General features: G+C 45.0%; 2 protein-coding genes and 3 non-coding genes across 5 annotated transcripts; 1 reads left to right on the forward strand and 4 right to left on the reverse strand.

Annotated features, from left to right (window-relative positions):
• Positions 1-10,092: 10,092 nt before the first annotated feature.
• On the reverse strand, positions 10,093-102,985 carry LOC126109757 (juvenile hormone epoxide hydrolase 1-like). The gene is made up of 6 exons (XM_049914808.1): positions 102,935-102,985; positions 59,940-60,154; positions 51,423-51,967; positions 37,838-38,040; positions 18,876-19,110; positions 10,093-10,901 (listed from the first exon to the last, which is right to left on the reverse strand). The coding sequence occupies exons 2-6, from the start codon at positions 60,129-60,131 to the stop codon at positions 10,706-10,708; spliced, it is 1,371 nt and encodes a 456-aa protein (XP_049770765.1). The 5' UTR covers positions 60,132-60,154; positions 102,935-102,985; the 3' UTR covers positions 10,093-10,705.
• On the reverse strand, positions 19,830-19,904 carry Trnat-ugu (transfer RNA threonine (anticodon UGU)). The gene has a single exon. It is a non-coding gene; the product is annotated as a tRNA-Thr (tRNA).
• Positions 102,505-102,579, reverse strand: Trnas-cga (transfer RNA serine (anticodon CGA)). The gene has a single exon. It is a non-coding gene; the product is annotated as a tRNA-Ser (tRNA).
• Positions 102,986-124,533: 21,548 nt separating the features above from the next.
• Positions 124,534-229,474, reverse strand: LOC126109758 (juvenile hormone epoxide hydrolase 1-like). Its single transcript, XM_049914809.1, has 6 exons — positions 229,365-229,474; positions 199,477-199,691; positions 161,260-161,804; positions 137,493-137,695; positions 133,725-133,959; positions 124,534-125,290 (listed from the first exon to the last, which is right to left on the reverse strand). The coding sequence occupies exons 2-6, from the start codon at positions 199,651-199,653 to the stop codon at positions 125,092-125,094; spliced, it is 1,359 nt and encodes a 452-aa protein (XP_049770766.1). The 5' UTR covers positions 199,654-199,691; positions 229,365-229,474; the 3' UTR covers positions 124,534-125,091.
• A 49,598-nt stretch (positions 229,475-279,072) lies between these two features.
• On the forward strand, positions 279,073-279,147 carry Trnat-ugu (transfer RNA threonine (anticodon UGU)). The gene has a single exon. It is a non-coding gene; the product is annotated as a tRNA-Thr (tRNA).
• The last annotated feature ends 9,211 nt before the right edge of the window (positions 279,148-288,358 follow it).

The following is a 288,358-nucleotide window of genomic DNA, read 5'->3' on the forward strand; positions in this document are numbered from 1 at the left end:
ACTTACACCTTCTAGAGCACGTTGGGTGGCACGGGATACATGCGGACGTGCATTGTCCTGTTGGAACAGCAAGTTCCCTTGCCGCTCTAGGAATGGTAGAACGATGGGTTCGATGACGGTTTGGATGTACCGTGCACTATTCAGTGTCCCCTCGACGATCACCAGTGGTGTACGGCCAGTGTAGGAGATCGCTCCCCACACCATGATGCCAGGTGTTGGCCCTGTGTGCCTCGGTCGTATGCAGTCCTGATTGTGGCGCTCACCTGCACGGCGCCAAACACGCATACGACCATCATTGGCACCAAGGCAGAAGCGACTCTCATCGCTGAAGACGACACGTCTCCATTCGTCCCTCCATTCACGCCTGTCGCGACACCACTGGAGGCGGGCTGCACGATGTTGGGGCGTGAGCGGAAGACGGCCTAACGGTGTGCGGGACCGTAGCCCAGCTTCATGGAGACGGTTGTGAATGGTCCTCGCCGATACCCCAGGAGCAACAGTGTCCCTAATTTGCTGGGAAGTGGCGGTGCGGTCCCCTACGGCACTGCGTAGGATCCTACGGTCTTGGCGTGCATCCGTGCGTCGCTGCGGTCCGGTCCCAGGTCGACGGGCACGTGCACCTTCCGCCGACCACTGGCGACAACATCGATGTACTGTTGAGCAATTCGGCGGTACGTCCACCCGGTCTCCCGCATGCCCACTATACGCCCTCGCTCAAAGTCCGTCAACTGCACATACGGTTCACGTCCACGCTGTCGCGGCATGCTACCAGTGTTAAAGACTGCGATGGAGCTCCGTATGCCACGGCAAACTGGCTGACACTGACGGCGGCGGTGCGCAAATGCTGCGTAGCTAGCGCCATTCGATGGCCAACACCGCGGTTCCTGGTGTGTCCGCTGTGCCGTGCGTGTGATCATTGCTTGTACAGCCCTCTCGCAGTGTCCGGAGCAAGTATGGTGGGTCTGACACACCGGTGTCAATGTGTTCTTTTTTCCATTTCCAGGAGTGTATATATATTGAGAGGCCGATGTCAAAATACCCAGACTCGTGAACAGGAGTCAACAAGAGGTTTGTTAATTTACAGCACTTATTACCCGAACCATCAGTTTCAGAGTCAAAAATATCCTTTTACAATGCGAAGAGTTACCCCAAAATATAATACCGTACCATATAAGCGAATGAAAATAAGTCAAGCAGACTAATTTTTGTGTCGAACGATCACTGAAAAATGTGTGTGTGTGTGAAATCTTATGGGACTTAAGTGCTTAGGTCATCAGCCCCTAAGTTTACACACTACTTAACCTAAATTATCCTAAGGACAAAACACACACACACACACACACACACACACACACACACACACACACACACACACACACACAGCCATGCTCGCGGGAGGAGTCGAACCTCCTCCGGGACCAGCCGCACAGTCCATGACTGCAGCGCCTCAGACCGCTCAGCTACTCCCGCGCGGCGAACGATCACTCACTTAGGATGCCGTTCGAATAGTAAAAATAGCAGCATTAAGTCTTTGGACAAGATCCTGGACGTGGACTTCCCACGACAGCATACTATCTACCTGAACACCTAGAAATTAGACCTGCTCAGTTTCACTAATCGTACGCCCATTCTGTGAGATTACAACGCCCGGATTTGTTGAATTGTGCGTTAGAACCTGTAAAAACTGAGTGTTACTGTGAATTATCGTTGGTTTATTTTCTACAAGCCACGAAAGTCATGAACTGCAACATTTGAAACAGAGCCGATGTTGCACACAACATTCTTACAACCAAGCTAGTGTCATCAGCAAAGAGAAATATTTAAGAGTTACCCGTAATAGTAGAGGGCATATCACTAATATAAATAAGGAACAGAAGTGGCCCCAATACTGATCCGTGGGGGACCCCCATTTTATCGTGGGGCATCGTGGAGTATTCCAACTTCCGCTCCTATAGTTTCACGAATTCCGCTATGTGTCGGCACCGTATGTAGCCGTCAGAATGGCGACTGTACCGGAGCTGTGTTCCAAGGAGAGAGCGGCCATTGAGTCCCTTTTGTAGGAAAATCCAGAGCATCGTAGATATTCGTTGGCACTTGCATAGCGTGTACAAAGGCCTGGCAATCAACAAAAGTACAGTGAGTTGTTTCGTCGAGGCGTCTGCCGTCATGGCAACCAGGTCGCGCAAACCTGTCCGATATGTGGCGCGCCTGCCGACCGCACACAGCTGCCACTCTTGCATTGTTGGACACGTCCTCCCGAATGCGAGTCCATTGGAAAGGTTAAAAGCTACGCCATTTAAAAAAAAAAGTACATTTTCTAAGTATTACTGCAATCTGTCTATTGGCCAACAATATGAGCCCCTGACTACCAGTCCATTCTGCGGAAACAGCACATGAATAGCACTTCCCATTTCCGCAACAGCTACGGCGCGTGTATATATATATATGTATTAAGGGCGGACGTTGATGAAAAATGTGGTGTCAACGCCAGACACCACACTTGCTAGGTGGTAGCTTTAAATCGGCCGCGGTCCATTAGTACAAGTCGGACCCGCGTGTCGCCACTGTCAGTAATTGTAGACCGAGCGCCACCACACGGCAGGTCTAGAGAGACGTACTAGCACTCGCCCCAGTTGTACGGACGACTTTGCTAGCGACTACACTGACGAAGCTTTTCTCTCATTTGCCGAGAGACAGTTAGAATAGCCTTCAGCTAAGTCCAGGGCTACGACCTAGCAAGGCGCCATTAACCATTTCTAGAGAGAGTCTCACTTGTATCATCAAGAATGCTGTATACAAATGATGGATTAAAGTTAAGTATTCCAGGAGCTACGTACTTTTCTTTATAGCATTCATTACATATCCTGTTTCAGACCTAAAGCAAGCCTGCGTGAGTTGACGCGTGCATTTCGGCCTCCTCTCTAAATTAGTGCGTTGTGTTGGCTAATCTGCCGACACAACAAATATTTTGGTGACGAGTCTTAAAAGAGGCTTTCGCGTTCGTATTGCTCTGATTTATTTGTGTCATGGCTTCGCCACATTCTCTAGATGTACTGTCCGAATTTTATCGCTTGCAGAATCAGCAGACGCAGGCGTTATTGGATGCCCTTGGACAGCTCGTCCAGGGTCAACGTGCACTGCAAAACGATGCGGCCGCCGCCGCTTCATCGCTACCGCAGCCACAACACGCAGTTGCACCAGCATTCCGTAATTTTCAGCCAGACGTGGAAACATGGACGGAGTGGGCACGCCAATTTGGATTCCATCTTGCCACCTACAGAATTCAAGGTAATGAGCGGCAGCCGTTTTTGCTTTCGTGTGTAGGTGTGTCCACCTACCGTGTGATAGTGAAATTGTTTCCCCGACGCGACGTAGCAACTCTGTCCTACGAAGAAATTTTGTCTGCTTTAGATGCCTATTTCAAGGAAACAGTCAATGTCGTTGCAAAAAGGTATATGTTCTTTTGTACAAAACGTACGGCCAGTCAGACTAATAGGGAGTGGGTTGCAACATTGCAAGGCCTTACTAGGGATTGTGCTTTTGAGTGTGAATGTGGACTCCCTTATTCAGATACTATGGTGCGTGATGCAATTTCACAGAACGTTTCTGATGTTCGTATACGGGAACAGATTTTGAAACTAGTCAATCCCTCCCTTCAACAAGTGATAGACATATTGGATAGGCAAGACACACTTGACTTTGCTCAGGAATCATTTGAAACTTCGCCAGCTGTGTGTCACGTTAACCAGCCCGCCGGGCGAGCTGCACGGAACTGTAAACAGCCCTCGCGCTCGTCCGCGCAGCTGCCGCCTGGCCCTCCGCCACGTGTCCCGCGCCAGCATGCAAATGCAGTGAAATCATGCCCGCGGTGTGCTACTAGACATTTGCGTGAGAATTGCCCGTCACGCCAAGCTATTTGCTTTTACTGTAATAAAAAAGGACATGTTCAGAGTGTTTGCCAGAAAAAGCTCCGATCGGACACTCACAACCATTCCAGGCCCTTTGCTTCGCGCCGGAATCGAACCAAGGACACTCAGGCTCGTGAACCTTCGCCCATGGACATTCATGTAGTTAATTCCGCACCATCCAGTGCTACTCTCTCTAACAGTAACTGTGTTCGTCCCACAAATAGTGTGCGTCGACATCGACGGAAATCCCGTCAAGTCGCAAGTGATTCTGTACCAGTGTCTGTTCACGTTGCACAAAACAGTCGCTCTTGTCGTCGGCAGGACAATAAACTTTTTGTAGACTTGGAAATTAATGGCAACATGATACCATTCCAGCTCGATACCGGAGCTGCAGTTTCACTACTCAATCATGCCGCATACAAACAACTGGGCGCACCTCCGTTGCGTGCCGCAAATGTTCAGCTCACTAGTTATTCAGGACAGCATATCCCGGCGTTAGGAGAGTGCAGCCTTCTTGCAACATACAAGGGACAAACAAAACTTGTGTCATTTTACGTTCTTCGTTCTTCTTCTACAGTGAACTTGTTTGGTTTAGATTTATTTCAGTTGTTCAACTTGTCAATAGTCAATCAGGTCCTATCAGTGAACCAGACTGTGCCTTCTGCCAGAGTTTCTCGTCTATATGAAGAATTTGCAGACATTTTTGCACCGGGCCTTCGTTGTGCTAAGAACTATGAAGCACATTTGGAACTGAAAGTCAACGCACAACCGAAATTTTTCAGAGTGCGCAATGTTCCCCACGCATTGCGTGATGAGGTCGCAAGAACATTAAACGATTTAGAATCACAAGGTGTAATTGAGCATGTGCAGGCTTCTCTCTGGGCATCACCCTTAGTAATTTTGCAAAAACCTTCTGGAAAATTGAGACTTTCAAGGCAACAGTGAATCCACAACTAGTGACTGCAACTTTTCCTTTGCCCCGACCGGAAGATCTTTTTGACAAACTGTGCCCGGGAAAATATTTTTCAACGTTGGACCTAGCAGATGCGTACTTGCAAATACCGGTGGACGAAGAATCCCAGCGCGTATTGGTGGTTAACACGCATCTTGGTTTGTACCGATTCAAAAGACTGCCATTCGGGTGTGCATCCGCCCCTGCATTGTTTCAGCAATATCTGCAAACTGTTTGTGCGTCGGTCCCTACGGCAGCAAACTATCTGGACGAAATTGTGATCTCCAGAAAGACGGCCGCCGAACATTTAGACACTCTCCGGACATTATTTCAGGTCTTGCGACAGAATGGTCTTCGCTTGAGGAAGGACAAATGTGTGTTTTTTGCTCGTGACTTACCATAGCTGGGACATGTAATCAATGCCCAAGGCATACATCCGAGTCCAGAGCACCTCCGTGCCATACAGGACTTGCCTTCGCCGCAGAATTTGAAGCAGCTACAGAGTGTGTTAGGAAAAATTAACTATTATAATAAATATGTTCCGCATGCCTCTTCCATTTCAGCTCCGCTTCATCGCTTACGCCGTAAGGGTGTTCCGTTCATCTGGTCGACGGAATGCGAACGCGCCTTTCGCCAGTTGAAATCGGCGTTGCTTTCAAATACTTGCCTTACGCCATTCGATCCCCAGAAACCCCTTTTGTTGATGGTAGATGCATCGGATTTCGGGATCGGTGCTGTGCTTGCGCACAAAGATGGTTCGCATGATCGCCCTATTGCCTTGGGGTCCAAATTGCTGTCGTCTGCGCAAAGAAATTATTCCCAGATCGAGAAAGAAGCTTTGGCTCTCGTGTTTGGTGTTACCAAGTTTCATGATTTCTTGTATGGTCGTCACTTTACCATCATCACAGACCACAAACCTTTGACATCGCTTTTTCATCCGAACAAGCCTGTACCTCCACGTACAGCGCAGAAATTCATTCGCTGGTCGATTTTCCTCTCGCAGTACCGCTACGATATCTTGTATCGGTCCACTGCTAAGCACGGAAACGCCGATGCGTTGTCCCGTTTCCCTGTTGCTGAGGATAGAGCATTCGATTCTTCTGAACTTGCTTGCATGTTCATTGATGCGGAAACCGATGATGTGGTCGAATCGTTTCCGATTGATTTTCGTCGTGCAGCTGCAGCCACAGCTGCCGACCCTGTCCTTGCTACCGTTTTGCGTTTTGTTGCCACGCAATGGCCCTTGTCCAAGTCACGGATCGGGGATCCGTTGGTTCGCCGATTTTTTGCTCACAAGGAGAGACTTTTTGTTCGACGTGGTGTTTTGCTGTTGCGTTCTGATAATGATCAGTCTCGGGTCGTGGTCCCACGTTCGTTACAGTCCTCTGTCTTAAAGCTTCTCCACCAAGGACATTGGGGTATAGTGCGAACGAAACACCTTGCTCGTCGGCACTGTACTTGGTTCGGAATCGATGTTGCGATTACGAATATGTGCTCTTCTTGCATGGCGTGTGCCGAACAACAATCCGCACCGCCGCGGAAATTCTTTGCATGGCCGAAAGCCGCTTCCCCTTGGCAACGCTTGCACATCGATTTTGCTGGTCCCTTCTGGAATGCTCGATGGTTGGTTGTGGTAGATTCCTTCAGAATTTTCCTTTTGTTGTCCGGATGTCTTCCACGACGTCTTCTGCCACCATCCAAGCGTTATCCGCTATCTTTTGCATTGAAGGTCTTCCACAGACTATTGTTTCCGACAATGGCCCACAATTCATGTCCGCAGAATTTCAGTCATTCTGCAAGGCCAATGGTATTCAACATCTGACATCCGCGCCGTTTTCGCCTCAGTCAAACGGTGCCGCTGAAAGATTGGTCCGGACTTTCAAGTCACAGATGTTGAAGTTAAAAGAGTCGCATTCACGGGAGGACGCGTTGTTGCTCTTTCTGTCCTCGTATCGCTCTCAGCCCCGTGATGGTCGCTCGCCTGCGGAGTTGCTCCATGGTCGTCCTCATCGAACCTTGATGTCTTTGCTGCATCCGCCGCCTCAGGTTCCTGTGCAGCGGCAGACTCCTGCTTTTGCTCCCGGCGACGTTGTATTCTATCGCAACTATCGCGGTTCACGGCGTTGGCTCGCAGGGCGCATTCTTCGCTGCCTCGGCCGCGCGATGTATCTGGTTTTGGGGGCCTCTGGTGAGGTGCGTCGGCATCTCAATCAGCTGCGCCTCTGTCGTCGCACGGGTTCTGCCGCTCCCCGTCTGCTTTCAGCGACGGAGCCGTCCGGTCAGCGCCCTGGGGACCCATCTACTGGCTCGCCTCATCCCCAGGTGTTACCGACGCTGCCTTCCATTTTGCCCCATGGCGACGCGCCGCCGCCGCCGCCGCGCCGCCGCCGCCTGTTCTCCCACCGGCGCCGCCCGCAGTGGACGCTTCGCTGCAGCCGCCAAGCGCCTCCCTGGGTCACGCGCCGCCGAACGCTTCCAGTGACCAGCTGTCATCCGCCATGGAACTCTTGCCCGCTCCGGACCACATGGCGTCATCGCGCGTCGGATACCCCGACGCAATGGAGGTCGACCCTTCGGCCCCTCCTGTCTCATTACGGGCGCATACACCGCATGTTGACGTGCAACCTGGAGTAGGTTTCCAGGCGTTTCCTAGCTCCCCTCGGACCGAATGGCCGGGTGCGGGTGGCACAGCCTCGCCTGTTGTTAGGCTCCCCACCTCATCGCCTACGTCAACATGGGGCCCTCCCCACGGCGGGCGGAAGCCTTATAACACGACCGTTCGCCGATTTGCGGGGGAGGAATGTGGTGTCACCGCCAGACACCACACTTGCTAGGTGGTAGCTTTAAATCGGCCGCGGTCCATTAGTACAAGTCGGACCCGCGTATCGTCACTGTCAGTAATTGCAGACCGAGCGCCACCACACGGCAGGTCTAGAGAGACGTACTAGCACTCGCCCCAGTTGTACGACGACTTTGCTAGCGACTACACTGACGAAGCCTTTCTCTCATTTGCCGAGAGACAGAATAGCCTTCAGCTAAGTCCAGGGCTACGACCTAGCAAGGCGCCATTAACCATTTCTAGAGAGAGTCTCACTTGTATCATCAAGAATGCTGTATACAAATGATGGATTAAAGTTAAGTATTCCAGGAGCTACGTACTTTTCTTTATAGCATTCATTACGTATCCTGTTTCAGACCTAAAGCAAGCCTGCGTGAGTTGACGCGTGCATTTCGGCCTCCTCTCTAAATTAGTCCGTTGTGTTGGCTAATCTGCCGACACAACAAAAAACACATAATATTTCAAAAATGCACCAAATCCACTGTTTTGGAGATATGGCAATGAAATTTCGTACCACGATTTACATGAAAGTAAAACAGTTACATCTAAAATCATTTGATTACATATTTTCAACTTTTTTTGAATGAAATTTGAAGTTTTATTTTCAAAAAATAATGTATGTTCCTTTCTCTCAGAAACAATTCTAGAAATTTCACTGTTTCATCTCTTTATATGTTCTCTCATGAGGTTTTTAGAATAGGTGAATTAGGAGAATTTTCATAATTTTTAATTATAATTCCACAAGTTCAATTTCAAATTCATGCAAAATTCCAAGCACTTTGCTCCATATCTCAGCTTGCAATCAGAATATAAAAATTTGCTCTTCATACAACGTTTATTAGGTTTATAGAAATATGTGTACAAAATTTCATAATTCTAGCGTTCATAGAAGCTGAGGAAAAGGTACATAAACTTTAAAAAACAAATTTTTCAAGAAACGCGATTTAAAGTTGAACCTAACCACTTCTTCAGAAGGCACCACATTTGTACTCTGGGTGTCTTTCCCTTCAAGGCTTCTCTTCTGGTTTCTTGTTGTCTGTCTTCTTTCCTTTACTAGGTCTTCAACTGACTTTTCAGCTGCAGAGACGCGCTTTAAATCTATTTTTCTCAGGATGTTTTGAGTAAAATTTCCTGTCTTGAAGCCCATTCTTTCTAATACCTTCATCCTCCCGACATTCCCATCATTAAATACAATAACTGCATCATAAGCTGCAAATCTGACAACTGTAGCAGATGCAAATGTGTTTTCAGGGCATCGTTTCCATATGAGTGAATTTACTCATTTGGATTTAGGGTTTTTGCCATGAACACACTTTTTGAGAAGTGCAGGATCCGCCAAAGATGATCTATAAAACCAAAGAGTATGCATCACGGACTTCTAGATGTACCCCGCACACGTCTGGTTGAAAGTAATACACACCATCGTTGTTCACTGAGCTGGTATTGAAGTGCTGCTCCAAAACGTGGGCGTGGCAGGGAGGCCGCGTCACACTTTTAATTAATTTTCAGGCACTTCGAATGCGATTTCAGCATTGAAACTTTGCGAACTTATTGTGCATGAGGTGTACTAACAAATAGAAAAATAAATCGAAAATTGACATTTTTGCTCAATTTCATCAACGTCCCCCTTAAGTCAACATTTTTCTGACTGGTTTGATGCGGCCTGTCACAAATTGCTTCCTCTGCTACCCTCGTCATCTGAATATCAGTTGCAACCTACGTCATCAGTTATTTCCGGATCTGTTCTAATCCGTCACCCTCTACCAGTCCGTCTACCACGGAAGATATTCACTGATGTCCTACCATCCTGTCCCTTCTTCTTGACAATATTTTCCACATATTCCTTTCCTTGTCGATTGTACGGAGAACCTGCTCATTTCTCTCACCTTACCAGTCCACCTAATTTTCACATTCGTGTGTAGCACCACATCTCAAATGCTTCGATTCTCTTGTGCTCCCGTTTTCCCAGAGTACATGTTTCACTACCATACAATGCTGTGCTTCAAGCGTACATTCTCAGAAATGTTTTCACGAAATTTTAAGACTCGTGTTTGATACTAGTAGACTTCTCTTGGCCAGGAATGCACTTTTTGGGAGTGGTGGCCTGTTTTTTATGTCCTCCTTGCTCCGTCCGTCATGAGTTATTTTGCTGCCTAGGTAGCAAAATTCCTTCATCTAAGCTTCTCGTTGTTCTCATTTCTGCTACTGCTCAGTACTTTCGCCTTTCTTCGATTTATTCTCAGTCAATATTCTGTACTCCTTAGACCATTTCATTCAGCGGGCCCTGTAATTCTTCTTCACTTTCACTGAGGACAGTAATGTCGTTATCGAATCTTATCATTGCTATCTATTCACCTTAATTTTTAATTCCACTGTCCAACCTACCTAGTATTTCCACCTTTGTTTCTTCGATATATAGATTGAACACTAGCGGTTAAAGACTACGTCCCCGTCTTACACGTTTTCAATCCGAGAAGCTCCGTCTCGGTTCTTGTACAAATTGTACATTACCTATCTTTCCATACAGCTTACCCCTATTTTGTCTCAGAGCGCCGAACATCGTGCACCAACGATCAGTAGAAGCAGAAAACACTAGTACAAAATGGACACGTTAAGAGTTACGAGTACTTGTTTAGAAGAAGCGATGTGTTTTCACAGTAGCGAAAATGAACGAGCGCTTCTGAGGTGTGTATTTTGAACCCCACAATTATTAGATTCTTCTGCTTCGAATGACCGTTGCTGGCAAGTCCCTGAATGCTCATCAATCCTCCTGGGGCACCTTGTATTAGGGTAACATGGGTATAGTAAGCAAAGAACGCAATGTGGTTAAAAAAAAAAATAAACTATTTTTACTACAATGATTACAATTAACTTTACAGTTTAAATTTGTCCTTAGTGCAACGCATACACTCTAACATTTAATTCTGGTGAGTATGTGTACGATTCTCTCTCTCTCTCTCTCTCTCTCTCTCTCTCTCTCTCTCTCTCTCTCTCTGACACACACATTTACGATCGTATAGATTTGACGAAGTCCCAGACGTCGTCGGCCAGCACTTTGGGCTCCTCGAAGGCCGCAAAGTGTCCTCCCCTGTAGACGTTGTAGCGCACCAGGCCCGGGTGTGCGTCGCGGGCCATGGACTCAGGGGTGAACACCAGGTCGTTCTCGAACTGCGCCACGGCGGTCGGCGGGTACTTCTCGATGCTGCAACACAACATAGACATGGTGTAGATTTCCTCAGCCCCGGACACAAGCTGCGTCGTTTACGGAGGTTATCGGTTATAAGTGAGTCAACTTCAACGTAGATAAATAACGTATCTTATTGCATGGGGAGGTAAATGAAAATCATGTTCGTAAACATGAAATACTTTCAGAAATTATACATCTATTTATTTAAAAGTTAATTTTCATTACTTCCGCATTATATACCGGGTGATCAAAAGTATAAATTTGAAAACTGAATAAATCACGGAACAATGTAGATAGAGAGGTACACATTGACACACATGCTTGGAATGACATGGGGTTTTATTAGAACGAAAAAAAAACATAAAAGTTCAAAAAATGTCCGACAGATGGCGTTTCGTCTGATCAGAATAGCAATAATTAGCATAACAAAGTAAGACAAAGCAAAGGTGATGTTCTTTACAGGAAATTGTCAATATGTCCACCATCATTCCTCACCAATAGCTGTAGTCGAGGAATAATGTTGTGAACAGCGCCGTAAAGCATGTTCGGAGTTATGGTGAGGCATTGGCGTCGGATGTTGTCTTTCAGCATCCCTAGAGACGTCGGTCGATCACGATACACTTGCGACTTCAGGTAACCCCAAAGCCAATAATCGCACGGACTGAGGTCTGGGGACCTTGGAGGCCAAGCACGACGAAAGTGGCGGCTGAGCACACGATCATCACCAAACGACGCGCGCAAGAGATCTTTCACGCGTGTAGCAATTTTTTTTTTTTTTTTTGGTTCTAATAAAACCCCGTGTCATTCCAAGCATGTGTGTCAATTTTTACCGCTCTATCTACATTACTCCGTGGTTTATTAAGTTTTCAAATTTATACTGACTTCTTGATCACCCGGTATATCAATTTACGGTTGATCTTAAGAGTTTAATAACTTGAGTTTTAATTGTTTGGTGGCTCTTCAATAGCTTGTGTCATATTTCGGCATTATTTTCCCGTAAATTGTATTTGTCGTCGTCAGTTATTTTTCTTCCGATCCCATCTCATACAGAGCTGAGTTGTTCCGGTCGACACGAACGTTAGGTACGCTATATTTCCACTGCCTGCCTCTCGGATGACCGAATCCCAGCTGCAGCGCCAACGGTCCAGCTGCTACAAACGAACCAACTGGGCAAGAACTGCGGCTGACGATGACGAGTTGCAAACCCGTCGGAACGTTGCGACGACACTATGCCGTGACCCGGCTGATAATTCGAGATAATTACATCAAAACATTAATCTGTTCTCTCAGTCACGTACTATATTCCAGACTACCATAGTAGCCACTTTTTACATTACGTTGAACGCGTTCCACATTAAGACTTGTCATTTGCATAGAGAAATATTTTTGCATCTTGAGTCTCGTTTAGTGCCAGATTATTGGCATATATCAATAAAATGGATGGAGCCAGAATAGAATCCCTGGTCACCTCTCATTTTGTCGCCTCCAGTCAAACCTCTTCCCTGTTTGTTCACACTGAACACTTACGTCTGAAGTGAACCACTGCCGAAATTTATCCTAATGCCACGACGTCTCAGTTTACGCAAAAGTATTTGATGATCCGCACATATAAATGCTTTTGTTAAATTACGGAAAATACCTACAGTTGTCAGCCTACCGTCTAGTCCTGACAGTACCTGATACAAAAGGGTAACCATTTTTCCTGCTGGTACTCTTCTACTGAAGCTAAATTCCGTACCTGACAGCCAATTATCTGTTCCGAAATGCGGCACTTATTTCTGAAAGACTGCTTTTTCAAAACTTTCTACCACACTGATAGCAAAGAAATGGGCCCGTAGTCGTCTGTTTTATCTGTCTTTCACAATTTGCAAAGTTTTGTAAATAATAGATTTCAGCTGTCAGTCGTCCTTTTTAAATGTTATTGGCAGATCTAGATTTCAGCTAGAAACTAGCCATTCTCAATGCACTATCATTTTTGATCAATGCATGTAATGCCTGCTGGTCGGGCTTCATCCACAGTTCATTCAATTTTGTGAAGTGGTTTCACTAACGAGTTTTCCAGTCTGTCAGGAAACCGGCTACACATTCCAAATGTGACTGAGCACGGGGCTAATTTGGAGTGCACTGACATCAAGAGCTATACACCAACTGCACACTGCTCTGAGAAACTTGCGGACGAGGTAGACAAAGTAATGCGACACATTAACGAGGCTGCAGTAATTGATGTCAGTCCGGCAGCGTGTTGCCAGAGGTCTCCCAGTGGTCCACAGGAAGATGGACATGAGGTGAATGTGACCATAGCGCCAAATGGGGCTACACTAGAAGAAAAAAAAATGAAATCAAATGATCGTCTGGCGTTGTTGGACGGGAGGTTCCGTCCGGAGAAGTTCTGCCACCGGGTTGCAAGTCTTGTTTCAGTCGACGCCACTCTGGGCGACTTGCGCGTCCGTCATGATGAGATCTTGACGATGACGATGATGACGACGACGATGATGATGATGATGATAGCACAACAGCCAGTCCGCCAATGCAGAAAATCTCCAACCCGGCCCGGAATCGAACCCGGTCCCGCTGCATGACAGGCAACCGCGTAACCACTCAGCTAAGCAGGGCAGTTGAAGGAACTGGAAAAGACTGTGTGTCAGTCAGCTAGCGGTTGAGGTACCCTGTGGTGGTGGTGGTGGTGGTCTTCATTACAACATGACCCAGAGACAACATTTGGATGAGGTCACATGTGGAAGAATCACTGGCAAACTTGAAGAATGACGAGTGCAGCCTAGGAGTTTGGTGCTGCTCACAGCATTGCTTCACGTGTGTGGGGAGCGTTCCGAACCAAGGGCACTGCTGTTCGGAGAGATGCAACAGGGGAGAAGTAACGTTACACACCTCCACCTAATGGGTCACAATAGCTCGCTAAATTCAGTCGCGCCCAATTGGACATACGCTATGTGATCAAAAGTATCCGGCCACCCCCAAAAACATACGTTTTTCATATTAGGTGCATTGTGCTGCCACCTGCTGCCAGGTACTCCATTTCAGTGACTCAGTAGTCATTAGACATTATGAGAAAGCATAATGGGGCTTTCCGCGGAACTCGCGGACTTCGAACGTGGTCAGGTGATTGGGTGTCACTTGTGTTATACGTTTGTACGCGAGATTTCCACATTCCTAAAATCCCTAGGTCCTGTGGTCCCTATGTGATAGTGTAGTGGAAACGTGAAGAGACACGTACAACACAAAAGCGTACAGGCCGACCTCATCTGTGGACTGACAGAGACCGACAACACTTGAAGAGGTTCGTAATGTGTAATGGGCAGACATCTATCCAGACCATCACACAGGAATTCCAAACTGCATCAGGATCCACTGCAAGTACTATGACAGTTAGGCGGAAAGTGAGAAAACTTGGATTTCATGGTCGAGCGGGTGCTCACAAGCCACGCATCGCGCCGGTAAATGCCAAACGACGCCTCGCTTGGTGTAAGGAGCGTAAACATTGGACGATTGAACAGTGGAGAAATGTGTGGAGTGACGAATCGCAATGTCAGGGTGTGGGTATGGTGAATGCCCGGTAAACGTCATCTGCCAGCGTGTGTAGCGCCAACAGTAAAATTCGGAGGCGGTGGTGTTATGGTGCGGTCATGTTTTTCATGGAGGGGACTTGGACCCCTTGTTGTTTTGCGTGGCACTATCACAGCACAGGCGTACATTGATGTTTTAAGCACCTTCTTGCTTCCCACTGTTGAAGAGCAATTCGGGGATGGCGACAGGCATCTTTCAACACGATCGGGCACCTGTTCATAATGCACGGCCTGTGGCTGAGTGGTTACACGAAAATAACATCCCTGTAACGGCCTGCTCAGAGTCCTCACCTGAATTCTATAGAACACCTTTGGGATGCTTTGGAAGGCCGACTTCGTGCCAGGCCTCACCGACCGACATCGATACCTCTCCTCAGTGCAGCACTCCGTGAAGAATGGGCTGCCATTCCCCGAGATACCTTCCAGCACCTATTTGGACGTACGCCTGCGAGAGTGGAAGCAGTCATCAAGGCTGAGGGTGAGCCAACGCCATACTGAATTCCAGCGTTAGCGATGGAGGCCGCCACGAACTTGTAAGTCATTTTCAGCCAAGTGTCCAGATACTTTTGATCACATAGTGTATACACACAAGAGGCATGTTGCTCACCCCTGTTTGTTCTCTGTTTTTCGCCTGTTTGTTCTCTGACGCCTATGGATCCATGTATGCATAACATGCTGTCTGTACTTTAAGGTTACAATATATTGTTAATTCAAAGTATCTTATGTTTCCTTTCAAAAATGCTTCTGCCTTCAAGTGAAATTTATTTAAAGACAATGATAATATTGCTGTCGATTGCAAATCTGGCTTCGACTGTTTCGGTGGCGCTGAGTCAGCCTTTACGTGTGCTAAAAAATATTTCAGTGTTTGCGAGTTTCGCTCGCAAAGGAAAATAATTCTACGTACTTTTATGAATTTCCAAAGTCAGTTTTCAATATTAAAGTTAGTTAATATTTTTGGTTACGAAACTTATTCAGAGGTTTAACTCCGCATGGCTTAGCTGAGGCTTCACTTGTGGTTTCAAATATTTTTATTTAATTCAAAGGATTAAAAGTTAACTCAATTCTTAAAGAGATAAAGGTAAAGAAATTCTTTCCAATTATTTCAATAACACGCAGGTGTTTATACCATTATTTCTTTCTGTGCAGCATTAGATTAATTTGCTGGGCAAAGAAATCATTTCATGCTCTATATTATCGGTGGGTTAGTTGCAGGTTACGTTCGGTTGTCATTCATTGGAAGAGAACGTAACATTTCCATTAATAATAAATAACTTTTTGCCTGTGTATTGAGATTAAGTCACGCTACGTATATGTAAGATGCATTTACTCTCGCTCAAGATACACGTGGCGTTCCAAAAACGATATTTAGAATTCAAACTGCTACGTTATGTCGGCATCGTTGTAGGTTGCAACTGGCGCCTGCGCGCATATTTCAAACCACACGTAGCAGTCGCCACTGACTTACACGAAATAACTGCATTAATTCTACACCACAGCAGTTACGCGGAAACTAGGTAATGGTAGACATCATATGGTAAGAGTTTGTATCACGGTATAAGGGTATATGTGTGTGTATGTGGCCACTTATCACGGTATAATTATATATTTTTATTTTTAAAATTATATATTTCATTATTTTGGTTGGGGTGGCTTTAAATATCGTGGGCTAGCATAAGACTTTCAATTAACACATACCGCTATAACACTCGTACGGACATCGGCAGCCCGGAAGTGTGCACGATATAGTATTTTTTAAACACAACGCGCGACTCACCGCCTTTTAATAAATACACTCCTGGAAATTGAAATAAGAACACCGTGAATTCATTGTCCCAGGAAGGGGAAACTTTATTGACACATTCCTGGGGTCAGATACATCACATGATCACACTGACAGAACCACAGGCACATAGACACAGGCAACAGAGCATGCACAATGTCGGCACTAGTACAGTGTATATCCACCTTTCGCAGCAATGCGGGCTGCTATTCTCCCATGGAGACGATCGTAGAGATGCTGGATGTACTCCTGTGGAATGGCTTGCCATGCCATTTCCACCTGGCGCCTCAGTTGGACCAGCGTTCGTGCTGGACGTGCAGACCGCGTGAGACGACGCTTCATCCAGTCCCAAACATGCTCAATGGGGGACAGATCCGGAGATCTTGCTGGCCAGGGTAGTTGACTTACACCTTCTAGAGCACGTTGGGTGGCACGTGATATATGCGGACGTGCTTTGTCCTGTTGGAACAGCAAGTTCCCTTGCCGGTCTAGGAATGGTAGAACGATGGGTTCGATGACGGTTTGGATGTACCGTGCACTATTCAGTGTCCCCTCGACGATCACCAGTGGTGTACGGCCAGTGTAGGAGATCGCTCCCCACACCATGATGCCGGGTGTTGGTCCTGTGTGCCTCGGTCGTATGCAGTCCTGATTGTGGCGCTCACCTGCACGGCGCCAAACACGCATACGACCATCATTGGCACCAAGGCAGAAGCGACTCTCATCGCTGAAGACGACACGTCTCCATTCGTCCCTCCATTCACGCCTGTCGCGACACCACTGGAGGCGGGCTGCACGATGTTGGGGCGTGAGCGGAAGACGGCCTAACGGTGTGCGGGACCGTAGCCCAGCTTCATGGAGACGGTTGCGAATGGTCCTCGCCGATACCCCAGGAGCAACAGTGTCCCTAATTTGCTGGGAAGTGGCGGTGCGGTCCCCTACGGCACTGCGTAGGACCCTACGGTCTTGGCGTGCATCCGTGCGTCGCTGCGGTCCGGTCCCAGGTCGACGGGCACGTGCACCTTCCGCCGACCACTGGCGACAACATCGATGTACTGTGGAGACCTCACGCCCCACGTGTTGAGCAATTCGGCGGTACGTCCACCCGGCCTCCCGCATGCCCACTATACGCCCTCGCTCAAAGTCCGTCAACTGCACATACGGTTCACGTCCACGCTGTCGCGGCATGCTACCAGTGTTAAAGACTGCGATGGAGCTCCGTATGCCACGGCAAACTGGCTGACACTGACGGCGGCGGTGCACAAATGCTGCGCAGCTAGCGCCATTCGACGGCCAACACCGCGGTTCCTGGTGTGTCCGCTGTGCCGTGCGTGTGATCATTGCTTGTACAGGCCTCTCGCAGTGTCCGGAGCAAGTATGGTGGGTCTGACACACCGGTGTCAATGTGTTCTTTTTTGCATTTCCAGGAGTGTAGTTTGCGTGATCGCTGCTATTTAGAAAAGAAAATATGCGTATTCTTACGTAAACTTTAATTATTAACATGGGTATCAGGGGTTACTGGTTATTTGTGTGCCAAATGTCACAAAGATTGAGATATTGCGGAATGCAATGATTTTCATTGTTTCTTGTTCATTATTTGTAAGGCAAAACTGGAGAAAATCTCATCTGCCGTTAGGCGGCCAAAATGAAACGTACTGAAAAGAGAAATTATTAGTTCATCTACTCCTAAATATTCCACATGCATACCATTTTTATTTAAATTCGTTTTTCTGGAACACACACAGACCATGTCCTCACACCTCAGGAACCATCGACATAGTGCTCGAACGTGGCCGTTCATCTGGTCATCCCGCGCTTCCGCAGAAGTGGGGGAGGACCTTGCCACCGTATTGGTCAGCCACATTCCAGGCCCTCTGGTGCTCTGGTATACTTCCTCTCTTTGGTTCGGCCAAAGGTGACCAGAGGACTGTCCAAAAGATGATTATAGAATCTGCCTTCACTATCTGTGATCAGCAGACGACCAGCCATTCATTCAATTCACAATTACTGGATTCAGGGATCTATTTTAAGGAAGTGCACATCTGGATGATTAAACATACAAATTGGCCTTCTTTCCTATATTGGTATCCGGCTTTCTTGCTGGGATGTCTAAGCTTTGGATAAAACATATACCACAGGAAGGAAATGTGGCCTTGCCAGGGTGGAGTGAGTCCATCAGAACCTTGCACCAGCTACTAGTCATATGCATTATCCATTCCTTTGCATTAAAAAGTAAGGACGAGAATAAATTATAGCCTAACTGATGGGCACTAGGGCTCATATGTCAAGCATAGTTGCAGTGGGTATGATAATCATGAAAATATTTCTGATGATAATTGCACTCGCTTGGCAAGCCACTCATCTAGTAGGCCTGTCTATTAGATGCCACAGAATGGGGTATGAACCTCCCACCTCAACGTCATAAACTATACCTGCAGACACTGTTACTAAAAGAGATGGAGCGTAGTAAGTCCACTGTCAGATACCGTGTTCTTATAGCTGTGCTCGTAAACAGTTCATAGAAGGGAAATCCCAGTCGAGAGACCGAATGTTTACGTGCGCAACCCAGACAAATGATTTTCTACAGTAGGGTAGGTTTCTGTACCCATAGATAACATCAGTACTCACACTCTCTTGCGGCCGACTTTCGCTGCTTTGCTGAAAGCTTCAGAGTAGAGCCGGACGGAGGTGGTGATGGAGCCGGTGACCCAGTAGATCATGACGTTATCCAGGAGGTCCGCCAGTTCGTACTTTTTGGTTAGACCTCCGTCGGGCAGAGTCTTCCAGGACGGATCGGTCCAGGTAGAGAACTTCTCCAGGATGTAGGCGGCCAAGCCGACAGGTGTAGTCTGCAGTGCAATCCCTGGAGAAACCACGATTATTGAGTGCATACAGCAAAACACACATAAAAATGTATAAAAAGAATTAACTGCAATTGAGGAAGACGAAACAAGAATATGCTATTGAGTTTGAAGAGACGGAGCGAAGGGTAGAAAAGGTGAGCAACGGAAAGTCAAGACAGAGCACATCAAGAGACTGCGAAAAGAAAAGAGAAATTAAATAATAAGTACACTGCTTGACAAAGGATGTGAGTCACCAGGAAGATGTGGTCGGACGCCAATGATCGAGGGGCGTCCAGTAGGAAACGCAACACATTTTTTTCTCGGACAATTTCGGTCGAAAAAATGCGGAGCTCCTATAGTTTCATAAAGTTCAAATGGCTCTGAACACTGTCATCAGTCCCCTAGACTTAGAACTACTTAAACCTAACTAACCTAAGGACATCACACACACATCCACGTCCGAGGCAGGATTCGAACCTATGACGGTAGCAGCAGCTCGGTTCCGGACTGAAGCGCTTAGAACCGCTCGGCCACAACGGCTGGCAGTTTCATAAAGTCCCAGTTGGTGATGGCTCTATACGTAACCACCAAAATGGGCTGCGTAAATGGGTTGCCTTCGGTGGAAAGCGTGAGCATCGCAGGTATTCACAGGAGCTTGCAGAATGAAATGATAATTAAATGGACACCCTAGCTGCAAACAGGCGTTGATGTACTTCATTGGGGACATGTTGAAAATGTGTGCCCCGACCGGGACTCGAACCCGGGACCTCCTGCTTACATGGCAGACGCTCTATCCATCTGAGCCACCGAGAACACAAAGGACTGTGCGTCTGCAGTGACTTATCCCTTGCACGCTCCCGTGAGATCCACATTCCCAACATGTCCACACCACTACATTCGTAGTGCGCCTAATACACTCCTGGAAATGGAAAAAAGAACACATTGACACCGGTGTGTCAGACCCACCATACTTGCTCCGGACACTGCGAGAGGCCTGTACAAGCAATGATCACACGCACGGCACAGCGGACACACCAGGAACCGCGGTGTTGGCCGTCGAATGGCGCTAGCTGCGCAGCATTTGTGCACCGCCGCCGTCAGTGTCAGCCAGTTTGCCGTGGCATACGGAGCTCCATCGCAGTCTTTAACACTGGTAGCATGCCGCGACAGCGTGGACGTGAACCGTATGTGCAGTTGACGGACTTTGAGCGAGGGCGTATAGTGGGCATGCGGGAGGCCGGGTGGACGTACCGCCAAATTGCTCAACACGTGGGGCGTGAGGTCTCCACAGTACATCGATGTTGTCGCCAGTGGTCGGCGGAAGGTGCACGTGCCCGTCGACCTGGGACCGGACCGCAGCGACGCACGGATGCACGCCAAGACCGTAGGATCCTACGCAGTGCCGTAGGGGACCGCACCGCCACTTCCCAGCAAATTAGGGACACTGTTGCTCCTGGGGTATCGGCGAGGACCATTCGCAACCGTCTCCATGAAGCTGGGCTACGGTCCCGCACACCGTTAGGCCGTCTTCCGCTCACGCCCCAACATCGTGCAGCCCGCCTCCAGTGGTGTCGCGACAGGCGTGAATGGAGGGACGAATGGAGACGTGTCGTCTTCAGCGATGAGAGTCGCTTCTGCCTTGGTGCCAATGATGGTCGTATGCGTGTTTGGCGCCGTGCAGGTGAGCGCCACAATCAGGACTGCATACGACCGAGGCACACAGGACCAACACCCGGCATCATGGTGTGGGGAGCGATCTCCTACACTGGCCGTACACCACTGGTGATCGTCGAGGGGACACTGAATAGTGCACGGTACATCCAAACCGTCATCGAACCCATCGTTCTACCATTCCTAGACCGGCAAGGGAACTTGCTGTTCCAACAGGGCAATGCACGTCCGCATGTATCCCGTGCCACCCAACGTACTCTAGAAGGTGTAAGTCAACTACCCTGGCCAGCAAGATCTCCGGATCTGTCCCCCATCGAGCATGTTTGGGACTGGATGAAGCGTCGTCTCACGCGGTCTGCACGTCCAGCACGAACGCTGGTCCAACTGAGGCGCCAGGTGGAAATGGCATGGCAAGCCGTTCCACAGGACTACATCCAGCATCTCTACGATCGTCTCCATGGGAGAATAGCAGCCTGCATTGCTGCGAAAGGTGGATATACACTGTACTAGTGCCGACATTGTGCATGCTCTGTTGCCTGTGTCTATGTGCCTGTGGTTCTGTCAGTGTGATCATGTGATGTATCTGACCCCAGGAATGTGTCAATAAAGTTTCCCCTTCCTGGGACAATGAATTCACGGTGTTCTTATTTCAATTTCCAGGAGTGTAGATGTACCGGTCGGGGCACACATTTTCAACATGTCCCCAATGAAGTACATCAACGCCTGTTTGCAGCTAGGGTGTCCATTTAATTATCATTTCATTTCTAGCAAAGCTGCATGGTCATCCACGGTAACTGTTCTTTCGGGAACAGATACTACCGTCATATATAGCTTGCAGAATGTCTAAGGTGGTCTGACAGTGAACAAAAGCACGGTGAGTCGTTGGGCGAGGCGTCTGTCATCACCGCAATCAGGTCCCGCAGAGCTGTCCGACCTTCAGCGTGCCGGCCGGTCCAGCACAGCTGTGACTCCTGCAATGTTAGAACATCTGGAGACGTTCATTCCAGGTGATCCACGGATCGTAATCAAACACCTCGCTGCACAACTGGACATTGCTGTCGGCCTCACACAAGTCTGCACACCCGAGAGGAGCTCACAAATCTTGGTTGGACTGTTCTCCCTCATCCACCCTCCAGTCCGGATCTCGGACCTTCCTACTTCCATCAGTCTGGCGCAGTGAACGATGCACTCCGCGGGAAGAAATATGTGGATGATTCGGAGGTCATTCATGTAGTAAGTGGCTCTGAGGTTGACCAGTAGAACGGTACCATCTGGACATACACACCGTGCCAGCAAGGTGGCGTAAGGTCATCGCACTGAATAGAGGTTATGTTGGAAAACAGGGTTTTGTAGCCAAAAGAGTGAGAAATAATGTAGTGAAGCGGTATCGTGTATAAAACAAACCTGTTTTCAGAAAAAAATGTGTTGCATTACTTACTGGACGCCCCTCATACGATGTAAGTTATATGGAACAGAATGATACGAGGGTAGGAAACCCCAGCAGTGCCGAACATAGTTGTTGTTGTTGTTGTTGTTGTGTCTTCAGTCCTGAGACTGGTTTGATGCAGCTCTCCATGCTACTCTATGCTGTGCAAGCTTCTTCATCTCCAAGTACCTACTGCAACCTACATCCTTCTGAATCTGCTTAGTGTATTCATCTCTTGGTCTCCACCTACGATTTTTACCCTCCACGCTGCCCTCCAATACTAAATTCGTGATCCCTTGATGCCTCAGAACATGTCCTACCAACCGATCCCTTCTTCTGGTCAAGTTGTGCCACAAATTTCTCTTCTCCCCAATCCTATTCAATACTTCCTCATTAGTTGCGTGATCTACCCATCTAATCTTCAGCATTCTTCTGTAGCACCACATTTCGAAAGCTTCTATTCTCTTCTTGTCCAAACTATTTATCGTCCATGTTTCACTTCCCTGCATGGCTACACTCCATACAAAAATTCGGAGTAGGTATTAAAATCCATGGAGAAGAAATAAAGCCTTTGAGGTTCGCTGATGACATTGTAATTCTGTCAGAGACAGCAAAGGACTTGGAAGAGCAGTTGAACGGAATGGACAGTGTCTTGAAGGAAGGATATAAGATGAACATCAACAAAAGCAAAATGAGAATAATGGAATGTAGTCGAATTAAGTCGGGTGATGTTGAGGGTATTAGATTAGGAAATGAGACACTTAAAGTAGTAAATGACTTTGCTATTTGTGGAGAAAAATAACTGGTGATGGTCGAAGTAGAGAGGATATCAAACGTAGACTGGCAATGGCAAGGAAAGCGTTTCTGAAGAAGAGAAATTTGTTAACATCGAGTATAGATTTAAGTGTCAGCAAGTCCTTTCCGAACATAGTACAGCAACGAATTTGAATGGCATTAATATAATGATAATTCAAATTTTATGTGTAGTAATTATTTATTATAAATTTTTTAGCAGAAATAGTGTTAAACAGTTGAGATGAGGAAGCAAACGGAAACTATGAAGGCACTCAAAATTTTGAGCATCTAAAAGTAGCGCCAGTGCGTTCTAGTAGGTAACAATTTCATAACTGCCGCATTTCAGTAGTGTATCTCCGGAAGGAGCTAATATACTCACGCCTTTCAAAAAATTGAAGCCGCGTTTAGAAGCAACAACACGCTACTGTGAGTATTAAGAAACAGTTTAAAACTGGAGGAAGCCAAACATGATAAATCTGCTATCTACAAAGTTCGGTGCAAAAGCTGTAAAGTGAACTACATCACTCAAACTGCCAGCTCGTTCAAGCTGAGATACGAGGAACGCAGACAAGATTTTGAGCTAAATACACTACTGGCCATTAAAATTGCTACACCACGAAGATCGTGCTACAGACGCGAAATTTAACCGACAGGAAGATGATGCTGTGATATGCAAATGATTAGCTTTTCAGAGCATTCACACAAGGTTGGCGCAAGTGGCGACACCTACAACGTGCTGACACGAGGAAAATTTCCAACCGATTTCACATACACAAACAGCAGCTGACCGGCGTTGCCTGGTGAAACGCCAGTCACTACTCTCGATGAACTGTGGTGTCGTGTTGAATCTGCATGAGCAGCTGTACCTGTACACGCCATCCACGCTCTGTTTGACGCAATGCCAAGGCGTATCAAGGTCGTTATTATGGCAAGAGGTGGTTGTTCTGGGTACTGATTTCTCAGGATCTATGCACCCAAATTGTGTGAAAATGTAATCACATGCCAGTTCTAGTATAATACACTCCTGGAAATTGAAATAAGAACACCGTGAATTCATTGTCCCAGGAAGGGGAAACTTTATTGACACATTCCTGGGGTCAGATACATCACATGATCACACTGACAGAACCACAGGCACATAGACACAGGCAACAGAGCATGCACAATGTCGGCACTAGTACAGTGTATATCCACCTTTCGCAGCAATGCAGGCTGCTATTCTCCCATGGAGACGATCGTAGAGATGCTGGATGTAGTCCTGTGGATCGGCTTGCCATGCCATTTCCACCTGGCGCCTCAGTTGGACCAGCGTTCGTGCTGGACGTGCAGACCGCGTGAGACGACGCTTCACCCAGTCCCAAACATGCTCAATGGGGGACAGATCCGGTGATCTTGCTGGCCAGGGTAGTTGACTTACACCTTCTAGAGCACGTTGGGTGGCACGGGATACATGCGGACGTGCATTGTCTTGTTGGAACAGCAAGTTCCCTTGCCGGTCTAGGAATGGTAGAACGATGGGTTCGATGACGGTTTGGATGTACCGTGCACTATTCAGTGTCCCCTCGACGGTCACCAGTGGTGTACGGCCAGTGTAGGAGATCGCTCCCCGCACCATGATGCTGGGTGTTGGCCCTGTGTGCCTCGGTCGTATGCAGTCCTGATTGTGGCGCTCACCTGCACGGCGCCAAACACGCATACGACCATCATTGGCACCAAGGCAGAAGCGACTCTCATCGCTGAAGACGACACGTCTCCATTCGTCCCTCCATTCACGCCTGTCGCGACACCACTGGAGGCGGGCTGCACGATGTTGGGGCGTGAGCGGAAGACGGCCTAACGGTGTGCGGGACCGTAGCCCAGCTTCATGGAGACGGTTGCGAATGGTCCTCGCCGATACGCCAGGAGCAACAGTGTCCCTAATTTGCTGGGAAGTGGCGGTGCGGTCCCCTACGGCACTGCGTAGGATCCTACGGTCTTGGCGTGCATCCGTGCGTCGCTGCGGTCCGGTCCCAGGTCGACGGGCACGTGCACCTTCCGCCGACCACTGGCGACAACATCGATGTACTGTGGAGACCTCACGCCCCACGTGTTGAGCAATTCGGCGGTACGTCCAGCCGGCCTCCCGCATGCCCACTATACGCCCTCGCTCAAAGTCCGTCAACTGCACATACGGTTCACGTCCACGCTGTCGCGGCATGCTACCAGTGTTAAAGACTGCGATGGAGCTCCGTATGCCACGGCAAACTGGCTGACACTGACGGCGGCGGTGCACAAATGCTGCGCAGCTAGCGCCATTCGACGGCCAACACCGCGGTTCCTGGTGTGTCCGCTGTGCCGTGCGTGTGATCATTGCTTGTACAGCCCTCTCGCAGTGTCCGGAGCAAGTATGGTGGGTCTGACACACCGGTGTCAATGTGTTCTTTTTTCCATTTCCAGGAGTGTATATTTGTCCAATGAATACGCGTTTATCATCTGTATTTCTTCTTTGTGTAGCAATTTTAATAGCCAGTAGTGTAATTTCAAAAAGTCGGCCGCAGGCACGCACACCCATGAAAATCACTCTTCGTTGGTAACTGAAAAAGACTTTTTTCTACTCTGCTCATACAGGAAGGAAAATTGGAGCTACTGGGACAGTTTCAGACTACGGTACATAGTGGGTAATTTTTTCATTTGGAGATAGTGAGTAGAGGTGTGGGAGCTGGAAAATGGAGCGTCGAGTCCAGAAACGTGAACATTTCCGACATCTTCTTCTGTTTGTGTTCAGTTAAGGGGTGGCAGCAGCGGGGGGCAGCCAGAAACATTTGCGCCGTGTACGGAGATAACAGCATTGGACACGGCGAGGCACGAAGATGGTTTTCTCCTGTTAAGAGGATCGCTTTGGCATTAGTGACTCCCCACGTTCGGGAAGACCTTCAGGGTTCGATTAGGTTCGCTTAAAAGCATTAATCCACAACTATCCACGTAGCTGTACTCGAGAACTGGCAAATGTGATGAACTGTGATCATTCCACCATCGTGCGACACTTGCATGTGTGACGCTACAACGCAGTCCTTGCTATGGATTTTTTCGCTTAACACATTAAACTGTTTGTGTACGATGTATTGTCTAGTGCAAATATGTATTGTAAATACTATGTTTAAATTATGTAATATTTAACACTGGCAAGTCAGGGCATATGTAGTTAACGTTGAAGTCAGGGAGATTGTTTTGTCGCGCCTCTGGACGCGGGAGTGCGCCAGCGGGCAGTAGTAGCAGTGACGCCGTGCTCGGAGTAAGACGTACAGCCGAGTGCTGCTGGTCCTAGCTGTGTTACACCTAACGGCTAGTGTGTGGATCTAAGTACGACGGGAAAGTAATGGTCGGCATATCTGGAAGCATGGCCGGGCAAGTTATTACGGATTAATGGGCATAGTGCTGAAGAAACGAGGGCTTACGTGTGAAGCGCACTGTGGGCCCAAGTCGCAACCGTAAAAGCCCGCTGCCACACTGTGTCGCCGCCGAGGGCTTCCGTCGATCCACCGTCAACGAGGGAAGTAAGATCTACGTAATTTCCGTAGGATCAAATTGTACAAGGCTTGCAGGTGACTGTGCTTTTCTCTGAAGTTGAACAATTAATAACAAGCACTTGATAATCGAAGTGTTGGAGTTACATTCCACCCGACAATAACACCAAGTAGGTTTCTTCCGATCCTTACCTCATTGAACCGACTGTGTCACGCCATTATCAAGAGAAAATATGTTAATTATCAAATTATTTGCATAGACGGTGAAGAATAAATTTCAGACTGTTTTGGTTATCGTAGTTAATTGTTGCACTTAATAAGCTTACGCCAACCGTAGTAACTTAATAATAGACTGAAGTAATAAATTTGATTATTAAGATTTACGTATTTCGATGCTGAAGTTAGTTCAAGGATATTTTATGAAACTATAAAGCTTATTCCACCTGACAATCGCTCAATGAATGAATAATTATCATTCTAAACATACTTAATCAATTATTGGTAATATATTTCATTATCAATAGATTAAACTGTGCAAAGTATGTAATTTTAAAGACAGAATGACAGTCCATTATTCAAAATCTCGATAGATAATTATCTGTATTGTCAGCATTGCACTTACCTGACAAATTATGAACAAAATACTTATTGAAAGTTAACCATTAATGTTAAATTGTAGTTAGATTGTTATGACATTATTTAATATGACTACTGAGCCTGACACAGCACTTACATAAAAGTTCCCGTTCCGCCTGCTGCGCTACAAACAGATAACTTTATTTTTGACACAATTATTCACGTACTTAACAATACTGTCGCTCATCAGTTGAGCTGGCGACCGATTTTTTAATTGTTTTTGCAACTTAATCATTTCTTTCGGCAAAATTTCCACTGGCAAAATTTATTTTCAGATTATTTCCATTATTTCATTTACCGATCGTTATTGAATGAAATTACTCATTCAATAACGATCAAGTTATAACCTCTCCTGTTTCCCGCGGAATAAGCATTATTTACAAACTGTCTATTGGCTTCTGTCTCGGGTTCTTCGGCCGACGTTCATCTAATGATTTTTCTGACGTTTCGCCAGCACGAGTGGCTGGCATTGTCAAAGCTTCACCCTCCATTGCCGGTGGTGAACTGGAGGCGAGCTCGCGGCCGCAGACTATATGTCCCTGGCGCGCCAACGTCCGAGGGTTTCTCCGCGGTCATTTCCGCTGCGGTTCTCCTCTTGCTACCTGCGACGGTCGTTCGCTGCAGTATGGGAAGCCAGGATCCGTTTACCTTAAGGCTTTCCTCTTTCTTGTTGAAACTGTTCGCGTGTTTTTGGACCGTCGCAGGTAGCAAAAGGAGAACCGCACCGGAAATGACCGCGGAGAAGCCCTCGGACGTTGGCACGCCAGGTACATATAGTCTGCGGCCGCGAGCTCGCCTCCAGTTCACCACCGGCAATGGAGGGTGAAGCTTTGACAATGGCAGCCACTCGTGCTGGCGGAACGTCAGAAAAATCATTAGATGAACGTCGGCCGAAGAACCCGAGACAGAAGCCAATAGACAGTTTGTCAACAAGTGGCCACGAAAGCCTTAACAATTTTGAATCATTATTTACTTCGGATTCGGATGCCTTATCCCGACACGATTCAAAATTCATAATTCACGGTCATTGTTAACTTGTAATTTCGCAAATCCCGGGAAGCAGGGGGGTGTTATACATGAAGATCAGAAATCGGGTATCTCTGCCTGCTCGTCACCAATTGGCTCGTGAACAACAGCGACCATTCTCATGCTGTATCGTCACCCCGTGCTCTAGGGGTAGCGTCTTTGATTCATAATCAAAACATCTTCGGTCCCAGGTTCGATCCCCGCCACTGCCTAAATTTTGATAAATAATCAGCATTGGCGGCCGAAGACTTCCGGCATAAGAAGTCAGCCTCATTCTGCCAACGGCCTTGTCAAAGAGGGCACTCTCTTGTCCTAGGGGTGGGAAATTGCCCCTAAAGGCGGAAGAATCAGCAATGATCAACGACATGAGAATGCAGAAGGCAATGGAAACCACTCCATTAAAGACACGTAACGTGTATCCACAGGACATGTGGCCTGTAATTTAAGAAGTGTCATGATGATCTCTCCATTGGCAAAAGATTCCGGAATAGTCCCCCATTCGGATCTCCGGACGGGGACTGCCAAGGGGGAGGTTACCATGAGAAAAAGATTGAATAATCAACGAAAGGATAACGTTCTACGAGTCGGGGCGTGGAATGTCAGAAGCTTGAACGCGGTAGGGAAACTAGAAAATCTGAAAAGGGAAATGCAAAGGCTCAATCTAGATATAGTAGGGATCAGTCAAGTGAAGTGGAAGGGAGACAAGGATTTCTGGTCAGATGAGTATCGGGTAATACCAACAGCAGCAGAAAATGGTATAAAAGGTGTAGGATTCGTTATGAATAGGAAGGTAGGGCAGAGGGTGTGTTACTGTGAACAGTTCAGTGACCGGGTTGTTCTAATCAGGATCGACAGCAGACCAACACCGACAACGATAGTTCAGGTATACATGCCGACGTCGCAAGCTGAAGATGAACAGATAGAGAAAGTGTATGAGGATATTGAAAGGGTAATGCAGTATGTAAAGGGGGACGAAAATCTAATAGTCATGGGCGACTGGAATGCAGTTGTAGGGGAAGGAGTAGAAGAAAAGGTTACAGGAGAATATGGGCTTGGGACAAGGAATGAGAGAGGAGAAAGACTAATTGAGTTCTGTAACAAGTTTCAGCTAGTAATAGCGAATACCCTGTTCAAGAATTTCAAGAATCGCAAGAGGAGGAGGTATACTTGGAAAAGGCCGGGAGATACGGGAAGATTTCAATTAGATTACATCATGGTCAGGCAGAGATTCCGAAGTCAGATACTGGATTGTAAGGCGAACCCAGGAGCAGATATAGACTCAGACCACAATATAGTAGTGATGAAGAGTAGGCTGAAGTTCAAGACATTAATCAGGAAGAACCAATACGCAAAGAAGTGGGACTCGGAAGTACTAAGGAATTACGAGATACGTTTGAAGTTCTCTAACGCTATAGATACATCAATAAGGAATAGCGCAGTAGGCAGTACAGCTGAAGAGGAATGTACATCTCTAAAAAGGGCCATCACAGAAGTTGGGAAGGAAAACATAGATACAAAGAAGGTAGCTGCGAAGAAACCATGGGTAACAGAAGAAATACTTCAGTTGATTGATGAAAGGAGGAAGTACAAACATGTTCCGGGAAAATCAGGAATACAGAAATACAAGTCGCTGAGGAATGAAATAAGTAGGAAGTGCAGGGAAGCTAAGACGAAATGGCTGCAGGAATAATGTGAAGACATCGAAAAAGATATGATTGTCGGAAGGACAGACTCAGCATACAGGAAAGTCAAAACAACCTTTGGTGACATTAAAAGCAACGGTAGTAACATTAAGAGTGCAATGGGAATTCCACTGTTAAATGCAGAGGAGAGAGCAGATAGATGGAAAGAATACATTGAAAGCCTCTATGATGGTGAAGAATTGGCTGATGTGATAGAAGAAGAAACAGGAGTCGATTTAGAAGAGATAGGGGATCCAGAATTATAATCGGAATTTAAAACAGCTTTGGAGGACTTACGGTCAAATAAGGCAGAAGGGATAGATAACATTCCATCAGAATTTCTAAGATCATTGGGGGAAGTGGCAACAGAACGACTATTCACATTGGTGTGTAGAATATATGAGTCTGGCGATATACCATCTTTCGGAAAAGCATCATCTACACAATCCCGAAGACGGCAAGAGCTGACAAGTGGGAGAATTATCGCACAATCAGCTTAACAGCTCATGCATCGAAGCTGCTTACAAGAATAATACACAGAAGAATGGCAAAGAAAATTGAGAATGCGCTAGGTGACGATCTGTTTGGCTTTAGGAAAGGTAAAGGGACGAGAGAGGCAATTCTGACGTTACGGCTAATAATGGAAGCAAGGCTAAAGAAAAATCAAGACACTTTCATAGGATTTGTCGACCTGGAAAAAGCGTTCGACAATATAAAATGGTGCAAGCTGTTCGTGATTCTGAAAAAAGTAGGGGTAAGCTATAGGGAGAGACGGGTCATATACAATATGTACAACAACCAAGAGGGAATAATAAGAGTGGACGATCAAGAACGAAGTGCTCGTATTAAGAAGGGTGTAAGACAAGGCTGCAGCCTTTCGCCCCTACTCTTCAATCTGTACATCGAGGAAGCAATGATGGAAATAAAAGAAAGGTTCAGGAGTGGAATTAAAATACAAGGTGAAAGGATAGCAATGATACGATTCGCTGATGACATTGCTATCCTGAGTGAAAGTGAAGAAGAATTAAATGATCCGCTGAACGGAATGAACAGTCTAATGAGTACACAGTATGGTTTGAGAGTAATCGGAGAAAGAAGAAGGTAATGAGAAGTAGTAGAAATGAGAACAGCGAGAAACTTAACATCTGGATTGATGGTCACGAAGCCAATGAAGTTAAGGAATTCTGCTACCTAGGCAGTAAAATAACCAATGACGGACGGAGCAAGGAGGACATCAAAAGCAGACTCGCTATGGCAAAAAAGGCATTTCTGGCCAAGAGAAGTCTACTAATATCAAATACCGGCCTTAATTTGAGGAAGAAATTTCTGAGGATGTACGTCTGGAGTACAGCATTGTATGGTAGTGAAACATGGACTGTGGGAAAACCGGAACAGAAGAGAATCGAAGCATTTGAGATGTGGTGCTATAGACGGATCTTGAAAATTAGGTGGGCTGATAAGGTAAGGAATGAGGAGGTTCTACGCAGAATCGGAGAGGAAGGGAATATGTGGAAAACACTGTTAAGGAGAAGGGACAGGATGATAGGACATCTGCTGAGACATGAGGGAATGACTTCCATGGTACTAGAGGTAGCTGTAGAGGGCAAAAACTGTAGACATTTACTGTCAAACATTTAGGCGTCCTGCAGACGCAGTCCAAGAACAACGAGCAGGAAGACTGCGTGAAGTGACGCTACTCCATGATAACGCCCACCAACATTCTGCTAGACTGGCGAATAACACTACACCTGAGCTCGGTTGGGAAGTCAACTCTGTACCTATCTTATTCACCTGATCTAGCGCCCTCAGATTTTCACCTTTTCCGCTCTCTACCGAACAACTTTCAAGGAACTTCCTTTACGGATGAAAATAAGCTCCGAACATGGCTCGATCAGTCCTTTGCCCCGGAACTACCTGATCTCTGCAGTCGCGGAATCGAAGCCACCCCAGCGTTGGCAGACAAAGCAGTGACGCGGAATATTTTATTGGTGTCTAAAGTCTCTATTATGTGTATCTGTTCTGTTTATTAAGATTATAGAAAAGTGCTACGAATTTATGCAGCAACCTGATACATCGAAAGCCTTACATTATGACGATACTAGTTTGTTTTACATCTTTTCTTCAAACTAAATACATCAAAATAAGTTCATGCACTTAAACGCTCTCTGTAGTCTCATATCCCTTTCTTGTTGGATATGTCAAAATAACATCCCAAAATTGCATCCTTCCGTCTGGAATATGAACTAAACTTTTTTAATATAATACATCTTTAAGATGTTTATAGATAGTCTGGCTTTGTAGGCAGATAACTAGGGAAGTTCTGGGTTGGTTGGTTGGTTTGGGGAAGGAGACCAGACAGCGTGGTCATCGGTCTCATCGGATTAGGGAAGGATTGGGAAGGAAGTCGGCCGTGCCCTTTCAGAGGAACCATCCCGGCATTTGCCCGGAGTGATTTAGGGAAATCACGGAAAACCTAAATCAGGACGGCCGGACGCGGGATTGAACCGTCGTCCTCCCGAATGCGAGTCCAGGGAAGTTCTATATTAACCTCAGTATTCCTTAAAGGGAGACCATTGATGTTTATGTCAGGTTGAGCTACCTATTATAATATGTTCGTTGAAACTAAAATCACGATACATTGGTATGGCAAAATAAATGTCTCTATACCTTACAACATCTCTTGCATAAGAACCATTTCTAAGTCAAGGTTTTTTTTTCTCTTTTTATCCGTGTAGAATTTTGAATACTATGTACTGCAATCTGTAAGGAATGTAGCTAATTTTCTCTTTCTTCTGCGAAGGATTCATACAGGCTGCATCATCCCACTATCAGTGTGATATCACTCCTGTTTTCTCAGTTTTCTCGAGCAGTTGCCAAAATCCCAGTATGGTTTCTAGCGGAAAGGGAAAGCGTCCAGGACAGGTTGCCTTTCGTAGTGTGTCGTGAATTGTACCTGTTCCCAAGGAGCTTCATTGGCAGAAGACGAGTTCCGTGTCTGCAATAAACTACACGCCTAGCCAGTTGGAGTTCTCTGGTGCAATAAAACGAATTTTGAAAGTTTTGGATATGTTTCCGTTGTGCAGTTACAGGGTGTTTCAAAAATGACCGGTATATTTGAAACGGCAATAAAAACTAAACGAGCAGCGATAGAAATACACCGTTTGTTGCAATATGCTTTGGACAACAGTACATTTCAGGCGGACAAACTTTCGAAATTACAGTAGTTACAATTTTCAACAACAGATGGCGCTGCAAGTGATGTGAAAGATATAGAAGACAAGGCAGTTTGTGGGTGCGCCATTCTGTACGTCGTCTTTCTGCTGTAAGCGTGTGCTGTTCACAATGTGCAAGTGTGCTGTAGACAACATGGTTTATTCCTTAGAACAGAGGATTTTTCTGGTGTTGGAATTCCACCGCCTAGAACACAGTGTTGTTGCAACAAGACGAAGTTTTCAACGGAGGTTTAATGTAACCAAAGGACCGAAAAGCGATACAATAAAGGATCTGTTTGAAAATTTTCAACGGACTGGGAACGTGACGGACGAACGTGCTGGAAAGGTAGGGCGACCGCGTACGGCAACCACAGAGGGCAACGCGCAGCTAGTGCAACAGGTGACCCGACAGCGGCCTCGGGTTTCCGTTCGCCGTGTTGCAGCTGCGGTCCAAATGACGCCAACGTCCACGTATCGTCTCATGCGCCAGAGTTTACACCTCTATCCGTACAAAATCCAAACGCGGCAACCCCTCAGCGCCGCTACCATTGCTGCACGAGAGACATTCGCTAACGATATAGTGCACAGGATTGATGACGGCGATATGCATGTGGGCAGCATTTGGTTTACTGACGAAGCTTATTTTTACCTGGACGGCTTCGTCAATAAACAGAACTGGCGCATATGGGGAACCGAGAAGCCCCATGTTGCAGTCCCATCGTCCCTGCATCCTCAAAAAGTACTGGCCTGGGCCGCCATTTCTTCCAAAGGAATCATTGGCCCATTTTTCAGATCCGAAACGATTACTGCATCACGCTATCTGGACATTCTTCGTGAATTTGTGGCGGTACAAACTGCCTTAGACGACACTGCGAACACCTCGTGGTTTATGCAAGATGGTGCCCGGCCACATCGCACGGCCGACGTCTTTAATTTCCTGAATGAATATTTCGATGATCGTGTGATTGCTTTGGGCTATCCGAAACATACAGGAGGCGGCGTGGATTGGCCTCCCTATTCGCCAGACATGAACCCCTGTGACTTCTTTCTGTGGGGACACTTGAAAGACCAGGTGTACCGCCAGAATGCAGAAACAATTGAACAGCTGAAGCAGTACATCTCATCTGCATGTGAAGCCATTCCGCCAGACACGTTGTCAAAGGTTTCGGGTAATTTCATTCAGAGACTACGCCATATTATTGCTACGCATGGTGGATATGTGGAAAATATCGTACTATAGAGTTTCCCAGACCGCAGCGCCATCTGTTGTTGAAAATTGTAACTACTGTAATTTCGAAAGTTTGTCTGCCTGAAAATGTACTGTTGTCCCAAGCATATTGCAACAAACGGTATATTTCTATCGCTGCTCGTTTAGTTTTTATTGCCGTTTCAAATATACCGGTCATTTTTGAAACACCCTGTAGCTATTCATATGTAAACTAGCTTCGCTCGCTTAGATTGTATGATATGCACAGACACTGTTTTTTTTTTTTTTTCTTTCTCCAATCGAATTTTCATGTTGTTCACAAATCGTAGCACCTTCTGAACTACTACACAGTAACTAAGCAATGTCTTTCCCGAATGTGTTCGTGACCAAAAAGCTATTCTGGTAACTAGAGTCCAAGGTTTGTGTTAATCATGCCTTTTGCTTTCTTGTGGTGATATTTCCATAGAAACTTTTATCTCCTAATACATATTTCCTTACATATAACCGTCTACCCCTGGTAGCTGAGTGGTCAGCGCGACAGAATGTCAGTCCTAAGGGCTCGGGGTTGGGGTCGATTCCCGGCTCGGTCGGAGATTTTCTCCGCTCAGGGACTGGGTGTTATGTTGTCCTAATCATCATTATTTCATCCCCATCGACGCGCAAGTCGCCGAAGTGGCGTCAAATCGAAAGACTTGCACCAGGCCAACAGTCTACCCGACGGGAGGCCCTAGTCACACGACATTTATATTTACATATAACCGAGAGGCGAAATACTAATTTTTGTAGCTTTAACAGTTTTTTAACGTAACAAAATACTTCAGTAAAAATTTTGATCCTCTCTTTCACTTCCTTAGGGGCTAAATTTTCAAAAACAGTTAATACAATTTTTTTATTATTTCTGATTGAGAAACCAGACACCAGTTTTAGTACATCTGGCTAAAAAATTGTCCTGATAAGGACATATTTTCAAAAAGCTTTTCATCCCTCATTTAACGCCCTTAGGAGAGGAAATTCGAACAATTACTTCCTAAACTGTGTCTAAAGCACCATTTCCACATCCTCCCGGTCAGTGAACTAGTCAGACGCTGTTTCACCTCCTTCGGGATTGGATTTCGAAAAACACTGAAATATTTAATATTTTATTTGTAACCGAGAAGTCAGAAACCAAGTGTAATTACGTGACTTTAAAAATACTTTAGTTGTTCTTTAAAAATAATTTATTTGCAAAAGAAAAAACGCTGTTTCACCCCTACAGGAGTAAAACAATGCTGCAACATATATTTGTTTATTTCTGACGGAGAAACCAAATACCAATTTACGTAGACCAAGCTTGAAAACTGTCTTAAAAGCAACATACTTTCAAAAAATCTTTCATCCCCTATTTCACCCTCTCACGAGTGGAATTTTGAAAATCTCTTCTTAAATGACGCCTGCGTTATAAGATCAACACCATCTCCATATTTCATGATTCTATACGTAGCGGTTTGGGCTGGGCGATGGAGAAACAGTCACTTATAAGGTCTTCAGAAATTCCCGCTCCAAATTTCTAGGATCTGTAGAGGGGAGCGAGTACATGATATTTTCAATAGGAACTCGTGTACGTAAACGTACTGTTTAAATTCTACGAAGGTTTCAGTTCAGATGTTTAACTCGTCCACTTCTGTTTGAGGAACTGAATTAAGCTAGACGCAGTGCAGTTATTAGGTAACAATTCGAAAGGAAACATCCATTTATCACTTAAGCAAATTTGTGTGTATTAGCACTGAAACATTACGTATTTACATTACTCCAAAATAAAAAAATAACCCATCACACTTTATGTACAGGAAGTACTGATGCGTTACAACAGGGGCTCGATGCGGCGAACCCCCACGTTGTTACAGACACTGTACCTACGAAGCATGTTCTGGTACACAGTCACCATCCCACCTGACGTCTCTTCAGTTTCCAGGGCAGTGGCCGAAACTCGTGCCGGCAGATCTTTCTCTGGCTCTGCAGCAGTTGTAATATTATTGGGATTTCCGTCGTATGAAAGCTGTGAGTACCATTGGAAAGGCATTCACCTATCTGTATATTAAATGATCAACTTATGAGATGGAGACCTATTCTTTGACAGACATTTGTTTTATATAATTTACGTAACTGTAAAGATGCGCATCTAGCGCGGACGCTAATACATCGATTGCGCAGTCAAAAAACATTTTAACAGAAGTTAAACTGATCGTTCCGCTTCGATCTAAATAAAAGATGGCAGTAAAAACCTTTGTAGGACTTAAGATTTTATCGGACTTTCGCTTGTAATGTGAAAGCGAAAAGAAGGTAGTCTTTCAGCCATAAAAGTGAGCGGTCTTGCCAGCGTGCAGACAACAGTTATTAATTAATAAAATTCAAGTAATTTATGTTCGATACTGTAGACCGGCAAGTTATTGTTATGAAGGTGTTGAACGGTGCAAGAATTGTCTCGAAGGAAAGACAAAAGTAATGACTGTAATTTGTGACAAAAACGTGAACCAAGAAGCTAGCACAGGACAGGCTGAAATCTGATCGCACCATACAGTTAGAAAATTACTTATGTAAGTTATAATGTTTATAAATAAGCCCTAATTGCTTGTCAGAATTATTCAAATATATTTAGTGTTTACCAGATTTCTTATTCTATTCTTTTCCTTTATTTTTTTTACCTCCATATCATATTATTTTTGTAAATATCAAACAGCCTTTAGAACAGCAGAGAATACTGCGGCATCCTGGTCGTGGACAGAAGGCCGCTCCTTGTCTTCTATACAATTCACAGCTGCCCCATTTATTAGTGATTTCATTTGCAAATGCAATTATTTTTATTGTTCATCGTTAAAGGTCCCTTAGGTGATTATAGATTTCATACCGATTACGTAAAGAAATCCGGGTTGTTCTTTTGCAAATAATAGAAGCCTTTGCGTAATCAAAAACTAGCCTCCTCCTGACAACGGTCAGGAGCCGACCAGAAGACGGACGTCTTCGACCGCTTTCGTGTTTCCTGTGCCAAAGCTGTGCCAAACTGGGAACACGACATTCTAGTATGAAACACAATATATATATAATTATCAGATTAAAATTGAAAAAATTAAAATATATATAACTTATTTTTTTCTCTTTTATCATACTAGAGAGTCCCGTAAAGTAAACTTTGCATACGACCGCACAAGTAGCAGTCCATACGAATTAAAATCGGCAATCGCTGCGAGTGGATCACCTCGGCCTAAAATATCTGCTGAGATGCCTCCGAACCGCACGTGGGAAGTGAGATGATGCACCACGATGCTGAAACCCCACTCCCTGACGGACAGCCAGTGACCCAGTTTCCAAGAACGGAGCCAGTACGTTTTCTAGGAAGGTCACGTATACAGGACCCGTTAGCTCGAGTGGAAGCAGACCTGGATTCGTTACACATCTGATTTCAAACCGACTTAGTTTCCTGTTCAAAATATTATTTATCTACTCCCCTCTAAAAGTCGTGGAAGTTTGTAATAGGAATTTGGGAACACCCTGTCTATAGATGTAGACAAAGTAGCGAATACTTAGGTGATAGTTGGCAGACTAGTTTCCTTACCTATGGTGTCCGGTTTGGAAGCCTGCAGGTGCATGTAGCCCATCTCCTGCAGCACCAGGTTGAAGAAGTTCTTCCAGTAGGGGAAGGCCTTGCGCGCGTATCTGCGCTCCACGAACAGCGTCGGCCAGAAGCCGCCGACCGTGGCTTTGAGCCTGGCCTTCAGGCTGTCTGCAGAGCACATGTTCACGTGCAGTCCCAGTATGCTGCAACGCGCACAGACCAATCAGTCAGCACCACCAAATACTGGCCGGTACAAACGTTAGAAGCTATAAATACACACGACATGTTTAGGACTAATTCTAATAATAACAGGTACAGCAATTTCGAAAGAAAGCTGGTGTTGACAGGTGTGAATATTACCGAACATCAGTTTAATAAGTCATGTTATGCAAAATACTAAGACGAATTCTTCACAGGAGAAAGGAAAACCTGGTAGAAGCCGACCTGGGGGAAGGTCCGTTGCGATTCCACAGGTGCGTACGAACACGCGAGGCAGTACTAGATCTACAGCTTATCTTGCAAGACAGGTTAAGGAAAGACGAACCTGCTTTTATACACTAATGGCCATTAAAATTGCTACACCACGAAGATGACGTGCTACAGACGCGAAATTTAACCGACAGGGAGAAGATGCTGTGATATCCAAATGATTAGCTTTTCAGAGCATTCACACAAGGTTGGCGCAAGTGACGACACCTACAACGTGCTGACACGAGGAAAGTTTCCAACCGATTTCTCATACACAAACACCAGTTGACCGGCGTTGCCTGGTGAAACGTTGTTGTGATGCCTCGTGTAAGGACGATAAATACGTACCATCACGTTTCCGACTTTGATAAAGGTCGTATTGTAACCTATCGCGATTGCGGTTTATCGTACCGCGACATTGCTGCTCGCGTTGGTCGAGATCCAGTGACTGTTAGCAGAATATGGAATCGGTGGGTTCTGGAGGGTAATACGGAACGCCGTGCTGGATCCCAACGGCCTCGTATCACTACCAGTCGGGATGACAGGCATCTTATCCGCATGGCTGTAACGGATCGAGCAGCCACGACTCGATGCCTGAGTCAACAGATGGGGACGTTTGCAAGACAACAACCATCTGCACGAACAGTTGGACGACGTTTGCAGCAACATGGACTATCAGCTCGGAGACCATGGCTGCAGTTACCCTTGACGCTGCATCACAGACAGGAGCGCCTGCGATGGTGTACTCGACGACGAACCTGGGTGCACGAATGGCAAAACGTCATTTTTTCGGATGAATCCAGGTTCTGTTTACAGCATCGTGATGGTCGCATCCGTGTTTGGCGACGTCGCGGTGAATGCACATTGGAAGCGTGTATTCGTCATTGCCATACTGGCGTATCACCCGGCATGTTGGCATGGGGTGCCATTGGTTACACGTCTCTATCACCTCTTGTCCTCATTCACGGCACTTTGAACAGTGGACGTTACATTTTAGATGTGTTACGACCGGTGGTTCTACCCTTCATTCGATCCCTGCGAAACCCAACATTTCAGCAGGATAATGCACGACCGCATGTTCCAGGTACTGTACGGGCTTTTCTGGATACAGAAAATGTTAGACTGCTGCCCTGGCCAGCACATATTCCAGATCTCTCACCAATTGAAAACGTCTGGTCAATGGTGGCCGGGCAACTGGCTCGTCACAATACGCCAGCCACTACTCTTGATGAACTGTGGTATCGTGTTGAAGCTGCATGGGCAGCTCTTCCTGTACACGCCATCCAAGCTCTGTTTGACTCAATGCCCAGGCGTATCAAGGCCGTTATTACGGCCAGAGATGGTTGCTGTGGGTACTGATTTCTCAGGATCTATGCACCCAAATTCTGTGAAAATGTAATCACCTGTCAGTTTTAGTATAATATATTTGTCCAATGAATACCCGTTTATCAGCTGCATTTCTTCTTGGTGTAACAATTTTAATGACCAGTAGTGTAGCATTTATAGACTTAGAGAAAGCTTTTGACAATGTTGCCTGGAGCACTCTCTTCGAAATTCTGAAGGTAGCAGGAGTAAAATCCCTAGAGCGAAAGAAGTTCTAAGAGTCGAAAGGCATGAAACGGAAGCAGTGGGTGAAGAAGGGAGTGAGACAGGGTTGCAACTTATCCCCGATGTTATTCAATCAGCATTGAGCAAGCAATAAAGGAAACCAAAGAAACCTTTGGAGTAGGAATTAAAGTTCAGGGAGAATAAGTAAAAACTTCGAGGTTTGCCAATAACATGGTAATTCTGTCAGAGAGAGCAAAGGATCTGAAAGAGAAGTTGAACGGAATGGACAGTGCCTTGAAAGCAAGTTATGAGAGAAACATAAACAAAAACCAAATAGGAATAATCGAACGTAGTCGAATTAAATCAGGCGATGCTGAGGGAATTGTATTAGGAAAAGAGACTCTTAAGGTAGTAGGTGAGTTTTGCTATTTCGCCAGCAAAATAACTCATGATGGCTGAAGTAGGGAAGATATTAAATGTAGACTGGCGATCGTATGAAAAGCGATCCTGAAGGAAAGAAATTTGTTGACATAAAATGTCGATTTAAGTGTTAGGAAGTCTTCTCTGAAAGTATTTGTATGTAGCTTAGTCATGTATGGACGTGAAACATGGACTATAAACAGACAACAAGAGAGTAGACGCTTTTGAAATGTGGTGCTACAGAAAAATGCAGAAGATTACATGTGTAGATCATGGAATCATGGAGCAGGTACAGAATAGTATTTGTGAGAAAAGAAGTTTGTGGTACTATCTGACTAGAAGAATGGTTCGGTTGGTAGGGCACACTCTGAAACATCAAGGAATCATAAATGTAGTTTTCGAGGGAAGTATGTGTTTGGGGGGGGGGGGGAGAGAGAATGGGGTAAAACTTGTAGAAGGAGACGAAGAAATGAAAACAGTAAGCAGATTCAAAAGTATGTATGTTGCCATAGTTATTCGAAGATGAAGAGACTTGCGCAGAATAAGTAGCATGGATATCCGCATCAAACCAGTGTTCGGACTGAAGGCCACAACAACAACAACAACAGTATTCTCACCTAGAAAATATTATTCGTTTGCTTACAAGAGTACAGTGGTCGCTGTTGAGTCGTCCAGGTGGTGCGTAACTGGTAGGTCATGGCTGTGAAGTGGTGCGTCTTTATCCAACAGTTGTACCGATGCACCGTAGTAAAATGGATCGACATGACAGAATGGCAGAAACGAAACAAGGCGTTGAGGAGTTCCTGCGACCACACTGTGGATCAAGTCCCTCGATTTGCTGGGGAACTGATGCGGGCTGTCCAACAGGTCTACAAGGAATGGTGTTCCACTCAAATCCCATGTAAGAAGAATGCTCGTAAAAATATCCTACACTGGACGGATTGGAAACGTGTGTCACGTTTTGTCAATGACTATCGGATGCAAACCTAACAGAAATTACTGCCGTCGGTGAATACAGGTCAATCTCGAACAGTTTTGCAGCGAATATTGTGAAGGGAACTACATGCAATGAACACTGGAGTCGGATACCTACAAAAGGCCATTGCTCACATTGCGGCTCATAAAACTGTACGCCTTGAACGGACCAAAGATGGACGTCATCAACAGCCCAATGAACCTTGCTCTTTGTTGTTGTTGTTGTTGTGGTCTTCAGTCCTGAGACTGGTTTGATGCAGCTCTCCATGCTACTCTATCCTGTGCAAGCTTCTTCATCTCCCAGTACCTACTGCAACCTACATCCTTCTGAGTCTGCTTAGTGTAGTCCTTTCTTGGTCTCCCCCTACGATTTTTACCCTCCACGCTGCCCTCCAATACCAAATTGGTGATCCCTTGATGCCTCAGAACATGTCCTACCAACCGATCCCTTCTTCTGGTCAAGTTGTGCCACAAACTTCTCTTCTCCCCAATCCTATTCAATACTTCCTCATTAGTTGCGTGATCTACCCATATAATCTTCAGCATTCTTCTGTAGCACCACATTTCGAAAGCTTCTATTCTCTTCATGTCCAAACTATTTACCGCCCATGTTTCGCTTCCATACATGGCTACACTCCATACAAACACTTTCAGAAATGACTTCCTGACATTTAAATCTACATTCGATGTTAACAAATTTCTCTTCTTCAGAAACGCTTTCCTTGCCATTGCCAGTCTACATTTTATATCCTCTCTACTTCGACCATCATCAGTTATTTTGCTCTCCAAATAGCAAAACTCCTTTACTACTTTAAGTGTCTCATTTCCTAATACCCTCAACATCACCCGACTTAATTCGACTACATTCCATTATCCTCGTTTTGCTTTTGTTGATGTTCATCTTATATCCTCCCTTCAAGACACCATCCATTCCGTTCAACTGCTCTTCCAAGTCCTTTGCTGTCTCTGACAGAATTACAATGTCATCGGCGAACCTCAAAGTTTTTATTTCTTCTCCATGGATTTTTTCTTTATCCATCCATAACTGCGAAAGTGCTGCCAGGGCAGGCTTGTGTGTACTAACTGACCCGACGATTATGACCCATAAATATTCAGTGGCGTTCATGTCGGACGATCAGGGTGGCCGAATCATTCGCTCGAGCTCTCGAGAATTATCTGTCTTTCGGAGATTAGTGATCTTGCATCCCTCGAAGAATGAAATTAGAATGAAATCCAGACCTTTAGCTGCTTACAGTCGTTGATAAATATCAATGGGGACAGTTGAAAGTGCGTGTTCCGACCGGGACTCGAACCCGGTATCTCCTGCTTACGTGACAGATACTCTATCCGACTGAGACATCGAGGACACAGAGGATAGTGCGAGTGCAGGGCCTTACCTATGACACGCTCTCCGTGAGACCCACATTTCCGACTTACTGTCCACCTACTTTCGGACATGACCGAAAGAACAGATACCATCTCCATATAGATAAGGCTTAGCGGCCAATGATCTTTTTCAATGCGGATGCACTCTCATTGCTCAGACTCTTACGGGAATCGGTGGATTAACTGCCCCGAGTAATGAGTATAGTGGGCAGAGACACTACCCGTGTAGTGTGTGGACAGTAAGTTGGGAATGTGGGTCTCACGAGGAGCGTGCCAGATATAAGTCCCTGCAGTCACACTATCCTCCGTGTCCTCGGTGGATCAGTCGGATAGAGCGTCTGACATGTAAGCAAGAGGCCCCAGGTTTGAGTCCCGATCGGGGCACACATTTTTCACCTGTCCCCCCCTGGTAATTATCAACGCCTGTAAGCAGCTAAAGGTCTGGATTTCATTGTAATTTCATCCGCTATCCAGAATTTGCTTCAAACCAATCGCGAACAATTGTGGCTCGGTGGCGCCATTACAATGAAGCCCATGAATGGCTGCAAATAGTCTCCAAGTAGCCGGACACAAACATTTACTGTCATTTGGACCAGAGGACCAACTCGCTTCTGTGTAAACACAGCCTACACCATTTTGGAGCAACCATCAGCTTGCACAGTGCCTTGTTGGCAGCCTGGGTCGATGGTTTCGTGGGATCTGTGCCAGACCCGAACCCTGCCATCAGTTCCTACCAGGACTCACGTGACCAGCCCACGGTTCCTCAGCCGATGTGGTCACGAATCCAGGGGCCGCTGCAGTGTTTGGTGGAGGTGGACACAAAGCATGACATGGCTTTTCATCAGTTGATATTCGATGAAAGGAAGTGCTCCACATAGCTTTTTTCATCTTCTCTAAATTGACACAGTTATCTCTAATGCACTTCCCATAATATTCCTGTAATTCATCAGTTACTTTGCTGTTAAGTCTTCCAGCATATTTTATTGTCTTGCCTTCAGACAGTTTTGTGTTACTCAACTTGCTTTTCAGGTTACGCAGACGTGTTCCCACCATTTTCTTGACACTCAAGTTTTTGTATAGGAACATTATATGGCTTAATGTTTAGCACTGCAATGAAAGCCTTGCTGTCTCCATCACCTAAGTAATTCACATATCTGACACCTCTCTCCTTCTGCGAACGCTGGAAAATGTTAACTGCTCCTTTTACTTCCATTCCTCCACTTGTGCCATCATAACTTTTTATACACTGCTGCTTATGAAGTAATCTGTTCTTCTGGTTCACTGTACAACCTTTGGCAGCACTGAGAACTTCAAAATCTAAAACTTGTCCAATGTCAATACTTATTGCCGATGTAAAACCATTCTTAGAACTAAACCCACGGTTTTGCCAATATCCACCCACAGCAATGTCCATATCTGTGTCACCCTCATTTTGTTCAACAGCTTCTGAAGTAGCAGCAACCGTTGAATCTTCAGCCACAGCATACACAGAGTCCCCAATTGCTGTTACATATTTTGTATACCTAGAAGGTGATTCTGCCAAATTCAACACAGTGCACGGAACATTGCCAGCCCTTGCACCTTTACCAATGCATCTAAGGCCATAGAATAGTCTCACATTACTTTCATGCAATTCATTACCTGATGAAGCATGAAACACTTTTTCGTTTTTTGCACTTCTGACATGTAATAATTTAGACACAACACTTCTTCTAACTCCAACATCATAAATTTTACTTCACTACCAAAAAGACAGTAAGAGACAGTTTCAGAAAGAACTTGTGCAAAGATTTGCAGATCAGTAACGACGTTGTCCATAATATCATTACTTTTACCACTGTCACCCGTTTCTGAAGTTACTTTCCTTTTCGATGCACCAGGGGGCGTGGTCACTTCAGAAACGTTATCATGGTTTCCTTCACTGCTAGCACACATGTTTTCAAGTACTTCAGAAGAAAATGCACGTCTCACATCTGTTACCCGCAAATTTGCGTATGATGGAGTTGCTTATATGCTTAGTCATTTTATTTACGTATAAAAAGCAACAGAAGTTAACTTACTACAAAAATAGCCGATAATCACACTACTTTCAGCGAAAACTAGTATCAGAAACAAAGGATTGATTTGTTTATTCGTAATGCCAACTTCTGAGACGTAGCAGTAGGCACAAAACAAAGCAATTCACAGCCTTCTAGACTGTGTAGTTCCCAAGATATGACTGCTCTACTGTGGCAGTATATGTGTAGCCACGAATTTTGACAGTCTCATGTCAACATTCAAAATATTATTTGAGCGTCTCAGAATTGTCTGATTTTAATGTATTATATACCAAAATGTTCAGGAAAGTCCAAAGTACATTATGGAGTAGAAAACAGAAAATGTCAAATTTCAACGATTTTCACGTACAATGTCCCCTTAAGTCAGCATAGTTGCTTTGTACGATGTTGTTGTGTTTGCTTAAAGTTTGTTTATGTGTTTCTTGCATGCGCTGCACCTTGCTTGTGAGTTAGGGTATGACGGTCCTAGCAGTAGGTCATGAGTGGACGATGGGGTTTACCAATGCAGTAAAAGCCAACATGCGTGTGGTGTATGGAGTGTAGGAAGAATGCAATTCGTTCTTGTACGATGTATACGGCTAGCTATCCCTATAGACATCAGCTACCTAGGCAGTTATTTTTCAACGTCTTCAACCATTTACCTGAAAGTGATTGTGTAACATGTAGACACCGTAACAGAAGGAAACAAGTGACGAGAGAAGAGGGGGAAATTAACGTTCTTGCTGCTGTCGCAGTTGATCCCCACGTTAGCTACCACACAACCACATGAGGAAGTGGTAAGAATCAGGTAAGTGTGGTATGCATTCTCCATTGACATAGGTCCCATCCCTATGACATTGCTACATGAAAATATGAAAATCATGTTAACTTCCATGGCCATTAAGACAATATACTTCAAATATATCATGTATCTTGTTTAATGATGAAAACACATTTACCAGTAATGGCCACGTAAACAGCCGAAACATGCACTATTGGTTTGCCAGCAATCCCCATGGCTGCATCTGGTTGAACATCAGCATCCACAGAGTGTAAACATGTGGTGTGGGCTAGTGAATCAACAACTCGTATGCCTGTGTTTCATAAATGGCACACTGAACAAATAGCCTCCTAACAGACCATTTCCAATGAATGCTAGATGATGACCCTCTGCAGATAAGAAGGAACATGTGGTACTAGCATGATGTCTGTCCAGTCCTTAGTTCATCAAATACAACTGCATGTCTTCATGAATTGTTTCCAAATCGTTGGTTTGGAAGCAGAGGACCTGTACCTTGGCAGGCCTGTTTCCCAGATGTGATGCTTGTAGACTTTTTTCTGCAGAGAAAGCTGGAAGATGCTGTCTACGAGAATATATCAGCTGCACCCAACAATATGCAACGATGCATTACTGCAGCCTGCTCGGACTGCTGCCGGTGGCCATTTTGAAAGCAACCTGTGATGGTCGCTTGTCTGGTTCTTAGTCAGAATCCACATAAATACTGTAAACACATTTGTTGTTCTCCAGTGTGTGCTAGCACAGGTATGTACTAGAGTGTGCCGGCCGGGGTGGCCATGCGGTTAAAGGCGCTACAGTCTGGAACCGCGTGACCGCTACGGTCGCAGGTTCGAATCCTGCCTCGGGCATGGATGTGTGTGATGTCCTTAGGTTAGTTAGGTTTAATTAGTTCTAAGTTCTAGGGGACTGATGACCGTAGAAGTTAAGTCCCATAGTGCTCAGAGCCATACTAGAGTGCTGCAACGCTCCATGTTTGACCGGTCACGGCTCGCCTGTTGACGGGGTGACCGAACCGCTCGTGTCCGGCCCCACACCACTCGGCTCAGTCACGTACTCGCGCCATGTCTGATGTCCGGATTCCGGACACGTGGATAACCGAGCATGACCGGTCACCGCTGACGCCTCACCTCGCCTCTGTACTGTATAAATCCAACGCCTCTCTCTCTCTCTCTCTCTCTCTCTCTCTCTCTCTCTCTATATATATATATATATATATATATATATATATATATATATATATATATATATATATATATATTTCTGTCTCTCTCTCTCTTTCTTTTAATACAAAAGTAACGTTTCCAAGAACGGGTACGTTACACAGCTAAATTCATGGAGCACTTTCTTTTATAATATTTACTCCCGTCTTCCTAACGTCCGGGAATTTTGTTGTGAATAAACATTGATCAGAAGAGACCAATCTGTGTTAATGTAATGAGATGTAAGCGTCAAATAGTGCACCAGATTATGCGAATCAGTCTACATATCAACTATCGCAGCACATGTTTTATTAATAACTTCCGCAATAACAGAAGGCATTATACTGTTTCGTATTGCATCAGCTTGTTCTTTGACATGTCTGCTTATAGTAGAGGGATGTGGCATGACATCTGCCACGTTAACTTTTCCATAATGCGGACCTAGATGTATTAATTCTTGGCCTAGTTATCTGAAACCTTCACCGTAAACAGCATTAGAAGGTCTCATATCTTTAGCACACATTGCAACACACTTTGCTGTAATATTATTTTTTATTACTGCCGGTATTCCTGAAGGAGCTGTATCTTTGTGAAGTTTCTTGCAACTGTGTTTCTTTAAAAGAGTGGTTCCCGATTGGAAACACAATAATGTGGAGCAGTTTATGCACGATACGTATCCAGTAGATGCACTGTTTGCGTCTACAACCACCAAAAATATGCTCCGTACTTGGCTTTTTAGACCTTCCCGTCTCTTCAATGCGTAAACATTGATTTCAATCTTACGTCTTACTGCACTGGTTTCCTCGCACTGCATGATTGCAGAGAGAGAGAGAGACATACCACAAGTGAGAAGCCCGTACTGGCTGCAGTCTCACACGGATAATGACACGTGTAATGTGTTTGAAGTTGCGTGCTACGTATTTGGTCACGGCTTCTATGCTCGGTCACTAGAACTAGTGCGGGCAGCCTATCCAGTTAGGGTGTGCTCGCCCCATCTCGTATTTTGTGCTCGCTTACTGGGTCATGCAGGACTCTAGTATGTACAGCTCTCAGTATGGGAACTTTTCAAAATATGATATCTCATAAACAACTCATAGAAGAATCCTACAATAAACACCACTGACATTCTGTGTAATTTACCCTACTTTTAGTTTGGTTATGTCAGTAGCCATTGTTACAATTACAAAAGTGTATGTTTGCTTATAAAAATATACTTTCTAGCAATTATTACAATCGTTAGGCTAACAATACAAGCCGCTGACTACCAATCAATTCTGTGAAGACTGTACTTCAGTAGCACATTCCATTCCGCAATATCTGCAGTGGACATTTTAAGTGATTCTTCTTGTATATTGTTAGTGAACAGCACATTCGATAGGCAATCATTGTTGGAAATTACTGTCATCCTGACTCAGTGACAACTAGATGCTACACTACCTGCAGCTCTGTGGACTGCATCCAGTTATGATGCCTCTGCAAGACAGCTGGTGTGTCGCATCTGAGCATATTGCCAGGCTGACATTAACTGACATAGGGGAGGACCTAGGTTTACAGTCTGCATTTGGGTACTTTTCACACCACGTGCACTGCAAGCCACTGGCCAGTCTCCACATTTGCATCTAAAGGAGCGACCGTCCCACAAAGGAGGTTGCCGGTAATGCAGGCCCGGCGTCGGCAGTGCTGACGCAGCTCCGCACTGCTGAGTCACTGACTCTGCCTGTGGGTGCTGAGCCGAGCGAGCACTGCCGCCCGCACACAATGCCCACTCTGCTGTGTCTCTCACTCATACTGCTAAATGAAACCTGTTGTTATTTTCACTGACTTATGGTTCCATGATGTCAAAGGAACTGATTCTTTGTTCCTGCTGCCCTGTCTATTAGCCTGCCTCAACAGTGTGGCCTTTTTCAAGGTCAGTAACACTTCGGTTGTTCCTGACCCCACTTAACTATTATCAGCACTAGAGGTGATGTTACATAGTGTTCGAGCAATGTCTTCTGTGTGGACTGACTTCTTCTCCTATGTGTTTTTTTTTTCCTTATATGTGTGACACTTCGGGCATAAGTTATGTTTTTCCACAAGTTCAATAATCATGACAGATACACATAGTAGAAAATTTAGTCATCAACAATATATTCTTCTTCACTATTTACAACGTTTTTCTAACACTGGGGTAACTTTTGGTTTTGAGACAAAGAACACATGAAGCCATGTTCGGGGTCCATTCCTGCATGGAAAGGAAGGGCCACGGATGTTGTTCAACAGAGAGCAGAAAGGTGAAACTCTGACATGGCTAGTATATCAGGTGAATAAGATTGGTGTGGAATGGAAACCCCTGCTCAGCACCTGTCTAGTCTAGCAGAATACAGTGAAGTAGCATCACTTTACACAGTCTTCCTGGTCGTTCTCCTTGCATTGCATCTCTGCTCGACGTCTCAGTTGGTGGCAATAAATGTCAGCGGTGATGGTTACATCTAGGGGAAGAAATTAGTCATACACCACATCATCTCTGTTCCACCACATGCTTGAGATTACCTTTTGTGGATGTGTGCAGGTTTTTGTATGAGGAATTGCTGCTTTGGCCTCAGTCACTGCTTCTTTTTCACTATCTTAGCGTAAGGACACCATTTCTGGTCACCAGTAGCGATGAGAAATAGGAATGATCGGTGTTGTTCACGATCAAATTCAGGACGAGCAAGCAAAGGTACACACCTGGTCACCCACTGATTTTTGTAGTTTTGGCTAAAAGCATGTGTTACCTGCACACCTTAGAAACCAGATTGCAGTTATAAGAGTCGAGGGACATGAAAGGGAAGCAGTGGTTAGGAAGGGAGTGAGACAGGGTTGTAGCCTCTCCCCGATGTTATTCAATCTGTATATTGAGCAAGCAGTAAAGGAAACAAAAGAAAAATTCGGAGTAGGTATTAAAATCCATGGAGAAGAAATAAAAACTTTGAGGTTCGCCGATGACATTGTAATTCTGTCAGAGACAGCAAAGGACTTGGAAGAGCAGTTGAACGGAATGGACAGTGTCTAGAAAGGAGGGTATAAGATGAACATCAACAAAAGCAAAATGAGGATAATGGAATGTAGTTGAACTAAGTCGGGTGATGCTCAGGCAATTAGATTAGGAAATGAGACACTTAAAGAAGTAAAGGAGTTTTGCTATTTGAGGAGCAAAATAACTGATGATGGTCGAAGTAGAGAGGATATAAAATGGAGACTGGCAATGGCAAGGAAGGCATTACTGAAGAAGAGAAATTTGTTAACATTGAGTATTGATTTAAGTGTCAGGAAGTCGCTTCTGAAAGTATTTGTATGGAGTGTAGTCATGTATGGAAGTGAAACGTGGACAATAAATAGTTTGGACAAGAAGAGAATAGAAGGTTTCGAAATGTGGTGCTACAGAAGAATGCTGAAGATTAGATGGGTAGATCACATAACTAATGATGAAGTATTAAATAGAATTGGGGAGAAGAGGTGTTTGTGGCACAACTTGACAAAAAGAAGGGACTGGTTAGTAGGACATGTTCTGAGGCATCAAGGGATCACAAATTTAGAATTGGAGGGCAGCGTGGAGGGTAAAAATCGTAGAGGGAGACCAAGAGATGAATACACAAAGCAGATTCAGAAGGATGTAGGTTGCAGTAAGTACTGGGAGATGAAGAAGCTTGCACAGGATAGAGTAGCATGGAGAGCTGCATCAAACCAGTGTCAGGACTGAAGACTACAACAACAACAACCTGCACACCCGACTTTTGAACATTCCCCATTGTGTGTAGATGATGTTCGATGGTGTAATTATCACAGTTCATCATATCTTGTTGGTTGGTTGATTTAGAAGAAGGGACCAGAGAGGTCATCAGTCCCATTGGATTATGGAAGGATGGGGAACGAAGTCGGCCATACCCTTTCAGATGGACTATCCCAGCATTTGCGTGAAGCGATTTACGGTAAGCATGGAAAACCTAAATTAGGGTGGGCGGACGCAGGTTTGAACTGTTGTCCTCCCAAATGTGAGCACAGTGTGCTAACCACTGCGCCACCTCGCTCAGGATAACATCTGCCACTTCTCGAGTACACTGACGTGGATCATTGTAGATTAATCCTGAATATTTAGAGTCACAACAAGGGAGGTAGGACAGTGGTTAGCATACTAGGCTCGCATTCAGGAGGACGATCTTGATTTACGTTTTCTGTGATTTCCCTAAATCACTTCAGGCTAATTCTGGGATGGTTCCTTTGAACGGACATGGCCAATTTCCTTCTCCAGCCTTCCAAAACCCGAGCTGGTGCTCCCTCTCTAATGATCTCTTCGTCGATGGGATATTAAACACTAAACTTCTCCTCCCCCATTCAGGGTCGCTAAAGTCAAAATGAACCTACTTGACGTGGCCTGTCCAGTGGCTTTATTCCCACACAGGGCACAAATTGTTCTGACTGCCTCCATTTCTGTCTGAATTCAAACAGGAGAATATGTCGGCAGTGTTCCAATTTCTCTACTTGGTGCTCCATTTTCTAGCGACCACAGATCCACTCACTATCTCCAGATGACAAAATGAAAATATTTAAACTCAGACACCAACAATTAACTAAAAATTAAAAATGACACTCGATAAATAAACCCATAGCAACTGTAAGACCAACATGCATAATATGAACACTCTGAACTTACGCTCCAACCTAATACCTTGTACGAGAGAGGGATGGAGTTGCACACTTCTATGCATTGGTAAAATATTTGTGGCGGTACTCACTAGCTGGGGAAGTATTTCGCCAGAGCATTCCCGATGGCAGACCCCCAGTCTCCACCCTGGACGTAGAACTTGTTGTGGCCCAGTCGCTCCATGAGCTTCTTCATGACGGCCGCCATCTGCACGGGCCCGAAACCGGGTTTGGCCGCACCCTGCGAGAAGCCGTACCCGGGCAGGGAAGGGGCCACCACCTCGAAGACGAACCGCTCGCCCTTCCTGGGTGTGGTGAGCAGCGGCAGCAGCGAGTAGAACTCCCTGACGGATCCCGGCCAGCCGTGCAGCAGCAGCAGTGGCACCACCACTGTGCCCTGAGGGACCTCGGCCGGCTTGGCGTGGATAAAGTGCAGCTCCAGGCCGCTCACGGTCGTCTTGAACTGCGGGAACTGGTTCAGGAACTTCTCGCGCTCCCTCCAGTCGTACTGCGTCCTCCAGAACTCCACCACCTCCTGCAGGTACTCAGAGTTGAAGCCATACTCGAAGCCGACCCCTTCCAATGGTGGCGTTAGCTTTGGTGTGGATTTCAGCCTTTCGTGCAAGTCTTGAATCACCTACAGGCAGGAAGTTATATTATTACAGTAATGCAGCAATCTATACATGAATATCACTGTTACAATGTGTATGTGAACAAACCAAGTTTTCCAGAATGAAATTTTCACTCTGCAGCGGAGTGTGTGATGCTATGAAACTTACTGGCAGATTAAAACTGTGTGGCGGACCGAGACTCGAAGTCGAGACCCAAGGACCCAAGGTTTACAGAGAGTACACGTGCACCAGAACCATATACTCCAGAATAATCATGCAGTGCATGGCAGAGGGTACATTGCGTCACTGTTACCTGTTGCCTTTAGTGTTACACTCAGAAATGGGGCGAGGAGGAAACTACTGTCTGTACTCTTCTATATGAGCCCCAGTTTCTCTTTTCTTCTTTTTGCACTCCTTGTAGGATATGTACATAGATGGCAGTAGAATCTTTCTACAGATTGTTGCAGTAGCTGGATTCCTTAACTTTCTCAATAGATTATGAAAAAGCATTCCCAATTTGCGAATTACTGGTAATGTACGAAAAGTTGTGCTACACAGAGACTCGATCCCGGATTTCGAGTTTTACCACTTACGCTATCCATGGACGAATCACAGCCAGAGATTAACTTCAATCTGTCTCAACCTGCACTCATACATTACGTATATACCTGTCCAAGAGGGACATACATACAGGAGAGTCGATGACCTTTCATCAAAGAATAAATACGAAAAGGCAGTACCTGTGTTATTAAGAAGTGTGATGCAATGTTCGTTTGGACTCCCATGAGCGCATACGAAAGGACAACACTTGGCACCAAAGAATGTTTAAACAAACGTCTTGGAGCGAATTAATGGTGACCTGTGTGTTTCCTAGTCATGTTCTGATAAACACAAAACATCACAGGATCACCGCTCGCTCGAACCACCCCCGTCACACACTATGGGCAGACGCTAACTTTCGTATGTCCTAGCATCCAGGGTATTTCGTTTCTCAATAGTACCCCAAAACGAACTTTGTCTTCAATCCAGGGATCCCCACTGGAGATCAACATTCTGGAACAGTGTTGTAGGTTAACTCCTTGTGTTGATAAAAATTACTCATTGTAAAAAAGAAATTAATCAGAACTACGTGTGGGCGCCACATTTGTACATCATGCAGGCATCAGTTTAAACCATTAAACCACAACCTCAGAGTACATTTATTCACTGATGAAATTAGTTGTCAACAGTCCATTGCATTTTGAGCGTAACACACAACCAACAATATAATGCTAGAAGGAAAAATGATCGTTACAGTCCTCTAGTGAAACTGCCGCAGAAAGAAATGAGAAACAAACCTACAGAGGTTAAAAATTGCATTGTATCATAAACAGCTGTATTACTTTATTTCTATTAAAGAGAATCGACCTTGGCCGCGAATCTATCTTTGGGTCATCTCTACTAAAAGACAATAACTAGGCAACAGGTACATATAATTATTATACAAAGCGCCTATCAACCATTGGAAATCATGTGTACAAACATTACATGTAAAGAGCCACATGTTCATACAAGAGTTACAAAAAGGTATTTAGCTTTGCATTGCAAAATTGCAGTAAATTATGAGTCTCAAAATGTCCCATTCCTATACCAACTGTCTATCTGTAACAGTGATACCTTACAAACGACTGTGTCTACCTTACTCTCTAACTTTGAACTGTGTTCCCCAAAGAACTTCTGATAGAGGCACAAGACGTTGTAAAGATTTATGCCTATCGATGTATTCAGCCTACTGCCATATGAGATATTTCATAATGGTCTAAAATTAGTGCTGTTTATTACATGAACCGCACATTATATTGATTATTTTTTCGTTATTTAGCGTTAGTTACACAGTAGGATCATTGCAAAATATTCATAAAACAATTAATCCTTAAAAGTTAAATTCATACAATAATAATAACACATACAAATGTAATAAAAATAACAGAAAGACGATGTGTACAAACACACGCTTCATCAAAGCTGTCCAGCAGGTCCTACACAAAATACACCTGGAATAACCTTTGAGAACCTAAGTTGTTTCTTGATAAAAGTCATTGTTGAATAAAAATAAAGTCAGTAAAAAGCTTGAAAATAATCAGTATCTAGCGACAAAGAATTTTTTTTTTAATTTCCATAGTTGCCATACATTTTCCTAACCGGATCTACTGTATATAAAACAGCTTCTCTCTCTCTCTCTCTCTCTCTCTCTCTCTCTCTCTCTCTCTCTCTCTCTATCTTCGGCTTCACTCTGTTGAGCTTATCACTACACGTTTCTCCAGTCTCCTTTTTCCTCCATTTTTAAATTTACTATTTGTCTTGTACTTGTTTTTAACCCCATACCATCTATCTGATCTCCCCTCCCCAGATGAGTAAATACACTCTAAGACCAAAAAATATGCTGAATGGGATGGAAATCAGTAGACGTTATGCACACGTACCAGCAAAAAAGTGATTAAGGTTTCAGAAAAAACTGATTTATTCAAGAGGAAGTGCTTCACAAATTAAGGTCAATAAAGCGTTGGTTCACCTCTGGCCCTCATAGGCAACTATTCGACTTGGCATTGACTGACAGGGTTGTTAGATGTCTTCCTGAGGGACGTTGTGCCAAATTCTGTGCCAACTGGTGCATTGGATCGTCAACATCCCGAGCTAGTTGGACGGCCCTGTCCACAATAAACGTTCTGAATCGGGGAGAGATCCCCAAGGTAGGGCTTGGCAAACGCGGAGGGCAAGCAGTAGACACTCCCACTGTGTACGGGTGTGCATTATCTTGCTGAAATGTAAGCCCAGGATGGCTTACTATAGAGGGCTGCAAGACAGATCAGACAATGTCGTCGACGGACCGCTCCTCTGTAATGGTTTCGTGAATGACAACCAAACGGGTCCTACTATGAAATGAAATGGTACCGCAGACCGTCGCTCTTGCTAGTCGAGCTGAATGGTGGTCCACGGTAAGTCTGGTATCTCAGCGCTGTCTTGGGCGTCGCCAGACACGTCCTCGCTGTTCATCAGGTCTCAGTTCCAAGCGCGACTCATCACTGAAGACGATTGCAGACCGAATGTGGCCAACACCACGGCAAACGTGTTTGTGGGTGTACAGAGGTCAATGGTAATCGGCAGAAGGGGCGCTGCGAGGCTCCTCTTAATGGTGCTTGTGGTCACTGAAGCACCAGTTACACGTCGGATCTATGGTAATGACGATTGCTCGGTTCTCCCGTCCTGTGGTGTCTCTAGGTCGACTGTTTCCTTCTTGACACCGTGTTTGGCCGTGGTTTACTTGTCTTCAATGTTCCAGTCGATAACTTCTGATCACCGTAAGGGAGGATCGCCATACTGTGCGCCAAGCACACTGTAGTGCCTTTACACATGCGCCTGCCATCTGAGACCAAGTAATGGACTCCCTGCACCATTGGTTGGAGACTAGCAGCGGGCTATGGGACACCGTCCCACGCGTAGGTTGCCGCTAACACAGCACCACATACGGCTACGTTGGAAAGCTGCCATGACCACTGCTGAGCAATGGGCTCACACTGTGTTCAGCGATGAGTTGTGGTACTGCGCTACTCCAAGTGACCATTGTCAGCGAGTATTTCGGCCACCTGGGGAGAGGGCCCATTCTTAAAACGCTTTGGAGAGCCCCAGTGGTGTTAGCCCTGTCGTCACGATGTGCAGACATCCTGTATCCTCATGTGTAACATCTTGTGTGACAGTACTGTGATACCATTTTCCACCAGGACAATGCTCCTCCACACGTCGTACGTGTCTCTGTGAAATGTCTGCGCGATGTTGAGGTATTGCTGCTGTCAGGAAGATCCCCATATCTGTTCCCTTTACAAGTGTGTGTGGGACCACCTTGAATGTGAAGTGTCCCAGTGGGGCACCTCGCCTCCGACAGGAATACAGCGGTTTTATGGCACCCTTCCTAACCGAATTGGTGTGTGCTTCTGGGTCACAGCGGTGGGATATCATGTTGATAAGTCGGCTCATATTGCCAACTCGTTCTAAATTGGACTCGAGTTTGTAACCACTGAAGTAGCACGACACGCCATCTCAATATGTTTCATTTCTTTTCCACCTCACCATCCCTGTGCTTCACTATCTTTTGTCAGGCAGTGTGTCGACGATTTCATACAACTATGTTCTAAAGCAACAAAACCAAATTCGTATCGTAAAATAAATAGTTGCATCGACGGATTAAAATGAAGGAGAGTTACTTTTCATGCTGTAGATACAATATTTCCACCGAGCGAGGCAGCGCAGTGGTTAGTACACGACTCACGTTCGGGAAGACGACGGTGCAAATCGGCATCCGGCCATCTTTATATAGGTTTCCCATGATTTCCCTAAATCGCTTCACGCAAGTGCTGGGATGGTTCCTTTGAAAGGGCACGGCCAACTTCCTTCTCCATTCTTCCCTAATCCGATGGTTTGGTCCCCTCCCGCCAGCCATCCAACCAACCAACCAAGCAAGTATATTTTCTTCCTGAATGGCTCAACGGAAGCGTCCGATTCCACCCGTCTGCTTTGACCCATGACGTAAGGGTGATGTGGTGTGTGACGTCATAACGGAGCGGAGTTGGTTGTGTTGGTAGAAGTTCCCTTGTTGAGTTTGATGGCGTTCTCTCTCTCTGTCTCTCTGTGTGTGTGTGTGTGTGTGTGTGTGTGTGTGTGTGTGTGTGTGTGTGTGAGGTGGCCGACCGCCGTTGAGCGCCGACATTTGTTGGTCGTAAGTAATTGTTTTTTTGGGTCTATTTTTCTCGAGTTGTAATTTTTTGTGTATTGAATGTGTTTTAATTTACGTATGGATGTTTAACTTTTGAATTCTTGAGGTGTTGTAGTTTTGGTTTTGTTTTTCTTAGTTGTAGGTGGTGGTTTTTTTCGTATCAATAGATATGGTTGACCTATATAGGTCAAGGGAAATGACCGATTCCAATTTTCGTAGTTTTATATCTACATATTGGTGGTTTGGTATCGTGAGCTGTGGTCAAGAGAAACGTCTGATTCCAATTTTTGTTTTTGGCGTTGGTGCTTTTGTATCGTCAGCAGCGGTTGACCTATATAGGTCAAGGAAAGTGTCAGATTCCTGTAGATTTTGTAATTGTTTTTTGTTCGTAATTGTTTTTTGTTCGTAATTGTTTTTTGTTCGTAATTGTTTTTTGTTCGTAATTGTTTTTTGTTCGTAATTGTTTTTTGTTCGTAATTGTTTTTTGTTCGTAATTGTTTTTTGTTCGTAATTGTTTTTTGTTCGTAATTGTTTTTTGTTCGTAATTTTGTGTTTTTTGCGATAGTGGAGTCTTTTTTTTACTGTTATATTTAGCTTGTCCCCTCCCAAAAACCCCCAGTTTCCCGCGGCTGCCCCGTTAGTTTGTTTGTATTCTTGGAGGGAGATGTTATTGTCTTATTTATTCGTATTTTCGTGTTTGTTGCCATGTGTATGTAGCGACATCATAGGCGCCATATTAGAGACGCCTAGAATAGCCATTTCTGCCATATTGGTGACGTCATGGATCAAAGCAGACGGGTGAAATCAAACACTTCCGTAATCCCTCCTGAATATCAGCTTGGTGCTAGTACCAGTGGTATTCACGAAATGGGACCACCAGTCTTGATGGCGATATTTATTTATTTATTTAACCTGATCAGATTAGGGCCATCAGGCCCTCTCTTACATCGGACCAGTGTTTCAAACATGCAGCATTTCACACATCAAAGTTACATCATGACAATACTTTAAATAAGAAAATTAGATTACTCTAGTGACAATATGAATACAGAGTAATGACTAAGACCTAATACAGTAAGTGCTGGCTGTATTTTTACAACAGGTGCTATACACACAAATTATGATAAAAGTAATAATAGTAACAGTAAAAACAATCAAATAATAATGATAAACATGAGAAAAATTGGCAATAGTAATGAAGATTTGTGCAGATGTACATTAATATCTTGGTGTGTAAAGTAGAAGTTTACTAGTATAGCGAGTTTTGGGGAAGGGAGACTTAAGGAGGGGGAAAGAGGAAAGGACTGAGGTGAAGTGCATTCATGTACAGAGGAAGGCATTACTGATGCTTAAGTGGATACGTAATTAACTGTTTTTTGAAGCCGGACATGTTTTTATGTTCTCTAATGTAACGAGGGAGGTTATTCCGGAGTCGGGTTCCCGCTACTGTGAAAGGCTTGGAGAAGGTGACTGAGCGATGCAGTGGAACAGAGAGGATTTTATTATGATGGGAAAGTGTGTTTCTGTCATGTTGTTCCGACATAAGCGTTAAGGACGAGGAGAAATATGAGGGACAGTGTACATTTATAAGGCAGTAGATGAGACAGAGTGTATGGAAATCTCTGCGTTTGCACACAGCCAGGACAATTTTGCATATTCTGGTGAAATGTGATCAAAAAGTCGACCGTCACGGATATATCGGACGCAGGTATTCGTGACCAGTTCCAGACGTCGCGAATTTTCCTGAGAGAGGCCTTGTAGGATAATATCGCTGTAGTCAATGATTGGCAGTATAAGCGTTTGTACTAATTTCTTCTTCAGATCGAAAGGGAAGAGTTTTTTTATATTTTTGTAGGACATGACGGTATTCTGATGCTTTTATGCACACTGCAGTTACGTGCTCTGTCCAATTTAGATTTTCATCTATTATTAGTCCCAAACTCTTTGCTGAGGGAGAGAAGTTAATATTTGTTCCATTTAGGATAAGAGATGGTACGGATTCCAGATGTTTTGGGCTAATGAGCTTACAGTGACCAACAAGTACCGCTTGGGTTTTAGATGGGTTTACTTTTAGTCCGATGTCCTGTGCCCATTTTGATAGTGCATTAAGATCAGTATTGAAATTTTCAGTAGCTTTCTTAAGATTGCTTGGTTTCGCACTTAGATAGAACTGAAGGTCATCAGCATACATATGATATTTGCAATAGGTCAGAACCGATGACACATCATTGACATACAGAGAGAAAAGTATGGGACCTAGTACTGAGCCTTGGGGAACGCCTGACACTACCTGCCGCCATTGTGATTTTATATTCCCAGACAGGACGCGTTGATGACAAGACGTCATGTATGAGCGAAATCATTGCACTGCACTTGATGAGAAATTTACACTGCTAAGTTTGGCTACTAAGATGTCGAAGTCGACAGTATCAAATGTTTGCTGAAATCTAAGAACCAAATGATAGTCGCTTCTTGTCTGTCCATGGCAAGTTTCAGGTCATCTGTCACCATTATCAGTGCGGATGTTGTGCTTCAATGTTTACAGAAACTTGATTGGTATTCGTCTAGTAGGTTGTTAATAGGTAGTTGGTGAGCTGGTCGTGGACTATATATTCTAAGGCCTTTGATAGTGCAGGATGAAGGCAGATGGGGTGGTAGTAAGAGGACGCTGTGGCGATGTCCTTTTTAGGCATTGGCTTAATTTGTCCCAGTTTCCAGGCCTCAGGGAAAACACTTGTGATTAATGAATCGTTGAAAATGTCTGTTTTAGAGGGCAGTAGGTGATCAATAATAAGTTTTACCATCTGGATAGTGATGCCATCATGTTCAGTAGATGGTGATCTAATCCGCATTATGGCTTTCTTGACAGTATTGCAAGTGACGTGCTGTAGATGGAATTTTTCTTTGCTACAGTCGTTCATCCCCATGAAGGGGATTGGTCCTTCTCTCCATATTCACCTCTCAGTGCGACGCGATACGTTTTTCCGAACGATACATTACTGACCGGTGACCTTGCTCGTACAAGTCTACATTTCCGCTGTTTGGTAAAACATCCACCTCGAATTAATTACGCAACTTTACTCTCTTCAAGTGATAAGTAAAAGTTCATGACTACCCCCTTTTAACTGGGTGTGTGACTGGGGAAAGAGAACGCCTTAAGTGCTATTTCTGTGGAAGTACGATGCGGTGACTTCCGGAACTCTACTGAAACTGGTCCCCTTGCTGCTGACCACCCGCTGCTCGCCACTTACGCTGTCCGGGACGTCGATGGAGAAAGGCCGGACGGACTGATCCAGCTCCCTGGGCTCCCCGGGCCCCCACCACGCGTCCTCCAGCTTCCGCTGGCTGAACGGCTCCTCTTCTGGAGCCGTCAGCCTCTTCCAGACGAACACCGCCAGAATGGCGGCCAGCACCAGCACCAGCACCATCTCGCAGCAGCACATGAGAGCGGGCAGCAGTCGCTCAGCTGCAACGAGCGAGAAGGCAATCCACCAGTGAGAGACAGGCATTACATCCACGTCTACATTCACACGCTGCAAGCCAACTTTCGCTGTGAGCCGTAGCGCCGTATACCGATCCTGCCTTGGAGGCGGTTAAGTGGGAGATGTGTCTCAGAGCTGGGGAGTGACAGATGGTGACGCGAGACTGGACGCGCACGTAGTTTATGTATCAGGCGATAGAGGGCAGTATTACATAGGGGACTGTAGAGAGCCTGTATACAGAGAGTGTGGCCATAGGTGATGTTGCCCGTGATTGGTTGATTAGCTTTCGCAGAAAAAATGGCGCCAAACGTATCTCGCGCTTCCTATGTTCGCCGTGCTTTTGAGTTGAATTGGAAGTAAACACGTTAGTAATTGTACAGTATTGTGTTTGACATCTGCAGTTCGTTCTGCAGACGTTCGTAAACGATGCCAGGTTGTGCTCCATTTGGTTGTTCCAATAGAGGCGAAGGTGGATTTCGCATGTTAGCATTTCCATTCAATGAAGAAAGACGAAAGCAGTGAGCAGTCGCAGTCAACAGGGCTGACATAAATTAAACAGGAGCCTTGTGGAAACCAACCAAGTACTCTTATCTATGCGAAGTAAGTCGTTTTTGCTTTTTACTACATATAAAACAACTTGCAATATACATAGTTAAATTTGAGAACAGACCTGTAAATTGGCTGTGTGAAAATTATTATAACACATTATTCTTATAAACAAAGGCATTTAACGGATGATTTCGCCATATTGTCTTGTGCTTTTGATTCGGTGAGTGTGTTCTCCACTACTCCACTACTGGCCATTCAAAAGTCCCGCCCGCAGTTTGGCAGAAAAATGGCCGCCGTATCGTCCAGTTGGCCACTCTCTCCCCATACAGACAGGCTCTCTAGGGGACTGTGATTTAGTTTCAATTGCGCCCACTAGAGTGCACTAAAGTAATAGAATGTTTTTCATAAACTGTTCTAGTATTTTCATAAAGTATTATTATGTCTTTGCGTGTATGTAAAATGTTATAAATGTGTTTTAGCAGTATGAATGATGCGTGAGTGTGGTTTAAGGTTAATATGAAGATAATTGTTTAACGAGTTATGTAATGGGATTTAGTGTGGGAAAATTTCGAAGAAGTATGGATGTGGACAAAGGGGAATTTTTGTAGAATAGTTTATGGTAAAGGGAAAGTTAATTCAGGTAAAAATAACTTAGTAAATAACTTTATGCATAGACAAAACTTCAGCATATTAGATAATTACGTCGGTAAAAAGTGCAGTCGTGAGGTTTACTATTTTGCGATTGGTTATTGATGAAAAGCACGGACTGACGCGGGAGAATGTTGATTTGCTATTGGGTGTTGAGTAAACTGACCAGTGGTAAAGCAATATTCTTCGCGCGTCTTTCTCTGCTGGTAGAGAAGGCTTAGAGTATTCTAGAGAGCAGTCGGAGCCTAGCCATGAAACAGTTCGGACGTGTGTAGTAGTGGTAGTTCCGATGGAAATGATAAGTTGCCGGATCTAGCAGTGTTTAATACATCAAAAATGTCGTAAAGTGACAGCATAAATATTCCGATGGGTGCGTAGAAATTAAGGAATTTTTTAGTGAATTTTGTGACGAGAAAAGTCATAAATTCGCGTGGCGTATTGAGCAGGTTGGTGGCTAAAAACTGTGCCTACATTAGGTACCGACAGACTTAATATTTGACGAGCATTATCAATCAAAAACAATCAGTATTTTTTGTAGCTATTACGTTTTCGGGAAATGCAACACCATAAACTTGCTAACGTGAGTGAAAGGGATTCTGAGTGACTGTGTTGAGACTAGCACGGGCTTGGCAGTGATACTTGTTCACCCAAGTTTCAGAATATATTAATTAAGGACAAAATTTCCAACCTTTCTTTTCGTGCGAAAACTTTCTCCCGAAACGTAGATTGTTGTTGTTGTTGTTGTTGTTGTTTTGGTCTTCAGTCTTGAGACTGGTTTGATGCAGCTCTCCATGCTACTTTATCCTGTGCAAGCTTCATCTCCCAGTACCTACTGCAGCCTACATCCTTCTGAATCTGCTTAGTGTATTGATCTCTTGGTCTCCCTCGACGATTTTTACCCTCCAGGCTGCCCTCTAATACCAAATTGGTGGTCCCTTGATGCCTCAGAACATGTCCTGCCAACCGATCCCTTCTTCTAGTCAAGTTGTGCCACAAATTTCTCTTCTCACAAATTCTCTTCAATACCTCCTCATTAGTTATGTGATCTACCATCTAATCTTCAGCATTCTTCTGTAGCACCACATTTCGAAAGCTTCTATTCTCTTCTTATCCAAACTATTCATCGTCCATGTTTCACTTCCATACATGGCTACACTCCATACAAATAGTTTCAGAAACGACTTACTGACACTTAAATCTATACTCTATGTTAACAAATTTCTATTCTTCAGAAACGCTTTCCTTGCCATTGCCAGTCTACATTTTATATCCTTTCTACTTCGCCCATCATCAGTTATTTTGCTCCCCAAATAGCAAAACTCCTTTACTACTTTAAGCGTCCCATTTCCTAATCTAATTCCGTCAGCATTACTCGAATTAATTCGATTACATTCCATTATCATCGTTTTGCTTGTATCCTCCTTTCAAGACACTATCCATTCCGTCCAACTGCTCTTCCAAGTCCTTTGCTGTCTCTGACAGAATTACAATGTCATCGGCAAACCTTAAAGTTTTTATTTCTTCTCCATGGATTTTTTAATTCCAACTCCGAATTTCTCTTTTGTTTCCTTCACTGCTTGCTCAATCTACAGATTGAATGACTTCGGGGATAGGCTACAACCCTGTCTCACTTCCTTCCCAACCACTGCTTGTCTTTCATGTCCCTCGACTCTTATAACTGCCATCTGGTTTCTTATACAAATTGTAAATAGCCTTTCCATTTCTCTATTTTACCCCTGCCACCTTCAGAATTTGAAAGAGAGTATTCCAGTCAACATTGTCAAAAGCTTTCTCTAAGTCTACAAATGCAAGAAAAGTAGGTTTGCCTTTCCTTAATCTAGCCTCTAAGATAAGTCGTAAGGTCAGTATTGCCTCACGTGTTCCAACATTTCTACGGAATCCAAACTGATCTTCCCCGAGGTCGGCTTCTACTAGTTTTTCCATTCGTCTGTAAAGAATTCGCGTTAGTATTTTGCAGCTGTGGCTTATTAAACTGATTGTTCGGTAATTCTCACATCTGTCAACACCTGCTTTCTTTGGGATTGGAATTATTATATTCTTCTTGAAGTCTGAGGGTATTTCGCCTGTTTCATACATCTTGCTCACCAGATGGTAGAGTTTAGTCAGGACTGGCTCTCCCAAGGCTGTCAGTAGTTCTAATGGAATGTTGTCTACTCCCGGGGCCTTGTTTCGACTTGGGTCTTTCAGTGCTCTGTCAAACTCTTCACGCAGTATCATATCTCCCATTTCATCTTCATCTACATCCTCTTCCATTTCCGTAATATTGCCCTCAAGAAACGTAGATTAGTGATTTTAATTGCAGCCTGGTTCACGTCGAAGTACAGTAGGTTTCGCTCGGCTTCCCTACTGATGATCTGCTGAGACAGTGTTCACAGGTAGGTGTAGGTTCGTCGTAAAGGGACGGAAGGAACCGTTCCGCCGCAGCTGTCCTGTGGAGGGTACTCTGTGTGTCAGTGTCATTGCAACCTATCCTGTTCCAGACGCGAAAGGCACGCTATAACAATGATGGTTGCTAAGCCTCTGAAGAATTCGAGCCCCGATGTTACCTTCATGGTCTTTACGCGAGATAAAAGGTATCGGAAGCTATGTGTCGGTTCATTCTCCTAGGAACGTATGCTCTCGGAACTTTTAACACTAAACCACACCGTGATGCAGAACTCCTCTCTTGCTGCGTCTGCCACTTGGCAGAGCACCTCCGTCACGCTTTTCGCGCTTGCTAAATGACCCTGTAACGAGACGTGCTGCTCTTCTTTGGATGGTCCCTATTTCTTCTATCAGTTCTATCTTCTCTTGTGTTCCTCCGAGACGACTTACAAGAACACACACAGACGAACAGCATTATTATAAAAAACAATTATTATAAAAATAAAAATGTTATCAGTGCGGCAGAAACAAAATGGTAATGTGTTCTGATGCCATTCCCGAGCATATTCATATGTCTGTATAAATGCACTAATACTGAAGAGCCAAAGAAACTGGTACACCTGCCCAATGTCGTATACGGCCCCTGCGACCACGCAGAAGTGCCGCAACACGACGTTGCATGGACTCTACTAATGTCTGAAGTACTGCTGCTGGGGACTTACACCATGAATCCTGCAGAGCTGGTCCGTAAATCCCTAAGAGTACGAGGTGGGTGGAGATCTCTTCTGAACAGCGCGTTGCAAGGCATCCCAGATATGCTCAGTAACGTTCATGTCTGGGGAGTTTGGTGGCCATCGGCGGAAGTGTTTAAGCTCAGAGCAGTTTCCTGGAGCCGCTCTGTAGCAATTCTGCACGTTACGGGAGGGGGGGGGGGGGGGCGCATTGTCCTGCTGGAATTGTCCGTCGGAATGCACAATGGACATGAATGGATGCAGGTGATCAGACAGGATGCTTACGTACGTGTCACCTGTCACAGTCGTATCTAGATGTATCGGAGGTTCCATATCACTCCAACTGCACACGCCCAACATCATTGCAGAGCCTCTACTAGCTTGAACAGTCCCTGGGGACACACGGGCCCATGGATTCACGAGACTGTCTCCATACCCATACACGTCCATCCGCTCGATACAATTTGAAACGAGACACGACCGACCACGCTACATGCTTCCACTCATCAACAGTCCAGTGTCGTTGTTGACGGGCCCAGGCGAGGCGTAAATCTTTATGTCGCGCAGTCATCAAGGATACACGAGTGGGCCTCCTCCTCCAAAAGTCCATATCGATGATGATGTTCAGTTGAATGGTTCACACGCTGACACCTGTTGATGGCCCAGCATTGAAATCTGCAGCAATTTGCGGAATCGTTACACTTCTGTCACGATGAACGATTCTCTTCAGTCGTTGTTCGTTCCATTCTTGCAGGGTTTATTTTCCGGCGACAGCTATGTCAGAGATTTGATGTTTTACTGGATTCTTGATATTTACGGTACATTTTTCCAAAGAATATGAAACGTCCCCTTTGAAAAATTTTACATGACAGTGCTTAAACTGACACACAATATTTTTAGCGCAATGCAATCTGACTTTCAAAAATCCCTACAAAAGAATGGCCCTGACTAACATTAACCTATACGTTTCACAAATCACTTATCTCACAAAAATCTTGGTTACTCGAACTACTGCAATACAACGAGCGCCACTACTGCCAGCTAAATAAAAGATTCAAACTATGGAAGGCACTAACTACTGATAGGCATAGTCAGCAAATGAAAGATTTTAATAGAGAACAAACAATGTATTTATCTTAAGTCATCAAAAGTCATAATATATATAGCAGGTCATGACATCCAGTCTTACAAATTTCAAAACTCCGCCATATCTCTCCCCACATCCACCACTGCTGGCGGCTCACCTCCAACTGCGCAACGCTACGCGCTGTTCACATCCAGCTGCCCAACACTACAATGGCAGACAACAATGCAAACTAGCCACAGACTGCACACAGCACAGCCAGTGATTTTTCATACAAAGCGCTACGTGGCGTCACCAATAAGAAAACCTAAACAGCCTACTTACAAATATTCCGCACTGGTTGTATGATTGATTTTCATTAAATCTGCGACCGGTTTCGGACCACTTATCGGTGCATCCTCAGGCAATCTGTACAACAATAATATAATAATAGCTCATATAAACTATTCGATCCCTCAATTTATACGCGCTCTTATTATATTATTTTTTGTACAGATTGCCTGAGGATGCACCGATAAGTGGTGCGAAACCAGTCGCAGGTTTTATAAAAATCATTCATACAGCCAGTGCGGAATTTTCTTTGGAAAAATGTCGAAGTTTGGCTGTGGTTGCCAGCCCTACAAAACAACATTTACGGTACTCACGTGAAATAGTCGTACGGGAAAATCCCCGCTTCATCGCTACCTCGGAGATGCTGTGTCCCATCGCTCTTGCGCGACTATAATACCACGTGCAAACTCACTTAAATCTTAATAACCTGTCATCGTAGCAGCAGTAATCGATTTACAACTGCGTTGCGTTGCCGACCGCAGCGCCGTATTCTGCCTGTTTACATATCTCTGTATTTGAATACGCATGCCTATACCAGTTTCTTTGGCGCTTCAGTGTATATTCATGGGTATAAAGGGTGTTCCTTTTAACTGAAGACATTGAAATATCTCGAAAACTACACACTGAATCACAAAAAGTTATAATTCCGATTCGTTTGTCTCGAGACCTCCACCCTGTGCGTGGGTGACGGGCAACTTTGAAATCTTCAATGGGAACTCTCGTTCTTTATTGTAATATACGATTCTACATCAAAATCTACATAAGTTTTGTACTGAGTCATTTTCTTCGTTTCACCCCAGATGGCGCTGTAATCGGAGGAATAGAAAGGCGTACACAATCATTATTTACAATATACGTGCTGTGAGAGTAGGACAGGCCTGTATTTCATAACTTCTAATTTAAAACCTCATTTGCAACGTTGTATTCCTGTGACATATCGAAGACTATGGTAAGGAAAGACCTTGCAGTAGAAGAGACCTTTCATAGTATCGAAGATGAACAAGTGCTTACACCACTTCAGGTTTTCTTTAGCCCATTTTACTAGACGTTTTTTACTTATTTCTGTACAAGGAAATTACCCCTAAAGTTTGTCGGTGTTTTTTTTTGACACCATATATATTTATATATTCTTCTTCTTAACTATTACTTGCTGATTACTATTAACAATATTATTATTTTTATTATACCAACACTATTCTGATTATTAGTATTATTGTTCCTTCTTTTATAGTGTGAAATACGTCTGTAGTCAATCAAAACACACAACAGCTTCAAAAAATGTTAAAACATTACGTATTACACACACACACACACACACACACACACACACACACACACACACACACAGAGAGAGAGAGAGAGAGAGAGAGAGAGAGAGAGAGAGAGAGAGAGAGAGAGAGAGAGAACACGTCTGACGGAAGCAATAAGTAAATACATACTGATATTCTCTGGTACTGACCGCATACTGACAATCAGTATTCAAGCATCGGTCGAACGACGGTTGAGTAAGCTACCTCCTATGTGGTTGCCTCACACTTTTTGAGGATTCTTGCAATAAATTTTAGTTTGGCACCTGCCTTACCTGCGATTAGTTTTATCTGGCCATTCCAGTTCAGTTTTCTCCTTACGCGGACGTCACTGTTTCCAGTGTTCTGGAATCACGCAATCATGAAGTAACGGGCGTGTCCGCCCATTTCCGCGTAACACGTTGCATTTGTTCATGCTAAGACTGGACTGCGAATCCTTGGAGCAAGCGTCGAACCTGCACAGGTTGGCCTGCATTTCGCAACAGTTTCCTAGCGTTGCGACTAGTCTGTGTTTTTGGTCTCCAGGAATGTCATAATACGCGAGCATTAAACGTTTTCTAAAATCGTATACCAGACTGAGTCGAGCGATACAGCCCTATAGTGTTGTGCATCTGTGCAACAGGTATGATCTTCACATTTTTCCACCTGCTGGAAATGCTTCGATCCTCCAGCTACCTATGCTGCTAGAAGAGCAGCAAGCTCTTTTGCTTATTGTATGCAGAACATAATAGATTTCAATACGTCGCGTGTTCCGGCTCTCAAATACTGAATAAAAGGCCTTTTTTTTTAAATGGTTAACACCAAAGCTGCTGTGTATTTGCTGCTTTATTAGTTAAGGGCTTTACTTATTTTAAGGTTGCACTTGCTGTGAGTGTATGTCTCGAATGCGGACAATAAAGGCATTGGGGTAATATCGTTCGTATGGTAAACACTTACGTACAGCATTTTGTACTTATTGTCCACATACGATACATATACTCATTAGAAATTTTTTTTCTTTGCAGTAGGTGGCTTGTGAAAACAGCAAACCTCGAAATTAGTCAGCCAGCAAATAAACAGCAGCATAGGTTTTCAACCTCTAAAAATGCATTTACTTCAGTCTATGAAGAGTGTTATTCGTATTCCCACCGCGCCAACTTTTCTCTGCTGAGAGATTTTAGTTGATTTCGTACCCCGCTGTAACCTGTTTCGATATCTGTCATGTTCGCGTTCGTGCGACGACTACGAGGAGAAACCACAATCTGATCTTCTCTGGCGAAACAAGTTTTTTAATAAATAAATTTTGAAACGGCAAAAGCTGGATGAGTTCTGTAAGCTCAGTAATCGTGTCCTCGGAGTCATTCGCGGAGGCGAGCGTGAATAAAGTCTTCCGGCTTTACAAGTCGAGTCACTTCACATGAAACGCTCGAGATTTCAATAGGTGGCCAGCCCTGGCAGTCGGTACTTCATTACTCATGACGACGGCGGCGGTAACAGATATCGAAAAGTCGAGTGTTTTATTCGAAGCGACACGCCTTTTAAACAGATTTATTTCGTGATATTCGTCCTACCGTGGGAAGAAAGTGAAATTCGTGACTAAATTTTTTTGTGTTGCTTTCGAAACATCATCCAGTAATCGTATCCTCGTCAACCACTTTCCACGTGATATAACACGTGCGATTGATAATTGTCTGATTTCTTTTGTTCATTTGTAGATTTTTAGTAGCGTTGCCAGATTTTCTGAGATCACACGGGATGACAATTATTGAACTACATGAAAAAAACGTAAATTAACTACAAACTACGGCGTGGACACACTTCATTCAACATGTCGTTGCAGATATTCGGATTTAGGTGATGGCACTTCGATATGCCTGCCATCATTGGCGACGATGTGAGGCAGACGAATAACGAAATTCTACATGACGCGCTGAAGTATCGGAATATCGATGCAGTCGATGACCCAAAGAATGGTTGTTTTCAGCTTAGCAATGGTTTTGGGTTACTGCTGTACACCTTGTCTTTAATATACATCCATAGAAAGAAATCGCATGTGAGTTTTCATGCTTTCCCGACTGATCTGTTACAAATACGCTTCTCGGGTTTGCCGCCGGATCGTACTGTGTAACTCACACAATATTTCGCCGATGCAATTGCTCAACATCATCAGGTGGTGGTAACTGCTGCTCTAACTGCAGCAAGAGTCCGACGAAATATTGTGCGAGTTACACAATACGATCCGGCGACAAACCCGAGAAGCGTATTTGTAGGAATTGCATGTGTTCAGATCCGTAGAATATGCCGGCCAATCGAAGCCCATGCCAGTGGCCTCTGGGTACCCCAGAGCCAGAATGCGGTTCCCAAAGTGCTCCTCCGGGACATCAGACACTCTCCCGCTCCGATAAGGCCGAGCTCCGTCTTGCACGAACCACGTGTTGTCGAAATCAGGATCACTTCGCATAATGGGGGTGACATCATCTTCCAAAAACCTTCACATATCGTTCGGTAGTGACTGCGCCATCAAGGAATATCGCACAGAATATTGTGTGTCTGGACACTGCAGACCACACAGTCACCCGTTGAGGGTGACAAGACTTCGTCGCTAAACCAAGCCATACAATTCCCATCATGCCCCGCGGCCAACCATGCAGTTAGAACGCCCTAAATTTCATTGTCAACTTGTATGCGGTGTGGGTCTCGGCTTCGCCTTCGACGACGCCAACCCGCAGCGCACCTATGCTTAGCGGGTTGTCGTCCGCTCAAGGCCTGTGTTGTTGGTTCCCGCGGTATCCGACAAAGCCTGCAGAGGGCGCAGCAGCTGGGGTCGCTCCAGACACGAACCTCTCGCTGCACCCGCCGCAGCTTCGACAGCCGATAGGAAAGTTGTAATTTTCCGCCGCGCTAGTTATTCTGCCTGCACGGAGCCGGCAAAAGCCAGTTCCGTCTTCGCTGACCAGCAACTGATGTACCGTCAGCATTCGGACACTGCCTCGGATCGGACGTCGCCTTCACCACTTGGACAACTGCGCTCCGGCTATCTGTGCTCCTAGTGGATAAGTCGTACTGCTCGTGAGATGTTGTTGTTGTTGTGGTCTTCAGTTCAAAGGCTGATTTGATGCAGCTCTCCATGCTAATCTATCCTGTGCAAGCCTCTTCATCTCCGAGTAACTACTGCATCCTACATCCTTCTGAATCTGCTTGCTGTATTAATCTCTTGTTCACCCTCTACAATTTTTACCTCCCACGCTTCCCTCCAGTACTAGATTGGTATCTTCCCCTTTGTCGTTCTCACTTTTCTGAGATGTCGCTATCTGAATGGACCACATTTGAAACAAGAGACTAATGACCTTGCTGTTTGGTCCCTTTAACCCCAATCAACCAACCAACCAACCAACTAGATTGGTGCTCCCTTGGTCTCAGAATGTGTTCTACCACCGAATCCCTTCTTCTAGTCAGTTTGTGCCACAAATTTCTTTTCTCCACAATTCTATTCATTACCTCCTCATTAGGTACACGATCTACTCACCTAATATTCAGCACTCTTCTGTAGCACCACATTGCAAAAGCTTCTATTCTCTTCTTGCCTAAACTGTTTATCGTCCATGTTTCACATCCATACAAGGCCATGCTGCATACAAATACCTTAAGAAAAGACTTCCTGACACTTGAATCTGCACTCCATGTTAACAAATTTCTCTTCTTCAGAAACACTTCCCTTGCCGTAGCCAGTCTACATTTTATATCCTCTCTACTTCGGCCATCATCAGTTGTTTTGCTGCCCAAGTACCGAAACTCATTTACTACTGTAAGTGTCTCATGTCCTATTCTAATGTCCTCAGCATCACCTGATTTAATACGACTACATTCAGTTATCCTCGTTTCGCTTTTGTTGATGTTCATCTTATGTGATACTGCTCAATCCGTTCCACTGCTCTTGCAAGCCTTTTGCTGCCTCCGACAGAATTACAGTGTCATCGGCAAACGTCAAACTTTTCATTTCTTCTCCATTGACTTCAATTCTTACTCCAAATTTTTCTTTTGTTTCCTTTGCTGCTCCCTCAATACGCAGATTGAGTAACGTCAGCGATACGCTACGACCCTGTCAGCTCCTCAACCACTGCTTCCCTTTTGTGCCTCTCGACTCTTACCATTTAACCGTGGAGTAGAGCTGCATGCCTCGGGAAAAAGTACGGCTGAGTCCCCCCCTCCTCTCAGCCGTTCGCAGTACCAGCACAGCAAGGCCGTTTGGGTTAGTGTTACAAGGCCAGATAAGTCAATTATCCAGACCGTTGCCCCTGCAACTATTGGAAAGGCTGCTGCCCCTCTTCGGGAACCAACGATACCCCTCCATTGTGGTTGCATGTACGGTACGGCTATCTGTATCGCTGAGACACGCAAGCTTCCCACAAACGACAAAGTCCACTTTGCATTTGTCAAGATAGCGTAATCTACACTCTCAAGAATCTATTTTCGTTTCGATAAAGGACAATTGTTTGTGACGAACTTTTCCTTCACATTCACATTTTGTCGTACGTAAAATCTATGAACGCTACAAATAATTCAACACCTTGGCTTACTGAAAGTACGAGTAATGTAACGGATGGTGACAAACAGTAGGCCAAAATTCTAAATCTAGCTTTCAAAACCTCGTTTTGGTAGAGGACTGCAGCACCATTTCCCCTTTCAATTATCGAACAAACGCCTTAGACGCCAGGAAGGCATCTGGCCCAGACGGTATCCGCGTAAGGTTTTGTGTTGACTGGGCTACAAATATAGCACCATTATTTTACATCACCTGTCAGAGATCATTGGATCAGCGGAAACTTCCACTGGACTCTAAGAAGGCGCAGGTCATAGCAAGCTATAAAAAGGGGGAGAAAATCGGATGCACTTAATTACCGGCCAATTTCACTGACATCGATTTGTTGTAGAATTATGGAACATACTTTGTGTTGAGACATAATAACCTTTCTAGACTGTGAGAAGCTCATCTGCAGAAACTACCACGGATTTCGGAAACAGCGGTCATGCGAGACACAGGTGGCCCTCTTTGTGTACGATATACAACAGGCTCTAGATACCGACTCCCAGGTTGATGCCATATTTCTCGACTTTCGGAAGGCGTTCGACTCAGTTCCGCACTGTCGCTTGCTCCAAAAAGGTCTATCCCATGACATATGCGTTTGGATAGAAAGTTTTCTAACAGACAGAGAGCAGTATGTCACTCTGAACGGGGTGACTTCAACAGAAACAAAAGTAACTTAAGGTATGTCCCAGGGCAGCGTTATAGGTTCTCTGCTTTTTGTGATTTACATAAACGATATGGTTGATGGTACTGACAGCGGCATTAGACTGTTTGCTGATGACGCTTTAGTCTACAGGAAAGTAGTATCACACGAAAGTAGTGATCAAATCAATGAGGATTAGCAGAAAATAAATGCGTGGTGTAATGGCGGACAGTTATCTCTCAATATTAGTAAGTGTAACCTGCTGCGTATAACAAGGCGAAAATTCCCATTAATGTACGAGTACAAAATAAATGCCCAGTCTTTGGAAGCGGTAACATCCGTCAAGTATCTGGGTGTGACTATTCGACATGATCTCAAATGGTTCAAATGGCTCTGAGCACTATGGGACTCAACTGCTGTGGTCATAAGTCCTCTAGAACTTAGAACTACTTAAACCTAACTAACCTAAGGACAGCACACAACACCCAGCCATCACGAGGCAGAGAAAATCCCTGACCCCGCCGGGAATCGAACCCGGGAACCCGGGCGTGGGAAGCGAGAACGCTACCGCACGACCACGAGATGCGGGCGACATGATCTCAAATGGAACAATCAGATTACACAAGTAACGGGTAAGGCGAACTCTAGATTGCGGTTTATTGGTAGAATACTGAAGCGATGCAGTCCTTCAACAAAGAAAATTGCTTACAATACTTTGGTTCGTCCAGTCTTGGAGTATTGTTTGTCTGTGTGAGACGCTTACCAATTGGGTCCGATTCAAGAGATTCAGTAGGTCCAAAGAAGAGCGCAAGATTCGTGACTGGTACATTCAGGCATCGCGAGAGCGTTACGAATCTCATAGAATGTTTGAAGTGGGACACACTTGCAGATAGACGACGCGCTAAACGGAAGTGGCTGCTTACTAAATTCCAAAATCCGATCTTAGCCGAGGATGTAGAGTATATATTATTACCACCAATTTTCAAATCGCGCAATGATCACCATTCAAAGATAAGGGAAATTAGAGCTCGTACTGAGGCGTTCAGACAATCGTTTTTCCTTAGGGCGATTCTCGAGTGGAACAGAGGGGGGGAATATGACTTTAGCGCGAATTGTGCCCTCCGTCACACACCGCTTGGTGGGTAGCTGAGTGTATTTGTAGATGTAGAATAACAGTTTTGGAGAATGTTTATTTTTTCTTATTGTATTGCATCAGAAACAGCAGACTGGCTGTTTTTGAGGTTTACTTGCTCAAATAAACAAAGTTTAATTACATCCATTTGTGGTCTTGTTGAAGTATTAAGAGTAAGGAATGCTTTAACATGAACAATTAAAAAACGTGAGAATAAGGCTGCAGTATGCTTGAGAGACGGTGACCGTGCTGGGAGGCACGACTAAGAAGGGGAGGGAGCTCCCCATCCCACCCCCCCCCCCCCCCCTCAGAGTTAGTGGTAGGATGGCCAATGGATGGTCCGTAGAAAACTGAACACAAGTCAAGCAAGAGGACTTGAACGTGGTGTACTGAACTGTGAAGAAATGTAAACAGTAACGGCATCGTATTTATGCGGTCACGGTGTTGGACTCTGAAGTGTGAGAACCGTGTTCAAATCTCTGTCGTGCCCAATGGTTTTTACCACAAATTTATGAACTGTCCGTCCGATCACTGACGTGTCTGTTCGCTGCGTTCAAATCCGCGTCTGTGACTCGGTGTGACGTCCGGCTGCAACGCTGGGGTGTAAGGAAGGTGCCTCCAGACGCATATACACCCTGTTCGTTCCACACAAGTAGCACGTGTTATGATTCTTCGTTGTAACATACTTCACAGCCGCGTATTTTTTGTTTTCATTTCTTTGAAACGTGTATGCGGCATCTCGCCTGTTCTCACTATTCATCACATTTACGACGGTAATATATTCTTACCACGTGACTCACTTTCTATAACCAATGTACAGTATGATATCTGCCAAGGCTACAGAAGGTGAACAGATACGCCATTGACCGGATGGGAAGTTCATAATTTTGTGAAAAAAGAATTAGGAACGACAGAGGTTTGAACACTGATCTATCAGTTTGCACCATGGCCAAGCAATCACGACACCGTCATCCTTCAACTTCACTCAGTGTTGTACATCTTCAGCTTGGACAGTTCAGTGTTTCTACTTTGCTTCCATTTTGACAGTTCAGTACACCTTCTTCCCGTCTTCATGCTTGATCTTCCAGTTTTTCACGGGCTACCCGCGGGGTCATTGTACCACTAAACCTGAGAGGGGTGCGATGGGGAGTTTCCATTGTAAGGCTGCGTCTTTGACAGTGCTACCAATTGACTACGTACACTGGGGCCATAAAAATTGCTACTCCAAAAAAGATAGAAAATTTTTTATGCTTATCAGCACAGAAAACAAATGATTTGTAGTTGATTTGGGGGTCTACAGGGTGCGAAATTCAACAGGGAGATCTGCCATTTTTGGGCAGTAAAAGCACTGTCTCACCAGGTTGAGCATCGAGTGGAACTGAGCTTAAATGAGCTATAATTCGTCAGTCGCAGTGTCTGGGGAATGGTATCGGGCCAGTGTCTCATCAAACCGTGACGAGACGTTTCCAGAGCTGGGGAAGAGTTGGTCAGGCCAACAGTCCAATAATCTCTGCATCGAGGTTCGAGTCCTCCTTCGGGCATGTGTGTGTGTGTGTGTGTGTGTGTGTGTGTGTGTGTGTGTGTGTGTTTGTCCTTAGGATAATATACATTAAGTAGTGTGTAAGCTCAGGGACTGATGACCTTAGCAGTTAAGTCCCATAAGATTTCACACACATTTGAACTTTTTTTTTCTGCATCGAGGGAGTTCAGGGCAGCACGGGCAACATGCGGTCTCTCGTTATCTTGTTTAAAGTTGCAGTCATAGAGTCCTCGAACATAGGGCACAACCTCCAGCATCGTTCATTCCGAAGACTGGTTTGCTGCAGTTCTCTAAGCTAGTTTATGCTGTGCAACCACTACAATCTCGGCATAACTACAGCACACGAAAAACCTTTCGAACCTGCTTACTGTTTTCAAGTCTTGGCTTGCCTTTACAACTGTTAACCCTTGTCAGTTCTTTCCAGAATGAAATTTTCATTCTGCAGCGGAGTGTGCTGATGTGAAACTTCCTGGCAGATGAAACCTGTGTGCCGGACCGAGACTCGAACTCGAGGCCCTTGCCTTTTGTCTACCGACTCAGCTACCCAAACGCGACTCACGACCTGGCCTCACAGTCTTACTTCTGCCAGTACCTCGCTTCCTACTTTCCAAACTTCACAGATGCTCTCCTGCTTGCCTTGCGAAGTTTCGTGTAAGCGCAAACTTTGCTACAGAGTGAAAATTTCATTCTGCAAACCTACCCCAGGCTGTGGCTAAGCCACATCTCCAGAGCATCCTTTCTTTTAAGAGTGTCTGCTTTGCAAGTGAGGTCTGAAAGATAGGAGACGAGATACTGCTGGAAGTAAAGCCGTGGGACGGATCCTAGGTAGCTGAGTCGGTAGAACACTTGCCTGCGAAAGGTAAGTCCCGAGTTCGAGACTCCGTCCAGCAGACAGATTTGATCTGCCAGGAAGTTTCGTATTCACGATTCCTTGATGCCTCTCCAAGTGTTTTTTTATCAGCCGATCCCTTCTGTTAGTGGAACGATGCGACGAAACCTGCGAGGATGGCAAGGAAGAGACGTTTCAGTACTTCCGGGAATCGAGGTCGGATCTGTAGTTAACGGGTACTTTGTCCGTACTGATAGTGGTAAGTGTTTTTCCTTGTGCCCGTGTTGCACCAGATTTGCAAGTCACGGGCTGTACGACTCACGCCGATAAGTGTTCAGCCGAGCTGAGAGCTGAGATGCGGACTCGAGATACGGCGCTGCCGCGTCCGCCGATATCTCGCCTCTGCACGGTACAGCGGCCGGGGCGCGCACAGCTTCTGATGCAATCTCTGCCGCCAGCGGACGGCAGTCGTACATCTACACCTTCACGGATACTCCGTAATTCACGCTTAATTTCTTGGCACAAGTATCATACAAACAGGTTCAGACTATTTCCGATCGTTCCAATCTCGAAACGCATGTGCGAAAAATCCGATTCCTCGTACTTCATTACTAAGCCCATTTCCCCCAGTGTAGCTAGATGAAGACCAACGGGCAGATTTCAAATTCCCATATTTCCAGAATGCGTCTGAACCAGTTCTCCACTGCAGGCTATTAAAGAAGATACGAGCTTATGGAGAAGTTCACAGCTATGTTAGTGGGTCGAAGACTTCTAAACATAAAAGACTCGTTATGTTGTCTCCGAGACGAGTGCTCATCAGAGACGAGGCTATCGTCAGAAGTGTCCCAGGGAAGAGAGATAGGACTCCTATTTCTCTCTCATACACTCCTGGAAATTGAAATAAGAACACCGTGAATTCATTGTCCCAGGAAGGGGAAACTTTATTGACACATTCCTGGGGTCAGATACATCACATGATCACACTGACAGAACCACAGGCACATAGACACAGGCAACAGAGCATGCACAATGTCGGCACTAGTACAGTGTATATCCACCTTTCGCAGCAATGCAGGCTGCTATTCTCCCATGGAGACGGTAGTAGAGATGCTGGATGTAGTCCTGTGGAACGGCTTGCCATGCCATTTCCACCTGGCGCCTCAGTTGGACCAGCGTTCGTGCTGGACGTGCAGACGACGCTTCATCCAGTCCCAAACATGCTCAATGGGGGACAGATCCGGAGATCTTGCTGGCCAGGGTAGTTGACTTACACCTTCTAGAGCACGTTGGGTGGCACGGGATACATGCGGACGTGCATTGTCCTGTTGGAACAGCAAGTTCCCTTGCCGGTCTAGGAATGGTAGAACGATGGGTTCGATGACGGTTTGGATGTACCGTGCACTATTCAGTGTCCCCTCGACGATCACCAGTGGTGTACGGCCAGTGTAGGAGATCGCTCCCCACACCATGATGCCGGGTTTTGGCCCTGTGTGCCTCGGTCGTATGCAGTCCTGATTGTGGCGCTCACCTGCACGGCGCCAAACACGCATACGACCATCATTGGCACCGAGGCAGAAGCGACTCTCATCGCTGAAGACGACACGTCTCCATTCGTCCCTCCATTCACGCCTGTCGCGACACCACTGGAGGCGGGCTGCACGATGTTGGGGCGTGAGCGGAAGACGGCTTAACGGTGTGCGGGACCGTAGCCCAGCTTCATGAAGACGGTTGCGAATGGTCCTCGCCGATACCCCAGGAGCAACAGTGTCCCTAATTTGCTGGGAAGTGGCGGTGCGGTCCCCTACGGCACTGCGTAGGATCCTACGGTCTTGGCGTGCATCCGTGCGTCGCTGCGGTCCGGTCCCAGGTCGACGGGCACGTGCACCTTCCGCCGACCACTGGCGACAACATCGATGTACTGTGGAGACCTCACCTCCCACGTGTTGAGCAATTCGGCGGTACGTCCACCCGGCCTCCCGCATGCCCACTATACGCCCTCGCTCAAAGTCCGTCAACTGCACATACGGTTCACGTCCACGCTGTCGCGGCATGCTACCAGTGTTAAAGACTGCGATGGAGCTCCGTATGCCACGGCAAACTGGCTGACACTGACGGCGGCGGTGCACAAATGGTACGCAGCTAGCGCCATTCGACGGCCAACACCGCGGTTCCTGGTGTGTCCGCTGTGCCGTGCGTGTGATCATTGCTTGTACAGCCCTCTCGCAGTGTCCGGAGCAAGTATGGTGGGTCTGACACACCGGTGTCAATGTGTTCTTTTTTCCATTTCCAGGAGTGTATATATACATATATCGTAAAAGGTTTTCGTCACCCCAGGTCGCAGAATTCCTGAAAACAGACGTAGATTGTGGATATTGTATCACAGGCTGTTTAGAGATGTCACTAAACCCACCCAAAGATGTAAACAACCACGTATGAGCAGCTCCTATTACACGGATGGGGTGCGACAGCCGATTAGTTCCAGTCATTCCACCAGGATGGAGGTACACGGCTCAACTGTCTGTAGTTCAACCATACCTAGACGGTCAATACCGCAGTTCGATCGCGTCCGCATTGTTACTTTGTGCGAGGAACGGCTCTCAACAAGGGAAGCGTGCAGGCGTCTCTGAGTGAACCTACGTGATGTTATTCGGACATGGCGGCGAGACAGAGAGACGCGAACTGTAGATCACATGCCTCGCTCAGGCCGCCCAAGGGCAGCGAAGCTACCATGTCGAATAATGCTTTTCGTGCAGCCACAGGACGTCTTGTTAACTCTGAAACTGTGCGCAATAGGCTGCATGATGGACAACTTCATTCCCGACGTCCAATGCGAGGTCCATTTTTGCAACCACGACACCATGCAGCGCGGTACAGATGGCCCAACAACATGCCGAATGGACCGCTCAAAATTGGCATCACGTTCTCTTTACCGGTGAGTGTCGCATATGCCCTCAACCAGACAATCGTCGGAGACTTGTCTGGAAGCGACCCGGTCAGGCTGAACGCCTTAGACACACTGTCCAGCGAGTGCAGCAAGGAGGAGGTTCCCTGCTGTTTTGGGGTGGCATTATGCGGGGCTGGCGTACGTCGCTGGTGGTCACGGAAGGCACCGTAACGGCTGTACGATACGTCAGTGCCATTCTCTGACCGATAGTGCAACCATATCAGCAGCATATTGGCGAGGCATTCGTCTTCATGGACGACAACTCGCGCCCCCATCGTGCACATTTTGTCAATGACTTCCTTCAGAGTAGGGACATCGCTCGAGTAGAGTGGGTAGCATGTTCTCGAGACACGAATCCTATCGAACATGCCTGGGGTAGACTTAAAAGGACTGTTTATGGACGACGTGACCCACCAACTACTCTAAGGCATCTACGCCGAATCGCCGTTGAGCAGTGGGACAGTCTGGACCAACAGTGTCTTGATGAACTTATGGATAGTGTACCTCGACGAACACAGGCATCCATGAATGAAAGAGGACGTGCTACTGGGTATTAGAGGGACCGGTGTGTACAGCAATTGGAACACCACATTTGAAGATCTCGCTGTATAGCTGTACAACACACATTGTATGGTTTTCATGAGCAATAAAAAGGGCGGAAATGATGTTTATGTTGACCTCTTTTCCAATTTTCTGTACAGGTTCCGGAACTCTCGGAACCGAGGTGATGCAAAACTTTTTTTGATGTGTGTATATGATGCTGTTCTGTACAGGAATATGTCGTCGTTAAGTGACCGTATAAGTTGAATTAGACAAAATTTCTAGTTGGTCTGATGAATGGCAGGTGGCTCTAAATGTACAACAAGTTAATGTGGATATGTAGGAAAAACAAACCCTTAATGTTCGGATGCAGCATTAGCAATGTCCTGCTTGACACACTCACGTTGACAGGAAATGAAATGAGCATTTAAAGACTTAGTGGGAAAGACGAATGATCCACTATGGTTTATTGGGGAAAATTTTGGGGAAAGTGTGGTTCATCTGGAAAGGAGGCAACATAGAGGACAACCTATTCTGGAGTAGTGCTCGAATGTTTGAAATCCGCACCAGGTAGGATTAAAGGAAGACATTGAAGCAATTCAGAGGCGGACTGCTATATTTGTTGCCGGTAGATTCGAACAACACGCAAGTATTGCGGAGATTTTTCGGGAACTCTGGTGGGAAGCACTGGATGGTAGACGACGTTCTTTTGGAGGAACACTGTTGAGAAAATTGAGAGAATCGGCATCTGAAGCTGACCGAAGAACGATTCTGCTACAGGAAATGTACATTTCGCATGAGGACCACCAAGATAAGATACGAGAAATTAGGGCTCTTACGGAGGTGTATGGACAGTGGAATAGTAGGGGAAATGACTAGAAGTAGTAGTACAGGGTACCCTCAGCCACGTACCCCATGGTGGCTTGTGGAATATGCATGGAAACATAGATGTAGAGTTCGATGTAGATGGAGAGATAGATGTAGTAAACGAGGTCAACAGAATAGTTTCGCATCCGTGGAATAAAGATGGTGATAGAAATTTCGTGAAAATATATCGGCGCACTGAAAAACGCCTTTGCTTTACTGATCGCCGGCTCCAACTCGTGTATCATATGCATGACACTCCCTGCTCTATTTCTGGTAAGCTGCACTCCAAAAGAGGACGGACAAGCGTAGTGCAGACAGTCTCTTTAGCAGAGCTGTTGCATCTTTCTAAGTGGTCTGCCAATAGAACGCGTTCTTCCGTTCGCCTTCCGCATCACAGTCCCTATGTGTTGAAACTAGTTCACGTTGTTGGAGGTGTAATGTCTAAATATTTTAATAAATGAAAAGCACTATATTGGTTACTTCCACAGGATTCATTTATTGAGTAACCGGTTTTCGGCTTACAAGGCCATCATGAACTTTAACAGACTTTCGTAGCGAAAGAAGTCGCATTTCTTGTAAAAAAAAAAAAAAAAAAAAAATCAAAGATTTTGCAATCTAGACTGAGTCTCAGACAAACGGTAAATGTCACCGTCGGCAGTGCCACGGTGATGCGACGTTAAAGAGTAAATAAATATAAAGGAAGCAAACAAGAAAAAATTTAGGCTCTGTTTATTACTGTAGACTATTATGTAAGCACAAACACCATCTGAACAGGAATTGAGCGCCCAGCGGTACCAACCGGCCGCCGTGTCATCCTCAGCCCTCAGGCGTCACTGGATGCGGTTATGTAGGGGCATGTGGTCAGCACACCGCTCTCCCGGCCGTATGTCAGTTTCCGAGACCGGAGCCGCTACTCCTCAGCCGAGTAGCTCCTCAGTTTGCCTCACAAGGGCTGAGTGCACCCCGCTTGCCAACAGCGTCCGGCAGACCGGATGGTCACCCATCCGAGTGCTAGCCCAGCCCGACAGCGCTGGCCGATGGCGTAACAAACAAACCGGATGAAGTAAAATGCAATTCGCATTTGATAAGACTACCTTTCCATGTTCGGTATCCTCCTCACATCCCACACGAACGTCTGCGCTGGTCTTTTTTTCGCACGTGTCGACACTCTGCTCTGTGAGGCATCGCTGAACCCGACGGTGACGCCGCAGGGCGCCTAGCTTTTCCACCACTGGAGAGGAAGCTTGTAGGCACCCCCGAGCAATATTTCAGACTTACCCACACACAGGGAGACAATTACGGGGATTCGAATAAGTGACACTTTCTTTTGCACAGTGTCTAAAAGGAATTCTATAGATCAGTAAAGTTTTGATAGTTTGTTCATATGCAACGACATATTTATATTCTTTGACACAAGAACCACAAATAAATACGCATAATATAAGTAAGCAAAGACAGTTGCACTCGCAGTACAAGAAAGATCGGGAGAATGAGGACAGGCAAAAGTTAGTAGAGATTCGTGCTGCTGTAAAAATAGCGATGCGCGAAGCATACAACACTACCACCGTCATACCTTACCAAAAGATCTTGCTGAAAACCCAAGGAAATTCTGGTCTTATGTAAAGTCGGTAAGCGGGTCGAAGGCTTCCATCCAGTCACTCACTGATCAGTCTGGCCTGGCAACCGAAGACAGCAAAAAGAAAGCTGAAATTTTAAATTTAGCATTTGAGAAATCTTTCACGCAGGAGGATCGTACAAACATACCGCCGTTTGAGTCTCGTTCAGATTCCCGTATGGAGGACATAGTGATAGACATCCCTGGGGTTGTGAAGCAGCTGAATGGATTGAAAATAAATAAATCGCCAGGTCCTGATGGGATTCCAATTCGCTTTAACAGAGAGTACTTTACTGCATTGGCTCCTTACTTAGCTTGCATTTATCGCGAATCTCTTGCCCAACGTAAAGTCCCGAGCGACTGGAAAAAAGCGCAGGTGACGCCTGTATATAAGAAGGGTAGAAGGGCGGATCCTCAAAATTACAGATCAACATCGGTTTGTTGCAGGATTCTCGAACATATTCTCAGTTCGAATATAATGAATTTCCTTGAGACAGAGAAGTTGCTGACCATGCATCAGCACGGCTTTAGAAAGCATCGCTCCTGCGAAACGCAACTCGCCCTTTTTTCACGTAATATCTTGCGAACCGTGGATCAAGGGTATCACACGGATGCCACATCCCTTGAATTCCGGAAAGCTTTTGACTCGGTGCCCCACTGCAGACTCCTAACTAAGGTACGAGCATATGGGATTGGTTCCCAAATATTGAGTGGCTCGAAGACTTCCTAAGTAACAGAACCCAGTACGTCGTCCTCGATGGTGAGTGTTCATCGGAGGTGAGGGTATCATCTGGAGTGCCCCAGGAAACTGTGGTAGGTCCACTGTTGTTTTCTATCTACATAAATGATCTTTTGGATAGGGTGGATAGCAATGTGCGGCTGTTTTCAGATGATGCAGTGGTGTACGGGAAGATGTCGTCGTTGAGTGACTGTAGAAGGATACAAGATGACTTGGACAGGATTTGTGATTGGTGTAAAGAATGACAGCTAACTCTAAATATAGATAAATGTAAATTTATGCAGATGAATAGGAAAAAGATTCCCTTAATGTTTGAATACTCCATTAGTAGTGTAGCGCTTGACACAGTTACGTCGCTTAAATATTTGGGCGTAACATTGCAGAGTCATATGAAGTGGGACAAGCATGTAATGGCAGTTGTGAGGAAGGCGGATAGTCGTCTTTGGTTCATTGGTAGAATTTTGGGAAGATGTGGTTCATTTGTAAAGGAGACCGCTTATAAAACACTAATACGACCTATTCTTGAGTACTGCTCGAGCTTTTGGGATCCCTATCAGGTCGGGTCGAGGGAGGACATAGAAGCAATTCAGAGGCGGGCTGCTAGATTTGTTACTGGTAGGTTTGATTATCACGCAAGTGTTACGGAAATGCTTCAGGAACTCGGGTGGGAGTCTCTAGAGGAAAGGAGGCGTTCTTTTGGTGAATCGCTACTGAGGAAATTTAGATAACCAGCATTTGAGGCTGGCTGCAGTATAATTTTACTACCACCAACTTACATTTCACGGAAAGACCACAAAGATAAACTAAGAGAGATTAGGGCTCGTACAGAGCCTATAGGCAGTCATTTTTCCCTCGTTATGTTTGGGTGTGGAACAGGGAGAGAAGATGCTAGTTGTGGTCGAGTTAACTCGGGTGATGCTGAGGGAATTAGATTAGGAAATGAGACACTTAAAGTAGTAAATGCGTTTTGCTATTTGGGGAGCAAAATAACTAATGATGGTCGAAGTAGACAGGATATAAACTGTAGACCGGCAATGGCAAGGAAAGCATTTCTGAAGAAGAGAAATTTGTTAACATCGAGTATAGATTTAAGTGTCAGGAAGTCGTTCCTGAAAGTATTTGTATGGAGTGTAGCCATGTATGAAAGTGAAACATGGACGATAAATAGTTTGGACAAAAAGAAAATAGAAGCTTTCGAAATGTGGTGCTGCAGAAGAATGGTGAAGATTAGATGGGTAGATCACATAACTGATCAGGAGGTATTGAATAGGATTGGGGAGAAGAGGAGTTTGTGGCACAGCTTGATTAGAAGAAGGGATCGGTTAGTAGGACATCTTCTGAGGCGTCAAGGGATCACCAGTTTAGTGTTGGAGGGCAGCGTGGAGGGTAAAAATTGTAGAGGGAGACCAAGAGATGAATACAGTAAGCAGATTCAGAAGGATGTAGGTTCCAGTAGGTAATGGGAGATGGAGAAGCTTGCACAGGATAGAGTAGCATGGAGAGTTGCATCAAACCGTCTCTGGCCTGGAGACCATGACAACAATATAAGGTTCGCACAATCCAACGCAAGTGCACTTTACACTACTTGACATAAAAACCCACAATAACTTTATGCTACTTCTAGAGTATACCAAAAAACGTGATATTTGATTTGCAAGCACAAAGAATTTCGTATGAGAAAATTATTTTTTTTCAAGGTGTTTACGCTGTCAGGTGGCACTGCCGAATAATGACAGTATGTACAGGCGTGAAGTGACCATTGTACAGAGGCAGCGCGGCATAAAGCTTTATTGTTGAAGAAAGTGGCAACTAAAACGTAGTTTGGTTACCTCACAACCCTTTCGATGACGCCAGGATCCTCGCCATGTGTTCACTACGTCACTTAAAACGACATTTACGTTTCAGACCGGATATTACGTGAATATTTTGCGAGCATAAGTACAGAAACTTTGAACCTCTGGGAAACGCCTACAGATACCGATAAAAGCTGCAAGGTTCCCCAAGAAAATCATCCTAAGAACCTAAGGTAAAAATTTCGAGTCTTTGCCATGAACAAAAATTACAGAAGTGGCCACCACACAACTGGTACTTTTCGTACTCGAAAACCGTAGTTTTTCGGGATTTTCTCAGGAACTGTAGAACAACAAATGGTGCTTTTGCGAGCCATCAGAGGCCCAGTCTGGACCACAGCTAACGTAAAACAACCAACCCATTTGCTCAGTTTGCAAGGGCTCGAAGAAGTGTGTCATGTTTACATTTTGACAGTTTACTGTAGGATAGTTACTGTACGGCTGTTCTTGCGACAGGTATACAAATGGTCGCGAGGCGAAGGGCTATGGAAAACACTCGATCCCCTTGGCTCTGTGGTCAATACAGGCCGAGATATAACCCCCTGAAAAATCGCGTTTCCATGCGCGGCTTTTTTGGAACATACTGGTGCCGCGCACTGTGGTCAAATGTCCGCGGTAGATTTGTTACTCCGGCGCCATCTAACGACCAGTCCACATTGGAAACCACTGAGGTCTCCTGGTCGATCCGTGCAACTGTTTCTGCTTCCCTGCTGACAATACAACACTCTAAGCTTGCGTTACTGGCTTTACGACCTTGAGGCCGAAAGTCAAAATAAATAAGTAAATAAATGAAAGCTTGCTTTTATACTGGTGGGCCCGCCTCCCTCGACAGTCTAGTGGTCAGTTGTGATTCACATACACTACTGGCCATTAAAATTGATACACCAAAAAGAAAAGCAGATGATACGCGGGTATAAATTGGACAAATATATTATACTAGAACTGACATGTGATTACATTTTCACGCAATTTCGGTGCATAGATCCTGAGAAATCAGTACCCAGAACAGCCACCTCTGGCCGCAATAACGGCCTTGATACGCCTGGGCATTGAGTCAAACAGAGCTTGGATGCCGTGTACGGGTACAGCTCCCCATGCAGCTTCAACACGATACCACAGTTCATCAAGAGTAGTGACTGGCGTATTGTGACGAGCCAGTTGCTCGGCCACCATTGACCAGATGTTTTCAATTGGTGAGAGATCTGGAGAATGTGCTGGCCAGGGCAGCAGTCGAACATTTTCTGTATCCAGAAAGGCCCGTACAGGACCTGCAACATGCGGTCGTGCATTACACTGCTGAAATGTAGGGTTTCGCAGGGATCGAATGAAGGGTAGAGCCACGGGTCGTAACACAACTGAAATGTAACGTCCACTGTTCAAAGTGCCGTCAATGCGAACAAGAGGTGACCGAGACGTGTAACCAATGGCACCCCCATACCATCACGCCGGGTGATAGGCCAGTATGGCGAGGACGAATACACGCTTCCAATGTGCGTTCACCGCGATGTCGCCAAACGCGGATGCGACCATGATGATGCTGTAAACAGAACCTGGATTCATCCGAAAAATAGACGTTTTGCCATTCGTGCACCCAGGTTCGTCGTTGAGTACACCATCGCAGGCGCTCCTATTTGTGATCCAGCGTCAAGGGCAACCGCAGCCATGGTCTCCGAGCTGATAGTCCATGCTGCTGCAAACGTCGTCGAACTGTTCGTGTAGATGGTTGTTGTCTTGCAAACGTCCCCATCTGTTGACTCAGGGATCGAGACTTGGCTGCACGATCTGTTACAGCCATGAGGATAAGATGCCTGTCATCTCGACTGCTAGTCATACGAGGCCGTTGGGATCCAGCACGGCGTTCCGTATTACCCTCCTGAACCCACCGATTCCATATTCTGCTAATAGACATCGGATCTCGACGAACGCGAGCATCAATGTCGCGATACGATAAACCGCAATCGCGAGAGGCTACAATCCGACCTTTATCAAAGTCGGAAACGTGATGGTACGCATTTCTCTTCCTCACACGAGGCATCACAACAGCGTTTCACCAGGCAACGCCGGTCAACTGCTGTTTGTGTATGAGAAATCGGTTGGAAACTTTCCTCATGTCAGCACGTTGTAGGTGTCGCCACCGGCGCCAACCTTGTGTGAATGCTGTGAAAAGCTAATCATTTGCATATCACAGCATCTTCTTCCTGTCGGTTACATTTCGCGTCTGTAGCACGTCATCTTCGTGATGTAGCAATTTTAATGGCCAGTACTGTATGATTGTCCCGATACTTTTGAACAGACAGTGTTTTCACCCTACAGACGAGTTTCACTCTACAGACGAGCATAGTTTTCAGATGTTCATTGACCTAACGGGAACATGTTAAACTTTCAAGTTCAGCTCAACATCAGCTGTGTTGAAGGTGGTGCTGAGAGAAGCCCTCAATTCGAAATTTGTTTTAACCAGATATGTTTCATCACTTTTCTGCTATCTTCAGTGCGTTACTTCATTTCCTTTCTGTAAGACTGTTATTACATATTAACGTTTAGAGAAAACATTTCGTACAAAATGTTTACGTTTGTGAATGAAGTGGCTGTTGTCAAATATTACACGTGGTTTACAGTTCACAGGTGAGAGAGGTATTACTGGGCTGATGCACTGTATATTGTTTATTGCAGTATGTCTAAAGTTCTAGTTCTATAGCTTATTTCGAAAAAGTCAGGATGTATGCATTACTTTACACACCTTACATGAAGCTGTGAGTCTGCTACACAATCTACAACTTGTCATCTGCTACGTTTTCAGGTGACAAGTTGTAGATTATCCTTTCTTTCAGGAGTGCTAGTTCTGCTTGGTTCGCAGAAAAGCTTCTGTGAAGCTTGGAAGTGGGAGTCGAGGTACTGGCAGAATTAAAACTGCGAAGGCGTGTCGTGTGTCGTGGTTGGGTAGCTCAGATGGTGGAGCACTTGCCCGCAAAAGGCAAAAGTCCCGAGATTGAGTCTCGGTCCGGCACACAGTTTTAATCTGCTAGGAAGTTTCATACCAGCGCACACTCCGCTGCAGACTGAAAATCTCATTCTGGAAGTTGTAGATTGTCCACTTCCTATGGTCCAGCTACGTCATCGCTTTGCGCCGTTTTTCCATTTCCTTTTCGGCGCTGCTGTAGTTGGCGCACTGGCTCGGGGCTGGACTTTTCAGGCGTTTTGGATTCCTTTCGACGGGAGTTCTGCTCTTACTTGTGGTTTGTATCATTCGGAGCTCGTCTACAAGTCATACGAGATGACGCCTTTCCATTATTTTGTAATTTTCAGTTTAATACCGATTCTCATTTACATTCCGGGGCATATTTTTGTTGTATGACACGGTGTGTTAGCAGTCTTCTCTTCAGAGTGCCATCCGAACCTGTAACCTACACAATCGTGTTTCCATGCTTTGGACGCAAAGACGACTCATAATAAAGTAGTGCATGCGCCTACACTGGTACAATGACTTCATAGACAAAACAAATACCACGCGACGAACACGTGCAAACATGATGTATCCGTTATTTTCGCTCAGCCATTGTTTGCACATGATTAGTCTCGCAGTTTATCGAATCAAACGTCGCTGTATTTTGTCACACAAAGAAGCTCAACCAACGAGCAAGTTCAGTGGTGGAAATCAGTATAAAGGCATGGATAGTTACCGCAAAATTAACATTGTTGACTGCAATTGTTGCGCACATTGTATATGCAATAGTGTACACTGACAGACGCAGTCCAATGGTATCGCATTTGATGTCAGTAGTACAGTACGTAACAAGACATCATCGTCTCAGGTGGTGCATTGTGGGCCTCTGTGCATTGTTAGTGTTCGTGCGTACGTGCCTTTACTGCAGACAGCAGACAGACACCTTTAGTGACAGTACGTGTTGCGTACATAAACCACTATTTTGACGCCGGCCGCGGTGGCCGTGCGGTTCTGGCGCTGCAGTCCGGAACCGCGGGACTGCTACGGTCGCAGGTTCGAATCCTGCCTCGGGCATGGGTGTGTGTGATGTCCTTAGGTTAGTTAGGTTTAAGTAGTTCTAAGTTCTATGGGACTTATGACCTGAGATGTTGAGTTCCATAGTGCTCAGACCCATTTGAACCACTATTTTGACGATCCTACGCGGAAAACAGTAATCACGTGACGATAAAGCAAAAGTCAGTGCGTACAAGGAAATGCGATTGTCTAACCGTCGAATTGCCAAGAAGTTGAACCGTTCAAGTACAGTGATTGATAATTTCTTAAGATTGGGGGCACGATATAGACAAAACGGAACACACGGGCAAATTAGAAAATTGTCTGAGCCATAGAACGGGCGCAGCTAGGGCCACAGACTGTTATTCGTCTCAACATGTTCCTGATTTACAGCTGCAAATGTCTATCAGACGCGTACGACAAAAATTGTCACACGACAAACGTCTTACATCCAAGAAATGACGGCAGAAACCCGCACTAAAACCCAGACATAAACAGACTACAGTCAAGCGCCAGAGTATTCAAATACAGATACGTGAACTGGCAGCATACCACGCTGCGGTCGACAAAGCCTGTATAAGACAACAAGTGTCTGGCGCAGTTGTAAGATCGTTTACTGCTGCTATAGTGGCAGGTTATCAAGATTTAAGTGAGTTTGAACGTGGTGTTACAGTCGGCGTACGAGCGATGGGACACAGCATTTCCGAGGAAGCGATGAAGTGGGGATTTTCCCTTACGAACATTTCACAAGTACACCGTGAATATCAGGAATTCGGCAAAACAACAAATCTCCGACAACGGTGCGGCCGCAAAAAGATCCTTCAAGAACGGGACCGACGACGACTGAAGAGAATCGTTCTACGTTACACACGTGCAAGCATTCGGCAAATTGAAGCAGATTTCAGTGATGAGCCATGGAATCACTCAACAGAGGGAAGTCCACTGGACCTGACGGGATACCAATTGGATTCTACACAGAGTATGCGAAAGAACTTGCCCCCCTTCTAACAGCCGTGTACCGCAAGTCTCTAGAGGAACGGAAGGTTCCAAATGATTGGAAAAGAGCACAGGTAGTCCCAATCTTCAAGAAGGGTCGTCGAGCAGATGCGCAAAACCATAGACCTATATCTCTGACGTCGGTCTGTTGTAGAATTTTAGAACATGTTTTTTGCTCGAATATCATGTCGTTTTTGGAAACTCAGAATCTACTATGTAGGAATGAACATGGATTCCGGAAACAGCGATCGTGTGAGACCCAACTCGCTTTATTTGTTCATGAGACCCAGAAAATATTAGATACAGGCTCCAAGGTAGATGCTATTTTTCTTGACTTCCGGAAGGCGTTCGATACAGTTCCGCACTGTCGCCTGATAAACAAAGTAAGAGCCTACGGAATATCAGACCAGCTGCGTGGCTGGATTGAAGAGTTTTTAGCAAACAGAAAACAGCGTGTTGTTATCAACGGAGAGACGTCTACAGACGTTAAAGTAACCTCTGGCGTGCAACGGGGGAGTGTTATGGGACCATTGCTTTTCACAATATATATAAATGACCTAGTAGATAGTGTCGGAAGTTCCATGCGGCTTTTCGCGGATGATGCTGTAGTATACAGAGAAGTTGCAGCATTAGAAAATTGTAGCGAAATGCAGGAACATCTGCAGCGGATAGGCACTTGGTGCAGGGAGTGGCAACTGACCCTTAACATAGACAAATGTAATGTATTGCCTATACATAGAAAGAAGGATCCTTTATTGTATGATTATAGGATAGCGGAACAAACACTGGTAGCAGTTACTTCTGTAAAATATCTCGGAGTATGCGTGCGGAACGATTTGAAGTGGAATGATCATATAAAATTAATTGTTTGTAAGGCGGGTACCAGGTTGAGATTCATTGGGAGAGTCCTTAGAAAATGTAGTCCATCAACAAAGGAGGTGGCTTACAAAACACTCGTTCGACCTATACTTGAGTATTGCTCATCAGTGTGGCATCCGTACCAGATGGGGTTGACGGAGGAGATAGAGAAGATCCAAAGAAGAGCGGCGCGTTTCGTCACAGGGTTATTTGGTAACCGTGACAGCGTTACGGAGATGTTTAACAAACTCAAGTGGCAGACTCTGCAAGAGAGGCGCTCTGCATCGCGGTGTAGCTTGCTCGCCAGGTTTCGAGAGGGTGCGTTTCTCGATGAGGTATCGAATATATTGCTTCCCCCTACTTATACCTCCCGAGGAGATCACGAATGTAAAATTAGAGAGATTAGAGCGCGCACAGAGGCTTTCAGACAGTCGTTCTTCCCGCGAACCATACGCGACTGGAACAGGAAAGGGAGGTAATGACAGTGGCATGTAAAGTGCCCTCCGCCACACGCCGTTGGGTGGCTTGCGGAGTATAAATGTAGATGTAGATGTAGATGAACAAGTGTCAGCGTGCGAAACATTCAAAGAAACATCGCCGATATGGGCTTTAGGAGCCGAGGACTCACTCTTGTGCCCTTGATGACTGCACGACACAAAGCTTTACGCCTCGCCTGGGCCCATCAACACCGACACTGAACTGTTGATGACTGGAAACATGTTGCCTGGTCGGACGAGTCTCGTTTCAAATTATGTCGAGCGGAAGGACGTATGGAGACAACCTCATGAATCCATGGACCCTGCAAGTCGGCTGGTGGAGGCTCTGCAATGGTGTGGGGCGTGTGCAGTTGGAGTGATATGAGACCCCTGATACATCTAGATACGACTGTGACAGGTGACACGTACGGAAGCATCCTGTCTGATGACCTGCATCCATTCACGTCCACTGTACATTCCGACGGACTTGGGCAATTCCAGCAGGACAGTGCGACACCCCAGACGTCCGGAATTGCTGCAGAGTTGTCCCGGGAACACTCTTTTCAGTTTAAGCTCTTTCGCTTGCCACCAAACACCTCAGACATGAACATTATTGAGCATATCTGGGTTGTCTTGCAACGTGCTATTCAGAAGAGATCTTCACCCCATCGTAGTCTAACGGATTCATGGTCAGCCCTGCAGGATTCATGGGGTCGTTTCTCTCCAGTATGCTTCGGACATTAGTTGAGTCCATGCCAAGTCGTACTGAGGCAGTTCTGCGCGCTCTCGGGGGCCCTACACGGTACTAGGCAGGTGTGCCAGTTACTTTGGCTCTTTCGTGTATAAACTCTAACAAAATCACTGCCGAAGAGAATTTTTGAGATACTTAGCAATAACAGAGGCTGGACAATGCAGTAACGCAACAGGACAATGAGTACCTTTGTACCAGTTTACAGCCAGGAAATGCGAGCGCCTTATTTTGTTACTCGTGTTATGAAACAAACTGCGTGATTTTGTCACGATCGTTTATGTCTCATATGCATCTACTAGTATCGTAGTAAATTCGGTACACGTATGCTTCAGACGCTGCACTGTTGCTTTCTTGGAACTCTCCGTTTGTACTGATTTCCACTACTTCAGACGTTCACGCCTAAAAAATAAGGACGAATCAAAGTTAGCAAGTTCAATCTTAAGGCCATGCTGATCTACCTGTCCATTTATCAGTCGACGGTTGCCACATTCCAGTTATCACTCTACCGGCGTGAGTCACCTGCCGAGAAGAGCAGATTAATTCGTACAATGGCTCCTCGAAACGACCTGTCGATGATGTCACTGCAGAACTCGCCGAGTCACCTGTAGACAAGTGGTCACGCGCTCCGCGCCGTAATTCCCACCTTCCAAATCAAAGAGCCTGCTGGGGGCAGGACGAACACGGATGGCACCGTACAACTATCCTGGTCCAGCTTCGCAGCAGTTTACCTACAGCAAGTAGATGAGTGCTGCGACGGTTCTCGTGAAGAGTTGGGGCCCGTTCCGTTCAGCGCCGTCGTGCAACCGATATAGTGTCGTGTCTCTGAAGACCATGATGTCCAAGAGACGTGTTAGGTTTTCTTATCCCTCTTGCCCAAAACATCCGCTAACTCACTTCCAGTGCTGTTAATCAGAAATGATCGTCCTCTTAAGCTGCAGTATTACCTGCCTAAGATTGATAAGTTTCGTAGATGACACTGTCAACCTCACCTAAACTGAAGAAGCATTCCAGGTCCTGTTGACTGGAATGGCCACTCTCCGTCTGACTAACAAACGTCGTTATCAAGCAAGAAGAAAGATATCTTACATTGTGCTACTAAATTTTATCGGAAACATCAACCGTGAAGAGTTATTTAAAGAAATCAAGAATATGTATTGGCTCGGGACGTTACCTTTATTACCCATTTTGTCCTCAAATTTCATAAATAAACAATGTTAGAAAGCAATTTTATTAGTATTAGTGTTCCTAAATCGATGAGTAAGCTTCGGATAATACACTCCTGGAAACTGAAATAAGAACACCGTGAATTCATTGTCCCAGGAAGGGGAAACTTTATTGACACATTCCTGGGGTCAGATACATCACATGATCACACTGACAGAACCACAGGCACATAGACACAGGCAACAGAGCATGCACAATGTCGGCACTAGTACAGTGTATATCCACCTTTCGCAGTAATGCAGGCTGCTATTCTCCCATGGAGACGATCGTAGAGATGCTGGATGTAGTCCTGTGCAACGGCTTGCCATGCCATTTCCACCTGGCGCCTCAGTTGGACCAGCGTTCGTGCTGGACGTGCAGACCGCGTGAGACGACGCTTCACCCAGTCCCAAACATGCTCAATGGGGGACAGATCCGGAGATCTTGCTGGCCAGGGTAGTTGACTTACACCTTCTAGAGCACGTTGGGTGGCACGGGATACATGCGGACGTGCATTGTCCTGTTGGAACAGCAAGTTCCCTTGCCGGTCTAGGAATGGTAGAACGACGGGTTCGATGACGGTTTGGATGTACCGTGCACTATTCAGTGTCCCCTCGATGATCACCAGTGGTGTACGGCCTGTGTAGGAGATCGCTCCCCACACCATGATGCCGGGTGTTGGCCGTGTGTGCCTTGGTCGTATGCAGTCCTGATTGTGGCGCTCACCTGCACGGCGCCAAACACGCATACGACCATCATTGGCACCAAGGCAGAAGTGACTCTCATCGCTGAAGACGACACGTCTCCATTCGTCCCTCCATTCACGCCTGTCGCGACACCACTGGAGGCGGGCTGCACGATGTTGGGGCGTGAGCGGAAGACGGCCTAACGGTGTGCGGGACCGTAGCCCAGCTTCATGGAGACGGTTGCGAATGGTCCTCGCCGATACCCCAGGAGCAACAGTGTCCCTAATTTGCTGGGAAGTGGCGGTGCGGTCCCCTACGGCACTGCGTAGGATCCTACGGTCTTGGCGTGCATCCGTGCGTCGCTGCGGTCCGGTCCCAGGTCGACGGGCACGTGCACCTTCCGCCGACCACTGGCGACAACATCGATGTACTGTGGAGACCTCACGCCCCACGTGTTGAGCAATTCGGCGGTACGTCCACCCGGCCTCCCGCATGCCCACTATACGCCCTCGCTCAAAGTCCGTCAACTGCACATACGGTTCACGTCCACGCTGTCGCGGCATGCTACCAGTGTTAAAGACTGCGATGGAGCTCCGTATGCCACGGCAAACTGGCTGACACTGACGGCGGCGGTGCACAAATGCTGCGCAGCTAGCGCCATTCGACGGCCAACACCGCGGTTCCTGGTGTGTCCGCTGTGCCGTGCGTGTGATCATTGCTTGTACAGCCCTCTCGCAGTGTCCGGAGCAAGTATGGTGGGTCTGACACACCGGTGTCAATGTGTTCTTTTTTCCATTTCCAGGAGTATATTACCGGTTTCGGTCTATAATGACCATCATCAGATCTGTTTTATAAAAATAAAGTCCTATGGCTGCAGTACATTAGGACTTTGTTTTTATAAAACAGATCTGATGATGGTCATTATAGACCGAACCCGGTAATGTGTTAACAAAAGTTTGTGACCACAGATGTAAATTAAAGGAAACTTACCTGGCAAATGCCCTGTTTCTTGGATAGTACGAAGTAAAGCAGCTAACATAAAAAGTATTATGTAAGTGACAAATGAATCACTTAATCCTCTTGCCATCCTTTCTGGCCATCTCCTTTCTCCTCTCTCCATCCACGCCCTCCACCCGCCTCTCTCTACACATCCCCCTCTGTTGCATTTTTTTCCATCTCCTGTCTATCCATTCTCCCTGTCCCTGTCCATCATCTACACTGCTCCCCTTCTCTGTTCATCTACACCATCCCCCTCTCCGTCCATCTCTTCATCTTTCTTTTCTGTGCCCAAACCCTCTTCCCCATCGCTGTCTGTCCATCTCTTCCTCTCCTATGTCTGTTCAGCTCGTCCTCCTCCTATCTGTGTTTTTGGTTTCTTGGTGCCTACAGTATAAAGTGCACAGGTTGAGCAGCTAAACATCTTTTAAAAGTAGGTTATTGGTTTCGTCAAGGCAGTGTCCAGTTTATTATATTTCAGACAGAAAAGAAAATGTTTTTAAGAGAAAAAAGATACAAAATAATGTGAACTATATGCTGATAAAACTTAGCCGTATGAAGGCTTATGACAGAAGAAAAACCAGCGGAGATTAACATAATGAATACTCAGCATTGACATCATGGAAGACTCATCTCCATCAGTACATCTACATTTATACTCCGCAAGCCACCCAGCGGTGTGTGGCGGAGGCCACTTTACGTGCCACTGTCATTACCTCCCTTTCCTGTTCCAGTCGCGTATGTTTCACGGGAAGAACGACTGCCGGAAAGCCTCCGTGCGCGCTCGAATCTCTCTAATTTTACATTCGTGATATCCTCGGGAGTTATAAGTAGTGGGAAGCAATATATTCGATACCTCATCCAGAAACGCACCCTCTCGAAACCTGGACAACAATCTACACCGCGATGCAGAGCGCTTCTCTTGCAGAGTCTGCCACTTGAGTTTGCTAAACATATCCGTAACGCTATCACGCTTACCAAAAAACCCTGTGACGAAACGCGCCGCTCTTCTTTGGATCCTCTCTATCTCCTCTGTCAACCCGACCCGGTATGGATCCCACACTGAGGAGCAATACTCAAGTATAGGTGGAACGAATGTTTTGTAAGCCACCTCCTTTGTTGATGGACTACATTTTCTAAGGACTCTCCCAATGAATCTCAACCTGGTACCCGCCTTCCAAACAATTAATTTTATATGATCATTCCACTGCAAATCGTTCCGTACGCATACTGCCAGATAGTTTACAGAAGTAACTGCTACCAGTGTTTGTTCTGCAATCATATAATCGTACATTAAGGATCCTTCTTTCTTTGTATGTATTAGACAAGGAAAAGAAATTCGTTACATTTAGTAACTGCGTCATTCTGTTACTGAGCTGTGGTGGGACTGGCGCCAGTAGTATCTCTGACACGAGTAAGATCGACTTCCTAGTGCAGAGGCTTGTCTTTGGACTTGGGCCGGCTCGAGATATGAGGGAGTGCCGACCGCGAGTAGAAGGAGAGGACGCAACGCTTTGAGAACGTTACGCCGCGGTGCGCGAGTCGCTGATTGGTTGGTGGACAGAAGCGAAGACGGAGTGCCTGAGGCGGGGAGGCGGTTGTCACGTGGTTGTACTGGAGTCGGCGGGGGTTGGCCGGCGCTGTGCGTTCTCCGGCAACCTCGTGAGCTGTGGATGTGCCCTCTTCCTTGGGCGGCCGGGGTGGCAGAGTGGTTCTAGGCGCTACAGTCTGGAACCGCGCTACCGCTACGGTCGCAGGTTCGAACACTGCCGTGGGCATGGATGTGTATGATGTCCTTAGGTTAGTCAGGTTTAAGTAGTTCTAAGTTCTAGCGGACATGACCTCAGATGTTAAGTCCCATAGTGCTCAGAGCCATTTGAACCATTTTGAACCGCTTCCTTGGAGGGATACGCTGTTATGGTCTTGCGAAGCGATGATCTGACATCTTCGCAAATTCGCCCCAGTATCGAGACACCAATTTAAGTACGCTATTTACTAAGAACGCTTAGTTAACTGTCATTGCGATCGCACTTGGTACGGTAAGACGTTGCAAGACGTGTGATGTTATGTTTGTTTGATTTCGTTTGAGACCTCATACTAAGCGTGTACTCTGCTTCCGCATAATGTCGATGTATTTGCAGATGTGTGTCCTTAAGGTCTAATCAGTATCGGTTCTCGTGAGCCAGTTCTATTTCCCACTCTTACTGTTTATTAAGTACTGCTCCACTTGAAGGACTTGCGAGTGGAATTAGTTGTTGTTTAGCCTTGACTTCATAGAGTTAATTTACTGGCCTATCTAAGATATTAAAGTTAAGAAGAGTTTCCTGCCTCCTGTTGCCGGGTGTGGTCTGTGTTTCAGTGACCTGAGGCAGCGGCCAACCGAAGCGTAGAGCATCGCTTTAGATTACAAGTTTGGCTTACGGGCGGTGGACGTCGTCTGAGCTTGTGTGTTCCTCTTCGGTAGCGTTTGCTTGGTTTACATTTTGGTGGCCTACTCGACGTGGGGTTGAAAACGGAGCCACGTCTTGGTTCGAAGTTAAGTGTTACTTCTCTCAGTCGGTTCCACCGTTCGTGGTTGAACTTCGGCCTTAAAAACGTAGGCCTTTCTTCGGTTAGTGCACCTTATCTGTTGTGTCTTAACCAGAGTTGCTTTGTTTAAGTTATGGTCATATTTTGCCTAAGTGGCGGTTCTTAAAGTTTGGCTAATGGCTTATTACACTACTGGCCACTAAAATTGCTACACCACGAAGATGACGTGCTACAACGCGAAATTTAACCGACAGGAAGAATATGCTGTGATATGCAAATGATTAGCTTTTCAGAGCATTCACAGAAGGTTGGCGCCGGTGGCGACACCTACAACGTGCTGACATCAGCAAAGTTTCCAACCGATTTCTCATACACAAACAGCAGTTGACCGCCGTTGCCTGGTGAAACGTTGTTGTGATGCTTCGTGTAAGGAGGAGAAATGCGTACCATCACGTTTCCGTCTTTGATAAAGGTCGGATTGTACCCTATCGAGATTGCGGTTTATCGTATCGCGACATTGCTGCTCACGTTGCTCGAGAACCAATGACTGTTAGCAGAGTATGGAATCAGTGGGTTCAGGAGGGTAATACGGAACGCCGGGCTGGATCCCAACACGGCCTCGTATGACTAGCAGTCGAGATGACAGGCATCTTATCCGCATGGCTGTAACGGATCGTGGAGCCACGTCTCGATCCCTGAGTCAACACATGGCGACGTTTGCAAGACAACAACCATCTGCACGAACAGTTCGACGACGTTTGCAGCAGCATGGACTATCAGCTCAGAGACCGTGGCTGCGGTTACCCTTGACGCTGCATCACAGACAGGACCGCCTGCGACGGTGTACTCAACGACGGACCTGGGTCCATGGATGGCAAAACGTCCTTTTTTCGGATGAATCCAGGTTCTGTTTACAGCATCATGATGGTCGCATCTGTGTTTGGCGACATCGCGGTGAACGCACATTGGAAGCGTGTATTCGTCATCGCCATACTGGCGTATCACCCGGTGTGATGGTATGGGGTACCATTGGTTACACATCTCGGTCACCTGTTGTTCGCACTGACGGCACTTTGAACAGTGGACGTTGAGACGTCCCCTTAGAACAATTATACATGACTGTGCTTAAACTGACACACAATATTTTTAGCGCAACGCAATCTGACTTTCAAATATCCCTACAAAAGAATGGCCCTGACTAACATTAATCTATACGTTTCACAAATCACTTACCTCACCAAAAATCTTCGTTACTCGAACTACTGCAATACAGCGAGCGCCACTACTGCCAGCTAAATAAAAGATTCAAACTACGGAAGGAACTAACTACTGATAGGCATAGTTAGCAAATGAAAGATTTTAATAGAGAACAAACAATGTATTTACCTTAATAGTGTTGAAAAATCATAATATACATAGCAGTTCATGACATCCAGTCTTACAAATTTCAAAACTCCACCACTGCTGGCGGCTCACCTCCAACTGCGCAACGCTACGCGCTGTTCACATCCAGCTGCCCAACACTACAATAGCAAACAACAATGCAAACCAGCCACAGACTGCACACAGCACAGCCAGCGATTTTTCATACAGAGCGCTACGTGGCGTTACCAATACGAAAACCTAAACAGCCTACTTACAACGTTACATTTCAGATGTGTTACGACCCGTGGCTCAACACTTCATTCGATCCTTGCGAAACCCTACATTTCAGCAGGATAATGCACGACCGCATGTTGCAGGTCCTGTACGGGGCTTTCTGGATACAGAAAATGTTCGACTGCTGCTCTGGCCAGCACATTCTCTAGATCTCTCACCAATTGAAAACGTCTGGTCAATGGTGGCCGAGCAACTGGCTCGTCGCAATACGCCACTCACTACTCTTGATGAACTGTGTTATCGTGTTGAAGCTGCATGGGCAGCTGTACCTGTACGCCTGTTTGACTCAATGTCCAGGCGTATCAAGGCCGTTATTACGGCCAGAGGTGGTTGTTCTGGGTACTGATTTCTCAGGATCAATGCACCCAAATTGCATGAAAATGTAATCACATGTCAGTTCTAGTAAAATATATTTGTCGAATGAATACCCGATAATCATCTGCATTTCTTCTTGGCGCAGCAATTTTAATGGCGAGTAGTGTAACTTGCTTATGATTTCATGTAATTTAAGTCTCTTAAATAATCTTGCCAGAGTGACGCCTGTCAAACTTTATATAATTGTTTTTGGTAGCTAATAAACCAATTGCAATTGAAATGCTCACTTTATTAGGTCAGCCCTTCCACTCCCTATATATTTAAAGGTTAAACAAACAGGTGTTAAGTAAAATCCCGTACCAGTTACTGTTAGTCGAAAAACTATTCGATTGTAATGCTCGTGACATCCATACAGTCCTTGATAATGGATTTGTAGCTCAGAAACGCGTTGGACAGTAATTACAAAACAAAAGTTTGTCTTTACAAATATGGTTGTCTAATGCTACAGCCATATATAAATCGAAGGATAGAGAGAGAACGGCTGCTAGTGGAAATTGAAATAAATCAATGGAAAAAGTTGAAAGCTTGTGCCGGACGTGGATTCGAACCCGGCTTTAGCGCTTCTGATGAGCGGTTGTCTTAATCGCTTTGGGAATCAGGGAACTGCTGCGACTACTGAGGTTTATGTGCAGCGGCTGTGTCCGGATGGCCGATGCGGTTAAGGCAATCGCTCATCAGAAGCGCTAAATCGGGGTTCGAACTCAGATCCGGCACAAGTTTTCAACTTTTTCCATTTATCTATTTCAGTGTCCACTACCGTCGTCTCTACTTCGATTCATAAAAATTTGTGACTGAAGACAGAGTATTATTAATTTATAATCCCCAGCCTGAATTTTAAGCTCACGATCAGTCCACGACTTGGCATCTTTTAACAACAAGCAGCTTAAATTAGAACAATTACATAGAAAATGTTCTGCCGAAGGCGAACCAAACACTCCGTTTTATTGGCAGAAGACTTGGAGGATGCAGTGGGTCGTCCTTGCTGTGCGACGTGAGATCCTCACCAGGTAGGATTGACGGAGAACATCGAAAGAGTTCAAAGAAAGGCAGCTCGTTTCGTATTTTCGCGAAATGGGGATATGATACATGAGATGAGATGGCGATCAGTGAAACAATGACGTCTCTCGTAGCAGCGAGATCTTTCCACAAAATTTCGGTCACCAACTTACCAACTTTTGTTGGCGCCTACCAGCGTAGAGAGAGACTAGAAATCTACTCTGTAGGAATCAGCATGGGTTTTGAAAAAGACGATCGTGTGAAACCCAGCTCGCGCTATTCATCCACGAGGCTCAGAGGGCCATAGACACGGGTTCCCAGGTAGATGCCGTGTTTCTTGACTACAGCAAGGCGTTCGATACAGTTCCCTACAGTCGTTTAATGAACAAAGTAAGAGCATATGCACTATCACCCCAATTGTGTCATTGGATTGAAGAGTTCCTAGATAACAGGACGCAGCATGTCATTCTCAATGGAGAGAAGTCTTCCGAAGTAAGAGTGATTTCAGGTGTGCCACAGGAGAGTGTCGTAGGACCGTTGCTATTCACAATACACATAAATAACCTTGTGGATGACATCGGAAGTTCACTGAGGCTTTTTGCAGATGATGATGTGGTGTATCGAGAGGTTGTAACAATGGAAAATTGTACTGAAATGCAGGAGGATCTGCAGCGAATTGACGCATGGTGCAGGGAATGGCAATTAAATCTCAATGTAGACAAGTGTAATGTGCTGCGAATACACAGAAAGATAGATCCTTTATCATTTAGCTACAATATAGCAGGTCAGCAACTGGAAGCAGTTAATTCCATAAATTATCTGGGAGTCCGCATGAGGAATGATTTAAAATGGAATGATCATATAAAGTTGATCGTCGGTAAACCAGATGCCATACTGAGATTCATTGGAAGAATCCTTAGGAAAAGCAATCCGAAAACAAAGGAAGTAGGTTACAGTACGCTTGTTCGCCCACTGCTTGAATACTGCTCAGCAATGTGGGATCCGTACCAGATAGGGTTGATAGAAGAGATAGAGAAGATCCAACGGAGAGCAGCGCGCTTCGTTACAGGATCATTCAGTAATCGCGTAAGCGTTACGGAGATGATAGATAAACTCCGGTGGAAGACTCTGCAGGAGAGACGCTCAGTAGCTCGGTACGGGCTTTTGTCAAAGTTTCGAGAACATACCTTCACCGAGGAGTCAAGCAGTATATTGCTCCCTCCTACGTATATCTCGCAAAGAGACCATGAGAATAAAATCAGAGAGATTAGAGCCCACACAGAGGCATACCGACAATCCTTCTTTCCACGAACAATACGAGACTGGAATAGAAGGGAGAACCGATAGAGATACTCAAGGTACCCTCCGCCACACACCGTCAGGTGGCTTGCGGAGTATGGATGTAGATGCAGATGTAGATGTAGATATTCTACTGAGTTCAACAGAGGGGTGACAGTAGCGCAAGCATACAGAAACATTCGTGCCTTGTCTGGGCACAACGCCATCGGATAGAGCAAAGCAAGAACGTAATTTTCTTGTTTTAAGGAAGATCGTTTTGACACTAGTGACTCTCAGCGTTCACAAAGAACTTCGGGGTTTGAAGAAAATGGTGTAAAAGCATTAATTCACTATGCGACACGTTAATGTAGTGGATAACTGACAGTTGTGACGTGGCGTGATCATTCCACCGTCATGCGACATTTGCATGCAATGGGGAAGGTTCAAAAATCGGTTGTATGGGTACCGCATGCTCTGAGCCAAAAATCACAAAAATCTGTGGGTGGTCGCGTCGGCACTTCTGCTTGCTCGTCATCAATTGGCTCGTGAACAGCGCCGGCCGTTTCTATCCTGTAAAGTTACTGGTGACGAGAAATGGTATCTTCATACCAACGTAAGGAAAAAAAAACAATAGTTGAGCCCATATAAAGCAGCAACTTCCCGTACAAAAAGCTGCGCGCATCCACAAAAGATAATGTTATGCATCTGGTGGGAGAACGACGATGCGGTGTGCTACGAATCACTTCCACGAGATGTAACCATCGCTGCTGACTTTTATTGTTGGCAACTGAGACGTGTTAGAGAGGCAGTGCAAGAACAGCGAGCAGAAAGACTGCCCGAAGCGGTGCTACTCCACGATAGCGCCCTCCCGCTTTCTACTAGACGGACAAAAATCACTATGCAGGAGTTAGGCTGGTAAGTGATTCCATACCTATCTTATTCTCCCAATCTTGCGTCATCAGCTATTCACCTATGACGCCATCTATCGAACAGCCGTCAAAAAAACTTCCTTTCCGAATGAAAACGCCCTCCGACCGTGGCTCGACAAGTACTTCGTCTCCAAACTACGTGGTTTCTACAGTCGCGCAATCAGTGCTGTGGCAGACTGTTGTAAATAGTGAAGGAGAATGTATTGTTGATGATAAAAGTCTCGGTTATGTGTATCTGTTGTCCAGAATGAGATTTTCACTCTGCAGTGGAGTGTGCGCTGATATGAAACTTCCTGGCAGATTAAAACTGTGTGCCCGACCGAGACTCGAACTCGGGACCTTTGCCTTTCGCGGGCAAATGCTCTACCAACTGAGCTACCGAAGCACGACTCACGCCCGGTACTCACAGCTTTACTTCTGCCAGTATCTCGTCTCCTACCTTCCAAACCTTACGGACGCTCTCCTGCGAACCTTGGTAGAGCACTTGCCCGCGAAAGGCAAAGGTCCCGAGTTCGAGTCTCGGTCGGGCACACAGTTTTAATCTGCCAGGAAGTTTTGTATCTGTTGTGTTAATTAAACTTATGGGAAAAACGCTACGAACGTATGCACTAAGCCAATAGATGCAGATTGTGTTGGTGTAGCCGAAGTATGTATGTGGTATACTGGTTGACAAGCAGATTCCCTAATAATCTTAGAGGCTAGTCACTAGATTGCCCACGAGGAAGTGAGCAGCGCACTTACCCGTCAGCAGCAGACGTAGCGGCGGGGCCCCCCGGCCTTGCACTGCGCATGTGACTGTGGTAAGTAGCGGCTCCTTAAGTGCTCGCCCGTTATCGCACGCTGAGATACGACACGGGACAGATAAAGTGGCCGACCGCTCCTTGGCGTTCCTCCTGCCTTTGCCTACAACGCAGTCAAACACACACATAGCAGGGAGCTGCTTTATTCCGGAAGTCACGTGGGTCAGAAACAAGCTTCTGTAATACTTCGTGATCCCAGGACCAGCTCTCCTATGGAGAAGATGAAAGAAAAGACATTTTTATGTGACAGCTCGTTGTAATGACTGTCGAAGTATTCGCCTTCAGAATTCACAAAATACGCTGTCCGATCGAAAGTTCACGGACACCTGTTAGTCCACATTCACGTGCGTTCTATATATGCAGAATGAAGCGATGAATAAAAATTTGCACCTAGACTGGGATTCGAACCCGGGTCTTCCGCTCAGTGGACAGATGCGCTAAGCAGTATGCGATCCTGGCGCACTGGCTTAGTAGAAATTCACAGACTACCCTAGATCACCTCCCTGCTCAATCCAAAATACCATTCCCACGGAGGCCCACTCGGTCGCTTCAGTCTGCACACACATCATAAACGCGTGAGACTTCAAAGGCTCTCTGGAACCATGTAGTTTCATTTGAAAATAGGTTCTGTCCATCCTTCGCCTGCATGATGACCTCAAGTCTGCTGGAGACACTTTCAGTGAGGCAGCTGAATGTCTGTGGAGGAATCTCAGACCATTTTTTCCCGAAGGGGCTAGACCAGGAAAGGTAGTGATGGACGCTGGGGTCTGCAACTCATCTCAAACGGACTCCGTTGGATTCAGACGAGGACTCTGAACGCACCAGTCCCCAGAGGACGTTGTGTTATGGTGTGGGCAAGTTTCTCGTGGTTAGATTCTGGCCCCCTTTTTTTCAGTTAGGAAAGGCTAACGGCAGCAGAGTAGGAACACATGTTACAGCATTGCGTGCTAACTAGAGTAGAGGAACAGTCCAGAGATGACGATTGTTTGTACCAGTACGGGTATGCATGCTGTCAAACACTGAGGTGACGGAAGTCGTGGGACAACAGCTACAGACGATGGTGATAGTATCGCGTACACAGGCTGTAAACAGGCGATGCATCGGCGGAGCTGCCATTTGCACTGCGGTGATCCATGAGAGAGAATGTCCGATGTGCTCATGGCCGCAAGACGGCGATTAACATCGTTTCAACGCCGTTTGATATACTCGTTTTCATAAATTAAGAATAATGCTGATACATGGTGAAACAACGCTCTGGTGGCCGGTTTGCGGGTTTAAATCACCTCGGGGTATGACCATGCGGTGCATTTCATCTGCGGTCGTCGCACGGTGGCGCTGGCAGCGGTCCACATACGCAGGGGTGTGTTGGTGCATGTCAGAGTACGGTGCAGCGAGTAAGTGTGCAGAAGTTTTCAGACGTGCTGATGGTGACTTTATGTTGAAAATCGCTCAAAGAACACATACTGATGACCTTATGTGGGGTAGAGTACTAGGGCGACTGGAGGCTGCTCAAACACAGCAGGTCGTAGCACGGGCCCTCAAACTGTGATCTCAAGATTATGGCAACGATTCCAGCAGACAGGAAACGTGTCCAGGCGCTACAGTACCGGACATCCACAGTGAACAACACCACAAGAGGACCGGTATCTCACCATCAGTGCCCCCAGACGGCCACGGAGTACTGCAGGTAGTCTTGCTCGGGACCTTACCGCAACCACTGGTTGTCTCCAGACACACAGTCTACAGACGACTGAACAGACACGGTTTATTCGCCCGGAGAGCTGCAAGGTGCATTCCACTGACGCCTGGTCACGAGAGAGCCCGTAAAGCATGGTGTCAAGCACACAGTACATGAGCATTGGGACAGTGGTCACAGGTTATGTTCACGGACGAGTCCAGGTATAGTCTGAACAGTGATTCTCGCCGGGTTTTCATCTGACGTGAACCAGGAACCAGATACCAGCTCTTTAATATCCTTGAAAGGGACCTGCATATAGATCGTCCTATGATGGTGTAGGGTGGGATTGTGATTGGTGCACGTACACCCCTGCATGTAACAGGTCAGGTGTATCAGGACGTCATTTTCGTGATGCAGTGGGTCCCATCTTCCTCCCGATGGATGATAACGCACGGCCCCACCGAGCCGCCATCGTGGAGGAGTACCTTGAAACAGAAGATATCAGACGAATGGAGTGGCCTGCCTGTTCTCCAGATCTAAACCCCATCGAGCACGTCTGGGATGCTCTCGGTCGACGTATCGCTGCACGTCTTCAAACCCCTAGGACACTTCTGGAGCTCCGACAGGCACTGGTGCAAGAATGGGAGGCTATACCCTAACAGCTGCTCGACCACCTGATTCAGAGTATGCCAACCCGTTGTGCGGCCTGTGTACGTGTGCACGGTGATCATACCCCACATTAATGTTGGGGTAAATGCGCAGGAAACAGTGGCGTTTTGTAGCACATGTGCTTCGGGACGCTTTTCTCAACTTATCTACATCTACATCTATACTCCGCGAGCCACCTTACGGTGTGTGGCGGAGGGTACTTATTGTACCACTATCTGATCCCCCCTTCCCTGTTCCATTCACGAATTGTGCGTGGGAAGAACGACTGCTTGTAAGTCTCCGTATTTGCTCTAATTTCTCGGATCTTTTCGTTGTGATCATTACGCGAGATATATGTGGGCGGTAGTAATATGTTGCCCATCTCTTCCCGGAATGTGCTCTCTCGTAATTTCGATAATAAACCTCTCCGTATTGCGTAACGCCTTTCTTGAAGTGTCCGCCACTGGAGCTTGTTCAGCATCTCCGTAACGCTCTCGCGCTGACTAAATGTCCCCATGACGAATCGCGCTGCTTTTCGCTGGATCATGTCTATCTCTTCTATTAATCCAACCTGGTAAGGGTCCCATACTGATGAGCAATACTCAAGAATCGGACGAACAAGCGTTTTGTAAGCTACTTCTTTCGTCGATGAGTCACATTTTCTTAGAATTCTTCCTATGAATCTCAACCTGGCGCCTGCTTTTCCCACTATTTGTTTTATGTGATCATTCCACTTCAGATCGCTCCGGATAGTAACTCCTAAGTATTTTACGGTCGTTACCGCTTCCAATGATTTACCACCTATGGCATAATCGTACTGGAATGGATTTCTGCCCCTATGTATGCGCATTATATTACATTTATCTACGTTTAGGGAAAGCTGCCAGCTGTCGCACCATGCATTAATCCTCTGCAGGTCTTCCTGGAGTACGTACGAGTCTTCTGATGTTGCTACTTTCTTGTAGACAACCGTGTCATCTGCAAATAGCCTCACGGAGCTACCGATGTTGTCAACTAAGTCATTTATGTATATTGTAAACAATAAAGGTCCTATCACGCTTCCTTGCGGTACTCCCGAAATTACCTCTACATCTGCAGATTTTGAACCGTTAAGAATGACATGTTGTGTTCTTTCTTCTAGGAAATCCTGAATCCAATCACAAACCTGGTCCGATATTCCGTAAGCTCGTATTTTTTTCACTAAACGTAAGTGCGGAACCGTATCAAATGCCTTCCTGAAGTCCAGGAATACGGCATCAATCTGCTCGCCAGTGTCTACGGCACTGTGAATTTCTTGGGCAAATAGGGCGAGCTGAGTTTCACATGATCTCTGTTTGCGGAATCCATGTTGGTTATGATGAAGGAGATTTGTATTATCTAAGAACGTCATAATACGAGAACACAAAACATGTTCCATTATTCTACAACAGATTGACGTAAGCGAAATAGGCCTATAATTATTCGCATCTGATTTATGACCCTTCTTGAAAATGGGAACGACCTGCGCTTTCTTCCAGTCGCTAGGTACTTTACGTTCTTCCAGCGATCTACGATAAATTGCTAAAAAACTTATCACCAATACCGTGCACTTACAGATGTGTGTCGTGTGTGTTCCCTATGTGCCTATGCTATTAGCGCCAGTTTTGTGTAGTGCCACGTTGTGTGGCACCACATTCTGCAATTATCCTTAATTTATGAGTATGAGTGTAGTTGGAGCTAGACGCATGGGACATTTCATTTCAGAAATCGTTAGGGGAATTTATAATTCCGAGATCCAGAGCGTCAAAAGTACACCGAGAATACGAAATCTGAGGCATTACCTCTCACCATTGGACAACGCAGTAGGCAACGGCCTTTTGCAAGTGTCTAAGTATTCTCATTCTCGAAGACTGAATGACTAGAAGTACGGGTATTTTCCTGTCGTGGGCTACAATGGTTTTTCACACTCATCGCCGCTCCTTTGCTACGTGGGCGGCTCTTACCCCACAGCGATTCTTTGCAGACGGTCGTCGGTCCCATAGGGCCGCGCGGGATCAGCCGAGCGGTCTCCGGCACTGCAATCACGGACTGTGCGGCTGGTCCAGGCGGAGGTTCGAGTCCTCCCTCGGGCATGGGTATGTGTGTTTGTCCTTAGAATAATTTAGGTGAAGTAGTGTGTAAGCTTAGGGACTGATGACCTTAGCAGCTAAGTCCCATAAGATTTCACACACATTTGAACATTTGGTCACATCGGATTAGGGAAGGGTGAGGAAAGAAGTTGGCCTTGCCCTTTCAAAGGAAAAGATCCGACATTTACCTGAAGCGATTTAGGGAATGGATGGCCGGAAGCGGGTTCGAACTGCCGCCCTCCCGAATGCGAGTCCACTGTCCTAAGCACTGCGGCACAGCGCTCGGTTCATTCCGTAAGGTTGTCAGTGCTAACAGACAAGTAACACTGCACGAAATAACAGCAGAAAGCAATGTGGGGCGTATGACGAACGTATCCTTTAGGACGGTGAGGCGAAACTTGGCTTTAATGGGCTGTGACAGCAGACGACCGACGCGAGTGCCTTCGCTAACAGTACGACATCGCCGCAGCGCAGCTCCTGGTCCGGTGACCGTACTGGTTGGTCCCTAAAAGACTGGTAAATCGTCGCCTGGTCAGGTGAGTCGAGATTTCAGCTGGTAAGAGCTGATGTTACGATTAGAGGGTGGCACACACCCCACGAAGCCATAGACCCAAGTTGTCAGCAAGACGCTGTGCAAGCTCGTTCCGGCACCGTAATGCTCTGGGTTGTGTTTACATGGGACGGAGTTGGTCCGCTGATCCAAATGAATCGATCGTTGACTCGAAGTGCCTACTTGGAGGTCATTTTCAGCCATCTATGGACTTCATGTTCCCAAACAACGATGGAATTTTTATGGATGGCAACACGCCATCTCACCTGGCCACAATTGTTCCACATTGGTTTGAGAAACATTCTGGAGAATTCGATTAAGGGGCTCCGGAAAGGCTCAAAATCATGAAAAGTTCAATTTTTACTTTTTTGCGTTTTCTGAATCTGCAGACTATTACCTTTTAATAGATATATAATTTATTCAATTCCGAAGACTACAACTATTTTTAAATTTTTTTTTAAATGTGTTCTACATGGGCGTGACCCACTGTGGCGCTGTTAAACTGCTGTCAAATGCTGTTATTATTAACGTCCGTGTTCATCAGGTACATTTTAGTGATGTGAGATAAAGTATGTGTTGTGGCTAAACCTATTTTCAGAGACTTAGCAGCACCTGAACTGTTGAAAAAGTGTATTCACGGAAAAACTCAAAACCCCAATGAAAGTGTAAATAGTGTTATATGGTCGAGAATCCCCAAGACTGTATTTGTTGGAATAGAAACACTCCACTTTGGTGTGTATGATGTTGTTGCGACTTTCAATGATGGCAACATTGTAAGGTGCAAGGTATTTAGAAATATGGGAATGAAGATAGGTTCTAACACGGTACGAGCGATGCTTGCTTTAGACAAGGAACGCCTTCGGGCTGCAGACAGGGCTGTAAAGAGTCTAGAAATACAAGCAAGAGTAAACAAGAGCAGGAACAAGAGGAAGCTGGAGGAGGAGTTTGCAGAAGATGAAGATAATCCATCCTATGGACCTGGAATGCACTAAAAAGTTAATCCAATCTCTGTCGCTCGATTCCCAAAACTTTTATTTTCTCATACTAATTACATGTTTTCTAAGGATCTTCCAAACATATTTGTTTCAAACTTTCAGTAAATGTTACACAGTACCTTCTGCATAATTTAACACAGCCTTTTTCCAAAAAACTGTATATTTTTGAATATATAAATAAAAAATTGCAAAAAAATGTTGTTAATTTTTATTACAATTGAAAAAAAATCATCTTTAATAACTGAACTAAAATTTTGTAAAATCCCTGTGTTAAGTTGTAGCCCATATTCCAATAAATAATCTGTGAAAAGTTCAACTTCCTACCTCAAATACTTTGTGAGGAAAGATGTAATTTATAAGCGTTATTTTAACATTGCAAGTATTGAGCGTTCCGGAGCCCCTTAAATCATTTGGCCTCCCAGATAGAACATTTATGGGACACAATCGGGAGGTCAGTTGGTGCACAAAAACCTGCACAGGCAACACTCTAGCAATTGTGGCAGTACGGCTCACTATTTCTGCAGGGGACTTGTAACGACTTGCTGAGTCCCTGCCACGTGTAGCTGTAGCACTACTCTAGACAAAAGGAACTCCGACACAGCATGAGGAGCTGCCCCATGATTTTTGTCACCTCACTGCAAAGCTGCATTTGTGAGGAAATGGTCTCTCGTGGACAGCAACATTCCTCAAGTGGACTGCCCTGCTCAGAATCCCCACCTGATCCCAATTGAACGCCTTTGGGATGTCTTAACAGCTTTGACTTCGCTCCACACCCCAGAGACCGGCGTCACTACCTTTCCTGATTCCGGCTCTTGAGCAACAGCTGGCTACCATTCCTCTACAGAGATCAGAAATCTCCTCAGCAGCTTTCAAGCGTTCAGACAGGCGAAGGGTGCACAGACACACTCCATACTGATATCCACTAATGGTTGTCCAGACACTTTCGGTAAGGTAATGTAATGTACAAAACACCTGTTGTATATTTTGGGTCCCAAGAGTTAGTTAATCAGCAAGACACCCGAATAATGCTAAAACGAATGTAAACACAGGCAGAACTCATCAATTCATGAACTACAAAGTCTTCACGTAGAAATACTCTCTAAGTCGTACGTAATTGAAAGTAAGGGACACAGTACTTGATCCATGAGAAATATATACACTCAAGAGCCGAATAAACTGGTACACCTGCCTAATATCGTGTAGGGCCCCCGCGAACACACAGAAGTGACGCAAGTGAAACATATCCGGAGACGTCAGATCCGGTGAACGTGCGGGCCATGGTATGGTGCTTCGACGACCAATCCAGCTCTCATGAAATATGCTATTCAATACCGGTTCAACCGCACGCGAGCTATGTGCCGGACGTCCATCATGTTGGAAGTACATCGCCTTTCTGTCATGCAGCGAAACATCTTGTAGTAACATCGGTAGAACTTTACGTAGGAAATCAGCGTACATTGCACCATTTAGATTGCCATCGGTAAAATAGGGGCCAATTATCCTTCCTCTCATAATGCTGCACCATACATTAACCCGCCAAGGTCGCTGATGTTCCACTTATCGCAGCCATCGTGGATTTTCCGTTGCCCAATAGTGTATATTATGCCGGTTTACGTTACCGCTGTTGGTGAATGACGCTTCGTCGCTAAATAGGACGCGTGCAAAAAATCTGTCATCGTCCCCTAATTTCTCTTGTGCTCTGTGGCAGAACTGTACATGACGTTCAAAGTCGTCGCCATGCAGTTCCTGGTACATAGAAATATGGTACACGTGCAATCGATGTTGAAGCAGCATTCTCAACACCGACGTTTTTGAGATTCCCGATTCTCGAGCAATTTGTCTGCTGCTGATGTGCGGATTAGCCGCGACAGCTGCTAAAACACCTACTTGGGCATCGTCATTTGTTGCAGGTCGTGGTTGGCGTTTCACATGGGGAGAAGTCTTCTTGTTTCCTTAAATAACGTAACTATCTGGCGAACGGTCCGGACACTTGGATGATGTCGTCCAGGATACCGAGCAGTATACATAGCACACGCCCGTTGGGCATTTTGATCACAATAGCCATACATCAACACGATATCGACCTTTTCCGCAGGTGGTAAACGGTCCATTTTAAGACGGGTAATGTATCACGAAGGAAATACCGTCAGCACTGGCGGAATGTTACGTGATACCACGTACTTATACGTTTGCGACTATTGCAGCGTCATCTATCACAAACCGAAAAAGTGGTCCAACTAAAACATTCATATTTCTTTACGTACTACACGAATATGTAATAAAAAATGGGGGCTCCTATTTAAAAAAAAACGCAGTTGATATCCGTTTGACCTCTGGCAGCGCCATCAACGGGGCCAACTATAGCGCCATCTGGTTTCCCCCTTCAAGCTAGACGAGTTTCGTTCTTTGTAGTTTTTTTTCGTTTGACGCTTATTTCGTGAGATATTTGGCCCGGTCACTATCAATGGACCACCCTGTATAATGAAAATATTGTGAATTGCTGGGTAATAGCCAAGGGACCTTTCCTTACATGTATCGATAGCAAAGACGAAATGACAGTAGGTAAGCCGTTGTATATATTTGTGTATGTAGAGTCGGTGTCGCGTTGTGTAGTTACCCCTGGTTCTGGAGTCGACTCGGATTCCCACCTAGCAGCATGGGCAGCACCTCAGCATTCTCGTCCTCACAGCTACAACACTGTAAGACTGTCGAGAGAAAAATTGTAAACTTACGTAGGCATTACTCACTGACATTTCTTTCACAAAGTATGACTAACTTTAATAATAACACGCAATAGTTTAAGCTTGTAGGGCACCTGTGTTGCCATTTCTCAGGCATTATTACCAGGCAGGGTCCCTTTCCTTTCCATGCAATCAGCGAGTGTCGTAACAATATGAAAACTGATTCACTGTTTACTGCCAGTTTTGTGTGTTTCCTAATGACAAGTTTCAGTCTAAATTTTCTGCCCCAGTGACTGTTCATTCTTGTACTGTATAACAGACGCTTGATTAAAAAATGGTTCAAACGGCTCTGAGCACTATGGGACTTAACATCTGAGGTCATCAGTCCCCTAGAACTTAAAACTACTTAAACCTATCTAACTTAAGGACATCACACACATCCATGCCCGAGGCAGGATTCGAACCTGCGACCGTAGCGGTCGCGCGGTTCCGGACTGTAGCGCTTAGAACCGCTCGGCCACTCCGGCCGTCGACGTTTAATTAATTTGCGCTTTTGAGTATTATTTTCATTCACTTAAAGTAACGTAAAATATGACTGGTAACATTAATAACCACAGATACAGCACAAATTAAGAGTGCACATTTCATTTATTCTGTATTTAGCTTAGCGAGTGACTTTTTCTGGCTTGCTATCTATGTTGGCCGGCCGGTGTGACCGAGCGGTTTTAGGCGTTTCAGTCTTGAACCTCGCGGCCGCTACGGTCGCAGGTTCGAATCCTGCCTCGGGCATGGATGTATGTGACGTCCTTAGGTTAGTTAGGTTTAAGTAGTTTTAAGTTCTAGGGTACTGATGACCTCATATGTTAAGTCCCATAGTGGTCAGAGCCATTTTAACCATTTGGTGTGAATGTTGTTGTTGTTATATTAAAAGTGGAAACCGTTTGCTCATCTGCTTAAAACAAACTTAATGCCATGTTTCAATAATTGAAAGTGAATTGCTTGCCTTTTTCTCCATTTTGGATGATGGTATACTGAAGTTACTGAAAGTAATTTTTTTCATAACAAAGTTTTAGTTACCTTTATTTAACCAGTAAATCCATTCAATTGTATTTCCAAAATTTATTATTAGAGAATAAGTAACCGCAAACTCAGTGCTTTTATGGTTATTTTCTCGTGAACTGCTGTGCTGTCAAAAAGCGTGTGATTATTGCATAAATTTATTTGCCATTACCTTTCTTAAGATTCTGAAATTCATTGCCCTAGCGGGTTCGCGACCGTTTAATTATCCCCTTTATAGCTAATCAGTGTTTTCTCTGTATTATCAGTAATTTTTGTAATAAACATTACGTGGTATCCTTTTTCCCCCTGTGTGGTTCGTGAGAGACTGCAGTATATTCCACTCATTTCAGAAATGTCATCAGTGTTTAGATTAGTTTTAGAATAGATTGTTCCGTCGGGACGGTCTGTTGTACACTTTCCTCCAAACAACCGGTGTTATTCTCCTTCGATAACGACAGCCTTACTCACTGTAAAATTTCATTATGCATACGCGATCGCGGTCAGTTATATCGCAATCCAGTAAGCCGATTAGGAAGGGGGAAGTTGCAAGTCGATGATGGAATCGAGAGTGGATGAGGGGAAAGGGCATAGATGAGGAAAGGCAGAGAACAATGAATGAAAAGTGAGACAAGAGAGTCAGTTAAGGAGATGATGAAGAGAGACAGAGGCAGTGACGAAATGGATCCGAGATACAGAGGCAGAGAAGGAATTTTTTCAGTATGTGTTCAGTCGTTTTGCAGTGTCTGGTTTACAATATTTACCTGGTTATTAACTAGCTGTCTATTGTATGTTAGTCCACTGGTGGATCAGATCGTCGACCATTTGAATGTGGGACGTCAGGAACACATCTCTGCCACGACCACACGGAGACAGATGCTGACATCTACGTATAGTTTGTTTCAAATGGCATTAACTCAAGCGCTCATTTATATTGCAGATTCCCAAATCCACAACTCCTGTGGTTGTTCGCAGTTGCAGGATCGAGCAACCATTTTTATATTTGAGAAACAAAAGCTTATTGAAACCTTTGTTGACTGGCCGCTGTGGCCGAGCGGTTCTAGGCGCTTCAGTCCGGAACCGCGCTGCTGCTACGGTCGCAGGTTCGAATCCTGCCTCCTTAGGTTAATTAGGTTTAAGTAGTTCCAAGTCTAGGGGACTGATGAAAAAACTGTTCAAATGTGTGTAAAATCTTATGGGACTTAATTGCTAAGGTCATCTGTCCCTAAGCTTACACACTACTTAATCTAAATAATCCTAAGAACAAACACACACACCCATGCCCGAGGGAGGACTCGAACCTCCGCCGGGACCAGCCGCACAGTCCATGAGGGGACTGATGAGCTCAGATGTTAAGCCCCATAGTGCTTAGAGCCATGTGAACAATTTTTGAAACCTTTGTTTATTCGGCTCCTAAAATAACAACAACAGTAGTCAAATGTATCAACTATCGCAATGCATCATTGTTACTAATTTCGTATTGGCCAAAAACAGTTCAGCGCCATCTTGGAAATACAGATTTATCATGTACAAGCGCAGATATTTTCTGTGTGGTACCTGACTATGCACACACACCAGTGTGTCGGTTGTTTTTTTCTTTGCGTCGAGCAGTCATCCCACAGACACGTCACAAACTTTACTACCTGAGGTTTTCTCCATACATGTAACAGCACCACTAAGATTAACGGTTTGGCATCCACACGTCCACATATGAACTGCTGCCCAGGGGAAAATAAACATTAATGACCTACTCTTGCCACATGCACTAGGAGGTACTAATCAGCCTAAAAACATATGACTCGTAATAGCTATAATAATTAGTCTCCAAACGATTTAAATACTGATGTAATATTATTAAGTACACTGTCCTCAGTCACTAATAGAAATATCGGCCCTCATGCCCGTTACACCCTGTACATGCAGACCTCTAGCTGCCGACAACATGCCAACACTCCCGTCACAGAAACTGTTCCACACAACTGCCCAGGCACTTCCGCAACCCATAAGCTGACGCTGTTACTTTCATCCTAGTGGTTGGTACAGAGATTCCCCGTGGCATCTAAAAATCCCATAAATGTCATAATTACAATGTGTCTTATAAATCAAATTAAGCAGAACATAAATGTATGTTGATGACCGTTATATAGGTAGTTCAACACATCCAAACGACATTGTGCAAATACTGCTTATAATTTTTTGACTGAAACGGGTGATAGTGACTTGGGAAGCATTAAGACCATACAAAAATCAAAATTATTAAAAAAGTACCAGAACAAAAATCAAACAGAATGCTATTGTGATATACATCAAATTATTCTCTTCAATCAGAGGATTAGGAAACTGAAATTGGCATCTGGTAGGTAAAGCACTGCAGAACTCACTGATGTATATTTATCTGTGAGGGGCATTCAATAAGTAATGCAACACAGTTCTCTTCTGAAAATAGACTGGTTTATTCAGGATTCCAGTGCGCGACATATTCCTCATTCTTTTCACTACAGAACCTACTTTTTCTGCATAACCTCTGTTCAGTGCGAGGGACTTAAGTCACCTTGCTGGAAGGACCTGTGTGCCCACGTGGGTCGACGTCGGAACCAGCGTTCTGCTGCACTAACAACATCCACGTGGAGTGCACCCTTCGTTGGGTCAAACACATGGAAGTCGGAAGGTGCGAGATTCAGCTTTTAGGGTGCATAAGGAAGAACGGTCCAATGAAGTTTTCTCGGTTCCTCTCGGGCGTATGAGGCCTTGCGTCGCCTTGGAAAAGCAGAAGATCGCTTGCATTTTCGTGGTGACGAACAAGCTGAAGTCGTTTTTCAATTTCCTGAAAGTAGCACAGCACACGTCTGAGCTGATCGTTGCAACACCAAACACAATAACCCCTTCAGAGTCGCAGAAGGCCGTCGCCGTGACTACACCAGCTGAGGGTGCGACTTTGAACTTTTCCTTCGGAGGTGAAATGGTGAGGCGTCACTCCACGGGCTGCCGTTCGGTTTCCGGTTCGAAGTGATGAACGCATCTCCCATCACCTGTGACGATATTCGACGAAAAATTCTCACTGTCGTCATCGCAAGGAGCAAGGAATTCCACACAGATGATTCTTCGTTGCTTTTTAAGGTCTTCTGTCAGGCAGTGATGTATCCAGTGGGCACACACATTTGACTACCCCAACTGCTGGGCGAGTGTGTCAGTATCAGCAACCAAGGTATCTTGGTCATCATCTGTCGATCACCTCGAATGAGAGTGTCCTCACGTTCCAATATTTCAGGAGTCACAGCTGCGTACGGCTTGCCGACACGTGGGAGATGGGGCAGGTTTGCGCAACCTGGTTGCGACGAGCACAGACGCCTCGCCCAACGACTCGTCGCGCTTTTGTTCACTGCCACGTCTCCGCAGACATTCTGCAAGCGTCCTCAGCTGCTGCTGCTCTCCTTTTGTGACTTCCTCACTGTGAGGAGGTTCGAGTGGAAGTTTGTGGCCTGTTGGCCTTTACTCCCCTGGGAATCTTATAGAGTCTTCTGTCTGTACTGTTGGTTGGATCTATAGTGGCAAGGAGTGCCGATGTCCTATTTCTTGAGTTTGTCGATATGACGATTTTTTTTTCTTCTTCTTCTTGCTTGTTGCTGAGGGCTCTCCCTCGGTTGGGATACTGGATATAGTGTATCCTGCTCTTTCATACTCTCCGTGGACCAGAGCGAAGATGATGCAGCGCATTTGCCACTCTGTGAAGATAGGGAAGGAAGTGATCAGATCGTAATCCTCCCTAGGAAGACCAACAAGGCCTTCTGGATACTCAATTGGTTGGTGTGGGGGTGGAGGTTTAGAAAGGTTAGGTGGAACGAAAGGATAAGGGTTGTCGTGGTGGGGATATGTACCATCGCGAAGCGATGCAGCGATCTTCTTCGTCACAGCGCTTGCGCTGTACATGTCTGGAAGCGGCAGGAATGGGACTTCTTCCCACTCCTCTTCTTGCGCTGCTGCTTCGGTGTCCTTCTTGTGCTGTGTCGCCTCCCCTTCGGCAGGCTCGTCTGTCTGCGTGGCCACCGTCCTTCTCACGTGGAGGAGTCGCCTGGGTGGCGGTGTCCTCTGTTGTGGCGGAGACTTCTTTGGCTGAGCGAAGCTCCTGCGTCAGCACAGCAGTCTGACGCCGAGCCTCGCCCAGTTCCGCCAGCATGGCCGCCCTCTCTTCCGCCATGGCGGATTTGAAGGCGGACATGGCTTCTTGTACGGCGTCGTTAAGGCGCCTGGTGACGACGTCTTCTGTGCAAGTGACCACCTCTTCGTGTGTGGTGGCCACTTGCTGCTGCGTCTTCTTCTCCGGCCCGCGCCAGTTTCTTCTGTAGGCGCAGGAACGGGCGTTGGCCGCGTGTGCGCCGGCGCAGGTGCAGGGGGCGTCCTTCTGCTTCTTGCAGTCACGTGTGTCGTGTGCTTGCGCACACTTCAAGCACGCAACTGCTCCGCTGCAGTGCTTGGCGACGTGGCCAAGCTTTTGGCAGCGTCCTCAGAGTCTTTCGCGACGGCATACATGAATAAAACGTTCTCGGTTTTCCAGCCGCGTCGATTCGAGTAAAATGCTCGAGCTTTTGATGGCCATCTCTGCCATCGTCGTCAGGAGTTCACTGACTGCCGGGGCTGTTACGGTCTCTCGCTTGTATAGGCATGATGACATTATCAGCAGCCAATCAGATCGATCCAATGTGGTGCGGGCGCGTAAGTCGACCCGGGCAGCTGGCGGAGCTATTGCCCGTGGCAGCACCGGTGACGTCAGGTGGCGCCAGGGGCAGGCGCCACGTTTGGAACTGCCGCCCCCGCGTCGCGCATCTGTCTGCTTTCTTTCGATGTCCAACGACCGCCCCCATGTCCTGCTGAGTGTGTACCCCCGGTCTCTGTTGAAAGTGTTGTTGTTTGAGCGGATCTCGGCCGCTCCCAATATGTATAAGCATGAGCCAACACTTTAGTACGTATTTTCGAACTGTCTTATGTCCGTTTTCTAGGCAATGCTCCGCTATGGCCGACTTGTCAAGCTCCCTTTGTTTTATATGGCGCTTGTGTTTAGTACAACGCTCCGCAACTGTGCGAATTGTCTGTCCGATGTACATGCTGCCACATTCACAGGGTACACCATACACACCGGACACTCGAAGAGCAATGTCGTCCTTAACAGGGCGCAACATACCTCGTATCTTGGGGGCGGGCCGGAACACTGGTCTTAGCCCATGTTTCTGGAGCAGACGTCCTAACTTACTGCTAGTTGCTCCACAGTATGGCAGGAATACAGTCCCTTTGGCCTCTTCTTCTGATTCACCAGCTTTCTTTTGTCGGCGGACCTTGAAAGCGTTTGCGATGTCTCTTTTGCTGTGTCCATTTTCCCCGAAAACACGTTTTAAGTTCTGAAATTCAGACTGTAGGTGGTCGTCGTCAGAGATAATCTTGGCTCTATGAAGCAACGTGTTCAGGACAGCTTTCTTGTGTACAGAGTGGTGGAAACTATTGGCTTTCGAGTACCGAACAGTGTGCGTTGGTTTCCGGTACACTGCAAGCGCCTACGAATATCTGCGATGCTCCGATTTCCCGCAAAAAGAATCTCAATGACAGCTCTCTGCTTGGAATAGGCCTCCGTCACAGACGCCATTTTGAATGGTACGTATGGAGCCGCTAGCTATAGGAACTTCATGAAACTATAGGGGAGTATTCCACGATGTGCCACAATAAATTTCACACTTTTTCAACCACAACTGGCTGAGAAAAAAAAGTGTTGCGTTACCTACTAAACGCCCCTCGTATGTTGAAATATATCAGCTGCTGTAAACGTCTTTTTTTAAAATAATTGCCAAAATTAAGATGTGCAGCGTTATCATATCAGATTTTATAGGATGGATGCTGTCCGCGCCACAAAATCTATTACGTCACAGCGAATAAGGGATTGTTCTGAGTTCCTGTACACCTTAATAATCCTGCGGATAATTTCTAAGACACAAACCGAATTCGAAAACTTGAAACACACGAGAAAAGCTGCAAATGAAAATAAGCAAAAGGATCAATATGGAAAGCGATCGACAAGTCCAGGCAGGGAAATACGGAAGCGTCCGATCCAACCCGTCGGCTTTGACCCATGACGTCACAAATATGGCGGAAACGACCATAAACGACAATTCCAATATGGCGGATATAAAAACGTTGCATACGTATCACAAAGACGAAAACACATAGAAAATCAACACACACAAAGGTTTCACAAGAACAATCTGCTAACATTGATAGCAAACAAAGATAATAATAAACAAGTGGTACTCAAGGCCAGGCAGGGGGGGGGCTGCGCCCCCCCTGACCCCCCCCCCCCCCCCCCACCGCCAAAAAAGAACTCCCAACCTAACCTCGTATTCAGGGCTACGCTACAGATCAATGTGTAGGTCAATCAAAAGATAAAAAAAAAGAAAAAAACAATATTGATTCATTAGACATAACGAGTAGCGACAAAACATATAGACCATAAAGATTTAACAATCTAATGGCAAACTGATAAAAGCCTCATAGACGACGTTAAAACAAAAAGTACAGTAAAAAGGTAAACTATATATTACAGGCCCTAAAACTCCTACTAAGGTAACGTCAACGAGGCAACATCTACAAACACGCCACACTCACAAGCCAAACTCCGCGCCGTAATGACGTCACATACCACAACACCCTTACGTCACGGGTCAAAGCCGACGCGTGAGATCGGATGTTTCTGTTGACCCCCAGGCAGTTCTGCGCAATAACCGAATGCGTCTGTCACGTTACATCGGAACCAACCTTAATTACGCACGATTAAGGTTAGTAATAATCTATTTGGATCAGATCGATTGTTCAGAATCGATCTCAGACGCTTGAATAGCAAGGCTAGTTGAACGGAATTATTAGACAATACGCTTTAGCTGCCGGCGATCGAACCGTGTCGTAGTACCTTCGCAGAACTTTCGCTCACTCACTGTATGTGGTGTTCCTACCTTGCTTTTCAGACCCAAGGTTCTTTAACTACAAAGAAACAGTTTTAATTTGTACATAGAATTCTCATGCGTTTTATGGACTTTTCATTATAGCTGGGATAAAATATTTATGCCTGTGTCGTATTTCGTAGTTTAATAATTTGAAATTTTTGCAATGGGGTCAGAAACCACTCCAGGTACACAGCATGTGATTTTCGATGTTATATTTTGACTCTACTACGAAAATAGAAACTTCACAACTATGCGCTTCCTCAAAGGACATTTATATGTCCACTGTTGTAACCAATTCGTAGAAAATACACTCCTGGAAATGGAAAAAAGAACACATTGACACCGGTGTGTCAGACCCACCATACTTGCTCCGGACACTGCGAGAGGGCTGTACAAGCAATGATCACACGTACGGCACAGCGGACACACCAGGAACCGCGGTGTTGGCCGTCGAATGGCGCTAGCTGCGCAGCATTTGTGCACCGCCGCCGTCAGTGTCAGCCAGTTTGCCGTGGCATACGGAGCTCCATCGCAGTCTTTAACACTGGTAGCATGCCGCGACAGCGTGGACGTGAACCGTATGTGCAGTTGACGGACTTTGAGCGAGGGCGTATAGTGGGCATGCGGGAGGCCGGGTGGACGTACCGCCGAATTGCTCAACACGTGGGGCGTGAGGTCTCCACAGTACATCGATGTTGTCGCCAGTGGTCGGCGGAAGGTGCACGTGCCCGTCGACCTGGGACCGGACCGCAGCGACGCACGGATGCACGCCAAGACAGTAGGATCCTACGCAGTGCCGTAGGGGACCGCACCGCCACTTCCCAGCAAATTAGGGACACTGTTGCTCCTGGGGTATCGGCGAGGACCATTCGCAACCGTCTCCATGAAGCTGGGCTACGGTCCCGCACACCGTTAGGCCGTCTTCCGCTCACGCCCCAACATCGTGCAGCCCGCCTCCAGTGGTGTCGCGACAGGCGTGAATGGAGGGACGAATGGAGACGTGTCGTCTTCAGCGATGAGAGTCGCTTCTGCCTTGGTGCCAATGATGGTCGTATGCGTGTTTGGCGCCGTGCAGGTGAGCGCCACAATCAGGACTGCATACGACCGAGGCACACAGGGCCAACACCCGGCATCATGGTGTGGGGAGCGATCTCCTACACTGGCCGTACACCACTGGTGATCGTCGAGGGGACGCTGAATAGTGCACGGTACATCCAAACCGTCATCGAACCCATCGTTCTACCATTCCTAGACAGGCAAGGGAACTTGCTGTTCCAACAGGACAATGCACGTCCGCATGTATCCCATGCCACCCAACGTGCTCTAGAAGGCGTAAGTCAACTACCCTGGCCAGCAAGATCTCCGGATCTGTCCCCCATTGAGCATGTTTGGGACTGGATGAAGCGTCGTCTCACGCGGTCTGCACGTCCTGCACGAACGCTGGTCCAACTGAGGCGCCAGGTGGAAATGGCATGGCAAGCCGTTCCACAGGACTACATCCAGCATCTCTACGATCGTCTCCATGGGAGAATAGCAGCCTGCATTGCTGCGAAAGGTGGATATACACTGTACTAGTGCCGACATTGTGCATGCTCTGTTGCCTGTGCCTATGTGCCTGTGGTTCTGTCAGTGTGATCATGTGATGTATCTGACCCCAGGAATGTGTCAATAAAGTTTCCCCTTCCTGGGACAATGAATTCACGGTGTTCTTATTTCAATTTCCAGGAGTGTACATACATGTGCGTAGTTTGAACAAAGTAAGTTAGGAGCTGCTCTTCGTTGGTATTATACTTTCTTCATAATTAATGATGATACTGCACATGCTTTGAAAGGGGTTACAGGCACGAGCTATAATGAATCAATTTTTGGAAATGGGGATCAGACATGTGAGAGAGGAAGATAGACAGGTCGGAGATGTGGATATGAATGAATGTGAATGAGATGATAATGGTATCCAGGAAGCTACAGTGAGGTGACAAGTCAACCAGACGTGGCACGGGCTCAGCCAGTCGTTGGAAGTCTCCTGCAGAAATATTGAGCCATTCTGCATCTATAGCCGTCCATAAGTGCGAAAGCATTGATGGTGCAGGATTTTGTGCACAAACCGATCTCTCAGTGGTGACCCATAACCCTTCGATGAGATTCATGTTGATCGATCTGAGTAGGCAAATCATTCGCTCTAATTGTCACGAATGTTCTTCGAACCAACTGTGGTTCAGTGACACGGCGCATTGTAATCATAAAAATTGCGTTGTTTGCGAACATGAAGTTCACGAATGGACGCAAATGAGATCGAACTAGCCGAACATCCAGAGGACCCAAGCCGTTCCACGTAAACACAGCCCACACCATTGTGCGGTCACCACCAGGTCGCACAGTGCCTCGTTGACAACTCGGATCCAGCGCTTCGTGGGGTCTGCGCCACACTCGAACCTTACCACCAGCTCTTACCAACTGAAATCGGGACTCGGCTGAGTACGCCGCGGTTTTCCAATCGTCTAGGGTCCAGCCAATATGGTCACGAGGCCAGCAGAGGTGCCGCATGTGGTGTCGCTGCCGTAGCCCGTTACTGCCAAATTTCGCCGCACTGTCCTAACAGATACGTTCGTCGTACGTCCCACATTTCACGCAATGTTGCTTGTCTATTAGCACTGACAACCCTAGGCGAACGCCGCTAGTCTCTGTCGTTAAGTCAAGTCCGCCAGCCACTGGATTGTCCGTGTGAGAGACAGTGCCTGAAATTTGATATTCTCTGCACATTCTTGACATTGTGGATCTCGGAATACACAATTCCCTAACGATTTCCGGTGTTACCTGCTTCCGCTCCAACTACCATTCCACATTCAAAGTCTTTTAATTTCAGTCAAGCAGCCATAATCACATGCATCACATAAGTACTAATGACAGCGCCACCAATACACTGCCCTTTTACACCTTGTTACGCGATACCACCGTGATCTGTATATGTGCAGATCTCTATACCACACCATCTGTGTATTTGCATCTCTCTATACCACCGCCATCTGTATACGTGCATATCTCTATACCACGCTATCTGTATATGTGCATATCTCTACACCACGTTGTCTGTATATGTGCATCTCTCTATACCACCGCCATCTGTATATGTGCATGTCTCTATACCATGCCATCTGTATATGTGCATATCTCTATACCACCACCATCTGTATATGTGCATATCTCTATACCACGCTATCTGTATATGTGCATATCTCTACACCACGTTGTCTGTATATGTGCATCTCTCTATACCACCGCCATCTGTATATGTGCATATCTCTATACCATGCCATCTGTATATGTGCATATCTCTATACCACCACCATCTGTATATGTGCATATCTCTATACCACACCATCTGTATATTTGCATCTCTCTATACCACCGCCATCTGTATATGTGCATATCTCTAAACCATGCCATCTGTATATGTGCATATCTCTATACCACCACCATCTGTATATGTGCATATCTCTATACCACACCATCTGTATATGCGCATATCTCTATACCACGCCATCTGTATATGTACATATCTCTATACCATGCTATCTGTATATGTGCATATCTCTATACCATGCTATCTGTATATGTGCATATCTCTATACCATGCTATCTGTATATGTGCATCTCTCTACACCACGTTGTCTGTATATGTGCATCTCTCTATACCACTGCCATCTGTATATGTGCATATCTCTATACCATGCCATCTGTATATGTGCATATCTCTATACCACACTATCTGTATATGTGCATATCTCTATACCACGCTATCTGTATATGTGCATATCTCTACACCACATTGTCTGTATATGTGCATCTCTCTATACAACCGCCATCTGTATATGTGCATATCTCTATACCATGCCATCTGTATATGTGCATATCTCTATACCACCACCATCTTTATATTTGCATATATACCACGACTTTCATCACCTCACTGTATTACTCCTACGCTGTAATATAGAAGTTGAGGGATAACACATGGCATACTACCGACTGATGTGTGTAAGCAGGCTTCTAGTAGTGTAATACGTAAAACTGTATGTATTCAGCGTTACCTTAGACCACAGTCACAGACAAGGACTGATTGTCTCAGACTTTTTATCACCAGTCACATGCAGAGTGAAATAGTAATGCAGTCAAACAATCGAACAGATGAAGTAAAATCCTGCACCCATACTTTGAACGCTGGATTGAGCTTGACTCTTCAGAGCTACAGGTATTCTTTGGGCTACTAATGACAGCTGGTTTACAGAAATCACACGGGAAATCCTTCAGTGAATTTCTGTCACACGAGTGTAGCTTACCTGTTTTTCGAGCTAGAATGAGCCTTGCAATATTTGGTGATATTCTGGTGTGGCTACGGCTCGATGGTAAACTTAAAAGAGAAGGAAACCAGTTTCTGAATCAAAAACTGAACCTATAAGAGCTGTGTTTGAAATGTTCATTGACACATGCATTCCCCTTGTATCCATGGGCCTTACATTGCAGTTGATGAGCACTTATATACAACTCGAGTTGCACATTCGTTCAAAATCAGGAAGTTCGGTGTAAAAGTTTGCTCTGCTATAGATTCTGAAACCAATCATCTCATAAATTCACAACTGTATACATGTAAATCTGCTGAACGTGGGAAATAAATCAAGGGCGACGGACGAGTAGTACATGATTTAGTTGACCACCTGAGGGAAGTGGTAGGAACATTACCACTGATAACTTTTTGTACAGTTTTACAACTTAATTATAGCATCTAACAATGGAGTTGTAATGTCAACCAAGTTCACGGGTATTACAATAAGGAGTTACTATTTTTGTGGAAATATTTTGCACTTTATTGCCACTTAGTTGCTAGACTCAATTTGGGGTCAAAAAAGACCCCTTATATGTTTTTCCCGAGCTGATATCATGCGAGGATTAAAGGAAAATTCATTAACGTAACTGCTGTGACAACTAAAACGCCAGAAAGTAGGCGACAAATAATAAACATAGGTCTGTAGTTTACCTCCTGAGGCCCACGGTCCAGTGTACTGGACTACGCACAATAGCAATGCTTGAGACCCGAAGTTCAGTATACTGTACCAGCCATTCTGAAAAAAGGAAAATTGCAAAAAAAGTCCTGTTTTAATATTATTTTAGGCATATCTGGCCCCAAAAAGAGTGTATTCTAAATGAAATTAAAGAAAAAACTCCTTTTGGCCTCAGGAGGGCATGGAAAACAGCAAATTTTAATGTCACTGAAATGAATCGACTGTACAGTGTGACACTGGTAATTGCCGTGTACTTTGTATTTTACATGCAGCAGCAGGTGAGTTTCAGTTCTGGTAGCTGCCGGTGTAGTTCGCACACGCTGGACACCCGAGTAGTCGCACACGCTAGACGTGTACCGACTTGACGAACTCCCAGATGTCCTCGGCCAGCACTTTGGGCTCCTCGAAGGCGGCGAAGTGTCCTCCGTTGGGGAAGACGTTGTAGCGCACCAGGTTGGGGTGGACGTCCCGGGCCACCCACTCGGGAGTGAAGAGGATGTCGTGCTCGAACTGCGCCACGGCGGTCGGCGGGTACCTCTCGATGCTGGAACACAGGAGTACAGCCGGTTACTGGAGGGCTCACGCGTACTTGGCGTGACACCAGCCTGTCGACGTTTCGTTCTTTGTACCACGGTGCTGACAAGTGTGAATACTAAAATGAAACTTCCTGGCAGATTAAAACTGTGTGCCGGACCGAGACTCGAACTCGGGACCTTTGCCTTTCGCGGGCAAGTGCTCTACCAACTGAGCTACCCAAGCACGACTCACGCCCCGTCCTCACAGCTTTACTTCTGCCAGTACCTCGTCTCCTACCATCCAAACCAGTTTCATATCAGCGCACACTCCGCTGTAGAGTGAAAATTTCATTCTAAGTGTGAATACTGTTGAACTATCAGTTTAAGAAGTCACGGTTACAAAATACTAACAAGAGTTCTATACAGAAGAATGGAGAAATGGCAGAAGCCGACCTCGCGGAAGATCAGTTTGGATTCCAGAGAAATACAGGAACACGTGATACAATACTGTCCCTGCGACTTCTCGTAGAAGATAGGTTAAGGAAAGGCAAACCTGCGTTTATAGCATTTGTAGACTTAGAGAAAGTTTTCGACAATGTTGACTGGAAAAGTCTCTTTCAAATTCTAAAGGTGGCAGGGGTAAATTACAGTGAGCGAAAGGTTATTCACAATTTGTGCAGAAACCATATGGCAGTTGTAAGATTCGAGGGACACGAAAGCAAAGCAGTGGTTGAGAAGGGAGTAAGACAAGGTTGTAGCCTATCCCAGATGTTATTCAATCTGTACATTGAAGAAGCAGTAAGAGAAACCAAAGAAAAATTTTAAGTGGAAATTAAAGTTTGTAACACCGCGGTTCAGTTTACAGTGATAAAACCTATAGAAAGAATAATTTAAAATTAAAATTTTTAGAGGGGAAAATAGTGTAGATTCAGAGTTCGGTAATTGAAAATCAAAATTATAGGGTGATTCAAAAAGAATACCACAACTTTAAAAATGTGTATTTAATGAAAGAAACATAATATAACCTTCTGTTATACATCATTACAAAGAGTATTTAAAAAAGTTTTTTTTCACTCAAAAACAAGTTCAGAGATGTTCAATATGGCCCCCTCCAGACACTCGAGCAATATCAACCCGATACTCCAACTCGTTCCACACTCTCTGTAGGATATCAGGCGTAACAGTTTGGATAGCTTCTGTTATTTCTCGTTTCAAATCATCAATGGTGGCTGGGAGAGGTGGCCGTAACACCATATCCTTAACATACCCCCATAAGAAAAAATCGCAGGGGGTAAGATCAGGGCTTCTTGGAGGCCAGTGATGAAGTGCTCTGTCACGGGCTGCCTGGCGGCCGATCCATCGCCTCGGGTAGTTGACGTTAAGGTAGTTACGGACAGATAAGTGCCAATGTGGTGGCGCTCCATCCTGCTGAAATATGAATTGTTGTGCTTCTTGTTCGAGCTGAGGGAACAGCCAATTCTCTAACATCTCCAGATACTGTAGTCCAGTTACAGTAGCACCTTCGAAGAAAAAGGGACCAAAAACTTTATTGACTGAAATGGCACAGAAAACGTTCACCTTAGGCGAGTCACGTACATACTGAGTTGTTTCCCGCGGATTCCCGTCGATTCACTTCTGCCGTACTCAATAACACAAAAAGCTTTCTGTTGAGCGGTCGCCATCTTAGCATCAACTGACGCTGACGCCTAGTCAACAGCGCCTCAAGCGAACAAATGTACAACTAAATTAAACTTTATAGCTCCCTTAATTCGTCGACAGATAGTGCTTAGCTCTGCCTTTTGTCGTTGCAGAGTTTTAAATTCCTAAAGTTGTGGTATTCTTTTTGAATCACCCTGTATATCAGCAAGTAGTCTAACGTCTAAGTACTGCAAAGCCACGGAAGCTCCGTCATGGAGAAGGCAGTGACGTTAAACTCTTGTGATGAAAAACCTATAAAAAGGCCTGATCGTCATTATTGCCGCCTTTTTTCCTTGATTGTTTCGTTAAAGGGCGGGGAACCCGTGTCAGTCAGCGAGACAATAATTAGATTGAGCTTCATCGTGTTGAGATTCACGATAAACTGTTAAAATATTACGGAGATTAAAAGTGACGTAGTGTAAGATCTCTAACTGTTGGTAGCAACGGAGTATTAAGGGGATTTTAGGACTTCAGTACTAGATTGGAACTTTACGGCCATATAGACGACAGAAACTCAAATTATCTGCTGATACGAGTGAATTCAGAGGTACCGGTATTCAGATATTAACGTGTGGACTTTTGACAGCGTCGTGTGCCGTAAGTTGCGAATCTGGACGTAGAGCGCGTGCATATCGGCATTTGCGGACTACTTAGATTCTTCCAGGCTAGGAACCTTTTAAACAGACCATCATCCATCTTAATCCTTGAATATAGAGTGAAAGTGAAATACAAGAGCGTTTTACTTACTTCATTTACCTAGTACTAATCAGTGAAGGTTTTACGGAACCAAAGGTATTCAGCAGTAAGTCAGCGTCATCTAGCGGAAAGCGCAGGCATTAACTAACACTCTAATTGAAGTGAACGTTTACGTGTTTCACGGACTGCTTCATATGAACTTTTGTGACTCTTTGACGTCCCCACTCCCCCCCGAAAGGTGGCGCAGGCTGTCTTAATCATAAAAGTGGAGAGTTTTAGCCGGGAAAATTACTAAATAAAAGCGATATTTACAAGACTCGCAGTAATAGCAAGACACAAGGCCCGCACCTCATCGAAGAGTCGTCGCTGTCACGTCGGGAAGTAAAGCCAGAAAACCTACCAACGATACGTATCTACGAGCAGACGTCGACGTGGAGTACCTAAAAAGGGAATCACAAGAGAGTTGGGGATGCTTCAAGTTCAGAGAGAAGTAGCAAAACCTTTGAGGTTTGCCGATGACATTGTGACCTTGCCGGAGACAGCAAAGGACTTGGAAGAGCAGTTGAACAGAATGGGCTGTGTCTCGAGAGGAGGATACATCATGAACATGAAGAAAAGCAAAACAAGGATAACGGAATGTAGTCGAATTAAATCAGGTGTTTCTAAGGAAATTAGGTTAGGAAAGGAGACACTTAAAGTAGTCGATGAGTCGGTAGCAAAATAACACGATGGGCGAATTAGGAAGGACATAAAATGTAGATTGGCAGAGGCAAGAAAAACGTTTCTGAAGAAGAGAAGTTCGTTAACATCGAATATACATTTCGGTGTTAGGACATCTTTTCTGAATGTAGTTGTCTGGAGTGTAGCCATGAATGGATGATAAACTGTTTAGACAAGAACATAATAGTCGCTTTTGAAGTGTGATGCTACAGAAGAATGCTGAAGATTGGACAGGTAGATCTCGTCACTAATATAGAGGTACTGTATAGAATTGCGGAGACAAGAAATTTCTGGCACAACTTGACTACAACAGGCGATGGGTAGATAGGACAAATTCTGCGACATCAAGGACTTGTAGGTTCGGTATTAAAGTGAAGTGTGAGAAGGGGGGGGGGCGTAAAAACCGCAGGAGGAGACCAAGAGGAAGAGGCTTGCACAGGGTAGAGTAGCATGGACAGCTGCATCAAACCAGTCTTCTGATTGAAGACCACAACAACAACAAACAATACAGTGATCCGAAAAATTATCGGCCTGATAGTGGAAATGAGAATTTACGTTTTGAAAAACCTTTTACTTTTCAAGGAACATGGGAACACAGCAATCAGTCGCAGTCACACTGCCTTTTTAATTATTCTTGCCTATACAGATTTCAGCTATAAATAGCCATGTTCCGTGCATTTGAGAGAGTTAGCATCCAACAAACTCGCAGCAGCACGTAACAACATTTGACTTTACTGGTGTATGGACCTGCCTTTACGCCAGTAAAGTCATATGTGGTCACGTACTGCTGCGAGTTTGTTGGATGCTAACTCAGTCAAATTTCTTGTCCTTCCTCAATTAACCTACAGTGGCTGTGCCTTATGGAATCAAAATAGGCTCTTATATTTCAACGAAATTTCGTTTAGCATGAGTACACTTCATCCAGTGGTGTTCCAGTAGCAAACATCCCACATGCGTAGCGTTCATCTGGAAGCACTGCAAGATACTCGTATATAACTGTGATCGCTTCTCAGTTGGACGAAAAACTGGCTAGCAAGGTAGACTTTCAGTTTTGGAAAGATGTACAGGTCTGGGGAGCACATATGGGAGAAAATAGTGGATGTAGCAACGCTTCACTTTGCTCAGACACTTACATGGGCAGTTGCAAATGAGGAATGATCAGTTTTTTTCAGATTGAGTCTGTAATTGATGAACAACCGTTGTTAAAAAGGAGTCTACGGATACCAGTGAGTGTATCCTGGCCCCTGTACAAAGGGTGGGATTATTCCTACGTGTCGGTCAGGGGGGCCTGAAGATGGCGTAGTCCAACGCCGAAACTGGTAGCGAAAATAAAATTGGAAATATAGACGGCTGAAGGTGTCTTTGATTTGATACTTTATACTGAACATCATAGGTGTGAAACGATCCTGTCTAAAGATGGCCTTAATGGCTAACAGTCTGTGCTCCCCTATTCTTACAGGACATTTGTTTCTACACGTCCTGGAAAATTGGCTGACGTCACAATTGGAGACAGATAGTGTGGACTTCTCCCACCACCAGGATGGCGCTCCACCCCACTTCCATAGTGATGTTCGTGAATTGAGAAACCGATGGATCGTGCACGGTGACTTCCATGATTCGCAGTTCATGCCGTGGACACCACACCCTGCCAACCTAAAGCCAAGGTATCTTCTTTTTTTGTGTGATATTATGTGAAAGGTTCAGTGTTCACCCCTTCTCTACAACAAACCTACCCGAACTACGACCTCGCATCAACAGTGCTTCTGGATAAGGATATGGGCGGCCGGTGTGACCGAGCGGTTCTAGGCGCTGCAGTCTGGAACCGCGGGACCGCTACGGTTGCAGGTTCGGATCCTGCCTCGGGCATGGATGTGTGTGCTGTCCTTAGGTTAGTTAGGTTTAAGTAGTTCTAAGTTCTAGGGGAGTGATGACCTCAGATGTTAAGTCCCATAGTGCTCAGAGCCATTTGAACCATATGATAAGGACATGCTGTGCCAAATGCGAGAAGAACTTAATTATCAGCTTGATATCTGCAGGATCAGTACTGGCGAGACACACATGGAGCACGTACAGTAGTATGTGAGAAACCCTTTTGTGTGTGTGTGTGTGTGTGTGTGTGTGTGTGTGTGTGTGTGAGTGTGTGAAATAATATAGCAGCAGCAAATATGTGAAATCAGTTATAGTAACCTTGTACTCTATTTCAGTGTAAAAACACGTCGTACAAATTAAATAGACCAACGAAACAAATATTTTCTCTCTCTGTCTCGCCCTCAGTCACTAAGCACAATACAATATGGTTTAGATTTTAGCCTCTTCAAAGTTTCCACCCTTTGCGCTCAGAACAGCTGCACATTCTGGAGATACGATTGTGTAGTGTTTTTGCGGATATTGCTGTCCAACCCCTCTCCAAACTGCTGTATAGAACGTCACCATTAGGCGACCTCAGTCTTCTGACGTCTGTATTAAGTCCATCCCCTAAGATTTCAGTGGGTTTTAAGTCAAATGACTGACTTGGCGAAACGATATTCTTCAGTTCCCCGCATTTCTGTTTTCTATAGTTTCCGCAGAATTTAGGAGCACGTTTGGGATCATTAGCCAGCTGCAGAACAAACCCACAACCAATAAGTTGACATACGTCATCAACTTCGATTCGAATCAGGAACCGAAGAACAAATTCAGAACTGTGCTGGGGATGATGAGGCTTCAGTTGCTGCACCTTGTGAATCTTGTACGGGTGCATACCCAAAACTTCCCGTACTGTTGACCACGGGACGGGCAGTCCTGGCGACACCGCACGACCACTGTCACTACCCAGGGCACGTGCTGTACGGTCAGTTACAGCAGCAGCGACCTCGTCAACAGCATCCACGGCCTCGTCAACAGCATCCACGGCCTCGTCAACAGCATCCACGACCTCGTCAACAGCATCCACGACCTCGTCAACAGCATCCACGACCTCGTCAACAGCTTCCACGACCTCGTCAACAGCATCCACGACCTCGTCAACAGCATCCACGACCTCGTCAACAGCATCCACGACCTCGTCAACAGCATCCACGACCTCGTCAACAGCATCCACGACCTCGTCAACAGCATCCACGACCGCGTCAACAGCATCCACGACCACGTCAACAGCATCCACGACCACGTCAACAGCATCCACGACCGCGTCAACAGCATCCACGACCACGTCAACAGCATCCACGACCACGTCAACAGCATCCACGACCGCGTCAACAGCATCCACGACCTCGTCAACAGCATCCACGACCTCGTCAACAGCATCCACGACCTCGTCAACAGCATCCACGACCGCGTCAACAGCATCCACGACCGCGTCAACAGCATCCACGACCTCGTCAACAGCATCCACGACCTCGTCAACAGCATCCACGACCTCGTCAACAGCATCCACGGCCTCGTCAACAGCATCCACGACCTCGTCAACAGCATCCACGACCTCGTCAACAGCATCCACGACCTCGTCAACAGCATCCACGACCTCGTCAACAGCATCCACGACCTCGTCAACAGCATCCACGACCTCGTCAACAGCATCCACGACCTCGTCAACAGCATCCACGACCTCGTCAACAGCATCCACGACCTCGTCAACAGCATCCACGACCTCGTCAACAGCATCCACGACCTCGTCAACAGCATCCACGACCTCGTCAACAGCATCCACGACCTCGTCAACAGCATCCACGACCTCGTCAACAGCATCCACGACCTCGTCAACAGCATCCACGACCTCGTCAACAGCATCCACGACCGCGTCAACAGCATCCACGACCTCGTCAACAGCATCCACGACCTCGTCAACAGCATCCACGACCTCGTCAACAGCATCCACGACCGTGTCAACAGCGTCCACGACCTCGTCAACAGCATCCACCGGGACAGGACGCCTGCTCCTTACAGGCGCCACACCAATCTCACCAATGTTTTCGAATTTCATGATCACCTTCTTGAAACCATTTAATGACATCGGATCCCTCCTCAGACTTTTCAGTCGGTGATACTGTCTTAATGCAGCACTGTAATTGCTACTGTTCACGTGAAACAGTTTCACTAATAGTGCACGGTCTCTCCTCTTGTCCACTCACGTTATGGTTTATCAAATGACAGTGTGGATCACATAACGTCATACAAACGGTGTACAGTGTAAGGTCTGCTCCTGGTGGCCAAAACTGAAACTAATTTGGTTTTTGACCTTAAATTGCTTCTGCGTTAATGCATTAGCATATCTGCTATGTTTCAGTGGCATACGATAATTGCAACCCACACTGGACCTTGTAATGGTTCTCTATTTACGTGACCATTACGGCACTCCAACCCCAGTTCTCGATACCAGTAATATCGTACTACTTTTCTGCGAAGTAACAGACATATTTTTGTGACAATATTCACATTTGGTTTTATTAGTGTGTAAGTACTCCGAGGTATCGATATATTACAGTGTTATGGTTCTTGTGTGTGTTCATTTCTGTGAGACTGTCATAAACTTTGACTTACTTGTAACCGTTTTGGCACGAATGTGCACAGAGCAGTCTTTGTTTCGCTTTGGCAGAAGAAGTTGTTATTTCGCTTTGTAAAAGAACAGTCAAGTCTTGTGTTTGGTGAAAGTGGAAATTAAATATATGAAGATTGATACAAAACTGTTTTCTTAATGATGTGAGAATTAAGATGTAGTATATGTGGATTTACAAGAAGTTTAATAAAAATGTGTATCGTGAACACCAAGTCAAAAATGACTTCTACCATACCATTGTTCTGATCTGGGATTGTTTGATCATTAAGAATTTCCTGAAAAACGCATTTGTTAGGTCTTCAAATATTGCTAAAATACAGATCAGAACCTTCTAGCAGTCAAAGTGGAGTCACCCTAGAATCAGCAAGATGAACCATAACAACTTCGACGAAATCTACGTGGGAATCCATTCAGGATAAGTGCCAAAATTAATGGCTTTTTTACAGTGACTTCATTATTTCCATTCTGACGATACCATCCACAGTCAATAACTTTGTTGTTGCCCGATAAAGCGAAAATATGCTGCGTGAGCAACATTATTAACCTGATTCCTAACCTACTTTGCAAGTGGTGGTATTGTTAGAATCTCCACGGGTAGTTTGCACTTCAATTATAATCACCTGCTACGCCATTATAACTGTAATGATGCTTCACATGGTGCATTATGAATGATGGGGAAAAAATAACGTGTACATCAATACGGGACGGCCATATTAGATCTATGGCAAAACATCTTCAGTTGGAAATTACACACGCATGACATGTAAAAACTGTATTTCGTGAAGGTTTGGTAAGAGAAGGGAGCCGGAACTTACACTCGCTTCCGGCCGACCCTGGCCGCTTTGCTGAAGTGCTCAGAGTAGAGCCTGACGGAGGTGGTGATGCAGCCGGTGAGCCAGTAGATCATGACGTTGTCCAGCAGGTCCGTCATCTCGTACTTCTTGGTCAGACCTCCACACGGGAGGCTCTTCCAGGAGGGGTCCGTCCAGGTGGAGAACTTCTCCAGGATGTACGCCGCCAGGCCCGCAGGTGTCGTCTGCAGAGCCAGTCCTGCAAACGATGTGAACAGTGAATTGGCGAAAGAATATCGTGTGTGAAAAAGTCGACCTAGAAGCACACAATGAAAATGCTGGCTCACAGTCTGTGAGCATTTCAGTTAACAAAAAAAAGGAGCAATTTACAATTCACATTTTTTACTTATATTCAATCATTAGTAGATAAAGTTGGAGGAAGAAAGAAATAAAAAACAAAAAGGGAAGAAATTAGAACAGAGGGGCCTGGTGTGTGTTACATAAAGGATGGGATGATGTACATAGAATAGGAAGAAAAGACAGAGACATGGAAGTTAAGAGAGAGATAGAGAGAGAGAGAGAGAGAGAGAGAGAGAGAGAGAGAGAGAGAGAGAGAGAGAGACTGAGAGAGACTGGCAGGGGAGGAAGTCGACGTCATTGTCGTCCTAATAAGTAGTGTCAACAAGAACATGGCACTGACATCAAGGAGGACATGCCATTGATGTCAAACAGGACATGCTAGTGATGTGAAGGACATGTCAGTGACATCAAAGTGGCCATGCAAGCGATGTCAGATGTACAAGCTGTTGGTGTCAAGGCTGACATGCCAGTGATGTCAGCGAGGACATGCCAGTGATGTCGGCGAGGACATGCCAGTGATGTCGGCGAGGACATGCCAGTGATGTCGGCGAGGACATGCCAGTGATGTCGGCGAGGACATGCCAGTGATGTCGGCGAGGACATGCCAGTGATGTCGGCGAGGACATGCCAGTGATGACACTATTATATACGTTTAAATGAAAATACATGTTATTACCAATTGCACAGTCACCTAATAGTTACTCTAGTCTCATCCATTATCGATTACAGCTTGGCACCTTAGCTCCCTCATCCATATTTCCAACCTCTAAATATCGTTTCACTCACTTCGCAACGAATGTTTTTGACTTTCTAAGAAATTTAGCAGTAGCTCTATAAATTGCGCCGGCCGAGGTGGCCGAGCGGTTCTAGGCGCTACAGTCTGGAACCGCGCGACCACTACGGTCGCAGGTTCGAATCCTGCCTCGAGCATGGATGTGTGATGTCCTTAGGTTAGTTAGGTTTACGAAGTTCTAAGTTCTAGGGGACTGATGACGTTAGGAGTTAAGTCCCATAGTGCTCAGAGCCATTTGAACCATTTTTTCTATAAATTGCGGCAGCTGGTGATCACGTGCTAATTGGCAACAGCACACTGTAATTATTGCGCTAAAATTATGCTACTTCTCTGCAAATAGGAGCTGAAAATCGCAGTAAATTACGCCATTTCTCTTAGATATACAAATAAAGCGGACTAAGACTATTTTGTAGCGCTCTCTCCACGATAACTGGAAACCAGTGTCGAGTGCCGAAACGAAGGTCGACCGCTCTGCGATCAGGCCAGCTGTGTTTCCTTCTGCACGTGCGATGCACGTGAACTGCTGGCACCGAGGGTGCTACGTTGCTCGCAGCACCTGGTCCTGTTTTTCTTTGAAACTGCGTGTAAAGTACTGTGCACCCAACGTGGTAAACATTGTAGGCGATCTCCTGAAGAGGACCTTTTGCAAAAGATCTCTGGAGGAGAAAGTGAGGGTAAAAGAACTAGGTAGATCCACTCTAAATTTAAATCCAGCAAGAAGAAGGCGTCGGGCGTGCTCACAGTTTTAACTCAAAGTAGGTGAGTAGAGGTAGGTAGACGCCCTTCCAAGCTGCCAGAATACACTACAGGCCATTAAAATTGCTACACCACGCAGATGACGTGCTACAGACGCGAAATTTAGCCGACAGGAAGAATATGCTGTGATATGCAAATGATTAGCTTTTCAGAGCATTCACACAGGTTTGGCGCCGGTGGCGACACCTACAACGTGCTGACATGAGGAAAGGTTCCTACCGATTTCTCATACACAAACAGCAGTTGCCCGGCGTTGCCTGGTGAAACGTTGTTGTGATGCCTCGTGTAAGGAGGAGAAATACGTGCCATCACGTTTCCGACTTTGATAAATGTCGGATTGTAGCCTATCGCGATTGCGGTTTATCGTTTCGCCAAATTGCTGCTCGCGTTGGTCGATATTCAATGACTGTTAGCAGAATATGGAATCGGTGGGTTCGGGAGGGTAAAACGGAACGCAGTGCTGGATCCCAACGGCCTCGTAAAACTAGCAGTCGAGATGACAGGCATCTTATCCGCATGGCTGTAACGGATCGTGCAGCCACGTCTCGATCCCTGAGTCAACAGATGGGGACTTTTGTAAGACAACAACCAACTGCGCGAACAGTTCGACGACGTTTGCAGCAGCATGGACTATCAGCCCGGAGACCATGGCTGCGGTTACCCTTGACGCTGCATCATAGACAGGAGCGCCTGCGACGGTGTACTCAACGACGAACCTGGGTGCACGAATGGCAGAACGTAATTTTTTCGGATGAATCCAGGTTCTGTTTACCGCATCATGATGGTCGCATCCGTGTTTGACGACATTGCGGTGAACGCACATTGGAAGCGTGTATTCGTCATCGCCATATTGGTGTACCACCCGGCGTGATGGTATGGGGTGCCATTGGTTACACTTTTCGGTCACCTCTTGTTCGTATTGACGGCACTTTGAACAGTGGACGTTACATTTCATATGTGCTGCGACACGTGGCTCTACCCCTCATTCGATCCCTGCGAAACAATGCATTTCAACAGGATAATGCACGACCGCATGTTCATGGTCCCGTACGGGCCTTTCTGGATAGAGAAAATGTTCGACTGCCGTCCTGGTCAGCACGAGAATCTCTCACCAATTGAAAACGTGTGGTCAATGGTGGCCGAGCAACTGGTTCGTCACAATGCGCCAGTCACTACTCTTGATGAACTGTGGTATCGTGTTGAAGCTGCATGGGCATCTGTACCTGTACACGCCATCCAAGCTCTGTTTGAGTTCATGCCTAGGCGTATCAAGGCCGTTATTATGGCCAGAGGTGGTTGTTGTGGGTACTGATTTCTCAGGATCTATGCACCCAAATTGCGTGAAAATGTAATCACATGTCAGTTGTAGTATAATATATTTGTCCAATGAATACCCGTTTATCATTTGCATTTCTTCTTGGTGTAACAATTTTAATGGCCAGTAGTGTAAAATAAGCAAGTAAATGCCACAGGTGGAAAAAGGCTAAGTCAGAGAACGAACCTTGTGTAAAGGGTACGACCTACAACGACATATTAGTATCAAAAGTGGTACCCCTTACAAGGCTGACAGCTGTTTATTGAGAAATCGCCTCCCGTTCGCTTCTACGCTACCTCCTCAAATTCTACTCATCGAACAATTGTTCATCGCCAGTTAAGAGCAGCTCCCATCGCCTTATATGAGACAGTTTGTCTTACATTCCTATCCACGTCAAAAAAAAAAAAAAAAGTCCCGCTGGTGTGGTGCCTGTTGCAATACATTTCACAGCACATTCTTCTGTCTCTCTAGATTCTACATCGTGGTGCCCTATACATGAAACACATTTTCAAAATCTTAGGTGACTAGAACCTGACAGCTTATCCAGTTACAAGTTCCGCTTTCTTACCTATGGTATCCGGTTTCGAAGCTTGAAGGTGGAAGTACCCCATTTCCAGGAGAACGGTGTTGAGCCAGGGCTTCCAGAAAGGGAACGCTTTGTGGACGTAGCGGCGCTCCACGAACAGCGTCGGCCAGAGGGAGCCGACGAGGCCTTTGAGCATCGCCTTGGGCCCGGTGTCGTGGCACATGTTGACGTGAAGCCCCAGCACACTAGAGAGGAGACAGGGAAATAGGTACAGCTCTTACGTTAATGTCACGTGTCTGCTTTACCTGGAACCTTAGCAACATTTTTAAGTCTTTTAAAGATACCACCCAATAATTAATTCAGAATGTAATTGATTATACGCCGAAGAAACAGGTATAGGCATGCGTATTCAGATTGACAGATTCTAACATTCTTCGTGGTGTCTGTTTGTTCTATGTCGTGTCTCCCTACCACTTTCGCGCAACGACGCTCTGAGCGTGTTTTTTAGGGAATTGACTAGATTGAACCCTGGGACCTGTTGCTGGTAAGGAGACGCCAGACCACACATGACATGTAGAGTTCAGAAGAGTTCAGTGAGACTAGCGATGGTATAATCAAATACTTAATGATTTCAGCGTCAGCTCCACTCCCTGTAAAAGAATGTTAATACTAACTAAATTTAGTGGAAGGGGTTCAAGGCTTTCCTATTTTTAGTTAGCTGGTAAAATAACGTCGAGAAAGTATTCAAGTTTACCATTGGAATTTTTATTCTACTCACAAAACATTGTTTATAAATTGCACTATTGATAAAATAAATATTTTAATACAGGATAATAAAAACCAACTGCGTTCAACAGAAATGTGAACGAATATTCCCTGAATGGGTTTCCAAGCTCCACAATGGATCGAAGGATGACCTATGCCATATCACATCTACACTCCTGGAAATTGAAATAAGAACACAGTGAATTCATTGTCCCAGGAAGGGGAAACTTTATTGACACATTCCTGGGGTCAGATACATCACATGATCACACTGACAGAACCACAGGCACATAGACACAGGCAACAGAGCATGCACAATGTCGGCACTAGTACAGTGTATATCCACCTTTCGCAGCAATGCAGGCTGCTATTCTCCCATGGAGACGATCGTAGAGATGCTGGATGTAGTCCTGTGGAACGGCTTGCCATGCCATTTCCACCTGGCGCCTCAGTTGGACCAGCGTTCGTGCTGGACGTGCAGACCGCGTGAGACGACGCTTCATCCAGTCCCAAACATGCTCAATGGGGGACAGATCCGGAGATCTTGCTGGCCAGGGTAGTTGACTTACACCTTCTAGAGCACGTTGGGTGGCACGGGATACATGCGGACGTGCATTGTCCTGTTGGAACAGCAAGTTCCCTTGCCGGTCTAGGAATGGTAGAACGATGGGTTCGATGACGGTTTGGATGTACCGTGCACTATTCAGTGTCCCCTCGACGATCACCAGTGGTGTACGGCCAGTGTAGGAGATCGCTCCCCACACCATGATGCCGGGTGTTGGCCCTGTGTGCCTCGGTCGTATGCAGTCCTGATTGTGGCGCTCACCTGCACGGCGCCAAACACGCATACGACCATCATTGGCACCAAGGCCGAAGCGACTCTCATCGGTGAAGACGACACGTCTCCATTCGTCCCTCCATTCACGCCTGTCGCGACACCACTGGAGGAGGGCTGCACGATGTTGGGGCGTGAGCGGAAGACGGCCTAACGGTGTGCGGGACCGTAGCCCAGCTTCATGGAGACGGTTGCGAATGGTCCTCGCCGATACCCCAGGAGCAACAGTGTCCCTAATTTGCTGGGAAGTGGCGGTGCGGTCCCCTACGGCACTGCGTAGGATCCTACGGTCTTGGCGTGCATCCGTGCGTCGCTGCGGTCCGGTCCCAGGTCGACGGGCACGTGCACCTTCCGCCGACCACTGGCGACAACATCGATGTACTGTGGAGACCTCACGCCCCACGTGTTGAGCAATTCGGCGATACGTCCACCCGGCCTCCCGCATGCCCACTATACGCCCTCGCTCAAAGTCCGTCAACTGCACATACGGTTCACGTCCACGCTGTCGCGGCATGCTACCAGTGTTAAAGACTGCGATGGAGCTCCGTATGCCACGGCAAACTGGCTGACACTGACGGCGGCGGTGCACAAATGCTGCGCAGCTAGCGCCATTCGACGGCCAACACCGCGGTTCCTGGTGTGTCCGCTGTGCCGTGCGTGTGATCATTGCTTGTACAGCCCTCTCGCAGTGTCCGGAGCAAGTATGGTGGGTCTGACACACTGGTGTCAATGTGTTCTGTTTTCCATTTCCAGGAGTGTATAATCTAGGTTTAAGTTAAGTTTCATAAAGGAGAAAACTATCAAAGTGGTCTACAGTGACTCTCAATTATCTTTAATTACTTATTTAACTTGTCGTAATTTACAGTGGCTGATGTGGCTTCTCAATACTTATATAACAGAAAAATCATCGCGTTTCAGATTTTAACTTCTCGTAGCAAATGTCAATACCATGAGCTTTAATTGACGATCGACACTAGTATTACGCAAAAAGGGGATGAACAAATGAGACTTCTGCAGTTCTGAGTGAAGCCTTATGCGCTGTTATGCGGCATCGCGTGCGTTCATTACCTTGTCGGTGTTCGTCAGGGGGCGGCGTACAGCACAGCTCCGCTCACCTCGCCGTCTCGGAAGCAACAACTTCCTAACTTCTCCTTACTACAATTTACCGAAGTTGGTTTAAAAAAACTATCTGGCTGTGTTTTCATCTGACCAATCAGGGTCTCAATGTTAACCTTAAGCTCTGCCTACAAAAATTCTGTCTATCCGATGAGAAACGTTATACTTTTCGTGGTGGGGCAATGTTTTTAAAGTTTGCAACGTAACAGAGACGCGTATAGTCTCACGCTAAAACTTTCAGCTGGTGTGGCCCTTTTAGTGTTATCGTAACATCTGTACTGTTCTTCTGGAGTGCTCTATCTTTTAAGATGGGGTGGGGGTGGTCTTGGCGGTCGGCTGGCGACGTGAGTGTCCGTCCCTCATCGTAGGGCCTCCTAGCCTACACGATTCTGCTCTCGGCTTCTGTTCTCGTTTCTCCCCTCGGAACTGCGTCTGTCTCACGGTGGGAAGGTATGACATGCATTTAGGCATTCTTTTGTTAGTCTGTGGTATTCCATTTGCTCACTCGTTGATCGTATTACTTTGGTTAATTTAATGTCAGGATTTATTCGGAGCTATGTGACATACTGCCGGATTTGCTATCATGGCAGGGTTTTCATGGAAGGTGTTGGATTTGCCTGACACCTTACAAGATACATAAATAGGCTACCCCTATATAAGACAACAAGCAGTTACTAGATAGGTTACTGCTGCTACAGTGGCAGCTTACCAAGATTTAAGCGAGTTTGAACCTGGTGTAGGCGTACGAGCGATGGGACACAGCATCTCCGAGGTAGCAATGAAATGTGGATTTTCCCGTACGACCACTTCACGAGTGTACCGTGATTATCAGGAATACGCTAAAACATCAAATCTCAGACATCGCTGCGGCCAGAAAAAGATCCTACAAGAACAGGACAAACGACGAGGGAATAGAATCGTTCAACGTGCCACAAGTGCAATCCTTCTGCAAACAGCTGCAGATATCAATGCTGGGGCGTCAACATGTGTCAGTGTGCGAACCATTCAACGAAACATCATCGATATGGGCTTTCGAAGCTTAATGACTGCACGACACAGAGCTTTACGCCTCGCCTGGACCCGTCAACACCGACATTGGACTGTTGGTGGCTGGAAACATGTTGCATGGTCGGATGAGTCCCGTTTCAAATTATATCGAGCTGAAGGACTGTAGTGGTATGGAGACAACCTCATGAATCCATGGACCCTGTATGTCAGCAGGGGACTGTTCAAGCTGGTGGAGGCTCTGTAATGGTGTGGGGCGTGTGCAGTTGTACTGATGTGGGACCCTTGCTACGTCTGGATACGATTCTGGCAGGTGACACGTACGTAAGCATCCTGTCTGATCACCTGCATCCATTCGTGTCCATTGTGCATTCCGATGGGCTTGGGCAATTTCAGCAGGACAATGTGACACACCACACGTCCAGAATTGCTACAGGGTGGCTCCAGGAACACTCATCTGAGTATAAACACTTCCACTGGCAACCAGAATCCCCAGACATGAACATTGTTCAGCATATCTGGGATGAATTGGAATGTGCTATTCACAAGAGATCTCCAATTCCTCATACTCTCATCGATTTATGGACAACCCTGCAAGATTCATGGTGTCAGTTCCCTCCAGCACTACTTCCGACATTTGTCTACTCCATGCCGTGTCGTGTTGCGGCACTTCCGCTTGCTCGCGGGGGACCTATACTGTATTATGCAGGTGTACCAGTTACTTTGGCTCTTCAGTGTACGTAACTGTATCGTGTGAGATAGCTGATAATTCTGTGCCTGGACATTAATATACAAGTCCCAACATACTTTCCTGGGGCACATAAGAAGTTACACTCCTGGAAATGGAAAAAAGAACACATTGACACCGGTGTGTCAGACCCGCCAAACTTGCTCCGGACACTGCGAGAGGGCTGTACAAGCAATGATCACACGCACGGCACAGCGGACACACCAGGAACCGCGGTGTTGGCCGTCGAATGGCGCTAGCTGCGCAGCATTTGTGCACCGCCGCCGTCAGTGTCAGCCAGTTTGCCGTGGCATACGGAGCTCCATCGCAGTCTTTAACACTGGTAGCATGCCGCGACAGCGTGGACGTGAACCGTATGTGCAGTTGACGGACTTTGAGCGAGGGCGTATAGTGGGCATGCGGGAGGCCGGGTGGACGTATCGCCGAATTGCTCAACACGTGGGGCGTGAGGTCTCCACAGTACATCGATGTTGTCGCCAGTGGTCGGCGGAAGGTGCACGTGCCCGTCGACCTGGGACCGGACCGCAGCGACGCACGGATGCACGCCAAGACCGTAGGATCCTACGCAGTGCCGTAGGGGACCGCACCGCCACTTCCCAGCAAATTAGGGACACTGTTGCTCCTGGGGTATCGGCGAGGACCATTCGCAACCGTCTCCATGAAGCTGGGCTACGGTCCCGCACACCGTTAGGCCGTCTTCCGCTCACGCCCCAACATCGTGCAGCCCGCCTCCAGTGGTGTCGCGAAAGGCGTGAATGGAGGGACGAATGGAGACGTGTCGTCTTCAGCGATGAGAGTCGCTTCGGCCTTGGTGCCAATGATGGTCGTATGCGTGTTTGGCGCCGTGCAGGTGAGCGCCACAATCAGGACTGCATACGACCGAGGCACACAGGACCAACACCCGGCATCATGGTGTGGGGAGCGATCTCCTACACTGGCCGTACACCACTGGTGATCGTCGAGGGGACACTGAATAGTGCACGGTACATCCAAACCGTCATCGAACCCATCGTTCTACCATTCCTAGACCGGCAAGGGAACTTGCTGTTCCAACAGGACAATGCACGTCCGCATGTATCCCGTGCCACCCAACGTGCTCTAGAAGGTGTAAGTCAACTACTCTGGCCAGCAAGATCTCCGGATCTGTCCCCCATTGAGCATGTTTGGGACTGGATGAAGCGTCGTCTCACGCGGTCTGCACGTCCAGCACGAACGCTGGTCCAACTGAGGCGCCTGGTGGAAATGGCATGGCAAGCCGTTCCACAGGACTACATCCAGCATCTCTACGATCGTCTCCATGGGAGAATAGCAGCCTGCATTGCTGCGAAAGGTGGATATACACTGTACTAGTGCCGACATTGTGCATGCTCTGTTGCCTGTGTCTATGTGCCTGTGGTTCTGTCAGTGTGATCATGTGATGTATCTGACCCCAGGAATGTGTCAATAAAGTTTCCCCTTCCTGGGACAATGAATTCACGGTGTTCTTATTTCAATTTCCAGGAGTGTATTTCCACATCTTTCGATTACTCTGCATGCAAGATGAAATGCTACATCCTCTCTTGAGGACGCTTCACTTGATAATCCGTATTACAGTACTTCTGATAACAAGTACCTGTGCGATTTGAGTCAAACGCTTTTTGTAGGCTGAGAAATACTGCAGCCACCTGCCTGTTATGATCCATACCCTCAGTATGCCACGTGAGCTGTCTGCTTTAGTGTGACAGAACAATACAAGGAAATTGTGCACCAAAAAGAACATTTCAAGAGTGGCGGAACATATGGTAAGGTGGGGTAAATCCGATCGGGTGTGTAAACCCGAGCGCCCTCTTTTTGTGAGAAACGGCAAAGCGGAGCGATTTCGCATTAGTATTACCACATAGAGCATTCGAAATAACGAAAATGATAGCTTGGCCGCATTTGACATTTAGACTCACAAAAGACAACAACTGCGTTTTCGATTGTTTCAATTTAATTTTTGTGCAGATTGTATCACTAGATTTACCTTGTTAAATAAAACAATCGGAAAACAAACGGTAAGTGATTTTTGTAGTGCATTTAGTGACCTATTCAGTGTAAGTATCGTTTTTGTTGTAAATGTCGTATAAATGGTTTCTATGTGTGTCAAATGAAACATCCGATCGCATATTTTTATCGTTTATCTGTATGGAATTATTTATTTACGTAAACAAAGTGAATTTGTGTTTATTTTTAGGAAAATGATAGGAAATTTCAAAATAAAAACGACAAAACACAGTCAAAACGGTATTCGCTGAGCAGTTGCTGCAATGCAAATGGGAGTGTCTTTACGAGCTGTAGCTCGTGATTTTAACATTCCGAGATCGACATTGCTGTTGCACCGCCGTGCAATGAAATCATCTTTTTTCAATTAAAATTTACAATTCTTTAACTTTCAGTACATTTAGTACTCTAAACATTGTTTTTAATACATTTTGTTTATTTATGTAAAAACCATAATTGCTTATAATTATTTCCCAAAAAGCCATTCATTTAGGACTATTTCTGTGCAAAATCAGCCAAACAAATAGGGAGTCTGATTTACCCCACCACTTTTGCAAATGGCAAAAATGGACATTTCTTAAAATACAGATACCTCAAAAACAATTGATGGTGTAACAAAAATATTTTGCAAACAGTTGCTCTTTTATATTTGCCTATAATTTAACGTATATTACGTGCCGACCTCGGATAAGCTTTTTATAGCCACAAGAAATTACTAGGTCCGATTTACCCCACCTTACCTTATACCTCACTTCTGTTTTACTCGATGACTTTCCGTCAATTACTACGAACTGTGACCTCTCTGACAGGAAATCGCAAATCCAGTCACATAAATGAGACGATATTACATAAGCACGCAATTTCATTACGAACCGCTTGTGTGGTACCGTGACAAAAGCCTTCCGGAAATCCAGAAATACGGAATCGATCTGAAATTACTTGTCTATAGCACACAACACTTCAATTGAATAAAGAGCTGGTTGTATTTAACAAGAACGGTGTTTTCTAAACCCATGTTGACTGTGTGTCAATAGGCCGTTTTCTTCGAGGTAATTCATACTGTTCGAACACAATATATGTTCCAAAATCCTGCTGCATATCGGCGTTAACGATATGGGCCTGTAATTTAGTGGATTACTCGTACTGCCTTTCTTGAATATTGGTGTGACCTGTGCAACTTTGCAGTTTTTGGGTACGGATCTTTCGTCGAGAGAACGGTTGTATATGATTGTTAAATATGGAGCTAATGCATCAGAATACTTTGAAAGAAACTTTCTTGGTATACAGTCTGGACCAGAAGACCTGCTTTTATAAAGTGATTTAAGTTGCTTCACTTCTCCGAGGATATGTTACTCATGTTAGCAGCTGTTGTCGATTCGAATTGTGGAATGTTTACTTCGTCTTCTTTTGTGAAGGCATTTCGGAACGCTGTGTTTAGTAACGCTACTTTGGCATCATTGTCTTCGATAGTATCCCCATTGCTATCGCGCAGAGAAGGCATTGATTGTTTTTTGCCACCAACATATTTCACATACGACAAGATTCTCTTTGGATTTTCTGCCAGGTTTCGACACAAAGTTTCGTTCTGGAAACTGTTATAGGCATCTCGCATTGAAGTCCGCGCAAAATTTCCAGTTTCTGTAAAAGATCGCCAATCTTGAGGATTCTGCGCCTGCTTAAATTTGGCATTTTTGTTTCGTTGTTTTTGCAACAGTGTTCTGACCCGTTTTGTGCACCAAGGAGGATCAGCTCCGCCGTTCGTTAATCTATTTGGTATAAATCTCTCAATTGATACCGATACTATTTCTTTGAATTCAGTCCACATCTTATATTATTAATTTGGAATGAGTGAATTTTTATCTGCTTTTTTGAATAGGTATAATTTTCGCTTATTTTTGAAGGATTTGGGGATTACAATATCCAGTCTCACTACGACAACTCTGTGTTCACTAATCCCAGAGGTCAAGTGTGTTTTCACAACCGTTTACTATTCGCGTAGGCTCATTAACTAACTGCTCGAAATAATTTTCAGAAAATGCGGTTAGCACAATTTCGGAACTGACATGTATTGTCGCCAACATATCGAGGGTAAATTAAAGTCAACACCAACTATTATCGGGTACGTGTTTGGAATCTAACTCAAGTTTTCTTTGAACCTTTCAGCAACTGTATCATCTTAATTGGGAGGTCGTAAAAGGATCCAATTATAATTTTATTCCGGTTGCCAACAATGACCTCTGCCCATACTCACTCACAGGAAGTATCTACTTCGCAACAAGTTAAACTACTTCTAACAGCAACAAACAGGCCACCGCCAACCGTGTTTAGCGTATACTTTCGGAACACCGTTAGGTTCTTCACAAAAATTTCGGCTGAGCTTATATCCGGCTTTAGCCAGCTTTCAGTGGCTATAACGATTTGAGCATCAGTGCTTTCTATTAGCGCTTGGAGCTCTGGTACTTTCGCAACACAGCTACGACATTTTACAACTGTTATATCAATGGTTCCTGTATCTATGTTCTTCCTGTGTTCAGCCTGCACCCTCCTGAAGCCCTTCTTGGGTCTCTCCGAGACCCTTTAACCTAAAATCCGCCCAGTCCACGCCACACAGCCCCTGCTACCCGTGTAGCCGCCTCCTGCGTATAGTGGACACCTGACTTATTCAGCGGAACCCGAAACCAAACTGCCCTTTGGCGCAAGTCGAGGAATCTGCAGCCTACACCGTCTGAGCGTCTGATTCAGACCCTCCACTCGGCTCTGTACCAGAGGTCCGCAATCGGTCCTGTCGACTATGCTGCAAATGGTCAGCTCTGCTTTCATCTTGCAAGCAAGACTGGCAGCCTTTTTCACTTCTGTTAGCCGCTCGAAACCAGATAGAATCGCTTCTAATCTAAAGTGAGACACATCATTAGTACCGACATGATCAACGACCTGCAGTTGGTCGCACCCTGTGCTCTTCATGACATCCAGGAGGACCCTTTCCACACCTGGAATGAGTCCACCTGATATGCACACGGAGTGCACATTGGTTTTCTTTCCCTTCTTGTCAGCCATGTTCCTAAGGGGCCCCATAGCGCGCCTAACGTTGGAGCTCCCAACTACCAATAATCCCACTCTCTGCGATTGCCCGGATCTTGCAGGCTGAGTGGTTTCCTCTGAAACAGGAGAGGCCACAGCATCTGGCTCAGCGACAGTATCAGCCACAGACAGCACCTGGAACCTGTTTGTCATACAGACCGGGGAGGCCTTATGTGCGGCCACCTGGTAAGTCTTTCGCCGCCTGCTTCGCCTCGGGGCGACCTCCCACTCGACCACAGGTGAGGGGTCAGCCTCAGTGCAGCAGTAATTGCGTTGGCCACCGGTGAGGACCGATCGGAGGACTCGGATGTACTGGACGTCCATTGGATCCCCACGGCCGGCCCACAACAGTGGTGCCCATTCACTGCAACCTCAAGCTGTGTAACCGAGGCCATCACAGCCTGGAGCTGAGAGCGAAGTGTCACCAACTCGGCTCACATCCGCACACAACAATCGCACTCCCTGTCCAAACTAAAGACCATGGAAAACTAAGTTATGCAGATAAACGGATTATCGGCACGTCCTGTGCAACTCTGCTGTAGACCCTGAAGAAAATGTAGGAACTGTGTCTAATAATACGCAGATATTTAAAAACCTAAGTTCCAAAGCACTCAGGTGAAACTAAATAATTCGCCCCTGATTAGGAACTTGTGTTATGTCACAAAATCGGTTTATTTTCCGACGCAAACGAATCCGCGAGAACTGTGGCTATTAGAGATTAAATTAACATACAGAAACTCAAGTAACTAAACTACTAAAATACGCAGATGATATAATAAAATTCGCTCATGGTTAGAAACTCGTAAATTTCACAAAAGCGGTTACTTCTCTGTTGCTGCGTCTGTCTCGGTCGGCAACTATAAGCAATTTGCAGTATAATGGTGTATATACGTGCTCTGAATATATTGCAAAAGGTGTCACAAAACCATTGTATCCTCTCCTGAGGCATAGGGGCACACAACTGTACCAAATAGTCCTCGATATCATAAGTATCAACAGTGGCAGTCCGATCTCGTCCCATACGTGTTCTATCAGGACAGATTTGGAAGTCTTGCCGACCAGAGGAGTAATTCAGTATCACACAGACAATTTCTAGAGATACATGCCAAGCCTGGGCCAACATTGTCCTGTTGAAAAATGGCACCAAAATTCTGTTATATGGGGACACACGTCGTCTGTGAGGTACCGTTGTGTCATCAGAATTTACTCAGTCTCTACCAGCCATGAGCTGATGTCGTGGCTAATAGCTCCCCACACCGTGATGTCAGCTCTGCTGAGCCCCTCCAAAACAATGGAAGATTGGGACTTCATCCCAGGTCACCACCATCGTTGCTGATGATGGTCATCCAGCGTAGTGCACAGACGCTAGACACAGTGCGGCACCATTCATCGTCAGTCGCTGCTTCCAATTCGTATCACCACTGTAACTGCAGTCAGTTGGGTTGTGCGGCCTATGCATGGGATTTTAATTCCCTAGTCTGGTCTCCAGCCAATGGAGCAGGATGAGACAGAATCTTGCAGGCAGTGCGTTGTCTGTTCTCAGACGGCAGGTTCAGGTGCGAAGGTGACTGGCATGGTGAGAGTGTTCCATCCCTCCACTCATGTTCCTACACAGGGAACTTTGTCACACCCGAAAGCCCTACAGATGAGGATGTTGCACAACTCGAATGACCAAATGGACAGCCCCCCTCTCAAACTCTTTTCAGGTGCTGATAACGCTGTCTCACATTCATTGACGTGTCTTCCACAATGACCACTCATCTTCCGACGCTATTCACCCCACTTATCCCTCTACCATTTCTGGTAACAATCATAACATGAACAATGCAATCTGATGGCTGCTGTACCTCTCACAGAGAAGTGCAACTCTAATTGCTTATAAATCCGCCAATGACATGTATGCTTCGCAAGTTAGTTTGACAGGTGACGATGTCTTCAGGGTGCTTCAGTCTGATGTCAGGCAGTGTACATAATTACTCCAACGTACAGGAGATGGGCAAAATAATGTGAACACCTGTTTGCTTTTGTTCTACAATATTATTTTTATTGCTAACCGGTTTTCGGCTTACAAGGCCATATTCAGGCATTTACTGAGTATTATCACCAAAGAAGTTAAATGTTAGCAGACCACATTGGAAGAGAAGTAACATATCTAGAGTGAAGTAGAAACATACAGTGAGTAACATCTTTGCAATGAAATAGTAAAAACTGAACAGTACATAAATAACAATGGAGTTGACAGGAAAACCTTTAGCACAAAATAAGAATAGCATGCCTACATAACAGTTTCTATTGATAAACAAAACTATTGAAATAAGATAAAATTAGTACTAGGCAAGGCTGCATCAAGAGGTATGAAACATGGAGAGTGATACACAACCAATTAAAAAAGAAGAGACAGTTGTCAATGTAAATACAGAATACACAAGGAACTTAAGCTTTATCAATACGATAAACAGAAATTAATAAATGCAGGAAAATTGAGGTGTTTGAGGGAACCTACAGTTTGAGTGTGTGGTGGTACAGCATTTTAACATTAACATTATAATTAAAGCAGTGGCTGTATACCAGTTTGCTCATTCATTTAATGTAAACTGGTATACAGCCACTGCTTTGATTATAATGTTAATGTTAAAATGCTGTACCACCACACTCTCAAACTGTAGGTTCCCTCAAACACCTCAATTTTCCTGCATTTATTAATTTCTGTTTATCGTATTGATAAAGCTTAAGTTCCTTGTGTATTCTGTATTTACATTGACAACTGTCTCTTCTTTTTTAATTGGTTGTGTATCACTCTCCATGTTTCATACCTCTTGATGCAGCCTTGTCTAGTACTAATTTTATCTTATTTCAATAGTTTTGTTTATCAATTGAAACTGTTATGTAGGCATGCTATTCTTATTTTGTGCTAAAGGTTTTCCTGTCAACTCCATTGTTATTTATGTACTGTTCAGTTTTTACTATTTCATTGCAAAGATGTTACTCACTGTATGTTTCTACTTCACTCTAGATATGTTACTTCTCTTCCAATGTGGTCTGCTAACATTTAACTTCTTTGGTGATAATACTCAGTAAATGCCTGAAGATGGCCTTGTAAGCCGAAAACCGGTTAGCAATAAAAATAATATTGTAGAACAAAAGCAAACAGGTGCTTTTCATTTATTATTATAATGTTGTTCTACCAAGAACCGACGGAAGATTCTGTTAATGTGAACACCTGTGCTTACTTGGGAATAGTTTATTAATAAGGGGTTGGACCCACATTTCCCTGTAATACAGCTGCGATTCTTCTTGGAATACTGGCATATAATGTCTACAGTCTCCAGAGAAATGTTATGCCACACGTCAGTCAGAACCCCATCTAACTACTATAGCAACGAGGGACTCTGTGCTCCAATACGTCACACAAGAGTTCGATAATGTTCAAGTCCGCGGACTGTGCTGGCCACTGAAGACGCTGCAGTTCAGTTGATGATCCTCCTACCAAGATGGTACTGTCCTGACTGTGTGAATGGGTGCGTTATCGTCCTGAAATATGGCATCATTGTTTTGGATCATCATTTGAATCGTGGCGTGCACCTGATCACCTAAAATGTTCACGTAATCGTTGGCTGTAACACGGTCTCTGAGGATAATGATGGGACCAGCAGAATACCACGATATGACTGCCCACACCATCACACTTCCACCTCCATGCATAACTTCTGGAAACAGTCTTAACCGTATTTTTTATTTATTTAGTGCCGACCGGTTCCGGCCCATCGCAGGGGCCATCTTCACGGCGAACATACCACCGGTCGACTGCTGGTGGCGTCACGTCTACCGAGGCGTGGCAGGAGACTGACGTCACGAGCAGTCGACCAGTGGTATGTTCGCCCTGAAGATGGCCTCTGCGATGGGCTGAAACTGGTGGCCACTAAATAAATAAAAAACGCGATTAAGACTGTTTTCTAAATACTAACTTATATTAATCGCTGTTAATCCATAACCATGTTGTGCAAACATATAACTGCTGGAATCAGGCAATCAGACGCAAACCCGGCCCGATGTTGGAAATAACGAAAACGTTGACTCGCCGGATCATATGACGTGTTTCCACTGATCGGCAGCCCAGTATTTATGCTCCTGACACGATGTTTTACGCTTCTTTCCGTAGGTTCCGTTACTAATGGTTTCGGTACAGCAGCTCGCCCACGAGTATTCGCTAGTTCTCGGTGGACAGTGTCGATAGTTACGGCGTCTCGAAGATGGCTATTGAGCTCTGTAGCCAGTTTAACCGCGGTAGTTTTGTGTTGTTTGCAAAGACCTTGTAAAAAATAACTAGACTCACTGATGGCGCTGCAGTCGCGGGATAATTTGTACCTTCGGCTGGACGCCATTATAGTGGTTGTAGTCTGATGTGTTGTGTAGTACTGTTGTTTATGAAGACCCTGACTCAACGTTGTATATTTGTTACTCGTAATTCTACTGTCTGTACGTTCCAATCAAAAGAAGTACAATGGTGAAGAGTTGTGCAGCGATTAATTGTACAAATAAATTCGAGAAAGGAACGAATATTACATTTCACAGGTATGTGGATATTTTAAGTTGTTTTGTATGTCGGTGGACTTGCTTAATAAATGTTTTTGTAACACGGTATTAGCATAATGTCTGTGCATCTATTTGCAGGTTTCCTTTCTCAAAAGCACAGCTGTTACAAAAATGGTTACACGCTGTCAGGAGGCAAGATTTCCTACCGACTGAATACCATTTTATATGTTCTGATCATTTTGAAGAAAGTTGGCTGATAGGTAGTGTTTTCACGGTCTAGGTTAGGTTGAAACTTGATAATTTGGTCGTGAGTTGCCAAAGCACTATGCCGTATATAACGCACTTCTCGTCATAAAATCTAAAGCAAGGTAGAGTCAGAAAATATCTATTAATATAGTGGGCAAATATTGGAGTATTTTGATGCATTTTGCGTGCATCTATCGTAAATGAACTACGAAAAATGCTAGGGGTCCAGTCCATAACTTTTAGCTACGGCAGATTCCTTGTAGTACGTAAGATAAATTCATAAACAGTGACTAGTTGCTGTTTGTTCGTAAATTAAAAAGTATATTGTAGTAACGTATTTAAATGAGGCATTATGTTTGTGACCTAACTAAAGGGAAGGCATTTTATAACCAAAAGCGATGTATAAACATTCGAAACCCGCGCGTCAGTTTACCACTCTAATGGCCGCCGGCCAGCTATTCAATTTGTCCGCTCTTCACAGTCGACCACTCGTGCGGTTGTGGGGGCCTGGTTGTTTGGCACAATTCGTGTTAGCGTACGACGATCTGTGTCATTTAGTTTTGATTTGCACCTACTGTTGCGTTTGCACGATGATGTCTTTCCATGTTCTGTGTAGGCTGCCACGACTGTTAAAACAGTTGCTCTTGAGACATTGGATATCTTGGCTGTCTCGGTTACTGATGCTCCAGCTAATCGGACCCCCACTGTCTGCCCTCTCTGGAACTCTGTTAGGTCTTTCATTGCACGTCGACCTCGGCCTCTGAATGCAAATAGGAAGAGTGCACTACTCGTAAACAGCCTGCACTGATTCCCAGTCCATACTGAAGTCTCACAGTCCAGCGTGACACAACCGTCCCATTACCACAACACATGAAACACGTGCACTTCATTCACCATTCAGTGCTCGTATTTCGTATTTCTAATCCCAGCATTCTGGTACTCAGTAAAATAATAATTCAGGTAATATTAATAATTTCTATGCGTTGCCTGATTTATTTGACGATTTTTACAGTTTGTCTCACACTGATCTGTGAGAGGAGCTTGGCGCTGAGATTTCAGATATTCGCAAAAGTTCTGGCAACCAGAGGATAATTGTGAACAGGAATCTTCGAAGTTCGTCAAACAATTCAAAATGGTGAATTTTTTTTTTGTGGTTTTAGGGCGCAAAACTTCAATGGTCATTAGCGCCCAGACTACGTTAGGAATGCACCGCCAGGCACAAGTTTAAAACAGCAACTAAAACGGAAAACACGATAAAAGACAGACTGACAGGCATAGGATTAAAAAAAAAAAAAAACAGCATAATCAAAGGTCCTTAGAGAGGTTGGTCAAGTTGATAAAATGAAGAACGCGAGCAGCTGCTCGTGGGTCACCCGCTAAAATGGCGTCTAGACTACAGGGCAGGCCAAGATCAAGACGCAATGTGTTAAAATCCGGGCAGGACGTTAAAATGTGGCGGACCGCCAGCAACTGCCCACATGGGCAGAACGGCGCCGGCGCAGCCGTCAGCAGATGGCGATGGCTGAACCGGCAGTGTCCAATTCGTAACCGGGCCAAAACGACCTCCTCCCGCCGAGAAGGGCGGGAGGATGACGTCCAAGCCACGGGAAGAGGTTTCAAGGCCCGAAGCTTGTTGTCTGTAAGTGCAGCCCAATCGGCATGCCACAGCGATAAAATGCGCCGACAAATGACCCTGCTACAATCGGACGAAGGGACACAACAAGAAGCTGTCCGACGCTGGAGGACCGCAGCCTTGGCCGCGGCATCTGCAGCTTCGTTCCCAGGGATACCGACATGGCCAGGGACCCACATAAAGCTAACCGGAGAACCGACGTCCACCAGCTGCTGAAGAGAGCGTTGGATCCGGTGCACGAAAGGGTGAACCGGATACGGATCACTGAGGCTATGGATGGCGCTCAGGGAATCGGAGCAGATGACATAAGCAGAATGTCGGTGGCGGCAGATGTAAAGAACAGCCTGGTAGAGGGCAAAGAGCTCAGCTGTGAAGACCGAACAATGGCCATGGAGCCGGTATTTGAAACTTTGTGCCCCGACAATAAAAGAACACCCGACCCCGTCATTGGTCTTAGAGCCATCTGTATAAATGAAGGTCATATTGATGAACTTCGAACGAAGTTCGACAAAACGGGAGTGGTAGACCGAACCGGGGGTAACCTCCTTTGGGAGCGAGCTGAGGTCAAGGTGAACGCGAACCTGAGCCTGGAGCCAAGGTGGCGTGTGGCTCTCGCCCACTCGAAAGGCGAAAGGTTGCAGGGAGTGAAAAATTAAGGTGTTGAAGGAGGCAACGAAAGCGAACTCCAGGGGGTAGCAGGGCAGAGACATACAACCCGTATTGACGGTCGAGAGAGTCGTCAAAAAAGGAACGATAAGACGGGTGGTCGGGCATTGACAGTAGCCGACAGGCATACCGACAAAGCAGTATATCGCGCCGGTAAAATGGTGAATATGTATGTCCCTAAAGGTCCATCGTTGGCTCCCAACTGGCAGTGTAATCTCGTAGCTATCCAGATGAAGATTTTCAGCGTTGGATTCGTCACGCGTGCTTGCACCAGGGTGAAGATGGTTTGGAAGATGTCGGCCAGGGTCTCCATCAGAGCTCTGCAAGCAACATATCAGCCAAATAAGCATCGTCTTCCTCTGAATCCGATACACTGCTTGACGAGCCACCACAACGTACACTTCTGAACAATGGACTATTTGCACAAAACGTGCACCAATGACTATATTGTTTAATATGTGGCGGACAAGTTACATCATATGAAAATGATGGTGTCTTGGTTACCATATTAATTTTCATTCCAATAAGAAGTGGTTGCAGTAGAGCGTTTTGCCATGAATCGGATAATTTGTATAAACAGTTATCACAAATAGTATATACGAAATGCTTGTAAGTAACTTCGTAAAAAAATACTTTAATTTTGAATCTACTTTGCCAGGATGTACTAATGTCAAAAGAAGACATTGTAATCAAACCAAGTGTTTCCCATGGAACTGGAATTCCCGCTCTTATTTTTGAACAAGCTTCTACTGCATCATTTACGATTTCGCAAATCATGGGAACGTTTTCACTTTTATTAAATATATAACATTCTGGCAACCTATATGAATTTAACATGAAATTAAATTTTGAAAAACGAAATTCCAATAAAATATCTTCCCGTATAGTTTGTGGTAACTCCAACTGATAAACATCCAAGGCATTTTGGAGTCTTCCACAAACAGCAATTCGTGCAAGTTTGTACAAAGTTTCCATTGTAATAGAAGTGTACTTACTATTTCTGGCAGCTCGTTAGCGACAACAGAAGTTCTCGGAGTCGATTCAGAGGACACAATGCGCAGCCAACAATTCCATGACTCTTATATACTGGACTGGTTGCTAAGCAACTTCAGTTATCAATACTCACGTGTCTGTCACTCCAAAAAGACAACTTTTACACGCGCCAACCTTTTGCTGGCGTGGGTGCTTGCTCAGATAATTGTCCTAAAAGGACAAATTATCTCGGCGGGGCAGTGACGCCGCCATCGCGACCTTGGGACCCTGGGGGCCCCATTTTTTTTTTTTTATCAGTTGCTGACCCTCATTAATCGAAACATGACTGCATGCGTCGTTTCATGATTCGAGGGCAGCAGTCTTCCTAGCAGCCGTGATGGCTTCCCGTTTCCCATCCCTTTTTCGATTGCCAGGGTAGCACGTGGTGTCGTTCGAACATTCTGTACTGGCCAAAGTTTCTCCTGTTCTCAGTTCTGCCTTACCAACCTTGTAACCGCTATTTCTGTTCGATTTTAACGTCGCGAGGTCGCCTCCCTGTGACATTCCGGCCCTCTGATTGGCCAGTTTTCAGCCGGTAGGCGCCAACCGCCTTCCGCGGGTGGATAGTGGGCAAAGGGGCAGTAGCGCAGTTCTAGTCTGACCGTGCCGGTGACCGGAGGTGCCGCTTCCAGGAGATGAAGTTCGGTAAGCACGAGCGCCGACGTGCACTGTAGATTCGCGCCCTGCGGCCCAGAGGGAACCTTATAGGTCATTGTGAATAGTTTCGCGTCTTGCGGGTTTTATTCCTTTAGTACGGGAGGCTACCTAGCGCTTCCCGCACAGTAGCATCTTTCTTGGTCTTTGGCTGATTCATGGTGGTGGTCGTTGCACGCGTGCAACCCCTTCCTTTACTAAATGGGATTCTATTTGGTAATACGGCGATCGTTACTAAAATTCCTTTTCTTCTGCTATCGTGGCTGGTTATGAACTTACGTTGGGGCAGGCTGCCGAACTCGAATCTTTCTTCCCCCACCCCCATTTGGTTGTATTATTGTTTAATTTTCAACTGTTTAATAAATGAGTCCTTTAATCTTGCAGTCTCTCTCTCCCATTACGTGAAATCACCCCTAGTGTCACAGAATAATGCAGAACTATAACGGCTGCTATAAGGTCGTGCAGGTCTCGCGCCACTAGCGACAGGATAAATATCCAATATCGCGCGCCTGGCACGAGAATTGCACGCATGGCACCGATAATAGTAATAATCATTTTCTATTATTCCCCATTGATAAATTGGGAAGTGTTCACGGCTCAGTGTGAGTACGTGAGCACTAAATCCACTTGATGTGGTGTTACCTGTTACCTGAAATGCTCCTCCATGATACTGACAAGAGGGAGATTGAGTTAAAATAATTAAATCACTAACGACCAAGAACTCCCATGGATATGACGGGGCATCTATCAGAATACTGAAGTATTGTTCTATATATGTTAGCCCAGTACTTAGCCATATCTGTAACTTTTCCTTTAGGAGTGGTCGGTTTCCTGACCGATTAAAGTACTCGGTAGTGAAATCACTTAATAAAAAGGGAGACAGGGATAATGTTGACAATTATAGACCTATTTCTATGCCATCGGTGTTTGCTAAAGTTATCGAGAAGGTTGTATATACAAGGTTACTGGAGCATTTAAATTCACATAATTTGCTGTCAAATCTTCAGTTTGGTTTTAGAAATGGTTTAACAACTGAAAATGCTATATTCTCTTTTCTCTGTGAGGTTTTGCACGGATTAAATAAAAGGTTGCGAACGCTAAGTGTTTTCTTTGATTTAACGAAGGCTTTTGACTGTGTTGACCACAAAATATTACTGCAGAAGTTGGACCATTATGGAGTAAGGGGAGTAGCTTACAATTAGTTCGCCTCTTACTTTAAGAACAGAAAGCAGAGGGTAATTCTCCGCAATATTGAGAGTGGTAGTGATGTTCAGTCCCAATGGGGCACTGTTAAATGGGGCGTTCTTCAAGGGTCGGTGCTGGGGCCACTGCTGTTTCTTATTTATATAAATGATATGCCTTCTAGTATTACACGTGATTCAAAAATATTTCTGTTTGTTGATGACACCAGCTTGATAGTGAAGGATCTTGTGTATAATATTTAAACAATATCAAATAACGTAGTTCATGAAATAAGTTCGTGGCTTGTGGAAAATAATTTGATGCTAAATCACAGGAAGACTCAGTTTTTACAGTTTCTAACTCACAATTCAACAAGAACTGATATTTTGATCAGGCAGATTGGGCATATTATAAGCGAGACGGAACAGTTCAAGTTCCTAGGCGTTCGGATAGATAGTAAGCTGTTGTGGAAAGCCCATGTTCAGGATCTTGTTCAGAAACTAAATGCTTCTTTATTTTCCATTAGAACAGTATCTGAAATAAGTGACAGTTCAACACGAGAAGTTGTCTACTTAGCATATTTTCATACGCTTATGTCATATGGTATTATTTTTTGGGGTAATTCTTCTGATTCAAAAGGGGTATTTTTGGCTCAAAAACGGGCTGTTCGAGCTATATGTGGTGTAAGTTAAAGAACCTCTTGTCGACCCCTATTCAATAGTCCGGTAATTCTGACATTGCCCTCAGAGTATATATTTTCTTTAATGTCGTTTGTTGTTAGCAATATTAGCTTATTCCCAAGAGTTAGCAGTTTTCACTCAGTTACTACTAGGCAGAAATCAAATCTGCATGTGGAATGCACTTCCTACACTCTTGTGCAGAAAGGAGTGCACTATTCTGCTGCATCCATTTTCAATAAGCTACCACAAGACCTCAAAAATCTTAGCAGTAGCCCAAACGATTTTAAGTCTAGACTGAAGAGTTTCCTCATGGCTCACTCCTTCTATTCTGTCGAGGAGCTCCTGGAAGTGCTGAATAATTAAGGAAATTCCAGTGTTACATTGTTGATTTTTTTCATTTAAACTTAGGAATTGTCGCCTGAATACATTTCTTGTATTTCATTTTATCTGTTTCTACTATTGTGTTATAATTTCATGTGTTGACTCGTTCCATGACCATGGAATAATAAATAAATAAATACATCTACATCTACATGATTAGTCTGCAATTCACATTTAAGTGCTTGGCAGAGGGTTCATCGAACCACAATCATACTATCTCTCTACCATTCCACTCCCGAACAGCGCGCGGGAAAAACGAACACCTAAACCCTTCTGTTCGAGCTTCGATTTCTCTTATTTTATTTTGATGATCATTCCTACCTATGTAGGTTGGGCTCAAAAAAATATTTTCGCATTCGGAAGAGAAAGTTGCTGACTGAAATTTCGTAAATAGATCTCGCCGCGACGAAAAACGTCCTTGCTTTAATGACTTCCATCCCAACTCGCGTATCATATCTGCCACACTCTCTCCCCTATTACGTGATAATACAAAACGAGCTGCCCTTTTTTGCACCCTTTCGATGTCCTCCGTCAATCCCACCTGGTAAGGATCCCACAACGCGCAGCAATATTCTAACAGAGGACGAACGAGTGTAGTGTAAGCTGTCTCTTTAGCGGACTTGTTGCATCTTCTAAGTGTCCTGCCAATGAAACACAACCTTTGGCTCGCCTGCCCCACAATAATATCTATGTGGTTTTTCCAACTGAAGTTGTTCGTAATTTTAACACCCAGGTACTTAGTTGAATTGACAGCCTTGAGAATTGTACTATTTATCGAGTAATCGAATTCCAACGGATTTTTTTCGGAACTCATGTGGATCACCTCACACTTTTCGTTATTTAGCGTCAACTGCCACCTGCCACACCATACAGCAATCTTTTCTAAATCGCTTTGCAACTGATACTGGTCTTCGGATGACCTTACTAGACGGTAAATTACAGCATCATCTGCGAACAACCTAAGAGAACTGCTCAGATTGTCAGCCAGGTCATTTATATAGATCAGGAACAGCAGAGGTCCCAGGACGCTTCCCTGGGGAACCTGATATCACTTCAGTTTTACTCGATGATTTGCCGTCTATTACTACGAACTGCGACCTTCCTGACAGGAAATCACGAATCCAGTCGCACAACTGAGACGATACCCCATAGGCCCGCAGCTCGATTAGAAGTCACTTGTGAGGAACGGTGTCAAAAGCTTTCCGGAAATCCAGAAATACGGAATCAACTTGAGATCCTCTGTCGACAGCGGCCATTAGTTCGTGCGAATAAAGAACTAGCTGCGTTGCACAAGAAAGATGTTTTCTGAAACCATGCTGATTACGTATCAATAGATAAATAAAAAAATAAATAAATAAATAAAGTAGTGGCGTCTGTTTTACTTTGCTGGTTCTACATCTGCCTCTACATCCATACTCCGCAAGCCACCTGACGGTGTGTGGCGGAGGGTACATTGAGTACCTCTATCGGTTCTCCCTTCTATTCCAGTCTCGTATTGTTCGTGGAGAGGAGGATTGTCGGTATGCCTCTGTGTGGGCTCTAATCTCTCTGATTTTACCCTCACGGTCTCTTCGCAAGATATACGTAGGAGGGAGCAATATACTGCTTGACTGTTCGGTGAAGGTATGTTCTCGAAACTTCAACAAAAGCCCGTACCGAGCTACTAAGCGTCTCTCCTGCAGAGTCTTCCACTGGAGTTTATCTATCATCTCCGTAACGCTTTCGCGATTACTAAATGATCCTGTGACGAAGCGCGCTGCTCTCCGTTGGATCTTCTCTATGTCTTGTATCAACCCTATCTGGTACGGATCCCACACTGCTGGCAGTATTCAAGCAATGGGCGAACAAGCGTACTGTAACCTACTTCCTTTGTTTTCGGATTGCATTTCCTTAGGATTCTTTCAATGAGTCTCAGTCTGGCATCTGCTTTACCAACGATCAACTTTATATGATCATTCCATTTTAAATCACTCCTAATGCGTACTCGCAGATAATTTATGGAATTAACTGGTTCTAGTTTCTGACCTGCTATATTGTAGCTAAATGATAAGGGATCTATCTTTCTATGTATTCGCAGCACTTGTCTACATTGAGATTCAATTGCCATTCCCTGCACCATGCGTCAATTCGCTGCAGATCCTCCTGCATTTCAGTACAATTTTCCAATGTTACAACCTCTCGATACACCACATCATCCGCAAAAAGCCTCAGTGAACTTCCGATGTCGTCCACAAGGTCATTTATGTATATTGTGAATAGCAACGGTCCTACGACACTCCCCTGCGGCACACCTGAAATCACTTTTACTTCGGAAGACTTCTCTCCATTGAGAATGACATGCTGCGTTCTGTTATCTAGGAACTCTTCAATCCAATCACACAATTGGTCTGATAGTCCATATGCTCTTACTTTGTTCATTAAACGACTGTGAGGAACTGTATCGAACGCCTTGCGGGAGTCAAGAAACACGGCATCTACCTGTGAACCCGTGTCTATGGCCCTCTGAGTCTCGTGGACGAATAGCGCGAGCTGGGTTTCACACGACCGTCTTTTTCGAAACCCATGCTGATTCCTACAGAGTAGATTTCTAGTCTCCAGAAAAGTCATTATACTCGAACATAATACGTGTTCCAAAATTCTACAACTGATCGACGTTAGAGATATAGGTGTATAGCTCTGCACATCTGTTCGACGTCCCTTCTTGAAAACGGGGATGACCTGTGCCCTTTTCCAATCCTTTGGGACGCTACGCTCTTCTAGAGACCTACGGTACACCGCTGCAGGAAGGCGGACAAGTTCCTTCGCGTACTCTGTGTAAAATCGAACTGGTATGCCATCAGGTCCAGCGGCCTTTTCTCTTTTGAGCGATTTTAATTGTTTCTCCTTACCTCTGTCGTCTATTTCGATATATACCATGTTGTCATCTGTGCGACAATCTAGAGAAGGAACTACAGTGCAGTCTTCCTCTATGAAACAGCTTTGGAAAAAGACATTTAGTATTTCGGCCTTTAGTCTGTCATCCTCTGTTCCAGTACCATTTTGGTCACAGAGCGTGGTTTAGACAAAATATCAAAAATCATATCCCCTACAGCAGGGAATAGTAACCTGAAAGGAACGAGCCACCGCTTTTACACATTATTTTGACTATCCTTTGTACGAAATACTGTTCTGGCCTACGGGTATGGGGACTTTGTGGACGTACTGCACAACTACAGATGGACTGAGAAACCGCTCACCAGCTGGGAAAGTACTGCGCGAAGGCGGTCCCGATGCCGGAGCCCCAGTCCCCGCCCTGGACGTAGAACTTGCTGTGGCCCAGTCGCTGCATGAGCTTCTTCATGACAGCCGCCATCTGGACGCAGGCGAGCCCGGGCTTGGCCGCGCCCTGCGAGAAGCCGTAACCGGGCAGGGAGGGGGCCACCACCTCGAAGACGAACCGCTCGCCCTTCCTGGGTGTGGTGAGCAGCGGCAGCAGCGAGTAGAACTCCCTGACTGACCCTGGCCAGCCGTGCAGCAGTAGCAGCGGCACCACCACTGTGCCCTGAGGGACCTCGGCCGGCTTCGCGTGGATGAAGTGCAGCTCCAGGCCGCTCACGGTCGTCTTGAACTGCGGGAACTGGTTCAGGAACTTCTCGCGCTCCCTCCAGTCGTACTGCGTCCGCCAGAACTCCACCAACGCCTGCAGGTACTCGGAGTTGAAGCCGTACTCGAAGCCGACCCCTTCCAACGGTGGCGTCAGCTTCGGAGTGGATTTCAGCCTTTCGTGCAAGTCTTGTATGACCTGCGTCAAAAAAATCGTGTGGCTAAAAAAAATCCTACGTCAAGATCGCAAATTTTCTTCACTAATTACTCGGCCATCTTAAGATCAATCTAAAATGTTGTTCGTTGACTGACACTCGTTACACACGTCGTAATTTTTAGAGCCTAGTCGCCCTAGTTAAATAAAAAATTTTAGAGTCAAGGTCTTAGCAGAGCATCGACAGACTTGAGGAAAAGCTGGAGGATTGGAGGAAGGCACTAGAAGAAAGAGGGATGAAAATTAGCAGGAGAAAGTCAGGAATATTTAGCACTGAAGGATGTGCAGATGAGGTCTTGCAAGATCCAGGATGATGACCTGAAATCGGTCTGCTAATTTAAATACCTGGGGTCGTACATACAGAGGGACCGAGGAATGGAAAGCGAGATACAACACAGAATAAATTGCGGTTGGAACAACTGGAGGAAAATGAGTGTTGTGTGACAAGAAGGTGAGCACTGGGTTGAATGGGGAAAGTGTAAAAGTCGTTGGTAAGGCCTGCTATGATATACGGGGCAGAGACATGGCCAATCACAGTAGCCCAGGAAAGGAAGATGGAAGTGGCGGAAATGAGGATGCTGAGGTGGATGTGTGGGGTAACAAGGAAGGGCAGGATTAGAAATGAATTTGTTAGAGGAGCTGTGAAAGTGGGACCCATAGCGAAAAAGATACAAGAGAGCAGACTAAGGTGGTACGGACACTTAAAGAGAAAAGGGGAAGAGTTGAAGATATAAAGATTGAAGGAGCGAGAAGAAGACCGAAGATGAGGTGGAAGGATAAGATATCCGGGGACCTAAGGCAGAAATGATGGAAGAAGGAAGAGGCAATGGATAGAGAACTATGGAGGAGAAGGATCCAGAAGAGCAATGCCGACCCTACGTGACGTTGGACAAGGCGACGGTAAAGAAGAAAGAAGAAGAAAGTCTTAGTTGGTTCTGTAAATTGACAACATTAATCAGTAATCAAATGTTGTTACAGCGAAAATAGTTTCATAAAGGGCTCTGGGCACGAATGCAAGATGTTTCCAGGCAAACTTAGGTGCTCCAAGAACTGCACCTACGTTACATCAATAATGGTTCCAAAATACAGACAGTATGATGTGTTTTCTCTATCTATATAGCACGAGAAGTGAAGACACTGTCAAAGCGCTTTTGCACCACACTCTCGACTGCACTGCATCTGAAAAGGCAGGCCATTGACATCTTATTATATTCTACTAAGTGGAATGGGTTATTACAGTGAGTTGTTAACATAAGTTTAGTATACTTCTCTAGAATATAGAGTTCTTAAAATTGAGAAAACATAAGCTTGGATTATAGCTACTGCGTATTCTAGGATTGATAGGAGTATTTGTCCAATAATTAGTAATGAAATTAAATTTATTGCTATAGATGGTCCTGTATTTCCTAATTAGGTCAATAATAAGTGTCCAGCAATTATATTTGCTGCTAGTCGTACTGCTGATGTACCTGGTCGAATGACATTTCTAATTGTTTGAATTAATACTATAAACGATATTAATGCAATTAATTAATTTAGTCTGCAACTGAAAGAAAATGTGGTGATTGCTTTTTTTGGGAATAATTTGGTATAATCTATTGTCTGTGGTGTTACATTCTTCTAAAAGTGAGATTTTGAAAGAAAATGTGGTGAGGGCTTTTTTGGAAACAATATAGCATAATTTATTGTCTATTGTGTCACATTCTTCTAATAGTACCTTACAATAACTCTTGCTTAACCCTTTCACAGTTAAAATTTGATTATATTTGAAAAACAAAAGGTCGAAAACACCCTTCCTCTGTTTTGAAAATCAGTGGAGTGGGACACAGGCACCCTACAAACGTAACTACATCGATGTTTTCATGTAATCCTATGATTTTCAGAATCAATTTTTTTAATTCATTATGATTTTGTCAGGATGTAAATTGTGGAAGAAAGTATAACAAATCATTACCAAAACATATTTACTCTCCTGACAATCAAATCTGACGATGGCTTTGACAAAGTCTTCTGGGGCATATACGCCTCACCACAAACGAATTATCTGGAAACCAGCAGAATTATTTGGGTGTGTAGTAATGATTCAAAACAATGTGTATGATGTATATTAAAAAACAGTTAATTCACACAGTCTTGGAATGAATAAGATGGTGATTCAATCTTATTTTCGTGGAACAAACGTACTGTACCACCTACAAACACACGCCACTCTAGAATGAAATTTTCACTCTACAGCGGAGTGTGCTCTGATATGAAATTTCCTGGAAGATTAAAACTGTGTGTCGGACCGAGACTCGAAATTTCATTATAGAAACAAAGCCATGTCTCCGCAATATCCTTTCTTCCAGGGGTGCTAGTTCTGCAAGGTTCGCAGGAGAGCTTCTGTGAAGTTTGGAAGGTAGGAGACGAGGTACTGGCGGAATTAAAGCTGTGAGGACGGGGCGTGAGTCGTGCTTGGGTAGCTCAGTTGGTAGAGCACTTGCCCGCGATAGGCAAAGTTCCCGAGTTCGAGTCTCGGTCCTGCTCACAGTTTTAATCTGCCAGGAAGTTTCACACGCCACTCTGTTTCATTGCTCACAACGTTCTACATATCTACCCCATGGTCTGGAGTACATTCCAGAAAATCCTGAAAGCATCTCTCTACGTGGTAGAACTAGACAGATGTGAGGTACGGACATCCCAATGCTCAAAGCTATATATTGATTCACTGGGACATACGTGTTGCATCAACCATGAAGGGGTTAAATCCTTTCAAAAATATTAGTTGTTGACTAAGAAAGACATTGAAGTTAACTCAGAATTTTTGTCGAAATTGTACATAAGAATATGGAGAAATGCAAATTCGATAAGTCACGTTGTAGTAGTATTTAATTAAATTAACTTGCTTAGTTTCGCAAGATAAAAGTAAATTCAATCAGTTGATGATGATGATGATGATGATGATGATGATGATGATAATAGTAGGCAAACTCTTTTTTATTTTCAAAGGTTCTTGAACACTATTGTTTAAAAGACAAAACTCTAAATGTCTTGGAAGTTTCATTCTAATATTAAAAATTAAAGTTGCATTTGTTGAAAGATAAATTCGTTAACAATTTCAAGTTCAATAAACTGTAGTATTTTTTAAAATTGATCCCTTCAGGACTCTAAGTAGAATTATTTATGAAAGAAAAATACTGAGGGTCAGTTTGTACTGGTTCCCTTCCCATTTTTAAATACTAGCACTGTATTTTAGTCGTAGATTTTAGTTATCAGAACGATAGCTGAGGCAAGAGTGAATTTCAGTGTGGAAAGAACGTTCCCCCTGCCCTCACAGAAGAATTACGACAACCTTAACAGTATCCAGAGAGGTTTACACGTGGATATTATTTGTAAAGGAGTTCAGTTTAATTAAGCAACAGTTCTCGAGGTGTAAATTTTATTAATCTTGGTGAGCTGTCAGTTACACAATATGGCAGCCACTCAAGGTCCTGCCAAGATGATGTAGTTCAGCAGGTGTGATCAGCCACTCGTAACAAGAAACGACAAAAGTTCACGCATTTAGAAGCAGGGGAGTCATTCACAGAGGGACGTTACAACTTTAACTCGTTATAGTGTTGCGTAACATTTCTTTAACTGTTTGATTCAGTTGAAAGCTATTGAATGTGATGCATAACGTTGTTCAACTTTTTTTTAATTATGGTGCTTTCAACTAAGGAACGTGTTTTTCTTGTCGATCATGTGTTTGGAAAAGGCAATAAATAACCGAATTTAGTGCAGGAGGCATTTACTGAAAAATTCCCGGAAATAACTGTGTCATCGTAAAGCGGTTCGTCGACATACGGAGAAATTTCGAGCGACAGCCTCAATGGTAGATGCCGAATGAACTGTAAGACCGCCTCAGCTAAACGAACAGAAGTTGTTGGATGTTTGTGGCTCTAGGCAGCAGAGGCCAGCATAATCATTACGTAAGCTGGCACAAGAAAATGATATCGGGTTTACAACCGCGCATAAAGCTGGTAGGCAAACACTGCAGCTGTGTCCGTATAACGTGATAGCAGAGCAAGAATTAAAAGATACGGATTCACAAAAAGTGGGTGCATTACCGCGAATAGTTTACATCTTTTATTGCGATTAGCTGCCATAGATATTGCTGCGCCGGCCGTTGTGGCCGAGCGGTTCTAGGCGCTTCAGTCTGGAACCGAGCGACCGGTACGGTCGCAGGTTCGAGTCCTGCCTCGGGCATGGATGTGAGTAATGTCCTTAGGTTAGTTAGGTTTAAATAGTTCTAAGTTCTAGGGGATTTATGAAAGATGTTAAGTCCCATAGTGCTCAGAGCCATTTGAAACATTTATTTGATATTATTCTGTCAGCTTCGATTCAGGTGATACCTGGTTCCACCTCCCTGATCATGTATACACACGGATAAAAAAGTGGAACGTTATGCTGTGCTTGAAACGCTATTGCATCATCAGAAAAACTGGAGTGTTGCTGACAATAGCCAGACATCGCACTACTGCACCTTTATTTTTTGAAGAAAGCGTGAACAATGAACGTTATTGTTTAAGTATCAACGATTTCATTGGGCAGCTAAAGCAAGACAAGTCGACAAGGTTACGAGAGTGTTTCTGCTAGACCGAGCAGATAAACCTTTATTAATGTCTCACTTAGACGGTGAATTGGCATCACTCAGTTCGAGTAAGATGGATGTAGAGAAATTATGGGCAAAGTTTAAGCAGACCGAAAATCGTGGTCTGGAGAGTTACATGAGTAGTAAGTGGAGAAAGGATAGAAAAGACCGACGGTTTAATAACGAGATTCGGCGGATGCTGAGGAAGCAGAGAATGTTGCTATCTCGGTACAAAGGAGAACGCATAAATGCCGACAATCGAAGGTTAGTAAAGATTCGCGCATCTGTGCAAAGATCAGTAAGCGGAGAATACACCTAGTATCACCGTCACACCTTAGCAAAAGATCTGGCAGAGAAACCGGGAAAATTCTGGCCGTACGTAAAATCGTTAAGCTGGTCTAAGGCTTCCATTCAGTCCCTTGTTGACCAATCTGGTACGGCAGTTCAAGATAGAAATACGAAGGCTGAATTTTAAATTTAACGTTCAAAATATCGTTCACACAGGAGACTCGTACAATCATACCGTCATTTGACCACCGCACAGATTCCAATGTGGACGACATACAAATGAGCATACTGGCATAGAGAAACAACAGAAGCAAATAAGTCACCAGGTCCGGATAGTAAAATCCCTGGTCGATTTTACAAAGAGTACTCTACTGCACTGGCCTCTTATCCAGCTTGCATTTATCGTGAATCTCTCGCCCACCGCAGACTCCCAGGCGACTGGAAAAAAGCGCAGGTGACTCCAGTATATAACAAAGGTAAAAGAACGGACTCGCAAAATTACAGCCCAGTATCCAAAATTTCTACTTGCTGCAGAATCCTTGAACATATTCTCATTTCGAATATCATAACCTTTCTCGAGACTCAGAAGCTTATGTCCACGTATCAGAAAGGTTTTGGAAAGCATCACTGGTGCGAGAATCAGCTTGCGCTTTTCTCACACGATATACTAAGAAGTATGGATATGGGGCAACAGACAGAGTCCATATTTCTACACTACTTACCATTAAAATTGCTACACCACGAAGATAACGTGCTACAGACGCGAAATTTAACCGACAGGAAGAAGATGCTGTGATATGCAAATGATTAGCTGTTCAGAGCATTCACACAAGTTTGGCGCCGGTGGCGACACCTACAACGTGCTGACCTGAGGAAAGTTTCCAACCGACTTCTCATACACAAACAGCACTTGACCGGCGTTGCCTGGTGAAACGCTGTTGTGATGCCTCGTGTAAGGAGGACTTCCGACTTTGATAAAGGTCGGATTGTATCCTATAGCGATTGCGGTTTATCGTATCACGACATTGCTGCTCGCGTTGGTCTGTTAGCAGAAATGGAATCGGTGGGTTCATAAGGGTAATATGGAACGCCGTGCTGGATCCCGACGGCCTCGTATCACTAGCAGTCGAGATGACAGGCATCTTATCCGCACGGATCGTGCAGCCACGTCTCGATCCCTGAGTCAACAGATGGGGACATTTACAAGACGACAACCATCTTCAAGAACAGTTCGATGACGTTTGCAGCAGCATGGGCTAGCAGCTCGGAGACCGTGGCTGCGGTTACCCTTGACGCTGCATCACAGACAGGACCGCCTGCGATGGTATACTCAACGACGAACCTGGGTGCACGAATGGCAAAACGTCATTTTTTCGGGTGAATTCAGGTTCTATTTACAGCATCATGATGGTCGCATCCGGGTTTGGCGACACTGCGGTGAACGCACATTGGAAGCGTGGCGTATCACCTGGCATGATGGTGTGGGCTGTCATTGGTTACACGTCCCGGTCACCTCTTGTTCACATTGACGGCACTTTGAACAGTGGACGTTACATTTCAGATGTGTTACGACCCGTGGCTCTACCCTTCATTCCATCCCTGCGAAACCCTACATTTCAGCAGGATAATGCACCACCGCATGTTGCAGGTCCTGTACGGGCCTTCCTGGATACAGAAAATGTTCGAGTGCTGCCCTGGCCAGCACATTCTCCAGATCTCTCACCAATTGAAAACGTCTGGTCAATGGTGGCCGTGCAACTGGCTCGTCACAATACGCCAGTCACTACTCGTGATGAACTGTGGTATCGTGTTGAAGCTGCATGGGCAGCTGTGCCTGTACACGCCATCCAAGCTCTGTTTGTCTCAATGCCCAGGCGTATCAAGGCCGTTATTACGGCCAGAGGTGGTTGTTCTGGGTACTGATTTCTCAGGATCTATGCACCCAAACTGCGTGAAAATGTAATCACATGTCAGTTGTAGTATAATATATTTGTCCAATGAATACCCGTTTATCGACTGCATTTCTTCTTGGTGTAGCAATTTTAATGGCCAGTAGTGTAGATTTCCGGAGAGCGTTTGACGCGGTGCCCCAATGCAGGCTGGGCTGTTAACGAAGGTACGAGCACACAAAATACGTTTGCGGATATGTGAGTGGCTCGAACACTTCTTAAGTAACAGGACCCAGTATCTTCTGGTCGACGGCGAGTGTTCATCAGAGCAAGGGTATCGTCAGGAGTGCCCCAGACAAGTGTGGTGGGACCGCTGCGGTTCTCTATGCACATGACCGATTTCGTGGACAGGGTGGGTAGTAATCTGCGGTTGTTTGCTTATGATGCTGTGCGATACGGTAATATGTCGAAGTTGAGTGACTGCAGAAAGATACAATACGACTTGGACAAAATCTCCAGTTGGTGTGATGAATAGCAGATGGTCCTAAATGTGGAAAAATGAAAGTTAATGAGGTTGCTGGGGGTAAGGTAGCATGTGGGGTCTGTGCTAGGTAAGGCTACTAAACTAAAGTTTCGGTTTTTTTATTGAGGAGAAATTTAGGAAAGAGTGGTTCACCTGTAAAGGAAACCGCATGTAGGACGTTGGTGCGACCTGTTCTTGAGTACCGCTAGAGTGTTGGCGATCCGTAGCAGGTCGCAATGAAGGAAGACATCGAAGCAGTTCATAGGTGGGCTGCAAGTGTTACGGAGATGCTTTGGGATGTCAAATGGGAATCACTAGAGAGAAGGCGACCTTCTCTTCGAGAAACACTATTGAGAAAATTTAGAGAACTGGCATATGAGGTTGACTACCGAAAGATTCTACTCCTACCAACAAATATCGCGCGTAAGGATCACGAAGAAAAGGTACGAGAAATTAGGGCTCTTACGGAGGCATACAGACCCTTGTTTATCCGTCGTTCTGTTGGCGAGAGGAACAGGAAATGAAAGGGCAAGTAGTGATACAGACTACCCTCCTACAAGCATCGTACGGTGGCTTGTGGAGTATCTGTGTAGATGTAGAGGTACACTAATGGCCATTAAATTTGCTACACCAAGAAGAAATGCAGATGACAAACGAGTATTCATTGGACAAATACATTATACTAGAACTGACATGTGATTACATTTTCACGCAATTTGGGTGCATAGAACCTGAGAAATCAGTACCCAGAACAACCACCTCTAGACGTAATAACGGCCTTGATACGCCTGGGCATTGAGTGAAACAGAGCTTGGATGGCGTGTACAGGTATAGCTGCCCATGCAGCTTCAACACGATACCACAGTTCATCACGAGTAGTGACTGGCGTATTGTGACGAGCCAGTTGCTCGTCCACCATTGATCAGACGTTTTCAATTGGTGAGAGATCTGGAGAATGTGCTGGCCAGGGCAGCAGTCGAACATTTTCTGTATCTAGAAAGGGCCGTACAGCTGCAACATGCGGTCGTTCATTATCCTGCTGAAATGTAGGGTTTCACAGGGATCGAATGAAGGGTAGAGCCACGGGTCGTAACACATCTGAAATGTAATGTCCACTGTTCAAAGTGTCGTCAGTGCGAACAATAGGTGACCGAGACGTGTAACGAATGGCACCCCATACCGTCGCGCCGTGTGATACGCCAGTATGACGATGTCGAATAAACGCTTCCAATGTGCGGTCACCACGGTGTCGCCAAACAAGGATGCGACCATCACGATGCTGTAAACAGAACCTGGATTCATCCGAAAAAATGACGATTTGCCATTCGTGCACCCAGGTTCGTCGTTTAGTACACCATCGCAGGTGCTCCTGTCTGTTCAAATGGTTCAAATGGCTCTGAGCACTATGCGACTTAACTACTGAGGTCATCAGTCGCCTAGAACTTAGATCTAATTAAACCTAACTAACCAAAAGACATCATACACATCCATGCCCGAGGCAGGATTCGAAACCGCGACCGTAGCGGTCGCTCGGTTCCAGACTGTAGCGCCTAGAACCGCACAGCCACTCCGACCGGCGCTCCTGTCTGTGAAGCAGCGTCAAGGGTAACAGTAGCCATGGTCTCCGAGCTGATAGTCCACGCTGCTGCAAACGTCGTCGAACTGTTCGTAGAGATGGTTGCAAACGTCCCCATCTGTTGACTCAGGGATTGAGACGTGGCTGCACGATCCGTTACAGCCATGCGCATAAGATGCCTGTCGTCTCGACTGCTAGTGATACGACGCCTTTGGGATCCAGCACGGCGTTCCGTATTACCCTCCTGGACCCACCGATTCCATATTCTGCTAACAGTCAGTGGATCTCGACCAACGCGAGCAGCAATGTCGCGATACGATAAATCGCAATCGCGATAGGCTACAATCCGACCTTTATCAAAGTTGGAAACGTGATGGTGTGCATTTCTCCTCCTTACATGAGGCATCACAACAACGTTTCACCAGGCAACGCCGGTCAACTACTGTTTGTGTATGAGCAACCGGTTGGAAACTTTCCTCATGTCAGCACGTTGTAGGTGTCGCCACCTGCGACAATTGTGTGAATGCTCTGAAAAGCTAATCATTTGCATATCACAGTATCTTCTTCTTGACGGTTAAAATTCGCGTCTGTAGCACGTCATTTTCGTGGTGTAGCAATTTTAATGGCCAGCAGTGTAGATAAAATCAACTACTCATTTTTTCTACAAACTGGCGAGCTGCACACACAGCTCACAACGGGATGCGTCTTGTGGAAAAGTTTTCTGGGTAACGTGTCATTTCAACGAAACAGATTCCCCTCTCGCTCGCAGCACCTTGCACCGCCAGACATTCTTCTTTGGGTCAGCAGCGAAATGTGTAGTGTAGAGCAATTGTCCACCCGCGCATGACTGTGTACGTAAAGAGCATATCACTATCGGATCTGCAGAAAGTGTTTTCCAACAAAATTAAGCCGCTTGAGACTCGTGCAGCCCGCTGCGGATGTCACTTTCAACATATGTCGTAATTGTACACCCACTTTCCAAAAACCCTGTGTGCAAGATGTCCAGCTATCAAACGTAAATGTTTCATCTGATGGACTACATTTTCAGAATGAGATTTTCACTCTGCAGTGGAGTGTGCGCTGATATGAAACTTCCTGGCAGATTAAAACTGTGTGCCCGACCGAGACTCGAACTCGGGACCTTTGCCTTTCGCGGGCAAGTGCTCTACCATCTGAGCTACCGAAGCACGAATCACGCCCGGTCCTCACAACTTTACTTCTGCCAGTATCTCGTCTCCTACCTTCCAAACTTTACAGAAGCTCTCCTGCGAACCTTGCAGAACTAGCACTCCTGAAAGAAAGGATACTGCGGAGACATGGCTTAGCCACAGCCTGGCGGATGTTTCCAGTGTGCGCACACTCCGCTGCAGAGTGAAAATCTCATTCTGGAAACATCCCCCAGGCTGTGGCTAAGCCATGTCTCCGCAGTATCCTTTCTTTCAGGAGTGCTAGTTCTGCAAGGTTCGCAGGAGAGCTTCTGTAAAGTTTGGAATGTAGGAGACGAGATACTGGCAGAAGTAAAGCTGTGAGGACCGGGCGTGATTCGTGCTTCGGTAGCTCAGATGGTAGAGCACTTGCCCGCAAAAGGCAAAGGTCCCGAGTTCGAGTCTCGGTCGGGCACACTGTTTTAATCTGCCAGGAAGAATTACATTTTCCTGGAGACATATTGAGTCTCAACTTTACCTTCGACACGGTTAGAAGCTGAAATAAAGAATTAAAATTTGTGCCAGTGCCGCGGCTCGAACCTGAGTCTCCTACTTACAAGACAGATGTGGTGAACACTACACCACGCTGGCATTGCGGCTAACACACGGATTACCTTAGTCCTACGCCCTCTCTAACACAAACTCCAATTCATACCCCCATCCATCTCAAATTTTCCCTTCTTAAATAGTCAGTATTGCCGAAGCCTTCCAATATTGGAACAGCATCCCAACTTCGTACATAATGGGGAAATCCCGCCTGTACCTCAGACATAGGTGATCTATTGATGCGATGGACTTACATTTCCCTAGAGACCTACTGAGCCTCAACTTTATCTTCGATAAGGAGAGAAGCTGAAATAATGAGTTAAAATTAATGCTAAGGTCAGGACTTGAGCCAAGGTCTCCTGCTAGCTATAACGGTGATCTAGAGGATGACATATCTGCCTAGTAGGCAGGGAGCCCACGTTCAAGTCCCAAATGTTAATTCGTTACTTCAGCTTCTGTCCTTATGGAAGGGAACTTATGTTTAGTGCAACAGCCATCATTCTACCTGGAGGATGTTCACTATATCACATCCTGTTAAAAACAACTAATTTTATCCCTCGTCCACTTCCCCTACATTTGTACTTTATGTTGACAGACAAAGTGGTAGACAGGGTAGGCAAGGAAGTACCAGCTGTCTCTCGGGTTGATTATAACAATGTATCTGAAGACTGAGATACTGCAGCAATAAGTCATCTGCAATGTTTTCCCTGCTTTTTTTTTTCATCAGTGTTTTGACTGTTCCGATGTGGCCCGCCATCAATTCCTCCTATGCCAATCTTTTCATCTCAGATTAACACTTGCAACCTACATCCTCAATTACTTGCTGGATATGTTCCAATCTCTGTCTTCTTCTACATAATTTACCTCCTACATGTTAATCCAGTATCATGGAGGTCATTCCCTGATGTCTTAAAAGATGTCCTGTCACTCTGTCCCTCCTCCTTGTCAGTGTTTTCCACGTGTTCCTTTCCTCGCCCATTCTGCGTAGGATCATCTCATTCCTTTTTTTTTTTTTTTTTTTTTTTTTTTTTTTTTTTTTTTTTTTTTTTTTTTTTTATGGAGCAGCACATCTCGGATGCTTCGATTCTCTTCCTTTACGGTTTTCTCACACTCTGTGTCTCACTAACGTACAATGCTGTACTCCATACGTACATTCTCACAAATTTCTTCCTCAAATTAAGGCCTAAGTTTGATCCGAGTAGACTTCTCTTGGCGTGGAATGCCCTTATTGCCAGTGCTAATCGGTTTCTGATGTCCTCGTTGCTCCGTCCGTCATGGGTTATTTTGCTGCCTAAGTAGAATAATTCCTATATTCACCTACTTCGTTATCATCAATATTGATGTGAAGTTTCTCGGTGTTCTCATTTATGCTACTTATCATTACCTTAATCTTTCTTCGATATACTCTCAGCCGATATTCTGTACTCATTAGACTGTTTATTTCATTCATCAGATCCTGCAACTCTACTTCAGTTTCACTAAGGACAGCAATGTCTACAGCGAATTTTGTCATTGATATCCTTCCACCTTAAATTTTAATCCCACTCTTGAACCTTTCTGCTATTTCTGTCATTGCTCCTTAGATCGAACAGTCTTACACCCTTTTTAATCCGAACAGTCCGTTCTTGGTGTTCCATTCTAATCGTTCCCTCTTGGTTCATATACATACTGCATGTTACCTATCTTTCTCTATCACTTGCACCTATTTTTCTCAGCTTTTGGAACATCTTGCACCATTTTACACTGTCGGAAGTTTTTTCCAGGTCTACAAATACTACGAACGTGTCTATTTTTATTTAATCTTGCTTCCAATGTCAACCGCAACGTCACAACTGCTTCTCAGGTGTCTTCACCTTTCCTAAAGCCGAACTGATCATCATCTAACACATCCCTGAATTTTTTTTCAGTTATTCTGTGTACTGTCCTTGTGAGCAACTTGGATGTATGAGCTGTTAATCTGATTATTCGATAATTCTCGCACTTGCATATGACATTCTTCCGAAAGTCATACGGTATATCTACCAGTCTCATATGAAGAGCTTATTTCAATAGTGGTACAAGTCCATTACCTCCACTTTTCTGTCTATAACGCTTCTAAAATTAATGTGCCAAGCACACAGAAAGAAAGGTTCTTCTCTCACAAGAAGGCATATTGAATATTTCTGGTATCTCAACTGCAGATTTTTCAGCTCTCATTTAACTTCAGGACTCTGTATCTCAGTATGAACAAAAATGGACTTGAACCACTATTCAAATAAGCCCTTCATATATTCTACACAACAACATGTTTAGTCGTTCAAATGGTTCAAATGGCTCTGAGCACTATGGGACTTAACTTCTGAGGTCATCAGTCCCCTAGAACTTAGAACTACTTAAACCTAACTAACCTAAGGACACCACAAACATCCATGCCCGAGGCAGGATTCGAACCTGCGACCGTAGCGGTCGCGCGGTTACAGACTGTAGCGCCTAGAACCGCTCGGCCACTCTGGCCGGCTTGTTTAGTCGTTTTGTTGCCACTTCCCCCTAGGATTTTAGAAATTCTAATGGAATGTCATCCGTCCCTTCTGCCTTATTTGATTTAAAGTCTTCCAAAGCTCTTTTAAATTCCTATTTTCCTCGTCCCTTGTCTATCGATTCCTGTTTCTTCTTCTATCACGCCATCAGACAAGTCTTCCCCATCATAGAGGCGTTCAGTGTAGTGGTTCCACCTATTCGCTGTCTCCTCTCATTTAAAAATGGAATTGCCGTTGCATTTATGGTTACGGTCACAGAAAATTCTGTTAACAGCCGATAAGGTTATCTGTTGATGCCTAAACACTTTCCACTGCGATAAGTATCGTAAGTGTTCCTCCCTGATAAAAGAGGAGGCGGTGTATTTAACTGGTGCTTGACACGGGTACACACTTACAGCGGTTACGGGTTGTATGATTTCTTCCAGAGGATGTGACACATCACACGTCCTTAGCAACTGGCATCTGACAAACTGGGGCCACAGCAGGTTCAGGTACTGCGATGCAACTGTTTTGTGTGACTGGTACGTTGGAGGCGAGATCTTGGTGAAGGCTGAAGTTTGTACACCGGCGGAAAGTGAGCTGCACGCAGTTTGCAGCCGTTGTTCATTACATTTAGATACGGAAGCAGGCGAAGTAGAAACTTGTGGCAGTAAGGACATTTTTCTGGTTTTCTTTTGGGAGGTGGGGGGGGGGGAAGGGGAGGGGGAGTGCGAGTGCGAGTGGGAGGGGCTGTCAGACTTGTCACGTTCGATGCGGCCCGCCACGAACTTCTCTGCTGCGCCAAGTCCTCCAACTCAATAGTATCGCTTGCACGGAAACTTTTTCAATTATTTGTTGGATACATCCCATCCCCGTCTTCGCCATATTTATCATTCTCTACGGCTCCCTCAAATGCAAGTTATTCTTAAATGTCCTAATGCTCTGTCTCTTCTTCTTGTCGGTCTTTTCTACAAGTTCCTCTCCTCGCTGATTCTGCAGGGAACTGTTCACTTCCTATCCTATGAGTGCGTCTAGTTTTCAACATCTCTCCGTAAAACCATACCTCAGACACTTCGATTTACTTAGCTACTTTCTTATGTGCCTTTTATGGTTTCGTACCTTAATCTAAGAAAACGAAGTCCTTAAAAGATCGCTTTGTTATCCGTCTCTCTGTCTCTTTCTATTCTACTGTTAAGAATTCTTTTTCAGGAACGGATTGACGTATCAACTGCAAACTTACGTCACACATTGATATCTGTGGTCCGTTGGCGATGCAAACGTTTTAAGCTTCTAAGTCACTCCAATCAAAAGATACATTCATTTATGTACATATTCTGATACTCTAAAACTCACTCATCAAAACCTGTAGGGCACTTCTCGTTGACACAGAGTCATGAAATTTGACATGAATCAATTTGTCACAGTAGAAGTAGAGGAAATAATTCGAAATTTGGTAACTTGTAATTACATCACGCGAAAAAATACTTTTTGACATTTTGTTATCCATATGTCCGTCTGTTAAGACCTCTTTTTCTCTGGAAGAGGTTGGCGTATCACGTTCAAATTTATGTCCACATACTGAAGTCTAAAGTTCCTTGGCGGTGTAAGAAATATAAGCTTCTGAGCCATTGCAATCAACAGATTCGGCAATTTATGTCTCATATTTTGACAGGCGCGAATTCAGTCATCAAATCCTGTAGGGTAGTCCCTGTTGAGCTAGAATCATGAAATACGGCAAGAAAGGAGGTTTCACACTACAAGTAAAGTAAAAAAAATCTGTAACTCGTTTGACATATGAACAGACATTGCATACATCATCCGTTAAAAGCGTAATAGGACAACACTACTGCATGCAAGCACAAAAGGTAAGCTGTCACGTTTTACTGAGCAAACAAAAATATTCTGTTATTACATGCAGTATATAAACTGAAGTCCCTCGCTCGTTCTTCTTGTATGTCCGGGCTAGTCCAAGAAGCTGCTGTGGAGATTTCGATACGGTCTGGTAATTCCCAGTGCCAATATCGATAACACGTAAAAATCTTACATGTTCTGAATTTCCAGGATGGATGAACTATGTGTTGTGACTTGGCAAGACAGCCAAGCCACTATGATTGGTAGCCGAAAGGCACGCGATAAGCTCACGCAGACTGGCGTGAGGTGTGGAACATTTAAGGAAGTTGAGTCTAGTAAAAATAATACGTAGCTGCTGGAATACTTAACTTAATAATTGGTGAACATCGGTCTGACGGTACACGCATCACAAGATAAATAGCAAATGATAATGGCGCCTTGCTAGGTCGTAGCAAATGACGTAGCTGAAGGCTATGCTAACTATCGTCGTTTGGCATTTTCCGGCGTGATGTGTGGCTTATGAGCAGCGGCTCGACCATGAAATCCAAGATTTCTCATTCCCGCCTAACTGTCATACAATTTGCAGTGGCTGCTCCTGGTGCAGTTTGGAATTCCTGTGTGATGGTGTGGATAGACGTCTGCCTGTTACACATTACGACCCTCTTCAACTGTCGGCAGTCTCTGTCAGTCAACAGACGAGATCGGCCTGTACGCTTTCGTACTGTATGTGTCCGCGTTTCCACTTCACTATCACATCGGAAACAATGGACCTAGGGATGTTTAGGAGTGTGGAAATCTCGCGTACAGACGTATGACACAAGTGACACGCAGTCACCTGAACACGTTCGATGACTGAGTTCCGCGGAGCGCCCCATTCTGCTCTCTCACGATGTCTAATGACTACTGAGGCCGCTGATATGATATGGATTACCTGGCAGTAGGTGACAGCACAATGAACCTAATATGAAAAACGTATGTTTTTGAGGTGTCCGGATACTTTTGATCTCATAGTGTACATAGCACAACAAAACGGCTTCAGTCTAAAATAGTAATACAGCTACACCAACGAAATGGCGCACCCAGCAATCAAAAATTCAGAAGGACATAAAGTACTCCAGACAAACACAAACAGTCTAAAGCAACGTACATCTGTGACGTGTTTAGGTAAAAATCCAAACAAATTAAACGCAGCAAGGAAGAACGCAAGTAACCAATCTGCATGTAAAACCAACAACAACATGCGTCTTACAATTCAATCAGGATAGACGAAATTACTGATACACACAAACCTAGGCATATACAAAGTCGAACGTCGGGATTTCAATAAAGTTTACATATGACAGACAAGGAGCAACGTCGGTATTCGAGAGCACACGAGAATTAGCGAAACTATTCTGTCTACATTCGTCAACCACTTAAGCAATGATAACCACAACGCAGAACGAACCTAAAGGTTTAACAATGAATGTACTTAAAGAGACAGAAATCCGCATACACACAATACATGTCCTGATGAAATATTAAATGAAAAAATCGATTTCAAAATAAACTTTTCATACGAAAATTTATTGAATTGCTAACGGAAGGTAACGGGTAGATACAAACAACTACCCACAGACGCTCGATTACAAAGAACATTCATACAGCACAAAATGATAGTATCACCACATCGTAGCAACTGTAGCCATATAGCGTCTTTGCCCAACTGTAAAACTGTCGATTCCCTCCGATCATCTGGTTTGTGGTTCCCAGTTTTGGTATAAGTTCATCGGTAATCTTATTTCTGCCACTTCTCATTACTCTCTTCTTTCTTCGGTTTACCCTCAGTCCATACTGTCTGCTCATTTACTGTTCATTCCAATAGCAGGTGCTGCAATTCTTCCGCAGTTTCACTCAGGATAGCAACATTCTCAGTGAATCTTAACATTGATATATTTTCACCCTGAATTATTTTTCCGCTTGTGAACCTTTCTCGTATTTCCATTACCGTTTCATCAATGTATGGATTAAACGGCAGCTGCGTCATACTCTTTCTAATCCGACCAGTTTGTTCTCGGTCTTCTATTCCTATTTTTTAGCCGACCAGTGTGGCCGATCGGTTCCAGGCGCTTCAGTCCGAAACTGCGCTGCTGCTATGGTCGCATGTTCGAATCCTGCCTCGGGCATGGATGTGTGTCATTTCCTTAGGTTAGTTAGGTTTAAGTAGTTCTAAGTCTATGGGACTGATGACCTCAGATGTTCCCATAGTGCTCAAAGGCATTTGATTTTCATATTTTTTTCCTCTCGCTTCTTGTAGACATTAACATTATCCATCTTTCACTATAATTTACAGACATTTTCCTGAAAATTTCTAACATTTTGTTCCATTTTACGTTGTCGAACGCTTTTTCTAGGACGAAAAATCCTATAAAAAATAGATTTCGCGGAAAACAGTGTCAGCCTGGACGACTGTTTCCACTACGCATCATTCACTTTTCACTGGAGTGACAGACTTCTCGGCAGGGGACTCGAACCGAGAACATTCTCGAAAGTCTTGGAAACACTGGGACCGATGTCTTGCGAGTCTTAATCTCCATAATAGGCAAAAATCGTAGAGATTCTCGATTTTTGAAATGAATGGCCTTCGGCGTCTGACGGTTAAATCCGGACAAATTTCAATTTGAATTTCCGGCCACATCGTAGTTCCGCTGGAGGTCTCGATTGGCATTCTTGAAAGCCATAGGCATCCAGTAAACGGTCAGAACCTCAAAATGGCCGAGATGTTACGGACACGTGCGGAGTAGAACTGTAGAGCCGCGATGGTCGAAAGTTTTCTCGCTGGGCGTTCACCCACTGAAATACACTCCTGGAAATGGAAAAAAGAACACATTGACACCGGTGTGTCAGACCCACCATACTTGCTCCGGACACTGCGAGAGGGCTGTACAAGCAATGATCACACGCACGGCACTGCGGACACACCAGGAACCGCGGTGTTGGCCGTCGAATGGCGCTAGCTGCGCAGCATTTGTGCACCGCCGCCGTCAGTGTCAGCCAGTTTGCCGTGGCATACGGAGCTCCATCGCAGTCTTTAACACTGGTAGCATGCCGCGACAGCGTGGACGTGAACCGTATGTGCAGTTGACGGACTTTGAGCGAGGGCGTAAGTGGGCATGCGGGAGGCCGGGTGGACGTACCGCCGAATTGCTCAACACGTGGGGCGTGAGGTCTCCACAGTACATCGATGTTGTCGCCAGTGGTCGGCGGAAGGTGCACGTGCCCGTCGACCTGGGACCGGACCGCAGCGACGCACGGATGCACGCCGAGACCGTAGGATCCTACGCAGTGCCGTAGGGGACCGCACCGCCACTTCCCAGCAAATTAGGGACACTGTTGCTCCTGGGGTATCGGCGAGGACCATTCGCAACCGTCTCCATGAAGCTGGGCTACGGTCCCGCACACCGTTAGGCCTTCTTCCGCTCACGCCCCAACATCGTGCAGCCCGCCTCCAGTGGTGTCGCGACAGGCGTGAATGGAGGGACGAATGGAGACGTGTCGTCTTCAGCGATGAGAGTCGCTTCTGCCTTGGTGCCAATGATGGTCGTATGCGTGTTTGGCGCCGTGCAGGTGAGCGCCACAATCAGGACTGCATACGACCGAGGCACACAGGGCCAACACCCGGCATCATGGTGTGGGGAGCGATCTCCTACACTGGCCGTACACCACTGGTGATCGTCGAGGGGACACTGAATAGTGCACGGTACATCCAAACCGTCATCGAACCCATCGTTCTACCATTCCTAGACCGGCAAGGGAACTTGCTGTTCCAACACGACAATGCACGTCCGCATGTATCCCGTGCCACCCAACGTGCTCTAGAAGGTGTAAGACAACTACCCTGGCCAGCAAGATCTCCGGATCTGTCCCCCATTGAGCATGTTTGGGACTGGATGAAGCGTCGTCTCACGCGGTCTGCACGTCCAGCACGAACGCTGGTCCAACTGAGGCGCCAGGTGGAAATGGCATGGCAAGCCGTTCCACAGGACTACATCCAGCATCTCTACGATCGTCTCCATGGGAGAATAGCAGCCTGCATTGCTGCGAAAGGTGGATATACACTGTACTAGTGCCGACATTGTGCATGCTCTGTTGCCTGTGTCTATGTGCCTGTGGTTCTGTCAGTGTGATCATGTGATGTATCTGACCCCAGGAATGTGTCAATAAAGTTTTCCCTTCCTGGGACAATGAATTCACGGTGTTCTTATTTCAATTTCCAGGAGTGTAGTTCGATTCTTCGGGTACCCAAGATCAACTGTTTACGATATAATTGCCAGGTGTAATGCTTCGGAGATGTGTGGGGAAGGTTACGCTAATTCGGCGAGGAAATGTCTTTCGAGGAAATGCTTTCCACGAACTGCGGCAGTCACCGAAAAAGCTCAGGCGCTGGTTTCGGAGGGCCCGGGGCAATCGCTGAGGAAACTGGCGTCTGTGTTGAATGTCAGCGGGCGAAAAGTGCTTCGGATGGCAGGAGGAGGACCTCATATGGGTAATGTTGACATGGTCTGGTCAAAGGAATTCTGGGTCACGAATAGCCCGGATCTGAACCCCCTCCGCTACTACGGTTGGAGCGTAGTCGAGAGAGTTATAAGATGAGTCACCCTAATGTCGCATCTCTAAGCACCGCTATCGAAGCAGCATTCGCCAATATGGACAGCGGTGTTTTGAGTGTGTGCGATCGCTTCAGGACAAGACTGGAAGCGGTCACTGCGGCTGTAGGGGATTTCATGGAATAATGTTACTCCTGAAAGGCACCGCTACTTGAATGCAAAAGGATTTTCATTTTCATTTGTGTTTTAATAATTTGCTTTTAAAAAAGTTTCATTTGCCCCGATTTAGGCACCCCCAACCAGTATACAGCGTGAACATTAATAAAACCGACAAACTGCAGGGATGGATTCCTGACTAAAAGTGGAGAAGAGGTCCCATGATCATGTGTCCGGAAATGCGTCGTTACCACGCCACGGTAGATGACGCTGACGAATGGCAGTTCCCCTGATCCCGTGCCGTGTGTTCGTCGTGTGTTGCAGGCTGTGTGACTGACGCAGCGTACTGTAGGCAGTGGAATGGTGCTGTATTCGTGTCACGAACAAGACAAAATGATGTCTGTGTGCGGCCAAGCAGATGGAAACGGTCGAGGCAGCACAGCTATACCAAAACAAGTACCCTCATAGCCTCACAGACACCAACTACGTCACACAACATTTCAAGCCCTTTATGGGCGTCTGTATGCCGTGCTGCTCAAAAAATGGTTCAAATGGCTCTGAGCACTATGGGACTAAACATCTGAGGTCATCAGTCCCATTGAACTTAGAACTACTTAAACCTAACTAACCTCAGGACATCACACACATCCATGCCCGAGGCAGGATTCGAACCTGCGACCGTAGCAGCAGCGTGGTTCCTGACCTCAAGCGCCTGGAACCGCTCGGCCACCGCGGCCGGCCCATCCCTGCAGTGTGTGTTGATTTTATTCATGTTCACCCTCTCTCTCTCTCTCTCTCTCTCTCTATATATATATATATATATATATATATATATATATATATATATATATATATATAGGCTGCTAAATCATAACACCCCTTGTATTCCCCAACCGTAATAGATAAGAAATGACGTTTGGACAGTGAATTGCAGGGAGATGGGCTCTTGAATACATCACATTTCATGTTTGTGCTATTTTTTATTGCAGAGATATGAGGCCATCTTTGGTTTTTTAAATGGAGCCCTATGTTAAATTTTAGCGTAACATGATGGGCTTGAAAAGACGATTTCCGATATGTGTATATCATAACATTCAGGCAAATAGTTTGTTCTCGTATCGTGTTCGTGTCTCGAAGCGGTGTTGTCCAATGCTGCCTTTCCTGTTGACCACTGAGGAACTTAACAGGGAAGGCGTTGTTTTCCTGCTTATCGATAACGCCGCAAGGTGACGCACGAGGTAGCTGGAGAGAAGGGTATGAATGTGCTGCTGGGGTAATCAGACATCGCATTTCCGTCACAGTTTGTTGGAGTAGCCATGTACACCAACGAAGAAAAGTTAGATATGCTTCTAATGTATTGAGACGGGGTACTTAGGGAAAGGCAGATTTCGGTGTGGGTGGGACTCAGTTACCGTTGTTTGCTCATTGTTTTTTTAATTGCGTACACTTTATTTGGAACCAATTGCATATAAGGATGACAATAAGGAACAATTGTCTAATTTGACTGTTAAGACAATATGTAATTAAAAATTCTTTCGACAAATTACATTCATGGCTGACCAGAAATTCAAATTGTCAGCTGAAGGCCCCAATAGTAATTACTAAAAAAAAAAAAAAAAAAAAACAACACAATTTGGCGGCTGAAGGCCTAGATATAAAACTCTTACTAAAATATTATTTAAAAAAAGGACAGTCATATTAAGAGACAACATCTAATTAAAAATTCTTAAGACAAATTGCATTCACTGCTGAAGGCTTTATTGTCAATAATCACAATCTGATAAAATCAAGAGAGAAGTGGGCCTCAGACAGAGTTCCAAGGATCGATCTGGTAAGGTCGCTCAACTTCGTAATCGATGAGACAGGCAGCCAGCAGTCGTATTCACTTAACCGGGTGGCAACTCAAAACTAGTGACAGTTCAAACGCCGGCCAACACTCTTGCAACATCTACCTAACATCTGATAACCAACACAACGATGGAATAACCCAGGCAAGGCGGAACCTGCGGACAGCACTGCGTCTTCTGAATCTGGAGTTTAGAACATCCAGAAGCAGAAGGAACCACTACGACCAAAGTGGTCCGAAAGAAACAAAATATCCGAACTGCAAGCAAGGAAGCTGTCGAACTACTTGGCTTACCGTACAGCAGCGGCAGTGCGAGGAGAGGTACACTGCCGCGAAAATACGCTAACCTCCAGGGCAGGTAATGGGCGTTAGCGGCCATTAGGCAGAAAAATACCGCTGGTTGAACTTCACCAGTAACAACACAAGGAATTCAATGATTAATAATAAAAGGTGGAGGAAGGCTAATTAATTTCGCCAACTGCAAACACGTGTTCTTCGTCTCAGCGACGACAAACGGCGTGATCTCAAAATAGTGGAGGTTTCACTACTGGGTTCATGTTCACGCAACTCAAATGTCCTGGGACTGGTGGAGAACGAGGTCGTCGCCTTCGCAACTACAGCCCCTCCATCCGGCGGTGCCTGCGTGCCACCAGCGGTCCCAGCATGCCCTCGCACTGCCGGACCTCACTGCTGCTCCGTCCCAACTGAACTGCCCAACACACTCCGACCCGGAAAACACTTGACGTCCCTCCAAAGATAGTACCACCGCACTAGATATTGACAATGTTGACTGGAATACTCTCTTTCAAATTCTGAAGGTGGCAGGGGTAAAATGCAGGGAGCGAAAGGCTATTTACCATTTGTACAGAAACCAGATGGCAGTGATAAGAGTCGAGGGACATGAAAGGGAAGCAGTGGTTGGGAAGGGAGTAAGACAGGGTTGTAGCCTCTCCCCGATGTTATTCAATCTGTATATTGAGCAAGCAGTAAAGGAAACAAAAGAAAAATTCGGAGTAGGTATTAAAATCCATGGAGAAGAAATAAAAACTTTGAGGTTCGCCGATGACATTGTAATTCTGTCAGAGACAGCAAACGACTTGGAAGAGCAGTTGAACGCAATGGATGGTGTCTTGAAGGGAGGATATAAGATGAACATCAACAAAAGCAAAACAAGGATAATGGAATGTAGCCAAATTAAGTCGGGTGATGTTGAGGGTATTAGATTAGCAAATGAGACACTTAAAGTAGTAAAGGAGTTTTGCTATTTGGGGAGCAAAATAACCGATGATGGTCGAAGTAGAGAGGATATAAAGTGTAGACTGGCAATGGCAAGGAAAGCGTTTCTGAAGAAGAGAAATTTGTTAACATCGAGTATAGATTTAAGTGTCAGGAAGTCATTTCTGAAAGTATTTGTATGGAGTGTAGCCATGTATGGAAGTGAAACATGGGCAGTAAATAGTTTGGACAAGAAGAGAATAGAAGCTTTCCAAATGTGGTGCTACAGAAGAATGCTGAAGATTAGATGGGTAGATCACGTAACTAATGAGGAAGTATTGAATAGGATTGGGGAGAAGAGAAGTTTGTGGCACAACTTGACCAGAAGAAGGGATCGGTTGGTAGGACATGTTCTGAGGCATCAAGGGATCACCAATTTAGTATTGGAGGGCAGCGTGGAGGGTAAAAATCGTAGGGGGAGACCAAGAGATGAATACAGTAAGCAGATTCAGAAGGATGTAGGTTGTAGTAGGTACTGGGAGATGAAGAAGCTTGCACAGGATAGAGTAGCGTGGAGAGCTGCATCAAACCAGTCTCAGGACTGAAGACCACAACAACAACAACAACTAGATATTGATAAACGCTGCTGCTGCCATTCGCGGACAGACAATGCTAGCAAATGTTGTGGTGCCAGTAAACACAAGAAGAAAACGAGACGTCACTATTCCTATTACACGATGCCAACCTACCAACGGCAGCAATGCGAGCCACAACACGGCTCATGTATGATGAAAGCAGAACAAATGTTGCTAGAGCAATAAAGCGATATGGAGATCTGTATCCTGATCAGGAGCATCCTACGCACCAGCTTCTTGCAGATATTTGCAAGAAACTACTTGAATCGGGATCATGGAACACCATACACAGGACAAAGCAGAAAACTGCAACTAGCGAGGTACATGAAGAGGGCGTTCTAGCGTTAGCGCATAACGACCATGCTGTTTGGTTGAGACATATCGCCTCGGAATGTGGTATAAGTCAGAGAAGTGTGCTACGCATATTGCACCGGCATAGATTTCACCCATTTCACCTCTCATTACATCAATAACTCTCCGGTGCGGATTTCGAACGGAGCCAGGAATTTTGCCGGTTTGCTCTGCAGCGCCTACGATATGATCCAACGTTTTTTCAATGCGTGCTTTTTACTGATGAAGAGACTTTCACCAATGTGAATTTGCATAATATGCCTTACTGGTCAATAGAGAACGCTCATCGGCTTCGACAGGTACAGCATCAGCAACCGTTGAGTGCTAACGTGCGGTGCGGCATCGTCGGAAATGTCATTGTGGGGCCGTACGTCATTCCGGGTATACTAGACGACAATAACTATGCGCAGTTCCTGTGAAACGTTCTGCCCGTTTTGCTGTAAGAGGTACCACTGACTACGCGTCTGTGCATGTGGTTCCTACATGACGGATGTCCTGCTCACTCTTCTCGTGTGGCTACAGAGCTGTTAAATGAAAAGTTCCCGGACTGTTGGATAGGACGACGTGCTGAAGTGAAGTGGCCAGCCCGGTCTCCTGATTTGACCCCTCTTGATTTTTTTTTCTGTGGGGAGCAATCAAACATAAAGTGTATGCTCAAACTACGCCAGGCGATATGAAGCAACGTATCATCGAAGCGTGCGGTGATATCTCACGTCATACCCTCGCAACCATTCACAAATCATTCGAATTGAGACTACAAATATGCATTGCAGCAGAGGGGAAGCATTTTGAGCACATGCTTCAGTAAAGATTTGTATCATGTACAGTATGTATTTTGCATCTTGTGTGTACAGGGTGTTTCAAAAATGACTGGTATATTTGAAACGGCAATAAAAACTAAACGAGCAGCGATAGAAATACACCGTTTGTTGCAATATGCTTGGGACAACAGTACATTTTCAGGCAGACAAACTTTCGAAATCACAGTAGTTACAATTTTCAACAACAGATGGCGGGGCGGTCTGGGAAACTCTATAGTACGATATTTTCCACATATCCACCATGCGTAGCAATAATATGGCGTAGTCTCTGAATGAAATTACCCGAAACCTTTGACAACGTGTCTGGCGGAATGGCTTCACATGCAGATGAGATGTACTGCTTCAGCTGTTCAATTGTTTCTGGATTCTGGCGGCACAGAAAGAAGTCACAGGGGTTCATATCTGGCGAATAGGGAGGCCAATCCACGCCGCCTCCTGTATGTTTCGGATAGCCCAAAGCAATCACACGATCATCGAAATATTCATTCAGGAAATTAAAGACGTCGGCCGTGCGATGTGGCCGGGCACCATCTTGCGTAAACCACGAGGTGTTCGCAGTGTCGTCTAAGGCAGTTTGTACCGCCACAAATTCACGAAGAATGTACAGATAGCGTGATGCAGTAATCGTTTTGGATCTGAAAAATGGGCCAATGATTCCTTTGGAAGAAATGGCGGCCCAGACCAGTACTTTTTGAGGATGCAGGGACGATGGGACTGCAACATGGGGCTTTTTGGTTCCCCATATGCGCCAGTTCTGTTTATTGACGAAGCCGTCCAGGTAAAAATAAGCTTCGTCAGTAAACCAAATGCTGCCCACATGCATATCGCCGTCATCAATCATGTGCACTATATCGTTAGCGAATGTCTCTCGTGCAGCAATGGTAGCGGCGCTGAGGGGTTGCCGCGTTTGAATTTTGTATGGATAGAGGTGTAAATTCTGGCGCATGAGACGATACGTGGACGTTGGCGTCATTTGGACCGCAGCTGCAACACGGCGAACGGAAACCCGAGGCCGCTGTCGGATCACCTGCTGCACTAGCTGCGCGTTGCCCTCTGTGGTTGACGTATGCGGTCGTCCTACCTTTCCAGCACGTTCGTCCGTCACGTTCCCAGTCCGTTGAAATTTTTCAAACAGATCCTTTATTGTATCGCTTTTCGGTCCTTTGGTTACATTAAACCTCCGTTGAAAACTTCGTGTTGTTGCAACAACACTGTGTTCTAGGCGGTGGAATTCCAACACCAGAAAAATCCTCTGTTCTAAGGAGTAAACCATGTTGTCTACTGCACACTTGCACGTTGTGAACAGCACACGCTTACAGCAGAAAGACTACGTACAGAATGACGCACCCACAGACTGCGTTGCCTTCTATATCTTTCACATCACTTGCAGCGCCACCTGTTCTTGAAAATTGTAACTACTGTAATTTCGAAAGTTTGTCCGCCTGAAAATTTACTGTTGTCCCAAGCATATTGCAACAAACGGTGTATTTCTATCGCTGCTCGTTTAGTTTTTATTGCCATTTCAAATGTACCGGTCATTTTTGAAACACCCTGTATATGCTCCGTATTGTGATCACTATTAAATATTTTCAAATAAAAAACAAATATGTACGAAATAATTGTGACCAATAAGGGCCTCCTCATTTACATTTATATTTCTGTTACTTAAGATGTATTAACATCTTGTAGTCTTTTAATACCGTATGTTCCTACTATTTTGGTGTCACAGTTGTCAAATAACTTAATAATATTTGCGGGACATCATCAGTCAATTTTTGCGCAAAATACCGCAGTATGTGTTACTATTGTCTGGTAAATGGGCGTGTCTGTGTAAGTACGGACTCGAGACGTTTACCATGTGCTCCACACAACAGGAAAGGTCGCATTGGACAACGCCGCATCGAAGGACGAACACGATACGAGAACATATCTGTGTCTCAAAAACTATTCGCTTAAATATTATGATATACACATATTTGAAACCGTCTTTTTAAGAACATCATGTTACGCTAAAATTTAACATAGGGTTCCATTAAAAAAAAAACAAAGATAGCCTCATATCTCTGCAATAAAAAAAGTAGCACAAACATGAAATATGATGCATTGAAGTACCCCTTGTCCCTACAATTCACTGTCCAAACGGCACCTTTGTATCTATTACGGTTGGGGAAATATATATACACTCTTACTCGCACATGGCGAACGTATTTTTTTATTCGGAGAAATAAATGAATAAGTTAAGCATCGATGGTTCCTGGAGCAACAACTGATTTTGGTCTTCAGCGAAATTCTTCTCTGATGGACTTGCGACAACGAACAAATTCTTCAGACCGACTTCAACTTGTTTCATCAGTTTTGCCAATAGCTGAACGGAATGATTATAATCACAGCTGTTGAATCAGGCCTCTATGAAAACCACAATAAAAAAAGTCTATCGACTACCTTCACATTTCCCTTCTCTTTCACAACACTGTTTCTACAAACGCTCACTGTAAACAAACCACTTTGCCAGTTTCTCAGCTGCCATTGTTTTAACACTAACAAATGAGGAATTGTGAAACAATAATACTTCCACACGCCGTCCAATCGTGGTTTGTGGAAACTTCAACTATCGCCCACGTAGTGGCTGGTACCACGAGCTCTGGCACCGTAGGCCGGCCGGGGTGGCCGAGCGGTTCTAGGCGCTACAGTCTGGAACCGTGCGACCGCTACGGTCGCAGGTTCGAATCCTGCCTCGGGCATGGATGTGTGTGATGTCCTTAGGTTAGTTAGGTTTAAGTAGTTCTAAGTTCTAGGGGACTGATGACGTCAGCAGTTAAGACCCATAGTGCTCAGAGCCATTTCTGGCACCATGTTGACCGCAGTACTGAAATATCTTCGTTAATGAATGTGTGCCGAATGATTTTCGAACCGGTTTGACAGCTTCTAGGCAAACGAAGTAATAGAGCAGCTGGCGATCTTATCTCGTAAGTGCTCGGTGAAGGAAAGCTACCATACTAGAATACAACACAGAGAGCACTGAAAAACGTCAGTAGATTTGTCTTTCTCCAGAACGTCAAAACAGAGGGCTTCCAGATGTATGTTCCTATTTATCTCAGTACGTACTTGTCCTCCATATAGCCAATTATACATGGGGTAGCAGTAGAAGTTATTTAGTTCGTTAGTCCTTGTTCCATAGGTCATATTTGCAATAAACATTATGTTCTGAAACAGAGCAAACAAAAAACACACACACCAGACCTGTTTATCTATCATCTACATATGCAGGGAGAACCAGTGCCCCACCGACAAGCTTTCAGAGGTGATAGTATGCACCATACAAGAAAACAATGTCAGTAAACACAGCCTCTAAAATGCATACATTAAGATCTATGAGCACTTGTGTGAAACACGTCTTTTACTGCAATGTCTTTGCTTTCGATATTTTGGGAGGAGGTGGCATGGAGCAAAGTTCCAAGAAAATCCAGTGAACATGGGCTATAAAATGCTTACGTTGGGAGCTATGAGCACTTGTACAACAGAAGTGCTGTGTTTCGCAGTAGCGAACAAGAACAAATGTTCACAGCTCTTTAATGTATGCGTTTTAGAGTCGACGTTCAGAAGATATTTTTTTCCCTGTTTTGGTGGAAGTAACCGATGAGCAAAGTTCGTAAAAGTATTTCTGAAACTCCATATGAGTCATCGGCAGATATCTGCAAGTCACTTTTGCGAGGTGTAGCTGGATTAGATTAGATTAGATTAGATTAATACTAGTTCCATGGATCATGAATACGATATTTCGTAATGATGTGGAACGAGTCAAATTTTCCAATACATGACATAATTAAGTTAATTTAACAACATACTTAAGTTAATATATATCTATTTTTATTTTTTATTTTTTTTAATATTTTTTTTTTTAATTTATATCTACAAATTCCTCTATGGAGTAGAAGGAGTTGTCATTCAGAAATTCTTTTAATTTCTTCTTAAATACTTGTTGGTTATCTGTCAGACTTTTGATACTATTTGGTAAGTGACCAAAGACTTTTGTGCCAGTATAATTCACCCCTTTCTGTGCCAAAGTTAGATTTAATCTTGAATAGTGAAGATCATCCTTTCTCCTAGTATTGTAGTTATGCACACTGCTATTACTTTTGAATAGGGTTTGGTTGTTAATAACAAATTTCATAAGAGAGTATATATACTGAGAAGATACTGTGAATATCCCTAGATCCTTAAATAAATGTCTGCAGGATGATCTTGGGTGGACTCCAGCTATTATTCTGATTACACGCTTTTGTGCAATAAATACTTTATTCCTCAGTGATGAATTACCCCAAAATATGATGCCATATGAAATCAATGAGTGAAAATAGGCGTAGTAAGCTAATTTACTAAGATGTTTATCACCAAAATTTGCAATGACCCTTATTGCATAAGTAGCTGAACTCAAACGTTTCAGCAGATCATCAATGTGTTTCTTCCAATTTAATCTCTCATCAATGGACACACCTAAAAATTTGGAATATTCTACCTTAGCTATATGCTTCTGATTAAGGTCTATATTTATTAATGGCGTCATACCATTCACTGTACGGAACTGTATGTACTGTGTCTTATCAAAATTCAGTGAGAGTCCGTTTACAAGGAACCACTTAGTAATTTTCTGAAAGACAGTATTGACAATTTCATCAGTTAATTCTTGTTTGTCAGGTGTGATTACTATACTTTTATCATCAGCAAAGAGAACTAACTTTGCCTCCTCATGAATATAGAATGGCAAGTCATTAATATATATTAAGAACAACAAAATACCCAAGACTGACCCTTGTGGAACCCCATTGTTGATAGCTCCCCAGTTTGAGGAATGTGCTGATCTTTGCATAGTATGAGAACTACTTATTTCAACTTTCTGCACTCTTCCAGTTAGGTACGAATTAAACCATTTGTGCACTGTCCCCCTCATGCCACAATACTTGAGCTTGTCTAGCAGAATTTCATGATTTACACAATCAAAAGCCTACACTCTCCACCTCTTTCATGCGACGTCCAGTCCCGACGGTAAGCGTCGGTTTGTTTCCACTTGCAAACAGAACTGGTTTTAAAATGGAATTCTGCTTGCGCATTCGGTAGGGCGGTAACAACTTAGTGTAGTGCGATAATCGTTTTACCGACGTGTGATAACAGGGACAGTAAAACAAGAACATCCAGTACTGCAGCAGCAACATCGCTGCTCACTCGTTGCTGCAGTCGCACTACACAAAGTTGTTACCGCTCTACCGAACGCGCACGCAGAATTCCACATTCAAAGTCATTTCATTTGTAATGGAAATGAAAGTGATGCTTTGCATCGACACTAGACGTCCCGTGAAAGAGATGCTGACTCCAACTGGTGGCCATTAAAACTGCTACACCAGGAAGATGACGTGTTACAGACGTGAAATTTAACAGACAGGAAGAAGATGCTGTGATATGCAAATGATTAGCTTTTCAGAGCATTCACACAAGGTTGCGGCCGGTAGCGACACCTACAGCGTGCAGACACGAGGAAAGTTTGCAACCGATTTCTCATACACAAACAACAGTTGACCGGCGTTGCCCGATGGAACGTTGTTGTGATACCTCGTTTACGGAAGAGAAATGCGTACCATCACGTTTCCGACTTTGATAAAGGTCGGATTGTAGCCTATCGCGATTGCGGTTTATCGTATCGCGACATTGCTGCTCGCGTTGGTCGAAATCCAATGACTGCTAGCAGAATATGGAATCGGTGGGTTCTGGAGGGTAATAAGGAACGCCGTGCTGCATCCCAACGTCCTCGTATCACTAACAGTCGAGATGACAGGCATCTTATCCACATGGCTGTAACGGATCGTGCAGCCACATCTCGATCCCTCAGTCAAGAGATGGGGACGTTTTCAAGACAACAACCATCTGCACGAACAGTTCGACGACGTTTGCAGCAGCACGGACTATCAGCTCGGAGACCGTGCCTGCGGTTCCCATTGACGCTGCATCACAGACAGGAGCGCCTGTGATGGAGTACTCAACTACGAACCTGCGAGCAGGAATGGCAAAACGTCATTTTTTCGGATGAATCCAGGTTCTGTTTACATCATCCTGATGGTCGCATATGTATTTGGCGACATCGCGGCGAACGCGCATTGGAAGCGTGTATTCGTCATCGCGATACTGGCGTATCACCTGGCGCGATGGTATGGGGTGCCAATGGTTACACGTATCGGTCACCTCTTGTTCACATTGACGGCACTTTGAACAGTGGACGTTACATTTCAGATGTGTTACGACCCGTGGCTCTACCCTTCGTTAGATCCCTGCGAAACCCTACATTTCAACAGGATAATAGACGACCGCATGTTGCAGGTCCTGCACGGGCCTTTCTGGATGCAGAAAATGCTCGACTGCTGCCCTGGCCAGCACATTCTCCTGATCTCTCACCAATTGAAAACGACTGGTCAATGGTGGGCGAGCAACTGGCTCGTCACAAAACGCCAGTCACTGTGGTATCGTGTAGAAGCTGCATGGGCAGCTGTACCTATACGCGCCATCCAAGCTGTGTTTGACTCAATGCCCAGGCGTATCAAGGCCGTTGTTACGGCCAGAGGTGGTCGTCCTGGGTACTGATTTCTCAGGATCTATGCATCCAAATTGCGGGAAATGTAATCACATGTCAGTTCTAGTATAATATATTTGTCCAATGAATACCCGTTTATAAACGGCATTTCTTCTTGGTGTAGCAATTTTAATGGCCAATAGTATATATATATATATATATATATATATATATATATATATATATATATATATATAGTAGAAGAATTCTTGAATAGCATGTAGCCAAATACACATACACATGCACGCACGCAAACATACACATATATATCACTGTCCAAACGTCATCTTTGTATCTTTTACGGTTGGGGAGGTATGATTCCACATACACACTCTTACTCGCACATGGCGAACATATTTTTTTATTCGGAAAAATAAATGAATAAGTTAAGCATCGATGGTTCCTGGAGCAAGAACTGATTTTGGTCCACTTCATGGGAATTAGTATGTTTTGGTTTAGCGACGGATCCCGCTTTCATTTGGGTGGGTCCGTCGATACGCAAAACTGGCGCAATTGGGGGACTGAGAATCCGCATTCCGCGATCGAGGAGTCTCTTCACCCTCAACTGCTGACTGTGGTGTGCAGTGTCCAGTCACGGAATAATCGGTGCGATATTCCTTGACGGTACGATGACTAACGGACGGTACGTGAATGTTTTGGACACTGATTTCGACAAGATGTAGTTCATGCAAGGGGGAGCGTGAGCACATCGAAGCAGGAGAGTGTTTGAAGTCCTAGAGGAGCACTTTGAGGACCCCATTCTGGTTCTGGGATGCTGAGAGGCCACTGGCATGGGCCTCGATTGTCCGCCATATTCTCCGGATCTGAACACATGCGACTCATTTTTGTGGCGCTATATTAAAGTCAAGGTGTACAGCAATAACCCCCAAAACCATTGTTGAGCTGGTAACAGCCATTCAGGAGGTCATCGACAGCATCGATGTTCCGACACATTAGAGGGTTATGCAGAATTTCGCTACTCGTCAGCGCCACATTATAGCCAATGATGGCAGACGTGTCTAACACATCGTAACCAAAATCCGAATGTCTGTAGAGACGTTTACATACTGAATGCAGGCCTTAGTTCGTAAGTAATTTATGTTTTTTTCATATAGTTCAATAGTTGTCACCCTGTGTTACTTCGCCGAGCGGAGTAACCGCGCGGTCTCGGCGCCTTGCCACGGTTCGCGCGGCTCTCCTTCTCGGAGGTTGGAGTCCTCCCTCGGGCATGGGTGTGTGTGTTGTTCGTAGCGTAATTTAGTTTAAGGTAGATTAAGTAGTATGTAAGCCTAGGGACCGATGACGTCAGCAGTTTGGTCTCATAGAACATACCACAGATTTCCAATTTTGTATTCATCTACATCTACATCTATACTCCGCGAGCCACCTTACGGTGTGTGGCGGAGGGTACTTATTGTACCACTATCTGATCCCCCCTTCCCTGTTCCATTCACGAATTGTGCGTGGGAAGAACGACTGCTTGTAAGTCTCCGTATTTGCTCTAATTTCTCGGATCTTTTCGTTGTGATCATTACGCGAGATATATGTGGGCGGTAGTAATATGTTGCCCATCTCTTCCCGGAATGTGCTCTCTCGTAATTTCGATAATAAACCTCTCCGTATTGCGTAACGCCTTTCTTGAAGTGTCCGCCACTGGAGCTTGTTCAGCATCTCCGTAACGCTCTCGCGCTGACTAAATGTCCCCATGACGAATCGCGCTGCTTTTCGCTGGATCATGTCTATCTCTTCTATTAATCCAACCTGGTAAGGGTCCCATACTGATGAGCAATACTCAAGAATCGGACGAACAAGCGTTTTGTAAGCTACTTCTTTCGTCGATGAGTCACATTTTCTTAGAATTCTTCCTATGAATCTCAACCTGGCGCCTGCTTTTCCCACTATTTGTTTTATGTGATCATTCCACTTCAGATCGCTCCGGATAGTAACTCCTAAGTATTTTACGGTCGTTACCGCTTCCAATGATTTACCACCTATGGCATAATCGTACTGGAATGGATTTCTGCCCCTATGTATGCGCATTATATTACATTTATCTACGTTTAGGGAAAGCTGCCAGCTGTCGCACCATGCATTAATCCTCTGCAGGTCTTCCTGGAGTACGTACGAGTCTTCTGATGTTGCTACTTTCTTGTAGACAACCGTGTCATCTGCAAATAGCCTCACGGAGCTACCGATGTTGTCAACTAAGTCATTTATGTATATTGTAAACAATAAAGGTCCTATCACGCTTCCTTGCGGTACTCCCGAAATTACCTCTACATCTGCAGATTTGGAACCGTTAAGAATGACATGTTGTGTTCTTTCTTCTAGGAAATCCTGAATCCAATCACAAACCTGGTCCGATATTCCGTAAGCTCGTATTTTTTCCATTAACCGTAAGTGCGGAACCGTATCAAATGCCTTCCTGAAGTCCAGGAATACGGCATCAATCTGCTCGCCAGTGTCTACGGCACTGTGAATTTCTTGGGCAAATAGGGCGAGCTGAGTTTCACATGATCTCTGTTTGCGGAATCCATGTTGGTTATGATGAAGGAGATTTGTATTATCTAAGAACGTCATAATACGAGAACACAAAACATGTTCCATTATTCTACAACAGATTGACGTAAGCGAAATAGGCCTATAATTATTCGCATCTGATTTATGACCCTTCTTGAAAATGGGAACGACCTGCGCTTTCTTCCAGTCGCTAGGTACTTTACGTTCTTCCAGCGATCTACGATAAATTGCTGATAGAAAGGGGGCAAGTTCTTTAGCATAATCACTGTAGAATCTTAAGGGTATCTCGTCTGGTCCGGATGCTTTTCCGCTACTAAGTGATAGCAGTTGTTTTTCAATTCCGATATCGTTTATTTCAATATTTTCCATTTTGGCGTCCGTGCGACGGCTGAAGTCAGGGACCGTGTTACGATTTTCCGCAGTGAAACAGTTTCGGAACACTGAATTCAGTATTTCTGCCTTTCTTCGGTCGTCCTCTGTTTCGGTGCCATCGTGGTCAACGAGTGACTGAATAGGGGATTTAGATCCGCTTACCGATTTTACATATGACCAAAACTTTTTAGGGTTCTTGTTTAGATTGTTTGCCAATGTTTTATGTTCGAATTCGTTGAATGCTTCTCTCATTGCTCTCTTTACGCTCTTTTTCGCTTCGTTCAGCTTTTCCTTATCAGCTATGATTCGACTACTCTTAAACCTATGATGAAGCTTTCTTTGTTTCCGTAGTACCTTTCGTACATGATTGTTATACCACGGTGGATCTTTCCCCTCGCTTTGGACCTTAGTCGGTACGAACTTATCTAAGGCGTACTGGACGATGTTTCTGAATTTTTTCCATTTTTGTTCCACATCCTCTTCCTCAGAAATGAACGTTTGATGGTGGTCACTCAGATATTCTGCGATTTGTGCCCTATCACTCTTGTTAAGCAAATATATTTTCCTTCCTTTCTTGGCATTTCTTATTACACTTGTAGTCATTGATGCAACCACTGACTTATGATCACTGATACCCTCTTCTACATTCACGGAGTCGAAAAGTTCCGGTCTATTTGTTGCTATGAAGTCTAAAACGTTAGCTTCACGAGTTGGTTCTCTAACTATCTGCTCGAAGTAATTCTCGGACAAGGCAGTCAGGATAATGTCACAAGAGTCTCTGTCCCTGGCTCCAGTTCTGATTGTGTGACTATCCCATTCTATACCTGGTAGATTGAAGTCTCCCCCTATTACAATAGTATGATCACGAAACTTCTTCACGACGTTCTGCAGGTTCTCTCTGAGGCGCTCAACTACTATGGTTGCTGATGCAGGTGGTCTATAGAAGCATCCGACTATCATATCTGACCCACCTTTGATACTTAGCTTAACCCAGATTATTTCACATTCGCATTCGCTAATAACTTCACTGGATATTATTGAATTCTTTACTGCTATAAATACTCCTCCACCATTGGCGTTTATCCTATCCTTGCGGTATATATTCCATTCTGTGTCTAGGATTTCGTTACTGTTCACTTCCGGTTTTAACCAACTTTCCGTTCCTAATACTATATGCGCACTATTTCCTTCAATAAGAGATACTAATTCAGGAACCTTGCCCTGGATACTCCTGCAGTTTACCAATATTACGTTAACTTTTCCTGTTTTTGGTCTCTGAGGACGGACGTTCTTTATCAACGATGATAATGTCCTCTCTGGTAAGCCGTCAGGTATTTTATCGTTTCGCCCAAGGGGGGGTCCCTCTAACCTAAAAAACCCCCGTGTGCACGCCACACGTACTCTGCTACCCTAGTAGCTGCTTCCGTGCACTTGACTGTACTCGCAATACGTTACGTAGACAGTATCCAAATATGTCGCTAAATGCCCCTACGAGGTATTTCGTGGCACCACAAATATTTGCCGGCCGTACTGGCCGAGCGGTCCTAGGCGCTACAGTTTGGAGCCGCGCGACTGCTACGGACCCAGGTTCGAGTCCTGCCTCGGGCATGGATGTGTGTGATGTCCTTAGGTTAGTTAGGTTTAAGTAGTTCTAAGTTCTAGGGGACTGATGACCTCAGAAGTTAAGTCCCATAGTGCTCAGAGCCATTTGAACCATTGAGCCGCAAATATTTCAAGAGGTAGGTCGTCATAAACTATGAGATGCAGATACAACTGCCGCAACGTTTAAAGCCGTTACTTCTTTTCTACTAACTCTATTGTCAGCACATTTTGAAGACAGTATCCGCTGAATGTACCTAAAGAATTATATAACTGTATGACACATAGATTACGAGATACGACGTCATAAACATTGGGATGCCTGAAAAACTGCTACATCATGCTTGACGTTTACATTTATTACTCCTTCGCTACTAACTCTGCCCGGAACATATTTCGCAGGCACTATCCACACATTCCGCTGAATGTACCTACACATATGGAGCACTGTATAATGCACAGTTTAAGAAATATAAGGTCATAAACACAGGCTCTAATGGCTCTGACCACAATGGAACTTAACTTCTGGGGTCATCAGTCCCCTAGAATTTAGAACTACTTAAACCTAACGTAAGGACATCACACACATCCATGCCCGAGGCAGGATTCGAACCTGCGACCATAGCGGTCCACTGGACTCGCATTCGGGAGGACGACGGTTCAATCCCGCGTCCGGCCATCCTGATTTAGGTTTTCCGTGATTTCCCTAAATCGCTCCAGGCAAATGCCGGGATGGTTCCTTTGAAAGGGCTTCCTTCTCCATCCTTCCCTAATCCGATGAGACCGATGACCTCGCTGTCTGGTCTCCTTCCCCAAACAACCCAACCCAATCCGTAGCGGTCGCGCGGTTTCAGACTGTAGCGCCTAGAACCGCTCGGCCACCCCGGTCGCCCATAAACACAGAGACGCGAAAAAAATTTCCGCATCGTGAATGAAGTTTCAGTACATTTATTTTTTACTTGTAAGACATTCATACAGCCGATTCTAATTAAGAAAATCCCTGACACTCGGCAGCGCTTTTGACAGCTTTAAACTGCGAAGCGCGAACCGCTGTAGGCGAAAACGGAAGCAAGATTTTAAACATGGCTGAAACAGCAACTGTTGAAATTCTTCACAGTAAATGATGACAGCCAAAACAGTTGCAGGATAAAGATTTATTAAAATTCTTGACCAGGTTTCGGTATATCTAAATATACCTTCATCAGAAGTAAAATACACTAAAATTACATCCTGCAATGTAGATTAATAAAACTGACGACGCCTTTGGCACAATTGTTTTATTAATCTCCATTGCAGGATCTAATTTTAGTGTATTTTACTTCTGATGAAGGTATACTTAGATATACTAAAACCGTGGTCAAGAATTTTAATAAATCTTTATCTTGCAACTGTTTCGGCTGTCATAATTTACCGTGAAGAAAACGGAAGCCATCTTTAGAGTTACAAAGAGGCGTTGTCATAGAGACGTTATAGACACGCTAAGCAGAAACTGTACGGGGTCGTGTTTCTTGATTTGGATACTGTAGTCGCAGATGTGTACATTACACGTATTTCTTTGTACGACTGTTTCATAACTTCAAAAGTGTTTTCAGGAATACAGGAAAATGAAATTTTTTCGATGCTCCACTACAAAGACAGTCCATTTTTTTGTTTACGTTTGTAATACAAAATTGCTAAAATTAAATCCCAGGCAATGCCGGGTTTGTCAGCTAGTACACATATACACAATTTTCTTGCCCGACCTGTTCAAATCAAGAGGCTCCAAGCACTATGGGTTCCCTAGACTTAGAGCTACTTAAACCTAACTAACCTAAGGACATCACACACAACAATTGCCGAGGCAGGATTCGAACCTGCTACCGTATCAGCCGCGTGGTTCCGGACTGAAGCACCTAGAACCGTTCGACCACAGCGGCCGTCGCCCGATCTGTCAATATGGGACAAGATGAGCAGCTTACACTGTCTGGGATGTCGATGGTGAAGGGCCGGATGGACTCGTCCACCTCCTTGGGTTCTCCAGGTCCCCACCAGGCCTCTTCCAGCTTCCGCTGGTCGAACGATTCCTCTTCTGGAGCGCTCAGCCTCTTCCAGAAGTACACCGCCAGTACCACCGCCAATACCAACAGCAGCACCATCTTCAAAGGTCACGTGCACGGGAGCTTCTGGCGTGTACCTGCAACAAGTAACAGGAGCCGCTTATGCCCTCTTCGTTGGAGAATTCAGCAAACAGGCGCAACACTTATACCGGGGCGTTATACTCTTTTAAAGAGCCAACTAGAAAACAATAACAAGATCTCTATAAGAGTGCGTAGGATAGACCATCCATCCTGAGAATCGAGAATTTGAAAGATTTTTGCTTGTTATCAATATTTCTGGCAAGATATAAAAATATGTGCAACAAGTGGGTCTCTGAGACCGGGCAAAAATTTTTCAAGGTTAGTCATAGCGGAATGCTGCTATACTCCATCTATTCTCCTTAAACTGGCAACCTTGCAATGTTTTGCTGTCGGTTGCGTCATCACCTTCGTTGTTTGTTGTCGACACGTGTTACTGATAGGTAACAGTCCTAGACCGTGCATCGTTAAGGACGTTACTGTTTTCTTCAGTACGATACCGTTGTACAACACGCGTTCTCAGGAACATGTCAGTTTTAATGTTCCCGAGTTTGATGAAATTTTTTATCGGTGACCAGAGGAAGATGTCAGTGGTATAGATCAAGAAATAGACGGAAAAGACGACGATTTTACAATAGCTAGTGATCACAGTTCTGTATCGAACAAAAGCATCATTCTGGGGGAGAACAAAACAGGTGTGAAGAGGCTCTGTCTGTTTCTGCAACAAAATACTTGGAAGTGTTAATTAAAATTAATCATTTTTGCAGACCTTTTTGGGACAAATTTCAACCCTGGAATTTAGTTTCATGTGGACATTTTCTTGCTAAAGAGATAGTATAATTTTTCAGGATGTAAAATTCAATTCTCTAACAGTTCATTTATGTTAACGATCTAAAATAACCACACAAAATTATGTGATTTTGTGTCATAAATAGCTGAATGCTGCAGGCTTTATTTAGTGCAATAAAATAAACAGGAAATATTTCAACAATAATTAAGCAATTGTGATAAAAATACGCCAGTTACATTTCTCTCTACATTGTTTTTATTGCGTATATCACAGTGAGTTCATTTCGGCATGTTGCCATCGTCATGCGTTCTGTAAATACGTTAATAGTCAATAGCCTTGATATTATGAACTGTAACTATGTTTGTAGAGGTATTACACATGACTGGTGTTTTTTTTCCTTACATGTAATATGGATGCCGCCAGATGCTGTCTTTGTTGGACTTTGTATTTAGAAGTTGCTCGTGTGTTCCTTGTGGGCGTAATTCTACATCTGACTTTTAGATATATGATTAGTCAGTTTTTTGTGCGTTTTCTTCCTCTTGACAACTTGGATCAGAGATAGTACACATTTACATAGTTACCACCAGAAGTTGGTGATGTGTGGAAATTCCGTTATGTTTTGATTATTTTCTTAGGTTTATTCTAATTATGTTTTTTACCTGAAATGTCTTTTGATTGCTTTCGTGTAGAAGCTTACATTGTTTACACTGCCAAGGGACTTGATACATCATACCGTTCCTGTGGGAAAAGAGTCTTAGCGGAGCGCAGACAGTCAGCCAGATAACAAATAACAAAAGACAAGTATTTTTTCGTGTGATATAATTACAGATTAAGAAATTTCGGATGATTTCCTCTACTTGTACTCTGGAACCTTGCTTTCTTCCAAATTTCATGATTCTAGCTCAACGGGAAGTATACTGTAGTTTCTGATGGCTGAGTTTGCAAGCATCAAAACATGTGACAAATGGCTGTAACTTTTGAGTACCTTGACTTGGAAGGGACCATAGACTTCAGCGTGTAAGATAAATTTCAACTTGATACGTCATCATGAAGAAAAAGAGATCTTAACAGACGGATACTCAGTCAGTTTGGTAGCAAATGACAAATAAAAAAATGGACAGATGCGAGAAGTTTCCATATAAATTTAATTATGTACACAGACAGTTCATATATCCTGGACATAGAGGATATCGACCATTTTTGCCTGTTATCGGTATTGATAATGGCAACAAACGGGCCCCAAAGATTCCAAGACTTACGAGAATGTTTCAGTTGCCAGTATTACATTGGATGACAAATAACGTAAGAAATGTTTTTGTCCTGTGATATAATCACAAATTGTCCGCCCCCGGTAGCTGAGTGGTCAGCGCGACAAGATGTCAATCCTAAGGGCCCGGGTTCGATTCCCGGCTGGGTCGGAGATTTTCTCCGCTCAGGGACTCGATGTTGTCGCGTCCTAATCATCATCATTCCATCCCCATCGACGCGCAAGTCGCCGAAGTGGCGTCAAATCGAAAGACTTGCACCAGGCGAACGGTCTACCCGACGGGAGGCCCTAGTCACACGACATTCACATTCATTACAAATTAAACTATTTCGGATTTTTCTGTTTACTTGTACTGTGAGACATTGCTTCTTGCCCAATTATGTGATTCTAGATCAACGAGAAGCGCCCTATAGGATTTATTTTGACGAGTGAGTTTTCTAGTATCAAAATATGTGACGTGAATGGCCGTATGTCCTGATTGCATTGAATAAAAAAACCTCAATTATTTACACCACAAAGGGAGTGTAGACTTCAGTACATCGTATAAATTGCATGCTGATAACACTACGCTTTCTTAGAAAAAGCGTTATGAACAGTCGGACAGGCAGATCGACAGACCAACCAACCGACCGAACGACGGACAGACCAACCAACCGGCCGACACGCCGATGATAGACAACAGAATGATCCCATGATGGTTCCGTTTGCACCGACTGAGGTACGAACATCTAAAAAAACAGCTACAGACCTCTTAGAAATAGCTTGTATTACACCCCCCCCCCAATTCCCCCCCCCCCTCCGAAAATGTTGCTCTCACTTGCAACACTCGGCTATTCTTACTAACTTAAAACAGAAACCAAACAGAAGAAAACACTCGTTTTAACGGAATCTAAACTCACTGCTGCATGGCTTACACTGATAAGCCGTGACATTATAACGTTATGGTCCGCTTTGAGAACGCCGTACAGCAGCGAATCTGCGTGGTACAGACTCGACAAGTGTTCGGTAGGCCTTAAGAGGTACGTGGTATCAGACGTCTACGTAAGGACCGTGCGGTTACCGTAAATTACGGACCGGTGCTTTGTTGGGGGTGGACGCGGCGCCCGGTAGCGTCTCAGATGTGCGCCATTAGATTCAGAACAGACGAATTCAGTGGTCAAGCCATCAACGTGGGTTAACTAACCTGCCCTTCCAACCATTGTAGTAGGATTCTGGCGTTCTGACAGGGACAGTTGTCCTGCTGGAACATGCCATGGCTGTTGGGGAAAGAGATCAAGCAGGATGTGACCAGCGGAAAAATGCTCCTCCCATAGGAGCAATAAACATGACGAGAATCTCACGTTTACTTTAAAAGACTCTGACTGAAAAGCGGGATACCTCATTCTACTTTCCTCAGTACCTTTAAAAATTTTCCCAAAAAGAGTACTTTGAGCATTTCTTCAGTAGAGGAGATGTGTTTCACAGTAGCAAAGATAAATAAATGTTCGTAGCTCCTCACATGTGCATTTTAGAGCCCATATTTATTGGAGTTTTTTTCTTGTTTTGGTGCATACTACCACCCCTTAAAATTGCCTGTCCCACAATCATAGCAACAACACCACTAGTACATATATTCCAGTGTCAGAGGCAATTCGATGAGTTTCGCTTATAGCTTTCAACTCGTCCTTTCCCGGGGTCCCTCACCTCAAATTGATGTTTACCCTTCTCCATCGTCTCTGGAAGTCCGTAATATTATCACTGAATTGCTCTGTATATATTCGCCTGCGCCAAAACTTCCAAGCTCTGTAGCGTCCTTGGATGACAGTTCCGAACCGGGGCTCGTATCCTCTCTTTGAGCCTCAAGATGCCATCTACATCCCATCTAAATGTGTCGGAGTAATTTTGAAACACCCTACATATTGCTTCCTCCTTCGTATACCCCATGAAGATACCACGAAGATAAAATTAGAGAGATTCGAGTCGACAAGGAGGCTTACCGGCAATCGTTCTTCCCGCCAACTATTCGTTACTGGGACAGGAAAGGCAATGGTAAACAAAGTACCCTCCACCACGCACCGCCAGGTGGTTTGCGGAGTATAGATGTGGATGTAGGGTAAGCCGGTAAGATGCAATCGCCGAAATATACAGCACAAAACACTGATGCTGAAAAGGTCCTATGGTCACCTTTCATTAACACTTTATTTTGCTTTCCCGTACACTTTGCAGACTACAGAACAATTCGGGTGTTTTCGTCACTAAATTTCGTACCAGAAAAGACTGACCTATGATTCAATCTGGCCGTAGCCTATTTCTTTCTTCGATTTGCAAGCGTCATATGGCAGTTATACTGGTTCGTTTCAGGCTTGCAGATGCGTCTATGACGCCATTATAAATCTTCCATGTTTTTAAATGTAACCCAGCTCACAACTATGATTCCATAAAATCTTTATCCCTTGTTCTCCTATTCCAAAACCCTCTGGCATGGGTGAGCGAATGAACGTGGGTGTGTTTCATTTTGCTGTACGTTGGTTTAGTCTGCTGCAGAGAATCAGCAGTCTTACAGAATGGCCAACCCTTGTAGTTTTCAGGTAGGCAAAGAGGTTTGTTCCCTTTGTGTGAAAGTAATCGGTGTTAGGTTGGTGGCGGAAGCCTCGTCTTGGGTTTCTTGGCCACGGGGCTGTGTAGGAGAAGTTTTAGTGTGAGTTGGGCAGTCTGCTTCCAGCTCTCCGAGGGTCTGCAACGGAGGTCTCTTCGAACAAGGGTGATTTGATTTAAGGGGAGGTTTACTATCTTTTGGTTCAAAAAATCGATTTTTTTTAATTGCACTGTTGGATCCATAAAAGTGTTTAGAATCCACCCCTGAAATTGTTTTTCCGAATACGGAACGGAAATGTTTGTTATTCGCGGTTGAACAAAAAAATGCACCTGCCTGAAATCGGCCTTTTTCACGCACCAGTTTTTTTTTCTTTCTGAGGACGAGTTATTGTACCGGTGCTTGGGAGGAAACATACAAAATTCAAATGAAAGTTTGAACGCGTGTGTTTGGAAGTTAGCCCCCAAGAATTTGTATTCTGGTGCGAAAGCTGTGGAGATTGCGACTTCCCTGGCAGTGAGCACCTTCAACGAAGGGTATTCAGCAATTCTGAAGACCACGACAACGATGGACGTCACCCTAGGACTCTATTTCGACGCAGTTCGCCAAGCATTCGGATGACCACCGGATTCAAGCGGCGGAAAACCGCTTGTCACCGGCCGTACGAGCGGCTCTGGAGCAGCGCAGGATGGCCCAGATCGAGCAGAACGCCCTCTATGGGGAAGAGGAAGGACTAGTTTATGGACCCGGAATACCAGATTGAACGTAAGTTGCATAAATATATGTAGTGAAAACTTCAAACACATTTTTCTCGAAATGACTTTTTTTTATCTCGCGGTATGGTACCTTCAAATCTACTGCACCGATTGGCATGATTCTTTGTTTCCGACAAAGGTAACTAAATTGTCTAGGAGTTATACCACTTTTATTCCGATACGTCAACAACAAATGTTTATACTTGGCCGACGAAGTCAAAAAATCGATGAAAAAAAACTTTTTTTCAAATGGCCGCCATTTTGTTTCCTATCGTCCAAATAACTAAAGCGAGGTAAAACTTCTAAAGAATATTATATACTTTGCTAACGTCGACTCAATTTTGATTTCAGACGAGCCGGCTGACCTGTGACGTGGAGGTCTACATCGAAATTTTGTTTCGTTACGACGGCACTTCCGCCTTTGCTCTTAGGCATTTCCGGTCGAAAAAATTCCAGTTTGTAGAGGAAATATCAATAAACACTTTGACCAAATTTGACATTTATATCTATAACACATTCCGAGAAACAAATTCTCAAAGATCATGCATTTTCGGGCCAAAGATAGTAACCCTCCCCTTAACCGCGTGGCGCTTTGTCTCGCAGCGAGAGCGGAGCTTCTTGTAATTCGGTCTCACTGAACCTGCACCTTGCGCAGCTTTTGGCTTCGCGTTTTGTCTTATCAACATTGTTTTGCTGGGTCGCAGCAAGGAATGCAGGGCTTCGGCAGACTTTCAGGTTGATTCCTAACGCAGACCTTGGTCCGTAAGAAGAATGTAGGAGAAAGGTGTTGCATATGTTGAAACGATCTCACGTAGGAAGTGCGCCCTCGGTTCAGTGTGAATGTTGGTGTGTCCCCGACTGCCTGTATGTACATTCTAATCTTTTCTGAGTTTTTATAATTTTTGCCTCTTTGTGAATCTTCTTTGTTTCATCACTATAGGTCCGTTTGAAACCATCCACGTGGGTTAATATTATAATTTGTGGGCCATCTGCCATTACCCTTTGTCTGTTCAATTGTGTCCTCTGTAAAATGTTAATTGTTCACGGCTGCGTGGTTTAATGTTGCTAAAATTTGGCTTCTTATTTTTTTCGCTTATTTTATTATTTAACATTTGGAGATTATAATTTTTACTGAAGTTTTTCTTTTGATGGTAAGGTTTATTATTTTTGATTTGGTATAATTAATTTATTGTTTGTTGCTGTTTTTGGTGGTAGTCTCTTATCTTAATTAATTTTCCCTATTCCTCGTGTGATTTCTTTACCTTATTATTTGAAGTTTTTACAATTACAGTTGTTGTTTTAGATGCTTATTTGGATTATCTTATTTCTAAGTTTGTTTTTCTCATAACTTGTTTTCTGTAAGTATACTTTTTTTGTTAGATTTGCTGGTTCTATGTGTTTTATACCCTTTCTCTCAACTAAGTTTGTTAGATACATACCTTTGAAGTTGGGTTATAATTCATCAAAGTCATCTCATTATGTTTGGGGTGAATTATTCGGCAGTTCTGGGTTTGTTTACATTATTTATCTATTTAATTAGTTATATTCAATATTGATTGTGTCTTCGCGAACCACATGGCCACACGAGTCACCTGTGATCCTGACTTTCCTGTGGCAACCTGCCTCTGTCCTAGAGTTTACTTATTGCTCTGTTTTTGGAATATTAAATATATCCTATCCGGATTATTCAGTTGTATTTATGGTTTGTGATTTCATGTTGAGCGGGTAAGAGTGTGTATGTGGCCCTCGAGGATGTTTCTCCAAAGCGAGGTTCAACTTTAAATGCAACCGTCATATTCAGATTTACTCTTTTATTTAATCATTTCTCAACACAGCGGAACAAACCTCCTAACTTCGTTACATGTTGGTGTTGGGGCCGTCCTTACCGTATTTCCGAAATTTCGTTACTGTACATTATTTTCTGGTGTTGCGATTTTTTTCTGTCAGTGTATGTCCTGACGGACACGGGGAGGAATAAATTTAAGGGGACCGTTTATTCCTCGTCGAGTCCAGCGAGACATACACGTCCGACTTAAAATAATTATGAAACTATAAACAACAATCGAAATTAAGAAACATGGCCTGACTTCGTGTCCGTTCCAAAAGAAGGAAACCAGTTTTTATAGATACACCCGAAATTTTAATTAATTCGATCACGAAAGATTTAAGCGCTTTCGAGTGATCAATGTGGAGCCTAAATCTCGACAACCGGTCGTGGATTTGAACCGGCGCCCAGTAGCTTGCGAGTTCGGTGCCTCAGCACACCGCCTCTCAGCCAGCACGCTCGGTTGTGACTTCCACGGGACACGCAGGTTACGTGTTGGCGCTTAGCACTGACAGGGTGGGGTAAGGATTTGAGTAAGCAGTCCAACAAATTGTGCAAGTCATCTCCAACTTTATTTACAGCAATGGCGAATAACCCTGATAGTGTTAAGCCACCGCTGGGTCTAGATAAGATAACGTTATACAACTCATGCTCTTTGACACATATCTCAGAGAATCAGAGTTCATTCCAGATCACGCGAAAGCTGTTCCGATAAGGAAGGTTACGAGAGTCACCGTGTTAAAGCATATCTCTCGAGCAGCTGTAGCAATCACAACTTTCGCCCTTGATCCGAGCACCACTCGGCTTCCCGACTGCCAGCAAGCCTCCAGTTCGATTGCGCTCCGTCGCCTAGTAAACATATTACGTGAATGTGGAACATCTGAACACGTGTGTCAGTTTATTGGAGACCACCTAGAAAATAAGACTCACTATCAGACGGATTAAAATATTAAGAGATATTACACTACTGGCCATTAAAATTGCTACACCACGAAATGACGTGCTAAAGACGCGAAATTTAACCGACAGGAAGAGCATTAACACAAGGTTGGCGCCGCTGGCGACACCTACAACGTGCTGACATGACGAAAGTTTCCAACCGATTTCTCATACACAAACAGCAGTCGACCGGCGTTGCCTGGTGAAACGTCGTTGTGATGCCTCGTGTAAGGAGGAGAAATGCGTACCATCACGTTTCCGACTTTGGTAAAGGTCGGATTGTAGCCTATCGCGATTGCGGTTTACCGTATCGCGAGTAGCTGCTCGCATTTGTCGAGATCCGATGACTGTTAGCAGAATATAGAATCGGTGGGTTCAGGAGGGTAATACGGAACGCCGTGCTGGACCCAACGGCCTCGTATCACTAGCAGTCGAGATGACAGGCATCTTATCCGCATGGCTGTAACGGATCGTGCAGCCACGTCTCGATCCCTGAGTCAAACAGCTGGGGAACGTTTGCAATACAACATCAGCATGAACAGTTCGACGACGTTTGCAGCCGCACGGACTATCAGCTCGGAGACCATGGCTGCGGTTACCTTTGACGTTGCATCAGAGACAGGAGCGTCTGCGATGGTGTACTCAACGACGAACCTGGGTGCACGAATGCCAAAGCGTCATTTTGTCGGATGAATCCAGGTTCTGTTTACAGCATCATGATGGTCGCATCCGTGTTTGGTGACATTATGGTGAACGCACATTGGCGTATCACCCGGCGGGACGGTATGTGGTGCCATTGGTTACACGTCTCGGTCACCTCTTGTTCCCATTGACTGCACTTTGAACAGTGGACGTTACATTTCAGATGTGTTACCACCCGTGGCTCTACCCTTCATTCGATCCCTGCGAAAGCCTACATTTCAGGAGGATAATGCACGACCACATGTTGCAGGTCCTGTTCGTACCTTTCTGGATACAGAAAATGTTCGACTGCTGCCCTGGTCAGCACATTCTCCAGATCTCTCACCAATTGAAAACGTCTGGTCAATGGAGCCCGAGCAACTGGCTCGTCACAATACGCCAGTCACTACTCTTGATGAACTGTGGTATCGTGTTGAAGCTGCATGGGCAGCTGTACCTGTACACGCCATCCAAGCTCTGTTTGACTCAATGCCCAGGCGTATCCAGGACGTTATAACGGCCAGAGGTATTTGTTTTGGGTACTGATTTCTCAGCATCTATGCACTCAAACTGCGTGAAAATGTAATCACATGTCAGTTCTAGTATAATATATTTGTCCAATGAATACCCGTTTATCACCTGCATTTCTTCTTGATGTAGCAATTTTAAAGGACATTAGTGTATATCACGGTTGAGCGAATTGCTTGGAGAAAACTAAACCCCATCATCCATATGTGGGACATGCTTGATAGTCGTGTTCGTGATCGTCCTGTTCCACCACAGAGTCTCCAAGAACTCTCGTGGGCTGTCATTGAAGAACGGCATCAAATACCACAGGGTGATCTCTGTAGACCTATACGCCTATGGAGCAAGCTACATATGTCTTATGTGGTGATAAACGCTCATGGAGGGCATGAATGTTACTGAAGCTCTCAAAGTCCAGTGAAAATCCACGTGGGTGACGGGATGAATGTTTCCACACTGTTTTCGACACCTGTTGGACATTTCAGTCCTTTTTATGTAAGCGATCAAAGATGTATTGACGATTTGTTCAGTACTTACATTGTGAGAGGTATAGTTTGGTAACATATACAGTCCTCAGTTACTGCTCATTGGAGTATGGCAGACGCCAAAAATCATGTTCCGCTAATTTTTCTGAGCGGTGTATGTAAACTGCGTAAGAAGCTAAACAAGTCAATGAGACATTCGGAAAAGGAATTTAAGTTCAGAAATAAGAACTTGGAAGTTTGCCGATGACACTGTAGAGGCAGCAAAGGAGATGGAAAAACAATTGCAGGGAATGGATATTGACTAGAAGAGAGATTATAGGACGAACATCAACAAAAGGTAAGTCGATGTAGTCTGCATCTACATCTACATGGATACTCTGCAAATCACATTTAAGTCCCTGGCAGTGTGTTCATCGAACCACCTTCACAGTTCTCTATTATTCCAATCTCGTATAGGGCGCGGAAAGAGTGAACATCTATATCTTTCCGTACAAGCTCTGATTTCCCTTATTTTATCGTGGTGATCGTTCATCCCTACGTAAGTCGGTGTCAGTAAAATATTTTCGCATTCGGAGGAGAAAGTTGGTGATTGAAATTTCGTGAGAAGATTCCGTCGCAACGAAAAACAACTTTCTTTTAATGATTTCCAGCCCAAATCCTGTATCATTTCAGTGACACTAACACCCATATTTCGCGATAATACAAAACGTGCTGCCCTTCTTTGAAATTTTTCTATGCACTCCGTCAGTCCTATCTGGCAAGGATTCCATACCGCGCAGCAGTATTCTAAAAGAGGACGGACAAGCGTAGTGTAGGCAGTCTCCTTAGTAGGTCTGTTACATTTTCTAAGTGTCCCGCCAATAAAACGCAGTCATTGGTTTGCCCTCCCCACAACATTTTCTATGTGTTCCTTCCAATTTAAGTAGTTCGCAATTGTAATACCTAGGTATTTAGTTGAATTTACGCCTTTAAGATTAGACTGATTTATGGTGTAACCGAAGTTTAACGCATTCCTTTTAGCACTCATGTGGATGACCTCACACCTTTCGTTATTTAAGGTCAACTGCCACTTTTCGTACCATTCCGATATTTCTTCCAAATAGTTTTGCAGTTTGTTTTGATCTTCTGATGACTTTATTATTTGATTAACGACAGCGTCATCTGCAAACAACCGAAGACGGCTTCTCAGTTTGTCTCCCAAATCGTTTATACAGACAAGGAACAGCAAATGGCCTATAATACTACCTTGTGGAACGCCTGAAATCACTTCTACTCCACTCGATGACTTTCCGTCAATTACCACGAACTGTGACCTCTCTGACAGGAAATCACAGATCTAGTCACGTAACTGAGACGATATTCCATAAGCACGCAATTCCACTACGAGCCGCTTGCGTGGTACAGTGTCAAAAGCTTTCCGGAAATTCAGAAATACGGAATCCATCTGAAATCCCTTGTCAATAGCACTCAGCGCTTCATGTGAATAAAGGGCTAGTTGTGTTTCACAAGAACAATGGTTTCCAAACCCATGTTGACTGTATATCAATAGACCGTTTTCTTCGAGGCAATTCATTATGTTCGATCACAATACATGTTCCAAAATCCTGCTGCTTATCAACGTTAATGATTTGGGCCTTTAATTTAGTGCGTTACTCCTACTACCTTTCTCGAAGATTGGTGAGACCTGTGCAACTTTCCAGTCTTTGGGTACGGATCTTTCGTCGAGCGAACTGTTGTATATGATTGTTAAGTATGGAGCTAATGCATCAGCATACTCCGAAAGGAACCTAATTGGTATACAGTCTGGACCATAAGATTTGCTTTTATTAAGTGATTTAAGTTGCTTCACTACTCGGAGGATATTTACTTTTACGTTACTCATGTTGGCAGCTGTTCTCGATTCGAATTCTGGAATATTTACTTCGTCTTCTTTTGTGAAGGCAAGTCGAATTAAATCAGCTGATGCTGAGGGAATTAGATTAGGATATGAGATCCTAAAAGTACTAGATGAGTTTTACTACTTGGGCAGACGGGCAATAGGAGAGAAAGCATTACTAGAAAAGAGAAATTGGGGAAGTGAAATGTGGACGATAAACATTTCAGACAAGAAGAGAATAGAAGCTTTTGAAACGTGTTACTATGGGGGAATGCTGAAGATTAGGCGCAAGGTCAGGTAGCTAATGGAGAACTTCTAAATCGAACTCAGAAAGAAAGACATTTATAGCATAACCAGACTAAAATAAGACATCCGTTGACAGGGCACATCATGGAGCATCGAGAAATCGTCAGTTTTGTAATGGAGTGAAGGGTAGCAGTTAAAAATTGGAGGGGAAGACCAAAATTCGAGTACAGCAAGTAGGTGCAGTAATTAAGCAGAGATGAAGGGGCTTGCGCAGAGATGTTTAGGATGGTGAAATGCAGCAGACCAGTCTTCGGACTGAAGACCATAACAGCATCTACCGTATATGAGCCGGCAGGTAAACCAGCACTATGTAGCTGTTCCTAAGAGACATACGGTCCTTAACCTTGAGGTATCCCTGCGGCTAACCTCAGGAACTGTTAATATGATGGTGGTTTGATACGCCTGTAAAAAGGCAATAAAATGTTTCATTCGTAAACAACGCACCTTACTTCTCGACATAGTCTCTTTTGAGGATACACACTTGGCCCAGCGATTCGCTCATAAGAAAAATATGTTGTGTCAAACTCTGCTAAATACTCGTTGACTCCAACTATCACTTCCTCATTTAATGACGGTTTCTTCCCAGCATGCCAAAGATTCAAGTTAGGCAACAGGAAGAAATTGTTTGGCCGTTCGTTAAGGGTTTTAGCTGGTTCCTCATATTTTGGTTATTTATAGAGTAGGCTAATTGTGTTTATTTTAACATTTCTTATTAATTAACAAAATTGTAACTAATAACCTATAATGTTACTTAAAATCCGTCTTGATTGCAAATTTTTTTATTATTCATATGACCGGTTTCGGTTCATTCAGAACCATCTTCAGATCTGTAAAAATAATTACGCTAATTTACTATTTCACGAAAGCAAATCTTTTTCATCCTATCTAATCAACATCAAATGTACCAGAACGTACCTGATATTTCAGTTACAGGAGTAACCCGTCCAAATCAGCAACTTTCACATGCTACGTCACATAAAATTGGTTGGCAAAGTGCACGTCATTTATATTAAATATAACACTATCCCGTAAGACATTATGTCTGTTTTTGCAAAGTTTGTGCCACGTCAGGCTTCGGGATACATTACGAAGTTCTTACGTATTAGGACAAAGATAATGAAAGAAAACTTGAAAATAAAATTTAACAAAGCATGCTTAGACGCAGGGATTACTCCTAACTACGCAAAAGTAAAAATCAGGAATATGTCAAACATAGCACAAATAGTAAAACGTAAAAGTGAAGTATTATGGATTAAAACTCAAATTCGAGAAGCATATAAAATGAAAAACAAGTTAAATAGAGAAGCTTTTAATCTTCACTTGATTTTAGGTGACATTTTATCTCCATTACAGTTCACATACGTAAGCAGAGAGATTGAAAATAGAATTGGCAGGGAGCGAGAATTAACTCTCAACAGACATCAGAAGAAGCTTTTTAACCTAGGTGTAGATTTTAATATTGATAACGAAACGGCGTATAAAAAGTTGCATACTTTTTGTGAGAGGGTCGTGAACTTAACTGAGATAGAATTAACAAAAGATGAGCAGAATCTTTTAAATAAAGGGCTGCAATATAACCTAAACCCCGCAATTAACTCAAATACAATAAAAAAAAAGACTGTCGCAGAAGTTAAAATTGCATGTGATATCGCAAATATGAATAGATACGAACAGACAAACACGGCAATTAAAGTAAAGAAGTCGATTATAGATGAAATGCACTCTGCTCACAAGAACAGAAACGAACTACTAACTCTTAAGGGCTTGAATAAGAAGTTAGAATCACGTAAGGCTATCATCACAAAGGCAGATAAGGGCGGCACTATGGTTTTAATACACGATACAGACTATATAGAGAAAACTGAAAAATTCTTTATGGAAAACGGAATAGTAGAAGTCAAGAAAGATCCAACCAAGAAATTTCAAACAGAAATAAGGAAACAAATAGATAACAGTGTGTTTCTATTCACAGAGGAGGAAAAGTTTAAACTGAAAGTAATGAATCCGCGAATACCAGAATTACGATCACAAATAAAGCTCCATAAAGTTGAAAAATCGATTCGCCCAATCGTTAATAACACTAGCAGCCCAAGTTATAAATTAAATAAAGAGCTAAATAAGAGATTGAAGGCGGCATATACATATCGTCGGACTTTCAACATTAACAACAGCTACGAATTTGCCGAACAAATTAAAGACGTACTTATACCTCAGAATGCGTCACTAGCTTCATTGGATGTCACCAATCTGTACACAAACATTCCCGTAAAAGAAACGATTGAGATCATTAAGAACAATCTCCTCACTCATGGTAAATTGGCACTGGGGGAAGTAATTGAACTAGTGGAAATGTTGGAACAAGTCTTGTCGTTCAATTACTTTACTTTCAATGGTAAAATTTATCAACAGAAAGACGGGCTGGCAATGGGGAACAGTTTAGCTGGGACGCTGGCTGACATTTTTGTAAATCACTTAGAAAACAAATTCTTTGATGAAAATCCTAATATCGCTGAGAAAATTGTATATTACAGAAGATATGTGGACGACTCCATTTTATTATACAAAGGAGATAAAAATGATATCGAAAGCTTAGCACAAAAAATGAGCTCTCAACACCCGAAAATTAGATTCACCATGGAATTTGAAGAAAACAACCGTATAGATTACTTAGATTTAACACTAATAAAGAAAAATGGGAAGCATGAATTTAGCATATTCAGAAAACCTACGTGCACAGATCTAGTTATCAATGAGCGCTCTTGTCACCCACCGCGATACAAATGGGCATATTTTACTTCGATGGTATACAGGCTACTAAGATTGCCACTAAGCCAACACGAAGTAGAAAAGGAGTTAAGTATTTTAAAACAAGTGGCCGTAGCGAACGGATATACGTGTAAGCAGGTGATGAATATTTATAGGAAGATAAAGAAGAGGCAAATGGAACAAACAGAAGGAAGTCAAGTAGCAGTTAAGAGGAACAACAAGAAAAAATATGTAGCTCTCACTTACAATGGAAGAATTGCAGACAAAATTGAAAGATGCTTTCGTAAATCCGACGTCAAAATAGGGTTCCGAACAAATAACACGTTAAAATTGAAGCTCCGGCATAGAATATGTAATAGTAGGAATAAATTTCAGGATTCAGGTGTATATAAAATCAAATGTAATGACTGCTGTAAACAATATATAGGGCAGACTGGTAGGAACTTTGAAACCAGATTCAGGGAGCACACCTACTCTCAAAACAAAACAGCTTTTGGGGCGCATATGGCTGCGACAAAGCACTCAGTCACGAATATTGAAAACAACTTAGACATCCTGCATAGAGCTCACAAGGGACGGTTTCTTAACATTTTAGAAGAGATCGAAATATACACCCACAAAAATAAAGATCCCGATTTAATCCTCAACGAACAAAGCGAATTTAATCATAACGCCTATTTTAGCATTTATGACGACCTACTAAGATGACAACTGTTGCGTATGGAGATCCAGGCCGAGGGATGAGATACGGTGCGCGGTGGAGAAGCCGGAAGACGCGTGCAGCGCCTGGCGTCGTTGACGTGGCCCTCCTGTGCGGCCCTCTTGCCCGCGGCGATGGACAGCAGACGACTGAGCGGACCGCGGCACAACACCAAAGTGGCGGGAACCACGGAAGCAGACCGTAGAAGAAAACAAGTTCACACCAGCACCATAGATATATAAATCGCCCTATGCCTTTTAGATCGTATAAAAAAAAACGATAATTTTACTGTTTTTTAATCCTGACAAGTACAGATTTTAGCTTTGACATCTACATATTGTAATTAAAATTTTTTAATATAAAAAAGATCTACTGAATACAGTATGTGCAAATGGAATGTAACAAATGTACCAGACGCCACCTGTCGGTAATAGTGTTATATTTAATATAAATGACGTGCACTTTGCCAACCAATTTTATGTGACGTAGCAGGTGAAAGTTGCTGATTTGGACGGGTTACTCCTGTAACTGAAATATCAGGTACGTTCTGGTACATTTGATGTTGATTAGATAGGATGAAAAAGATTTGCTTTCGTGAAATAGTAAATTAGCGTAATTATTTTTACAGATCTGAAGATGGTTCTGAATGAACCGAAACCGGTCATATGAATAATAAAAAAATTTGCAATCAAGACGGATTTTAAGTAACATTATAAAATCACTGATTGCGGTTATCCCGTAAGACATTATGTCTGTTTTTGCATAATAACAACCTGTTAGAAAGCACCTGACGGCTACATATGTAGTTTCGTCTTAACGTATTTATACATTCTTGTCTTTGGATGAAAACAGTGCCATGCCACAGTGTCAACGTGGCATTGACGTCGAAACATTGTAATCAATGTTGACGTGGATGTTGTGCGAGTGTTTCAATGACAACAGGGATCCATTTTTTGATGACAGTGATGCAGGTCCTGATGGCGCATCAGGAGTTCATCACATGTTGAAAATACCGCAAGCTGACTTAATATTATATTCCCATCAGTCTGACCTCAATATGTTTAGCTACAGCATTTGTTAAAATTTTGGCTATTTCATTACTGGCAGCATTACACAAAGGTAATGAAATGTACAGGGTTTATCACCTAATTGGTTGGCGTTAGTCAGACACGCAGGCAGCAGCAGCAGCTGGCCGAGACATAAGCAGCAGCATAAGAGTAACCGATATTGCGACTTAAGAGTTCCTAACCAGGAGCGAATTTTATAACATCATCTGTGTGCTTTAATAGTTTCGTCTCTTGAGTCTCTGCGTGTTAATTTAATCTCTAATAGCCGCGTTTTAGTTTGCGTCGGAAAGTAAACCGATTTTGTGACATATTAGGAGCTCCGAATCAGGAGCGAAATAATTTAGTTTCACCAGAGCGCTTCGGCTCTGCGCATTAATCTATTAGACATAGTTCCTGCATTTTCGTCAGTCTACATTAGAGGTGCGTAGCATGTGCCGATCGTTTACCTACACAGTGTAGTTTTGCACAGTCTTTAGGCAGGGACTGTGATTGTTGTGTGCTGATGTGGGCCGAGTCAGTGACACTTCGCTCTCAGCTCCAGGCTGTGATGGTTTCGGTTACACAGCTTGAGGCTGCAGTCGATGGGCACGACTGTTGTGGGCCGGCTGTGGGGATCCAACTGAGTCCTCCGATCGGTCCTCACCGGTGGCCAACCCAGTTGCTGCTCCCACTCAGGCTGACCCCACACCTGTGGTCGAGTGGGAGGTCGTCCCGGGGCGTAGCAGGCGGCAAAAGACTTCTCAGGCGGCCGCACATAAGGCCTCCCCGGTTCGTCTGACAAAAAGGTTCCAGGCGCTGTCTGTGGCTGACACAGTCGCTGACCCAGATGCTGTTGCCTCTCCTGTTTCAGAGGAAACCACTCAGCCTGCAAGATCCGGGCTATCACAGAGGGTGGGATTATTGGTAGTCGGGAGTTCCAATGTTAGGCACGCTATGGTGCCCCTTAGGGACTTGGCTGACAAGAAGGGCAAGGAAACCAATGTGCACTCCGTGTGCATACCGGGTGGAATCATTCCAGATGGGGAAAGGGTCCTCCCGGATGCCATGAAGAGCACAGGTTGCAGCCAACTGCAGGTGGTTGCTCACGTCGGTACCAATGATGTGTGTCAATTTGGATAAGAAGAGATCCTCTCTGGTTTCGAGCGGCTAACAGAAGTGGTAAAGGCTGCCAGTCTTGCATTGCATGATGAAAGCAGAGCTGACCACTTGCAGCATAGTCGACAGGACCGATTGTGGACCTCTGGTACAGAGCCGAGTGGAGGGTCTGAATCAGAGGCTCAGACGGTTCTGCGACTGTGTAGGCTACAGATTCCTCAGGTCGTTCTTGGCAACCGGAATAAAATAATAATTGGATCCTTTTACCGACCTCCCAATTAGATGATATAGCTGATGAAAGGTTGAAAGAAAACTTGAGTTTGATTTCAAACAAGCAGCCGGCTCAGATGATTATTGTTTGTGGTGACTTTACTTTACCCTCGACATGTTGGTGAAAAGGCGTGTTTAATTCTGGTGGTACGCCTGAAACAACATCCGAAATTGTGCTAAAAGCTGAGCCGTGCGCGCCTCGTGTTTATGCCACTTATTGTTTATCATCAAATGGTTCAAAATGGTTCAAATGGCTCTGAGCACTATGGGACTTAACTTCTAAGGTCATCAGTCCCCTAGAACTTAGAACTACTTAAACCTAACTAACCTAAGGACATCACACACATCCATGCCCGAGGCAGGATTCGAACCTGCGACCGTAGCAGTCACGCGGTTCCGGACTGAAGTGCCTAGAACCGCACGGCCACAGCGGCTGGCTTATTGTTTGTCATCTTCTATTACGGTACTGTCACATCATTTTCTTATTCCATTTATTGGCGTCACTATCTTCCTGCCTTACTTGCCCGTGAGTGGCAGCAGCAGCGCGTATCGATAAGTGCACTGTCTTACCATCTCTGGAGTGACCGACAGTATTTCTGGGTGGTCGTGTGTCTGGAAGTTAGTTGGAGATGGACTAGGAGGGCGGTCGGGACGCAGCAGCAGTGCAGTCGGCGACGGAGCCCCAATGAGGGACAATCGTTGGTTGGTCGTTCAGTCGGTCGCCTCATCGACAAGGTATTTAGGTCGGTTCCTTCCTGTACAGAGATGTCGGTTGTGTCCCTCTGCATGGTTGCGTCCGAGCCAGTGTCTCTGGGACCTCCTCCGTCTGAAGGAAGTCAGTTCAGTTGGACGTGGACCAGGAGTGAAGTCGGGCACGGAGCAGTCAGTTGGCAGAGTCAGTCGGAAGGCAGAGAGTGCGAGTACGCGCCAGGACCGTGGTCGACGCGGACGGAAGGCGGTTGGTCAGTCTATTGGCTGGCCGTCGCATTGCAACATGTGGTGTGCTGAGCACTGACACCAGTATCAGTCGGGGAAGAGTTGGCAGCCAGCAACAGTCCGGTCCGTATCGTGTTAGCATTCGCCGGGACCACTGTCAGCGAAGGTGGGCTGCCGTTGGTCGTTTGCTCGGCTGGTCCTCAGGACGAACACCATTTTCCGAGTTGGGATGTGGGTGGACCTTGTTGGCTCTTTGGAACTGAGCAGCGACGCGGTCTCCACAGCGCAAGCCAGGCTGGGGCTTTTGGCGGCGGGCAAATGCCTTTCCATTTGGCGGCGCTAGCTATGCGAGCGAATTCTCGCTTTCTTCAAATGGTTCAAATGGCTCTGAGCACTATGGGACTTAACATCTGAGGTCATCAGTCGCCTAGAAGTTAGAACTACTTAAACCTAACTAACCTAAGGACATCACAAACATCCATGCGCGAGGCAGGATTCGAACCTGCGACCGTAGCGGTCGTGAGGTTCCAGACTGAAGCGCCTAGAACCGCTCGCCTACACCGGCCGGCTTCGCTTTCTTCCGAAGCAGGATCCGCAAGTTGAGTAATTAGTTTCCTGTTCTTAAAATTCGACTGTTACGAGTTCTTCGCTATTTGTGGATTGTGGTTTTCTCAGCCCATTACACGTGTGATAACAAGCCGTGTGTTTTGTTGCCTAGAATCTGTAGCCTCCAGTAGTGACTTGACAGTTGTGACTTGTGTTTTCGGATTCTTTTACTCGTCTTGGGTGATCTTTCATGCGCTGATCTTGGTGAGACCCAGTTGAAGTTATTGGTATCTCAGTTTATTCATCAGCCGATATTTTCCATTATCTGTGCAGTTGGACCTTACCGTTGGTCAGTCGGTCCGTCGTGAACCGTCCCTTGGTTGTGTCGCCTTCCGATTAAGAGGTTGTCGGTCGGACTGCCTGTCTCACCTAAACGTGCGTTAGCGTTGCCTTCCCAAGCCGACTCTTGGAACCTTCTGAGCGCCGCTCCTTCTGTTTTACATAGTGATTTCCTTTTACACTAATGACCATTAAAATTGCTACACCAAGAAGAAATGCAGAAGATAAACGGGTATTCATTGGACAAATATATTATTCTAAACTGACATGTGATTACATTTTCACGCAATTTGGGAGCATAGATTCTGAGAAATCAGTACGCAGAAGCACCACCTCTGGCCGTAATAACGGCCTTGATACGCCTGGGCATTGAATCAAACAGAGCTTGGATGGTGTATACAGGTACAGCTGCCCACGCAGCTTCAACACCATACCACAGTTCATCAAGAGTAGTGACTGGCGTATTGTGACGAGCCAGTTGCTCGGCCACCATTGACCAGACGTTTTCAGTTGGTCAGATATCTGGAGAATGTGCTGGCCAGAGCAGCAGTCGAACATTTTCTGTATCCAGAAAGGCCCGTACAGGACCTGCAACATTCGGTCGTGCATTATCCTGCTGAAATGTAGGCTTTCGCAGGGATCTAATGAAGGGTAGAGCCACGGGTCGTAACACTTCTGAAATGAATCTTCCACTGTTCAAAGTGCCGTCAATGCGAACAAGAGATGACCTAGACGTGTAACCAGTGGCACCCCATACCATCACGCCGCGTGATACGCCAGTATGGCTATGATGAATACACGCTTCCAATGTGCGTTCACCGCGATGTCGCCAAACACGGATGCGACCATCATGATGCTGCAAACAGAACCTGGATTCATCCGAAAAAATGACGCTTTGGCATTCGTGCACCCAGGTTCGTCGTTGAGTACACCATCGCAGGCGCTCCTGTCTGTGATGCAGCGTCAAGGGTAACCGCAGCTATGGTCTGCTGATAGTCCATGCAGCTGTTCGTGCAGATGGTTGTTGTCTTGCAAACGACCCCATCTGTTGACTCAGGGATCGAGACGTGGCTGCACGATCCGTTACAGCCATGCGGATAAGATGTCTGTCATCTAGACTGCTAGTGATACGACGCCTTTGGGATCCAGCACGGCGTTCCGTATTACCCTCCTGGACCCACCGATTCCATATTCTGCTAACAGTCATTGGATCTCGACCAACGCGAGCAGCAATGTCGCGATACGATAAATCGCAATCGCCCTAGGCTAAAATCCGACCTTGTCGGAAACGTGACGGTACGCATTTCTCCTCCTTACACGAGGCATCACAACAACGTTTCACCAGGCAACGCCTGTCAACTGCTGTTTGTGTGTGAGAAATCGGTTGGAAACTTTCCTCGTGTCAGCACGTTTTAGGTGCCGCCACCGGTGCCAACGTTGTGTGGATGCTCTGAAAAGCTAATCATTTGCATATCACAGCATTCTCTTCCTGTCTGTTAAATTTCGCGCCTGTAGCACGTCATCTTCGTGGTGTAGCAATTTTAATGTCCAGTAGTGTATATTTAAGTACTGTGTGTGACCTTCAGTCGAGTTTTAGGTTATTTAAATTGCAAGGCTGTTCTTTTAGTCCTTAAGCCGTAAAATTGTTTTCTGCATGGCGTGTGTGGTGTTCAGCCGAGTTTTAATCTCTCTCAAATTAGAAATTCAAAATCTTTGTCTTGCCCTTACGTCGTAAGATTGTTATTCTTTAGTATGGGGCATTCAGCCGAGTTTTAGACGAAATGTTTTAAGATAAGGCCTTCAGCCTTTTTTAATTGGAAGCTCTTCTTCCTAGGCCTTTAAGCCGTTAAATTGATTGTTGATATGCGGCCCTCAGCTGAGTTTTCAGGCTGTTTAGATTTAACATTGAAAATCTGTGTTTTGGCCTTAAGCCGTAACACAGCTCTTGCTTAATGTGTGGCCTTCAGCCGAGTTCTGTGGAAGAGATTTAAGCTAAGGTCTTCAGCCTATTTTTATTGAAGAAAAAAATTTTTTAAAAAAGAAGTGAAACTTCCAGAGCAACTCCTGTACCTCAATTCCTCGCTTAGGCCCTGCGCCCTGCATTTTCGTATGCGGCTTCCAGCCGATTTAAATCAAATCAAAGGAGCTCCTTACTTAAACCTTCAGAGTTTTTTAACTTTTGCTTATGTTATTTTGTGTTTTAACTAACAAAATTTTTATGTTGAGTGTAACTGACAGCAACTTATTTTGGCCCCTTTCCACAAATATAACGTCACCCTTTCTGTACTGCTGGTCCAGGGATTTCAAACTCATTCTCTGAAAATTATTTCGAACAGTTAGTTGATGAGCCACACGAATCGTAAGCGGTTGTGAAAACGCCATTGACCTCTTAACAACAAACAATCCTGAGTTAATAACGATCATCAAAACAGATACAGGGATTAGTGAACACAAGGTTGTCGTAGCGAGAGTGAAAATTGTAACCCCCAAATCCTCCAAAAATAAACGAAAAATATACCTACTCAAAAAAGCAGATAAAAATTCACTTGATGCTTTCCTGAGTGACAATCTCCGGTCATTTCAAATTGATAATATAAGTGTAGACCAGATGTGGATTGAATTCAGAGAAATAGTATCGGCAGCAGTTGAGAGATTTATACCAAATAAATTATCAAACGTCGGAGCTGATCCTCCTTGGTACACAAAACTGGTTAGAACACTGTTTTAGAAACAACGAAACAAACATGCCAAATTCAAAGAGACGCTAAATCCACAAGATTGGCGACCTTTTACAAAAGCTCGAAATTTAGCAGAGACCTCAATGAGAGATTCTTATAACCGTTTCCACAATCAAACTTTGTCTCGAAACCTGGCAGAAAATCCAAAGAGATTCTAAAAAAAAATAAAAAAATAGCTCTGAGAACTATGGGACTTACCATCTGAGGTCATCAGTCCCCTAGAACTTAGAACTACTTAAACCTAACTAACCTAAAGACATCACACACATTCATGCACGAGGCAGGATTCGAACCTGCGACCGTAGCGGTCGCGGGGTTCCAGACCGAAGTGCCTAGAACCGTTCGGCCACACCGGCCTGCTCAAAGAAATTCTGGTCTTATGTGAAGTGTGTTAGCGGCAAGAAACAATAGATGCCTTCTTTGCGCGATAACAGGGGAGTTACTATCGAAGACAGTGCTGCCAAAGCAGAGTTACTAAACACAGCCTTCCGAAATGCCTTCACAAAAAAACACGAAGTAAATATTCCAGAATTCGAATCACGAATAGCTGCCAAAATGATTAATGTAGAAGTAATTATCCTCGGAGCAGTGAAGCAACTTAAATCACTTAATAAAACAAAGTCTTCTATTCCAGACTGTACACCAATCAGGTTCCTTTCAGAGTATGCTGATGCGTTAGCTCCATACTTGACAATTATATGCAACCGTTCGCTCGACGAAAGATCCGTACCGAAAGACTGGAAAGTTGCACAGGTGACACCAATATTCGAGAAAGGTAGTAGGAGTAACCCATTAAATTACAGGCCCAAATCATTAACGTTGATATGCAGCAGGATTTTGGAAGATACACTCCTGGAAATGGAAAAAAGAACACATTGACACCGGTGTGTCAGACCCACCATACTTGCTCCGGAAACTGCGAGAGGGCTGTACAAGCAATGATCACACGCACGGCACAGCGGACGCACCAGGAACCGCGGTGTTGGCCGTCGAATGGCGCTAGCTGCGCAGCATTTGTGCACCGCCGCCGTCAGTGTCAGCCAGTTTGCCGTGGCATACGGAGCTCCATCGCAGTCTTTAACACTGGTAGCATGCCGCGACAGCGTGGACGTGAACCGTATGTGCAGTTGACGGACTTTGAGCGAGGGCGTATAATGGGCATGCGGGAGGCCGGGTGGACGTACCGCCGAATTGCTCAACACGTGGGGCGTGAGGTCTCCACAGTACATCGATGTTGTCGCCAGTGGTCGGCGGAAGGTGCACGTGCCCGTCGACCTGGGACCGGACCGCAGCGACGCACGGATGCACGCCAAGACCGTAGGATCCTACGCAGTGCCGTAGGGGACCGCACCGCCACTTCCCAGCAAATTAGGGACACTGTTGCTCCTGGGGTATCGGCGAGGACCATTCGCAACCGTCTCCATGAAGCTGGGCTACGGTCCCGCACACCGTTAGGGCGTCTTCCGCTCACGCCCCAACATCGTGCAGCCCGCCTCCAGTGGTGTCGCGACAGGCGTGAATGGAGGGACGAATGGAGACGTGTCGTCTTCAGCGATGAGAGTCGCTTCTGCCTTGGTACCAATGATGGTCGTATGCGTGTTTGGCGCCGCGCAGGTGAGCGCCACAATCAGGACTCCATACGACCGAGGCACACAGGGCCAACACCCGGCATCATGGTGTGGGGAGCGATCTCCTACACTGGCCGTACACCACTGGTGATCGTCGAGGGGACACTGAATAGTGCACGGTATATCCAAACCGTCATCGAACCCATCGTTCTACCATTCCTAGACCGGCAAGGGAACTTGCTGTTCCAACAGGACAATGCACGTCCGCATGTATCCCGTGCCACCCAACGTGCTCTAGAAGGTGTAAGTCAACTACCCTGGCCAGCAAGATCTCCGGATCTGTCCCCCATTGAGCATGTTTGGGACTGGATGAAGCGTCGTCTCACGCAGTCTGCACGTCCAGCACGAACGCTGGTCCAACTGAGGCGCCAGGTGGAAATGGCATGGCAAGCCGTTCCACAGGACTACATCCAGCATCTCTACGATCGTCTCCATGGGAGAATAGCAGCCTGCATTGCTGCGAAAGGTGGATATACACTGTACTAGTGCCGACATTGTGCATGCTCTGTTGCCTGTGTCTATGTGCCTGTGGTTCTGTCAGTGTGACCATGTGATGTATCTGACCCCAGGAATGTGTCAATAAAGTTTCCCCTACCTGGGACAATGAATTCACGGTGTTCTTATTTCAATTTCCAGGAGTGTATAAGTAGGGTAAACTACAATGGTATTGGCGTTTGTTGCTGGATTCTAGTGCGAGTCGTTTGCGAGAATCGTATTTTGAAAAGTTCCCACAATGACACTTGCGCAATACCTATGGGAGAACAGAAGAACAACAGAAAAGTTACGTGGGGTCTCACCAGTAACGAGGCAACTCTGTCCGTCACAGGTTGTGTTCACAGAGACCACCGGGAGAGGCGCTTCCAGAATGGCGCGGAACGACAGCTGCACTCGTGCCAGCATTTCTGCGGAGGTGACCGAGCAGGCCGCAGTCATAGGTCGTTCCATTATATCGTGTGTAGTCGGTGCACTATGTGATCAAAAGTATCCGGACACCCCCAAAAAATCCTTTTCGTATTAGGTGCCTTGTGCTGCCAGGTACTCCACATCAGCGACCTCAGTAGTCATTAGACATCGTGAGAGAACACAATGGGGGCGCTCCGCGGAATACACAGTCATCGAACGTGGTCAGGTGACTGGGTGTCACTTGTGTCATACGTCTGTACGCGAGATTTCCACGTTCCTAAACATCCCTAGGTCCATTGTTTCCGATGTGAATAGTGAAGTGGAAACGTGATGGGACACGTACAGCACAAAAGCGTCCAGGCCGACCTCGTCTGTTGACTGACAGACACCGCCGACAGTTGAAGAGCGGCGTAATGTGTAATAGGCAGACATCTGTCCACACCATCACACAGAAATTTCAAACTCTATCAGGATCCACTGCGAATAGTATGACAGTTAGGCGAGAGGTGAGAAAAATTGGATTTCAGGGTCGAGGGGCTGCTCATAAGTCACACATCACGCCCGAAACTGCCAAACGACGCCTCGCTTGGTGTAAGAAGCGTAAAGATTGGGCGACTGAACAGTGGAAAGACGTTGCGTGGAGTGACGAATCACGGTACACAATGTGGCGACCCGATGGAAGGGGCAGGGTTCTGCTCAGTGAACGTCATCTGCCAGCGTGTGTAGTGCCAACAGTAAAATTCGGAGGCGGTGGTGTTATTGTGTGGTTGTGTTTTTCATGGAGGGGCCTTGCAGCCCTTGTTGTTTTGCGTGACACTTTCACTGCACAGGCCTACATTGATGTTTTAAGGACTTCTCGCTTCCCACTATTGAAGAACAATTTAGGGGTGGCGATTGCATCTTTCAACAGGATCGAGCACCTGTTCATTATGCACGGCCTGTGGCGGAGTGGTTACACGACAATAACATTCCTGTAATGGACTGGCCTGCACACAGTGCTGACCTGAATCCTATAGAACACCTTTTGGATGTTCTGAACACCGACTTCGTGCGAGGCCTCACCGACTAACATCGATACCTCTCCTCAGTGCAGCACTCTGTGAGGGATGGACTGCCATTCCCCAAGAAACCTTCCAGCACCTGACTGAACGTATGCTTGCGAGAGTGGAAGGTGTCATTAAGGCTAAGAGTAGGAAGACACCATACTGAATTCCAACATTATCGACGGAGGGCACCACGAACTTGTAAGTCATTTTCAGCCTGGCGTCCGGAAACTTTTAATCACATAGTGTATGTCTTTGCAGACAGCGTCTTTCAGCATTCCCCACAGAAAAAACGTGTACAGGCGTCAAATACGGGCTGCGAACACAGCAACGTAGGTCTGTACTGTGATAGTGCCACGCAAAACGACAAGGGGTCCAAGCCCTCTCCATGAAAAAGGCGATCACACCGTAATACCACCGCCTCCGACTTTTACTGTTAGCACTACACACGCTGGCAGATGACGTTCACCGGGCATTCGCCATACAGACACCCTGCCATCGGATCGCCACATTGTGTACCGTGATTCGTCACTCCACACCACGTTTTTCCAGGTTCGATCGTTCAATGTTTACGCTCCTTACACCAAGCGAGGCGTCGTTTGGCAGTTTCGGGCGTGATGTGTAGCTTATGAGCAGCCGCTTGACCATGAAATCCAAGTTTTCTCACCTCCCGCCTAACTGTCATAGTACTTGCAGTGGATCCCGATGCAGTTTGGAATTCCTGTGTGATGGTGTGGACAGATGTCTGCCTATTACACGTTACGATCCTCTTCAACTGTTGTCGGTCTCTATCAGTCAACAGAAGAGGTCGGCCTGTACGCTTTTGTGCTATAGGTTTCCCTTCACGTTTCCACTTCACTATCACATGGGAAACAGTGGACCTAGGGATGTTTAGGAGTGTGCAAATCTTACGTACAGACGTACGACACAAGTGACAGCCAATCATCTGACCACGTTCGAAGCCCGTGAGTTCCGCGGAGCGCTCCATTCTGCCCTCTCACGATGTCTGATCACTGCTGACGTCGGTGATATGGAGTACCTGGCAGTAGGTCACAGCACAAGGCACCTAATATGAAAAACGTATGTTTTTGGGGGTGTCCGGATACTTTTGATCACATAGTGTAGATTCCAGTACGATGCTTATGTCCGACATTTTGATGACGTTCCCGGTCAGACGCAGGTTCAGCATCTCCCTATTTATTGGGCCAAAATATGGTATTCCAATAACTGAGAACCGGTCCTCCTATTATAGTGGCAGAGCAGGGAATCAGCGATCATAAAGCGGTTACGGCATCGATGATTTCAGCCGTAAATAGGAATATTAAAAAGGGTAGGAAGATTTTTCTGTCTACAAAAAGTGACAAAAAGCAGATTTCAGAGTACCTGTTGGCTCAACACAAAAGTTTTGTCTCAAGTACAGATAGTGTTGAGGATCAGTGAACAAAGTTCAAAACCGTCGTACATTATGCGTTAGATGAGTATGTGCCAAGCAAGATCGTAAGAGATGGAAAAGAGCCACCGTGGTACAACAACCGAGTTAAAAAACTGCTGCGGAAGCAAAGGGAACTTCACAGCAAACATAAACATAGCCTAAGCCTTGCAGACAAACAAAAATTACGCGAAGCGAAATGTAGTGTGAGGAGGGCTATGCGAGAGGCGTTCAATGAATTCGAAAGTAAAGTTCTATGTACTGACTTGGCAGAAAATCCTAAGAAATTTTGGTCTTATGTCAAAGCGGTAGGTGGATCAAAACAAAATGTCCAGACACTTTGTGACCGAGATGGTACTGAAACAGAGGATGACGGACTAAAGGCCGAAATACTAAATGTCTTTTTCCAAAGTTGTTTCACAGACGAAGATTGCACTGTAGTTCCTTCTCTAGATTGTCGCACAGATGACAAAATGGTAGATATCGAAATAGACGACAGAGGGATAGAGAAACAATTAAAATCGCTCAAAAGAGGAAAGGCCTCTGGACCTGATGGGATACCAGTTCAATTTTACACAGAGTACGCGAAGGAACTTGCCCCCCCTTCTTGCAGCGGTGTACCGTAGGTCTCTAGAAGAGCGTAGCGTTCCAAAGGATTGGAAAAGGGCGGAGGTCATCCCCGTTTTCAAGAAGGGACGCCGAACAGATGTGCAGAACTATAGACCTATATCTCTAACGTCGATCAGGTGTAGAATTTTGGAACACGTATTGTGTTCGAGTATAATGACTTTTCTGGAGACTAGAAATCTACTCTGTAGGAATCAGCATGGGTTTCGAAAAAGACGATCGTGTGAAACCCAGCTCGCGCTATTCGTCCACGAAACTCAGAGGGCCATAGACACGGGTTCCCAGGTAGATGCCATGTTTCTTTACTTCCGCAAGGCGTTCGATACAGTTCCCCACAGTCGTTTAATGAACAAAGTAAGAGCATATGGACTATCAGACCAATTGTGTGATTGGATTGAGTTCCTAGATAACAGGACGCAGCATGTTATTCTCAATGGAGAGAAGTCTTCCGAAGTAAGAGTGATTTCAGGTGTGCCGCAGGGGAGTGTCGTAAGACCTTTGCTATTCACAATATACATAAATGACCTGGTGGATGACATCGGAAGTTCACTGAGGCTTTTTGCAGATAATGCTGTGGTGTATCGAAAGGTTGTAACAATGGAAAATTGTACTGAAATGCAGGAGGATCTGCAACGAATTGACGCATGGTGCAGGGAATGGCAATTGAATCGCAGTGTAGACAAGTAATATGCTGCGAATACATAGAAAGAAAGATCCTTTATCATTTAGCTACAATATAGCAGGTCAGCAACTGGAAGCAGTTAACTCCATAAATTATCTGCGAGTACGCATTAGGAGTGATTTAAAATGGAATGATCATATAAAGTTAATCGTCGGTAAAGCAGATGCCAGACAGATTCATTGGAAGAATCGTAAGGAAATGCAATCCGAAAACAAAGGAAGTAGGTTACAGTACGCTTGCTCGCCCACTACTTGAATACTGCTCAGCAGTGTGGGATCCGTGCCAGATAGGGTTGATAGAAGAGAGAGAGAAGATCCAACGGAGAGCAGCGCGCTTCGTTACAGGATCATTTAGTAATCGCGAAAGCGTTACGGAGATGATAGATAAACTCCAGTGGAAGACTCTGCAGGAGAGACGCTCAGTAGCTCGGTACGGGCTTTTGTCAAAGTTTAGAGAACATACCTTCACCGAAGAGTCAAGCAGTATATTGCTCCCTCCTACGTATATCTCGCGAAGAGACCATGAGGATAAAATCAGAGAGATTAGAGCCCACACAGAGGCATACCGACAATCCTTCTTTCCACGAACAATACGAGACTGGAATAGAAGGGAGAACCGATAGAGGTACTCAAGGTACCCTCCGCCACACACCGTCAGGTGGCTTGCGGAGTATGGATGTAGATGTAGAGCCGGCCGAAGTGGCCGTGCGGTTAAAGGCGGTGCAGTCTGGAACCGCAAGACCGCTACGGTCGCAGGTTCGAATCCTGCCTCGGGCATGGATGTTTGTGATGTCCTTAGGTTAGTTAGGTTTAACTAGTTCTAAGTTCTAGGGGACTAATGACCTCAGCAGTTGAGTCCCATAGTGCTCAGAGCCATTTGAACCATTTTTTAGTAGATGTATATGTAGACCTGTAGACAAACTAAAATGAGGAAAGTTCTTACCCGACTGCGAGAGTTGCGAAGTGCGTTGTAGTCGAGTCGCGTGTGAGCGCAAGGCGGCGCAGTGCAGCCCCTCTGCGGCGTTATCTCACGGCGAGACTCGAGCAGCCGAGATAAACCACTGCCGGTTGCGATACAGCCAGCCAACACTCCAAGTGCGGCGGCGCTTCGCCTCAGGAATGTGCGCTCTGCGGCGCGTCTTCCTACTCCTACTGCCACATTGTTTTTCTAAACCCTCTTTATTTTCTTCCTTTATTGTAATTTCATCCCCCCTCAGTCCTTGTAGTAACTCCGCCGGGGGTCAGTTGCCTTGCAACAGCCACTGCCCGAATTAAGGAGGCGGCTTTGGCACTGGGCTAACAACCCAGTCATATAAAAAATTGGTTACGAAAAACGAACTTGCCTCGGACGTGGATGGATACAATGGAATACTTAAACTGCAAAGGACAAACGGCATACGATTTAGAAATTTTAATCTTGGAATGTTCAGAGCTTGTATAGAGCAGGAACCATCCAGACTATGGTCTCAGAAATTAACCGATATAAACTGGACCTGGTGGCGATACCAGAGGCAAGATGGCTAGGAGAAGGAACTCACAAAGAGGATGGACACACACTGTTCTACGGCGGATGTGTAGACAAATGCGAATTCGGCACTGGTTTTGTAATACACAACAAATCAGCAAGTTCGGTGAAGGAATTCAAAGCTGTTAAGAAGAGAATATCCTACATAGTACTTGGAAACCAACTGTCAGACATCCACATTCATCAATGTTCATGCCCCAATTGAGGACAAAACAGATGAGGAAAAGGAAGAGTGCTATGACCAACTAGAACAAACAATTGAGATCACACCAACTAGAAATATCAGGATAGCGATGGGAGATTTTAATGGAAAAGCAGTCTCTAGAGGAACAGAAGGTTCCAAATGATTGGAAAAGAGCACAGGTAGTCCCAGTCTTCAAGAAGGGTCGTCGAGCAGATGCGCAAAACTATAGACCTATCTCTCTGACGTCGATCTGTTGTAGAATTTTAGAACATGTCTTTTGCTCGAGTATCATGTCGTTTTTGGAAACTCAGAATCTACTATGTAGGAATCAACATGGATTCCGGAAACAGCGATCGTGTGAAACCCAACTCGCATTATTTGTTCATGAAACCCAGAAAATATTAGATACAGGCTCCCAGGTAGATGCCATTTTCCTTGACTTCCGGAAGGCGTTCGATACAGTTCCGCACTGTCGTCTGATAAACAAAGTAAGAGCCTACGGAATATCAGACCAGCTGTGTGGCTGGATTGAAGAGTTTTTAGCAAACAGAACACAGCATGTTGTTCTCAATGGAGAGACATCTACAGACGTTAAAGTAACCTCTGGCGTGCCACAGGGGAGTGTTATGGGACCATTGCTTTTCACAATATATATAAATGACCTAGTAGATAGTGTCGGAAGTTCCATGCGGCTTTTCGCGGATGATGCTGTAGTATACAGAGAAGTTGCAGCATTAGAAAATTGTAGCGAAATGCAGGAAGATCTGCAGCGGATAGGCACTTGGTGCAGGGAGTGGCAACTGACCCTTAACATAGACAAATGTAATGTATTGCGAATACATAGAAAGAAGGATCCTTTATTGTATGATTATATGATAGCGGAACAAACACTGGTAGCAGTTACTTCTGTAAAATATCTGGGAGTATGCGTGCGGAACGATTTGAAGTGGAATGATCATATAAAATTAATTGTTGGTAAGGCGGGTACCAGGTTGAGATTCATTGGGAGAGTCCTTAGAAAATGTAGTCCATCAACAAAGGAGGTGGCTTACAAAACACTCGTTCGACCTATACTTGAGTATTGCTCATCAGTGTGGGATCCGTACCAGATCGGGTTGACGGAGGAGATAGAGAAGATCCAAAGAAGAGCGGCGCGTTTCGTCACAGGGTTATTTGGTAACCGTGATAGCGTTACGGAGATGTTTAACAAACTCAAGTGGCAGACTCTGCAAGAGAGGCGCTCTGCATCGCGGTGTAGCTTGCTCGCCAGGTTTCGAGAGGGTGCGTTTCTGGATGAGGTATCGAATATATTGCTTCCCCCTACTTATACCTCCCGAGGAGATCACGAATGTAAAATTAGAGAGATTAGAGCGCGCACAGAGGCTTTCAGACAGTCGTTCTTCCCGCGAACCATACGCGACTGGAACAGGAAAGGGAGATAATGACAGTGGCACGTAAAGTGCCCTCCGCCACACACCGTTGGGTGGCTTGCGGAGTATAAATGTAGATGTAGATGTAGATGAAACAAGAATTCTACATACCGACTATGGGAAGGCACAGTTTGCATGATGAGACCAATAAGAATGGTCAGAGGATGAAATCAACTTAGCTGTCTCAAAGAACACAAGAGAATACATAAGGGAACACAGTGTTCACCGGATGGAAGAACCACCAACCAAATAGGTCACATCTTGGTGGACTAGCGCTGTAGCCATAGAGTCATGGACGTCAGGTCGTATAGAGGAGCCGACTGTGCGTCAGGCCCCTTCCTCATTGTGTGCAGGTTCAAAGTCATTTTCACCTACATGCATAAGAAGAAGGGGACACTAGAACCTGCTTTGAATGTTGAGAAACTACGAAATAGTGCCATTAAAAAACACTATGCTATAGAAATCAAAAACCGTTTTGAGGTCCTAGAGACCCTGGAACCAAGAGCGAACGTGGAGGAAAGGTGGAAAGAAATAAAGTCCACGGTACTAAGTGTAGCGGAGGATATACTGGGCCAGAAGGCTATAGAAAAAAGATGAGGGAGAATGAGCAGAAAATGGAAAATTTTATGAACATCAGAAGGGAGACAAAGCGAATCCTAAGAGCAGTTTGCTAGAACAAGTTGAGGCAGAGAGACAAAACAAGAACTCAAGGCAATTCCTTCAATACATAAGAAATCGGAAACGTGGATCTCAGAGCCCAACTTTTTTCATTAGAGATAAGAATGGCAACTTGATGAATGACAAGGAAAGAACTGTACGAAGATGGAAGGAATATTTCTCAGAACTGTTGAATCGTCCAGACCAAGATGAGACATCGCCTGCAAACACTACAGAGGAAAGAAGAAGAAAAAAATGGAAAGTTAATGAAGAAGATGTGAAAATCGCCAAGGACTCAGAAACAACAAATCCCCAGGGGAGGACGGAATAACATCAGAATTAATCAAGGAGGGAGGTGAGAGCTTGCAATTAGAGATATATAAACTGATCCAGTTGATATGGGAGAAGGAGACACTACCAGAAGAATTTAAATTGGCTATAATATCCCCAATATCCAAGAAGGGAAGCAAAATGGAATGCGGTAATTAGAGAGGAATCGGCTTGTTGAATGTAACGTATAAGGTGCTGTCCATCGTTATCCTCAGAAAATTGCAACCATTCATAGAGAGCAACATACAGGAGTACCAAGCTGGCTTTCGACCAAACAGGTCGACAATAGACCTCATTTTCACACTAAGATAATTGTTTGAAGAACACTGGGTATATGATGAAGATATCTACAGCCTGTTCGTCGATTTTCAACGTGCATATGACAGTATCCACAGGAATGGCCTACATAGTGCAATGCGTGACTTCAGAAACCCTAAGGAGCTAGTGAGAATGGTGCAAGCTTCTATGGAAGGGTCAAAGGCAGCAGTACGTTTCCGAGGAGCCACATCAGAAACATTCGATACTGAGACAGGCCTCAGACAGGGGGATGCTCTCTCATGTGTTCTGTTCAATGTCATCTTAGAGAAAGTAATAAAAGAGTGTAGGGAACAGGAGTGAGCTGTAGTAGAGATGGAAGGTAACTTCAATTGTCTCGCATATGCAGATGACGTAGTACTATTAAGTGAATCAAAACACGAGTACCAGAAATGGACAATTATGCCCAGAAGGTAGGGTCCAATGTGAATCGAGACAAAACAGAGTTCATGCAATTAGGAAGAAGACAACAGCAGGAAGAATTTCTTGAGATAGATGGCAAGATGTTCAAGAGAGTACACCAGTTCAAATACTTGGGATACTGGTTTACCACGCAAAACAACATAAAACATTGTTGTTCTCAATGGAGAGACATCTACAGACGTTAAAGTAACCTATGGCGTGCCACAGGGGAGTGTTATGGGACCATTGCTTTTCACAATATATATAAATGACCTAGTAGATAGTGTCGGAAGTTCCATGCGGCTTTTCGCGGATGATGCTGTAGTATACAGAGAAGTTGCAGCATTAGAAAATTGTAGCGAAATGCAGGAAGATCTGCAGCGGATAGGCACTTGGTGCAGGGAGTGGCAACTGACCCTTAACATAGACAAATGTAATGTATTGCGAATACATAGAAAGAAGGATCCTTTATTGTATGATTATATGATAGCGGAACAAACACTGGTAGCAGTTACTTCTGTAAAATATCTGGGAGTATGCGTGCGGAACGATTTGAAGTGGAATGATCATATAAAATTAATTGTTGGTAAGGCGGGTACCAGGTTGAGATTCATTGGGAGAGTCCTTAGAAAATGTAGTCCATCAACAAAGGAGGTGGCTTACAAAACACTCGTTCGACCTATACTCGAGTATTGCTCATCAGTGTGGGATCCGTACCAGATCGGGTTGACGGAGGAGATAGAGAAGATCCAAAGAAGAGCGGCGCGTTTCGTCACAGGGTTATTTGGTAACCGTGATAGCGTTACGGAGATGTTTAACAAACTCAAGTGGCAGACTCTGCAAGAGAGGCGCTCTGCATCGCGGTGTAGCTTGCTCGCCAGGTTTCGAGAGGGTGCGTTTCTGGATGAGGTATCGAATATATTGCTTCCCCCTACTTATACCTCCCGAGGAGATCACGAATGTAAAATTAGAGAGATTAGAGCGCGCACAGAGGCTTTCAGACAGTCGTTCTTCCCGCGAACCATACGCGACTGGAACAGGAAAGGGAGATAATGACAGTGGCACGTAAAGTGCCCTCCGCCACACACCGTTGGGTGGCTTGCGGAGTATAAATGTAGATGTAGATGTAGAAAAATGAAAATCAAGGAAAGAATAGCAGTGGGAATGAAATGCATACGTACCCTCGGAGAGATGCTCGGCTCTAAATCGATCTCAGTGAACACTAAGATGAAAATCTACAACACAGTGATATCCCAGCAGTAATGTACGGTTCGGAAACATGGAGCATTACTGAGCGATAAAAGGAAAACTAGTAATATTTTAAAGAAATGAGGAAGCTACTGGGACCAGTTTTAGATAACGGAGAACGGAGGAGAAGGAAAAACGAGGAAATCTACCTTCAGATGGGACAATCAACTATCCTACAGAAGATAAAGAGCAAAAGAATACAATGGGTGGGCCATGTAGCCAATATGCCAGGCGAAGATGGCACTAACAGGGAAACCAAACACCAAACGCCCCATTGGACGACCAAGGCAGCGCTGGATGGACGACCTGGCGAAGGACCTAGCAGTCCTGAGAATTGAAGACACCTGGAGGAGCCGGCCACAAAACAGGAGGGAATGCAGGCAGTTTGTGTGTGGAAGCAGCGCGTGGCCTGCAGTGCCTGGGGTCGCTGGATGTCTGTCTCATCCCATGTCGTCAGCGGGGATATGGGGGGGGGGGGGGGGGATGGGGCTGTCAGTGGTACTGTTAACCTGATACAAGATAACTTTGACAAAATTTCCAGTTGGTGTGATGAATGGATTCTAGCTTTAAATATAGAAAAATGTAGGTTAATGCGGATGTGAGGGAAAAAATAATTTGTTAATGTTCGAAAACAGCATTAATAATACTCTGCTTGGCACAATCACATTCACTAGAGTGGCTGGCACGAAAACAGGGCTTCAAGGTCATCTCGCCGCCTTACAGCATTGTCAGGTTTTTATAGTGATAATTTCAAATTTTGTAAAAAATAACAAATAAATTAGGCAACTCTATTTTTAGTCTAGAATATGGTGGAGCCCTTCTCAGATGCCACATATCCTCGTCGATTACCAACCACAATTTCCTCCAAATCCAGGGAGAAGACCACTACTGTCACCAATTGTAACAGGAGTGTGTGATGTGCAGGTTGCCCAACTGACACCACTTGTAATAGGATGACCGTTGCGGGTGACGTGGTCGGGGTTGTAGGGCGTGGCTGGGTAGAAGAAGGTGGTCGTTTTTAGCAATTTTCGTCTTTACTGTTGGTTCTTCCAGTACATTTTCCGGTAGCTCAGCCCCACCGCTCGTGTCGTGGTGGAGACGTGCTGATGCATGCAGCCTGGGGAATGTGATGCCGTGCTCGGTCAGCGGCTGCGCAGGCGGTAGGAGGTTGGCAGCACGAGGCCCGGCCTAGCTCGCCTCCTGCAGACGCTGCGGCTCGTGACTAGAGATGGGCAAAACTGTTCTTTTCAGAGATTGGATCAGAACTGTTCACTCCCTGAAATGAATTAGCTCTTTTTCATGGCTCACCACTCATTTACAATAGAAAATAAATAGAAGGCACATTGCCCTTTAAACTTGGTTTATTCCAGTACTATACCTGTATTTTGCTCTTATTTGATCCTATTTTGAAGTAACACAGATAATGAGTAAGAATTTTGTATTGTTTATTGAAATTTCCACGATATGACAAAGTTTTTGATTATTGATTTATTTTGCACTATCGTGGTTTTTTGGGTGATCGGAAAATGTTGTAACTTGAGATTTACATTAACAATATATTTGGCTATAATGTATTAAAATTTCATTAACCTCATACAAATACATCGCAAGCCATATATTTTTAAAGTGAACGTTTCCTTCCAAAGACGCCTAAAATCGCAAAATCCGTACAAGAATAAGAAAAAAAATATATAAATTTGACTGTAAAACGAAAGTGCTGCATATAGCCTTATGCAGAATAAAACAAGGAAAATATTGGTGTATCACATTTTGCGATACGTTTATCGGTTCGCTCGTAATTAAAGCGTAAATTCGAGTGTCCATAATAAAAATCCTATAGTAAGAGGAGTCATCAGGAACCTAATCTAATCAGTTTAAACAAATAAAAATAAAATAAAAACAATTGATGTATACATAACATAATAATGTAATATACATAGCGGTATTACTACGAAGAACAATATCCAGTAGGGACGAACTCCGATGCAGAGGCGCTGAGTCGAGCAGGTCGAGCCGCGAGCTGTATTACTGCATGAGCTGAGACCGCAGAGACCAGAGTGACACCTGAGTCGCTTTGCTCAACGCTCTGGCTAGAGTCGAGACGGTGGGGTGAGCGTTGAGCGGGCGAGTTCCGAGGGTGGGGGCAGCGGTGAACTCACCCGCTCCGAGACAAATCGTCCGTTCCCTTGCGAGCAGGTTGTTGCAAGTAGTTCCTATGTTATCCGCTAGGTGGCTCTCTGTCCTGTTGCTCGCATCAACTGCCCAGAGGGCAGGACGTGCGACTGAAACGATCGCCGACAGAGTGCGATGCGAAGTTAAGCTGCGCCAGACACCACGCGGCAGACGACGCACAGAGACGGCACGGCATATGTGAAACACAAAATCCAATGGGGCACTGCACAATGCAGGCAGCCAAGGTAGAAGCAGGGCAGAGGCCGGCGCTGGCTGTGTTGTGTGGTGTGCACTGTGCTCTGACCAGCAGAGGCGCTGCTGATATGCTCCGTCTCTCTCTCTCTCTCTCTCTCTCTCTCTCTCTCTCTCTCTCTGCCGTGGGAAACGTTTGGAGCTACCGTTCTTTTTTTCTGAATCACTGATTGTTCACTCCTTTGAAAGATTCAACTCTATGAATCAGTTCAAGAGCGGATCCCCCATCTCTACTCGTGACGACGCCGGGAGTCGCCGGTGCAGCAGCGGGCAACGCCCTCCGCCGGCCGGTCCTCGGGGACAGAGTCACTGATGACGACGACGTAACAGCGACCGAACGCCCAATCGGTCGAACCGATGCCGACGCCAACCTCTGATGCCCTTAAATAGTGCAGACCGCTGCTGAATCTGCCAGTTACGCGGCCCGCGCCTGCGTAATTCTGCTAAAGCTGCGTTCTGGCTGTTGATGGCTGCCGCGCACGCACGCACATACCGACGCTCGTTGCAAAACTCTGTCACGTGCATAACGCGCCGGCCGGCCTTGGTCCGCCGTCTGCCGTGAGGCTGGCGCATCGCGCACTGAAACACACTAAATCACGATTTCGCACCGTATTTCCTAAAAATAACCCCTTGTCCTCTACAATTTTAGAGGCGTGTAACATTTCAGAAGGAATGCTGTCAGGACCAGTTGAATTATTCTTTTCAGATTTAGGATTTCTTTCGTTGCCTCCTTTTCAGAAAATGGAAAATTCATCCTTCCCTACTTTTGTTGCGCAATTCTCCATGATCATAAAATTTGTCGTGTCGCTTTCGGAGGAACGATCCCGCATTTGCCTGGAGCGATTTAGGGAAATCACTTTCGTTCAGACAACACTGCACAGTGTGCAGTGTGTAGTGTGCAGTGTTGTCTGAACGAAAGTGATTTCCCTAAATCGCTCCAGGCAAATGCGGGATCGTTCCTCCGAAAGCGACACGACCTATTTCCTTTTCGCGCCCTTTCATGATCTGAGCTCGTGCCCGTCTCTGATGACCTCGCTATGGACGGGACGTTTGATCTTCCTCAGACTCTTCTGTATCTGCCCAGTCTGCGAGCTGTTTCTCCCACAGTGCGGCGTTTGTGGTAGTGTCTTCTTGCCCTTCCGACTTTTGTTTTAGTGTTTGGAGACGCTCGCTCCACGGTACTGGTAAACTCCAGCCCGTTTGTCTTACGACTGGCGTTGCGCTTTTCATTACCTCTTGTATTGTGCAGACTACCTCTTTAGCTTTTGTGTCCACTGTGTCATGTACCTCCATTGGATCTGGACACACAGCTCCAATCGGCTTTCCTGTTCCCCGTGCTGCTCTAGTGGTATTGTCATCATTAACATCACCATCGTTATCGGTCACTGAACGTAATAATTGCGTCTCGTTGCTGGTATACTTAACGTACGAGCAGAGTCTCCTTAGATTTTCTGCCAGATTCCGAGACAGGATTCCGTTTTGGAAACTATTAAAAGCATGAAACTTCCTGGCAGACTAAAACTGTGTGCCGGACCGAGACTCGAACTCGGGACCTTTGCCTTTCGCGGGCAAGTGCTCTACCATCTGAGCTACCGAAGCACGACTCACGCCCGGTCCTCACAGCTTTACTTCTGCCAGTACCTCGTCTCCTACCTTCCAAACTTTACAGAAGCTCTCCTGCGAACCCTGCAGAACTAGCACTCCTGAAAGAAAGGATATTGCGGAGGCATGGCTTAGCCACAGCCTGGGGGATGTTTCCAGAATGAGATTTTCGCTCTGCAGCGGAGTGTGCGCTGATATGAGCATCTCGCATTGAAGCTCGCGCTAAATTCCCAACTTCCGTAAAACATTGCAATGCTGACGATTTTGTGTTCTGTTAAACTTGAAATACGTTTTCCGTTGCTTCTGCAACAGTGTTTTGGCCTGTTTTGTGTGCCATGGGCATTCAGTACCACCTCTTACTAACTTTCGTAATATACAGGACGAATCACCTAAAACCTGCACCGCAAATGTTGCGGAAATGGATTCGATTGGTAATAAGGGGCTCTTACTGTCAGCCAATCAACGGATTGTAATAATACTTACAAAGTGTATTGTTTGTGCAAACTCAGGCCTTTTTTAAGTGGAACAATGCCCGTTGACACTAAGAAACTAAAAGTGGGGTAAATTAGAACGCCAGTGGTGGTTGTTACAGGATTCTAGTGCGAGTCGTTTACGGGATATCGTATTTCGAAAAGTTGGCACACCGACACTCGTACAATAACCGTGGCAGTACACTGAACCATCAGTTAGGGCGATTCACAAACAACAACGTAAGTGCACATGTTATGGGTTCAAATGGCTCTGAGCACTATGGGGCTTAACTTCTGAGGTCATCAGTCCCCTAGAACTTAGGACTACTTAAACCTAACTACCCTAAGGACATCACACACATCCATGCCCGAGGCAGGATTCGAACCTGCGACTGTAGCGGTTCGGGACTGTAGTGCCCAGAACCGCTCGGACACTCCGACACATGTTACTCTAAAAACGTTATCGTGGAAGTAGGGGCCAAGAGGTGCTGGTGAAAAAACACACTTTGATAAGGTTATCTTTTATTTTAAAGGCTTACCCAGTAATAAATTTTTAAGTCTGGCATTTTTTTTTTTAAAAGACAATTTCCAATAGCTGACAAATTTTCTTTATGAAAAGGAGATTACCAAGGTATGATATTAGCAACTTGCCAATAATGAGATTTTAACTTGATACACACACATATATATATATATATATATATATATATATATATATATATATATATATATATATATATGTGTGTGACAACAGTTAAAAACTCTTTTAAAAATAGCTCTGTGTAAAGGATATTGCAAGGTTTGACGTTAACAATAAGAAGATTTTAAACTTGTTATATCAATAAGGGAACAATTCCAAAAAAACTAAGTAGCTAGCTTGTACTAAGCAAAAATAGTTGTCTCTCGCCAGTTACATAACTTATATTTGTTACAAGATAAATGTGAATAAGCCAGCACACAAACCTTCACATTAAAGGCATTTCCGAAAAAAAAATTTCCTTAGCTCGATGAGGCAGTGACACGCGTAAAGGGGCCCAGATCACAATAGGCGGAACAGTTACTGGTGTTCTACAGGCCATAACAGATCAGCCCCAAAATTTCCATTACAAGGCACCACCTCCCCGTCTTACCCAAAACCAGAAGATGTAGCGAGGGCGGTGCCCGCACAGACTCCGGACCATGGAGACCCGCGACACCGACCCTAAATCACCCAATCGAGGTGCGAATGAAAACGGCCCGACCAACCAGCAATTACCACATTCCTGTGGACGGGCAAACGAAAACTGTGGTGGGACGACCCCAAAGAAACCACTGGTGAAGAAACTCTTACGCTTCACTAGAACTTGACACTCCACCCCAGCGCCGGGAACACGTTGCACTTCCTTATGCTCGTCAGAGCCAACCGCTGCCAGTGGTTTCAACTGCCGATAAGAAGACGTACGGTCCCACGCGCTGATCTCCTGCACCACGGCTTCTAAGCTTCGTAAGCCAGCCACGTACCTGCGGGTGAGGCAGACTCAGCCCCTGACGGCCAAGAGGTCTGCCAAAGCACGTGGCGAGCAGCTGACGACCCCCCAGCAGCAGGGCCCCGCTCGCGTCACCACCACCTCTCTCGGTCACCGCCCAGCACGTAGTCCTCGATCGTCACGCGACCGTACACTCGCTCCACCTCCCGCCAGAGGGCGGTAGCCATCCAAACAGCGCGCCAAACCGAAAGCGCCACCGTTCAATTCTTTTGTCTTGGCGGCTCGCGCATGCCCACCCAGACGCGGGAGATTGCTGCGTTGCCAGTTGCACACGACGCACGCGCCAATAGAAGCAGCGCCATAGTATAGCATAGTTCGCAAGCTTACGTTTAGGGGGGAGCGCGCAGTTCATGAAGTAAAGCCACCACGGCCGCATTAACCCTTTCGCTGCTACAGAGACGTGCTCCCTGCATTCCGTGCTGTGCGCGATTTTGTCACTGCACTGCTCGCCTGTGCAGACACATCGTGTTCCCACTGCTTTGACACTCTTATCAATCGATTCCACAAAAACTATATGGCCCAAAAATTAGATTTTTACACGTCTTCTTGACTGATACCTTCCCCCCCCCCCCTAAATGACTTAATTTTGTTTCGATGTTCAACGCAGTTATTATGCAGCATTAAATATAGTAAACCATTGCACGAAATTTTGAAGAGTTTTCAGAGGTAAAAGTCCATAGAGTATACTGTCCGTATGGTCGATTTTAGTTGCCACAATGTTGAGAATGAAATGTGGACAAGATACCTAAATTTCATATAAAATTTACTGTATAACAATAGCTCATTTAAGTACCACATAGGTGTCGTATGTAATATTGAGAAATATTCCGTCTTTCGCGACTGTAACAAAAGTTTTATTTACACTGAGCACGTTTGGCTTTATTTTAAAGCACTTAAACCAGTCAAAAGGAAGTAGACAAAATACATTAGGCCTTGAATATACCGTCTATCAGTGAAGTGCTCTGAGCTATGTCAAATATAATTTTTGTGTGTGGCACACACAAACATCATTTATTTCCTAAAACACTGATCTGCCAACACAAACGTTGAATATTGTGTTACCGCAGCACAAAACTACGAAAGGTGACATGGCAATGGAGGAGACTGTCCACTGAAGATGCTTCAAAAGAGAGAAACGCGTCTGGTCTAAATAAGCCCCTTATTACAGTTGCAGAAGAGGAATATATTTCAGTACCATTGGTAAAACTGCGACTGTGAAACAAAAACAAGAAAGAGAACATGAGTACCACTGTGTATGTGCCATACCTTTCCTTGATTGAAGTGCTTTAAAATAAAGCCAAACGCGTCCAGTGTAAATAATACTTTTACTGCAGTCGCGAAAAACGGAATATTTCTCAATATTACATACGACACCTATGTGGTACTTAAATGAGCTGTTGTTATACAGTAAATTTTATATGAAATTTAGGTATCTTGTCCACATTTCATTCTCAACATTGTGGCAACTAAAATCGACCATACGGACAGTATACGCTATGGACTTTACCTCTGCAAACTCTTCAAAATTTCGTGCAATGGTTTACTACATTTAATGCTGCATAATAACTGCGTTGAACATCGAAACAAAATTAAGTCATTTGTGGGGGGAAGGTATCAGTCAAGAAGACGTGCAAAAATCAAATTTTTGGGCCAAATAGTTTTTGTGAAATCGAATGAAAAGTGTTTCAAAGCAGTGGGAACACCACGTGTCTGCACAGGCGAGCAGTGCTGTGATGACAAAATCGCGCACAGCGCGGAGTGCGGCGAGCACGTGTCTGCAGCAGCAAAAGGGTTAATGAAGAGACAAAGCACTAGAAATATCAAAAAATTGCATTCAACCGAATATAATTCGTGAAGTAAGGCACTTCGATATCGTTTTTAAATAATGAAAATATTAAGCACCGCAAAAGGTTTGAACTCATAACCTGTCGCGTAGCAACCTAACATTTTAACCGTTCCGCTAACGCACCTCATCTGACTACCTAACGCCATGAGGATTATAGCACGTAACGTAAAATACTGACAAACACTGTTGGTATGACTATGGATTACTCACGCTTCGTCGAAGTACAATAGGAAATAAACAATTACCGCTGTTCTTTATTGCGAAAACGCGGCTCGTGAGAGTGATACAAACACCTTTCCTTGCTATTGCCTGAATTAGGAGTCTTATTGCTTGTTTAGTTTAATTAATTAATAGGATATGAAGCAATTGGTATAAAGAATGCTTTTTCCAAACTTTCTACACTCCTGGAAATTGAAATAAGAACACCGTGAATTCATTGTCCCAGGAAGGGGAAACTTTATTGACACATTCCTGGGGTCAGATACATCACATGATCACACTGACAGAACCACAGGCACATAGACACAGGCAACAGAGCATGCACAATGTCGGCACTAGTACAGTGTATATCCACCTTTCGCAGCAATGCAGGCTGCTATTCTCCCATGGAGACGATCGTAGAGATGCTGGATGTAGTCCTGTGGAGCGGCTTGCCATGCCATTTCCACCTGGCGCCTCAGTTGGACCAGCGTTCGTGCTGGACGTGCAGACCGCGTGAGACGACGCTTCATCCAGTCCCAAACATGCTCAATGGGGGACATATCCGGAGATCTTGCTGGCCAGGGTAGTTGACTTACACCTTCTAGAGCACGTTGGGTGGCACGGGATACATGCGGACGTGCATTGTCCTGTTGGAACAGCAAGTTCCCTTGCCGGTCTAGGAATGGTAGAACGATGGGTTCGATGACGGTTTGGATGTACCGTGCACTATTCAGTGTCCCCTCGACGATCACCAATGGTGTACGGCCAGTGTAGGAGATTGCTCCCCACACCATGATGCCGGGTGTTGGCCCTGTGTGCCTCGGTCGTATGCAGTCCTGATTGTGGCGCTCACCTGCACGGCGCCAAACACGCATACGACCATCATTGGCACCGAGGCAGAAGCGACTCTCATCGCTGAAGACGACACGTCTCCATTCGTCCCTCCATTCACGCCTGTCGCGACACCACTGGAGGCGGGCTGCACGATGTTGGGGCGTGAGCGGAAGACGGCCTAACGGTGTGCGGGACCGTAGCCCAGCTTCATGGAGACGGTTGCGAATGGTCCTCGCCGATACCCCAGGAGCAACAGTGTCCCTAATTTGCTGGGAAGTGGCGGTGCGGTCCCCTACGGCACTGCGTAGGATCCTACGGTCTTGGCGTGCATCCGTGCGTCGCTGCGGTCCGGTCCCAGGTCGACGGGCACGTGCACCTTCCGCCGACCACTGGCGACAACATCGATGTACTGTGGAGACCTCACGCCCCACGCGTTGAGCAATTCGGCGGTACGTCCACCCGGCCTCCCGCATGCCCACTATATGCCCTCGCTCAAAGTCCGTCAACTGCACATACGGTTCACGTCCACGCTGTCGCGGCATGCTACCAGTGTTAAAGACTGCGATGGAGCTCCGTATGCCACGGCAAACTGGCTGACACTGACGGCGGCGGTGCACAAATGCTGCGCAGCTAGCGCCATTCAACGGCCAACACCGCGGTTCCTGGTGTGTCCGCTGTGCCGTGCGTGTGATCATTGCTTGTACAGCCCTCTCGCAGTGTCCGGAGCAAGTATGGTGGGTCTGACACACCGGTGTCAATGTGTTCTTTTTTCCATTTCCAGGAGTGTATTTTGCGTTCATTTTTGGTGGATTTGGATTTTATGGTATTCAGTTTCGCTACAACGACATTGTGGTCTCTAATCCCTGTACATGTCATGACGCTCCCTGTCTTTTGAAGATTATTTGTTCCTAAGAGGCCGAGTATGTTTTCGCAACCATTTACACTTTCGGTGGCTCCTGAACTAATTGCTCAAAATAATTTTCTGAGAAAGCACTCAGTACTATTTCGGATGACCTTTTATGCCCATCACAGACTTTAAACATATATTTGCCCCGGCTCCTTGCCATGGCGAATCTTTCACCAGCCTAATGTGCAGATTTAGAATTTCGAAAGAAGCAAACTCAAACATCGTCCCAGAAATCTGTGAAGGCGTAATTTCCTAGGCGAAAGGCTTTGTAGAGGTAAGAAATAATGTTATGTTTATTAACGCTATCTTTTATTTTGATAATGTTCTCAAATAATAAAGCTTCGTCAGTTGCTTTTATGTATATTTTTTCAGATTTTTCTGACAATATTTGTACAGATTGGTTACGGGTGGTCTCTGTTTTTGGATGGGAGTTCAGCAACGTTGCGATGAAAGGAAGAGCCATAAGAGAACGAGAGAGAGCTATTTGCGTTATAGGATGTTGAGGACGAGGAGTGGATTGGAGGTATTATCACCACAGCATTATTAAAATAAAACATAGTGTTAATAAACATAACATTATTTCTTATCTCTACAAAGCCTTTGGCCTAGGAAATTAAGCCTTCACAGATTTCTGGGACGATGTTTGAGATTGCTTCTTTCGAAATTCTAAATCTACACAGGCTGGTGAAAGATTCGCCATGGCAAGGAGCCAGAGTGGTGGTGACTTCAATCCATCCTCGATCTGTCGGGGCAAATACATGTTTAAAGTCTGTGGTGGGCATAAAACGTCATCCGAAATAGTACTGAGTTCTTTCTCGGAAAATCATTTTGAGCAATTAGTTTAGGAAATGGCTGCGAAAACATACTCGACCTCTTAGGAACAAATAATCTTGAAAAGACAGGGAGCGTTATGACATGTACAGGGATTAGAGACCACAATGTCGTTGTAGCGAAACTGAATACCATAAAATCCAAATCCACCAAAAATGAGCGCAAAATATGTATATTCAACTAAGCAGTTAAAAATCACTTTATGGCTTCCTGAGAGACAGTCTCCATTCCTGCACATCTATTCGATATCCTTACATTATGTACAGTTTCTAACTTTAGATGATGATCATGATGTTGTTTGGATTGTGTGGCACTTAACTGCGCGGTTATCAGCGCCCGTACAAATTCCCAACCGTTTCTCAGTCCAATCTTCCTCTTGCATGAATGATGATGACAACACAAACACCCAGTCATCTCGAGGCAGGTGAAAATCCCTGACCCCGCCGGGAATCGAACCCGGCAGTCCGTGCTCGGGAAGCGAGAAAGCAACCGCGAGACCAGGAGCTGCAGACAACTAACTTCAGAAAAGTTTCTTGTCGAACTAATAAGATGTCTACACGAGTTCTGCTTACCTTCATCGCAGTCTGCGTGCGACTCGCCGTGTATTCCATGCCTTGCAGCAAAATTTGTGACGGGTGGTGTATGGTGACCAAACCACTCTGACGTTTTCGGTGAACCACATTTTTTTTCCCTCGTACATCATTTTGTGTTCTCTCCTTCATTGTGATTTTAAATTGTGTATTTTTTTCTCATTTGCGTGTAGTATTTTTTGGGAAAATGCTCCGTAACATCCCTCCGTTTGCTTTCTGTTGTAATATTGGGACGCCGCACCTCAGAAACACGTGACGGTATGAAATTCTTCAGTTATTTTCAATGTTGTCTCCACCACAAGCAACTAGGGACTGACTACGAAAGCTTTCAGCTTACGAACAGTTGCGCAATGTTGTTACGTGTTACCAGTTTCGACTTTTGTTCCGTGGCGGTCAGCGAGTCAGCGTGAGTGGCGACGCAGCTGATAACGTCACTCGCCCTAGGACTTCCTCGTCATCATTCGTCGGCAGCGCCCAGTTCCCTGGACTCGAGGCGAGGTGTCTCCGTCGTACCCATTTACGCCACTCTGTAACATTTTGTCATGGGGACAGTCTACGGCTACAGATTTCCCACGCGGATCCATGAAGGGCAGTGCTCTTTGAACACCGATCAAAATTCATTTTTTTCTGCGTGGACCCCACAATCTCAATAGCTTTGGAGAACGATACTTTCCCACCACACCGTGTATTTCTTTTTTTTTTTTTCGCACTACCGGTTTCAGATATTGCCTGTAACACAGAACGATACAAATTTCATTTGTTCCGTATTAAATGTATCCACCAGGTAGGCGGATTTCTTACGAAATGTATAAGTTTATGCTATGGTAAAATTCTTCTTTTAACCGTGTCTGTTATTTACATCTACAAAATAACTGATGATGGTCGAAGTAGAGAGGATATAAAATGTAGAATCACAAGGAAAGCTTTCTGAAGAAGAGAAGTTTGTTAACATCGAATATAGATTTAAGTGTCAGGAAGTCGTTTCTGAAAGTATTTGTATGGAGTGTAGCCATGTATGGAAGTGGAACGTGGACGATAAATAGTTTGGACAAGAAGAGAATAGAAGCTTTCGAAATGTGGTGCTACAGAAGAACGTTGAAGATTAGATGGGTAGATCACATAACTAATGAGGAAGTATTGAATAGGATTGGGGAGAAGAGAAGTTTGTGGCACAACTTGACTAGAAAAAGGGATCGGTTGATAGGACATGTTCTGAGGCATCAAGGGATCACAAATTTAGCATTGGAGGGCAGCGTGGAGGGTAAATATCGTAGAGGGAGACCAAGATATGAATACACTAAGCAGATTCAGAAGGATGTAGGTTGCAGTAGGTACAGGGAGATGAAGGAGCTTGCACAGTATAGAGTAGCATGGAGAACTGCATCAAACCAGTCTCAGAACTGAAGACCACAACAACAACAACAACAACAACAACAACATGGGTACTCTACAAATCACACTTGAGTGCCAGGCACAGGGTTCATCGAACCACCTTCACAATAATTCTCTATTATACCACGCTCGAACAGCGTGTGGAAAAAACGAAAACCTATACCTTTCCGTGCGAGCTCTGATTTCCATTATTTTATTACAGTGATCTTTTCTTCCTATGTGGGTCGGCGTCAGCAAAATGTTTTCGCATTCGGAGGAGAAAGTAGGTGACTGAAATTTCTGAGAAGATTTCATCGCAACAAAACACGCTTTTGAAACTTCCTGGCAGATTAAAACTGTGCCCGACCGACACTCGAACTCGGGACCTTTGCCTTTCGCGGGCAAGTGCTCTACCATCTGAGCTACCGAAGCACGACTCACGCCCGGTACTCACAGCTTTACTTCTGCCAGTATCTCGTCTCCTACCTTCTGAAAACACGCTTTTGTTTTAATCGTGTCCATCCCAAATCCTATATCATATCCGTGACGCTGTGTCCCGTATTTCGCGACAGTACAAAACGTGCTCCTCTTCTTTGAACTTTGTGATGTACTTCGTTTATCCTATCTGGTAAGGATCCCACACCGCACAGTATTACTCCAAAAGAGGACGGACAAGCGTAGTGTGAGCATTCTCTTTAGTCGATTTATTACATTTTCTAAATGTTCCGCCAATCAAATGCAGTCTTTGGTTTGCATTCCCACAACATTTTCTGCGTGTTCTTCCAGTTGAGGTTGTTCGTAATTGTAATTCATAAAGTAGACTGATTTATCGTGTAACCAAAGTTTAACGGACTCCTTTTAGCACTTTTCATTTTTAAAATAATTGTTACAGTGTAAGAGACGGTTGTGCTGTGCCACAGTTACACACAAGCCCATAGACAAACGCTATGCAGTAAAAGATATAACATTCAATGCACAACATAATATACAAATTGGCATCTTAATATTTCTTTTCGCCTTACATCTAATGTTACTATTTTATCTTTATTATTCTCCATATGGGCACTTATAACGTTTGTTTTGCCCACAATTGATTGCTAACATCGTTTCTCCACGTTTGTCTTGCTCTGTAATTGTGAAGGCTTAGTCGTACGCTAAAGATGTGGACATATTTTTCTATTTTACGCTCTAAGATACTACACTTGACATTCCACATTATATCACATCGATTAACGAAATTATAATGAATACAGACGATGTCAATCGCCTTAGTTCAGCCCATGAAATATGTCTCGGCACATGTACTAACTATTCTGTAACGGCTCATATTTCCGACACCGATTTATTTGTTATAACTCATTTTTCACGTAATTGTTGCTAGGAGACAGAGAGATTTTTGAAATAGTCTGGACAGTTGGAAGATCTTAGCAGTTTTGTTCTCTGACTGACAGTTCAAAATTTCCCGTGCAAATTGCACATGTGACAGTTCGTTGAGTGAGTGTATACAGTGCGCTTTATGGGAAATACTGCAAGGTTTGTTTTCTTAGTGCTTCTGGCTGGTTGTGACATTTAAATAACGTGGTAATACTTTTGTTCTCATAAGAACTTTCGTGTCGTCCACCTTTCCACGTATGTTAACAGAAGTAAATGCTGTCTTTGTGCAATGGTGTTTAGCTGCTTTTTGCTACTCTTCGGTGCCGTGTTTTAAGACACACTTCAGAATGGACAATGCCCGAAATAGTGTGAAAAATAAAAAAGTTTATACACAGGGTGATGGGCAAATGTCGTTGTTCAAAACGGATCAGAACAATGGTGGCGACAAAGATGAAGAAAGCCATAGTATCAGACTAGAACAGCTAAGCCCTTGCAGTGTTTCACGTCGTTTTTGCAGGATGTGTCATGACTGAGGACGAAGTCTTTCGCCACGGCACGGTTGTATAAGACATTCTCTGACTTCTTGCCACGTCAGTTCGGTATAATACCTAGAGCTGTCGACGATTACCTCCATCGCCTCCGTCAGTAGGGACTGACTATCAAACCTGCTGCTGTGTTGGCCTTATACGGCCCATATAAGGCTTCTGATTGGTCGGTAATTACGTGCCCATTCAGTATACCGCAAGCCGGCGCACACTGGTTCATGACGGTCATTCCAAAAGTAGTGCCTCCTGTCTTTTTTCTGGCGACTTTGGACGTCCGCGCCAGATGTCGTCGGTGTAGTGCCAACGCTTAAACATTCCTGTTTCGTTTGCAGGTTTGTTCCGTTGTTCTGCAGTAGTCGGCGGCAGCAGAGAGGTGTTTCAAAATGGAGTCTGCTATGGACGCGTGGTGCTACAGAATAATGCTGAAGATTAGATGGGTAGATCACATAAGTAATGAGGAGGTACTGAATAGGATTGGAGAGAAGAGAAATTTGTGGCACAGCTTGACTAGAAGAAGGGATCGTTTGGTAGGGCGTGTTCTGAGGCATCAAGGAATCACTAATTCAGTATTGGATGGTAGCGTGGAGGGTAAAAATCGTAGAGGGAGACCAAGAGATGAATACACCAAGCAGATTCAGAAGGATGTAGGTTGCAGTAGGTACGGGGAGAAGAAGAAGCTTGCACGGGATAGAGTAGCATGGAGAGCTGCATCAAACCAGTCTCTGGATCGAAGATCACAACAACAATGGACGCGTGTATAAAACAGTGACGTGTGACTGAATGCTGAAAAAATTCCGCCGATTAAAATTCATCGACGCTTGCTAAAGGTGTATGGAGACAATACACGTGAGTAATGTGAGGCAACGGGTACGGCATTTTCAAGGTGGGAAAAGGTGTTCATGACGAGCCACGGCCCGGTCGCTCCTGCACAGCTGTCATCCCTCGTAATGAAGAGCGTCTCGATCGACTCATCCGTGCTGATAGGCGGATAACGACCAGAGAATCGTGTGAAAAGCTGAACACCTTGGAAACAATGTGGGAGCCTCTTGGTTGTAGTAAAGTTTGTACGATATGGGTCCTGCGGATGCTTAGAGAAGAACAAAAGACTCTTGGAATAGAAATTTGTCGGGACCTGCAGGATCAATATGAAGCTAAAGGTGACAATTTTATTAATAGCAGCGTCACTAGAGACATCGAGTCACCACTACGAGGCAGAATCCAAAAGACAGTCCACGGAATGGCGACATGCAAATTCTCCGTCAAAGAAGAAATTCGAGAGACAGCCGTCTGCAGGCCAAGTGATGCGCACAGTCTTCTGGGATAGCCAGGATGTTGTTCTTTTGGATGTCCGGGAGTCTGGAGAAACTGTCAATTTAACACGCTGCTAGACGACATTAAGTTGAAAGTCCGAATTTCCAAGGTAAGGCCAGAGAAGAAGACCCACTCTCGTCTGCAACGCCAAGGGCCATGCGGTTCTAGGCGCTGTAGTCCGGAACCGCGCGACTGCTACGGTTGCAGGTTCGAATCCTGCCTCAGGCATGGGTGTGTGTGATGTCCTTAGGTTAGTTAGGTTTAAGTAGTTCTGAGTTCTAGGGTACTGATAACCTCAGATGTTAAGTTCCATAGTGCTCAGAGCCATTTGAACCATTAATAACGCCAGGCCCCACACCAGTTATGCGACCACGCAGCTCACTGCAAAATTCGGCTGGGTTGTCACTACATCAACCATCCACGGTACAGACCCGATTTAGTGCCTTCAGACTTCCATCTCTTTCGGTCTCTGAAAGATGAACTACGTACCGAACATTTTCAAGAGATGTAAGGAAGTGGTTAGCCTCAGCTGGTTCCAATATTTATAAGAGCGGCATGTAGGCTCTGGTTCATCGTTGGCAAAAGTGCAGAACGAATGCTGGAGCCGATGTGGAAAAATGACAATCTATAGCTGAAATATTGCTCTATTTAACTGTGCTCGAGGATTCATGTACCTCCTGTAGTTTGCATGAATAACAATACGAGGCATTACTTTCGGAACGACCCTCGTATATCTTAGCGCCTAGAGTTTTCATCATCCAGGCCCGGAAGAGATCAGTTTTAAATACAGTGGTAAACAGAGCAAAAACTGTTTCTGACAAGAACCTCTTGGATTCCAAAATTAATCACCCGAAGTACGTGTTCTGAAAGAGTGACGCTATATATAGTTCATTAATATGAAGTCAGTGTTCTCCAAGAAAAAGAAACGTGTAAAAGGGTGAATATTCACGTGATGAGCCACCGATTGTATTCCTTTCTGCGGCGCTACATCCAACAAAATAGGCAGAGTTCTTGGAAGACGAGATATGAGACATATTTTCCGATCCCCGAAGAAGATAAAGGAGATGTTACGCCCTGTTAAGGAAAGTCTCTGCCTCAGAAATAGTGGTATTTAGAACATCACTTGTGAGTGCAGAAGCAGTTACGTCGGTCGGTCCATCGGCCCCGTTCTCTACCGTTGTGCAGAACGTCATCGGCGTATTAAAAATCGATAACTGGAGAAATCTGCAGTTCCCGAACACAACCTCACAAACAAATACAAAAAACTTTTGTCCTAGGCTTCACACTGTGGGATTCTGAAAATGAAGGGGATCTGGAAACAAGAATGTGGGAGAAGGACTTCAAGCGTGACAATGGATGTCATCTTCGCGGCGCATAGAAGCGAGCTCTCGATCTAACGTACACTCCTGGAAATGGAAAAAAGAACACATTGACACCGGTGTTTCAGGCCCACCATACTTGCTCCGGACACTGCGAGAGGGCTGTACAAGCAATGATCACACGCACGGCACAGCGGACACACCAGGAACCGCGGTGTTGGCCGTCGAATGGCGCTAGCTGCGCAGCATTTGTGCACCGCCGCCGTCAGTGTCAGCCAGTTTGCCGTGGCATACGGAGCTCCATCGCAGTCTTTAACACTGGTAGCATGCCGCGACAGCGTGGACGTGAACCGTATGTGCAGTTGACGGACTTTGAGCGAGGGCGTATAGTGGGCATGCGGGAGGCCGGGTGGACGTACCGCCGAATTGCTCAACACGTGGGGCGTGAGGTCTCCACAGTACATCGATGTTGTCGCCAGTGGTCGGCGGAAGGTGCACGTGCCCGTCAACCTGGGACCGGACCGCAGCGACGCACGGATGCACGCCAAGACCGTAGGATCCTACGCAGTGTCATAGGGGACCGCACCGCCACTTCCCAGCAAATTAGGGACACTGTTGCTCCTGCGGTATCGGCGAGGACCATTCGCAACCGTCTCCATGAAGCTGGGCTACGGTCCCGCACACCGTTAGGCCGTCTTCCGCTCACGCCCCAACATCGTGCAGCCCGCCTCCAGTGGTGTCGCGACAGGCGTGAATGGAGGGACGAATGGAGACGTGTCGTCTTCAGCGATGAGAGTCGCTTCTGCCTTGGTGCCAATGATGGTCGTATGCGTGTTTGGCGCCGTGCAGGTGAGCGCCACAATCAGGACTGCGTACGACCGAGGCACACAGGGCCAACACCCGGCATCACGGTGTGGGGAGCGATCTCCTACACTGGCCGTACACCACTGGTGATCGTCGAGGGGACACTGATTAGTGCACGGTACATCCAAACCGTCATCGAACCCATCGTTCTACCATTCCTAGACCGGCAAGGGAACTTGCTGTTCCAACAGGACAATGCACGTCCGCATGTATCCCGTGCCACCCAACGTGCTCTAGAAGGTGTAAGCCAACTACCCTGGCCAGCAAGATCTCCGGATCTGTCCCCCATTGAGCATGTTTGGGACTGGATGAAGCGTCGTCTCACGCGGTCTGCACGTCCAGCACGAACGCTGGTCCAACTGAGGCGCCAGGTGGAAATGGCATGGCAAGCCGTTCCACAGGACTACATCCAACATCTCTGCGATCGTCTCCATGGGAGAATAGCAGCCTGCATTGCTGCGAAAGGTGGATATACACTGTACTAGTGCCGCCATTGTGCATGCTCTGTTGCCTGTGTCTATGTGCCTGTGGTTCTGTCAGTGTGATCATGTGATGTATCTGACTCCAGGAATGTGTCAATAAAGTTTCCCCTTCCTGGGACAATGAATTCACGGTGTTCTTATTTCAATTTCCAGGAGTGTATAAAGTCGCGGCACTCACTGCTGTGAAAATCGTTACCATCTGAAGTTAATGCGACACTAGCTTCCCAAGCGGCGAGAAAGCCGTCGTAAAATTAAAATTTGTTTTTAAGCATTTTTGTTGTTAGTTAGTGAATTAGTTCCTAATTTTTGCGTTCCATGCATTATTAAATTATCAAGAGAGATGAATGTAAAAAAGTACACTTACTAAAAACAGCCGAATCTCCTTCATTCAGTGACATAATCTACAACTTAATGATGATGAAATACTTACGAATATGAGGATAATTGCGGCATACTCCACTGAAAAAAGGAAAATATAAACACATACAAAGGACGTTCAAAAAGTTTTCACAGTCGCCTCTAATTATTTTATTTTTTGCAGGAGGATAACGAAATTTTTTGTGAACATACTTGGAACATTTAGCTATAAGTTGGTATATAAAAATATTTTCTTTTATTTACAGGTGAGATTAATTGACTTTGGAGTAGATGTCGGTTTGCGACAACAGTCGGTGATGGAGTTCCTCTTCAATACCGACGATGGCAGGAAGTTGCTCCCTGTTTATGGCGAGGACGCAGTGTATCGCAGCAGTATCCAGCGGCGCTTGCAGAGGTTTAAAGAAGGTGATCTCTCTCTACTGGACAATTCCACGATGCGGTAGACCATCGACGGCAGTGAATGATGTGAATAAGGAGACCATCGATCAAATCATCCAAAATGACAGTTGTGTGACGTCACGACAGCTTGCGACGTACCATCACGAACCACAGACCACAGCTTCAGGGTCAGCTCATCAGACTACACCAGGACAATGCCAAACCTCTTACAGCACTTACGACGCAGGAGAAAATGAGGAAAATGGGTTGGAAAATTTTTCCTCATCCTCCTTACAGTCCGGACTTGGCTCCGTCTGATTTTTACCTCTTTGGTCGTCTGAAGGCCCACCTGCGTGGTAAAACATTTGATGGTGAGAAAGACCTTATTTCCTGCGTCAAGAGATGGTGTAAAAGTCAGTACCCAGAATTTTACCAAAGTGCATTTACATCATGGCAAGAACGTTGGGCCAGATGCATCACAGCTGATGGAGGCTACATTGAGTAGGCTCAATGTATAGCGAAATGATCCGAGTATGTTCACAAAAATTTAATTCTCCTCATGCAAAAAATAAAAAAATTAGAGACGACTGTGCAAAACATTTTGAACGCCCTTTTTATTTCGTGCATGAGAGAACATTTCTTTTGTTGTCTTTTCTTGTTATGACAGGCACTTTCCTTGACACGTAACAGCTTTGTAGGGATACTAATGTTTCGCACCGTCTTACACTTAATTCGACTTTCTAACACGTAAATATTTTTGTAAACATAGTTGCTTATGTTTCAAAAGCGAATGTGTTAAAGATTGTTGCCGTTTGTGGCACATCTGCAGCAACAATTGTGGAATTAGTTGCTTCCGTGTCGGGAAACATTTGTATTGCTTTTGTTTCTTTTATTGTTACGCTTGTGTGGTTTTCCCTTCAGCTACAGTTGTGGTAGCTCATTTGCTACGTTACGTAATGTGGGTATTGCATTCCATACACGTTACCTATGTCGCACATTCACTGATTTGACTGAAGTGTAGCGAAGAAAATACCTTTTTGAGTAGATGTATGACGCCTTTCTGCAAAAGACCAGGTCTTCTGCTCCTCACTAGAATTTTTTTTTTGTCCTTAACGAACACGACATTGTCCAGTACATATCTGCAGCGTACAAGAAAATCGCAAATAAACTGTTTTATAATGTAGCGGTTCACACTTCCTAGGATCGCTAGGAAACCTAAAAAAAGACAAATGTCGTGTCGTCTTCTTCTTCTTGTTGCTGCAATTTATTGCGCTACAGAGCTCCCGTTTGTAAAAACTATTCTACACATGAATATAAACTACTGGGATTCGTTTCCGCTTTCACAAGATCTCGCCGAAAACAGCATAACTTCCTGGCCGCTTGGCGCGCTATAATCGCACTGGGTAACAAGAAAAGAGACGGAGTGGTTCAAAAATGGTTCAAATGGCTCTGAGCACTGTGGCACATAACATCTGAGGTCATCAGTCCCCTAGAACTTAGAACTACTTAAACCTAACTAACCTAAGGACATCATACACATCCATGCCCGAGGCAGGATTCGAACCTGCGCCTAGAACCGCGTGAGACGGAGTGTCGCGATTGATATATTAGACTGTGATGCAGACAAGGGCTGTAGATGTTCAAATAATTTATGGTTTACTGCCGGGTGACGTCGTCGACCACCGCCGATATTACGGCAGGAGCACACCCTGCCATTCTCAAGGAGGAAGCAATGTGCAAGGGAATTTAATACCTCGGTATACAGAGGAGTAACAAGGAAGATACCACACACAGAACAAGTAACCGCAAGGTGAACATACAACCAAAGATAGCCAACATCAGAAATATCGATAGTGACTATTGATCAACAGGTGAGGTAGCACTAATTCTGTCCCTCTGTTTTTTTATGAGAGACAGAGCCGGATTCCAAGCAGCATTTACACAAAATCCACCATCTCTGTTTATAAGGTTGCTTGATAGTTTTATTTAAACAGCTTCCTCAATAACACTATCCCAATAGCTGGACGTGCAAGCCAGAATCTCCGTGTTGTTGTATTCCATAGGATGACCGGTGTCAAGGCAATGTTCTGCAATAGCAGATTTGCTCGGCTGTTGTAAGCGTGTGTGACGCTCATGTTCAATACACCAGTCCTCCACAGTCCTGATTGTCTGACCAATATATGACATGCCACAACTGCAAGGAATACGATAGACACCAGCCTTACGCAAACCATCTTTTACGGACGCCAAGAGGGCCTTAATCTTAGAAGGTGGTCGAAAAACACATTTCACATCATATTTCCGCAAAATACGGCCAATCCTGTTGCGGCTTTACTTGGTTCAAATGGCTCTGAGCACTATGCGACTTAACTTCTGAGGTCATCAGTCACCTAGAACTTAGAACTAATTAAACCTAACTAACCTAAGGACATCACACACATCCAAGCCCGAGGCAGGATTCGAACCTGCGACCGTAGCGGTCGCTCGATTCCAGACTGCAGCGCCTAGAACCGCACGGCCACTCCGGCCGGCTGCGGCTTTGCTACTGTGTACTTGAATCGTTCAGGAAACACACAATTCTTAAAGGAAAAATTACTAATATGGCTAAGTACAGGGCTAACATGATGTGCAGTCGGGTACTTTAATCTTCTTCTAGGTACTCCACCATAACCACGAGAGTCCTTAGCCGTCAGTGATTTAATTATTGACTCACGATTATTCTTCATCAGAGCCCAAAGTGTACACTGTATTCCAGCTAATGGACACTCATGCTCATAAATTAAGGATAATTGTAGAATGTCAAAAAACTGGCGCTAATAGCATAGGCACATAGGGAACGCACGCGACACAGACCTGTAAGTCCACGGTATTGGTGATAAGTTGAGAAAAACGTCCCGAAAAACATGTGCTAAAAAACGCCACTGTTTCCTGCGCATGTACCCCGACATCAATATGGGATATGATCACCATGCACACGTACACAGGCCGCACAACGGCTTGGCATACTCTGGGTCAGGTGGTCGAGCAGCTGCTGGGGTATAGCTTCCCATTCTTGCACCAGTGCCTGTCGGAGCTCCTGAAGTGTCGTAGGGGTTTGAAGACGTGCAGCGATACGTTGACCGAGAGCATCCCAGACGTGTTCGATGCGGTTTAGGTCTGGAGAATAGGCAGGCCACTCCATTCGCCTGATATCTTCTGTTTCAAGGCACTCCTCCACGATGGCAGCTCAGTGGGGCAGCGCATTATCATCCATCAGGAGGAAGGTGGGACCCACTGTACCCCTGAAAAGGCGGTCATACTGGTACAATGTGATGTCCCGATACACCTGTCAAAGACTTGCAGGGGTGTACGTGCACCAATCATAATGCCACCCCACACCATCAAACTATGACCTCCATACAGGTCCCTTTCAAGGATATTAAGGGGTTTACATCTGGTTCCTGGTTCACTCCAGATGAAAAGCCGGCGAGAATCACTGTTCAGACTATATGTGGAATCGTCCGTGAACATAACCTGGGACCACTGTTCCAATGACCATGTACTGTGTTCTTGACACCAGGCTTTACGTGCTCTCCTGTGACCAGGGGTCAGTGGAATGCACCTTGCAGGTTTCCAGACGAATAAACCGTGTCTGTTGAGTCGTCTGTAGACTGTGTGTCTGGACAAAACTGTTCCAATGGCTGCGGTAAGGTCCCGAGAAAGGCGACCTGCTGTACTGCGTGGCCGTCTGCGGGCACTGATGGTGAGCTAACGGCCTTCTTGTGGTGTTCTACACTGTGGATGTCCCATACTGTAGCGCCTGGACACGTTTGCTGTCTGCTGGAGTCGTTGCCATAATCTTCAGCTCACACTTTGTGGCACACGGAGGGCCCGTGCTAAGACCTGCTGTGTTTGACCAGCCTCCAGTCGCCCTAATATTCTACCCCTCATAATGTCATCAATATGTGTTCTTTGAGCCATTTTCAACACACAGTCACCATTAGCAAGTCTGAAAAGGTCTGCATACTTACTCGCTGCGCCGCACTCTGACATGCACCAACAAACCTCTGCGTATGTGGACTGCTGCCAGCGCCACCGTGCGGCGACCGCAGGTCAAATGCACCGCATGGTCATACCCCGAGGCGATATAAACACGCAAACCGCCCACCAGAGCATTGTTTCACCAAGTATCAGCATTATCTGTAATTTATGACCATGAGTGGCTATCATCGTTTAAGTAATTTCATCTTTCACTTTCTTAAATAATTGAGGGATGCAACGTCTCGTGCACTTCGCACTTCTTTCTTGCGCCTTGCCTTATGTACACCGTTACAATTATTGAACTATATGAAACAAGATCGTCATAACTTCTGAATGGTTTGCGTTATGACTTTCCAACTGGACGGTTGGCTATGGGGCATGATGGGAATTAGTATGCGCATGTACGGTTTGGGTTAGCCACGAAGGCCGCTTTCATTTGAATGAATTCGTCAATAAAGAAAATTGGCGCATTTGGGTGACTCAGAATCCACATTTCACGATGGAGAAGGCTCTTGGCCCTCACCGGGTGACTGTGTGGTGCGCACCATCCAGTCACAGAATCATTGGTGTGGTATTCCTCGATGGCACGGTGACTCCAGAACAGTTGCGAGGTGCCGGGGCTAGCAGTGTATTTAACACTAAATTCTTCTCGAATCTTCATATGGAAATGATGCTCTAAGCCCCCCCCCCTTTTCTAACTCCTACTTTTGCTGTTGCACATGGATTAAGAAGAAACGCGAACTGACTGTAATCGACCCTGCAAGTGGAGTAGAAAAGAGTTTGGCACCTGCAATAATTTAATTTGATAGACATTACCAAATAAAGGAAAGTTTCAGTAACGTAGTGAGCAATGAAAGGGTTGCTCTACCGATTAACGGAATGAAAGTTCTGTCCAAAATAGCAATATAATTTATTATGACTAAACTCAAAATGATAAACAAAATACATGAAACATTTACAATACATCAAATTGGATCAAATTGGATACTCAAATAAATGCTGTGAAGGTGAAGTTGTCCACAAACTAGATTGTGACATTTATGACGAAGTGGTATGTGGAGCCAATTCCTTGCAACTCAAGTCTTAAGAGAGACACACAGCTAACCCAACATTAATTTGCTGCTACGGTAGTGATAACTCAGACAATGAACACCCAAGACAGAACAAAGTTAGAAAAAAGACGAACAGGCGCGCTCTGCTGAGCTCTGATTATCACAGTGCAATTACCCTAGTCTGCCGGTGCTGCGGACATACATTACCAAGCTGTCTTCTTAACTGCAAGGACACGATCTGGCGTACCGGAAGCGATGGCTGGTTGCTTCGACGTCCCGTCGTGGTGATGATAATGTCGCGAGTATACCCCGAAACAAATTGTCCTGGTCTGGTTGTTCCAGACTAAAGACTTCCTAGCAATACAAATGCGCCTCTGAGGGAGACAAAGAAGGCTCGCCACACAATCACTGACGGTACAGTGATCGATTTTAGCAAACGAAGTCACACAGCAACTCCGATACAGTCAACTTTAGCCAAAACTGCTCAAGACAGACAACATAGGCCGCTTGTACGCAGAACGCTCAATTGCCAACTGTACTTGGAAAGTTACGTTGAAGTCGAAACTTCAGCAACTTCGTCAAACAGTTACAATTAAATAAAAGTATATTAGACAGCCAACGGAATGCAGGCTGTCCAGAGCAGCGAGAGCTCAGTCTTGTAACCTACTCTGACCGAAAGGCGAGAGCCGACTCCCCACAAGAGCACCCGTACAAACCGAACACAGAACATTCCCGCCCCCACGACAGTGGCCGTGGTTAACCGTTCCAATCAGCAATTCGAAAACCGGCGGAAAATTCCACTCTATTGCCAGAGCACTACTATTCCACCAATGGAGATTCTTGGCGCCAATTTCTGCGCCGATTTTGCTACGTCACGTGGCTATGCCCTGTGCAAGCCAATCACAGTTACGATTTTGCAGAAAGCGCGGGAATTTGCCCGCCAAAACTGCCTGGGTACACAAGTCATTCCCACGCCTCGCTGGTAGCCTGCCAGAAAGTGTTTTCGCTAAGTTTCTGCGAAGTAACGGAACCTCTAGCCCAGCCGCTACTTCAGGCCCCTGCGAGCGTGTCTCCGCCGCTATTCTACAATGTCGGCGTCTGGAAAGCATTCACTCGACTCCCTCACACCTGTCGGCTTACCCTTTCAAGATCAGCAGAGCCCACCTGTCATCGGACCACCTGGGTGACGAGAGACGCTGCGTGGGAAGTCTGTGTGTGAAAGAGTAGCAACTTTTCACCACATGCAATTAGAGAGGAAAATCGTAAGATAGAAATATGAGAGGGGGCTCATGCCACCTCTCACAGTACGACCTCTGATCTTACAGCCGAACCACCTCACCCGCCGAACCGAGTTAGGCACTACCTGAAGATCACTGAAGTGCTTCGTCTACCTTTTCTTTTTACAGCTGTTTGTTATTCTGCTGGTTAATAACACTTGTGAAGTAATGGAATGATAGCACGCTATTGAGAGATATTTTAATCTGCTGTCCAAGTAAATACGCTGTTCAGTTTTTCAAATATTGATAATAGAAGATTACCATTTCGGCGTGCAGCAGCCAATCGCGGAGAAGGACCACAATTTAGGCTGCCTTTCTCGCGATACCTATACCGAACAAACCACCTGTCATCGGTACCCCACACCACATTACGTCATCATCCCACAACTGCCTTGTAACTGCAAAGCCAGAAATATTACACCAAATGGTATTCTGTCTAGCGTTGGGCAGCCAGTGTTTCGATTAACCAGTGCATTTCTCCCATCCTTCACTTCAGTCACGTGTGGTGCCCTCGGTGTTCAGATTTCACAACCGCTCGAGCGCCGCGTTAAGCTCCGGCTGCTCTTAATGGGGGCATCAAACAGCGGAAAGCCTCTCCAGTGGATGCTCCTGTTGCTTCTGGGCCGAACGCCAATGGCCGTGCGCGAGTTGGCGGCCGGGGTAGGTGTGTTGACTGGTCGCGCAATGTGAGGCGAGGTGGGCCGCCTCAACGAGCCACTTGGCTGCACTCGGCGATGAGGAAGCCGGCTTCGGCCCACTCGCTGCTTCATTGGCTGCATTACCGAGAGAGCCGTCACTGTTGCGTTCAAGCGCCCCAAACCCTGCGTCACGTCGTTTCTGAAGGACAGAACTCACGTAGCGAGAAAAAGCACACAGGCGCAGAGCTGGTTTGATTCTGTCCCCTACTCTACTCTATCCTATGCCAGCCTCTTTGTCTCTAACTGCTGCAACCTAACTCCAGCTGAACCTGCGTACTGCATTAATGCCTTGGTCTCCCTCTACCATTTCTACCCCTCACGTTTCCCTCCGTTACCAAATTGACAATTCTTTAATGCATCTCAATGTGTCATATCGAGCGATGTCCTCTTTTAATCAGTCTGTGCCATAAAATTTCTTTTCTTCTCCCCAATTCGATTCAGTAACTTCCCATTAGTTATGATTCATCCATCTAATCATCAGTATTCTTCTGTAGCGCCGAATCTGACTAGCTGTCTGAACTGTACATCGTCCGCATTTCTTTTTTTACACTGAAGCGCCAAACAAACAGGTACACTTGCTAATATCGTGTAGGGCCCCCACGAACACGCAGAACTGCCGCAGAGCGATGTGGCCTGGACTCGACTAACGTCTGAAGTAGTGCTGGAGCTAATTGACACCGTGACTGCTCCAGGGCTGTCCATAAATCCGTAAGAGTACGAGTGGGTGGTGAGATATCTTCTGAACAGCACCTTGCATGGCATCCCAGATACGCTCAATAGTGTTCATGTCTGGGGAGTTTGGTGGCCAGCGGAAGTGTTTAAACTGAAAAGAGTGTTCCTGGAGCCACTCTGTAGCAATTCTGGACGAGTGGGGTGTCGCACTGTCCTACTGGCATTGCCCAAGTCCGTCGGAATGCACAATGGATATGAACGGATGCAAGTGTTCATTTAAAACTTCCAGGCTGATAGGCCGTGGTCGAAGTATAACACTCTCCCCTGACGTTTCGTCTCCGACTGCGGGAGACATCCTCAGAGGTACAGCCGCTGTATCTCCGAGGATGTGTCCCCCAGTCGAAGACGAAACGTCATGGTCGAGTTTTATACTTCGACCACGAGCTATCAGCCCGGAAATTTCAAGTGAATATCGGCCGTGAAAGCTTACATTGTAGGATACAGGTGGTCATACAGGATGCTTACGTACGTGTCACCTGTCAGTCATATCTAGACGTATGAGGGGTCCCATATCACTCCAACTGCACACGCCCCACACCGTTACAGAGCCTCCACCAGCCTGAACAGTCCCCTGCTAACATGCAGGGTCCATGGATTCATGATGTTCTCCATATCCGTATACGTCCATCCTCTCGATGCAGTTTAAAAGGAGACTCGTCCGACCAGGCAACATGTCTCCAGTCATCAACAGTCCAGTGTCGGTGTTGACGGGCCCAGGCGGGGCGTAAAGCTTTGTGTCGTGCAGTCATCAAGGATACACGAGTGGTTCTTTGGCTCAGAAAGGCCATATCGATGATGTTTCGTTGAATGGTTCGCACGCTGACACTTGTTAATGGCCCAGCATTGAAATCTGCAGCAATATGCAGAAGAATTGCACTTCTGTCGCGTTGAACGATTCTCTTCAGTCGTCGTTGGTCCCGTTCTTGCAAGGTCTTTTTCCGGCCGCGGCGATGTTGGAGATTTGATGTTTTTCCGAATTCTTGATAGTCACAGTACACTCGTGAAATGGTCGTACGAGAAAATCCTCAACGTCTTCGCAACCTTGGAGATGCTGTTCGGCATCGCTCGTGCGCCGGCTGTAACACCACGTTCAAACTCAATGAAATCTTGACAACCCGCCATTGCAGCAGCAGTAACCGATCTAACAACTGAGACAGATGCTTTGTTGTCTTGCATAGGCGTTGCCGACCGCAGCGCCTTATTCTGCCTGTTTACACATCTCTGCATTTGAATACGCATGGATATACCAGTTTCTTTGGCGTTTCAGTGTATATAAGGCTCATCCCAAATAAATCCTTTCCAAAAGACTTCCAAATATTTAACATTAAATTCAGTGTTAACAAATTCCACTTTTTAAGATTTTTTGTTGTTGTTGTTATTGTCCTTCTGTTGGGTTGGGTTATTTGGGGGAAGAGACCAAACATGGAGGTCATCGGTCTCATCGGATTAGGGAAGGACGGGGAAGGAAGTCGGCCGTGCCCATTCAAAGGAACCATCCCGGCATTTGCCTGGAGCGATTTACCACATGAAATCTTTCATTTCCTGATCTGCCTCAGTGTCGTGAAGCGTCTCCCCCTCTCCCCCCCCCCCCCCCCCCGCCATCCTCCCAGTCTCTAGACGACAATTAGACGAGGCGTTACTCAAAGGAGCGGCAAAAATTTGATTGGGGCACTCTAGAACAATAGAACTGCCCAGGGAACCTTCATTGAGGATGGTGATTTTACCAACAGTGCACAATGTGGTGCGTCGCAGGAAAGTTGGTTGCTTTGATATTATACACAGCCGAGACATGATCGGAATGATACACTGATGCCCAAAATTATAGAAACAAACAGCTATGTTGTTTCTAAATCGTGATGTCATTAGGTTAGTTAGGTTTAAGTAGTTCTAAGTTCTAGGGGACTGATGACCTCAGAAGTTAAGTCCCATAGTGCTCAGAGCCATTTTTTTTTTTTTTACCAAGTGAGCGTTTATCCACACAGAGGTCTTTCTACTTTCGCGAGTTGTTTTTCCCACTGTGAGTTGATCCTTCATGAGTGTACACAATGTTTTTTATCTGTTACCTCATACAGAGAGTTTTGATAGTAATCAATGGCTTCAGTTTGAAATGGAAGTTGTTGGAATCATTTCCAATAGAGCTTTTCGCTGTCAGGGTAACATTACACAGTCCGTTTCCGAGTTCCAGCAACAGATCCAATCAACGCCACGCCATCCCCCACCACATACCTATCCTCAGCCAAATGGTTCAAATGGCCCTGAGCAATATGGGACTTAACATGTGAGGTCATCAGTCCCCCAGAACTTAGAACTGCTTAAACCTAACTAACCTAAGGACATCACACACATCCATGTTCGAGGCACGATTCGAACCTGCGACCGTAGCAGTCGCACGGTTCCAGACTGAAGCGCCTAGAACCGCTCGGCCACATCGGCCGGCAATCCTCAGCCATGCACACCACAGCTCCTATGACTTCGCATTACACACAAACTTCACATCTCCCCGCCAACGATTCCCTCAGTGTCAACTAAAACGCGCTGTCTACTCCAACAACCCAACCGACATAAACTCATTCGACATTCAAAAATCTGCATTTGTCTCCCTCACAACCTCAACATCTCCAACTTTACGATTCACCATCAGCTCCATCGCTTTGTACCCTAAGTGAACTACCTACTCCACCATCCCAAACCTTGAGAGATGAAATGGACAGAATTAAAGTTGCTTAACACTACGAAAATTTTGTTGAGTATTTTGACGAAGAAGCCTGCCAAAGAAATTCTCCAGTAAACTTCTACAATCCATCTGATACAATGGACATCAGTTCACAATGAACAGCCAAAGAAACTGGTACACTTGCTTAATATCGCGTAGGGCCCCCGCGTTCACGCAGAAGTGCCGCAAAATGACGTAGCATGGACTCGACTGATGTCTGAAGTAATGGTGGAGGGAATTGACAGCATGAATTCTGCAGTGCTGTCCATAAATCCGTAACAGTACGAGGGGGTGGACATCTCTTCTGAACAGCACGTTCTAAGGCATCCCAGATATGCTCAATAATGTTCATGTCTGAGGAGTTGGCTGACCAGCGGAAGTGTTTAAACTAGAAGAATATTCCTGGAGCCACACTGTTGCAATTCTGGACGTGTGGAGTGTCGCATTGTCCTGCTGGAATTGCTCAAGTCCGAGCCTGTACCAGCTTGAACAGTCCCCTCCTCACATGGAGGGCCGGTGGGTTCATAGGGTTGTCTCCATAACCGTACACGTCCATCCGCTCGATACAATTTGAAACGAGACACGTCCGACCAGGCAATATGTTTCCAGTTGTCAACAGACCAATGTCGGTATTGATGGGCCCAGGCGAGGCGTAAAGATTTGTGTCATGCAATGAGCAAGGCTACACCAGTGGACCCCCACGCCCGGGTTCCGGGGTTCGATTCCCGGCGGGGTCAGGGATTTTCTCTGCCTCGTGATGACTGGGTGTTGTGTGCTGTCCTTAGGTTAGTTAGGTTTAAGTAGTTCTAAGTTCTAGGGGACTGATGACCATAGATGTTAAGTCCCATAGTGCTCAGAACGATTTGAACCATTTTGAACCAGTGGACCTTTGGCTCCGAAAGTCCTTGTCGATGATGTTCCGTTGAATGGTTTGCACGCTGACACTTGCTGATGGCCCAGCATTGAAATTTGCAGCAGTTTGCCGATGGGTTGCATTTCCGTAACGTTGGACGATTCTCTTCTGTCGTCGTTGGTCCCGTTCTTTACAAGATCTTTTTCCAGCCGTACCGATGTCGGATATTTGATGTTTTACCGGATTCCCGATATTCACGGTACACTCGCGAAATGGTAGTACTGGAAAAATCCCACTTCGTCGCTACTTCGGCGATGCTGTGTCCCATCGATCGTGCGCTGACGTTCAGACCCACTTAAACTCGACAACCTGCCAGTGTAGCAGCAGTACCGATCTAACAACTGCGCCAGACACTTGTCTTATACAGGTGTTGCCGACCGCAGCGCCGTATTTTGCCTGTTTACATAACACTGTCTCTGAATACGCATGCCTATACCAGTTTCTTTGGTGCTTCAGTGTATAATTTTATGTTGTGCACTAAATTGTGTTTTTGTGTACTCTGAGGTGACAAAAGTCATTGGATGCCTGCTAATGACGCGTCGGACCTCCTTTTCCCCAGTGCGCTACACGAACTCGATGTTGCATGAACGCAACAATCGGTCGCAGTCCCTGCAGGAATATTGAGCCACCCCGCCTCTGTAAAAACACTCCGTCTTCAGGCCACAAGTAGCCCATCGGGTGTATCCGACCGCCGTGTCATCCTCAGCTGAGGATGCGGATAGGAGGGGCGTGTGGTCAGCACACCACTCTCCCGGTCGTTGGGGTTTTCTGTGACCGGAGCCGCTACTATTCGGTCGAGTAGCTCCTCAATTGGCATCACGAGGCTGAGTGCAGCCCGAGCAATGGCAACAGCGCATGGCGGCCCCGATGGTCACCCATCCAAGTACCGGCCACCCCCGACAGCGATTAACTTCGGTGATCTGATGGGTACCGGTGTATCCACTGCGGAAAGGCCGCTGCCACGCCGCCTCTATAGCCGTTCATGATTGCGAAAGTATACCCGGTGCAGGACTTTATGCACGAACTGACCTCCGAATTGTTGTTGCTGTTGTGGTCTTCAGTCCTGAGACTGGTTTGATGCAGCTCTTCATGCTACTCTATCCTGTGCAAGCTTCTTCATCTCCCAGTACCTACTGCAACCTACATCCTTCTGAATCTGCTTAGTGTATTCATCTCTTGGTCTCCCCCTACGATTTTTACCCTCCACGCTGCCCTCCAATACTAAATTGGTGATCCCTTGATGCCTCAGAACATGTCCTACCAACCGATCCCTCCTTCTCGTCAAGTTGTGCTATAAACTTCTCTTCTCCCCAATCCTATTCAATACTTCCTCATTAGTTATGTGATCTACCCATCTAATCTTCAGCATTCTTCTGTAGCACCACATTTCGAAAGCTTCTATTCTCTTCTTGTCTAAACTAGTTATCGTCCATGTTTCACTTCCATACACGGCTACACTCCATACAAATACTTTCAGAAATGACTTCCTCACACTTAAATCTACACTCGATGTTAACAAATTTCTCTTCTTCAGAAACGCTTTCCTCGCCATTGCCAGTCTACATTTTATGTCCTCTCTACTTCGACCATCATCGGTTATTTTACTCCCTAAATAGCAAAACTCCTTTACTACTTTAAGTGTCTCATTTCCTAATCTAATACCCTCAACATCACCCGACTTAATTTGGCTACATTCCATTATCCTTGTTTTGCTTTTGTTGATGTTCATTTTATATCCTCCCTTCAAGACACCATCCATTCCGTTCAACTGCTCTTCCAAGTCCTTTGCTGTCTCTGACAGAATTACAATGTCATCGGCGAACCTCAAAGTTTTTATTTCTTCTCCATGTATTTTAATACCTACTCCGAATTTTTCTTTTGTTTCCTTTATTGCTTGCTCAATATACAGATTGAATAACATCGGGGAGAGGCTACAACCCTGTCTTACTCCCTTCCCAACCACTGCTTCCCTTTCATGTCCCTCGACTCTTATAACTGCCATCTGGTTTCTGTACAAATTGTAAATAGCCTTTCGCTCCCTGTATTTTACCCCTGCCACCTATAGAATTTGAAAGAGAGTATTCCAGTCAACATTGTCAAAAGCTTTCTCTAAGTCTACAAATGCTAGAAACGTAGGTTTGCCTTTCCTTAATCTAGCTTCTAAGATAAGCCGTAGGGTCAGTATTGCCTCACGTGTTCCAGTATTTCTACGGAATCCAAACTGATCTTCCCCGAGGTCGGCTTCTACTAGTTTTTCCATTCGTCTGTAAAGAATTCGTGTTAGTATTTTGCAGCTGTGGCTTATTAAACTGATTGTTCGGTAATTTTCACATCTGTCAACACCTGCTTTCTTTGGGATTGGAATTATTATATTCTTCTTGAAGTCTGAGGGTATTTCGCCTGTTTCATACATCTTGCTCACCAGATGGTAGAGTTTTGTCAGGTCTGGCTCTCCCAAGGCCGTCAGTAGTTCCAATGGAATGTTGTCTACTCCAGGGGCCTTGTTTCGACTCAGGTCTTTCAGTGCTCTGTCAAACTCTTCACGCAGTATCGTATCTCCCATTTCATCTTCATCTACATCCTCTTCCATTTCCATAATATTGTCCTCAAGTACATCGCCCTTGTATAGACCCTCTATATACTCCTTCCACCTTTCTGCTTTCCCTTCTTTGTTTAGAACTGGGTTTCCATCTGAGCTCTTGATGTTCATACAAGTGGTTCTCTTATCTCCAAAGGTCTCTTTAATTTTCCTGTAGGCAGTATCTATCTTACCCCTAGTGAGATAAGCCTCTACATCCTTACATTTGTCCTCTAGCCATCCCTGCTTAGCCATTTTGCATTTCCTATCGATCTCATTTTTGATACGTTTGTATTCCTTTTTGCCTGCTTCATTTACTGCATTTTTATATTTTCTCCTTTCATCAATTAAATTCAATATTTCTTCTGTTACCCAGGGATTTCTACTAGCCCTCGTCTTTTTACCTACTTGATCCTCTGCTGCCTTCACTACTTCATCCCTCAAAGCTACCCATTCTTCTTCTACTGTATTTCTTTCCCCCATTCCTGTCAATTGTTCCCTTATGCTCTCCCTGAAACTCTGTACAACCTCTGGTTCTTTCAGTTTATCCGGGTCCCATCTCCTTAAATTCCCACCTTTTTGCAGTTTCTTCCTTTTTAATCTACAGGTCATAACCAATAGATTGTGGTCAGAGTCCACATCTGCCCCTGGAAATGTCTTACAATTTAAAACTTGGTTCCTAAATCTCTGTCTTACCATTATATAATCTATCTGATACCTTTTAGTATCTCCAGGGTTCTTCCATGTATACAACACCTCCGAATTATATCCCATAAATTGTCGATGGGATTCATGACGGGCGATCCGAGTGGCCAAATTGTCCAGAATGTTCTTCAAACCGATCGAGGACGATGGTAGCCTGGTGGCACGGCGCATCGTCATCCATACCATCACTGTTTTGGAACAGGAAGTTCAGTGATGGCTGTAAGTGGTCTCCAAGACCATGTCTAGACCATGACCATGTCTAGACAATGATCGGCCCAGCTGGACCCTAGGTACCCACTCCATTCCATGTAAACACAGTCCATGCCTTTGTGAAACCACTGCATGCATGCACAGTGCTTTGTTGACAACTTGGGTCTGTGACTTCATGGCGTCTGCGCCTGTCGAATCCTACCGTCAGCTCTTACCAACTGAAGTCGGGACTCACCTGACCACGCCATGGCATTGAAACGGAGGATGACAAGCGTAAAGCTGAAATGCTAAACACCTTTTTCCAAAGCTGTTTCATAGAGGAAGACCGCACTGCAGTTCCTTCCCTAAATCCTCGCACAAACGAAAAAATGGCTGACATCGAAATAAGTGTCCAAGGAATAGAAAAGCAACTGGAATCACTCAACAGAGGAAAGTCCACTGGACCTGACGGGATACCAATTCGATTCTACACAGACTACGCGAAAGAACTTGCCCCCCTTCTAACAGCCGTGTACCGCAAGTCTCTACACGAAGGGAAGGTTCCAAATGATTGGAAAAGAGCACAGGTAGTCCCAGTCTTCAAGAAGGGTCGTCGAGCAGATCCCCAAAACTATAGACCTATATCTCTGACGTCGATCTGTTGTAGAATTTTAGAACATGTTTTTTGCTCGAGTATCGTGTCGTTTTTGGAAACTCAGAATCTACTATGTAGGAATCAACATGGATTTCGGAAACAGCGATCGTGTGAGACTCAACTCGCTTTATTTGTTCATGAGACCCAGAAAATATTAGATACAGGCTCCCAGGTAGATGCTATTTTTCTTGACTTCCGGAAGGCGTTCGATACAGTTCCGCATTGTCACCTGATAAACAAAGTAAGAGCCTACGGAATATCAGACCAGCTGTGTGGCTGGATTGAAGAGTTTTTAGCAAACAGAACACAGCATGTTGTTATCAATGAAGAGACGTCTACAGACGTTAAAGTAACCTCTGGCGTGCCACAAGGGAGTGTTATGGGACCATTGCTTTTCACAATATATATAAATGACCTAGTAGATAGTGTCGGAAGTTCCATGCGGCTTTTCGCGGATGATGCTGTAGTATACAGAGAAGTTGGAGCATTAGAAAATTGTAGCGAAATGCAGGAAGATCTGCAGCGGATAGGCACTTGGTGCAGGGAGTGACAACTGACCCTTAACATAGACAAATGTAATGTATTGCGAATACATAGAAAGAAGGACCCTTTATTGTATGATTATATGATAGCGGAACAAACACTGGTAGCAGTTACTTCTGTAAAATATCTGGGAGTATGCGTGCGGAACGATTTGAAGTGGAATGATCATATAAAATTAATTGTTGGTAAGGCGGGTACCAGGTTGAGATTCATTGGGAGAGTCCTTAGAAAATGTAGTGCGTCAACAAAGGACGTGGCTTACAAAACACTCGTTCGAGCTATACTTGGGTATTGCTCATCAGTGTGGGATCCGTACCAGATGGGGTTGACGGAGGAGATAGAGAAGATCCAAAGAAGAGCGGCGCGTTTCGTCACAGGGTTATTTGGTAACCGTGATAGCGTTACGGAGATGTTTAACAAACTCAAGTGGCAGACTCTGCAAGAGAGGCGCACTGCATCGCGGTGTAGCTTGCTCGCCAGGTTTCGAGAGAGTGCGTTTCTGGATGAGGTATCGAATATATTGCTTCCCTCTACTTATACCTCCCGAGGAGATCACGAATGTAAAATTAGAGAGATTAGAGCGCGCACAGACGCTTTTTCAGACAGTCGTTCTTCCCGCGAACCATACGCGACTGGAACAGGAAAGGGAGGTAATGACAGTGGCACGTAAAGTGCCCTCCGCCACACACCGTTGGGTGGCTTGCGGAGTATAAATGTACATGTAGATGTAGATGAAGGTTTGCCAGGCGTGTAGGGTGCGACAGATCGTGTCACGAGCCGGGGAGAGGCATTGCAGGCGACGCTGTGCTGTTAGCAAAACGCACTCACTTTGGTTATCTGCTGCCATAGCCAATTAACGCCAAATTGCGCCGCACTGTTCTAACAGATACGTTCAGCCAGTGTTGCTTGTCTGTCAGCACTGACAACTCTACACAAAAGCCGCTGCCCCCGGTCGTTAAGTGAAGGCCGTCGGCCACTGCGTTCTCCGTGGAGAGAGTCGATGTCTGAAACGTGGTGTACTCGGCACACTGTTGACGCTGTGGATCTCGGAATATTAAATTCCGTAACAGTTCCAAAATAGAGTCTCTATACGTGTAGCTCCAACTAGCATTCCACGTTCCAGGTCTCGTAATTCCCGACGTGCGGCCATAATCTCGTCGGAAACCTTTTCACACGAATCAGCTGAGTTCAAAGGACACCTCCGACAATGCACTCCCGCTGTATACCTTGTGTACGTGATACTACCGCCATGTACATATGTGCATAACGCTCAGTGTATAAAGATCTGGTAATGTAGGGATGAAACGTCCGCTAAATCCGCTGGGCAGAACTGGCGATTAGGATTGTGGAAAGGGCCAAATAAGGTGTCTGTCGGATTCACTCAAAATTGTAATTTATTGTAATTTAATAACACCTTTAAACCAAAACGGCACATAGCCGAACCTTTAGAACTACGAGTTTCAAAAGGGCAATTACACTCCTGGAAATGGAAAAAAGAACACATTGACACCGGTGTTCGAGACCCACCTTACTTCCTCCGGACACTGCGAGAGGGCTGTACAAGCAATGATCACACGCACGGCACAGCGGACACACCAGGAACCGCGGTGTTGGCCGTCGAATGGCGCTAGCTGCGCAGCATTTGTGCACCGCCGCCTTCAGTGTCAGCCAGTTTGCCGTGGCATACGGAGCTCCATCGCAGTCTTTAACACTGGTAGCATGCCGCGACAGCGTGGACGTGAACCGTATGTGCAGTTGACGGACTTTGAGCGAGGGCGTATAGTGGGCATGCGGGAGGCCGGGTGGACGTACCGCCGAATTGCTCAACACGTGGGGCGTGAGGTCTCCACAGTACGTCGATATTGTCGCCAGTGGTCGGCGGAAGGTGCACGTGCCCGTCGACCTGGGACCGGACCGCAGCGACGCACGGATGCACGCCAAGACCGTAGGATCCTACGCAGTGCCGTAGGGGACCGCACCGCCACTTCCCAGCAAATTAGGGACACTGTTGCTCCTGGGGTATCGGCGAGGACCATTGGCAACCGTCTCCATGAAGCTGGGCTACGGTCCCGCACACCGTTAGGCCGTCTTCCGCTCACGCCCCAACATCGTGCAGCCCGCCTCCAGTGGTGTCGCGACAGGCGTGAATGGAGGGACGAATGGAGACGTGTCGTCTTCAGCGATGAGAGTCGCTTCTGCCTTGGTGCCAATGATGGTCGTATGCGTGTTTGGCGCCGTGCAGGTGAGCGCCACAATCAGGACTGCATACGACCGAGGCACACAGGGCCAACACCCGGCATCATGGTGTGGGGAGCGATCTCCTACACTGGCCGTACACCACTGGTGACCGTCGAGGGGACACTGAATAGTGCACGGTACATCCAAACCGTCATCGAACCCATCGTTCTACCATTCCTAGACCGGCAAGGGAACTTGCTGTTCCAACAGGACAATGCACGTCCGCATGTATCCCGTGCCACCCAACGTGCTCTAGAAGGTGTAAGTCAACTACCCTGGCCAGCAAGATCTCCGGATCTGTCCCCCATTGAGCATGTTTGGGACTGGATGAAGCGTCGTCTCACGCGGTCTGCACGTCCAGCACGAACGCTGGTCCAACTGAGGCGCCAGGTGGAAATGGCATGGCAAGCCGTTCCACAGGACTACATCCAGCATCTCTACGATCGCCTCCATGGGAGAATAGCAGCCTGCATTGCTGCGAAAGGTGGATATACACTGTACTAGTGCCGACATTGTGCATGCTCTGTTGCCTGTGTCTATGTGCCTGTGGTTCTGTCAGTGTGATGTATCTGACCCCAGGAATGTGTCAATAAAGTTTCCCCTTCCTGGGACAATGAATTCACGGTGTTCTTATTTCAATTTCCAGGAGTGTATTTCACGGCGAAAGGCCTCCAAACAAGAAATCTTAAAGCAACAAGATAAATCTCAAGTGGTTAAAACATGCAATTAAAATTGCAAATAACGTAATTAATATACACATACACAGCGAAGCTGAGGGCCTCAAGGCAAGGGTGGATAGACATAAACAAGATGCAATACAAACGACTGAAGGCCCACAACAAAATTTTCAAGATTGTAAAATAAATTACCATAACCTTTCAAATACAGAAGGCCACAATGTTTTTGAATAAAGAGTGAAGTGGCTCAAGGCCCACAATTGATTTTCCAAAATTCAAAAATACATGAAATCCAGTAAAAGCAAGAATTATTGGCTTTGATAGATTATAAACAGACAATTAAACACCAGTGAGGAGGACAATAAAGAAAACGGCACTCAGAAGCCTCCAGGGAGGTCGGTCTGCTCTCGTTGACGTAAGTGAGACAGGTGGTGGGCCCAACTACACTTGATCCCTCGGAACCCAACCAGGGGACAGCCACGGACCGACCGACAAAACGACTTGCTCGCCACCAATCGGTACATGACAACTCCAAAAAGTTACAGATGTGATTATCCACAATGAAATATCTATTAGCTGTCAAAACTACACACCATGTTGGACAGCGACAACGGGTGAGGAAAGAACACTGCCTGAACTTAGGTTAGGGCCGAGGGCAGGTAACCGGAACACAAACGGGCACAAGGCAGAAAATTCCGCTGGTGCACTTGAATTGTGATCAAGTAAGATAGTTAATTCCACCACATGGCGGATAAATTTCAGCAATAGGAACACACGGTGTTGCTCAAGGGAAAAGCTCCCCAACAGCGAACCACCGAAGCAAACTACGCAACATGAATGGACGTGGCTTGGGTAGTTGAAACCACTACTTAACTTTGACGCCCTGGGTCGGTGAACCACGAAGCTCGTAGCGATAGGACACCTCCACTCACGCTCCGACACTGCGCAGGGACCGCCAGCGGACCCAGCCGACTGCAACCCGCGGAGAACTTCCTCGGTCATCAGCAACCGACCGACTCCCGCAGAATGCCGACAACATCTAAAATTGTCGTCCGTGGAATAGCGCCAACTACACACAACCTGACAAACACTGCCCGAAGACCTGAACGATACCCAACAGCAACTAAGCACACACGGAAACAAGTTGGAGGCGATGCACACACACACACACACACACACACACACACACACACACACACAGCCGACTCATGAACGATCGGGGAGCCAAATCGCGTCGTCCGACCGACCAACCCCAACCGACGATCCACCAAGACCGTGGCCCGGCTCAAGTGATGCGTGGCGGCAATGTTCGGGCGAGCTACGTCGACGCAGACCTCAGTGCTGCTCCAACCCGACTGCACTGGCGCCGCATCGCAACTCCCCGACTGGCAGGTCCGGACTGCGCTCCAGACACGTTCCAACTGACTGGCAGACCCCAACTCTCGACCAAAACTGCTCACGACCGGCAACGACCGGGAAGTCATAGCAGTCGAGGAAAGACACTACGAGAGGGGATATATCGATACGCGCTGCTAAAGCCGCTCACAGTCCGGCAAAGCAGCAACTCAGTGACGTAGTGAGGTGGAAGTACGTTAAGAACAGGGTGTAAAATACATTATGGCGGTAACACGAGCCAAGCACGGCTCAAGGTATTTTCTGTGTTTGTACAGAATTGCATCAGTAAATACTAGTACCTTTAAAATTAGTCTGAAAATGGCAATCACACACTTACTTCAGTGTTATTGCTGTGGTGTATTGAGATACCAAACAAAAATATTTTGCGACAGTTGGTACCAGAAGAACAGCGGACGTCCACCCACAGAAGGAGCACCGCTGTGCGCGAACCATCGAGCTGCCCGCGATAACCACGACCACTGGAGCGGCAACGCCACCCGGAGGAGAGAAACACGCTTCGGTAACCGAGCACCGGCGTAAGTTGTCAGCTGCAAGTCGTAAGTCTGTCCCAGTCTCGCTAGGAAGTCCCTGCAGGACGCTCGTCACGTCTTCGAGTCGTCGATTGAGATTAAAAAAGTGGCCAACAGATAGACAGTGGTTAGTCTTCATTAGAAACAGAACTGTGAATCCACTACAGGCCACCAAAATTGCTACACCCAGAACAAATGCAGGTGACAAACGGGTATTCATTGCACAAATATATTATACTAGAGCTGACATGTGATTACATTTTCACGCAATTTGGTTGCATAGATCCTGAGAAATCAGTACCCAGAACAACCACCTTTGACCGTAATAACGGCCTTGATACTCCTGGGCATTGAGTCAAACAGAGCTTGGATGGCGTGTACAGGTACAGCTGCCCATGCAGCTTCAACACCATACCACAGTTCATCAAGAGTAGTGACTGGCCACCATTGACCAGACATTTGCAATTGGTGAGAGATCTGGAGAATGTGCTGGCCAGGGCAGCAGTCGAACATTTTCTGTATCCAGAAAGGCCTTGTAACGCCGGAAATGCATATCCTCCTATTTCCATCTATTGTACTATTTTTTTTCCTTGCTTTGTTACCTCAAGATATGACATTTCTGTCTCTTTGTATATTGTAATTGTTTTACTATTTGTATATTTATGCATTTATGTCGATGTATAATTGGTTTGTTTCGTAAATATTATTTGTATTTTTACGCTGGGTCTGGCCTAGGGAAAACTGCTATCGAACGATTACGTCGATAGGTCGTGTGAAGAATCAAAGTGTGTAGGATCTTTGGTAGTGTTAACTCTGCCGCGTGGAGCGCGGGCTGAGAGAAGGAGTCTGGCGGAAGTAGCGAGTGGAGCAGGTGTGTTGTGTGACGCTCCCGCGAGTTGCCGCGCTTTCGGGTTTAGGCAGCATGTAATTGCGCTCGACTTGCGATGATAGTTTCTGACATGGTGTCGCGGACGGGAAACATTAACTAGCGCACATCAAGAGCCCGTTTCGTCTGGTGACCGTGTCGAGGAGAAGGCGCGCCAACATCCAGCTTCTGCAACAGCGACGGCCGACAATGAGTGACTGTCGCCACCTCCTCGATCGACGGCTTCAAACCTTCAATCAACCATCAAGGAAGACTGGAAGCAAGTAAAGTTTTAGAACTGTATGGCAGACCTCAGCTTTTCAAACTGTACCATTTTCGTAACTATAATAACAGCAACTTAGCATGAACCTTTGTTGCTCATTGTCCCAATTGCATTACCAAGCAGGGTCCCTTCCTTTTCCGAAATGAACCCGAGTGCCGTTGAAATTTAAACGCCAGCATTAAAATTATACCATTCGATTTCACTGCTTTAATTTCAAAGTATTCATAGCTGGCTACAATATTCAGATTACATAAGCACAAATTAAGAGTGCGAGTTTTGTTAGCATATTTTAGCGTACCTGTGACTGCAGCTCAGCTTGGTACGTACTAAATTTTACTATTGCTAATTGTTCAGAATCATTTAATTCAAGTTCAAAGTTAAATCTCTTATTTCTAAATTGCGTAGATTCAAGTAGCTTTAGAAATGATTGTTGAGGTAGTCCAAGACTAACCGTATTTTACTTAATTTCGATGTGCTTCAGAAAGAAAGCTCATTATTAACTTCAGTCACTAAATTAACTTTCGATTTTTCGGTTTTATTAATTCTTTTGCTAAATTAAGTCAGGGTGTAGCGAAATATATTACTTCTGACAAACTTTCAGTTTTCACACTACACGTGTCAACCTTCAGTTGCCACGCTTCTAGTGCTAATTATATGTGTAATAACCTTTCTTTTTCAGTTACTATAGTAATTGTCCTTAGGACTGGCGACCGTGATTTCCCCCAAATCTCAAATACCTAATTACCGCTAGTTAGTTGTTAACGTAATGGCTGCACATTTACTTTCTTTATTAACTTTACCCCTTTTCAAAATTAATTTCCACCAGTTTCATTAGCACATTTCCGTTCATCTAGATGTAACCCTTTCCTCCCTCTTTACCGACAGGTTAACTTCGGTGACGATTGCTTTTCCAAAGCTCCCATTAGGTACACGCGGTTTCATTTTTCACTGTCATTAAGGTCGGTAAGTGAGGGGGAGGTTACAGCCTGTACAGGACCTGCAACACGCGGTCGTGCATTATCCTGCTGAAATGTAGGGTTTCGCAGGGATCGAATGAAGGGTAGAGCCAGGGGTCGTAACACATCTGAAATATAACGTCCACTGTTCAAAGTGCCGTCAATGCGAACAAGAGGTGACCGAGACGTGTAACCAATGGCACCCCATACCATCTCGCCGGGTGATACGCCAATATGGCGATGACGAATGCACGCTTCCAATGTGCGTTCACCGCTATGCCGCCAAACACGGATGTGACCATCATGATGCTGTCAACAGAACCTGGATCCATCCAAAAAAATGACGTTTTGCCATCCGTGCACCCAGGTTTGTCGTTGAGTACACCATCGCAGGCGCTTCTGTCTGTGATGCAGCGTCAAGGGTAGCCGCAGCCAAGATCTCCGAGCTGATAGTCCATGCTGCTGCAAACGTTGTCGAACTGTTCGTGCAGATGGTTGTTGTCTTGCGAACGTCCCCATCTGTTGACTCACGAATCGAGACGTCGCTGCACGATCCGTTACAGGCATCTGCATGCCTGTCATCTCGACTGCTAGTGATATGAGGCCGTTGGGATCCAGCACGGCGTTCTGCATTACCCTCCCAAGCCCACCGATTCCATATTCTGCTAACAGTCATAGGATCTCGACCAACGCGAGCAGCAATGACGCGATACGATAAATCGCAATCGCGATAGGCTACAATCCGACCTTTATCAAAGTCGGAAACGTGATGGTTCGCATTTTTCCTCCTTACATGAGGCATCACAACATCGTTTCAGCTGGCAACGCCGATCAACTGCTGTTTGTGTATGAGAAATCGGTTGGAAGCTTTCCTCATATCAGCACGTTGTAGGTGTCGCCACCGGCGCCAACCTTGTGTTAATGCTCTGAGAAGCTAATCATTTGCATATCACAGCATGTTCTTCCTGTCGGTTAAATTTCGGGTCTGTAGCACGTCATCTTCGTGGTGTAGCAGTTTTAATGGCCAGTAGTGTAGAACTGTCGTTAATGTACAGAGGGCGCCTGCCTCGAGAGTTAACTGAGTACTGTTAGTTTGCAAATGTTCTTTGAGTAGTACATCGAGACAGAAGATCTGTTTATTCTGAATTTATTTCAGAGAACGTCATTTAGTTTGTGTTCGTGGAACTGTAATCAACCCTGGACAGATAGGCCGAACCTGCATTCTACAATTGCTGTAACCAGCGTTTCCACAGTTGGGTAATATTTTTACTATTCACTATTCTCTGTTACTTTCACTGTGCGTTTGCTGCCCTAGAACTGACGCATCCGTCCTACGAGGACACTTTATTAGGGTTTTTTTTTCATCAAAGCGGACGTCGCCAGTCCACAACGATTGTCACCATTCTATATTTTCGTATTTTTGATTCTGAATGATACGTATCGACCACCAGTGGAGTCTGTCGAAGGAAATCGGCGACATTCTGAAGTAACTGAAGAATTTCTCGTCACGTATGTAACTTATCGTGGATGAATAGAAAAAACAAACCCTTAACGTTCGGATACAGTGTCCTGCTTCACAGTCCCGTCGTTCAAATGGCTGGGCGTATCGTTGCAAAGCGAGATTAAATGGAACTTGCTCGTGAGGACCGTGGAAGGGAAGGCGAATTGGAGAATGGTCGAATTCGGTCTATCGGGAGAATTTTAGGGAATCTGTAAAGGAGACCGCTTACAGCATGCTGGTGCGTTGTATTCTGGGAATACTGCTCGAGTCTTCGAGATTCGTACGAGGTCGGACTGAAGGACGACGTCGAAGCAATTCGGAGAACGGCAGCTCGATCTTTTACCCCTAGGTTAGAAAAACACGTGTTACGGAGATCCTTTGGGAACTCGAATGGAAATCCTTGGAGGGAAGGCGATTTTCTTTATCGAGAAACGTTACTGAGAAAGAAATGATAATTAATCGAAACCCTCAGCTGCCAACAGGTGTTGTTGATATACCTCAATGGGGACAGTTGAAAATGTGTGCCCCGACCGGGACTCGAACCTGGGATCTCCTTCTTATATGGCAGACGCTCTATCCATCGGAGCCACCGAGGGCACAGAGAATAGCGCGACTGCAGGGACTTATCCCTTGCACGCTTCCCGTGAGACCCACATTCCCAACTGTCCACAACCTATATTCGTAATGTTCCTAAAGGATATTTACCCATTCACTCATTACTCGCGCCAATGTGGGTCTCCCGGGAAGCGTGCAAGGGATAAGTTCGTGCAGTCGCACTATACTTTGTGCCCTCGGTGGCTCAGACGGATAGAGTGTCTGCCATGTAAGCAGGAGATCCCGGGTTCGAGTCCCGGTCAGGGCACACATTTTCAGCTGTCCCCATTGAGGTATATCAACAACAGCTTTTGGCAGCTGAGGGTTTCGATTAATTATCATTTCTTTCTAGAGTAGCTGCATGGTCATCATTGGTATCTGTTCTTTCGGAACAGTTATTATCTTCATTGCTGAGAAAATTGAGAGAACCAGCATTTGGAGCTGATTGCCGAATGTTTCACTGCCGCCAACGTACACTGCGTGTAAGTATCACGCAGACAAGATGCGAGAAATAAGCGGTCATACGGATGCATATAGACAGTCATTTTTCCCTCGGTCTACTTGCGAGTGGAACAGGAAAGCAAATGATTAGTAGTTGTCGAGGGTACCCCTCAGCCACGCAACGTACGGTGGGTTGCGGAGTATCTGTCTAGATGTAGGCGTAGAGTCTGCCTCCACTCTTCAGACAACGAGCAGAGAGCTCCAGCCTCCCACGTTCTTTCATTAATGGCATGAATCGAATTTAGTCGATTTTTTCCACTTCTTTCATTCGTCGACGTAACAACAATAGCTCTAGAATTCGCTCTCTGTTCATTTCAAACAAAGCTGTGCGCTCAAAACCAGTAAACAATTTAATATCACATTAAAATTAAGTGAAGTGGTTTGATGACAAAAGGAAGCTGCCAATAATCGGATGGGTCGCATGACGGCGACGGAGATTTTACCGCCGTGTGTGCAAACGCTCAGACTTCTTTGAGCGGCGACAGTCCATTGACCGCCACTGTTGTAGCAGTAGATCAACCGAGGTGCAGAACACCTCTCTTGCAGTGTCTGCCACTGTAGTTGACTGAGCATCTACCTGTAGCGCTCACTAAATGAAACTGTGACGAAACGAGCTGCTCTTCGTTGTATCTTCTCTATTTCCTCTATCAACCCTATCTGGCAGCTAGACAACTACCCGAAATGACTATGTAGTTAGTTATGACTGAGATTAAAGGCGCCTACACACCCTCCAATATATAGACAGACCAATTTCGTGGCAGCCTACACTCTCCCCGACCTACCGCACTCGGCGATTAGTGTTATTTGTTCATATTATGTGTGTTTGTGCTACGAGATACCGCTTCGTTTTATATTAAAAAAAAGTTTGCCTTGGCTGTTTCAGGTAGCACGGCAAAAAAAAAGCAGAAATCTGTGGGCAAACAAGGGTCTAACGCAAGGAAAGAAATCTGAATATCTGGGATTCGATGATTTTCGTAGCTACCGAGGAATGGATGAATCGTGCGTTTTGGAGCTGCTAATCATCAAGGCCCCCTGAGTCGAAATAAGGCCCCCAGAGTAGACAACATTCCATTGGAACTACTGACGGCCTTGGGAGAGCCAGACCTGACAAAACTCTACCATCTGGTGAGCAAGATGTATGAAACAGGCGAAATACCCTCAGACTTCAAGAAGAATATAATAATTCCAATCCCAAAGAAAGCAGGTGTTGACAGATGTGAAAATTACCGAACAATCAGTTTAATAAGCCACAGCTGCAAAATACTAACACGAATTCTTTACAGACGAATGGAAAAACTAGTAGAAGCCGACCTCTGGGAAGATCAGTTTGGATTCCGTAGAAATACTGGAACACGTGAGGCAATACTGACCTTACGACTTATCTTGGAAGACAGATTAAGGAAAGGCAAACCTACGTTTCTAGCATTTGTAGACTTAGAGAAAGCTTTTGACAATGTTGACTGGAATACTCTCTTTCAAATTCTAAAGGTGGCAGGGGTAAAATACAGCGAGCGAAAGGCTATTTACAATTTGTACAGAAACCAGATGGCAGTTATTAGAGTCGAGGGAAATGAAAGGGAAGCAGTGGTTGGGAAGGGAGTGAGACAGGGTTGTAGCCTCTCCCCGATATTATTCAATTTGTATATTGAGCAAGTAGTAAAGGAAACAAAAGAAAAATTCGGAGTAGGTATTAAAATCCATGGAGAAGAAATAAAAACCTTGAGGTTTGCCGATGACATTGTAATTCTGTCAGAGACAGCAAAGGACCTGGAAGAGCAGTTGAACGGAATGGACAGTGTCTTGAAAGGAGGATATAAGATGAACATCAACAAAAGCAAAATGAGGATAATGGAATGTAGTCGAATTAAGTCGGGTGATGCTGAGGGAATTAGATTAGGAAATGACACACTTAAAGTAGTAAAGGAGTTTTGCTATTTAGGGAGCAAAATAACCGATGATGGTCGAAGTAGAGAGGATATAAAATGTAGACTGGCAATGGCAAGGAAAGCGTTTCTGAAGAAGAGAAATTTGTTAACATCTAGTATAGATTTAAGTGTGAGGAAGTCATTTCTGAAAGTATTTGTATGGAGTGTAGCATGTATGGAAGTGAAACATGGACGGTAAATAGTTTGGACAAGAAGAGAATAGAAGCTTTCGAAATGTGGTGCTACAGAAGAATGCTGAAGATTAGATGGGTAGATCACATAACTAATGAGGAAGTATTGAATAGGATTGGGGAGAAGAGAAGTTTGTGGCACAACTTGACCAGTAGAAGGGATCGGTTGGTAGGACATGTTCTGAGGCATCAAGGGATCACCAATTTAATATTGGACGGCAGCGTGGAGGGTAAAAATCGTAGGGGGAGACCAAGAGATGAATACACTAAGCAGATTCAGAAGGATGTAGGTTGCAGTAGGTACTGGGAGATGAAGAAGCTTGCACAGGATAGAGTAGCATGGAGAGCTGCATCAAACCAGTCTCAGGACTGAAGACCACAACAACAACAATCATCAAACCATTCTTAAAGTCCAGTGATAAGAGTGTGTGTTAGCTAAGGTAGGATTTCCAGCCACTGGCAGAATTTAAGAGGATCTCAAATTGTGCTACTGTGTCCCCAGAGTTACTGGCTAAAACAACACCTAAAACCTGCACCGTGCCTCATAGTCGACTGAGGATATACATCACTCTAAAAAGCAAGACGACCTGTACGTTTAAAAATTTCACATTCGAACAGGAAAGACTACAAATAGAGGTGGCACACATCATCTAATAAACACAAGAAATGAAGCACTTAGCAACTGTTAGGCCTGTAAAAGAATCAGATACTTTGCACTTCATAGCACAGGGGTCTGACGTAGGCTGTACTTTCTGAACACTTACAACAATGAAGCGGGTATATTTTACGGATAAACTTCCATTGAATGTCGATATTTCGGGTTTTAGATAATTTCCGCTAAACGTCGGAAATAAAACTTAAAATAGAAATACAGAAGGTCGACAGACTTTCACTCTAAGTTCCACACGAAACGATTATGGATTCGTTAAAAAATTAAGGCTTCATTTCTTGCATCTATATCCCACAAACATCTGCAGTCTTCAGATGCCTCTAGAAAATGCCTTTAAAGTTGCGTCCGTCTCACGCCCTGCCATTTGTATTAGAACAGCATCTGATACCGCGCACAGTGAAAAAAGACGAACTTCTGTCAGGAGGCTGATAGCAGTTGGGTTGAGTGTTTGGGGGGCGCAGCTGTCCTGTGGTCCTACCAGCCCGTTTTTTATTCTTAAATTGAGAAAATCTTCGGCTCACAGTTCCTTAGCTAATGTCCGCCTGCTTAGCTGGGTGGTAACGTGCTTGCACTGGACCCGGGTTCGATTCGCGGCCGAACTGGAGATTTTCTCCGCTCGGGGAATGGGTGTTGTTGCCCTCATCATTTCCTCCTCGTCATCGGCCGCAAATCGCCCAACGTGGCACCGACTGAAATAAGACTTGGCGACCGAACCCGAATGGGACCTCCCGGCCAACAATGCCATATGATCACATCTCTTTCTCGGCTAAAAGAGCTTGGGTGAATTTCTTCCTTTGCTTTCATCACTTCTTTGGTCACAGCTTTCTCTGGCTATCAGGGCTAAAAATGCTAAAGCAAATCCCAGTTTGTCTCTTGATACCAAACGGAATCTCGTAGAACATAACCTCAAAGGTCGTAAGAGGAGAGTCTCAACCATTGATAGGGACAAAACGGCTCTGTAATGGCAGGGTGCAGTCGGTCGGGCTGTCAATCAAGTGGGTTGTGTGAAAAGCCCTTAAGTTGGAAAGTTTACTATCGCCGTTGATGCTCATCTCAATACATACCAGCTGTTACTGTTCTGAGGCATCCAAAACATCATACATGACAAATGTAATCCCAAGGAGCGCGCTTTGGGATCCAACTTCTGTAATTCTTCATACACATGTACATAAAGCGCAATCCATTAAATAACAGAAAATTATTCTGTCATAAATTCATCTTCTTTCTTCAACTGGGCAATTACAGTAAATGTGTAGAGCAAAATACACACAGGTCACCAGTTAAAAGGCACTGAAGACGATTTGGAATAGTCGTTTCCATTTATACAGAAAAAATTATTAAATGGACAACAAAAAATGGAAAACAAACATATGGACAACAATAAGAAAATAAATAAAATGTATTAATTAACAAAGGTAAATTATATTAAAATTATACACTATGAATGTAACTAAATAAATCAAATATATTGGATAACAAAAGTAAATTATATTAGCAATTAAATGGACAACAAAAATGGACAACAATAAGTAAATATATAAAATGTATTAGTTAACAACAGTAAATTATATTAAAAATTTTACATTGTGAATGTAAGTAAATAAATCATATGTACTGGTTAACAAAAGTGAGTTATATTAAAAATTAAATGGACAACAAAAAATGGACAACAATAAGTAAATAAATAAAATGTATTAGTTAGCAACAGTAAATTATATTAAAAATTTTACATTGTGAATGTAAGTAAATAAATAAAATGTATTAGTTAACAAAAAGTAAATTATATAGGAAAATATATTAAAAATTATATAGGCTTGAACTTTAACCAACAGTTACAATTTTATCCAAGCACAATGGACAACAATGTAAGTAAATAAATTAAAAATGTATTAGTTAACAAAAGGAAGTTATATTAAAATGTTTCCATTGTGAACATAACTAAATAAATAAAATGTATTAGATTAAAAAAGTAAGTTAAATTAAAAATTTTAAATTGTGAACTTAAGAAAATTAATTTAAATGTATCAGTTAACAAAAGTAAATTATATTAAAAATTTTACAATGTAAAGTAAATAAAAACAGAATCGGAAACAAAAAAGGACAACAGTTTATTATTTTCTATATGTATTAAATGGAGAACCTAGAGCAGAAGAAATGCATTAAATGTAGTACAGTGAAAGACATTACCGAATATGGGGCAAAATTAGATAAGCCAAGATCGATTTGTAAAAAATGTATAACAAGGGATCAACTTGATAGATATTATTCAACCCAAAAAATTAAGTACTATAACATATTGAACAGTACAGACAATATAAAAAGGTGTACTAAATGTGACACAGTGAAAATGTAATACAATATCAAAAAAAAGGTAAACCTAGATCAGTTTGTATAAAAAAATTTAAATAATGATTCTATTAGCAGATATTCTATTAAAATGACTAATGTGCAGAATAGAATGGAAGAAATGCAGGACAACAAACAACAAAATGTAAAAAATGATATAAACAACAACAGTTTGAAAATATGCAACTTATGTACTATTAAAAAGAATTTGTGTTGTTTTCCAACAAATCAAGGAAAGATATTATCAATTTGTAGAGACTGTAGAAAATTAAAAAGGTTACAAAATAAAAAATTAAAATAGATTAATAAAATGTAGGTTTTTTGTTGTAATATTATTCCCAAATGTCTGATAGATTACATACAAATACAAGATACAAATCCAATGTAAAGATATTAAAATGAAAAAAATTTTAATTACAAAAAATTTGTTGTTGAAGTAATAAGAAAAGGGCAATATTAGATATAATTCTATGAAATATATAAAAAACTATAAAGTAATTTAATTATTAATACTTTTTTATTTTTAAGTTACATGTATAACAAGTCAATTATTAATGTTGTTATTCAATTACTGTTATAATAAAATTAATGATAAAATTATTTTAAGTTATTAGGTTAATTAAATTTTTCTTAATTACATTTGTGTTAATTATATTTGTGTTAATTATAATAATGAAGATAAAGTACAATATGAATATATTATTTAAAATCTGTAGTAGTAAATGGAAGAAGAAGACAGAAATGTTTGAACTATAGATCCGTTTTTTAAGAATAAAATGCATTCCCAAGATACAAAAGAAAAATTAAATAGTTTGTTAGACGAAGAATACCAAGTAGAATGTTTGGATTTAGTTTTACTTAAAAATGCCAGCCAGGGTGGCCGATTGGTTCTAGGCACTACAGTCTGGAACCGCGCAACTGCTACTGTCGCAGGTTCGATTCCTGCCTCGGCTATGGTTGTGTGTGATGTCGTTAGGTTGGTTAGGTTTAAGTAGTTCTAAGATCTAGGGGACTGATGACCTCAGAAGTTAAGTCCCATAGCGCTCAGAGCCATTTGCACCATTTTTACTTAAAAATGGTTGTGTAAAAATAACAGTTTACAACAAACAACAAAATGCTTTTGTAGAATTAAAACATTTAAGTAGACGAAATAGAAACAAATATATCAACAATATTCTTAAGGTAATTAACAAATGTTACTTGGAAGAACAAGATTAGGATTCTAACGAAGAAAGCAAAGGAAATAGTGATAAATATTATAAAGAACCATTTCCACATGAAGAAGTTTTAAAAGAGTACAATGGTGGATGAAGTTACAGAAGAAAGATTTAATTTTTATGTTTTCTTAGACAGCATATTTTATTTTTGTTTTAATTATTTGTTCTAATACTTTATCTATTTCAATGGCTGCTATGCGATAGCAACCTTTGTTCTAATAAATTTTTTAATGATGTAGGAGGAAAACAAAGATAAATTAATTAAACTTATAACAAAGATTAATTAAATTCGAAATTACAGTAAAACAAACAAACATTAAACAAATGTTAAAGAAACTTAAAAATTTAAGAGAAATCAAATACAATTTATACAATCTTTAAATAACTATAATCTTAAATATGTGGAAAGAAAGTAATTTCAATTTATTTTAGGTTCTTGGTTTAAAGATATATGGATCCATTGTTTAAACAAAATTATGTTAATTACTAATTATATTTTAGTTTTTTATTGGAATTCCTAATGGTAAATCTTAAATATGTGGAAACGTTTGTTTAATGTAACATATGTTAACATGCATATGTTAAACATATGTTACGTTTATTTATGTTTAATATTTATGTTTAGGAAATTTAACATAATCTCTCTTGTTTTGTTTTAAAGTTTCGTCCGCTAAAGATCTACCATTTGGAATTCCATATAAAAAATTAAAATATTATTACTAATTAACATTTTTTTTGTTTACACACAGGAATCCATATACCTTCAAACCAAGAACCAAAAATAATATTATAAAGGAACAACAGCATCCGAAAAGAGATACTCGCCTCCCAATACAAGATCCTGTCGTTGCCATAGAAACGTTCCTCGATTTCGAATGAGAAGGCATAGACCCTATAGTATTTCGCAGCGACGCAATTTCTGTGTTAATTCGTCATTGTGAGGGATCGACGGATGCAATAAAGAAGGAATAGTGCATCAGAAAAGACATACTCGCCTCCCAATATAAGTTCCTGTCGTTGCCATAGAAATGTTCCTCGATGTAGAAAGAGAAGGCATATAACATTAGTATTTCATAGTGAAGCAATATCTGTGTTAATTCGTCATAGTGAGGGATCGACGGATGCAATAAAGAAGGAATAGTGCATCCGAAAAGAGATACTCGCCTCCCAATATAAGAACCTGTCATTGCCATAGAAACGTTCCTCAATTTAGAAAGAGAAGGCATAGAACCTATAGTATTTCATCGCGATGCAATTTCTGTGTTAATTCGTCATTGTGAGGGATCGACGGATGCACTAAAGTAGGAATAGTGCATCCGAAAAGAGATACTCGTATCCCCATATAAGATTCTGTCGTTGCCATTGAAACGTTCCTCGATTTAGAAAGAGAAATCATAGGACCTATAGTATTTCATAATATTTTATTTCCACATATTTAAGATTGTAATTATTTAAAGATTGTATAAATTGTATTTGATTCGTCTTAAATTTTTAAGTTTCTTTAATATTTGTTTGCTTAACATATGTTTAATATTTCTTTGTTTTACTCTCACTTCGAATTTAATTGATCTATGTAACAACATTAATTAATTTATATTCGTTTTCCTCCTACAGCATTAAAAAATTTACTAGAACAAAGGTTGCTATTGCATAGCAGCCATTTAAATAGACAAATAATTAAAAAAATAACAAAATTAGAGTGAATAATTAAATAATTAGTTCAAATATTTAAAACAAATAATTAAAACAAAAATAAAAACATTTGAACATTTAATTAAAACAAAAATAAAAAATGCTAACTAAAAAATACATGAAAATTAAAACTACCTAAAGCAAATTTGTCCACCATTGTGTTCTTTTACAACTTCCTCATGTAGAAATGGTTCTTTGTAATGTTTATCACTATCTTTTTCGGTTTCTTCGTTAGAATCCGAATCTTGTTCTTCCAAGTAACATTTGCTAATTGCTTTAAGAATCTTGTTGATATATTTGTTTCTACTTCGTCTATTTAAATCTTTTATTTCTACAAAAGTATTTTGTTGTTTGTCATCAACTGTAATTTTTACAGAACCATTTTTAAGTAAAACTTAATCTAATCATTCTACTTGGTATACTTCATCTAACAAATTATTTAATTTTTCTCTCGTATCTTGGTAACGCATTTTCTTCTTAAAAAATTGATCTATAATTTTAGTGTTTCTGTCTTCTTCTTCCATTTACTACTACAGATTTTTAATAATATATTCATATTTCACTTTATCTTTATTATTCTCTTTAATAACACAAGTAAAATTATCTTCAGATCTTAAAATTATTTATCATTAATTTTATAAAAACTTTAATTTTATAGCAACATTAATAATTGCTTTGTTATACATATTACTTAAAAATAAAAAAAGTATTAGTAAGTAAATTACTTTTAATCTTTTTTATATATCTCGTGGAATTATATCTAATAATGCTCTTTTTATTTCAACAACAAATTTCTTGTAATTTAAAAAAAATTCATTTTAATATCTTTACATTGGATTTGTATCTTGTTTTTTTATGTAATCCATTAGACAATTGGGAATAATACCACACAAAAAAACCTAGATTTAAGAAATCTATTTTAGTTTTTTTAAAATTT

This window comes from Schistocerca cancellata, chromosome 12 (genome assembly GCF_023864275.1).
Source record: "Schistocerca cancellata isolate TAMUIC-IGC-003103 chromosome 12, iqSchCanc2.1, whole genome shotgun sequence".
Taxonomy (NCBI): domain Eukaryota; kingdom Metazoa; phylum Arthropoda; class Insecta; order Orthoptera; family Acrididae; genus Schistocerca; species Schistocerca cancellata.

Excerpts from the sequence above, each read along its gene's own strand:
- LOC126109758 (XM_049914809.1), bottom strand. The coding sequence starts at position 199,653 with ATGGTGCTGCTGTTGGTATTGGCGGTGGTACTGGCGGTGTACTTCTGG. Across the intron at positions 137,696-161,259 it reads GCGCAGTACTTTCCCAGCTG|TGTGCTGGGGCTTCACGTCA; the intron begins GTGAGCGGTTTC and ends TCTCCTCTCTAG. Across the intron at positions 133,960-137,492 it reads TTCGAAACCGGATACCATAG|GACTGGCTCTGCAGACGACA; the intron begins GTAAGAAAGCGG and ends CATCGTTTGCAG.
- LOC126109757 (XM_049914808.1), bottom strand. The coding sequence starts at position 60,131 with ATGTGCTGCTGCGAGATGGTGCTGGTGCTGGTGCTGGCCGCCATTCTG. Across the intron at positions 19,111-37,837 it reads TTCCAAACCGGACACCATAG|GGATTGCACTGCAGACTACA; the intron begins GTAAGGAAACTA and ends TGGTTTCTCCAG. Across the intron at positions 10,902-18,875 it reads AAAGTCGGCCGCAAGAGAGT|CATCGAGAAGTACCCGCCGA; the intron begins GTGAGTACTGAT and ends GTTGTGTTGCAG.